This window comes from Melospiza georgiana, chromosome W (genome assembly GCF_028018845.1).
Source record: "Melospiza georgiana isolate bMelGeo1 chromosome W, bMelGeo1.pri, whole genome shotgun sequence".
NCBI lineage: Eukaryota > Metazoa > Chordata > Aves > Passeriformes > Passerellidae > Melospiza > Melospiza georgiana.
The window spans coordinates 11,112,449-11,400,806 of NC_080464.1; the positions used below are offsets into that span (position 1 = coordinate 11,112,449).

General features: G+C 45.0%; 1 pseudogene; it reads right to left on the bottom strand.

Annotated features, from left to right (window-relative positions):
- Positions 1–23,544: 23,544 nt before the first annotated feature.
- Positions 23,545–224,724, bottom strand: LOC131095419 (sorting nexin-2-like; annotated as a pseudogene).
- Positions 224,725–288,358: the final 63,634 nt, after the last annotated feature.

The window sequence follows — 288,358 nt, forward strand, 5'->3', positions numbered from 1 at the left end:
TGGACAAACCCCTTTGGGAGAAGCAGTGGTCCCTCCCTGAAGATAAATTAGTCGCCATTCGGAATTTGGTGCAGGAGCAATTGGACCAGGGTCATCTGGAGCCTTCTACCAGTCCTTGGAACACTTCTGTCTTCTGTATCAAAAAGAAATCTGGGCAATGGAGGTTGTTGCAAGACCTCCAGAAGGTCAATGCCGTGATGGAAAGCATGGGAACATTGCAGGCGGGCATGCCATCGCCTACCATGCTTCCCGCAGACTGGCCGGTCCTCATTGTGGATCTGAAGGATTGTTTCTTTACAATTCCTTTGCATCCTGATGACAGACCAAAGTTTGCCTTCTCGGTGCCAGCAATTAACGAGGCTGAGCCCGCACGGAGATATCAATGGAGGGCATTGCCTCAGGGCATGAGTGATTCCCCTGCCATATGCCAGTGGTATGTGGCCCGTGCCTTGTCTGGAGTTCACAAGCAGTTTCCTGATGCTCGTCTGTATCATTATATGGACAACATTTTGGTGGCTGTGTCCACTGAGGATGAGCTGCTGAGGATTCAGCCTCGGTTGCTCGATGCTTTGCATGCTCATGGACTGCAGGTGGCTCCAGAAAAGGTTCAACAAAAACCACCTTGGAAGTACTTGGGGGTCAAAATTCTGGAACGGACGATCCATCACCAGGAGGTGCAATTTGTGCATTCTGTGAAGACACTGAATGATGCTCAGAAATTGGTAGATGTCATCACTTGGTTACATCCATACTTGGGACTAACCAACGCACAGCTGTCTCCTCTGCATGATTTGTTGAAAGGAGACTCTGATCTAAAGTCACCTCGCACACTGACCCCTGAGGCGCGTAAGGCATTGGAGGTGGTTCAGCAAGCTGTTTCAACTTGTCAGGTTTATCGCATTGATCCCTCCGTTGATGTCACTGTGTTCATCAGCACTCCAGATTCACATCCTACAGGCATCATTGGCCAATGGAGTGACGAATAGTCTGATTCCTTGCACGTTCTGGAATGGGTTTTCCTGCCCCATCAGCCGCAGAAGATGGCAAGGGCATTGTTTGAGCTGATTGCTCGCTTGATAATCAAATGCCGGCAACGGTGTTTGCAATCGATGGGTGTGGATCCTGCAAAGATCATACTCCCGGTGCAACAGGAGGATTTTGACTGGAGCTTTGCAAACAGTGTGTCCCTGCAGAGTGCTCTGGAAAATTTTTCAGGGCAGATCACTTATCATCTGCCCAGCCATAGGCTGTTGCATATGGTGAAATGTCGGATCCCATTTTTCTCTTTCTCTTCTGTTTTATGGTTGATTTATGTTTGCTGGTTGTCGGTTTCTCTTCCCGGCTGTTTTATGTCCGGAGATAGCTCAGGGATGCCACTTGCTCGGATTCTCGGCTGTTTCAAAGACCTGGAAAGGCCCAGAGTGGCCTTGGACAGCCCGGCGCTTCAAAGGACGAGGAGAGACTTCTGATCTTGTTTCGGTCTCGGTGTTTATTAGTTGTTTATCTAAAAGATTTTCTTTCAGCCCAACAGAGGTCTGCACAGCAAGTCAGCCATGGGCACACTCCGAGCCCCCGGGGCGGTCACTTATCTTTATACTCGAAGTTACGTGTACAATATTTATAATTTTTCCCCAATACCTTCTATTCTTATTAACCGGTGCACTTTTAGTAAAGACCAATCCCAAAGTGCCACCATCACCACAGAAGATGGAGGCCAAGAAGAAGAAGAAGAAGGACAGGACACGCCCCAATTCCTCCATCTTACTTCTCTGGACCCCCCTGTACAGAAATCCTAAACCCTGTGTATTATACTCTAACTAACTTATCCCTTCACCATTCACCCCAGTGAAATCCTCCCAGTCCTCATACAGATGTTATCTCCTGTGTAGGATCAAAGTCCTGCCACCAGACACTTCTGGCAACATTCCAGGACTCCCGAGCCCCCCAAGGGTGGTCTTGGTTGCTCTGCACCCTCATCCTGAGGTGCTGAGATCCCACAGTGAAATCCACACAAATTTCTTTGCGGCCCAAGAATAGCCAGGAACCCGTGCAAGGACCCACCATCTTCACTGACGGTTCAGGGAGAACAGGAAAGGCTATTGTTACCTGGAGGGATGGATCTGAGTGGCAGGTTCTGGAAGGCCATGAGGATGGGTCAGCCCAATTGGTTGAACTGAGGGCTGCTGTCGTGGCATTTGAGAAATTTTCTCAGGAACCTTTCAACTTGGTCATGGATTCTGCCTATGTGGCTGATATAGCACAGCGGTTGGGTCATTTGGTTTTGAAGGAGGTCAGTAATCCTGCCTTGTTTCATTTACTGAAGACCTTGTGGTGTGCTATTCAGGCCCGAGTTCATCCATTTTATGTTCTGCATGTGAGGAGTCACACCGATTTGCCAGGTTTTATAGTAGAAGGTAACAGGAGGGCTGACAAGTTGGCTAACCCAGCGTGGGTAGCGCCTCAGCCTTGATACACTCGCACAGGCCAAGGCATCGCGTGGGTTTTTCCACCAAAACGCACATACCCTGCAAAAGCAGTTTCAGCTGACGCCAACTGAGGCTCGTGACATTGTTGAGTCATGTGATGACTGCCATGCACTTGCTCCGCCTTTGCCGGCAGGGGTAAACCCCAGAGGCCTTAGGGTCTTGGAGATTTGGCAGACCGATGTCACCCAGATTGCTGAGTTTGGCCAGCTCAAGTATGTGCATGTCACTGTGGACACGTTCTCCTCTGCGATGTGGGCTTTGGCTCACACTGGGGAGAAGGCCCGTGATGTCCTTGCCCACTGGAGGCAGACCTTTGCCGTTCTGGGCATACCTTCTGCTGTGAAAACCAACAATGGTCCTGCTTACGCATCGCAAAAGGTGCGGCAGTTCCTGCAGTTGTGGGGTGTCTCGCACAAGTTTGGTATCTCTCATTCTCCGACTGATCAAGCTATTGTAGAACGCGCTCATGGTACTCTGAAGCGGGTTCTGCAAAAACAAAAATGGGGAATGCAGGGTGAAACCCCGCACAGTCGGTTGGCAAAAGCCTTGTGCACAATCAATCATCTCACTGTGCCGCAGAACTCAAATAATCCTGTCATTTTGAATCACAATCTCTCGTTGCAGGCTGCGGACGAGGCACATCAGCCTCGAGTGAAGGTTCGGGTGCGGAATTTGGTCACCAAACAGTGGGTACGTCCCCATGACCTTATCGCTTCGGGGCGCGGGTATGCTTGCGTATCCACAGATACTGGGGTATGCTGGGTACCTTCAAAGTGTGTTCGCCCTGACCTGCGACCACAGAGACAGAATCCAGCTGATGAGCAAGATGGAAACAGTGACCAACCTGAAAGGCATCAAGCAGGTGAATCATTGAGTGATGCTTTGGATGCAGATAATGAGAGTGATCACTCCGATGATTCCTCTGCAAGTGGACACTGAACATTGTTCATATTTTCCTTTTCACATTGTTCATTTTCTTTTTTCTTTTTCTTTTTTTGTCGGATTCTCGGCTGTTTCAAAGACCTGGAAAGGCCCGGGGTGGCCTTGGACAGCCCGCGCTTCAAAGGACGAGAAGAGGCTTCAGGGTTTTTCTCGGTCTCGGTGTTTATTAGTTGTTTATCTAAAAGATTTTCTCTCAGCCCAACAGAGGTCTGCACAGCAAGCCAGCCATGAGCACACTGAGAGCCCCCGGGGCGGTCACCTATCTTTATACTCAAAATTACGTATACAATATTTATCATTTTTCCCCAATACCTTTTACCCTTATTAACCAGTGCACTTTTAGTAATAACCAATCCCAAAGTGCCAACATCACCACAGAAGATGGAGGCCAAGAAGAAGAAGAAGAAGGACAGGACACGCCCCAATTCCTCCATCTTACTTCTCTAGACCCCCCTGTACAGAAATCTTAAACCCTGTGTTTCACTCTAATTAACTTATCCCTTCACCATTCACCCCAGTGAAATCCTCCCATCCTCATACAAGTGTCGTCTCCCGTGTAGGATCAAAGTCCTGCCACCAGACACTTCTGGCAACATTCCAGGACTCCCGAGGCCCCCAAGGGTGGTCTCGATCACTCTGCACATCAGTCCTGAGGTGCTGAGATCCCACATCTCCCCCTTCTGTTTGCACCAAGAAGACTTCTTTTGCTATCTGATTCATGGCATGTTTTAAAAAAGCAAAGATGCATGGGACGACAAGTATGAGGACTAGGAGAACTATTAAGACATAGAACCCTACCCTTAAAATTCCTCTCCAAATGGGAGAGATGTCAAAGAATTCTACCAGCTGATCAATCCATGATCCTGTGATCTCGCCAAGCTTATTTATGCTATCCTTTATATTTTTAATACTTTCATGAATTGACCTTGAATGATCCGAGACATTCATGCAGCACATCCCTTCAAACTCTTCGCCCCCATGTCCATGAGCGAGCAATAGATAATCGATCGCCGCTCTGTTTTGAAGAGTTGCCTGTCTTACACCACTGATGTCTTTTAACATGTCATCCCACGCGACAGACACAGACCGCGCATGTTTGCTCAACCAACAACCCATGCGGTTGATTTGAGTCAAGGTCACCCCTGATGCTGCTTGAGGTGAGAAGATTGCTGTAGCAACTCTCGCTGCCTTGTCCCAAGAAAATATTTCGTCATTGCAATCTGCCGCATAATGTTGTATTGATCTTTTCTCTTTGCGCTTTCTCTCCCTTAGCATGTGCAAATCAGGCGATAACATTGAAATTTCCGCAATGCTGCATGGACCTCCCGTGGCATTAGCAGGAATGCCGTGCCAAATTCTGTCCCCGCAAATTAAGAACAAACCCCGTGGCAATTGCGCTGGGACATGGACTGATCCTCTGGCAATTTTCTCTGTATATTTACACCATGCTGATGCATTCTTATAGAATTCATGATTGGGAGTTACATCGATAGTTTTTGCCTTTGTGACCTTCGGAGTTTCAAACTGCATGCAGAGTTCCATTGTCATGGACCCAAAAATCTCCAATTCCTGAGGTTCTGTAGAAGCCACAGGAAGTAGATGTTTCCAAGCACACCACTCTTTCACAGGATCTGTAATGACCTGCGAAATGTTAACTGCGGAGTGCCCTGGAACTGGACATTCGTCCACTGGCAACCCAACCATGCATGCTGAAAATGGTTTCCCTGGCCTCGAGTGTGTCAGGCAAATACTATCTAAATTCGCTACCTGAGCTAAAGTCTCCCATACATTTTGCTTTGGTTGACTAACAGGTAAATTTCCTCCATTGCTTACTGCAATGAATGAAAGAATGATGCACATAAGCATCATGAAACTCATTACTTCGCTTTTATGTGAAATCCCCAAAGTCCTTAGTCTCTTTTTATTTCTCTTCTGAGTCACTCTTAGCAGTCTGAGTTTCGACTTCTGTCTGAGTACTCATCTCTTTGTTTCTCAGATCAGCGTTCTCGTGTTCTCGTGTTCGAAATGGCTTCACGTGTCGCGCTGACACCCACTTCAGACCTCGATCTGTGGAAACACAAGCGAAACCCTTGCCCCAAGTGATTAGTTTGAAAGGACCCCCTATTTGTTCTGTCTCTGGGTTTCTGATCAAAACTAAAGGATTTTCCCTTAGCTTTGCCTGTGTGCTGTTTAGAAAATGTCTCACGATTGGTGGATTAGGTTCTGAGGATGAGCTATTTAGGAAATTCAACACATACAGTGCCTTATTTAATTTCATGTGAGGTGTTGCCTCTGGCTCACCCCTTCTTTGTCTGTCCAGAAGGGATTTCAGGGTGTGATGTGTTCTTTCAATGATCGCCTGACCTGTGGGCGAATGTGGAATACCAAACGTGTGTTTGACACCCCATCTTTCAGGAATCTGTCAAGCACCCTCCCTGTATACGTTGGACCATTGTCTGTTTTTATCTCCTGAGGCACACCTAATGATGCGAATGCTTGCAGAAAATGTCGACAAGCATGGTCCGCTGTTTCCCCTGCATGTGCTGAAGCAAAGACTGCACCTGAGAATGTATCTACAGAAACATGAACATTTTTGAGCCTCCCAAAAGATGGATACTTCGTGACATCGGCTTGCCACAACTGAAGACTTGGCAGTCCCCGCGGATTGACTGCTCCGGTAGAAGAAGGTGGCTGCAGAAGCTGACAGTCTGGACAAGCACTAATGATCTCCCTTGCCTGACTCTTTGTGAGACGAAAGGACTCCATCAGCGCTTGCGCATTCTGATGAAAGAACGCATGACTTAATCTTGCCTGCTCAAAAGTGTCCGGCAGTGTTTGCGAAATGGGCATTGTCAACCTGTCCGCCCGAGCATTCCCTTCTGCTAAAAATCCCGGAAGTGTTGTGTGCGCTCTAATGTGTGTGATGAAATATTCTCTTTCCCTGCTCTCTAGCAGTGTTTTCAAGCTCGTCAGATATGAGTACAAAACCTCATTACTGACTTCTTTCAAGAGTGAACCCTCCAATCTCTTGACCACGCCCGCAAGATATGCGCAATCTGTGACCAGATTGAGAGGCTGTTCGAACAACTGAAATGCTCGGACAATGGCTGCCAACTCCACAATTTGTGGAGAGCCCTGAACCATCCTCACGTCTGATTCCCAATCCCCTGTCGTTGAGTCTCTCCACGTGATCACTGACTTGTGTGTCTTCCCTGAGCGATCTGAGAACACTGTGATCCCGTCCAAAGGTTCTCCACTTATTCTTGGTTTTGCTCTGTAGCAGATTTGCGATTGCACTATTCTATGCCGTGGAAAGTGGACTGTGCAAGTTCCTGGGAACGCTAACAACGCGATTAACAGGTCTTTCGATTTTTGCATTGCCCAATCGAAATAGTCTTGCTTCAGAGGTAATCTGATGACTGAGAATTCTTGTCCTGCCATTGTCAGCAACCTTGTTCTCGCCTTTATGATGATTTGTGCTGCCATCTCCAAATCTGTGAGAATTGTTTTTGCGGGCCTGTGTGGTAGGAAAATCCACTCTATGATTATCAAAGAGTCCTTTTGTGATTCATCCCATTGGAAGATCAAACCATGGAACTGCGTTTTCTTCCCCAGCACTGCCAACTGAAAAGGCAACATTGGAACAAATCGATGTGCCTGCCTTTTCTGTATCGCGTCCGTGACTTTCTCCAACTCTTTTTTCGCTTCTGGCGTGAGCGTCCTAGGAGATCGAATGTCTGTGTCTCCTCTCAAAAGATTGAGCAACGCTGGAATGTCGCTGTTTGTGATTCCCAAAACCGGCCTCATCCAGTTGATTTCTCCCAAAAGCTGTTGCAAATCATGCAAATTGCTGATCTTAGTGCTGATCTCTATTTTCTGAGGTTTTATTGTTCTCTCTGAAATTTTCCACCCTAGATATTTCCAAGGCGCAACCTCTTGAATCTTCGAAATGCTGATTTCCAGACCTGCCTTTTGCACCTCTGCAATCACACAGTCACGAGCTTCTTGCAGCTCCTGTCGTGTTGATGCTGCAATGAGCAAATCATCCATGTAATGAATGATCTTCACCTTCTGAAATTTCTTCCACGCTGGTGCCAAAGCTCGTGCCACGTACCATTGACAGATCGTCGGAGAATTTTTGAGGCCTTGTGGAAGAACGACCCAATGGTACTGCTGCAGAGGCGTTTCCTTGTTGATACTCGGAACTGAAAAGGCAAATCTCGGAGCATCATCTGGATGGAGTGGAACAATGAAAAAACAATCCTTGAGGTCAATGACCACAAGCTGCCAATCTCTGGGAATCATTGAGACAGATGGAAGTCCCAGCTGAAGTGGTCCCATGTCTTCTACGACTTCGTTGATCTTCCTGAGATAATGTAACAACCTCCATTTGCCCGATAGCTTTTTCTTGATGACAAACACTGGAGAATTCCAAGGGCTGTCTGTTGGCTTGATTTGTCCCTTCTGCAATTGATCTTGGACCAGGTCTTTCAAAGCACTCAATTTTTTCTGCTCAAGGGGCCACTGATCCACCCAAACTGGATCATCTGTTTTCCATGTCAACTTCAATGTGGCGAGGGCCGCAGTGACCCCTATTAAAAATCCACTTCGATCTTCGCGCCCCATTGTGCCAAAAGGTCCTGACCCCAGACTGTGATCGGCTTTTGGACGACAAAAGGACGAATGATCGCCGTCTTGTCTCCTGGTCCCGTGACAACAACAGAATTCTCACTTTGCAGACACAGAGATGCTCCCCCTATGCCTGATAGAGAACCCATTGGCGCGACCAAGCTCCAACTGCATGGCCAAAAGATGTACGATATTACCGTTACATCCGCCCCTGCGTCGAGCATACCCCTGATCGCTATTGTTCTGTCCCCACATGTCAATTGACATGTCAGCGTGGGTCAGTCTCGACCTATGTGCTTCACCCATGTTGTATGTACTTCAACATGTTCCTTCATGGGGAAACCTTCTTCGTCGAAGATTGACATGACCTCTCCAACTGCGTGTGGCGGCAATGCAAAAACTCTCGCAACCACAGCACTTTCCGGTACAGTCAATGGTGGACGAAGCGCTCTTGCCAAAACTGTTAATTCTGTATTTTTGTCTGCTGAGACAACCGTTGGATAAACAATGAGTCCAAGAATGCTGCATTTATCTTGTCCAACTATCAAGAAATCTTGTTTCTTGTATGAATCCCCGCGGATACCCGTTGGTATCTCCGCATGACTTTCATCTAGAAAGCATACTAGTTTTGAAGCTGCCAATGCACACTGTGCCCCTGGTGGGAGGAGGTCTGGGTCGCTGTGGAATCGACTGAGGGTTTTGCTGAGGGCATCTGCTTGTCGCTCACTGATGATTGCCCTGTCTGCTCTTGTGACACCGCCAGTACTTGTGTCTGAGCGCGCTGGCGAGTTACGGCCGCGCTGCGCTTCCCGTTTCCTGGATGCGGTAACAGATTTCCGTCCAAGTCTGTCTGGGAGTAACATTCTTTTACAGAGTGTCTTCCTCTCCCGCACTGCGCACAAATTGGCCTTTCCGCCTTCTGTGCTGGCGCTGGCGTATGTGTTCCTGGACAATTCCTTTTCATGTGCCCAAACTCCCCACATTTGTAGCGCTGTCCTCTTGGGGGATTGTTCTATTTCTGCATCCTTGCAAGAACTTTATTGATGTTCTCGTCCTGTTGATGGAGTATTTTTTCGAGCATCTTCTCCAATGTCTTGTCCTCTGATTGCCTTTCTGAATGTCCCTTTAACTGTTCTTCCCATTCCTCTCTTAATTCATTCTTCACAATCGCTGCGACATGCTGAGGTGTCCCCACCTTGCTGCATGCCTCCACCATCTCTGCCAAGGATGGCCGTCCTGGCATGGCGCTAATGACCCGTTGACAACCCGGGTTGGCATTGCCGAAAGCTAAACTCTCCAAGAGAGGCCTCTTCGCTTCTTCGATCGTCACCTGTCGATCCACGGCTTGCGTGAGTCGATCGATGAACGACATGAATGGCTCTGCGGGAGCTTGCCTGATGCAAGTGAACGGAACATCCGGAGCTCCTGTTGGTTTAATTTGCATGATTGCCATTCATGCTGCTTCTTTGATGTCGCTTAACACTCTTCGTGGAAGCCGCGCTGCTTGTTCCCCTGGGTTGTCATCTGGAGGATCTCCTGCTAACTGCCCTTCTGTGAGGTTCGCGTTTGGCCCACCTTGATATCTATTCTGCAATTCAGAAAGATATTTTCTCCACCTTTTTTCCCAGACGAGACTCTGTGTGTCAGTGAGAATCATTGCCACAATACTTCGAAAATCATATGGCGTGAGGTCATACGTGGTGAATGTCCCTCTTAGTAGCTGTTTGAAGTATTGTGAATTCAGCCCAAAAGTTTAAGCCGCCATCCCCAAGTCTTTGAGTTTCTCATGACCCATCCTTTCCCACCTTGGATTCTGTCCCTGGGCATCATATGTCACCGGCATTGTCAGATCTCCTGATCCCAGAAATAAAGGCTTTTCCTTTGCCAATGCTTTTCTGATTCGCTTCCAATCCATCATCTTCACCAGCTCTTGAAATTCCTCTTCTTGAGATTCCATTGGGATCTGCATGAATAATGGTGTGGTGGATGTCATCGGTGATTCATCGTACCTCATTTTTCGCCTTGAGGTTTTTGACCTCGCTCCTAAGTCCGAAAAGGAAACTCAAGGATCTTGTTGATATTTCTTTTTTGCTGTATCAAATTAATGCAAGAAGCTTTTTGCTGCTTCTGCTGCTGACAGCATCCATGTCAGAACACCTTCCGATGCTGTGATCCTTATGACATCTTCTCCTTGTTGCTGTGCTTCATCTGAACTTTCATCGTCTTCGCGAAATCCCGAAGTCGAAGGATAATCCATTTGTTGTGTTAACATTGTCTTCTTTGAAGTGCTTTTCCTTTTGTATAATGTTGGGAAAAATTGCTGCATTGTTGCAGTCTCGCCACGAGATGGCGCTGTGGCTCCACCGAACTGTTCCGGCATGTCGTGCACTTCTGTGCTCCTCCCACTAGGTGGTGCTGTCACCGGCCTCCCCAGCTCGGATGACGGAATGAGCTTGACTGCCCCTTTTCCGGTCGACTGCTGTATCATCTGCCTGGCTTTTAATTCAGCTGAAAATGGAGCTCGAACACCAGAACGTCTCCCTTGAAGGGATGAGCCTAGGACTCCAAGGGTTTTGACTAAAGGTACCAAGTCTGGAGAGGGTGTGGAGCCCCGGGACGTAGAATCCCGAGCACGGCCCCTCCTCATCCGAGACGTCACAGGGGACCTGGCTCGCCCCCGCCCACGTTCTGCTCTCCGGGCATGCGTGCTCTCCGAGCCGCTCCCTGTCTCTCCCCAGCTGACTTCACTCTCTCCCCCTTGTTCCACCTCCGAAGTCTCCTCCCCTCGGTCTGTCCCTGAATCTGTCTCCTCCTCCTCTGACGCTGTGACCACTCCTTCCACCGGTGTGCGCAGCCCGCCTCCCGCCGGCCCCCGGGCCTGCTCCGCAATCCGAGCCGACCTCCGCACCGGGTCTGAAGTCCCAACCACGCGCCTCCTGCGTCTCTCTACGGTGGCCCTTTGGGGCTGCGCAGCTTCCCCCAATTCGCCGCCTGTGCCTAACGCCCCCACGCTGGTTTGTGACTCCCTCCCCAGGTCTTTGCGAGTTCTGCCCCTCGCGTGTGTCTCTGCTACCCTGCCAGCCGGGGCGGCTGCCCCCCCTGGCGTTGCGCTGACAAAAGCCGCACCGGAACTCGTGTCTCCCGTTATCTCTTCACCCACGCCCCCCGCCTGCACCGCCGCAGCCTGGCCGCCCTGCTTTGCCGCCGCGAGAAAGCACCCCCCCGACCCCTTCTCTCCCCCCTGCATTCCCCCTTCCGATCCTGACTCCCCTGTACTCTCCGGGGTTTCAGGACGCTTTAGGAGTTTCCTGGGGTTTCTGGGTCTTGGGACCGGAGGTTTTGATACTATTTCCTGCTCCCTTTCCTCGAGAGCCCTTTCCCCCTGGCTATCTGAGGCCAGAGCTAATTTTTTCTCAGAGCTTTGCTCCCCCCCTCCTTCTGAGGGTCCCGCCAGTCTTTTCGACTGCACCGAAATGCCTTCTAGCATTATTCTTGCTGGCAAGAGCAGCTTTAACGCTGTCTCATCTTTTTTCGTTGCTAAGAGATATAAATGTCTGTTAATTTCCTGCCAAAACCCCACTTCGAATAGCAGGCATGTCTCTGCAAGTGGATAATTGAGCCTCACCCACAACAATAACTGTTTTAATTCCTTCTTTGGGATCCCTTCCGTATATGATTCAGCCACGCCTTGTAAGGCGGACAAGATTTCCTGCTGTTCCTGGGAGAGTGTGCCCCCCATGTTCTTATTTTTTTGACCTTCTCACCGAATCTCTAGTCAGAGCTGTCCGAAGGCTCCCGGTCTCCGTCCAGCAGGTCACGAGAGATGGATCCAGAGGCGCCTTTCTGGTTCCGATCCGGGCTGCTCTGCTACGAACTTTCTTTGGCAGAAGCTGAGAGATGTAATTCTCAGTGACTGCTGCTTTTTGCAGACTCTCCTGGCCGTTTTTTTTTTTTTTTTTTTCTCTTCTTTCTTCAGGCTTCTCTCCTCAGGAGTTATCGGTGCTCTCCTGGGAACTCGTCCTAGACCGGAGCTGCCCTCTTGGCTCTTCAGCTCTTCAGGGCTTATCCCCCCTCGAAAGGTTGGTGGGGAGTAGCCCACGCAGCAAACGCCACTTGTCGCTTTCTCGGCTGTTTCAAAGACCTGGAAAGGCCCGGGGTGGCCTTGGACAGCCCGCGCTTCAAAGGACGAGAAGAGGCTTCAGGGTTTTTCTCGGTCTCGGTGTTTATTAGTTGTTTATCTAAAAGATTTTCTCTCAGCCCAACAGAGGTCTGCACAGCAAGCCAGCCATGAGCACACTGAGAGCCCCCGGGGCGGTCACCTATCTTTACACTCAAAATTACGTATACAATATTTATCATTTTTCTCCAATACCTTTTACCCTTATTAACCAGTGCACTTTTAGTAATAACCAATCCCAAAGTGCCAACATCACCACAGAAGATGGAGGCCAAGAAGAAGAAGAAGAAGGACAGGACACGCCCCAATTCCTCCATCTTACTTCTTTAGATCCCCCTGTACAGAAATCTTAAACCCTGTGTTTCACTCTAATTAACTTATCCCTTCACCATTCATCCCAGTGAAATCCTCCCATCCTCATACAGGTGTCGTCTCCCATGTAGGATCAAAGTCCAGCCACCAGACACTTCTGGCAACATTCCAGGACTCCCGAGCCCCCCAAGGGTGGTCTCATTGACTCGGTACATCAGTCCTGAGGTGCTGAGATCCCACATTTTTTAAACGGAAAAGGGTGAGATGTCACCCTGGTTTTTTAAGATTTTCTAAGCCTTCTGATGTTGACATTCTTGTAGTGAACTTTCTCACATACTTTCTGTAAATAACTCGTTGTTTTGCATTCCTTTATGGAGGAGGAGAGAGTTGATGGACTGTTGGTTTGACCAGTGTCATTGGAGAGGTGTCACTGTCACCTTCCAATCCACTGTCACTTTTGTAAAACTATAAATATTGGAGTCAGAGAATAAAACTTCCCTTTTTTCCTTCACCTTGAGAACGGTGGTGTGCTTGTGTTCTTTCGTGTCCTATAGCAACACAGGAGCAGACTGTCCCTATGTGCCATAAGATGAGCCAACAGGAAAGATGACAAGCCTGGATGGGCAAGGAACTTTTGAAGGAACTAAGGGGAAAAAAAGAGGGTGTATCACATTTGGAAACAGAGGCAGGTAACTCAGGAAATGTTTAAGGATCTTACTAGGTCATGTAGGAAAAGAAATTAGAACCTAATCTGGCCACTTCTATAAAGGAAAATAGAAAATATTTTTATAAATGCATTAATGGCAAAAGGAGGGGTGAGGACAACCTCCATTCTTTGTTGGATGTTGGAGGGAATTTAGTAACTAAAGATGAGGAAAAGGCAGAGGTACTTAACACCTTTACCTCAATTTTCAACAGTAAGACAGGTCGTCCTTAGGACAATTGGCCTCCTGAGCTGGTAGAGGGGGTCAGGGAGCAGAACAGCCTCCCAGGAATCCAGGAGGAAGCAATTAGAGACCTGCTGAGCCACTTGGATGCTCACAAGTTTTATAGACCAGATGGGATCCATCCTAGGCTGCTGAGGGAACTGGCAGATGAGCTTGCCAAGCCGCTCTCCATCATTTATCATCAGTCCTGGTTAACCAGGGAAGTCCCTGATGACTGGATATGCCAATGTGACATCCATCCATAAGAAGGGCTGAAAGGAAGACCCAGGTAACTACAGGCCTGTCGACCTCACCTCTGTGCCCCACAAGATTATGGAATAGATCATCCTGAGTGTCATCATATGGCACCTGGAAGATTGCCAAGAGTATCAGACCCAACCAGCATGGATTTAGGAGGGGTGGATCCTGCCTGACCAATCCGATCTCCTTTTCTGACCAGGTGACCCACCTAGTTGATGAAGGAAAGACTGTGGATGTAGCCTATCTGGATTTCAGCAAAGCCTTTGACACTTTCTTCTATAGCATACTCCTGGAAAAGCTGGCAGCCCATGGCTTGGCTAGGTGTACTCTTCACTGGGTTAAGAACTGGCTAGATGGCCAGGCCCAGAGAGTGGTGGTGAATGGTTCTGCATCCAACTGATGGCCAGTCACCAGTGGTGTCCCTCAGAGATCTGTGTTGGGCCCAGTCCTGTTTAACATCTTTATCGATGATCTGGATGAGGGGTTTGAGCCCACCATCAGCTAATTTGCAATTGACACTAAGCTGGGAGCGAATGTCAATCTGTTGAAGGGTAGGAGGGCTCTGCAGAGGGACCCAGACAGGCTGTATAGATAGGCTGAGTCCAACAATATGAGGTTTAATAAGTCCATGTGCTGGGTCCTGCACTCTGGCCACTACAATCCCCTTGCAGCACTACAGGCTGGGGACAGAGTGGCTGGATAGCAGCCAGGCAAAAAGGGACCTGGGGGTGCTGGACAACAGCCGACTGAATGTGAGCCAGCAGTGTGCCCTGGTGGCCAAGAAGGCCAATGGCATCCTGGCCTGTATCAGGAATAGTGTGGCCAGCAGGACTAGGGAAGTCATTCTTCTCCTGTACTTGGCACTAGTGAGGCCGCACCTTGAGTACTGTGTCCACTTCTGGGCCCCTTAATTCAGGAACAATGTTGAGATGCTTGAATGCATGCAGAGAAGGGAAACAAGGCTGGTGAAGGGTCTAGAACACAAGCCCTTTGAAGAGTGGCTGAGGGAGCTGGGGATGTTTAGCTTGGAGAAAAGGAGGCTCAAGTAAGACCTTATCACACTCTACAACTACCTGAAAGGAGGATGTAGCCAGGTGGGGCAGCAGCCTCTTCTCCCAGGCAACCAGGGACAGGAGGACACAGTCTTAAGCTGTGCCAGGAGAAGTTTAGGCTAGACGGTAGAGAAAACTTCCTTTCAGAAAGAGTGATTGGGCATTGGAATGGGCTGCCCAGGGAGGTGGTGGAGTTACTGTCCCTGGTGGTGTTTACAAAAAGACTGGTTGTGTCACTTAGTGCCACAGTTTAGTTGATAAAGTGATGTTAGGTCATAGGTTGGACTTGATGATCTCAAAGGTTTTTTCCAACCTAGTTGATTCTGTGATTCTGTGATATAGTGGGATGGATTTTAGAATCCATCTTTACTCCTCAAATACCTACCTTTAGGAACAGACTAGCCATATGCAATTTGACTCTACAAATGGAAACTTTATCAAATGCAACTCAGTTGGAATTTACTGAAATAAATGAACAATTGTAAGCCACGACTTAAATGACCTTACAAAACAAATTTGCTTTAGACCTATTGCTGTTACATGAACATGGAATATGTAGTTATGTGAATTTAAACAACAATATTTTTCATGTGCACATTTCAAATGTGGCTGCTAAATTGGATGGTCAGATAGAGAAGATAAATTTGGTTGCTGTATCTAGCAGAGAATTAAGGGCAGGATTAGAAAGTAACTGATTAAAAGAAATATTTAGAGGATTTGGATTTTCTTTAGTTGGTTGGTCTCACTTTTGCAAAGTATAATTGTGATCATTGTAATAATTGTGAGTATGATACTTGCTTTAAGGTGCATATAAAACATGATCATCAATGCAATGTGAGGAACTTATGTGATGTTAGTAAAAAAAGCAAAGTGAGGCTTATGAAAGATTGAAGGGAAGACAAGCTACATCAGCCTCAAAGGGGGAGAATGTCGCCAGATGAAAAATTGTTTGCACCTGGTAAGCTAACACAATGCTTATTCTTCAGAAAACACTGGCCTATGGAACTGCACAATGCTTATTCTGTAGGAAGAAGAACTGGAAAGCAACTCGCCCAGTTGTGCCAACTTTTACCAGCTCACCAGGCCGTCAGGTATGACTTTGGGGTCACCGCCCACCAGGGACCACCAAAGAGACCTCCAGGACAGAAGAATGCATGCATAAAGGGGAGGGAACATATGTTAAGGACTTCAGGGAAATTATTATCATATGTATGCTTATTCTGGGAAAATCAATGAATATGAATGTAAAATACAGTATATAAACAGGAGCTTTTCTGTACTCAGAATGCACAATATTTCAGAGGAGCTGTCTCCTCATGCATCTGTCAAAATAAAGAATGCCTGCTTCTTAATGCTGCATTTGTGGTAAGGAGTTTTTATTTTTACTGATTTTTGGTAACAGTACTTAGTAGCCAGCTTGGCTTAAACTATGACACTAGGTGATCTCTAAAAGATCCTCTGCAACCGAAACCATTCTGTAACTCTATGTGTTGCTGCCTTTGATATAATCTCAATCTGTTATAAATGCTACTTTTAAAAGCACTAAAAGATATCTAGAGAAACAAAATAAAAGTTTAATGTTTCACAAGATACATTTATTTATTATCATAATTACAGAAACATGATTTTGTACAGGAATGTGTAAGTGAACATTAGTCAATACAATTAGTTTTGTTTCAAAGATCAGGTAAACATACTACAGAACACTACTGTAAAGAATAAAAATATCTGCTTTTGGTGCAAAGTATTAAGATGCAATAGTGTTCAATTCAGCAATGTATTGCAGAACATCATGCCACACTGTCCTGGGTTGACTATATGATGCTTTTATCCCCAATCGTCTCATTCTGTTTATGTTGAATAATAAGTTTTGTACCTTTAAGAGTGTTCCAGAGAGTGAAGGGGGGGAGAGAAGAAGTGCACAGTTTGTTTTCAGACACTGTACTCACTCCTCCACATTCCTGCTCCTGACTGTGTTGTCTGCGGACAGACAGCGGGACAGGGAGCTCCTCTTTTGCTTTTTAGTTAGTTTTTAGCTAGCTGAGGCAAAGAAGTTCCCTGGACTGTTTTTTTTCCTTTTTCTTTGGACCTCTTGGAACTACTCTGGACTGAACACCCAGGAGAGCACTGGCAGCTGCAGCTGTGGCCATCCGGGGCAGGCCTGGCCTGCGACAATTCCAGCACCGGAGGGACTGATCAGAGACTGAGTGAGCTGCTGCTTGAACCCGGGGTTTTCTCAGTTTGTCATCTCTTTTAGAGTGGCAAGGGGTCTCATTGTTTGATATTGTTTTGGTTTTATTGTTGAATAAACAGTTTTTTTCCGCCTTTCTCCAAGGAGGTATTTTTTTTCCCTCCCGGACCAGTTGGGGGGGAGGGGCCGATTGGATCTTCTTTTCCCACCGGAGCTCCTTGGGGGAATTCTTCCCCAAATTTCCTCTAAACCTGGACAAATAAATGAATGCACTGTTTTTTTCCTTTTTCTTTGGTTCCACCCCTTATCCCCATATTGTCTGCTAACTGTTAACACTAATATAAATTCTAACTCTACAAGTACATACATGATACATCCATTATACAGCTATACACAGACAATGGTAACAACATTCAGCAAACAGTGATATTTACACAGGTTTTATCCAACAATCAGATCTCCCTGAGGTACACATCGTGTTCTTCCATCTTTTTGCATTATCCACCATGTGCAACCTGGTCCCTGAGCAAAAACAATCCCACGAATGGGTTTTTCTGTATTCGAGGCAGGATTAATCCAAACTGTCTTCCCTAATAAACCTCTGACATGTACCACTGGGACTTTGTCTCCATCTACTCCCTGCAAAGGCTCAGATTGGGCAGGGCCCACTCAGTTAGTAGAGTCTCGGGTGTTAACTAACCAGGTGGCTTTTGCCAGATGCTGCTCCCAGTTCTTGAAAGATCTCCCACCTAATGCTTTCAATGTGGTTTTTAACAGTCTGTTGTACCTCTCCACTTTGCCTGCAGCTGGTGCATGGTAGGGGATATGGTACACCCACTCAATGCCATGTTCCCTAGCCCAGGTGTTGATAAGGTTGTTCTTGAAATGAGTCCCACTGTCTGACTCGATCCTCTCAGGGGTGCCATGTCTCCACAGAACTTGCTTTTCAAGGCCCAGGATGGTGTTCCGGGCCATAGCATGAGACACAGGGCAGGTTTCCAACCATCCAGTGGTGGCTTCCACCATGGTCAGCACATAGCGCCTGCCCTGGTGTGTCTGGGGCAGTGTGATGTAGTCAATCTGCCAGGCCTCCCCATACTTGTACTTGGACCATCGCCCACCGTACCAGAGGGGCTTCACTCGTTTGGCCTGCTTGATGGCAGCACACGTTTCACAGTCATGGATAACCTGGGAAATACTGTCCATGGTTAAATCCACCCCTTCGTCTCGTGCCCACTTATAGGTGGCATCCCTGCCCTGATGGCCTGAGGCATCATGGGCGCATCAAGCTAGGAATAACTCTCCCTTATGTTCCCAAACTAGGTCTATTTTGGACACCCCTATCTTTGCAGCCTGGTCTACTTGCTCATTGTTTTGGTGCTCCTCATTAGCTTTACTCTTGGGTACATGGGCATCTACATGGCAGACCTTCACAGGCAGTTTCCCTACCCTGGTAGCAATGTCTTTCCACACTTCAGCAGCCCAAATTGGTTTTCCTCTATGCTGCCAGTTGGCCTCTTTCCACCTCTCCAGCCATTCCTACAGAGCATTGGCTACCATCCATGAATCAGTATAAAGGTAGAGCTTTGGCCACTTCTCTCTCTCAGCAAAGTCCAGGGCCAGTTGAACAGCTTTGAGTTCTGCAAGTTGGCTTGATCCACCTTCTCCTTCAGTGGCCTCTGCCACCTGTTGTGTGGGGCTCCATATGGCTGCTTTCCACTTCCTGTTAATTCCCACAATGCGGCAAGAACCATCAGTAAAGAGAGCGTATCGTGTATCTTCTGCTGGCAGTTGGTTATATGGTGGAGCTTCTTCAGCCCGTGTCACTTCTTGTTCCCCTTCATCAGAGAGACCAAAGTTTTCACCTTCCGGCCAGTTTGTAATTATTTCCAGAATCCCAGGGCGATTCAGTTTTCCAATATGGGCGTGCTGTGTGATAACAGTAATCCATTTGCTCCATGTAGCATTGGTGGCATGGTGCGTAGAGGGAACCTTTGCTTTGAACATCCACCCCAATACTGGTAGTCGGGGTGCCAGGAGGAGTTGTGCTTCAGTGCCTATTACCTCTGAGGCAGCCTGGACTCCTTCATAGGCAGCCAAGATTTCTTTCTCTGTTGGAGTATAGTTGGCTTCAGACCCTGTGTAGCTTCGACTCCAAAATCCTAGTGGTCGGCCTCGAGTCTCCCCAGGCACCTTCTGCCAAAGGCTACAGGACAAGCCATGGTTCCCGGCTGCAGAGTAGAGCACATTCTTCACCTCTGGTCCTGTCCTGACTGGACCAAGGGCTACTGCATGAGCAATCTCCTGCTTGATCTGTGCAAAGGCTTGTTGCTGCTCAGGGCCCCAGTGGAAAGTGTTCTTCTTACAGGTGACCAGGTAGAGAGGGCTCACGATCTGACTGTATTCGGGAATATGCATCCTCCAAAAACCTATGGCGCCTAGGAAAGCTTGTGTCTCTTTCTTATTGGTGGGTGGAGACATTGCTGTGATCTTGTTGATGACATCGGTGGGAATCTGACGCCTTCCGTCTTGCCACTTCACTCCCAGAAACTGGATCTCTTGGGCAGGTCCCTTGACTTTGTTCTTCTTAATGGTGAAGCCAGTTTTTAGGAGAATCTGGATGATTTTCTCCCCTTTCTTGAACACCTTTGCTGCTATCTTCCCCCACACAATGATGTCATCAATATATTGCAGGTGTTCTGGAGCCTCACCCTTTTCCAGTGCAGCCTGGATCAGTCCATGGCAGACGGTGGGGCTGCGCTTCCATCCCTGGGGCAGTCGGTTCCAGGTGTACTGCACGCTTCTCCAGGTGAAAGCAAACTGAGGTCTGCATTCTGCTGCCAGAGGAATGGAGAAAAATGCATTGACAATGTCTATAGTGGCGTACCACCTTGCTGCCTTGGACTCCAGCTCATACTGGAGTTCCAGCATGTCAGGCATGGCAGCACTCAGGGGTGAAGTCACTTCATTCAATGCACGATAGTCCACTGTCAATCTCCATTCTCCTTCAGATTTTCGCACAGGCTAAATGGGGCTGTTGAAGGGTGAGTGGGTCTTGCTGACCACCCCTTGGCTCTCCAGCTCACGGATCATTTTGTGGATCGGGATCACAGCATCTCGATTCGTTCGGTATTGTCGGCGGTGCACAGTTGAGGTGGCAATTGGTACTTGTTGCTCTTCCGCCTTCAGGAGACCTACTGCAGATGGGCTTTCTGACAGTCCAGGCTAGCTGTTCAACTGCTTGACACCCTCTGTCTCTACAGCAGCTATTCCAAATGCCCATCTGAGTCCCTTTGGGTCTTTGAAATACCCACTTCGAAGGTAGTCTATGCCCAAAATACATGGGGCCTCTGGGCCAGTCACAATAGAGTGTTTCTTCCACTCATTTCCAGTCAGGCTCACCTCAGCTTCCTCCAAATTAAAATCCTGTGATCCCCCTGTCACATCAGCAATAGAAACAGACTCTGTCCCCTCATGTCTTGATGGGATTAATGTACATTGTGCACCAGTGTCAACAAAAGCTTTGTATTCTTGTGGTTCAGATGTGCCAGGCCAACGAATCCACACAGTCCAAAAAACACGGTTTTCCCCAGCCTCTACCTGGCTAGAGGCAGGGCCCCTCTAAGCCTGGTTATCCTTCTTTCCCTGGGCATATGTCTTGGAGGTTCCTTCAAGGGGATCAAAAATATTGTCATTATAATCATATGTGACAGTTTGGTTACCGGCCACTGGAGCTGCTTCCCTTTTGGAACTTCCTCTCTGAGTCTTCAGTTCACGCACCCGTTGTGCCAGAGCAGTGGTAGGTTTTCTATGCCATCTCCCCATGTCTTTTCCACAATCACGCAGGTAGAACCACAGCTCAGCTTGTGGGATGTACCTTCTCTCGCTATCTGGGGAACGTCTGCGTTGGGTACCAGAACCTCTGATCTGTACTGCTGAGATTTGGAGAAAGCTCTCTTTAATGTCCTCCCTCAGTTTCTTTTGACCCTCCTCTATCTTGTCCTCTAATTTTTGCAGACGTGTTTCCACCACTGCGATTCTGGCATGTGTTGGGCCATGCACAGCGTCTGCATATGCTCGGATCTTCTTTGCCTTATCCAGCACAGTCTCCTCACCATCATCCTGCTTCATTATTGTTAAAGCAGAAGTGTATTCTCGTGGCCCAAGTCGTACAAGTTTTCTCCACATCACAGATGTGCATGGTACCAAGTCTGGATTTACAGTGTTTCCATCATGTGAGAAGACAATCTTGGCCACTGCCATTTCCCTCAAGTGTCGAATCTCTTGTTCTATGGTTTTCCACAGGGTTTGCTGCATATAGAGATCGTCTGCGCACAGGTATCTTTCTGCTACACTTCTTAGGACCCGTTCCCAGAGGCTGTGAGAGTTAGCCCCCCTGATCATTCCTTGGTCTATGACAGGATCCTGTGACAGGGATCCCAAATGCCTGGCTTCAGTGCCGTCCAGAATTGTAGCCTCGCCTGCAGCATCCCAGAGACGGACCAGTCAACTAATTATGGATTCATCAGGTTGTCTGGTGTAATCCTTCCTTAGGCCACGAAGGTCCTTCAGGGAATAAGACTCAATATTTGCGTCTGATCTTGCACCTGCTGCTTTGACTCCTGATTTTATGTCAGGAGGCATTGAGGGTCCTTCTCCTGCATCATCATCATCATCATCATCATCCACTGGTCAATTAGTCTTGTCTGTGCATTTCCCACTTCTAGTACCGGTAGCAACAGCCATGGGTTTAGATGCTGGCTTAGGCTCATTATCTGGTTTGGCTGCTGGCTTTGAGCCTGGGCTGTTGGCTACAGCTTGAGTGACTGGGATAGCTGATTTATCTCCCTGCCCCCCTGCCTCTGTCTGCTGCCCTACACTATCTAACAAAGTGTGATAAGCATAGGCCAGGGCCCAGCTTATTGCAATTAGCCTTATCTCCTTAGAATTGTCATGGCACTTCTCTTTTAGGTATTTCCCCACTTCTGCTGCGTTCTGAATTTGTTCTTGTGGAAAATCCCAGTCTACAGGATCAGAAAATTCCTTCAGGGTTTGGCCTATATTTTCCCATTGTCCACACTACTCAGGATTTTTCACGCCTGCATCTGCTTCTGAGTCAGGGGTCTCACCAGCTCCTCTGGATATCTCAGCTCTCATTCTAGAGAAGCTGCAGACCATATAGAGGAAGCTTACCAGATTAAATACCAGAAAGATGGTCTCTTTAGCATTCAGCGGAAACTGAACATTCTCAAGAAGTGACATAACCAATCTAAAGGAGAAGAGGGAAAGGGAAGGCTGGGAAGTCTCATTCTTGGCTCCTCCTCCAACAGACTGAGTGTAATTAATAATAAATTCCCAAAACGTACTACTGGAATTGGGATACAGGATAGGATGAGGAAACCATAAACCATACATATTGTAAACAGAGGCCAGTATCTTTGTAAATGCTTTATAAATCATTATCACCAAGGCCAGCACAACAGCTATTCCAATCCATACCCCTCTACCGTAAAAATTACTTGTTAAGGACAATAATCCTAATGACCAGAAAGGTACTGAAACCGCAAACAGGTCTAGAGCCCAGAGCCACACAGAGGCTTTCACAACTAGACACATCAGGGGTCCAAGCAGCATGGATACTAACTGCTTTAACAACAAGAAACACACAATTAATAGAGCTTTTTTCCACCTTTTCCAGCTGCGCGTTGGGCGCCAATTCATGTATTTGTTCAGGTTTAGAGCAAATTTGGGGAAGAATCCCCCAAAGGAGCTCCAGTGGGAAAACCAGATCCAATCAGCCCCTCCCCCCCAACTGGTCCGGGAGGGAAAAAAAAATACCTCCTTGGAGAAAGGCGGAAAAAAACTGTTTATTAAACAATAAAACCAAAACAATATCAAACAATGAGACCCCTTGCCACTCTAAAAGAGATGACAAACTGAGAAAACCCCGGGTTCAAGCAGCAGCTCACTCAGTCTCTGGTCAGTCCCTCCGGTGCTGGAATTGTCACAGGCCAGGCCTGCCCCGGTGGGCCACAGTTGCAGCTGCCGGTGCTCTCCTGGGTGTTCAGTCCAGAGTAGTTTCAAGAGGTCCAAAGAAAAAGGAAAAAAAACAGTCCAGGGAACTTCTTTGCCTCAGCTAGCTAAAAACTAACTAAAAAGCAAAAGAAGAGCTCCCTGTCCCGCTGTCTGTCCGCAGACAACACAGTCAGGAGCAGGAATGTGGAGGAGTGAGTACAGTGTCTGAAAACAAACTGTGCACTTCTTCTCTCCCCCCCTTCACTCTCTGGAACACTCTTAAAGGTACAAAACTTATTATTCAACATAAACAGAATGAGACGATTGGGGATAAAAGCATCATATAGTCAACCCAGGACACACAGTCTACTTCAAAGAGGGTCACAACATGCAGTTTATTAATAAAATGCTGTGGTATATAATACCACCATGTGTTAATTCATTATATATATAGTGGTTTATTTGAATTATTTTGAAGTGATTTCAGTGTGGAATTTCATTTTTTATCCAGGAGAAACAGCCAGACTCTTTTGCTATTTGGAATAGTATTCTTTTAGGCAATGGATTTAGCTTCAGGTAGGAATGCTTCCCAGTATTTTATTAGCTTGTAGAGAAGGAAAAAAAAGCTACCTTACTTTAAGTATTCAATGCTGGAAAAACCCACTCATACTCTTCCTCTTGTAATGACCTTGTCTTCACTAGACAAAGTAAGAACACAGATGCTTATCCATTTTCCATTCATTAATTATCCATTCATATTATTATATTATGCAAGAAAAACACTAGTAATAAACACACAAATCTGCTTGTGCAATCAGAGTTATTCTTACCCAGTGAGTACAGAATATAGCTGTACAGAATTTGTTTGCAGTGTGAGTTTGGCATTCTTCCCTCTTTGGGGTTTCTTTAATTATTTTAATTTTTAAAATCAAAGCTGGAGTGCTATATTCCCAGATTGGAGAAAAAAAAGGAAATTAGTTTGGGAACCAGGCCTACTTCTGAGTCACCAAAGGCTGTTTTATTGCTGTACAACACTCAGAACTTTTTTTTCTTTAAGCAGATAAACATTTGAATATTCAAGTCTCTTCAGTAAGCCTAAGCATGTATTTTACTCTAATCTACAAGTAAAAGTATTATTTGAATAGACCCTCTACTCCCTTCCCATCTCCCTGAATTAGGGCTCTGCAAGTAAGAACAGTAATAGCCAGGAAATAGCAATCACTATGTCCTTCTGCAACAGATTACAGACTAGAGTTAGTTCTTCATGTTTTAGAAAATGCTGTACTTAAAGCTTGCCTTTTTTAACTAACCTAATATGGAACTGTTATGGTTTGGGCCTGGCAAAGCCAGAGCCCCCATGAGTACACCTTCTCCCCGGTGTCTGCTGTGAGATGTGACCAGGAATAAGCAAAGCAGGCTCCAAACTTAAACATAAAGAAAATTTTATTAACTAAGCTACACACAAACAATTACTAAACTACACACAAAAGAAGAAAGAAAGAAAAAAAAACAAAACACGAGGAAAATGAAAACCTCACAAAAAACACTCTCCCCCTCCTCCCCCCTAAATTCCCAATACAATACATCCTCCAAAATCACCAATTCTAGGTCCAAGACCACCCTTTAGATTGCTCAAACTTTCAGCTCCTCAAGAGGAGAGGGAGTCCTTCCATGTGTCATGGTGGCCTCTTCCGTCCTTGTTCCCGTGCTCTCACCACTGAACAGGGATCAGGGCTGCTTCCAGGGTTGTCTTTTTTTAAGGATGCTTTGTCCAGTTCCAGAAAAGCACAGTATCTCACCTTCCCACCTTTGGGACATCTGTCCCCCCCCTATTTTATATACCCCCTGGGGCCGAGGGGTCCCCACACTGAATCTTCTTTGGCACTGGGACATTTCTCCCCCTGGACTCAGTCTCTGTATCACACGGAAACATGGCTCTATCCATGGCTACACGAAAGAGTCCAGCATAACATGCCACTCCATCTTCTCCATTCTTTCAACATCTCTCACTCTCTCTCTCTGGTCCAGACCTCCATCACTCGTTCATTTCCTTCATCCTCCTCCACTCTTATCACTCGTCTAGGAAGGGTTGATGTTCTGTAAGGCTTTCATTGTCCAAAAAAAGGGTTAAAAAACTCCTCCAGGCGGCTGGACTCCTGGCTGCACCCCTCCCCCCTCCATCTCCTCAGCTGGGCTGCCTGCTGCCCGCACATATTTACTGAATTTCAAGGTAACGACACAGGCTGCACTCTCTCTCTCTCTGTCTGTCTCCAAAGGGGGGGGGCGGGGGGGAATGGCTGCCCGATGTCTCTTGTTGCTCTCCACCCTTTCATCCTCCAAGGCCTCCTCACTCCCATCTCTGTCCAGGCCCAGGCCTACCACATGGCTGCCCCTCCCCCGCCCAGCAGCAGCGGCCGGACGGGGGAGAGATCCGTCCTCCGTCCCTCGAAGTCCCAAGAGAGCCTCCCAAGAGCCTCCCAGGGCCGAAGCTCTGCTTTTAACCCCTGGGTGTTCTCGGAGGTGTGTCCTAAAACCCACGGGCTATACCAGGTGCCAATATCAAAATCCAAGCACCCATTGGTTTGACCACAACATCCCAGAATTCCCACTTCTTCCTGGTCAAACCACCACAGGAACATAGTAACTTGTTCAAAAAGTTTTAAATTTCTTACCTGCTGTTGTGTTTGCACTAATGATTCTAGGTACTTGATAATACCAGTTTTAAAGTCTTTCAATCGTTCCCTCTGTTAATAAAGTAAATAATTATGGCAGATTAACCTCTTAACCAAGTTTCCTTGGAACATCAATATTATCTAAAGCAAAACTATAATTTATTTTAACAAAATTATACGTGCCTCAAATCTTTACCTCACGAATGGTTTTGGAGATCTGTTCAAAATTATTTTCCTCTTGCTGAACTTTTGTCTCCCACTGGGAAAGGAAAAACATACAGAAATAAGACAGCATTCCATGTTCAGTCTATCACTATCTGAACTTTTTTTTTAGTATATTAGGTATAGTTATTCAAGATTTGAAAAGCACCTATTTGTTTTTTACATACTTAAGGGAAAGTCTCAGTACAGTAATTTCAAAACAACAATTTATAGAGAAGAATACCATCAGATCATTTAAAACAATTATATCTAGGGCAATATTATCTTCATACCAAATATAAAAATATCTTAATTGTTATCAGCTGTCGCAGACATTTCTCCACAGAAATCCTTTCTTTCGGATTTCTGTGTCTTCTGGAGGCCAGAGGCTTCAGAAGACAAGGTAAACAATTATTATCAGCTGCTGGGGAATGCAACAGGGACACCTTGATTGGCTCATTTCCTATGTTTATAATTAAGGGCCAATCACCAGTGCAAGCTAGGGGACTGAGTCCTTGGTCACAACTTTGTTATGGATTCTTTCTTTTCTATTCTTAGCTAGCCTAGCTGCTCTGCAAACCTCTCTCTATATTCTATTTAGTATAGTCATAATGTATTATATATAATATCTTAATAAATCAGCCTTCTGATCAAGATACAAGATTCACCGTCTCTCTCTCACCAGCTGCGACCCACTCAGGCGCGGTAATAATCAGCAATATTAAGAAACAAGAAATTAAAAAATTCTTTAATGAAAAGAAAGGATCTCTATTAGCTATTCCCTTTACAAGAACTGCTAGGAAAGGAATCTAAACCTTTAAGCTTTCTTATCTGTTCAATCAAATGTGAAAAAGTCTCAAAAAATAGTTTTCTGTACTTTCCTATTTACATAAGAGATTATTATATCTTCATCCCCACCTATGGTCAAGTAAATGTTTTTTTTGCCACATTTCTCCTGCAGATGACAAGCTAACAGGGATGTGTTTATTGGTCAGAATGTATGTTGTTTAGGCAAGACAAAACACAAGCTCTCTTGCTCAGTGGGAATTGTTTAAGAGACAGCAGGAATTTAAAAAAAAAAGAAAAAAAAAAGAAAGAAATGCAGGTAAGAGCACAGAAGGAAAATTCAGAGGAAGTGAAGTTGGTTGTAGGGTTTTGCCATACTGGTAACAAGGCATTAATATCAATACTACAAAACACTTGGTCATGTTTATCCTTATGTCAAAAGACATTCAGCTACACAATTAAGAAAGCATCACCAGCTGTATTATCTTATTACTAGACCTTCCTTTGCTCCTGCTTTTATGTAACTGTCATATTGCTAAATTTACACCATCTGTGTTAGTATATTATGAAAAAAGCTATCATCCTGACACTTCAGACATATACATGCTAACAGAAATTATAAAAATGCAGCTGTATCTGTTAATCTCAATATACTAACTGAATTATGGGAGCTAATAGATCTGGTAACAGCTATCTTCCTCTGAAAAAATGCAGCCAAGAATCAACATGCACCAATAAAATGTATTCCTGCTAGCAATCTAGTGGTGCTATTTAATCACCAGAGCATTTTGTGGTGCAGTGTTATCTTACTGTTGTGATATGTAATGAACATCTATTCAAATAAATATCTTGAGATATTTATGTATTTAGTCTGTATTTATTCAAAATTCCCTTAATGTCTTTCCAGATGTACTCTTATGGAGCTATGCAATAAGTCATAACAGGATGTGCTTCAAGGAAACATTAATATGTACACAGCCTAGAGAGTTAGCTAATAACTAAAACTATATAAAATTCAGTCTAGGAAAGAGAGATTAGGACTGCTTTGAAATAACTTGTTCCTTCGTATTACAGCATCTTTAGAGGTGCCCAAGACTTCAGTGATTTTGCCATCTTACAGTTTCTGACAAGGAAAAATCACCTTCTTGTTTATATCCTGTTTTGAGGACTACTCTTTTACCTTTTATCTGAACAAAGGAACTGAGTCACATATGAAGCTCAAGCTGGATAGGCTTCCACTTTTCAATATCCCTGTCAAAAGGACTACTATTAAAGAATTCAGCAACTCTGAATATATTTCAGTGGAAGAAATAATTTTCTGCCAGCATACTCAAATTTCAAGTTTACTTAACAAGCTTCTCTAAGCACACAATAAAGTAGAAAAAAAATCCTTCAAGAACAAAATCATTATTCTTTTTATATTAAGGATGAGAAAGGGACATTTAGTATTTCCTACTGCTCCAAACAGTCAGGAATCGGTTTTGCCAATGAATTCCAGCTCACTTCTGCATGATGGATGGATGACATCAAGAGAGCCAACCAGTAAGAATGTGATCACAAAAAAGTGACTTTTTTTTTCTCCTAGTCAACAAGGTCCTTTTTAAAGAAAATAAGAAAGCCATGTTAATGAGAAACTTCAACACTGTATGTAAAATATATTGAAGTGCATAAAGAACAAAGCAACTTGAGTTAGTGACAAATGAGGCAACCAAACAAAGTACATAAGAGATTGAAATCTGCAATTATGTTCTCCATTATTTAATGAGAAAATAGTGGTTCATGACTAGAATACAATAATGTTAAATAATTATGCTGTCTTACCTCTTCAATTTCCTTAGTGAAGCATGTTTAAAAAAATGTATAATCTCTGAAATTTCTGCATTTTTGATTTTTACTGAAATGATATATGTTTTAAAAATTAAATATAAATGTAAGCAAAACATGAGAACGGTTCTCCTTTAGTCCTTTTAGCTAGATTTTAGCTTTAGAAACCAAGAAATGTTCTTCTGACTATCCAAGTCATCTGTAACAGTTAAAAGCATTTTTAAACTTGTTCATGTTCTCCTCTTCCCATCTCCCTGACTCTTTAGAGACTGTATTTGACTGCCTTAACTATCTCAGAATGGGTAACAATAATATCCATCTCATATTTTAAATAAACTCCATTTAAATATGTCAGTAAATATGGAAAATCGCTAATACGCAATTTGTAAAAAAAAAATTGTATTAAATGGGACAGTAAAGGGGAATGAATCAATTAAAAAAGTCTGGCTGACAGAATAATATTTATACTTGACAACATTGCCTCTTTTATATCATCTTTAGCTTGCTGCAGTTTATCAGATCTGTTGGCAAGTTGGAACTTTGCTTCAGTTTCACCTTTTTTTGTAAAGTGACCTGAGCTTCTTGCCATTTCTGCCAGGATTTCATCTGATCATCAAACACCTCCTGTAAGTATTGGCACTTATTAAGCATTTGCAGCTGTTAAAGCTGTCTAAATTCCTGTTAGAAAAAGTTATTTCTGGATAAAACTGGAACAAGTGTACTCAAAAGAAACTTCACTGTGTCTTAGATTTAATTTGACATCATCCTTGCACAGCTAAATACCATCTAAAAATAACAGAGGGCGTTCAAGAAGCCTCTTTAGAGCAGACACCTTGATGCTTTAATTTTTTTTTCCTTGTTCCATCACAATACTACCAAAGCAACCACTGTAAAATGCTATAATACCCAAATGCTTATATAAATACAGATTCTAGCAAACCTTTTCATTCACTATATGCATAATTGGCAGTACATTTTTGTTAACAATGGATGGAAGCAGAAGAATCAAAGTATAATTTTTTTTATATATTATGTATTTGATAGACTATAACTATATACATAATGCAAGTGAATGCTTATAAAATTTAAAAATATTTTCCCAACAGTTTGACACTTTCAAAGTTATTTCTGGATAAAATTCTAAGACATCACTGGCTTGACACTTGGCTTGCTGGCTGCCAGACTCTCACCCACAGCTGCTTTCTCATTCCCTCTCCTCAACAGGACAGGGGGAGAAAAAGAGATGAAAAGAAGCTCACAAGTCAGTACAAAGACAGGGAGATCACTTACCAATTACCATCACAGGCAAAACTGATTTAACTTGGGAAAGATTATTTTATTGACAATTAAAACCAGAATAGAATGATGAGAATCAAAGGCAAAAACTAAAACACCTCTCCTCCCCCTCCTTCTTCCCAAGCTCAACTTCACTCCTTCATTCCCAACTCATCTACCTCCCCCTGCCTGAGCAGCACAGGAAGGATAAAGAGGTGCAGTCAGTTCACAACAGTTCCTCTCTGACACTTCTTCCTCCTCACACTTTTCCCCTGTTCCAGTATGAGTCCTTCCCCCAGGCTGCAGTCCTGCAAGGACTGCTCCTGCGTGGGCTCCTCTCCACAGGCCACAGATTCTGTCAGGAGCCTACTCCCATGTGGGTTTTCTAGGACTGAAGCTTTCTTCAGGGCATATCCACTTGCTCAGGAGTGGTCCTCTCCACAGGCTGCTGGGAAACACCTGCAAGCACCTCCTTCCTCTCCTTCTTTGACCTTGGTGTGTGCAGGATTGTTTCTTACACTTCCTTCTCACACACACACTCTGCTAAACAGTAATTTGACCTTTATTAAATATGTTTTCACAAAGGTACCACCAGCTTTGCTGGTTTGCTTTATTTTGACCAATGGTGGGTCCATTGAGGAGCTGTCTGGAACCAGCTGTGCCTGATGTCTTCTCACAGAGGTCACCCCAGAAGTCATCTGCTACCAAAACCTTGCCACATAAACCCAATGCAACCCCTCCCCATGTCAAAATCTAATTGTACTGTACACCAAAATTGAATACTCTTTAATGAGATGTAAATCGTCAAGCAATATTTGTTGCTTCTTTACTGAAGCTATTGGTTATATAATATAGCCAAATTATGTTCTTGAAAACATTTTATGAGCATAGTGTAAAAATCAGTTACTTGAAAGAAACATGTACAGCATGCTAACTAGTATGATATTAACATTAATCAAATTAGAAGATAGTCACCATTTAGATTTTGTCTGGATCTTATTAATCCATGCCCATTTTTTGTTACAACAATTTTTAACATGGGAATAACTGATCATGGATTTATTCATTTTACTTGATTGGAATTTCAAACAAAAACTCAGGAACTCTTAACTGCATAATGAAGTGTGCAAATGCATACAAATATTCATAGAATCATAGAATGGTTTGGGTTGGAAGGCACCTTAAAGATCATCTAGTTCCAACCCCTCTGCCATGGGCAGAGACACCTTCCATTAGTTCAGGTTGCTCAAAGCCCCATCCAACCTGGTTATTTACCTTAAATATACAAACTGCAAAATCTGATAATAAACACAAAAATTATACATTTTTCCTAGCAGCAGTTAGTTTTACTGCAGCAATAAGATGAATGTAGTCACCAAGTAGTTCTGAGAAGACCTAAAAATCAGCAAAAATTTGTTCTTGATGCAACTCATCTATCTTCTCCTCAACCTCTGCAAGCTGAGACAAAGCTCTAGATAGAGCAGTGTGGTCCTCAGAATTACCTAACATGACAGCACTTTCAGCAAAGGCAGCTGTGTTGGCTGAAAGCTCTGAAATACAGGAGTGACATCCAATAAAATGAAGTTAATTTATTATGTTACTCTTCAAGATAGATCAGTCAACCAAGCAGACCTCTGTCCTACAAGAAATGTAAGTCTATCAACTGAAAAATATAAATTATATTTCCCAAAGCTCACGATAAAATACTCAAGGACATAACAATGAAAAACCATTTAGGAGAATATAGTGAACACAAAACTCTCCAAAACCAGTAAAAGATTTGCTGAGCCTGTTATGTGATACCTATTGTGTTTTGCAAAACACATAGAAGAAACTGTCACTTCAGTATTATCCAATTTCTAAGTTCAGAAAAAATTCAAACCCACATGATTTGCAGAAACAAACAAACTCCACAACTTTTCTGAAAGTTGTAAAGCTGATATGTGTCCGGTCCGGCTGTTTGTCTCTGCCCGGACACGCGTAGGATGGCATTGGGACAGCCCGCGCTTCAAAGGACGAGTTTGGACTCTTCAGATTTTCAGTCTTCGGATTGTTTATTATTTCTTAGCTACAGAATTTTCTTTCTGCCCGACAGAGGTCTGACCAGCAAGGCAGCCAAGGGCACTCTCACCTCCTACTGGGCGGTCGTCTCTTTTTATACTAAAAACTACGTGCATCATATTTACCTTTATTTCCCAATACCTTTCACCCATATTAGCAAGTGCTCCTTCACCATGGACCAATCCCAAAGTGCCAACATCACCACTGAAAATGGATGACAAGAAGAAGAAAGAAGAAGGACAAGACACGCCCTGATCCCTCCATCTTGTCTCCATAACCCCCCTGTACCAAAACCCTAAGATCTATATTTCACCCTGTAAATACATCATTCTTACACCATTCATTCCCAAGTGACTGTCATGTCCTCAAACAGGTGGCACATCCCTCAAAGGGTCAAAGTCAAGCCACCAGGCACTTTTGACAACATTCCAGGATCTCCGAGCCCCTCAAGGGTTCTCTCGGTAACTCTGGATATCCGGAGTGATGTGCTGAGTTCCCACAGGTATGTTTATTACAGAGCTGGACGCATGTGGAAATCGTTCCCCTAAAATTACATGCGTACCCCTGGGAACTCTAGATTTCCTTTTATCTCCCTCTCAAATACATATGCATGCAATTTCACAATAGGTTCATACATATTCATTCCACTGATTTCGTGTGACACATGCCACTAATTCTTCTTTATCAGAAAGAACTCCTGGGTCAGGTTGCCCTGCTCTGTCTGCCTCCCCCTTCCCCCTTATCTCGTCTTTCAGCTGAAGCAGTCTTTCTAAGCACAGGCCCTTCTTGAGAACAGGCAGTCAGGCTAAACAGCAAGCTACAGACTTAAACATGTACATTGTACTTAAATCAAAATTAATTTCTACTCTGGAAAATTTCAACTCTGCCTCACACAAACCAAAAGTCAAGTCTCCTATACAGCAAATTCAAGACAATCTGAACTGGTCTGTAGTGAAGTTGTTCCATGCAGCTGGGGAAGGGGGAAAGAAGAGGAAGAAAATTATTCAATGGCAACATCAACACCAGAGTAGAATTTGCTTCCATTATGCTGTTCCACTGACTGAAGTATACTTAACAAGACTGTTTATACTGTAATATATTGCCATGTTTAGATATGCCTTTAAAAAAAGGCATGTGACTTTGTGCCTGGCATCCATAAAGCTGATGTTTTGAGCTTATTCATTAACAAACTCTTAGGGAACTGTGTTATCAAACCTCAAGTTGTGTACAATGCCAACTCCTCTGAAGAACCTTTGAACAAAATCTCATTGCAATCCAATTTAGTTAAGGATTAAAAGCATAGGTTTGTTTATAACTGCCACTTTTACTGAATCAGCAGAACATCATATCTGTAGAAATGTCTTCAGATATTTAAAACTATCACAATTTAAATGCCACTCAAAAAAAAAAAAGCATTACTTGAAATCTAAGATAAGGTGTCAAATCAGCAGTAATGACATACATTCCCATTTTCATTACTTCTTAAAATACTTTTTAACCTTGAGGACATCTGATATCAGAGACATCTGCCTCTACAGAGAATAATTCCTGGTAGAGGTATGAGAAAGCAACTTAAGACACAGAATTACAGAATGGGTAAGGTTGGAAAAGACCAGTGTGTCATCTGGTCCAACCTCCCTGTTCAAGCAGAGTCATTCTAGAGCATATTGCACAGAATTGCATCCAGATGGTTCTTGAATATCTGCAGTGAGGGAGACTCCACAACTTCTTGGGACAATCTTTTGCAGTGCCCCATCACCTGCACAGTAACAAAGTTCTTTTTCATATCCAGGTGGAACTTCCTGTCCATCAGTTTCTGCTCTCCAACTCTTGTCCTGTTGTTTGACATCACCAAGAAGAGCCTGGCTCCATCTTCTTGACACCCACCTTTCAGATACTTATAGACATTGATGAGGTGCTCTCTCAGTCATCTCTTCTTGAGGCTGAACTCAGCCTATCCTCATAGGAATCACAGAATCATTTAGGTTACAAAAAATCTCTGAGATCATCTACTCTTATTCCTGACACAGGTGGTGAGTTAGCCTAATAGGAGTCATGGCCCACTAGACCTGCTGTTTAGGAACCGAGAAGGGCTCTTAGAAGATGGGGTGGTCAGAGGCTGTCTTGGGCACAGGGACCATGAAATGATAATTTTTAATACTCAATGAAGTAAGGAAGGGGGTCAACAAAACCTTTGCTTTGGACTTCTGGAGGGCAGACTTTGCCCTACTCAGGACACTGGTTAAGAAAGTCCCCTGGGAAAAAGACCTTAAAAGTAAAGGTGTCCAGGAAGTCTGGACATACTTTAATGTTGCAGTGCAAGCTGATCTGTGGTTAGCATTAATCCAGTTATAAATAAGAAATCCAGCCCAGCTCCACGAACCAGACTCTGGGCTGACAGAGGTTCCAACCAATAACAACTCTCCTAAAATGCAAGCATTTGACTGGTTGAGAGTCTGGGAGGCATGGAGATTAGATGAATGGCTGTGTAGCACTGAGAGTTTTTGAATTGCCTATAAAAGGTGGTGGGAAACAATAAACCAGGCTGTTTGGCTGATGAAGCATGGGAGGTCTGTCGTGTGTTAAGTCTTAGACATACAAACACCAACACGTCACTTTAAAGAAGAAATCTTGAAGGCACAGGAGCATGCCTATGTGCTGAAAGATGAGCTGTAGGGAAAGAAGATAGGCCTGGCTGAATAGAAAACTTTCTCAGGAATTCAGGTGAAAAAAGAGGGCGTCTCACCTTTGGAAAAAGAAGCAGGCAACTCATGAAGAGTACAAGAATGTCGTTAAGTTGTATAGAAAGAAAATTAGAAAGGCAAAACCTCAACTAGATCTCAATCTGACCACTGCTGTGAAAGATAACAAGAAGTGTTTTTACAAATACATAAACAACAAAAAAGGAGACAAGGAAAACCTCCATTCTTTATTGGATGGGGGGGGAATATTGTCACCAAGGGTGAGGTACTTAATGCCTTCTTTGCCTCAGTCCTCAACAGTAAGACGGGTTATCCTCACATCAAACAGCCCCCTGAGCTGGTAGACAGGAAGTGGGATCAGAATAAACCCCCTGCAACCCAGGAGGAAGTAGTTACTGACCTGCTGTGCCACTTAGACACTCACAAGTCTATGGGACCAGATGGGATTCATCCCAGGGTGCTGACAGAGCTGGCAGAAAGAGCTCGCTAAGCGTCTCTCCATCATTTAACATCAGTCCTGGTTAGCTGGGGAGGTCCCAGATGACTGGAAGCTGGCCAATGTGACACCCACCCACAAGAAGGGCCAGGAGGATCTAGGAAACTGCAGGCCTGTCAGCCTGACTTGGTGCTCAGGAAGGTTATGGAGTGGATCATCTTGAGTGCAATCACATGGCACATACAGGACAACCAGGGGATGCAGCCCAGACAGTATGGGTTTAGGAAAGGCAGGTCCTGCCTGACCAACCTTATCTCCTTTTATGACCAGGTGACCAGCCTGGTGGATGAGGGAAAGGCTGTGGATGTAGTCCATCTGGGTTTCAGTAAAGCCTTTGATACTGTCTCCCATGGCATTTTCCTGGAAAAGAAGGCAGCCCATGGCTTGGACAGGTGCACTCTTCCCTGTGTTATGAACTGGATGGATGTCCGGGCTCAGAGAATGGTGGTGAATGGTGCCGCGTCCAGATCAAACAATGTCTTTATTGATGATCTGAATAGGGGGATGTTCTGGTTTTGCATGGGAGACATTTATGGAAGTGATGCAAAGCTTTTAGCCACTAGAAAATTGTACATTCCTCTGTGAAAAACGCATGTTAAAGATGAAAAAAAACTGGGAACTACCTCTTTCTCTTCCGGCTGGCAAAGAGGTAACATGCCTCGGCCCCCTCTGTTGGCCAGGCTGGGCTGGGCAACGCCTGTCCCTTTTCCCCCAGGGCACCCACGAGCCACCCATCGGCTGCTGGTCCAGGGAGGGAGTGCCAGGCCGAGCTGGGTCGGACCATGGCTGCGATTTCTAACATCTTGCCACTAGTCCGGGGCCAAGCCAAGTCCGCTGGCCCCCAGAAGCAGCCCTGTGCTGGGCCAGTTCGGCCAAGATTTTGCTACCATGGAAGTTTGCCTGCAACCACCATGCAGGGAGAAGGAAAAACCACCTCCCCCAACCCCACCCCTTCCCCCGGCGTGCTGCTGCTGAGTTCTGGCGTGGCTGAGTAGATCCAAGCCACCCCTCCCAGCCACATATCCCCCTTCAAGCTGCCCAGCTCAGCCATGCTGAGGTGACCATCTGCAGATATTAACTCTTTCAGTGCTTCAATGCTCCCTTGAGTGAGAGAAGAAGGACAAGTGCAGGCATGTAAAGAAGCAACATGAAGACATCGAGGTCAGTGAAGAAAGAGTCAAGTACCAGATAGGAGGGATGAGGAGATGCCTTGATCTTGGGGCTGAAATCCTCTTGTAAAGCTATGGAGGAAAAGACTTTTTCCCTATAACACATGAAAGTATGGGGAGATGAAAGTGTTCAAATTGTTGGTATTGAGTAAAGGCCTCCATGCTAAGCAAGCAGATGTTAAAGTGGCTGTGATCCTGATTTGCGGAAAGAAAAAAAAACTGCACAAAATCTCCACAACTTTTTAAAAGTTGTAAAGCTGGTATGTTTATTACAGCACTGGACACATGTGGGGATAGCTCCCTATAAAGGACATGCACACCCCTGAGAACTGTTGTTCCTTTTTTATCCCCTTAACTGGTACATATGCATAGAATTCCACAATAGGTTCATACATATTCATTGTACTGGTTTCCCGTTAAACTTGCAGTGAGTTTTTTTATCAGAAAATAGAGAAAGAACTCCTGGGTCATCTTGCCCTATCTCCCGTAGCCTCAGTTTTGGTTTTCATCTGTTTCAAAGTTCAAGGGGTTCCTCTTGTTATAAATGATCAGCGAGAAAGCCAAATTAATAATAATAGTGAAAGATTTTATTTTCACGATTGAAAAGGCAGTCCTCGATAGCCACAGTCAAAGAGACAGCATCGAGCCCGGGGGACGGCACTGGGTGAACCTAGATCTGACTTCTATGGCATCGGGCCTCCCTCTGTTCATACATGCCGTCCCTGGCAGGGCTGTTTTATACAGTTTTTTATACCTGAGACAGAGGTGCTCTGATTTCTTTTGTCACCCTGCATATGTATGAAGATTCTTTTTACTGTACAGGGCTGGACAATTGCTGTTTCTTGGGTGGTGGTGGGTGCTGATCATGTCAGGAGAACTGTATTCAGATGTATGTTCTTGACGACTTTGGTTATCTTTAATGATGATATTTATCAAGTGCTGATCATCCTTGGGTGTTCCCAGGTGGTTCCCGGGAGAAGCCCATCTCCGCACCATCCACGTCCTTTTACTTGTTAACGAGGCATTCTTTCCTGCTGCCACAAGGAGTTTTGCAACTTCGGTGTGGTAATCTGTCTCTGGGCTGTCCATGGTCAGAGGCTCATTGGATTTTCGTTACATGCTTAATTTATTTTACAATTTTTATTTTATTTTTACATTTTCTACCCAAGCATGAATTTCTTTACATCACATATTACGCTCTTCTCTCTCTTGCATTTTTCCTTCGGCTAAAGCAGGTTTTTTTCGAACATAGGTTTTTTTGTGAGAAAAGGCAGTCCTGGGAATAAGCAAGCTACAGATTTAGTAACTCAAAACAGCACATTTCACCTAAATCAGAAATGGATTTCTACCCTAGTAAATTTCCCCTCAGTTTCATTGCCCCCTTTCCTAGAAAATAAGTAAATTCTTTTACACACTGCCCCAGACATTCCAAGGCAAGTGCCATGTGCTCACAATGGTAGAAGTCACCACGGGATGGATGGAAACCTACCCTGTGTCTCATGCTACTGCCCGTAACACCAAACTGGGCCTCGAAAAGCAGGTCCTTTGGAGGCAGGGGGGCAGTGTGATGTAGTCAATCTGCCAGGCCTCCCCATACTTGTACTTGGACCACTGCCCACCATACCAGAGGGGCTTTGCTCACTTGGCCTGCTTGATGGCGGCACATGTCTCACAGTCATGGATAACCTGCAAAATACTGTCCATGGTTAAATCCACCCCTCGGTCTCGTGCCCACTTATAGGTGGCATCTCTGCCCTGATGGCCTGAGGCATCATGGGCCCATTGAGCTAGGAATAACTCTCCCTTGTGTTGCCAATCTAGGTCTATCTTGGGCACCCCTATCTTTGCAGCCTGGTCTACCTGCTCATTCTTTTGGTGCTCCTCATTGGCTCTACTCTTGACAACAAGGGCATCTACATGGTGGACTTTCACAGGTAGCCTCCCTACCCTGGTAGCGATGTCTTTCCACTCTTCAGCAGCCCAAATTAGTTTTCCTCTACACTGCCAGTTAGCCTCTTTCCACCTCTCCAGCTATCCCCAAAGAGCATTGGCTACCATCCATGAATCAGTGTAAAGGTACAGCCTTGGCCACTTCTCTCTTTCTGCAATGTCCAGGGCCAATTGAAAGGCTTTGAGTTTAGCAAGTTGGCTCGATCCACCTTCTTTGGTAGCTTGTGCGACCTGTTGTGTGGGGCTCCATACAGCTGCCTTCCACGCCCAGTTCATCCCTATGATGCGACAGGAGGCATCAGTGAAAAGAGCGTAGCGCGTTTTCTTTTGTGTCAGTCGGTTTTACGGAAGAGCTTCTTCAGCACGTGTCACTGATTCTTGTTCTTCATTTCTGAAACCAAAATTCTCACCTTCTGGCCAATTTGTAATTACCTCCAAAATCCCAGGGCAATTCAGTTTACCTATATGGGCTCACTGAGTGATAAGAGCAATCCACTTGCTCCATGTAGCACTGGTGGCATGGTGAGTGGAGGGAACCTTGCCTTTGAACATCCATCCCAGCACTGATAGTCGGGCTGCCAGGAGGAGTTTTGCTTCTGTACCAATCACCTCTGAGGCAGCTTAGAACCCTTCATAGGCAGCCAAGATTTCCTTCTCTGTGGGAGTGTTGTTGGCTTCAGAGCATCTGTAGCTTTGACTCCAAAATCCTAGTGGTCGGCCTCGAGTCTCCCCAGGCACCTTCTGACAAAGGCTCCAGGACAAGCCATTGTTCCTGGCTGCAGAGTAGAGCATGTTCTTCACATCTGGTCCTGTCCTGACTGGGCCAAGGGCTACTGCATGAGCGATTTCCTGCTTGATCTGGGCAAAAGCTTGTTGCTGCTCAGGGCCCCAGTGGAAATTGTTCCTCTTGCAGGTGACCAGGTAAAGAGGGCTCACAATCTCATTATACTCAGGAATATGCATTCTCCAAAAGCCTATGGCACCTAGGAAAGCTTGTGTCTCCTTTTTATTGGTTGGTGGAGAAATAGCTGTGATCTTGTTGATGACATGTGTAGGAATCTGATGCCTTCCATCTTGCCACTTTACTCCTAGGTACTGAATCTCACGAGCTGGTCCCTTTACTTGGCTCTTTTTAATGGTAAAATCAGCTCCCAGGAGGATTTGGATGATTCTCTTTCCTTTCTCAAACACTTCTGCAGCTGTGTTCCCCCACCCAACAATGATGTCATCAATATGCTGTAGGTGTTCTGGAGCCCCACCCTTTTCTAGTGCAGTCTGAATCAGTCCATGGCAGATGGTAGGATTGTGCTTCCACCCCTGGGACAGTCGGTTCCAGGTATACTGCACTCCCCTCCATGTGAAAGCAAACTGAGGCCTGCATTCTGCTGCCAGGGGAATGGAGAAAAATGCATTGACAATGTCCATAGTGGTGTACCACCTTGCTGACTTGAACTCAAGCTCATACTGGAGCTCTAATATGTCTGGCACGGCAGCACTCAGTGGTGGAATCACTTCATTCAATGCACGATAGTCTGCAGTCAATCTCCATTCTCCTTCAGATTTTCGCACAGGCTAAATGGGGCTGTTGAAGGGTGAGTGGGTCTTGCTGACCATCCCTTGGGTCTCCAGCTCATGGATCGTCTTATGAATGGGAATCACAGCATCTCGAGTGGTTCTATACTGTCGTCGATGCACTGTGGAAGTGGCAATTGGCACCTGTTCCTCTTCTCCCATCAGGCATCCTACTGCAGACGGATTCTCAGAAAGCCTAGGCAAGTTGTTAAATTGCTGGATGCCCTCTGCCACTACAGCTGCTATCCCAAATGCCCACCTGAGTCCTTTTGGGTCTTTGAAATACCCACTTTGAAGGTAGTCTATGCCCATAATACGTGGGGACTCTTGGCCAGTCACAATAGGAGGTTTCTTCCACTCATTTCCAGTCAGGCTCACCTCAGCTTCCACCAAAGTGAAATCCTGGGATCCCCCTGTCACACCAGCAATAGAAACAGATTCTGTCCCCACATGTCTTGATGAGATTAATGTGCATTGCGCACCAGTATCTACCAAAGCTTTATATTCTTGTGGTTCCGATGTGCCATGCCAACAAATCCACACAGTCCAGAAAACACGGTTTTCCCTAGCCTCTACCTGGCTAGAAGCAGGGCCCCTCTAAGCCTGGTTATCCTTCTTTCCCTGGACATATATCTTGGAGGTTCCTTGAAGGGGATCGGACATGTCATCATCATCATACCTGGCAATTTGGCTACGGGCAACTGTAGCTGCTTTCCTTTTCATGGAACTTCCTCTCTGAGCCCTGTCTTGCTTCAATTCATGCACCCGATATGCCAGAGCAGCAGTAGGTTTTCTATCCCATCTCCTCATGTTTTCTCCACAATCATGCAGGAAGAACCACAGGTCAGCTCGTGGGGTGTACCTTCTCTCGCCATCTGGGGAATGGCTTCGTTGGGTACCAGAACCTCTGATCTGTACTGCTGAGATTTGGAAAAGGTCTCCTTTTAACTCCTCTCTGAGCTTCTTGTGATTCTCCTCTATCTTATCCTCTAATTCTGCAGACGTGTTTCCACCGCTGCGATTCTGGCATGCGTTGGCCCATGTACAGCATCTGCATATGCTTGGAGCTTCTTTGCCATATCAAGCACGGTCTCATCCCTCTCATCCCTCTTCACTATGGCTAAGGCAGAAGCATACTCATGTGGTCCAAGTCACACAAGTATTTGCCACATCACAGACATGCATGGTACCAAGTCTGGATTCCTAGATGTTACGTCATCTGAGAAGATAATCTCTGCCACTGCCGTTTCTCTCAGGCATTGGATCCCTTGCTCTATGGCCTTCCACTGTGTTTGCTGCATATAAAGATCATCTGCACACAGGTATCTTCGTGCAACACTGTCCAAGACCCGTACCCAGAGGCTGTGTGGATTAGCTCCTCTCATCATTCCTTGGTCAATGACAGGATCATGTGACAGGGATCCCAAATGCCTTGCTTCAGTGCCATCAAGAATTGTAGCCTTGCCTGCATCATCCTGGAGACGGACTAACCAACTAATTATGGATTCATCAGGTCTTTGAGTGTAATCCTTCCTTAGGCCAAGAAGGTCCTTCAGGGAAAAGAACTCAATATTCGCTTCTGATCTTGCACCTGCTGCTTTGACTCCTGATTTTATGTCAGGAGGCATTGAGGGTCCTTCTCCTGCATCATCATCATCATCATCATCATCCACTGGTCAATTAGTCTTGTCTGTGCATTTTCCACTTCTAATGCTAGTAGCAACAGCCATTTGTTTAGCTGCTGGCTTAGGCTCATTATCTAGTTTCGCTGCTGGCTTCGAGCCTGGGGTGTTGGCTCCAGCCTGAGTGACTGGGATAGCTTATGTAGCTCCCTGCCCCCCTGCCTCTGTCTGCTGCCCGACAGTATCTAGCAATGTGCAATAAGCATATGCCAAGGCCCAGATCACTGCAATGATCTTTTTCTCCTTAGGGTCATCCTGGTACTTCTCTTTCAGGTATTTCCTCACCTCAGCTGGGTTCTGAATTTGTCCATGGGGAAAGTCCCAGACTATAGGGTCAGAGAATTCCTTCAGGATTTGGCCCATATCCTCCCATTTCCCACACCACCCAGGATTTTCCACACCTGGGTCTACTCCTGGGTCAGGGATCTCATCAGACCATCTAGAAATTTCAGCCCTCATTCTAGAGAAGCTGCAGACTGTATAGAAGAATGTTACCAGATTGAATACCAGAAAGATGGTCTCTTTAACATTCAGGGAAAACTGAACATTCTTCAATAGTGATGCAACAGATTCAGAGCAGAAGAAGGAAAGCAAAGGCTGAAAAGCCTCATCCCCTGCTCCTCCTCTAACAAGCTGGGTGCATAACCATAGCCACGAACCATTCATACCTGGAGCAGAACCCAGCATGCTTATAAGCTTCTTACAAACCATTTCCACCAATCCCAGCAGAATAGCTATTCTGGTCACTGGCCCTCTGCTGTAAAAACTATGTATTAGGGACAATACTAGAGCTATTTCTGGATAAGAAAATAATCCTAGGGACCATAGAGGTATTAAGATCTCAGAAAATCCTAGGGACAAGAAATGCATTCAACCCTTCACCCCAATAGACATTATGAATTGAAAAAACATGGCTATTAGCTGCTTTATACCAACACAGAGTAATGGCAACCAAAATGCACTCAAAACAGGTTTTTTTCCACTCTCTCTCGAGCCCTACATGTTGAGCCCCAAATTTTGTCCTGGTTTAGGGCAAATCTGGGAGAGAATCTCCAAAGGGGGGCCCCTCCAGAAAACAAATCCACAGGGCCCCTCCCCCCAACCGGGTCAGAAAGAATTCCTCGGAGAGAAGTGGAAAGAATCTGTTTATTTAACAGGCACAGTACCCCCCAGCACACAAAATAAACAATACCAAATGACACCACTCTTTCTCCGCTCTGAAAAAGATGACAAATTCAGAAAGTCTCTCTCTGGTGCTAGGGCAGCTGCTGCAGGCCACAGGGTGCAAACTCTCACTGTTCCCAGGTCCCAGTCTGGAGCAGGTTTGAGTAGGTCCAAAAAAGGAAAGGAGAAACAGTCCAGGAAGAAATTTGGACTGTTTAGCTAAACCAGCTAATGAGCAGAAGCAAGAGCGAGCAGAAGCAAGAGCGAGCAGAAGCAAAGCAGAAGCAAGAGCAAGAGCAAAGCAAAAAGCCAGGCAAAAAGCAAAAAGCAGCACAATGTACTGTCCCATCTGTATGTCCCGCCGGCTGTGGGGGAGTGGCTGATAACAAACCAAAACAAAACTTTCACTCTTCAGAGCCAGTATTGAAGGCACAGAACATAATATCCAGCATAAACAGCACACACAAATGGGGATACAAGCATCCTAACGTCACTCTAGGACCTTAATGTAAATCCCTACGCTAACAAGTGTCTCTTAATGCTTTACTATGTACATTTGATAAGGAGGTTTTTTAAGTATACACAACTTTTACTAGTATATACAAGTACAGTTTTCTTATTAGTGACTGGATGAATCTCGAAGTGGCAAATACTTTGTTCGGTGTTGAGACACACATCTTGAGCGCTAATCCTAGTCGTTCCTTAGTAACAGAAGATTCTAAGCTTACTGTTTGCTACTTTTCATTAACCTTTTGTGCCCACACTCTATGTTCTGAGGGGTAGAGCACTGTTTTTTCATTATTTATTCTTAGTGTGATGATGGGGTGGATAACTGTCCTAGGGTGACATTATGATGTTTGTATCCCCAATCGTGTGTTCTGTTTATGCTGGATATTATATTCTGTGCCTTCAAGACTGGCTGAGAACGAAGGCAGGGAGAAGAAGAAGCACAGAGTTTTGATATCAGGGACTGGACTCACTCCTCCACAGTGGGCTGGAACACTGTTGTTGGTTGTCTGGGCATGGATGGAGCAAAACAGAGCACTCCTTTTGCTTTTTAGTTCGTTTAGCTAGCTGAGGCAGTCCGAGTTTCCTCTGGACTGGTTTTCTTTCCCTTTTCTTGGGACCATTCGAACCTGCTCCGGACTGGGACCTGGGGAAACACTGAGAGCTTGCACTTTGTAGCCTGCCGGGGCCTACTCTGCAGCCTTTCCCAGTGCTGGAGGGACTGATAACAGAGCAACCACCCACCGGAGAGACTTTCTGAATTTGTCATCTCTTCAGAGCAGCAAATGAGTTTTGTTATCCAGTACTGTTCATTTTGTCTGCTGGGGAGTGCTTTGCCTGTTAAATAAACATGTTCTTTCCACTCCTCTCGGAGGAAATCCTTCCCGAAACAGTTGAAGGGGAGGAGGGGGGAGGGGCTGTGTGGGTTTGCTTTCTGCAGGGGCCCCTTTTGGAGGTTTTCTCCCAAATTTGTCCTAAACCAGGACAAATAATATAAACAGTGGCATTACATATAGTAAGCACAAAGTCAGTGGCTACATTAGAACTAGGATCATAGGTGAAATTTACCATAGTCCACTAGGACTGAAACTTTCTTTCACAACCAATCACATTATCCAAGACAATCTCTTGAATTTTAGCTGGAAAATTACCTTTACCCCTTCCCGTATGATCAAAGCTGCTGCTGCCTGCATCCATAACTGTGCTTGTATATAACTGAAAGCTAAAGACACATTATCTTGAACTGTACTAAGTGCTTCTACTATTAACTTGTGGTCTTGGTCCTTGGCCTTCTCCTACTTTGGCAATACTTTTGAAATTTGCCACTGGCTAGTTCCTAATTCTAAAAGAGATGATGGTAAGGGCTGTTTTAATTTTGCTAGACTGCTGCAGTGGCCAGAGTGCTCATCATTATTTCTGAATTAATTTCATTTAAAACTCTCAATCTTGTCCCTAATATCTCAGTTAGATCTTTTCTTATTCTGCTCTTGAGGTGCACTTGTCATGGTAACTACGTTGTCCAGCTTTCAAAGGATGTCCTTAGGAAAGAGGAGCAGGCTGGTTGGATTTCTGAGATGTTAATTTGTGGAGAGTCTGGTTCTAGCATGGCTTAAAGAAAGAGGCCATGAAGGTATACAGCAGAGGGAAAAGTAAAAGGTAGTTGTAAAGCATTTCCCAGGCTTGATTCTATAAACAATTAGGCTCTCTCAAGCATCACTTTATAAACAATAAGGTTCTCAGACAGTCTTCCCATAACAAGTTAAACACTCTGTCCCTGGGTTCTCTGGGAAAAGATAGCTCCCTGGGAACAGATATGAAAGTTTTGGGAACCTTTCATATCACAGTGGGAACACTAGTTCTGTTATTAATAAACAATCATAGGTATTGTAAAACAAAAGGAGTGGTTAGAGTTTTATCTGTTAACCTATCGTGAGCTTGGATTTTGCAATATGCATGAAGTTAATTAACACTGTTATATAAAGTGGCTGATCGATCAATAAATTGGAGTTCGATGCATCAATCGGATGGTCGTCTCCCTTCACTTCAATATTAATTTGCATTAGCAATTATAGGATTTATTGTAAATTTAAATGAGAGCTTGATAGCATCATGAGTCCAAAGACAAGTCACTTCCACAGGCTGAATTTATGTGAAATTACACTAACAATTTGATTTATTTGTACAATCAAAACCTCCCAGTACCTGTATACAGGAGAGGTTGAGACACTAATTTGATTTGGTCTCTCATGAGAGGTCCTATTGACCACCTGGTATTCTACCCTGATTTCTTCTTCTCTGATCCACTGAAGTGTCCACAGTTTCTATTCTTTCTACTCCTGCTCCTCATATACCTGATTCCCATGGATTACTACAGTGGATAGGTTTAAATCTTTTTATCTCAGTAGGTTCTCCCATGGATCCAGTATACTGATAAAAAGCTTGGGACTAACGCCATTTAGCATCAGTTTGGATAGAGGTGGTCTCTAATTCTAAGATTCCAATTATAATTATACACAAAACAATTCTGTACATGAAATTACAAACTACCCCTGGCTACAATATACTCATTTTGCCTGCATAAGTTTTAGTCTCAGTTCATTGTCTCTTGGTGTCACTTTCTAAGGGGCTTCTGGGCCTTCTTCACCCGAGAGTGATGGATCCAGGCATTCTGCTCCTTGATTTTGATTGCGGTGAAGGTGGTGAGAAACACCTGGAATAGTCCTTCCCACTGTGGTTCCAAAGTCTTTTCTGCAAGAGGCTTAACATATACATAATTCCTAGGCTGTATGTTATGTACTGATCCATCTAGCTCTCTGCTCTGAGTTTTAGTTACATGTTTTTTTAATTTTTCTGAGTTGTTTACTTAAAGTCACTAAATAGGGGCTAATGTTACTTTTTCAATGTGTGTGGACATTCCCTTTGTATTCTATTTGGTCTTCCATAAAGCATTTCAAAGGGACTCAGCTTTTCTTTAGCTCTAGGTTTAGTTTGAATTTGCAACAGTGCCAGTGGAAGAGCTTGGGGCCAGGGTAGATTAACTTCCTGCCCCAGTCTCACAATTTGCTGTTTAATCAAATTATTCATTTTCTCTACTTGGCTGCTTGATTGGGGGTGGTATGGAGTATGAAGTTCCCAATCTATGCTCAGGTGGCTACTAATCTTTTGCACTATTTTGGAAATGAAATGTGATCCTCTATCCGAGGATGTTGTGGCTGGAACTCCGAAGCTTGGTATTATTTCTTGTAATAATACCCTGGTCACTTTTTGAGTGTTGAGAGTTCTGGTGGGGATTGCTTCTGGCCACCCTGAAAATGTATCTGTCAATACTAATAAATACTGATACTCCCCTTTCCTTGGGAGTTCTGAAAAGTTAATTTTCCACTATTGTCTAGGCCCATGGCCCCTCCCAATCTGACCGAGTCTTGGTCTGGAGGTATTTTTGGGGTTAGTCTGGAGGCAAAGATCACACTGTCGGGTCACTTGAGTAATAGCGGCATATAAATTCTTGGCAATGATTCCTTCACTTAAATAGGTGTTTAGGGCATCTACTCCCTAGTGTGTTTTCTGGTGCTCCTCCCTTACTAGTGACTACAACAAATGGGAAGGAATTACTAGTTTCTCTTGAATGGTAGCCCACCCTTCTTGGTTATATATCCCTTTTTGAACTTTGATTAGTTTTCTATCTTTTCTGCCTTACCTTCAAGGGAAATTTGTCTATCTGGAATTAGAGCTCTTTCAATAGTTACTTCACCTTTCACTGCTTCCTTTGCCTCTCTATCTGCAAGCTCATTTCCTTATTTTAATTCTGAGCTCACTATCTGGTGTGCCTTAATATGCATAATTGCTACCTTTTCAGGCAGCTGAACTGCTTCTAGCAGCTGGATTATCTCTTGCGCAAGTCTGATGTTCTTTCTTTGTGAGGTTAGCAGTCCCCTCTCTTTCCAGATGTTTCCATGTGCATGCATGACTCCGAATGCATACCTCGAGTCCGTGTAGATGTTTATTATCTTTCCTTTTCCCATTTCCAAGGCACAGGTCACGGCAATTATCTCAGCCTTCTGTGCAGAGGTCCCTGTTGGTAAGGGTCCAGATTCTATTACCTCTTGCAGGTAGTCACTGCATATCCAGCATGCCGCTTTCCACTGGTAACGTGGCTACTCCCGTCAGTGAACCAGGTCTCTGCATCATCCAGAGGAGTGTCCTTCAAGTCTGGGCAGCTGGAGTAAGTAGCTTCAATGGTCTCCAGGCAATCGTGGTGTACTGCTTCTCCTTGATTTCTACTGAAAAAGGAAGCTAGGTTGACAATATTAGTCACCACTATCTCTACATCATCTTGTTGTACAGTGATGCTCTGGAATTTCAGGAACCTCTGTGGTGAAAGCCAGTGGCTGCCCTTTATTGCCAGTACTGCGGACACTGTGTGGGACACTAGCACAGTCATTTTCTGTCCCAGGGTAAACCTGCATGCCTCTTGAATATTCAGCACAACTGCTGCTACAGCTCTGAGGCAACCTGGCCATCCTTTGGCTGTTGCATCTAGTTGCTTGGAGAAGTAAGCAACTGCTCTCTAATAGGGACCCAAGTCCTGAGCTAATATTCCTAGGGCAATTCTCTGTCTTTCATGAAAATAGAAAGAATGGTTTACTTACATCTGGAAGTCCCAAAGCTGGAGCTGACATGGGGGCGCTCTTTAGCTGGTGAAAGGCCCATGTGGCTTCCTTTGTCCACTGGAGATCTCTGTTTCCAATGGCAATAGGAGCATAGTGGGGTCTTATGAGCAGTCTGTAATTATAAACCCACAGCCAGCACTACCCTGCCATGCCTAAGTAGGTTCGGAGTTCCTTTGTTGTCTGGGGTTTTGGGGTTTGGCATATGCCTTCCTTGTGAGCCTGCCCTAAAGTCCGTTGCCTAGCACTGACTATGTACTCTAGATAGATTACCTTCTGTTTCACTACCTGTGCCTTTTTCATTGATACTCTGTATCCTTGGAGCCTGAGATATTTAAAAGGTTTGCCATCTAGACCACACATGCTTCCCTTGTCCGAGTGGCTACTAGATTATCTACATACTGCAGTATCCTTCCTTCTTCTTGTGGAGCTTCTCAGTACTCTAGATCTTTTGCAGGTTTTTCCCTAAACAGAGTAGGGGAATTATGAAGCCTTGAGGACCTTGAGGCAACACAATCTGTGTGAGCTGGGTTTTGCGCCTGCTTATAGGGCTTTTCCATTCGAATGCAAAAATTGTATGGCTGGTTTCATCGAGAGGGAGGCAAAAGAAGGCATCTTTCAGATCTAAAACGGTAATCTAGGTTAGTTCAGTTGTTCAGACATGTTAGCAAGGTGTATGGGTTTGCCACCACTGGGTGTAGATCAGGCTTTTACTGTCTGACTTTAGCTGGTTGTTTTTTTTAACTTGCACAGGAGGTGCCTTCTCTGCCCTCCCTGGTATGTTAGAGGCCCATACCCCGGGAAACATCGGATTTATTATTTTCTTGTTAATTTCATCCTTATTTTCAATTTCAGTTTCACTAATTGTTAAAATTAAGTCAAGTATGCCTACATATTGTTGATCCTTTACCTCCACAATAATTTCCCCATCTTTAAATGTGTTCTTTGCTTCCAGCTGCTCCAACAAGTTCTTACACAACAGGGCCTTTGGAGAGTTGGGCATATACAAAAACTTATGAATATTTTGATGGTTTTCAAGGTATACTTTTACAGATTGGCCAGTTGCCCCCTTACCATAACATAATCATCTCTTATAGGTATTGAGGTTTTATTAACACTGAATATGTTGCCCCCATGTCTACTAAAAACTCAATTTTCTTAGCTCTCATCTTTCTATCCCTCCTAACTATTTGCCTTAATTTAAGGCTTGGGGTATAAAATAGGCTGAGCACACTCAGCTTTCATTATTTATGTTTGGTTTCTTAAATTACTTGAAACTCTCTAATAATTTAAACATCCTGTTACTTCTTTGTTTCTCATGACTGATTGCCACTAAAATCCTTATAGCTCTCTGAGCAGCCTTCGTTTCCTTAGAATAACACAAATGACAAAGCGCCTGTCTTGGTCTCCTCCACCAAAATTCTGTTTTACAAAGTCTCAGTCTTTTCCAGTTCTCTCCCCGCATAATCTAATTAAAGCATTGTTCCCACTGACACTCACTTTACTGCCTTGCAAAAGGCTGTGCCTGTTACAGCAATACCTCTGATATGCTCACAAACACAGACACCCCCCCTCCGCCCCTGCCTCGTATCTCAAATTCATGAGAGTGAGGGCTTAAGTTGCTGTGGGAGGGGAATTCCTGGAATTCCTTTAATTTGTTTTACCACAGTTAAACATAAATCACCATACTGTAGTTCTTCTGCGTAAAATGCTACACTTGTCGCCGACAAAATCCTAAAATCTCCACAAACACAACCATACAATCCCAAGAATCAAATTACTACAATGCTGGGGAAGGACTACACAAACTCACCGGGAAAGGGGCATCTCTCAAAGTGCCCACTTTTCTCAACACAATACAGCATACAACACTTCAGCATTTACCCACATCAGCTTTCTCTGGTCTTAACACACTCTGGACACAATCAAAATAACAGTACACAGTAAAATTCCAGGGATCAAGTCCAAACTACTAGGGCAGAGGAACCCCCTGAGTTTGTCGAGCTACAGTTAAAATGTGCACAATCTACACAAAACACTACCTTTAAACACAATAAATGTCCTCATCCACATTTCTCCACTTGTTCTACTTCTCCACGAGGCACTCCCTGCCCCCACAGGTTGCCCCAGCCAGCGCCCCAGGCCTCCTCACCCGGCCACTTCAGAGGCAGGTAGAACTGCCCCCCACACACTGTGGATACACTCACTCGCTGTTTATTATACACTACACATTCACACAATTACAAACACATGTCTGGACACATCACAAGGACACAAAGTTCGGGTTCACTCAACTCACCCCCAGAATCACTAGCGGTCACTCTATCGAACAGTGAACCCATCCCCAAGTTGCTCTATCAACCAGTGACCTCTGCCGCCAACTGTGCTCTCAGCCAATGGCTGTCTGCAAGCACAGGGACAAGGCTGTGTGCTCAGATGTCTCTGAGTGACTTATCAGCAGCCCTATATCCCCCAGGGTCCTCTGATATACATACTGTTTATCCGCACACCAGCAGGTCCTTGTCTGTCTTTGCAGGAGGCAAGCTGAGACGGAGGGAGCTCCTCCAGGGAAAATCCTGGGGCACACCTCAGAGGTTCGTACTCCCCTTTGCCCCTGCGGGGACAGAGATGATCTCCTGGCTGGCTCACCAAAATGATTTGCGGAAAGAAAAAAAAAACTCCACAACTTTGTAAAAGTTGTAAATCCAGTATGTTCATTACAGCACTGGACGCATGTAAGGATCGTTCCCCATAAAGGACATGCACACCCCTGAGAAATGTTGATCCTTTTTTATCCCCCTTACTGGTACATATGCATAGAATTTCACAATAGGTTTATACATATTCATTTTACTGGTTTCCCATTACACTTGTACCTGGTTTTTTTATCAGAAAGTACAGAAAGAACTCCTGGGTCATCTTGCCCTGTCTTCTGCAGCCTCAGCTTTGGTTTTCGTCTGTTCCAAAGTTTAAGGGGTCCCTCTTATCTCTCTCACATTTTTCCTTTGGCTGAGTCAGGTTTTATCGAACATAGGTTTTTTTGCGAGAACAGGCAGTCTTGGACACAAGCAAGCTACAGACTTAATAATTCAAAACAGCACATTTCACCTAAATCAGAAATGGATTTACACCCTGGTAAATTTCCACTCTGTTTCAATCCCATGAGAAGTTTGAACAAAGAAAGAGAGAAGAGCGATGAGACCCTGTGTCCCCAGGGAAAGAAGATCTCTGTTCTCAGAGATGAAGATGAATCTAGACATAGGTAAAAAGAACCTTTGCCTTTAAACAGCTCATGTTTAAAACAGTACCCCATAAGTTGACATGGCCCATAAACACAGCTGTGGGAAGAGCTTGTGGAAAATGGGAGAGAATTAATAGTTGCAGATTTCCCCAGGCGGCTGCTATTCCTGGAAAATTGAGAGCCACAAGAGAACTCTTTTTTCTTAAGGAGAAGTCTCCATAACATTAACAAGAGGGATTCCTCTCCCTAAGTGAACTGAAGAAAGACTATTCTAGAGGTCATAAACTGACTGAAATTTTAGGTTTTGTTTCTTTACATTGTCAGTGGGAAAGAAAAGGTTTGGGACGAGAAGTGTTCTGAAAGTTTTGTTCTGATTCTTATCACTCTTTCTTTTAGTTAAGGTTAATAAATTTCTTTTTATACCCTTTAAAAGTTTTGAGCCTGTTTTGCCTTTCTCCTAATCCTACCTCACAGCAGGAAGTGAGTGCACTGGTGATTGGTCAGCACTGAAACCCACCACACTCATTCGTGAGTTGGCCTGGAAATCTCAAAATTGGCAAAATCTCAAATTAGTGAACTAAAACCACTACAGGGGATCAAGTGCACCCTCAATAAATTCGATGATGACACCAAGTTTGATGAGCGTGTTGATCTGCTGGAGAGTAGGAAGGCTCTGCAGAGGGATCTGGAAAGGCTGAATCAATGGGCCAAGACCAACAGTATGAGTTTCAACAAGAACAAGTTCTGGGTCCTATTGTTTAGTGGAGATAAACAAAACTCCACAACTTTTCTGGAAGTTGTAAAGCCGGTATGTTTATTACAGCGCTGGACGCATGTGGGAATCGTTTCCCTAAAATTACATGCGTACCCCTGGGAACTCCAGATCTCCCTTTATCTCCCTCTCAAACACATATGCATGCAATTTCTCAATAGGTTCATACATATTCATTCTACTGATTTTGTGTGACACTTGCCACTAATTCTTCAGAAAGAACTCCTGGGTCAGGTTGCCCTGCTCTGTCTGCCCCCCTCCTCCCCCCTTATCTGTTGTCCTTTGGCTGAAGCAGTCCTTCCAAGCACAGGCCCTTCGAGAGAACAGGCAGTCAGACTAAACAGCAAGCTACAGACTTAACTCAAAGATGTACATTCCATCTAAATCAAAATGGATTTCTGCCCTGCAAAATTTCCACTCTGCCTCACTATGCTTCCTCCACAACAACCCCAGGCAGCGCTACAGGCTGGGAACTGAGTGGCTGGAAAGCAGTCCAGCGGAAAAAGACCTGGGGGTGCTGGTCGACAGCTGGCTGAACATGAGATGGCGGTGTGTCTGGGTGGCCAAGAAGGCCAAGGGCATCCTGGCTTGTATCAGAAATAGTGTGACCAGCAGGACAAGGACAGTGATTGTCTGACGCTGTTGAGTCAGGGACAGACGAAATGACTCCATGGTACAGAAGGTGAAAAAGAGAGGTACTTTATTAAGAGGTAGCATCCTTTTATAACCAGGATTGCTAAGGTGAAATCTGATTGGTCTCAAAGTAAAAACCTTCCACACTATTGGTGAACTATGAATAGCACACTCTGAAGGTACATATCTATAAACAACATGAAGAGAAAGAGATAATAATTGTTTTCATTCTTCCTCTCTAAGTTTCCCAGGCCTGAAGCCTGGGATAATTCTCTTCAACTGAACTGAGAATCTCCACAATTGTCCCTCTGTACTCAGCACTGGTGAGGCTGCACCTTGAGTACTGTGTCCAGTTCTGGGCCCCTCAAAGACATTGAGGTGCTGCAGCATGTTCAGAGAAGGGAAACAGATATGGTGAAGGGTCTAGAACACAAGTCCTACAAGGAATGGCTGAGGGAGCTGGGGTTGTTTAGCTTGGAGATAAGGAGGCTCAGGTGAGACCTTATTGCTCTCTACAACTATGTGAAAGGAGGTTGCAGACAGTTGGGGATCAGCCTCTTCTCCAAGGTAACTAGTGACAGGACAAGAGGACATAGACTCAAGCTGTGCCAGGGAAGGTTCAGGCTGGACATGATGTGGAATTTCTTCACAGAAAGGGTTGTCAAGCATTGGAACAGTGTGCCCAGGGAGGTGGTGGAGTCACCATCCTTGGAGGTGTTCAAGAAACAACTGGACATGGCACTTAGTGCCATGGTTTAGTTGACATGGTTTTGTTTGGACAAAGGATGAATTTGATGATCACAGAGGTCTTTTCCATAACCTAATTGATTATCTCATTCTGTGAGTCCATACTTTGATCACAATCTTGTCAAATAGACCATAGCACTAAATGTCACATCCAGTAATTTCCTGACACATAAAGAGAGACACCCTGGTCCCTTATCTTTGTCACCCTTCACTAGACCCACTCCAGGAGCTCCATGTCTCTCTTGTACTGAGGAGCCCAGAACTGGACACAGCACTCTAGATGTGACCTCATCAGGGCTGAGTAGAGGGGCAAAGTTATCTCCCTAGACCTGCTGAAAATGCTTTTCCTAAGGCATTCCAGAATGCCATTGGTCTTCTTGGCCACAAGGGCACACTGCTGGCTCATGGACAGTTGTTGACCAGGAACCTCCTGGTCCTTCTTGGCAGAGCTGCTTTCCAGCAGGTCAATCTCCAGTCTGTACTAGTGCATGGGGTTATTCTTAGCCTGCATATGTCTTTGTTGGATTTCAGACAGTTCCTCTCTGCTCATCTCTCCAACCTATTGAGGTCCTTCTGAAGAGCTGCACAGCTCTCTGGGGTATCGGTCACTCCTCCCAGTTTTTTGTTGTCCGTGAACTTGCTGAGGAGGCATCTACCCCTTCATCCAAGTCACTGATGCATAAGTTAAATAGTACTGGGTCCAGTACTGAACCCTGGGGGACACCACCAGTGACAGGCTTCCAATTAGACCCTGTGCCACTGATTACAACCTTCTGGGATTTGCCATTCAGCCAGTTTTCAATCCAGTCCACACTTCCTGAGTTTGTCTTTGAGGAAGTCACGAGAGACAGTATTGAAAGCCTTGCTGAACTCAAGGTAGACATCTTCCTCTGCCCTGCCCTTATCCATCCAGGGAGTCATATCATCATAGAAGGCAATCAGGCTGGTCAAGCATTATTTACATTTGGTGATCAGAAGTAGTCAGCATGGATTCACATTCTTGTCATGCATGTGGAGAGAGATTGCCTCCTGAATGAGGCACTATGACAGTGATACAGCTGGACTGGTTTGGTCACAGAGAGCAGACTAGCTAATCCCTGACAACAGATGTAAGCAGGCAGCTATTGGTCAATGAGCTGGGTGGTAACCAATCATAGCAAATCAGTTGAACGCAGAGTCTTACAAATAGGGTATATAAGAGCTGTGTAAGCCATGAAAGCTCTCTGCTGCACAAAACCCGATGTCGTGTCATCTCTCTGTCTCCCCCAACTGCAACAAGGCACTCCATCCCTTTTCCAGGAATTGACGTGAGGCTGACTGGATGGTAGTTCCCTGGGTTCTCCTTCTTGCCCTTTTTGAAGACTGGAGTGACATTTGCTTTCTTCCAGTCCTCAAGCACCTCTCCTGATCACCACAAACTTCCAAAGTTGATTGTGAGAGGCCTAGCTATGATGTCCACCAGCTCACTCAGCACTCTTGGATGCATCCTGTCAGAGCCCATGGACTTGTGGATGTCAAATTTGCCTAGATGTTCTCTGACCCAATCCTCCTTGACCAAGGGAAAGTCTTCCTTCCAAGATTCCTTAACCATGTTCTCCTGGGTCAGATATTCCTGAGGGCTGGTTTTGTCAGTGAAGGCCAATGCAAAGAAGGCATTCAGAAACTCTGCCTTCTCTGTGTCCTCTGTAACCAGGGTCCCGCCTCCATATTATCCTTTGTTTTCCTTTTGTTATTGATGTATTTGAAGAAACCAATCTTGAAGTCCTTGACATCATTAGACAGATTTCATTCCAGATGTGTGTTGGCCTTCCTTGTCTCATTTTAACTTATTCTAACAACCTCTCTATAATCACTCCTAGTGACCTGTCCCTGCTTCCATTTCCTGTGTATTTCCCACTTGTGCTTGAGTATTGACAGGAGTTCCTTGTTAATCCATGCATGTTGTCAGAGACAGAAATAGTTCATGCCTCAAACTTTGATATAAGAGTTTTGCCCATTATAACAAACACTGTATAAAGAAGCTGCAACCAAAGAAGCCTCCCTGAAGATACATGACTGGAACTTTGGACTGTAAGTTAAGTAATCTAAATAACACTTGTTCAATCATCCCAGCCTAGGGAAAAACAAACATGGCTGAGGGAGAAGAATGCATCCACAAGAAAGCCAAACGCAGCAGAGATTCTTCCCAGGCTAAATTTGGGATGGAGGAGACCACAGACCACAGAAGTCATGTTTACTCCCCCTGAAACAAGGTGGGGGAGGAGGTTTCGGGTATAACCTCTGGTTAGAGGCAATGAACACCCATCCTCCCTCACACAAACTGGCCCAGCTGTGGAACCCCCAACCTCACAGGCCACATCCATGGGACATTCACATGAGAAGCAGCTGAAGGGTTGTCATAATCTATCAAAGACCCCCCCGAAGTGCCCCCCAGAGTCATTCCTGAAGCCTTGCACTACAGGACTGTATGTGATGCAACAAACACAGTCTGTTGTTAGAGACAATGGCAACCTGACCCTCCTTTCCCCCCCCCTGCCCTGAGAGGTACCTAGCCTGAGCATATATTAACCCATCAGGTTCTATGCTTTTTGGGGGAACCTTCACCACCAAGAAGACCAGCTGAAGAGGCTCAATGGAACATTGCTGAGATCCACAGAGTGGTGATATTTTCCTTATGTCTGTCTCTGTCCCTCTCTTTCTCTCCCTTCCACCTATTCTCTCTTTCTTTCTCTTCTTTCCCCCATCTTTTCTCTCTCTCTCTCTCTCATATTTACTATAAGTAAAACCTATACTATTAACATTGGCATATGGTCTTGTTTGCACTCTAATTTGGGTAGAGCCATTTCTAAGAACTTTATTAACTGGATCATGACACATCTCTTGTCCCTTTATACCTGATTTCTTGCCAGCGCAACAGGTCAGGACCAGGTAATAAGTGACATAGACTCTCAAGACATTCACAAAAGGCTAATTCACTTTATTAAGAAACCCACTGCTTTTTATACCCTAGTTCGCTACAGGTGGATCTGATTGGTCCTTTAATTAAAACACCATCACCATTGGCTAATTAAGAAGCCACCTTTTTTTGTAAACATATCTCCATAACACATTCCTATTGTTCAAAACACCAGGTGCATCAAGTTAAGATAAGAATTGTTTAGAATTCTCTCTAAGCTTCTCACAGCCTTTCCCAGAACGATGCCTGGGAAAGTTGTCTGTTGCTCTCTGTGACCAGAGAGCTGCTGCCACATCTGTTCTCATGGGATTCTTTCAAGAAGATCCCTGAAGTGCCTAAAGTTAGCTCTCCTGAAGTCCATGGTTGCAATCTTACTTGCTGTCTTGCTTCCTCCTCACCAGATACTGAACTCCACAATGTCACAGTCACTGCAGCCAAGGCTGCACCCAACCTTCACATCTCAGAATCACAGAATCACAGAATCACAGAATCGCTAGGTTGGAAGAGACCTTCAAGATCATCGAGTCCAACCCATGCCCTAACACCTCAACTAAACCATGGCACTGAGTGCTGTGACAGTGTTCACAGGGGTTTTCAGGATGAGGGAAGAGACGAGGATTTGACTCCATATTTCAGAAGGCTTGATTTATTATTTTATGATATATATTACATTAAAACTATACTAAAAAGAATAGAAGGAAAAGTTTCATCTCAGAAGGCTAGCTAAGCTAAGAATAGAAAGGAATGAATAACAAAGGTTTGTGTCTCGGACAGAGAGTCCAAGCTAACTGGGCTGTGGTTGGCCATTAATTGTAAACATCGAAGATGGGCCAATCACAGATACACCTGTTGCATTCCACAGCAGCAGATAACTATTGTTTACATTTTGTTGCTGAAGCTTCTCAGCTTCTCAGCAGGAAAAATCCTAATGAAAGGATTTTAATGAAAAGATGTCTGGACAGAGTGCCACATCCACTCTTGTTTTAAACACATCTGGGGATGGTGACTCCACCACCTCCTCGGTCAGACAATTCCAGTACTTTATCACTCCTTCTGTAAAAAACTTTTCCCTAATATCCAACTTATATTTCCCTTGGTGCAGCTTAAGGCTGTGTCCTCTTGTTCTGTCACTTGTTGCCTGGAGAAAGAGACTGACCCCCACCTGACAACAACCACCTTTCAGGTAGTTGTAGAGAGTGATAAGGTCACCTCAGTGTCTCCTTTTCTCCAGGCTAGACAGTCCCAGCTCCCTCAGTCATTCCTCATATGGCTTGTGTTCCAAGCCCCTCACCAGTCCTGTTTCCCTCTTTTGGATGCATTCAAGTGTCTCAACATCCTTCCTAAACTGAGGTGCCCAGAACTGGACACAGTACTCAAGGTGCAGCCTCACCAGTGCCAAGTACAGGGGAAGAATGACTTCTCTGGTCCTGTCCTGCTGGCCACACTATTCGTTGTTGTACTTTGGACTTGATTAGTGTAAGATATTTGATAATCAAGTTGCCTTGGCAAGAACAAACTGAGCTTTGAAGACTGCAAGAGGATTAGATCAGACTGGCGACTGGGAAGAAGATTGAATCAATTTGTGCAAGTAGAAGAGATGTTGCAAAAATATATGTTTGTTTGTGTGATGATTAACTCATTCATTGTAGTAAAAAATTACTAGCCTTCCTAGAATGGTATATAAGCATATGTAGTCCACAATAAAATCCAATTCTGATCAACAGTCAGTTGTCCCTGTCTCTCTCCATTGCCAATATTCCTGATATAGGCCAGGATGCTGTTGGCCTTTTTGGCCACCAGGACACACTGCTGGCTCATATTCAGTTGGCTGTCGACCAGTACCCCCAGGTCCCTTTCTGCTGGGGCACTGTCCAGCCACACCATCCCCAGCCTATAGCATTGCAGGGGGTTATTGTGGCCAAAATGCAGGACTTAGCACTTGGACTTGTTAAACTTCATCTTATAGGACTCTGCCCATCTATCCAACCATTCCAAGTCTCTCTGCAGAGCCCTCCTACCTTCCAACAGATCGACACACTCCCAGCTTAGTGTCATCTACAAACTTACTAATGGTAGACTCAATACCTTCATTCATAATGTCAATAAAAATATTAAACAGAACTGGCCCCAGCACAGATCCCTGAGGGATACCGCTAGTGATTGCCTGCCAACTGAATGCAACACTGTTCACTACCACTCTGGGCCTGGCCATCCAGCCAGTTCTTAACCCAGCAAAGAGTGCTCCTGTCCAAGCTGTGGGCTGCCAACTTTTCCAGGAGTTTACTGTGGAAGACAGTGCCAAAGGCTTTGCTGAAGTCCAAAGAGACAACATCCACAGCCTTTCCCGCATCCACTAGGTGGGTCACCTGGTCAGAAAAGGAGATCAGGTTGGTTAAACATGACCCATTCCTCCTAAACCCATGCTGGCTAGGTCTGATACCCTGACCATCCTGTAGGTGCCACATGATGACACTCAATATAAACTGTTCCATTATCTTACCAGGTACTGAGGCCAGACTGTTTGGCCTATAATTTCCAGGATCCTCCTTCCAACCCTTATTGCAAATGGGTGTCACATTGGCCAGATTCCAGTCATCTGGAACCTCACCAGTGAGCCAGGACTGTTGGTAAATGACAGAGAGCAGCTTCACAAGCTCATCTGCCATTTCCCTCATCACCCCGGGATGGATCTCATCTGATCCCAAGGATTTATGAACATCCAAGCAGCTCAGCAGTTCTCTGACTGCTTCCTCCTGGATAACAGGGGGACCGTTCTGCTCCCTGACACTGTGAACCAGCCCAGCAGGACAGTTGTCCTGAGGACAAGCTGTCTTCCCACTAAAGAGTGAGGCAAAGAAGGCGTTAAGCACTTCTGCCTTCTCATCTGTAGTCACTAAATTCCCTTCTGAATCCAGTAGAGAACCAAGGTTGTTCTTACCCTCCCTTTTGTCATTAATATATTTGTAAAAACATGTTTTATTATCCTTTACAAAAGTTGCCAAATTAAGTTCAAACTGAGCTTTGGCCTCCCTAATTTTTTTTCTACATGCCCTAGCAACCCCTTTAAATATTTCCTGAGATACCTGACCCTCCTTCCAAAGATGACACATCCTCTTTTTATTCCTTAGTTCCTTCAAAAGCTCCTTGCCCATCCAGGCTGGACATTTGCCTCATTGACTCATCTTTCAGCACACAGGGGCACTCTGTTCCTGGGCCCTCAAGATCTCTGCTTTGAAGCAAGCCTACCCTTCCTGGACTCCTTTGTTTTTAAGTGCTGCTTCCTAAGGGACTCTCTGAATAAGTCGCCTGAAAAGGCCGAAATCTGCCTTCCTGAAGTCCAGTGTGGAAGTTTTATTGATGCCCCTCCTTATTTCACCAAATATTGAAAACTCTATAATTTCATGATCACTGCACCCCAGACGGCCTTCAACCACTACATCGCCTACTAGCCCATCTCTATTTGCAAACACTATGTCTAGCACAGTCCCTCCCCTGGTGGGCTCACTCACCAGCTGTGACAAAAAGTTGTCCTCCACACTCTCCAACTAGACTTTCCCTTTTTGTTGGTATGAAGTCAAGCAACATACCATTCCTTTTGGGATCCTCCACTACCTGTGACAGGAAATTGTCATCAGTGGTTTTCAGGAACTTCCTGGACTGTTTGTGCTTCACTGTGTTACTTCTCCAGCATATGTCAGGGCAGTTAAAGTCTCCCACAAGAACCAGGGCCTATGACTGTGAGGCTGCTTTTTCCTGCCTGTAGAAGGCCTCATCTCCTTCTTCCTCCTGATCAGGTGGCCTATAGCAAATACCCATGACAGTGTCACCCTTACTAGTCTGCCCTTTTATCCTAATCTATAAAGTCTCAACTCGCTTGTCATCCACCCCAAGACAGAGCTCAATACACAATGTGTTGCCTCACATAAAGGACAACTACACCACTGTACCTTCCTGGTCTGCCATTCCTAAACAGTGTCACTCTTTCTAGTGGGTTGATGCTGACCAGATGCCAGGCACCTACCAAAGATCTTCTATCACTCCCCTCCACATCAGGACTGAGGAGAGAAAACATAATGAAGAGTTCATGACTTGAGATAAGGACTGGTAGAGATCACTCACCAAATACTGTCACAGGCAAAACAGGCTCAACTTAGAGATTAAACTGGAATTTATTACTAAGAAAATCAGAGCAGGATAATGAGAAGTGTCACGGACATTCTTTCATAAAATCCTTTCTTTTAGGATTTTTCCTCTTCTGGGAAGCTGAGGCCCCAGAAGAAAAATGTAAACAATTGTTATCAGCTGCTGTGGAATGTAGCAGGTGCACCTATGATTGGCCCATGTTCCATGTGTACAATTAAGGGCCAATCAGGACCAAGCTCTCTGGGACAGATTCACAGAGAGCTCTCTTGTGTTTGGAGATTCCTATTCCTATTCTATTCTTAGCTTAGCAGCTTCTGCAACTTCTCTATCTATTCCTTATAGTATAGTCTTAATGTAATATATATCATAAATTAATAAATTCAGCCTTCTGATCATGAAGCAAGATTCTCGTCTATCTCTCTCACCCTGAGGAACCCTTGAAAAGCCATGTAACAGAGAAGTAAAAAAGGACCCTTAAAAACACCTTCCTCCACCCCTCCCTCCTTCCCAGCTCTACCTCCTATCATCCCAGTGGTGCAAGGAGAAAGGGAATGGGGGTTATGGTCAGTCCATCACCCATAGCTTCTCCCACTGCTCAGGGAAAGGAGTCGTTCTCCTGCTCCGCCGTGGGGTCCCTCCCACGGGAGACAGTTCTCCATGAACTTCTCTGATATGAGTCCATCCCATGGGCAGCAGTCCGCCTCAAACTGCTCCAGCGTGGGTCACTCTTATGAAACAGTGGTAATTTACCACGGTGGAAATCCATTTCAGATTTAGGTGAAATGTGCTGTTTAAAAAAATTGCCTCAGCTGAAGGAAAAATGCGAGAGAGATAAGGACCCCTTGAAATTTGAAACAGATGAAAACCAAGGCTGAGGCTGCAGGAGACAGGGCAAGATGACCCAGGAGTTCTTTCTGTACTTTCTGATAAAAAAACTAGCTGCAAGTTTAATAGGAAACCAGTAAAATGAATATGTATAAACCTATTGTGAAATTCTATGCATATGTACCAGTAAGGGAGATAAAAAAGGATCAACATTTCTCAGGGGTGCGCATGTCCTTTACGGGGAACAATCCCCACATGCGTCCAGTACTGTAATAAACATACCGGCTTTACAACTTTTACAAAGTGATGGAGCTTTTTTCCTTCTGCAAATCACTTCCATGGGGTGCAGTCCTTCAAGGACAGGCTGCTCCAGCATGGGAGTGGGGCCAGTCTCTCTACAAGTCTTCCACAGGATCACAACCTCCTCCCAAGCATCCACCCACTCTGGCTTGGGGCTCCTCCATGGGCTGCGGGTGGACATCTGCTTCCCTGTGGACCTCCATGGGCCGCAGGAGGACAGCCTGCTTTGCCGTGGTCATCACCACAGCCTGCAGAGGAATCTCAGCTCCAGTGCCTGGAGCACTTCTGTCCCCTCCTTCTTCACTGACCTTGGTGTCTGCATAGCTGTTCTTTGCACATGTTCTCACCCCTCTCTTCTCTGGCTGCAATTACAACTGCGCAATAACTTTTTTCCTTTCTTTTTAAATGTATTATCACAGAGGGGTTACCACCATTTCTAATTGGCCCAGCCTTCACCAGCTGCACGTCCATCTTTGGAGCCACCAGGAATTGACTCTGCTGGACATGTGTCACGGTTTGAGAGGAAATGGGTTTTTTGGGATGCTGTGGTCAAACCAATAGGTGCTCAGATTTGAATACTGGCACCTGGTGTGGCCACTGAGGACATGGATACGCCTCTGAGAACACAGGGGGTTAAAAGCAGAGAACTCCCAGGAAAACTTTCTCTTGGTTCCGGTCAGTGAAAGGTTCAGACCTCCCCTGCCCAGCTGCTGCTGGCTGGGCGGGGGAGGGAAAGCCATGCGGCAGGGTGAGGTAGGGCCTTGGGCAGAGAGGGGAGGTGAAGAGGCCCTTCCAGGATGGAAGGGTGGAGGAACATTGGAGAGTCATTGGGCAACCACTCCTCCCCAGGAGAGAGAGAGAGAGGGAGAGACTGTGCCAGTGCTTGTGCCACCTTGAAACTTGACAGCAGGCCGGCTGAGAAGGATAAGGGGCGAGGGGGGCGGTGAGAAGGTGCCCCGGAAGGGCAGCTGTGGGAGTACTGGACAGGCAGAGCCTGAGATTTTTAACCCTTTTCTTGGATGATGGAAACTTTACAAATGCTGATCCTCCTGGAGCTGGATGAGAAGAGAGATAGAGATGAGATAAGAGGACATGGGCCATGAGAGAAGTGAAGAAGAATCTTAGGTGGGAGGAGGTGATGGAGTGGCCTTTGGCATGACTTTTCTTGTATTTTCTTGTATAGCCATGGACAGAACCATTTTTTTCCCTGTGACACCGAGACTGCATTTAGGGGGAGGCAATGGCTTGGAGCCAAGGGAGTGCAGTGATGTTATGTGGAGGAGTGCGTGAACAGAGACAACGGGTGAGGAGGGTATTTGGTGCGCTCAATCTTCAGTGGAGGAAAAGATCTCTGTTTTTGAGACCCCTCAGCCCCAGGGGGTGAAATTTGGGGGGGACAGGTGTCCCGAAAGTGCTCTTTTTTGGACCTGGACAAAGCACCCTGTCCTAGGGTGACGTTATGATGCTTGAATCCCCTTTCATGTGCTCTGTTTATGTTGGATATTATGTTCTGTGCCTTTTAAGACTGGCTCTGAAAAGTGGAAATTTTGTTTGGGTTTTTCTTATCAGCCTGGCAGGACACAGAGGGCTGCTTTTGCTTTTTATTTTGCTTTTGCTTTTCGCTTTGCTCTTGCACTTGCTTCTGCTTGCTTTTTGCTTCTGCTCTTTAGCTAGTTTAGCTAAACAGTCCAAATTTCTTCGTGGACTGTTTGTCCTCTCCTTTTTCCGACCATCTCGAACCTGCTCCGGACTGGGACCTGGAAACACCGAGAGTTTGCACCTTGTGGCTGCAGCAGCTGCCCCAGCATCGGAAGGACTGATAACGGAGCGACCACCCCCAAGAGAGACTTTCTGAATTTGTCATCTTTTTTCAGAGTGGTCTCATCCGGTATTGTTCATTTTGTGTGCTGGGGGGTGCTGTGCCTGGTAAATAAACAGGTTCTCTCCACTTCTCTCTGAGAAATTCTTTCTGAACTGGTTGGGGGGAGGGGCCCTGTGGGTTTTCTTTCTGGAGGGGCCTTCCTTTGGAAACTCTCTACCAAATTTTCCCTAAACCAGGACACACCCTTAAAAGGAAAACCCTAGAAGCAGCTCTGGTCCATGCACAGTGGTGAGAGCACTGGGCATGGAAGGAAGATGACATGATGGCAAATGATCTCTGGGCGGTGTCACATGTGACATGGAAACACAAGAGGTCTCAACTGTGTTTCCAGGGGAAGTCTATGGCACAAGAGGGACTCCTCACTTGTTGATGAACTGAGAATTGATTATCTAAAGGATGGTGATGGACTGAGAGAGTTGGTGATCTGAGGGATGGATATATTGGAAATTTGGTGGGGGGAGGAGGAATGTTTTTGGAAGGTTTTCATTCTTTCTGTGTGTTTCTTTTTATGTATAGTTGTAGGTTAATAAAGTTTTCTCTTCTTTATTCCTAAGTTGGAGCCTGCTTTGCTCTATTCCTGGTTACATCTTACAGCAGACACCAGGGAGAATGTATTTTCATGGGGGCACTGGCATTGCGCCAGCATCAAACTGTGACAACATGGAAGAAGCTTTTAGCAGCTTCTCATAGAAGTCACTCCTGTAGCCCCCCCTGCTACCAAAACCAGGCAATGCAAACCCAATATACCCTTCATGACAGCAGTCCAATCATGTCAGCTATCCCACCACATCTCTAATTGCAATGAGATCAAAGCCCTGTGACTGCACACAGATCTCTAGTTCCTCCTGTTTGTTCCCCATACTGTGTGCATAGGTGTACAGATGTCGCAGACATCTTTTTTGAAAATCCTTTCTTAGGATTTTTTTCCCTTCTGAGAAGCTGAGGCCTCAGAAACAAAATGTAAACAATGGTTATCTGCTGCTGTGGAATGCATCAGGTGTGTCTGTGATTGGGCCATCTTGAATGTTTACAATTAATGGCCAACCACAGACCAGATAGCTTAGATTCTCTGTCCGAGCCACAGACCTTTGTTATCTATTCTATTCTATTCTATTCTATTCTATTCTATTCTATTCTATTCTATTCTTAGCTAGCCTTCTGAGAGAAAACTTTTCCTTCCATTTCTTTTTAGTTATTTATAATGTAATATATATATCATAAAATAATAAATCAAGCCTTCTGAACATGGAGTCAACATTCTCGTCTCTCCCCTCACCTGAAGACACCTGTGACCACTGTCACATACAGGCACTTTACAGAAGTGGGATTTTGTGTCAATATCTCAGTAGGGTGCAAGGAATTCCCCATACTCCTGTCTTGTGATTGCATCTTTGGCTGCTTGCACTTGCTGGAGGTATCCCCTCTTAAGCGTTCTTTCACTACTTGGGTGAGCACTATAGTTCTCCCCCTCCCACACCTTATCCCTGTCGAGCCTGGCTATGTCCCTGTTCCCCTTCAAATCTAGTTTAAAGCTCTCCCAACAATCCCTGCGAACTCCTGAGTCAGGATCCTTTTATCCATTTGAGACATGTAGACATCATTTGTTGCCAGCAAGCTCAGCGTCATTTAAACTGCCCCATGATCAAAACCCCTAAAATTCTGCTGGTAACATCAGTCTCAAAGCCACATGTTCATCTGCATGATTTTCCCATTTCTTGCCCCACCATTCCCTGCCAATGGCGGGACAGAAGAGAACACAACTTGTGCTCCAGATCCCTTGACCGGTTGTCCCAAGGCCCTGAGGTCCCTCTTTATTGTCCACAGCCTTCTTGTTGCAACTTGGTCAGTACCCTGCTGGAAAACCAGTAGTGAGTAATAGTCAGTGGGCTGTACCAGACTGGGAAGATTCTAGGTGATATCTCTTACCGAGACCCTAAGGGGGGCAGCACATCTCCCTATAGGTTGGGTCCAGTTGGCATATCTAGCTCTAAATTTCTTTCAAAAAGGAGTCACCGATGACTACTACCTTACTTTTTTTCTTAACTGTGGAGGTCATGATGCTGGAGGCTTCTCTGCCCTGCCCTAAGTGACGTCTCCAAGCTGGATGGACCTTCATCTACTTCCTCATTTCCCTGGTCCTCAAATTCCAGGGCCTCATATTTATTGTGTAAGGGCACCTGGGGAAGTGAGGTAGGTTGGGAGAGATTTGTCTGCCACCTGGAGTAGAAACCCATTTCTATTCTCTTCTGTCTCTAAGGTCCCCTCCATCTGGCTAGCGGTAAGAGGGTAGGGGATCCATTGATTCTTGTGAAGTGGATGGCAAGTCTGTTTGTCTGAGGCTTAGTAGAGTGAGGCTTCCCCAGTCAATCTCTTCTTCAGAGTCCCTAATACTTCTTAGTCTTTTTACTTCACCTCTCAGTTAGACCACTAGGCTAAGTATATTGATGACCTGATTGCATCTCACACAGCTGTTCTTTCTGCGGCCCTCTAAGAGCAGCACCAGGCTCTGGCACTCCCTGCAACCTGAGACATGGACCCCTGCATGCTTTCATGGGCATTCTGTCTGAGTTGCCACATCCTTTCTGGTATGCACAAAGGAAACAACTTTTGCCTGAGTGTACACCATAGCTGAGCTCTCTTTGCAAGGGTGATGACCACTAACTGAGCTAACTGAGGTGGCAATGCCTCAGCCCACTTCCTGCTCTGCCTGCATGAACTACCACACTCCTGGTCACTTGCTCTCTGTGAGTTGCTTATCTATGAGGGTCTGGGGCACCCCTCTCTGCTCTGGTATCAAGGTCTTGCTGGTTAGGAAAGCTCATCTTCCTCCCTCGGCACGATCTCTAGCTCCAGAGCACATCTGTCCGTGCAGATTGCCTCGGAGTCTTCACTGACATAGGCCACACATTTTCATGTACTTTTAAAAGTGCAGAGTTAAAGGTGACCCTGTACTTAAATATAATGCATCTGTGTCAGAGGGTACATTTATGGTCTTTCATGTACTAGAAATCAAACTTTGATTTATTTAATTTACAATAAAAAAACAGCTGACTGAAAGCAATATTGACAAAACTGCTACATGGATGATTAAAATATTAAGCTTATGAACACTTCTCTCAAAAACTACAATTTCTAAAAAAAGAAAGAGAAAAGGAGGAAAAGCTATCCACACCTTTGCCTAGTGCTCCTCCCATACAGAGAAACTCCTTAAAACCGCAAAAATATCTCTATTTGTCTCCTATCAGAAAGTAGTGTTGGGGAAACTAGACCAGGGATTTGACTTGGAAGAGGTCATAGTAAGTGATAAATTAAAAACTATTTTCCTCAGAGATACTGGAGCACAATCATTCATGGTTAAAGCAGTCCTGAAGTCCTGAAGTCATCCCTCTGACACATCAGAAAATATTAGTGAATCGATTAAATGGAGTAGTGGTTCCTTCCTCAATAGTTAAGGTATGATTGGAATTTCCTTTTTTCACCCATAGTCATCCTTGTGCCCCCTCCCCCCCAGTAGTGAATGCTGCTAAGAAACTTAAATATAACGTGTATGGATATTCTGTGAGGCAAAAGCTGGATACAGGGCAAAACTGTGACAGTGGTCACAAGGGTCTTCAGGGTGAGAGACAGCCAAGAATGTTGACCTCATGTACAGAAGGCTTGATTTATTATTTTATGATACATATTACATTATGACTATACTAAAAGGAAATAGAAGGAAAAGTTCTCAGAAGGCTAGCTAAGGTAAGAATAGAAAAGAAATGAATAACAAAGGTCTGTCTCCTGGCAGAAAGCGAGACCCAGCTCTGCCATGAGTGGTCAGTGTCCTGGTTTAGGACAAATTAGGGGAAATCTCCAAAAGGGAGCCCCCCAAACAAAACAAACCTCCAACCACCCCTCCCCCAACACCGCGTTCGGGAAGGAATTTCTCGGAGGAGCAAAGTGGAAAACAAAACCTATTTATTTACAAGTAACAAAAGAACACTCCCCAACACAAGAAAAGGAAAGAAACAGACTGTGTATGGTGAGGGCACCAGGCTTCTCTTGCAAGCTCCAGGTGTCCTGGACGTCTCAGGTCAGGTCCGGAGCCAGTCCAGTATCTTCAGGGGAGGGTAAGAAAGAGGGAACAAAAGAAAGAAAATAAACAGCGCAAAAAGCAGAAAGCAAGCAAGCAAAGCGGCTAGCCAAGCCAAGCAGCAAAAAGCCAAAAACAAAAAGGCCCGGTCAAACACTCCCCCCCCTCTCTTCCCTGCCCCGCCGCAGCAAGACGGCCGGGGGGGGGGGAAGAGAGAAAAGGCACAGCTGCCAGACACAACACACGATATTGGGATAAAGGCTGTCAACCCACGACACTCCACCCCTTATCCCATATCGTGAATATACAATAAAAACTTTCATTTCACTTGCTCACACCTTTGACACTTACGCATTCCTCTCATCTTACTTGCTCAGACCTTTGACACTTACAGTTTCCTTCTGTCTCACATTCAACAAACAATGACATTCATATATGAGTCTCATCCCACAATCAGGTCTCCCTGAGGTACACACCGTGTTGTTCCATCTTTCTGCATTATCCACCATGTATAACCTGGTCCTTGAGCAAAGACAATCCCACGGATGGGTTTGTCTGTACTCGAGGCAGGGTTGATCCATACTGTCTTTCCCAACAAACCTCTGACATGGGCCACTGGGGCTTTATCCCCATCTACTATATTAAGGAGCTCAGACTGAGCAGGACCCGCTTGGTTGGTGGAACCTCGAGTGTTAACTAACCAGGTAGCCTTTGCCAAATGCTGCTCCCAGTTTTTTAAAGACCCCCCACCCAATGCTTTTAAGGTGGTTTTTAACAATCCATTATACCTTTCCATCTTCCCTGCAGCTGGTGCATGATAGGGGATATGGTATATCCACTTGATGCCATGTTCCCTAGCCCAAGTATTAATAAGATTGTTTTTAAAATGAGTCCCATTATCCGACTCAATTCTCTCGGGAGTACCGTGCCTCCAAAGGACCTGCTTTTCAAGGCCCAAGATAGTGTTACGGGCTGTGGCATGAGACACAGGGTAGGTTTCCAACCATCCCGTGGTGGCTTCTACCATGGTTAGTACATAGCGCTTGCCCTGGCGGGTTTGAGGCAGTGTGATGTAATCAATCTGCCAGGCCTCCCCGTATTTGTACTTAGACCACCGCCCCCCATACCAGAGGGGCTTCACCCGCTTGGCCTGCTTAATGGCAGCGCACGTCTCACAGTCACGAATAACCTGAGAGATACTGTCCATGGTTAGATCCACCCCTCGGTCTCGTGCCCACTTATAGGTGGCATCTCTACCCTGGTGGCCTGAGGCATCATGGGCCCATCGTGCTAAGAATAACTCTCCCTTATGCTCCCAGTCGAGATCTATCTTCAACTCCCCTATCTTTGCAGCCTGATGTACTTGCTGGTTGTTTTGCTGCTCTTCATTAGCTCTACTTCTGGGGACATGGGCATCTACATGGCGAGCCTTCACAGGTAACTTCTCTAACCGAGTAGCGATATCTTTCCACTCTTCCGCAGCCCAAATTGGTTTTCCTCTTCGCTGCCAGTTCGCCTCTTTCCATCTCTTCAGCCATCCCCATAGAGCGTTGGCTACCATCCAAGAATCGGTATACAAATAGAGCCTTGGCCACTTCTCTCTCTCTGCAATACCTAGGGCCAGTTGAATAGCTTTGATTTCAGCAAATTGACTGGATTCGCCTTCTCCTTCAGTAGCCTCTGCAACTCGTCGAGTGGGACTCCATACAGCTGCTTTCCACCTCCGTTTCATCCCTATGACGCGACAAGAGCCATCGGTGAATAGAGTGTAACATGTTTCTTCTGCCGGTAACTGTATGGCGGAGCTTCCTCAACCCGGGTCACTGGCTCTTGTTCCTCATCCGCGACACTAAAGCTTTCACCTTCGGGCCAATTTGTAATTATTTCCAGGATCCCAGGGCGATTTAACTTCCCAATTCGAGCACGCTGCGTAATGAGGGCAATCCACTTACTCCAAGTAGCATTGGTGGCATGGTGGGTAGAGGGAACCTTTCCTCTGAACATCCATCCCAGCACCGGTAGTCGGGGTGCCAGAAGGAGTTGTGCCTCTGTACCAATCACCTCCGAGGCGGCTTGGACTCCTTCATAGGCGGCCAAGATTTCCTTTTCTGTTGGGGTATAGTTATCTTCAGACCCCCTGTAGCTCCGACTCCAAAATTCCAATGGTCGGCCTCGGGTCTTGCCAGGCACCTTCTGCCAAAGGCTCCAGGACAGACCATGGCTCCCGGCTGCAGAGTAGAGCATGTTCTTCACATCTGGTCCCGTCCTGACTGGACCAAGGGCTACAGCATGAGCGATCTCCTGCTTGATCTGGATGAAAGCTTGCTGCTGCTCAGGGCCCCAATGGAAGTTGTTCTTCTTGCGGGTAACCAGATAAAGGGGTCTCACAATCTGACTATACTCAGGGATGTGCATCCTCCAGAAACCTATAGCACCTAAGAAAGCTTGTGTTTCCTTCTTATCAGTTGGTGGGGACATAGCAGTGATTTTGTTAATAACATCCGCAGGAATCTGACGCCGTCCATCTTGCCACTTCACCCCCAAAAACTGAATTTCTCGGGCAGGTCCCTTGACTTTGCTCTTCTTAATGGCAAATCCGGCTTCCAAGAGAATATGAATTATCTTCTCTCCTTTCTCGAAAACTTCTATTGCCGTGTTCCCCCAAACAATGATATCATCAATATATTGTAAATGTTCTGGAGCCTCACCCTCTTCTAGTGCAGCCTGGATCAGTCCATGACAGATGGTAGGACTGTGTTTCCACCCCTGGGGCAGTCGGTTCCAGGTATACTGCACTCCCCTCCATGTAAAAGCAAACTGGGGCCTGCATTCTGCTGCCAGAGGGATGGAGAAAAACGCGTTAGCAATATCGATGGTCGCGTACCACTTTGCTGCCTTGGACTCCAGCTCGTACTGCAGTTCCAGTATGTCCGGTACAGCCGCACTCAGTGGTGGAGTCACTTCATTCAATGCACGATAGTCCACAGTCAGTCTCCATTCTCCGTCAGATTTTCGCACAGGCCAGATAGGGCTGTTAAAGGGTGAGTGGGTTTTACTGACCACCCCTTGGCTCTCCAGCTCTCGGATCATTTTGTGGATGGGGATCACGGCATCTCGATTCGTCCGGTACTGCCTGCGGTGCACTGTTGAGGTGGCAATTGGCACTCGTTGTTCCTCTACCTTCAAGAGTCCTACTGCAGATGGGTTCTCTGATAGTCCAGACAAGGTATTCAATTGTTTAATACCCTCTATCTCCACTGCAGCTATTCCAAAAGCCCACCTGAATCCCTTAGGATCTTTGTAATAGCCATTCCGGAGGAAGTCTATGCCCAAAATACACGGAGCCTCTGGACCAGTCACAATCGGATGTTCCTGCCACTCCTTCCCAGTCAAGCTCACCTCAGATTCCAACAAAGTCAACTGTTGTGATCCCCCCGTCACTCCAGCAATGGAAACAGGTTTTGTCCCCACATGTTCCGATGGCATTAAGGTACACTGTGATCCAGTGTCAACCAATGCTTCATAGTCTTGTGGCTCTGATGTGCCAGGCCATCTGATCCACACCTTCCAGAAAACCCGGTTCTCCCGTGCCTCTTCCTGGCTGGAGGCAGGGCCCCTCTAAGCCAGGTTGTCCTTCTTTCCTTGGGCATTTGCCTTAGAAGTTCCTTCAAGGGGATCGGACATGTCATCGGCATCAGCATACTTAACATCTCGGCTACGAGCGACTGGAGCTGCTATCCTTTTGGTGATACTTTCTCTTTTCTTCAAATCACGCACCCGTTGTGCCAAAGCAGCGGTGGGTTTTCCATCCCATCTCCTCATGTCTTCTCCAGACTCACGCAGAAAAGCCCATAACTCAGCCCGTGGGATGTACCTTCTCTCCCCATCAAAGGAGCGCCAGCGTTGGACACCAGGGCCTCTAATTTGTACAGCTGAGATTTGAATAAGGTCCTCCTTAATCTCTTCCCGGAGTTTCTTATGATTCTCCTCTATTTTGTCCTCTAGTTTCTGCAGTCGGGTTTCCACTGCTGCAATTCTGGCATGAGTTGGGCCATGCACAGCATCTGCATATGCTCGAAGCTTCTTCGCCATATCGAGCACAGTCTCATATGTATCATCCCGCTTCATTATTGCTAGGGCAGAAGCGTATTCAGGTGGCCCAAGTCGCACAAGTTTCCTCCACATTACAGGTGTGCATGGTACCAGGTCCGGATTCCTAGTTGTTGTATCATCTGAGAAAATGAGCTCTGCCACCGTCATCTCTCTCAGGCATTGGATCCCCTGTTCTATGGTCTTCCACCGTGTCTGCTGCATGTAGAGATCATCCGTACACAGGTATCGTTCTGCTACGCTTCTTAGGACCCGTTCCCAGAGGCTGTGAGGGTTAGCCCCCCTCATCATACCTTGATCGATGACAGGATCATGTGACAGGGATCCCAAATGCCTCGCTTCAGTACCATCCAAAATCGTAACCTCCCCTGTAGCATCCCAAAGGCGGACTAACCAACTAATTATAGATTTGTCAGGTTGTCGTCTGTAATCCTTTCTTAGGCCTCTGAGGTCCTTCAGAGAGAAGGAGTCAATATTAGCTCCAGATTCTGTGCCCCTTGATGTGGCCTCTGATTTTGGTGAGGGTCCTTCTCCTGCATCATCATCATCATCCTCCACCTTTCGATCGGTCTTGCCTTTACACTTTCCACCTCTTGTATTAGCTGCAACAGCCATGGTTTGGGGCCTACTGTCTGATTCAGCTGCTAGCCTGGAGCCTGGGATGTTAGCTGCAGCCTGGGTCACTGGGATAGTAACTAACTTATCTCCCTGTTCCCTTTCTGCTATCTGCTGCTCCACAGTATCTAGCAGAGTACGGTAAACAAATGCCAAGGCCCAGCTCACTGCAGTAACCCTTTCCTCCTTAGTATTACCATGGCACTTCTCCCTCAAATACTTTGCCACCTCGACTGGATCCTGAATTTGATCAGATGGAAAGTCCCAGTCTATAGGATCGGAAAATTCCTTTAAAGTCTGGCCCATGTCCTCCCATTTCCCACTCCAGTCAAGATTTTTCCTGCTTTGTTTTACTCCTAAGTCAGGAGTGTCTCTAACCCCTCTAGAAATCTCAGTCTTCATTTTATACACACTGCAGACAGTATAGAAAAGGCTTAATAAATTAAATGCCAGAAAGATGGTTTCTTTCAAACTCAGGGGAAATTCAGTATTTTCTAATAGAGATGTCAACAATTTGGAGGACAAGAAGGAAGACAAAGGCTGAAAAGCCCCTTCCCCTTCTTCTCCCCAAACAAACTGAGTAAACAACCATAACAGCAACCCATACATTCCTGAAATAAAGTCCAGCATTTTTATCCGACACATCATCACACATAAGACCAGCACAATGACTATTCTGGTTAGTGCCCTCTGCTTACAAAAGCTACTTATTAGGGACAACATCAGAGCTATTTTTGGGTAAGGAAATAACCCCAGGGACCACAAAAGTATTAAAACTTCAAAAACCCCTAGGGACCAAAAATACCGGCAAGCTTCCACTCCAAATGACATTATGAATCACCAATATGCCCACAAAATAGCCAAAACCAAAATATTATTGTTATAGGTTTTTTTTTCCACTGTTTTTTGGCCTCTGTTTTCTCGGCCAACGCACCAAAAAGTATATTGTCCTGGTTTAGGACAAATTAGGGGAAATCTCCAAAAGGGAGGCCCCCAAACAAAACAAACCTCCAACCACCCCTCCCCCAACACCGCGTTCGGGAAGGAATTTCTCGGAGGAGCAAAGTGGAAAACAAAACCTATTTATTTACAAGTAACAAAAGAACACTCCCCAACACAAGAAAAGGAAAGAAACAGACTGTGTATGGTGAGGGCACCAGGCTTCTCTTGCAAGCTCCAGGTGTCCTGGACGTCTCAGGTCAGGTCCGGAGCCAGTCCAGTATCTTCAGGGGAGGGTAAGAAAGAGGGAACAAAAGAAAGAAAATAAACAGCGCAAAAAGCAGAAAGCAAGCAAGCAAAGCGGCTAGCCAAGCCAAGCAGCAAAAAGCCAAAAACAAAAAGGCCCGGTCAAACACTCCCCCCCCTCTCTTCCCTGCCCCGCCGCAGCAAGACGGCCGGGGGGGGGGGGAAGAGAGAAAAGGCACAGCTGCCAGACACAACACACGATATTGGGATAAAGGCTGTCAATCCACGACAGTCAGCAAATGCAAACATCCACAGGAGACCAACCACAGATCCACCCGCTGCACTCCACAGCAGCAGACAACCACTGCCCAAACTTTGTTGCTGAAACTTCTCAGCTTCAGCAGGAAAAATCCCAACGAAAGGATTTTAAGGAAAAGATGTCTGCGACACAAAACTAAACAGGCTTTTGAAACAACTGATAAAGAAAAAATGCTTGTTACCTTTTTCAGCATCAAATAGTTAGGGGATAGGAAATAAGTCCCCATGTCCACATGGCAAATTGATTATGTCAAACCTTTCCCTCAAATACCTGACAAGTGATGTTATATCCTTACTGAAGTTGAAATAATATTGGGCTCAGGGAATGTTTTTCCATGCAGGAAAGTTGATGGTCTAACTCCTGTGGCAGGACTTAACGGATAGTTTTCTGACACTCCTATGCCTTCTGCTGTGCAGTCTGACAATGGCTCTCATTTAAAATTGTACAAGAGTGATGTGAACATAATGGAGCTGCCTGAGTATTCTACCTGCCCAACAGACTCCAAAGTAATGGCATGGTTGAGAGATGGAATGATCTAATAAAATGAACTCTAGAGCTCAACTTATATACAGAAAAACAAAGCAAAGCCCTACCTGAGGCTGTCTGATGCTTAAATAACTGACAGACACCCGCCAGCTGCCCAGTGGAATGAGCTCATTTTTCTGGTCTCCAAACAACAAAACTTTTAAAACCCCTGCTGTCAGCCTGTTGCTTTTCTCAGGGTGATGCTGTTCTTGACTGGAACAATAATCATGTCATACAGTTCATGAACATTATCTCTCAAATGGGTAATTAATCAAACTTTTGGTATTGTTTACACCATTCTCAGTCTTTACATGCTAATTCCGCCTGGTTAGCTGAATCTGTTCCTGAAACATCTTGGTATCAATCTAAACTGGTATACTTACTTCCCAATCCTCCAACTTATGAAGTCCAAACTTTTAAGGCACATTTTTATGATAAAACCCTATGGTGCATTACAATGCCCAAACACATAAATACAGTGTGGGAAAAACAAGCCTTTGTGACTAAGTAAAAACAACAATTGGACCACCTGTAACTGGCATAACATGACAGGCTCTACATATGCAAGTTCTTTTTCATACTATTGTGGTAGCTAGGGAAGAGGCGCTGCGGAAGAAACTCGCGATGTTACGGAAAGCCAGGACCCTCTGTTTCCCGTAGATAAGACCCGCTGTTACTCATAGATAAGAAACTAACATAGGAATGTGGCCCCACTAACAATAGGAACGTGGCCCCACTAACAGTAAAGTCAGTAACTTTCCACTCCTTACCCAGTACTTTTCCATTCCCTACTAACCATAGATAAGAAGGACAAACCCCTTTTTGACGTAGAGACCCCTAAGACTATAAGACCCCATGAGAAGAAGTAATAAATGCCTTTTGACCGTCCACCACATTGGTGTCTGCGTATGTCATTGGCCCGAACGGCCCTGGAGAGTGGGCCGTCGAGCTGTACCTCAGAACCAGGTCACCTGCCTTGATCTAGAAGGCAAAATTTTGGTGCCAAGACCCGGGAAAGCGGCTTGCGCCCGGCGAACGGGGATTCTCCTGGAAAGAGGACGGCGGCTGCGGCAGAAGGTCTGACCACAGCAGAGGGGACGCCGTCGGACCCGCGTGGACTATGGAAGCCATAGCGAAGGTCGTAACAGAGATGCATGCACAATGGGGTATAGAATGTAAACTTAGGGATTTAACTCTCGCATTGAAGAGATTGATTAAGCTTGGGGCTATTGAAAGCCCCATGGACGTCCTACATTCGGACGTGTGGGATAATTGTACAAAAGCCCTGGCGGAGGACACTATGTCCTTGGGTTCAGGGAAAGCCCTAAAATCGTCAGGCAGAGTTGTCCAGGCTCTGCAAAAAGCTCGACAAGAGCAAGAAACCTGGATGGCCGCTCGAACTTGTTTATTAGCCATGCCGCAGTTGGGGGTGGGCGCGGCGACACAAACCGCAGAGGTGCTTGACCCGGGCGGACGCGCGGAGGCGCGAACGCCAGATCCCCCTCAGCGAGCGGACTCACCATCGGAGGGGGAGGAGCACACGGGGGCGTTCAGGCAGGGGCTTGCGGAGGAGGCGGGGAACACGGCCGGAATGTCGGACCCCATAGGGACCGATAAAAACGCCCCCCCACCATATGCGTTTGAAAATGGCGCCGGACCGCATGGTCAGGGCGGAAAGGAGGAGGCAGGGGGTGGAAACGCAGTCAGCCAGCTGAACAACGCATGCACGGGCGAGCGGGGAGACGGGGCGGCCCCCGCGGAGGCGCGTAAGACCAATCAGAGCGCTTTATTCAAATTAAGTCCTTGTAGGGCAAGGACCTCCCCCAGCAGGAGGCGGGGGGAACCCAGGGGGAGGGAACGGCCCGACCCCCGCAAGAAGGGGCGGGGTCGGAGCCCGAGGAAAAGGCAGAGCAGCCCGGAAGCGTCTTTTTACTCGACTTCCGGCTCGGACTCTGACTCGAGCTCGGAGCCTGAGATAGGGTCGGAGGATTCCGACTCAGATTCTAGCTTTAACAGAGAGAGAGCAGCGGCATGTAAGGTCATTAGCCACAGCACTCCCGCACGGGTGAAGGGGTTACCAGAGAAAAACCGAACCCCACTTACAAACTGGCGGAAAATAAAAATGGCTTGCGCGGAATGGGCTCCGTCTGCCACTCTGGTGTTCCCGGTTCGTGTGGGGGGGGCAGGCGGAAACCAAAGGACTTATTCACCAGTCAATCCGAAAGATGTGCAGGCAATTGTTAAAGCGATTGTGGATAAGGGAATTAACTCTGCCATGGTTTGCACACTCATTGACGGCCTTTTCGGTGGGGACGATATGCTTCCCTTTGATATTAAGCAGACGTGTAGAATGATATTTGATGGTGTGGGGATGATCATTTTTAAACAAGAATGGGAGGATAATTGCATCAAACAGCTAGCCTTGGTAACAGGGGCAGACAACCCACTGCACGGCTCCAGCATACAGAGGCTAATGGGCACAGACCCCACTATGATCACCCCCCAGCAACAGGCTGAGGGCTTGCGTGCCCATGAGGTCATGACAACAACCCGTGCTGCCTGAGAAGCCATCCGTGATGCTCCTAAAGTGGTAGCTAAACCATCTCCGTGGTCTTCCATAAAACAGGGTGAGAGTGAGAGCTTCACTCAGTTTGTGGACAAACTTCAGGCCGCATTAGATTCCTCTGCATTACCCTCAGAGGCGAAGGGTCCCATGCTGGCAGAGTGCCTACGCCAGCAATGCAATTCCGCCACCAAAGACATTTTAAGGTCACTGCCGCAGGGGTCTAATATAGCTGCCATGACCAGACACGTTGCAAAGGAGGAACATCTAGCTCCCATTCAAGCAGCAGTTCACACTGCAATAACCAGTGTGGTGGCGTACCTTAAGTGTGGCCAGGCAGGCCACTTGGCAGTAAACTGCCCCCAGCCAAGGCGCCTATCAGCAGCTGCTCCACCACGCTAAGGGGGAGATAGGGGGCCGTGCTGGGTGTGTGGAAGGAAGGGGCATTTAGCTAAGGAATGCAGATCCAGGCCCCAGGGAAACGGGAGAGGGAGGGGGCACCTGGGCCGCAGCCAGCCCCCTCCCACCTGGAATATGCAGCGGCCCAGCTACAGCAACCCCCAATGGGGCAGGGGACCCTCATACCCTATGCCCCCACAGGGAGCAGTCACCTTTGCATCCCCTCCAACAATACAATGGCAGAGTTGTGCAGCACCCTCAATACCCTCGCACCTCCCACCGCCACAAGCCACGCCGGAGTCACAGGAACAACAGGGGACGCCCCAGGGCGGGATCCCTGGGTGGCCTTGGTCATGAAAATAGGGAAGGAACCCCTGATGGTGTGGGGGACATGCCACCTTTACGGCAGCCAGGATCCCCACGTCATAGGGTTTCAGTTCTGGGCGGACACGGGATCAGACTGCACGATTTTTCCCCAAGCACATTGGCCCGGACATTGGAAATTCAAAGAAGTCCCCCCAGTGAACGGAGTGGGGGGGCAGTCCCGGGCATGGAAAAGCACCCAGCTGGTGGCTATAACACTTCACACGAAAAAGGGACCAGAACAGACAGTAGCAATCTATCCCTACATACTGCAAAATTGTCCACCCCTGTTAGGAAGAGACGTCCTTTCCATGCTCGGATTTCGGATTACAACTTTATCATGAGGGCCACTGCCGTACACCCCCCGCTGCCAATCAAATTGACTTGGAAATCATCAGACCCTGTATGGGTTGAGAAGTGGCCCCTGACAGAGCCTCGAATGGCAGCATTGCTGGAACTGGTCAACCGCGAATTGCAAAAGGGTCACATAGAACCCTCCACCAGCCCATGGAACACCCCTGTATTCGTGATCCCCAAAAGGTCCGGACAAGGCTATCGTCTCGTCCACGACCTGAGAGAGGTGAACAAGACGATCCGACCCCTGGGTCCGGTCCAGAAACTGCTACCCGCAAACTCAGCCATCCCCGCAGGGAAGCCGTGCGCAGTACTGGACATCAAGGACTGTTTCTTTTCAATACCCCTGCACCCTGAGGACAGAGAACGATTCGCCTTTTCCGTGGCGTTTCGGAACAGTGAGTGGCCCAACCATCGCTTCCAATGGAGAGTGCTTCCCCAAGGCCTGGTCGACAGTCCGACCATATGCCAGATCACCGTGGACAAAGCACTGATGCCAGTCCGACACTCCAATCCCACCGCAACCATCATCCAATACATGGACAACATCGTGGTCGCAGCACCATCGACAAGCCAAGTGGATCACCTGGTGACCACAATCACGGAGACCCTTCAGGCCAACGGCTTCGAGATTGCGAGCGCAAAGATCAAGAGAGGACCCTGTGTGACCTTCCTGGGAGTAGGAATCACAAGCTCCTACGTGACACCCCCCGAGATGAAGATCAACCGAGACGTCAAGACGCTCCACGACGTGCAACGCCTGGTGGGATCGCTGCAGTGGCTTCGCAACATCGTCCTGATTCCTCCTGAGGTCATGGACCCTCTGTACGACCTCCTGAAAGGGAAGAACCCCTGGGATCCCAAGGAGCTGACACCGCAAGCAACGAGCTCCCTCGACTTCATCGAAAACCAGATGTCCACTGGCACACTTGCCAGGTGGAACCCAGCCATGCCACTGGACCTTTACGTCCACTTTATGCCGAAGGGGGGAGTGGGAGCACTGGCTCAAGGACTCGCTGAAAAGGCCCGACCGATCCAATGGGTGGTCCTCGGAAGACCCGCTCGTGCATTTTCCCCAGGAATCGAATGCATCGCCAGCCTCATCATGAAAGGCAGGAGACTCGCCTTGAAACACCTAGGGACAGAGCCGACAAGCATCCACCTTCCGTTTCGCAAGCAGCCGACCTCGGAGTCAGCCACAATATCGGAGTACCTGGCCCTTGCTCTCTCTGGCTTCGGAGGAGAAATCTCCTACTCTTCCAAGCCACCCTGGACTAAGCTGCTGACCGTAGTTGACATGGACATGCCACCGAAGGTCAAGGACAGACCGCAGCTGGGACCAACGGTCTTCACAGACGCTTCCTCCACGACTTCAACCGCAGCAGCAGTGTGGCAGGCAGGAGAGCAATGGCACTGCGTCAAAGCGTGTGACCCCACACTGTCAGTGCATCAGCTGGAGGCAGCAGCAGTGGTCTTGGCGTGCGGACTTTTCCAAGACAAACACCTCAACATCGTAACGGACTCTATATTCGTGGCAAGGCTCTGCCTAGCCATGGCAGGACTAGGAGTGTCAACATCAGCAGCAGCCCTAATGCTGGAAGAAGCACTTTCCTCGCGACAGGGCACCGTGTCCGTCATCCACATCAACAGCCATGACCCAGTCAAAGGTTACTTCCAGATCGGCAACGACAAAGTGGACGCCGCAGCAAAAGGCGTTTGGACCTTGCAAAGAGCTCGTCAACTGCACGAGTCGCTCCACATCAGAGTCAAAGCACTGGCGAAGAGATGCGGAATCTCGACGGCGGACGCAAAACATGTGGTAGCCACCTGCCCTTACTGCCAGAAGTCACCCCTTTGGACCTACGGAGTCAACCCGAGAGGTCTCAAGCCCTCAGAAATCTGGCAGTCGGACTTCACCTGGTGCGAACTGATGAAGCCCCGAGCATGGCTTGCAGTGACAGTGGACACTTATAGCGGAACGATCATAGCCACACAGCACCCCAAAACTAACTCCAAAACCACAATTCAGCACTGGCTGACAGCCATGGCTTGGCTTGGTATCCCCAAGCAGATCAAAACGGACAACGGTTCCAATTTCACCTCCAAACAAGTACAGGAATTCGCTGCGAAATGGGGCATCACGTTAGTGCAAGGCATCCCATACAACAGTACCGGGCAGGCCATAGTTGAGAGAGCAAACCAGACCCTAAAAACCAAGACAGAAGTGTTGGCGAAAGCAGAGGGCTTTGCCAATGCCATTCCCCCAGGAGATCAGGCACGTATGCTGGCAACCGCTTTGCTGGCACTGAATCAATTCCCTAGGGGAGATGAAACAAACAGTCCCGTCCAAAAACACTGGGCCACTCGAACGCTAGAAGAGGGCCCACAGGTGGTAATTAGAAACGAGCTAGGCGAGTGGGAACGGGGCTGGAGGCTGATGCTCACGGGGCGAGGGTACGCGGCTGTCAAAAAGGACGGCAAAATATGGTGGTGTCCACTTAAGTCGATTAAACCGGACCTTCATAGCGAGCAGAATGAGACTGACGAGAATTGCGAGTCTTTGTTTACAGGACCTGCTCGTGGGACGTCCTCGTGACGCGTACATCCCGGTTCCAGACGAAAGCGACAGACCACCAAGCCGTCAGGCAGCACCCGAGAGACCCGCATGGGTGAGACCCAAGCACCAAGGGTGTTTCTGTGTGATTTTGCTGCTGGGGCTTGTCGCCAGAGGGCAAGCCAGCCCAGACCACTACCCCCATCGGCCCTTCAGGTGGGTCATGCGACACCTTAGTAGTGGCAAAGCACTCAGAGAAGTCACCACACCAAACACCCCATCCTTCGTGCTCCACATCACCGACCTGTTTCCAGGACAGCCAAGGGTAAACCCCTATTCCCCACACGTCACACACTCGTACCTATCCTACTGGTGCCCAGCTTCAAACCCTGGGAAAAGCTACTCCAATCACCCAGGGTGGGGATATTGTGGGCACTGGGGCTGCGAAACCATAGTCACAGATGCCAGACCGTCGGGGCCTGGGTGGGATCCACAAGAGCCAGACAAATTCTTACAGTTCACCTGGGCACCCATAGGCTGCAGAATACCCTTCTTCTTTAGTGAAAACCCCCATAGAAACCAAATTAAAATGCCTAACTTTCGGGCATGCACTGATTACAACATGACGGTCTTGCAGCCAGATCACCCTAGCTGGGCCACAGGCAAGACGTGGACAGTGGTCCTTCAAGGGTCAAAAGAGAGGGTGAACGTGCAAATTATCAGGCTCCAGCCGTCAGCACCCCGAGTGGTCGGACCCAACAAAGCGATTAAAAGCGTGCCGAAAGGGAGAAACATAACCTACCCCAAAACCTTACCCACAGGGGTCAGCAATGTCACGACCGGTCAAGCGGAAACCCTTCAGATGAGTCGCTTAACCGAGTCAGACGCAGACCCAATCCTTCGTATGTTAGAAGCTTCCTTTGTATCCCTGAACGAATCCAACCCTAACCTAACCGAATCCTGCTGGCTTTGTTACGATGTCAAACCCCCCTTTTACGAAGGAGTCATTTTAAACACTCCCTTCAGTTATTCCTCAGCCGACGCCCCTCACCAGTGCAGATGGGACACCCCTCGCGAAGGAATCACCCTGAGTCAAATCACAGGCCGAGGCAGATGCTTTGGCAGTGCAACCCTAGCCAAGCGGGAAGGCAACGTCTGCACCAAAATTGTCAGGCCTAACAGGAAAAACAATAAGTGGGCAGTCCCATCCGCATCGGGGATGTGGGTTTGCCAGCGATCCGGAGTGAGTCCTTGTGTGTTCCTTCCCAAATTCAATGACTCTATCGACTTCTGTGTCCAAGTTCTGATTGTTCCTAGGGTCTTGTACCACTCAGACGAAGAGATGTACCATCTTCTTGAGGGACCCGGCCGGATCCACAAAAGAGAAATAATGACAGGTATAACTATCGCAATGCTGCTCGGCCTGGGAGCAGCAGGAACGGCAATGGGTGTTTCAGCCCTAGCGACTCAGCACCAAGGACTGTCATGCTGCAGGCAACGATTGACGAGGACCTGCAGAGGATCGAGAAATCCATCTCCTTTCTAGAGAAGTCGGTCTCCTCACTCTCAGAAGTGGTCTTGCAGAACAGGCGAGGCCTGGACCTCCTGTTCATGCAGCAAGGGGGCCTGTGTGCCGCCTTGAAAGAGGAGTGTGGTTTCTATGCAGACCACACGGGAGTCGTGAGAGACTCCATGACAGAACTCCGGAACCGACTGGCACAGAGACAGAATGACAGGGAAGCCCAACAGGGGTGGTACGAGTCCTGGTTCAATCAATCACCTTGGCTAACCACTCTGATTTCTGCCCTGATAGGTCCATTGGCGATGCTGTTTCTAACAGTTACCTTCGGACCATGCCTGCTGAACAAGCTGGTCTCGTTCATTCAGAGTCGCCTAGAACGGACCAACATCCTGTTCATAGGGCGACAACAATTGCTGTGAATTCACCCAGGGAATTCAACCAAGGAACACTGCCAGTCACAAGATTTTCTAAACTTGTCTGGTAAAAGCTTACTCAGGTCTCCCAAAACCCCTTTCCCTTGTCAAGTTACAACCTTATACCTCATTTCAGTACCTATGTACATGACTACCTCATTCATTTGTGAAAAGGGGGGGGGAGATGTGGTAGCTAGGGAAGAGGTGCTGCGGAAGAAACTCGCGATGTTACGGAAAGCCAGGACCCTCTGTTTCCCGTAGATAAGACCCGCTGTTACTCATAGATAAGAAACTAACATAGGAATGTGGCCCCACTAACAATAGGAATGTGGCCCCACTAACAGTAAAGTCAGCAACTTTCCACTCCTTACCCAGTACTTTTCCATTCCCTACTAACCATAGATAAGAAGGACGAACCCCTTTTTGACGTAGAGACCCCTAAGACTATAAGACCCCATGAGAAGAAGTAATAAACGCCTTTTGACCGTCCACCACATTGGTGTCTGCGTATGTCTTTGGCCCGAACGGCCCTGGAGAGTGGGCCGTCGAGCTGTACCTCAGAACCAGGTCGCCTGCCTTGATCTAGAAGGCAACATACTATTTGAATGAACCACACTTGCCTACTCAAATCTCATCATCTTGACAATGAAAAGGAGGTTTATCAATGGTATGAGGAATATTTCCCTCAATATTCTTATGAAATCAAATTGGTGGCCTACCATTCTAGCATGTGGATAGTTCTGGCTCTGTAGCAGAAACACATATAAAAGTCTTCCACCACAATGGGAAGGAAGTACTTGAATCATAGCACATCTTGCTTCCTGTGCATTTCAAACCAAAAATTTAACTATTCTCTTTTCACACAACCATTAGCCTGTATGCCATAAGCATTTTGTGATTAAACCTCTGATAAAAACACCTATTTACACCTATATCACAATTAGCTATTCAAAACCATTAGGCCATAGACTATCTTCTAGCATCACAAGGAGGTGTATGCGAACTGCCAAACACCATTTGTTTTTATACTAATGAATCTAAACAAATCAAATATCATATAAACATAATTCAAAGACCGATGCCTTGAGAGGCTACCTAGAGCAAAAGCTAGACAGAGTTAAAGGATAAAGTAGGTATTTATTAAAAAGGCCTTCAAAAGAAATACCTTGGGCAGTACAAGAGCCTGGCTGAGGCTACACCCAAGATGGATGATGGGTCACGAATTTTCACACTTTTATAAGTTTGTTCCATTTGCATATTGGGGTTAATTGTCCAATTACAGCTTCAGGTAATGAAGTCACATTCCCCTAGTTTGCTCCCCCCAATTCACTTTTGTTTATACTTTTGGGGCCTGAGGCTGCAATGGTGACCTTGTTTCACAGGCTGGAAAAGGATTGTTTTGTCTAACTAAACTGTGAAGAGAACTTGCTAACACTCTATATGAAGTTCAGAGTTGTATACTAATGCAGTACAGAATCTGAAAAATATGAGAGCTAAAACTTAAGGCATCAAGACAAGTTCATACCTTTCACCAAATAACTCGAGCAACTCTTGTCAGAAGGTCTATGAACTGCCTAGTTTTGGCTGTGGTCTTGGTTACTTTACTTCAGACCATGGGCCTGTCATGTTCTGTTAACATTAGCTCTTACTATGGCTGTTGGAATTATGTTATAGAATATGTATGTAAAATATCATATCTAAACAGGAACTTTCCTGTACTCAGCATGCATGACTTTAGGAGGAGCTATCCCTTCATGCATCCAGCCAAATAAAGAATGCATGCTTCTTAATGCTTCATTGGTGTTAAGGCATTTTTATTTTTACTGATTTTTTGGTAACACTGTGCTACTTTATAAAATTGTACTACATTGATTCTGCTTATAGAAATCTTGTATTATTCTGATTTATAAATTATATTCTATACTAATCATAAAATCCTGTTAAGTAAAATAAATCTTCAGCTGTAACTATGACTTAGTGCTGTCATCATTCTGCCAAAGATCCCTGAAAAAACCTGTCTGTCCCCTTGGTTTCAGGTGACACCATGTGATCTAAATACATTTATCGATGGCTACTGTAGCATATCACTTATTAGTTAAGCTATTAAATCTCTGAAAGAAAAAAAAAGCCATGCTAATCAATACAGTAACTTTCAAGTTCAGTGGAAGGTATGATATATTTTTTATAAAATTAAGATTAAAAACAGATATGCGGATATACCAGAAATGCTAGAGCAGTTTAAACAAAAAGGTAATGTTAGAAGACTTTTGCATTGAAATTTACTGCAAAACTATTTGCTAGTTAAGACTTTTGACATACTAAGTTCCTGTTTCATTAACATTTTCTAAAGCTCTAAGCACTTAGGCTCATGCAGTCATGTAAAAGTCAAGCTACCTTTTTTGTGGCAGACTAATGCTTCAACACTGGCATGAAGTTTCCCAAGTTGCTGATCCAGATTCTCAAATTGCTCCTGTTTTTCTTCAAACCACTCACAAAAGAGGGAAAAGTCTAGCATTATAATTTAGATTACCAACAGCATTCCTTGTTTTAAAGAAGCAAATGATTCATTTATTGCTAGGATGGTCAATTGATACAGCTAAGAATCCAAGCCCATAAAGCAGATTACTATTCTATTTTCTATGTGCACAGCTTTAAAATACAATTGTTGAGCTTCATTAATTTGATTCATTCATTATTTAAGTTTAAAAAAATGAAGCCTTACTGCAACTGATTCATTCATCTTAATTGTCATTTTGTTGACAGCATCAGCAGCCTTGTTTACCATCCTCAATATTCCTGCTCCACTCAGAGCCTGTGTGTTAACCACTCTAGGTAGCTGGAAATTAATGACAAATAAGGGCAAACAGATTGGTAAAAGGCTGAAGGTTTAACTGGGTGCAAGGGGGATAAAAGGATAAACTATTTTCTTTACTCCTATGTGTTATAATTTAGTGAAATACAATTTCTCAGTTTTACTAATTTTACATTCTCAGAGGAAAACTTAACAATACAGACTATTTACTTTACTTCTACACCTTTATATTTAAATGGAACAAACAACCTACTTTTCAGAAGTTATGAACTAGCCGAAGGCCATAGCTAGTCAACTATATACTACCAAGAACAAACTGCCACTACAGAAACAGAAAAGCTTAGATTTATAATTACATACATAAATTCTGTAAACCACTTCATTATAATGCACGATTCACACTGTGTACAGTTCATAGAAAGTTGATGTCTTTTTGCTTTTAAATATAGGCCAGGTTTCAAAACCTACCTCATGAATATTGAGAGAACTGTGCATTTTGAGGTACTGCAAAAATCCTCATTAATTAGTTAACAAACTTGAAATTGATATTATTCTTTGTTAACATTAGTCTGAATATATCAGTCCATTTACCTTTCATATCGGATACTTTGTGTCAGCAGCACTGACGCTTTTATGTTATCTATCAATTATGCTTCTGTCAGTAATGAGGCCTCTGTGACTTATTAGCATAGCTAAGATACTGACAATGGCCAAAAGATAACCCACTATTACAGCAAATCAACTGTGTACATTTATAGATGTGTTTTTGGAGACATAATAGACAACCACAAAATATTTCATTTTGTGAAAGGGGCCAGATTGATAGTACTGGTGACTCAAGTCCTCAAAATGTCTAGTGTGGCCAGCAGCATGGCATGCTTGTTCACGTTATGTCAATAAACATCAAGCTTGACTCCTAGAGGCAAGAACTGCTTCCAAGCCAGTCTAATTCATTATTTTAATTAACTCTCAGTAGCACTGATTATGGACTTTTATTCTGTGTATGATGAGCTGCACACAGAACCGGAAAGACCAACTCACTTAGCAGAAGTCATTGAACAGCGGATAGCTTTTGGTCACTACTAACCTAAGATTTATCAAAGGCAGTGGGAGTAGGCTTTGTACACAATTACCTAAGTAGCCTTTTGTCACTCTGTCCCATGAACAGTACAATCCAATTTGATTTCATATTAATTTAGGAGATAAGGTCTCAATACAAAGAGTGCATTACTTGGTAGATTACCACATCTTGAAACAAATAAAGAATTTAAAAGACTAAATACCTCAGAACTTTCCAAGAATAGCCTTAAATCTGGTTCTTGCAACAAGGTAGGGTGTTTTACTGTTCTTTGTAGATACCTATGATTTTAAAAAGTTCAAATATTAGGTAACAAAATGGACTTTATGTGCCTGACGGCATTGGAAAGTATCCTTTACATAAAGAATGGGTACAATGCAGGCAGCATGTAACTTTTTTTATTATCTAATGGGGTTTGAACAGTTGTAGTCATCTCTAGAGACAAGTTGTTGGCAGTGGTTTCTAACCTAGTTTGTTTATATTAAATTGAAGGTGTCATAATGTGCCATAAATCTATGTTGCACAGTATTAAAATAATATACCCGTTATTTTCAACACCTCAGTGAAGGCTTCCTGTTCTAACAACTACCAATTTAAATGAACTATTTATTTGTTGGCTAGACAGCCGTCTACCTATATTAGTTTCAAAGGACTCATCCACCCAGAAGTTAAATTAGTGCAAGTCTTTCTTTTAGCAATTTTTTGCATTTCTGCTTGGCTCTAAAAACCATTGATTGTACAAATGAGTTGAAGATGGAAATTTCTACATTTCTAATTCACTAAAAACTGCTGCAAGTTTTTCTAAACTGTTTTTAATATTATATATTAACAGAAAGTGTCTGTCATTTAGAAGAATGCTTTACAGAAACTTAATACTTGAAAATACCATGAGAGCATGGGAAAGTATTCAATATTGCCAATTAAGATGCAATAACAAAACACCATTAGCAGCATTTGTATTTTTTGCAGAGCTTTAAGTTTGCTCAAGCCTCAGCTGTAAAATACCAAAACTGATCCATTACAGGCACAAATTGCTTGGAAACTGTCCCAGAAAGTTATATAGACTGGGACTTGACTGAAAGTTTGAGTACATCGATATTGTAAAGAGAATGTATTGTCTCTATCCTCCATTAGATATGGTCACCAGACCCTTATTTTTCTTCCTAAAGAAGCTAAGAGTTGCAGCAAAACTTTTTCATACATTAGATTGCTCAACCTACACTTGCTTGTTCTGATAGTCAACTGTAGGCACAGTTTGTGGAAATTGGGAGTGGGGCTGTGGCTGAGCCTTATATCTAATGGGTTACAACTGTGTAGGAGAGGTGACCAGTATTGAAGGTAATGAGACATGGAGTGCCCAGGTGTACTGACCAATCACAAAAGGGTACAGAGAGCACACAGGTGTAATGCATGTAAGATGAAGGGTATAAAAGGTTGTACTGAAGAACAATAAAGTCCTGATGCTTAGAACCATCTTTGGAGTCAATCGTACCTCCACCATGTCAGGGGTTGAGAGGAAGTGAGATTTTTTGGGATGCTGTGGTCAAACCAATAGGTGCTCAGATTTGAATACTGGCACCTGGTGTGGCCACTGAGGACATGGATACGCCTCTGAGAACACAGGGGGTTAAAAGCAGAGAACTCCCAGGAAAACCTTCTCTTGGTTCCGGTCAGTGAAAGGTTCAGACCTCCCCTGCCCAGCTGCTGCAGGCTGGGCGGGGGAGGGAAAGCCATGAAGCCGAGTGAGGTGAGCCAGGGTCCTGAAGATGGAAGGGTGGAGGAGCACCAAGAGACATGGCAGCCACTGCCCTCCCCCCCCCCCCCCCCCCCAGGAGAGAGATAGAGAGAGACGGTGTCTGTGCCTGTGCCACCTTGAAATTTGATAACATGAAGAGGAGAAGGAGGAGGGGGGGTGCGGTGAGAAGGTGCCCCGGCAGGGCAGCTGTGGGAGTTCTGGACAGGCAGAGCCTGAGATTTTTAACCCTTTTCTTGGATGATGGAAACCTTACAAATGCTGATCCTCCTGGAGTTGAATGAGAAGAGAGATAGAGATGAGATAAGAGGAAATGGGCCACGAGAGAAGTGGAGAAGAATCTTAGGTGGGAGGAGGTGGCCTTTGGCATGACTTTTCTTGTATAGCCATGGACAGAACCTTTTTTTTTTTTTCCTGTGACACAAAGACTGCATTTAGGGGGGAGGCAATGGCTTGGAGCCAAGGGAGTGCAGTGATGTTATGTGGAGGAGTGCGTGAACAGAGACAACGGGTGAGGAGGGTGGTGGTGGTGCCCTCCGTCTTCAGGGAAGAAGAAGATCTCTGTTCTTGAGACCCCTTGGCCCCAGGGCATGAAATTTGGGGGGGGGCAGGTGTCCCAAAAGTGAGAGACTGTGCGCTTTTTTGGACCTGGACAAAGCACCCTTAAAAGGAAAACCCTAGAAGCAGCTCTGGTCCATGCACAGTGGTGAGAGCACTGGGCATGGAAGGAAGATGTCACGATGGCAAATGATCTTCAGGCAGTGCCATGTGTGACATGGAAATACAAGAGGTCTCAACTGTGTTTCCAGGGGAAGCCTATGGCACAAGAGGGACTCCTCACTTGTTGATGAACTGAGAATTGATTATCTAAAGGGTGGTGATGGACTGAGAGAGTTGGTGATCTGAGGGATGGATGTATTGGAAATTTGGTGGGGGGAGGAGGAATGTTTTTGGAAGGTTTTTGTTGGAATAATAGCTAACCAGGAATTAGAAAAGTACAAGGCCGTGGCTCAATTGAGTCCCTGCAGCTGCAAAAACAATGTCCTTGAGCATAGCTGTGGTATGATAACAAGTAGTGAGAGAGACATGAGAAAAAGAAATGTACGTTCTAAAGAATGAGGAAGAGCTGATATTGTAGTATAACCAATAGACTGCTTAGCTTACAGAATATGCTTGAGCTTATTACTTGTAAATAAATGTCTGGTGCTCTAATTAATAAATGAAGCTGGCTGATTCTCATATTGACCGTCCCAAATTTCCCTGCGCCGTGACAGGTTTTCATTCTTTCTGTGTGTTTCTTTTTACGTATAGTTGTAGGTTAATAAAGTTTTCTCTTCTTTATTCCTAAGTTGGAGCCTGCTTTGCTCTATTCCTGGTTACATCTTACAGCAGACACCAGGGAGAATGTATTTTTCATGGGGGCACTGGCATTGTGCCAGCGTCAAACTGTTACACACAATAATCTGCTGACCCTGATATGATTCCAAGGTAATTTGGGTAGACGACTGTGGACCCAAGAGCGGTAAGATGATGGGGCCCAGCAGAACTGAACCAGGCAAGAGCCTGAGGAACTGAGCAGGTGACTTTCAAACAAGCACACCACCCCCAGGTGAGCAGCTGGGATCTTAGGAATGGGGGCTCAGATATCAGCAGAGGAAAAGTCCATCTTGGACATCCTGCTGTGAATTCTACAGAGGAAAGGTAAAAAGTGTAAGGAACGGGTGCTACCATTTTGTTTGTTTGGTTTGGATGAAACAGCATGACTATGAATGCACAGACTGCTTTCTTTTTTGAAACATGGGAAGAAGCAGGGCATGCACTGTGGGACGCAGCTACACTGGGGGACGAGACAGCTGCAGGGTTGCTTACAATGTGATGTGTAGTTTGGGATACCTTGTTACAAATACAGGCCAAGAGAGAAATGGTAGTCACCGCCATCGGTCCCCCAGCTCCGCTCGCAGTTGCCGCTTCAGCAGCTGACCCCCCTGCTGCAGCCATGTCCCCTTTGTCTCCCCCTCCCTCCATGACTGCTCCTTCTGTGAACAGTCCTATCCTGATTGTATTGCCTGAGAATTTCCCTCTTCTCCCAGACACTGATGATGAAATTCCAAGATCTTGGGAAGCAGCACTGGTCTAGCCTGGCCATGACAGAACCACTGTGACCCCACCGCCCACATGAGCGTGGAGGCCCACAGAGGTTTGGGGTGGCGGCCAGGAGCCTGCGCGGGTTGCTGAGAAAGGGCTGCCAGCTGCTGCAGCTCCCCTTGGCAAACAACCACCTCTGCCACTACATGGGAAGTATGGAGATAACCAGAAGCTGCTTCCGAGCGCTGCTGCCGCAGACAGAGCTGGGGCTGCTGAGCCCTGGGGAGAATTGGTAGGGCTGTATCAGCAACACTGAATGACTCCTGTCTGTCCTCTGCAGCCATCAGGACACTGTAGCAGAGGCTGCGTGGAGGCTGCAGATGGGCAGGCACACTCCCCACAGGCAAAAGCTGATGGTGCATCCTGTTCGCAACCAGAGCATGTTTTGATCGATTCATTTGAGTCAACAGAGTTAAAGGAAGTAAGATGTCTGCCAATCACCCCTCTGCTTCAAGAAATACTTGTACCAGAACCAGTGACAGTTCTGGTAAGAAGGGCAGATCCAAAAAGATTTTAGCAAAAATTCTATGAACAAGCAAAGGAGATGGGGGAACTAGACTTGGCAAATCAGATTCTAGCATGTCCCATGATCTGAAATAATAGTGACAGCCCAGATGAGTGGGAACATTTTCACTGGAGTGTGATCAAAGACTTAAGAAACACGATGATGCAGCATGGTTTTACTTCTCATTTTTCTCAGTCTATGGTGCAAGGGATCTTTACTACTGAGTTAACCCCCTTCAGTTGTCGGCAGATAGCTCCGATTTGCTTGTCCTCAACTCAGATGTTGATTTTTGAGGCACGGTGGAGATGGTTAGTGAATGAGGTCATCTTAAGTAATGTAAAACGCTCTCAGGATGACCCTTGCTTTGGAAAGGGTCCGCCCCAGCTCATGGGAGACCCTCCAAATAACACCCCACAGCTCCAAGCCAGGCTGCACCCCTTAGTGCTAGAGGAAGGAGAAGATCTTGCATTTTTTGCTATGCAGCATGTGCCGGATATGGGGGCTCCTTGTCAGTCATGGGCAACTATTAAACAGAAGCCTAGTGAGCCATATATCACGTTTATAGATTGCCTTAGGGAGGTGATTGAGAAACAAATTGATAATGTAGCAGCCCAAGAGGCTTTGCTTTTACAACTGGCTAAAGATAATGCTAATACAGAGTGTAAGCAAGCCTTATTGCCACTGCAGAATCCTATGCTAGTAGATATGATTGAGGCTTGCAGCAAAGTTGGGACAACACAATATCAAAAGGAGCAGGTTACAAAACAGGTTACTGCAGCTGTGCAAATCTCCAGAAGTTGTTTTCAATGCGGTCAAAGAGGGCATTTCAAGAGAAATTGCTCCAATCAGCCTGGTGGTTTTTCGGTGCCAGGGAACAGCAGGCAACGCCCTGTCGGACTGTGTGTACACTGCAGCTGACCGGGACACTATGCCAAACAGTGCTATTCTAAGTTTGATAGCAAAGTACGAGCATTGCCACCCAGAGGGCCGCCGGGGGCTGGGAATAGGTCCAGATACCCTTTCCAGGCTTATGCGGCACACTCAGTGCCAGAACCAGGGGTAGTGCCGGAGTGGATGTGATCACACCTGCCTAAGTCACCATAGGCAAGACCAAGGCACATGAAATATCGATGGATGCTTTTGGACCTTTGGGATACAGGGTAAGTACATTACTGGTTATTGATGTGGACTATCTTGGGCAGATTAGTGCCATGGTGTGAGTGCTCGTATTGTTCAATTGCTTTACATATGTCTATGTCTATATAGATACATAATTTAGCAGGTGAATAATATAAGGAAGGAAATGAGCCACAGGATATTCCTATTTTCTTTTTCACTACATTATTTTTCAAAAATGTTTAACTACAAAAGGTAGTTTGCACTCGTGCACTGATCCAAAGCATCTTGAATAAACCCTAGACCTCAGTTAAAGGTGAGAGGACTCAGGAATTTCAGAGTCACTATAATGCATTTGTAAAAATATGATGTTGGCAAGAGGTGCAGTTAGATTAGTTGGTCTCTTAAAAATGGACAGAAATAGGTCATTGGAGGCAGTAGGAAAACGGGGAAAAGTATGAAGGATACTAAGAAAGCTGTGATGTCTCAATATGAAGTTCCTCTAGCAGATACATTTTGCAATGCAAGTACCTAGTGCCGAATCTCTTGAAAGAGAAGCTGGAGGTTTCAGATCTACCAGCACCCCCAAGGTCTTTGGACCTAAATGGTTACTGACTCTAGATCTAATAGGAAGTGTTGTTTACACATATGAGGTTTTCCCCCCTCCCCGCCCCCCGCAAGTGACTTGCTGGTAGACCTGACACTGGAGCTGATGTCACTATTATTTCAAAGACACAATGACCTTTTACTTGGCCCACAGTAATTTCTGCAGCAGTGGCAGGAGTTGGGGCAACAACTGACAGTTGCCAAGGTCCAGTACCTGTGAGTCTTGTTAATCCTGATGGGCAGGTAGCTACAATCTGCCCTTATATAATCTCAGTACCTTTAGATTTGAAGGGATGTGATTGTTTGACTCCATGGTACAGCAACACACTCCCTGGAAGTCTTTGGGAATGGAAATCTTAGACCAAACTGTTGAACTGCAGATGGTGACTATTCTGCATTTTATACAAACATTGACCTACTTGCAAAAATTGCTAAGTGCAATTAATTGGATCAGGCCACTGTTGGAATTATTGAATGTGCTGTTGGCACCACTTTTTGATGTAATAAAGGTGATCCCTCCTTGTTATCGTCCAAGAGCTTATCCCCAGGAGAGCTTGATGCATTAGGACGGGTAGAAATAGTAATGCAAGGGAGACAGCAGAAACATGTGGATGATGGGAACATATAGACTCTATCTTATTCTTGCATGTTACTTTATGAAGCTGTATAGTTATTGATGCAATTAAAGTTGTATAGCTATTGACAGAATTGTATAGCTGTTGTATTTGTTACTATCCTGATATATGGCCTTTAGCTTATTCTTGTGTGTTGTTTTATAAAGTTGTACAGCTATTGACCTTGTCAATATTCTGTAGGTATAGGTATAGGGATTTTGATAGGGTGCGGGAGAACATTACCAACTATGAGGGAGAAGAAAGGGACTTTGAATGCCTGTTGGAGGCTTTTAGGACTAAAGATGACAGGATAAAAGAGTTAGAAGAACTAAACAAAAAATAAAATCTACTATTTGAAATCTAGAAAGTAAAACAGTAGCTCTGCAAGGGAAATATACCAGCATAGACAGAAAACTAAAAGATGACATTAGAAGGACAAGGCCAGACTCAGTTTGAACAAGATCAAGTGCTTGAAGCCAAATCGGAGGAGATCAACAGATTAATTTTGGAACTGGCAGCATGGAAGCCGAAATATTGAGAGCTGAATACTCAGTACAATGTGTTTATTTGCTAGTAAAACCTATGTGTTGTACTTCAACATGTCTTTCTACCTATTAGCCACAAGTGAAAGATGTGAAATATGTCATAATGTCAATTTACCTAAACATGTCTTTCTAGGGATGTTGCAATTTTATAATTAAAGAAGAATGGGGGAGTTGTAGGGGGACAGATAGCGATAGTGCTGAAGGCAGTCTTGCCCCTGATAAATTGCAGCTGTGCCAATTACCAAAGAGTGGGAACAGTCTTGCCCTCACAGCTATGGATGGATGTTATGAAAACAAGTACAAAACTAAACAAGGGGAAGCGTTGAAAAGAACAAGACAAGAGGGAGAGAAGCAGCAAGCAGAGACATTGCTTCAGCAGACAGAAGAACTGAAATTACAGCAGACAAAAGCAACAAAAACTGAAAAAGGAACAAGAGAATTTACTATAGCAGCAGTGGGAGTGAGAGACAGAGTAGATCTATTATTCAATACAATGTGTATATTTGCTGGTGAAACATATGTGTTGTGATAGTGAATTGCAGCTATTAATCTTTGTTAATAGTCCGTAGGCATAGGTATGAAAACTGATTCCATAGTCATAAGTATGAAGACTTTGATGGTGCTTGTTAATATCCCATAAGTAAAAAACTTTGATATGTATGTTGGTTTGGGGAAGGAATTAAGGTCAGTACACCAATGCAGTCCAGAATTAGTGGAGCCTATACAAAAGATACTTGTACCATGCTTGTACAATTCCTTCTGCAAGGGCCCTGTAGAAGGATGGTAAACACAGCATTTATTTAAAAGAAAAGAAAGGGGGAATTGTAGGCACAGTTTGTGGAAATTGGGAGTGGGGCTATGGCTGAGCCTCATATCTAATGGGTTACAACTGTATAGGACAGGTGACCAGTATTGAAGGTAATGAGACATGGAGTGCCCAGGTGTACTGACCAATCACAAAAGGGTACAGAGGGCACACAGGTGTAATGCATGTAAGATGAAGGGTATAAAAGGTTGTAGTGAAGAAAAATAAAGCCCTGATGCTTAGAACTGGCTTCGGTGTCAATCATACCTTCACCGTCAGTCATTAACAAGTACTATCTGACATGGCAAATTGTTTTTTCTTTTGAACTTTGCTACTAGAGAATAGCACTTACTGCAAGAGTGATAACTAGCATTTTCAGCGGAGACAACTACAGGTATGCTTGAAGACACCTGTCAGGCTTGCAATACTTAAGTTCACTATTCTAAGCCATAACCATCAATGAATTTTAAAAAAAGGCAAATTGCTTTTCTGCCCACTTTTCCCATGATATCAAAAGGGTTAATTAAATTTTTACTGTTTCTGTGAAACTTTAAGCAGAGAAACAAGGCATGCAAAAGCTGCTATCAGCAAGAACCTTTGGAAGATAACAAGAAATCTGGCTCAAGAATACCATGACAGACAAAACAAAGGACTGAATCTCTGGGAACTTGGGATGGGATTTATGGTAATGGGTAAATTGTAATATGTATGTAGTGATTGTATATAAGCAACACACTTGTAGAATCATGTGTCCACATGGGGTTAGAATGTCCTTCGTGAACCTCAGGCCTGAATAGATGATGCTCTCTTTTGATGCCAAACTGATTTTTGCCTTTTTGCTTTGATATATTCTTTATATATTCTTCATATATATTTGTAGCTCTGTTGCCAATTATTGTATAACTACAGAGATTGATACCTAGCATTTCACCAACTCTGTTAGACAGAAAGACAAAACACGTTCTTAAAGGCGCCAATCTCAATCTTGCTTCCTCCGAGAACCAAGGTTAAACCAGCTTCTCGAGACACTTTCCCATAAACAAAGTTTTGTTAGTATCTAAAGGGGATGTACAGAAGAGGGTTGAACCAAGGGAGGAATTACCTCATCACCTGTGTCTCTAATTGGGGATTCTTGCCAGTTATGCTAATTTGATAAACTCAGAAAATTGTGCCCACTTTATATCATGGGCCGTACCTTCGGTGCATTTTAAGTGTGTATCTCAGCATGTTGTGCACCAGAAAGGATTCTTTAGAAAGGTAACCACATTTTATCACCTAACTGTGTCTGACTCATGAATTTAGGACCAGAAAAAGGCATCACTAACACAACTTCCGTGTTGGAGACTTTTATTCTGATATTTCAAACAATTGGCAGTGGGAAGAGCTATCACCCCATGCATCCAGCAGAATAAAAAATTCCTGCTTCTTAATGCTACATTGGTGTTAAGGAGTTTTTTATTTTATAGAATTTTTGGTAACAGTTTTGGACACCCAGGTGAAATGTACTCCTGAATTTCAAGGGATCTGAGCCGTCACCAAGGGATTCTCAGGGAGAACCTTTGATCCCCCCCGCCCGGTAAGAAGGAAATCAGAGCAAGACCCCTGGTAAGATAAAGGCATTCTTTACTTTAAAGGTGTTAACTGTTAACCTGCCTGTAAGGTGCAGCAAAAGCTATGCAGGGTTCAGTTTAAAGGTACCTAAGGTGGGAACAGGGAAGGGTTAGAGTGCCTTTTAGGAGCTCCTAAATGGTAATTGGTTATAATGTGAAACAAAACCTCAAAAGAGGCATCACAGGTGTCACCACGGGAATGTATCTTGAAACATCAGAGACAAATTGAGGGTGATCCCCTTACACGAGAAAAACTAAAAAATATTGTACTCAGTGGTATTTCATCTAGTAAGCTTCATCTATACAGTCTGCAGCTTCTCTAGAATGAGGGCTGAGATTTCTAGACGAGCTGATGAGACCCCTGACCCAGAAGCAGACCCAGGTGTGGAAAATCCTGAGTGGTGTAGAGAATGAGAGAGAATGGGTCAAACCCTGAAATAATTCTCTGATCCCCCAGCCTGGGAATTTTCACGTAAACAAATTCAGAACCAAAATCAGGTGAGGAAATATCTGGAAGAGAACTGCCATAATGACTCTAAAGAGAAAAAATTCATTGCAATAAGCTGAGCCCTGGCATATGCTTAGCACACGCTACTAAATACTGTAGGGCAACAGATAGAGGAAGGGGGGCAGGGGGATAAATCAGCAGCTACCCCAGTCACTCAGGCTACAGCCAACACCCCAGCTACTCAGGCTGTAGCTAAACCAGACAGTGAGCCTCAAACAATGGTTGTTGCTCCTACCACGAGAGGTGAAAAACATGCAACCAAAACCGATCAGCCAGTAGATGATGTACCAGGGGAAGGACCCTCAAAGCCAATTAATTACTGACATAAAATCACAAGTCACAATTGAGTCCTTTTCCCTGAAGGACCTTCATGACCTAAGAAAAGATTGCACTCGATGACCTGATGAATCTATAATTAGTTAGTTAATCTGTGTTTAAGATGCTGCAGGCAAGGCTACAATTCTGGGCAGCACTGAAGCGAGGCATTTGGGATCCCTGTCATATGACCCAATTATCGACCAAAGAATTATGAGGGGGGCTAACCCTCACAGTCTCTAGGCATGGGTCCTGGGAAGTGTGGCACAAAGATATCTATGTTCAGATGACCTCTATATGCAGCAAACCCAGTAAAAAACCATAGAACAAAGGACTCAATGCTTGAAAGAAATGGCAGTGGCAGAGATTGTTTTCTCAGATTACCTAAACACTGTAAATCCGGACTTAGTACCATGTACATCCATGACGTAGCGAAAACTTTTACAACTTTGGCCGCAAGAATATGCTTCTGCTTTAGCAATAATGAAGCGGGATGACAGGGAAGAGACCGTGCTTGATATGACAAAGCTCTGAGCATATGCAGATGCTGTGCATGGCCCAACACATGCCAGAATCACAGCAGTGGAAACACCTCTGCAGAAATTATAAGATAGAAGAGAATCACAAGAAACTCAGAGAAGAGATTAGAGAAGAGAGGAAAGAGGGCTTTCTCCAAATCTCAGCAGTACAAATCAGAAGTTCTAGACCAAACGCAAACATCCCCCAGATAGGGAGAGAAGGTACACCCCATGAGCTGAGCTGTGGTTCTTCCTGCATGGTTGTGGAGAAAACATGAGGAGGTGGGATGGAAAATCTAGTGCTGCTCTGGCACAACAGGTGCTTGAATTGAAGGACAGCAAGACTCAGAGAGGAAGTTCCACGAAAAGGAAAGCAGCTCCAGTAGCCTGTAGCTGAACTGCCAGGTATGATGATGATGACATGTCCAATCCCCTTGAAGGAACCTCCAAGACGTACACCCAGAGAAAGAAGGATAACCAGGCTTAGAGAGGCCCTGCCTCTAGCCAGGTGAGGCCTAGGGAAAACCATGTCTTTTGGACTGTGTGGATTTGTTGGCCTGGCACAGCAGAACCACAAGAATATGAGGCCTTGGTCGACACTGGTGCGCAGTGCACATTTAATCCCATTGAGACATGTGGGGAAAGAATCTGTTTCTATTGCTGGCGTGACAAGAAGATCACACGATTTCACTTTGGTGGAAGCTGATGTGAGCCTAACTAGAAATGAGTGGAAGAAACAACCTATTGTGACTGGCCCAGAGACTCCATGCATTTTGGCCATAGACTTCCTTTAAAAGACCCAAAAGGACTTAAGTGGATGTTTGGAATAGCAGCTGTAGTGAAAGAGGGCGCCCAGTAATTGAACATCTTGCCTGGACTATCAGAGAAGCCATCTACAGTAAGACTCTTAAAAGTAAAAAAGCAACGAGTACCAATTGCCACCTCAACAATGCATTGCTGACAGGACAGAACAATTCAAGATGCTGTGATCCCCATCCAGAAAATTATCCCTGAGCTAGAAAGCCAAAAAGTAGTCAGCAAAACCCACTCACCCTTCAACAGCCCCATTTGGCCTGTGCGTAAATCTGAAGGAGAATAGAGATTGACTGTGGACTATTGTGCCTTGAATGAAGTGACTCCACTGCTGAGCGCTGCTGTGCCAAACATGTTAGAGCTCCAACACAAGCTAGAGTCTAAGGCAGCAAAGTAGTATGCCACTATTAACATTGCCAATGTATTTTTCTCCATTACTTTAGCAACAAAATACAAGTGTCACTTTGCCTTCACTTAGAGGGGAGTGCAGTACATCTAGAACCAATAACCCAGCAATGGAAGCACAATCCTACCATCTGCTATAGAGTGATCCAAACTGCACTAGAAAAAAGTGAAGCTCCAAAACATCTGCAGTACATAGATGACATCGTGTGTGGGAGCACAAGAACAGAGGTGTTTGAGAAAGGAAAGAAAATCATCCAGGTTCTCCTGAAAGCCAGTTTTGCCATCAAAAAGAACAAAGTTTAGGGACATGCTCAAGAGATCCAGTTGCTGAAAATAAAGTGGCAAGACAGCGTCAGATTCCCACCAATGTCATCAACAAGATCACAGCAATGTCTCCACCAACCAACAAGAAAGAAACACAAATTTCCTAGGCACCGTAGGCTTTTAAAAAATGCATATTCCTGAGTACAGCCAGATTGTGAGCCCTCTCTACCCAATCACCCACAGGAAAAACAGTTTCCAGTGGGGCCCTGAACAGCAACAAACCTTTGCCCAGATTAAGCAAGAGATCACTCATGGAGTAGCCCTTAGCCCAGTCAGGACAGGACCAGATGTAAAGAACGTGGTCTGCTCTACAGCCAAAACCCATATTCTGTCCTAAAGCCTTTAGCAGAAGGTACCTAGTGAGACTCAAGGTCCACCTACAATTTTAGAGTCAAAGCTACAAAAAGTCTGAAGCCAACTACACTCCAACAGAGAAGGAAATTTTAGCAGCCTATGAAGGAGTCCAGGCCACCTCAGAAGTAATAAGCACTAAAGCACAACTCCTGGCACCCCAACCACCAGTGCTAGAGTAGATGTTCAAAGCAAAGGTTCCCTCTACCCACCATACCACCAATACCACATAAGGCAAGTAGATTAACCTCATCACACAGCGTGCCCATATTAGAAAACTGAATCTCCCTGGGATTTTAGAGATAATTACAAATTAGCCTGAAAGTGAAAACTTTAGTCTCACTGATGGAGAGAAACAAGAAGTGGCATGGGCTGAAGAAACACCACCATACAACCAACTGCCAACAGAAGAAACACATTATACTCTTTTTACTAATAGTTCTTATTGCATTGTAAGAATAAAACAAAAGTAGAAAGCAACCATATTGAGCCCCACACAACAAATTGCAGAAGATACTAAAAAAGAAAGTAAATCAAGTCAACTTGCTGAACTCAAAGCTGTTCAACTAGCCCTAGACATTGCTAAAAGAGAGAGGTAGCCAAAGCTCTATCTCTACACTGATTGATAGATAGTAGCCAATACTCTATGGGGATGGCTGGAGAAATCTAAAAAGTCTAATTAGCAACGTAAGAGAAAACCAATTTAGACTGCTGAAGAGTAAAAAGACATTGCTACCAGGATAAAGAAACTAACTGTGAAAGTCTGCCATGTAAATGCCCATGTCCCCAAGAGTAGAGCTAATGAAGAGCACCAAAACAATCAGCAGGTAGATCAAGCTGCAAAGATAGAGGTGTCAAAGACAGACTTAGATTAGCAACACAAGAGAGTTGTTCCTAGCTAGATAGACTCATGATGCCTCAAGTCATCAAAGTAAAGATGCCACCTATAAGTAGGCATGAGACTGAGGAGTAGATCTAATCATGAACAATATTTGTCAAGTTATCCATGACTGAAATGTGTGCTCCCATCAAGCAGACCAGGCAGTTAAAAACCCTATAGTATAGTGGGCGATGGTCCAAATATAAGTATGGGGAGGCCTAGCAGATCGATTATATCACACTGCCTCAAACCCACCAAGGCAAGCACTGTGTGCTCACAATAGTAGAAGCCACCACTGGATGGCTAGAGACCTACCCTATGCCTCATGCTACAGCCTGTAACACCATCCTAAGCCTTGAAAAGCAAGTCCTGTGGAGACATGGTACCCCTGAGAGGATTGAATCAAACAATGAGACATTTCAGAAACAGCCTTATCAACACCTGAGCTAAAGAACACAGCATTAAGTGGGTGTACCATATCCCCTACCATGCACCAGCTGCAAGCAAAGTGGAGAGGTACAATGGACTGTTAAAAACCACCTTAAAAGCAGTAGAGAGATCTTTCAAAAATTAAAAGCAACATCTAGCAAAGGCCACTTAGTTAACACCTGAAGTTCCACCAACCAAGCAGACCCTACCCAATCTGAGCAGCTGCATACAGTAGACAAAGTCCCAGTAGTACTGTTTTGCGTAGAAAAGAAGAAACCTCACAACTTTATAAAAGTTGTAAAGCCCGGTATGCTTTTATTACGACACGCGCAAGCCTCCCCAAAAGGCATGCATACCCCTGAAGAACTCAGGTCTCCTTTTATCCCCCTTCCAAATGCATATAGTTTCATAATAGGTTCATACATATTCATTCCGCGTGACATTTATCGCCAGTTCTCCTTTATCAAAGGAATTCTTAGGTCGGGGGCAAATTGACCTTGTGGTCATTTCTGTTTTTCTTTCTCTGTCGTCTTGCTGTCTCCGGCATCTGACTTTTCCTTCAGCTTTGGCCTCACAGACTTTTCACCTCTCTTAGAAGCTTCACCTAATTCAGAATGGATCTCTACTCTGTCTCATTCCCCCCTTTCCTAGGAAATAAGTAAATTCTTTTACTTAATGAAAACTCTCATGACAATAAGTCTTTTAATGCTCCACCATGTACATTTGATAAATAGGTTAATACAGCTATTTGTTGGTGTATTCTCCAGTCCCAAATTAACAATATAATAGATAATCCTAAACTTATCCCAACTAATATTAGTAAAACTACAATGAGGTGGCACAACTTATTAAAGATTCCATTTGCAGTTGGTGACCACCCAAAGATCACATCCCACCAGTGATGATCCATATTTTGTTTTATTCTTTGTAGAACTCTGATTATCTCCTTTGTATCATGTTGGACAGTAATTAAGGTTTTCTTTCCACTTTCTTGGATTTCCTTTAAGATCTCCAATAGGCCTTGGTGCTTAATTAATTGTTTTACTAATGTAGGGTTCATCCCAATAGGAGTAGGTGGTAGTCTGTGATAGATCGTGTAATTAGCTTTAATCAGCTGGTGGGATGTCGCTGGGGCCAAGTACGAAAAATCACACCCGATAATCTTAACAAAATGACAAATACAGAAATTAGAATGATTTCTACTAGACAGAATAAAACCATTGCTATCAATTTTTACAGCAGCACAGGAGCACAGGCAGCTCTCAGACATATACACCCTTTTCCAGTATATACGAGCACAGTTTTCTGGTCAGTGACTGGATCAATTTCAAAGTGACAAATACATTGTTCAGTGTCGAAACACACATCCCGAGCATTAATAGTATTGCTTTCACAAATGAGTCCCATCTGTTCCCTAGTAATGCAGGATTCTAAGTTTACTGTCTGCCGCTTTCCATTCATCTTTCGTGCCCACACTCTATGTTCTGAAGGACAGAGTATTGTTTTTTCATGGTTTAATCCTGGGGACACGATGGGATGGATAACATAAACAGTGGCATTATGTATGGTAAGCACAAAGGCAGTGGCCACATTAGAAACAGGATCATAGGTGAAATTCAACATAGTCCACCAGGATTGAAACTTCCTTTCAAAATCAATTGCATTATCCCACACAATTTTCTGAATTTCAGCTGGAAAATTACCTTCACCCCCTTCCCGTATGATCAGAGCTGCTGTTGCTTGCATCTATAACTGTGCTTGTATACAACTGAAAGCTAAACACACATTATCTTGAACTGTACTAAGTGCTTCTACTATTAACTTGTGGTCTTGGTCCCTGGCCTTTTCATACTTCCTTACTTTGGCAGTACTTTTGAAATCTGTCACTGGCTAGTTCCTAATGCCAATAGAGATTACTATAAAGGCTGCTTCAATTTTGTTAGGCTACCTGCTGCAGTGGCCAGTTTATTCACACGTATTTCTGAATCAATTCTATTTAAAACTCCTAATCTTGTCCCTAATCTGCCAGTTAGATGTTTGTTATGGGGAACAGGAACTGCTTTCTGTCCATGACCATCCCTCCCTGCCAGAGGGATGTGCTGGGCTCACACTGCAAATTCAGACACACTTCACAAGTGTATCTGACAGAGGTTTAGGTCATACTTGAAGCAGATGTTTGCTCTGAAATGCAGAGACCTCAGGGAATCTAACCTCTCCTTCCCCCTCCAAAGCACCAGATTTCCCAGATGTGTGGCAAGCAGGAATGTCTCTCCTGGTCTACAAAACTTCACCCACCTTGCCCCTAGCTAAGATCAAGCTGTGGACTGTGTTCAGGGCAGGTCCAAGCCTCAAGTAAATGATGAAGGGGAAATCTGAGATAAGAGGTCGCAGACTTCCTGGTGTTCATATACACCAGGGGAGGTTCAGACACTAATTACATCTGGTCTCCCATAAGCCGTCCTATTGATGACCCAGCACTTACCTTTGATTTCTTCTCCTCTGATTCCTTGAAGTGTCCACAGTTCCTGTTCCTGCCATTCTTGCTCCTCATATACCTGATTCTCGTGGATTACTACAGTAGATACGTTTAAATCTTGTATCTCAGAAGGTTTTCTCATGGATCTAGTATACTGATTAAACGCCTGGGACCAAGGCCACTCAGCATTGCTTTGGATAGAGGTACTCTCTAGTTCTAAAACTTCAAGGTTTGGCATATGGCGTCCCTGCCTTAAAGTCTGCTGCTCCGCACTCACTTCTTACCCAAGGTAGATTACCTTCTGTTTCACTACCTGTGCCTTTTTCTTTGAGACTCTGCATCCTTGGAGTCCTAGGAAATTCAAAAGGCTTACCGTCCAGGCTTCTCTTGCTTCCCTTGTCCAAGTGGCTACTACAAGATCGTCCACGTACTGCAACAGCCTCCTTTCCTCTTGTGGAGCTTCCCGGGACTCTGGGTCTTTGTAAGTTGTTCTCCAATCGGAGTGGGGAATTTTGAAGGCTTCAGGCACATGGACTATGTGAGCTGTGTTTGAATGCAAAAATTTTCTGGCTGGCTTCGTGGATAGGGAGGCAAAAGAAGGCATCTCTTAGGCTTAAAACAATGAACCAGGTTAGCTCAGGTGCAAAACAAGTTAGTAAAGTATATGGATTTGCTACCATAGGGTATAAATTCTGTGTCATCTTATTGACAGCCCTTAATCCAGTACTATCAGTTATTGGGCTGATTCCTTCCTTATCTTACTTTTGAGGGTGCTACTCAACTCTCACTGGTTATGTTCTTTCCTTAAGCTTGATTACCATGGGGGGCATCTTTCATTCTCCCTGGTACAGCAGAGGCCCATACCCTTGAAAACACTTATTTACTTATTCTAATATCTCCTTACTAATGTCTTTTATTTCAGCGTCTGTTAATGTTAAGTCTAACCTCTTTATATCATTTGCCTCCAGAGTAACCTTTCTCATTTGAGAATGTTTAGCAAATTGAGCGAATTTTACAAAAGCTTTTAGGTACACATAGTACACATGTTACTTTAAAGGTTTGCAAAAGTATGCCTTCTCAGACTGGCCAGTTGTTCAGTTGTTCCCCACACTACAACATAAACATTCTCCATAGGTACTAAAGCTTTATTTAAAACTGAATATATGACCCTTGTATCGACTAAAATTCTTCCCTTTTGGGGAGGTCATCTTTATCCTCCCTTCCTTACCTTGGGACCTTAACAAATCATATGTACTCATTGTGCGAACTGTGATTGCTTTGCATTTCAGCATGATAATCTTTGTTTGACTTCATACATTGCTATCTTACGCTGTATGCTGAGCAAAACGTTTGATTTACATTCTCTTTGCCTTGTTCTCCTTTTCAAGGGCCAAGACCAGAGGGCGGTCTGATCTCAGTCTCTTTGCCATTCTGGGTGATTTCTTAAAACAAAAAGACATATCAGCATACAAAAACCCAACCCCGTTTATCTTCCTATTTTAAAACAGTACTAACTGCAATGAAGTACTATAAATCTTTTTATTTTCTGAGCTGCTCTTACTGGCAATCTCCTCCCAGTGAGCCACTCCCAAAAGGGGCTAGTTTAGGAACCTCTTTGCTCTGGTCAGTTCTCATTATTTATTTCTCCTTGCCCTATCTCGCTTCCACTCAAACCTTTTTACACACACCTTCACAGTAGTTTCTCAGTTTTCCTCCTACACACACACAGCTCCAGGTGGCAGGTATCAGATGTGATTCCCACACACAAGCTCTAAGACCTTAGGTTCTGAATCCGCTTGACCAGAAACCTCTAATTTGCACTCAGGGCATGTGCCCTGACGCTTATTAGAACAGCAAAACTGCAATACCAGCGTTTCTCACAAACACCGCACTGCAATAATACCTGCAAATCCAGCTTGTGCCCACAGGTCATTCCCGTGTTCCCTGGGGAGACAGGGCAGCCAGAGCTGTCCCTGTGCCCAGGGGACAGCCACTGTCACCTCATGCAGCGTGCCAGCTTCTTGATGCACCAAAGGCTCCCTGAAATCACCCAAAGAGGCAGGCTCTTCTGTTTGTTACAGAGAATTTAAAATCCCTACAGCAGACTATTCTCAGTCCAGACTTGCTATGGTACCAGCTGAAGTGAAGTCTCATTAACTAATTCATATCTTCTATCTAAACTCTCTTTTAAAAAATTATGCACTGTGTCTACTTACACTTGTTTTAGTGCCTTGAAAAAAAGTCTGTACTTGTCACAGCCGAAACTCTGATATGCCCACAGACACAGACACACATGTGCACCCTCCCCCCCCTTTATCTCAAATTCACTACAGCCAAGGGTTGAATTGCTGTGAGGGGGAGAATTCTTGGAATTCCTTTAACTCGCTTTATCGTAGTTAAGCATAAATCACTGTACTATAGTTCTCCTTTGTAAAATGCTACTCTTGTTGCAACAAAAATCTTAAAACCTCCACAAACACTACTATACAATCTGAGAAGCAAATTACCACAATGCAGCGGAAGAAAATCACCACACAAAATCACTGGGAAAGGGCATATCTCTCAAAGTGCTCACTTTTCTCAACACAACACAGCATACCATAATTCAGCATTTACTCACATCAGTTTTTCCTGGACACAATCAAAATAACAGGACACAGTCTAGAGATCAAGTCTAAACATCCAAGGCAAAGGAACTCTCTGAGCTCATACTCACGGTTAAAATGTACCAAATCTACACAAATCACTACATTTAAACACAATAAATACCATCACTGACATTCCTCCACTCGCTTCTCCGCAGGGCACTTCTCTCCCTGCCCCCGCAGCCTGCTGCAGCCGGTGCCTCAGGCCTCACTCGGCTGCTTTAAACACGGGTCGTACTGACCCCCCCGCACTGTAGGGCACTGTAGATTTACTCTCTTTTATACACCATACACTTATACACTTGCACGATTAGAAACACAGTGCACTGACCACACAATGCATTTACCTATACAGTGACACAGTGTCCGGACATCACACACACACAAACAAAACACACACGGGCTCAGCAGTTCTGCTCTATCAGAACAATGAACCCCCAATACACACATACATGGGTTCACCCGGCTCACCCCCAGAGCCACTAGCGGTTCCGCTCTATAAGATCGATGAACCCCGTCTCTAATACAGCTGCTCTATCAGCTATACCCAGATGTCTCTGGGTGGTTTACTCCCTTGGTCTCCTTTCCCTCCCCCAGGGGCCCCTCAGTACATACCGTATCTTCCTCCGCAGGCCAGCAGGTCCTTGTCTGTCCTCACAGGGGGCAAGTTGAGACGAGCGGAGCCCCACCAGGAAAAAAAAAACCTAGGGCGCGCCTTGGAGGTCCGTCTATCCCCCCTGCCCTTGCGGGGACAGAGAGGCCCTGGCTGGCTCGCCATAATGTTTTGCGGAGAAAATAAGCAACCTCACAACTTTATAAAAGTTGTAAAGCCCAGTATGCCTTTATTACGACGCGCGCCGGACGCAAGCCTCCCCAAAAGACATGCGTACCCCTGAGGACTTCAGGTCTCCTTTTATCCCCCTTCCAAATGCATATGCATACAGTTTCACAATAAGTTCATACTGAGACAGAGTAAAGATCCGTTCTGAATTAGGTGAAGTGTCTGGAAGAGGTGAGGGGTCTGTGAGGCCAGAGCTGAAGGAAAAGTCAGATGCCGGAGACAACAAGGAGACAGAGAAAGAAAAACAGAAATGACCACAAGGTCAATCTGCCCCAGACATAGAAATTCCCTTGATAAAGAAGAACTGGTGCTAAACGTCACACGGAATGAATATGTATGAACTTATTGTGAAACTGTATGCATATGCATTTGGAAGGGGGATAAAAGAAGACCCGAGGTCTTCAGACGCACGCATGCCTTGTTGGGGGACTTGCGTCTGGCACGCGTCGTAATAAAAGCATATCGGGCTTTACAACTTTTATAAAGTTGTGAGGTTTCTTCTTTTCTCCGCAAAACATTATGGCGAGCCAGCCAGGGCCTCTCTGTCCCCGCAAGGGCAGGGGGGATAGACGGACCTCCAAGGCGCGCCCTAGGTTTTTTTTTCCTGGTGGGGCTCCGCTCGTCTCAACTTGCCCCCTGTGAGGACAGACAAGGACCTGCTGGCCTGCGGAGGAAGATACGGTATGTACTGAGGGGCCCCTGGGGGAGGGAAAGGAGAGCAAGGGAGTAAACCACCCAGAGACGTCTGGGTATAGCTGATGGAGCAGCCGTATTAGAGACGGGGTTCATCGATCTTATAGAGCGGAACCACTAGTGGCTCTGGGGGTGAGCCGGGTGAACCCATGTATGTGTGTATTGGGGGTTCATTGTTCTGATAGAGCAGAACTGCTGAGCCCGTGTGTGTTTTGTTTGTGTGTGTGTGTATGAGATGTCCGGACACTGTGTTGCTGTATGGTTAATGTGTGCATTGTGTGGTCAGTGCACTGTGTTTCTAATCGTGCAAGTGATAAGTATATGGTGTATAAAAGAGAGTAAATCTACAGATCTACAGTGCCCTACAGTGCGGGGGGAGGGGGTCAGTACTACCCGTGTTTAAAGCAGCCGAGTGAGGCCTGAGGCACCGGCTGCAGCAGGCTGCGGGGGCAGGGAGAGAAGTGCCCTGCGGAGAAGCGAGTGGAGGAATGTCAGTGATGGTATTTATTGTGTTTAAATGTAGTGATTTGTGTAGATTTGGTACATTTTAACCGTGAGTATGAGCTCAGAGAGTTCCTTTGCCTTGGATGTTTAGACTTGATCTCTAGACTGTGTCCTGTTATTTTGATTGTGTCCAGGAAAAACTGATGTGAGTAAATGCTGAATTATGGTATGCTGTGTTGTGTTGAGAAAAGTGAGCACTTTGAGAGATATGCCCTTTCCCAGTGATTTTGTGTGGTGATTTTCTTCCGCTGCATTGTGGTAATTTGCTTCTCAGATTGTATAGTAGTGTTTGTGGAGGTTTTAAGATTTTTGTTGCAACAAGAGTAGCATTTTACAAAGGAGAACTATAGTACAGTGATTTATGCTTAACTACGATAAAGCGAGTTAAAGGAATTCCAAGAATTCTCCCCCTCACAGCAATTCAAGCCTTGGCTGTAGTGAATTTGAGATAAAGGGGGGGGGGGTGCGAGTGTTTGTGTCTGTGGGCATATCAGAGTTTCGGCTGTGACTAGCACAGCCTTTTTGCAAAGCAGTAAAACAAGTGTAAATAGACACAGTGCTTGTTTAGATTGTGCAAGAAGAGAACTAGAAAAGACTGATATTTTGTTTGATCAGAACATAGTGTCTATGTCACGTTTTGGATTAGCATGCTGTGTGAGGTGACAGTGGGTGTCCCCTGGGCACAGGGACAGCTCTGGCTGCCCTGTCTCCCCAGGGAACACGGGAATGACCTGTGGGCAAAAGCTGGATGTGCAGGTATTATTGCAGTGCGATGTTTATGAGAAACACTGGTATTGCTGTTTTGCTGTTCTAATAAGTGTCAGGGCACATGCCCCGAGTGCAAATTAGAGGTTTCTGGTCAAGCAGATTTAGAACCTAAGGTCTTAGAGCTTGTGTGTGGGAATCACATCTGATACCTGCCACCTGGAGCTGTGTGTGTGTAGGAGGAAAACTGAGAAACTACTGTGAAGGTGTGTGTAAAAAGGTTTGAGTGGAAGCGAGATAGGGCAAGGAGAAATAAATAATCAGAACTGACCAGAGCAAACGCAAACAGGTTCCTAAATTAGCCCCTTTTGGGAGGGGCTCACTGGGAGTAGGTTGCCAGTAAGAGCAGCTCAGAAAATAAAAAGATTTATAATACTTCATTGCTCTTAGTACTGTTTTAAAATAGGAAGTTAAATGGGATAGAGTTTTTTGCATGCTGATATGTCTTTTTGTTTTAAGAAATCACCCAGAATGGCAATGAGACTGTGATATCAGACCGCCCTCTGGTCTCGGCCCTTGAAAAGGAGAACAAGGCAAAGAGAAAGCAAATCAAAACATGTTGTTCAGCATACAGAATAAGATAGCAACGTATGAAATCAGGCAAAGATTATCATGCTGAAATGCAAAGCAATCACAGTTCGCACAATGAGTACATATGATTTGCTGAAGGCTCCTCCCAAGGTAAGGGAGGAAGGTTAAAGATGACCTCCCCAAAAGGGAAGAATTTTTGTTGACACAAGGGTCATATATTCAGTTTAAATAAAGCTTTAGTACCTATGGAGAATGTTTATGTTGTAGTGTGGGGAATGAACAACTGGCCAGTCTGAGAAGGCATACTTTTGCAAACCTTTAAAGTAACATGTGTACTATGTGTACCTAAAAGCTTTTGTACAATTCGCTCAATTTGCTAAACATTCTCAAATGAGAAAGATTACTCTGGAGGCAAATGATATAAAGAGGCTAGGCTTAACATTAAGAGACGCTGAAATTAAAGACATTAGTAAGGAGATATTAGAATAAGTAAATAAGTGTTTTCAAGGGTATGGGCCTCTGCTGTACCAGGGAGAGTGAAAGATGCTCCCCCATGGTAATCAAGCTTAAGGAAAGAACACAACTAGTGAGAACTGAGTAGTACCCTCAAAAGGAAGATAAGGAAGGAATCAGCCCAATAACTGATAGTACTGGATTAAGGGCTGTCAGTAAGATAACACAGAATTTATACCCTGTGGTTACAAATCCATAGACTTTACTAACTTGTTTAACACCTGAGCTAACCTGGTTCACTGTTTTAGGCCTAAGAGATGCCTTCTTTTGCCTCCCTATCCACGAAGCCAGCCAGAAAATTTTTGCATTCAAACTCAAGCTCACATAGTCCATGTGCCTGAAGGCTTCAAAATTCCCCACTCCGACTGGAGAACTACTTGCAAAGACCCAGAGTCCCGCGAAGCTCCACAAGAGGAAAGGAGGCTGTTGTAGTACGTGGATGATCTTCTAGTAGCCACTCGGACGAGGGAAGCAAGAGAAGCCTGGACGGTAAGCCTTTTGAATTTCCTGGGACTCCAAGGATGCAGAGTCTCAAAGAAAAAGGCACAGGTATTGAAACAGAAGGTAATATACCTGGGGTAAGAAGTTAGTGCGGAGCAGCAGACTTTAAGGCAGGGAAGCCATATGCCAAACCCTGAAACCCCAGACAATGAAAGAACTCAGAACCTTCTTAGGCATGGCAGGGTAGTGCCAGCTGTTTATAATTATGGACTGTTCGCCAGACCCCTCTATGCTCTTATTGCCGATGGAAACAGAGATCTCCAGTGGACAAGAGGCGCCACACGGGCCTTTCACCAGCTAGAGAGAGTGCCCTCATGTCGGCTCCAGCTTTGAAACTTCCAGATGTAAGTAAACCATTCTTTCTATTTTTCCACGCAAGGAATTGCCCAGGGAATATTGGCTCAGGACTTGGGCCCATACTGAAGGGTAGTTGCTTACTTCTCTAAGCAACTAGATGCAACAGCCAAAGGATGGCCAGGTTGCCTCAGAGCTGTAGCAGCAGTTGTGCTGAATATTCAAGAGGCATGCAAGTTTACCCTGGGACAAAAATGACTGTGCTAGTGTCCCACACAGTGTCCGCAGTACTGGAAGTAAAGGGTGGCCACTGGCTTTCACCACAGAGGTTTCTGAAATACCAGGCCATCATAGTAGAGCAAGATGATGTAGAGATCGTGGTGACTAATATTGTCAACCCAGCTTCTTTTCTCAGCGGAAATCAAGGAGAAGCAGTACACCATTATTGCCTGGAGACCATGGAAGCTACCTACTCCAGCCGCCCAGACCTAAAGGACACTCCTTTGGATGATGCGGAGACCTGGTTCACTGATGGGGGCAACTACGTTGCCAATGGGAAGCGACATGCTGGGTATGCAGTGACCACCTACAGAGAGGTAATCAAGTCTGTACCCTTACCAACAGGTACCTCTGCGCAGAAGGCTGAGATAATTGCCCTGACCCGTGCCCTGGAAAGGGCAAAAGGGAGGAGAATAACCATCTACACAGACCCAAGGAATGCATTTGGAGTCATACATGCACATGGAGCCATCTGGAAGGAGAGGGGACTGCTGACCTCACAGGGAAAGAAGAGACAATCCAGCTGCTGGAAGCAGTTCAGCTACCTGAAAAAGCATATTAAGGCACACCAGAGAGTGAGCTTAAAATTGGAGGAAAGAAATGAGCTGACGGATGGAGAGGCAAAGAAAGCAGCAAAGGGTGAGGTACAGATTTTCCTCGAAGGTAAGCCATAATACAATAATACTAATCAAAAGAGACGTACAACTGCAAGGGGTGGGCTACCATTGAAAGAGAGCTAGTAATCCCTTCCCATTTTTGTGGTTACTAGTGAAGGAAGGGCACTAGAAAGCACACTAGGGCCTAACTACTTAAAAGCCTTTTATAGAGTGTGGCTCCTTTCTCAAAATGACCAAGGCTGCCAGTGATACAGAGTGCATTGAAATGAAGTGTTGACTTTGAAACAGTAATTTCCACATGCTTTCTAGAACACACATCTGATTGAAACAATCGTTGTATCGTTGTCAGGAATTTATATGCCACTATCACTCAGGTAAGCCAACAATGTGATCCTCGGCTCCAGACTAACCCCAAAATACCGCCCGGCCAAAACTCGGTCAGACTGGGAGAGGCCATGGGCCTGTACAGCAGTGGCAAATTAACTTTTCAGAACTCCTAAGGAAAGGGGTGTATCAGTATTTACTGGTATTGACAGATACATTTTCAGGGTGGCCAGAAACATTCCCCACCAGAACTGTCAAAGCTCAGGAGGTGACCAGATTATTTTTACAAGAAATAATACCACGCTTCAGAGTTCCAGCCACGATATCCTCAGATAAAGAATCACATTTCATTTCCAAAATAGTGCAACAGATTAGTAGCCATCTGGGCATAGATTAGGAACTTCACACCCCATACCGCCCCCAATTTGCTGATTAAGCAGCAAATCATAAGACTGGGGCAAGAAGTTAATCTACCCTAGCCCAAGCTCTTCCACTAGCACTATTGCAAATTCAAACTAAACCTTGAGCTAAAGGAATGCTGAATCCTTTTGGAATGCCTTATAGAAAACCATATAGAATACAAGGGGAATGTCCAGAATGTCCACCTACATGGTGGCATTAAGCAAACAGCTCAGAGTAACTGAGAAACATGTGGCTGGAACTCGGAGCAGGGAGTTAGATAGCCTGGGGATGATGTATATGTTAAGTCTCTTACAGAGAAGACTTCGGAACCACAGTGGGAGAGACCACAGCAAGTACTTCTCACCACCTTCACTGCAATCAAAATCAAGGAGCAGAATGCCTGGATCCATCACTCTTGGGTGAAGAAGGCCCAGAAGCCCCTTCAGGAGTGACACCAGGAGACAATGAACTGAGACTAAAACTTACTCAGGCAAAATGAGTATATTGCGGTCGGGAGTAGTTCATACTTTAGTTTACAGGATTGTTTTGTATGGAATTATAACTGCAGTTTTAGAACTAGAGAGTACCTCTATCCAAAGCAATGCTGAATGGTCTTGGTCCCAGGCATTTAATCAGTATACTGGATCTATGGGAAAACCTTCTGAGATAAAAGATTTAAACATATCTACTGTAGTAATCCATGAGAATAAGGTATGTGAGGAGCAAGAATGGCAGGAACAGGAACTGTGAACACTTCAAGGAATCTGAGGAGAAGAAATCAAAGTAAAGGGCTGGGTCATCAATAGGAGGGCTTATGAGAGATCAGATGTAATTAGTGTCTGAACCTCCCCATGTGTATATGAACACCAGGAAGTCTGTGATAACCTAAGTGAATCAGACTGTTGGTGTAATTTCACCTTGATACAGCTTGTAGAAGTGACCTGCCTTTGAGCTCGAATTACTATCAGGCTTTCATTTGAATTCAAAGTGGACACTGCACTTTTTACCACAGCAGTGCCTTATACACCCCATACTAGTTCAGACTCTACCCAAACTCCAAACTTAAACCTAACGTAGTAAAGAATGTGACTGAACAACAGCTATTATTCAATCCAGAATGGTCTCTCAAATGTGCGGAGTTGATAATGCAAATTAACATCTCAAAAATCCAACCAGCCTGCTCCTCCTTCCTAAAAACTTCCTTTGAGGGCTGGACAACATGGTTACAAAAACAGGCATATCTCAGGAGCAGAACAAGAAAGGAAGGAGACAGCTCTCCTGGTGCCTAAAACCAGGAACACCAAGAAATCAGTTTCCTTAGGTCATTTTCCAAGCTGGTTGGCTGAACACTCAGGCAATGGCTGGTAAAGGGTGCTGAACTGCAGGTGGTAAATTAACACAAGCAAGGAAGGTGATTTTCTTTATTTATAGCTATCCCTTTTCCTACTGAGATCTGGACCAGTGATTGTCCCAGTCTGAGGCAGTTGGATTCTGCTTAAAAGAGGTAGAGAGAGAGACCCCCCCTCTCAGAGCTCAGCAGCAGGCTGTAGGATTTTGAGCATCACTTTTGTGCTGAGTGTTTCAAGTAGCAGAAACCTGATCCCAGTTTCTTCTGAGGCACTGCAATGAATTTAGGCTCTTCTCTCAGACTTCCCCTTCATTATTTACTTGAGGCTTGGACCTGAAGCTAGGGGCAAGGTGGGTGAGGTTTTGTAGACCAGGAGAGACATTCCTGCTGTCCATACATCTGGGAAATCAGGTGCTTTGGAGGGGGAAGGAGATTCCCTGAGGTCTCTACATTTCAGAACAAACATCTGCCTCAAATAGGACCTAAACCTCTGTCAGATACACTTGTTAAGTGTGTCTGAATTTGCAGTGTGAGCCCAGCACATCCCTCTGGCAGGGAGGGATGGTCATGGACAGAAAGCAGTTCCTGTTCCCCATAACAAACATCTAACTGGCAGATTAGGGACAAGATTAGGAGTTTTAAATAGAATTGATTCAGAAATACGTGTGAATAAACTGGCCACTGCAGCAGGTAGCCTAACAAAATTGAAGCAGCCTTTATAGTAATCTCTATTGGCATTAGGAACTAGCCAGTGACAGATTTCAAAAATACTGCCAAAGTAAGGAAGTATGAAAAGGCCGGGGACCAAGACCACAAGTTGATAGTAGAAGCACTTAGTATAGTTCAAGATAATGTGTCTTTAGCTTTCAGTTGTATACAAGCACAGTTATGGATACAAGCAACAGCAGCTCTGATCATATGGGAAAGGGGTGAAGGTAATTTTCCAGCTGAAATTCAAGAAATTGTGTGGGATAATGCAATTGATGTTGAAAGGAAGTTTCAATCCTGGCGGACTATGGTGAATTTCACCTATGATCCCGTTTCTAATGTGGCAACTGCCTTTGTGCTTACCATACATAATGCCACTGTTTATGTTATCCATCCCATCATTGCCCCAGGATTAAACCATGAAAAACAATACTCTATCCTTCAGAACACAGAGTGTAGGCACGAAAGATGAATGGAAAGTGGCAGACAGTAAACTTGGAATCCTGCATTACTAGAGAACAGATGGGATTCATTTGTGAAAGCAATACTATTAATGCTCAGGATGTGTGTTTGGACGCTGAACAGCGTATTTGTCACTTTGAAATTGATCCAGTCACTGACCAGAAAACTGTGCTCGTATATACTGGAAAAGGGTGTATGCTTGAGAACTGCTTGTGCTGCTGTACAAATTGATAGCAATGATGTTATTCTGTCTAGTAGAAGCCATTCTAATCTCTGTATTTGTAATTTTGTTAAGATTATCGGGTGTGATTTTTCGTATTTGGTACCAGTAACATCCCACCAGCTGATTTAAGCCAATTACACAATGTATCACAGACTACCACCTACCCCTAGTGGGATGAACCTTACATTGGTAAAACAATTAATTAAGCACCAAGACCTATTGGAAGGCTTGAAAGGAATCCAAGGAAGCAGAAAGAAAAGAAAACCTTAATTACTGTCCAACATGATACAAAGGAGATAACCAGAGTTCTACAAAGAATAAAACAAAATATGGATCATCACTGGTGGGATGTGATCTTTGGGTGGTCACCAACTGCAAATGGAATCTTTAATAAGTTGTGCCACCCCATTGTAGTTTTACTTATATTAGTTGGGTTAAGCTTAGGATTATCTATTATATTGTTAATTTGGAACTGGAGAATGCTACAACGAATAGCTGTACTAACCTCTTTTTCAAACATACATGGTGAAGCCCTAAAAGACACTTATTGTCGTGAAGGTTTTCATTAAGTAAAAGAATTTACTTATTTCCTAGGAAAGGGGGGAATGAGACAGAGTAAAGATCCATTCTGAATTAGGTGAAGTGTCTGGAAGAGGTGAGGGGTCTGTGAGGCCAGAGCTGAAGGAAAAGTCAGATGCCGGAGACAACAAGGAGACAGAGAAAGAAAAACAGAAATGACCACAAGGTCAATCTGTCCCAGACACAGAAATTCCTTTGATAAAGAAGAACTGGTGCTAAATGTCACATGGAATGAATATGTATGAACTTATTGTGAAACTGTATGCATATGCATTTGGAAGGGGGATAAAAGAAGACCTGAGGTCTTTAGAGGCATGAGTGCCTTGTTGGGGGACTTGTGTCTGGCAGTCTGGCACGCGTGGTAATAAAAGCATACCGGGCTTTACAACTTTTATAAAGTTGTGAAGTTTCTTCTTTTCTCTGCAAAACAATACATATTTAATATTTGTGAAAAGCCAATCATAAAATATACATTTTTCATACCTGCTCTAAAGACCCAGAAGAGCACCAGCAGCTCACATCTGTGGCCCACTGGGACTGGCCTAGGCCACAGCATTTCCTGCACCAGAGGGACTAATAACAGACTAAGTTAGCTGAACTACAACCCACAAAGAGGACTTTCTGAATTTATCATCTCCTCAGAGCAGCAAGAGGTTTTATTATTTAATATTGATGGGGGGGGGCAGGGGGGTTTTGCTAGTGAATGCTTTGCCTATCAAATAAACAATTTTTTTCCACTTTTCTCCAAAGAAATATTTTCCCAAACCAGTTGGTGGAGAGGCTGCTTGAATCTGCTTTCTAGAGGGACCCCTTAAGAGGTTTTCTCCCAAATTTACCCTAAACCAAGAAACCAAGACAGTGGCAAAAGGAATGTGGGAGGACCCCACAAGATTGATTAATTTTAACATTTGAAAAGGAAAAGAAAGGGAAAGGGTTGAAGCAATGTTGTTCTGCATGCAGCATATGACAAGTTTTTAAAGTGTGGGTGAGAGGAGGAGGAGGATTTAGAGCTGGTGGTTACTCTGTGGCAAAGAATGGGGGAGGGGAATGATGCATCACTGGGAAATATGTTTAGACCTATGAGTACATTGTGGCAAAGTGGACTGGAATGGAGAGAATGTTTTAGCAGATGAGAGGATTTTAGTCCGATTGTGAGATGCACTAGAAGGCAGAAAGTAAATGTTGGGGGAGATGCCAGGAAAGTTCTTATGGCTCCCCCACAGCAGGCAGTCAGGAATCATGGTCCAGTAACCCCATTTTTAATAGTGAATTTAATGTTTGAAGAAAGGTGGCAGGAGTTTATAAGGCAGATCCAAAGAGAATTGCTAAAGTATTTGAAATCACAATTACGACTCAGGACCCCCTCACTTGGAAACAATTGGTTGAATATTGTAATAGTTGGTGGCTGAAGTATATTTAGCAATTTGTAAAGAAAGGGGACATTGGAAAAGGGAGTGCCCCAAAGCCAGGGGAAATCAGACAGGAAACATAAACCTGGCTCTTCAAACCATTAAGCTCAAGACCTTAAGTGAAAATTAAGCATTTCCCTGAAGGGGACCAGGGGGAATCATCCTCAGATGAGCTCCTGGTTACATTATAGCTGGGGAATGAAAATGTAATTTTTTTTAATTGATACAGGAGCAACTTATTCAGCACTAAATACGTACAGAGGACAACTTAGCTTGGAACTTGTAAGCATTATGGGTTTGACAAGGAGGAAAGAGAACATGCCTTTTTTAAAACCATTACTATTTAAATTAGGAAAAAAGTGGAGGACACACCAAATTGTATATGCCTGAATGCCCAATCCCCTTGTTGGGGAGAGATTTATTGGGAAAATTGGATGCTCAAATAACTTTGAGGGATGGGGAAATATAAATTCAAATACCAGAATGAAAAACCGTCAAGGCAAAGATATTTATGTTACAGGAATCAAATGAGTGGGAAGAAATCCCAAAGGAGGTAGAGAATGCTGTAACCTCACTGGTGTGGGCAACTGAGATGCCTGGATGATCAAAGATGGCCAAACCAGTGAGGATTACTCACAAACCTGAAACCAGACCGGTAACTCAAAAACAATATCTTATTAAGGGGAAGGCAAGGAAAAAGTTGGAGAAGCTTATAGAAAAATTTTCAGAACTAGGTTATTGAAAGAGTGCGAATCAGAATATAGCACACCAATATTACCAGTTAAAAATCAAACTAGGGAATATATATTAGTACAAGATTTTAGGGCCATTAATAAAAGGTCCCTGATATTCATCTAATAGTAGCTAATCCATACACACTCTTGACAGCACTGAAAGGGGAATACAAATAGTTCATGGTGCTCAATCTTGAGGATGTCTTTTTCTGTAATACCTCTTGACTCCGATGTTAATGATTTTAGGGAATGATTATCATATTTATGTTTATTCTGGGAAAATCAATGAATATGTATGTAAAATACTATATATAATCAGAAACTTTCCTGTACTCATCATGCATGACTTTAGGAGGAGCTACCCCTTCATGCATCCAGCTGAACAAAGAATGCCTGCTTCTCAATGCTACATTGGTGTGTCACAGACATCTTTTCTTAAAAATCCTTTCTTTAGGATTTTTCCCTTCTGGGAAGCTGAGGCCCCAGAAAAAGAATGTAAACAATGGTTATCTGCTGCTGTGGAATGCAACAGGTGCATCTGTGATTGGCCCATGTTGGATGTGTATAGTTAATGGCCAATCAAGGACCGAGCTCTCTCTGGGACAGAGTCAGAGAGAGCTCCTTTGTTATTCATTCTTTTCTATTCTTAGCTTAGCTAGCCTTCTGAGAACATTTCCTTCTATTTCTTTTAGTGTCGTCACAATGCAATATATATCATAAAATAATAAATCAAGCCTTCTGAACATGAGGTCAACATTCTCATCTCTCTCTCACCCTGAAGACCCTTGTGACCACTGTGACATTGGTGTTATGGAATTATTTTATTTTACTGAATTTTTGGTAACACTCTCACAACTGCTATCCTGAACATTGCTGCATTAACTGTCACCCTCCAGGCAGCTGCTCACCCCTCGATGACAGTACTAGATATTAAAATATATGTTCTTTAAGGTGCTGCTACAGGAGGAAGATAAGGAAAGATTTGCTTTTACCTATGCTTTTGTTTAAAAGATGGGTGTCTGCCAAGGAAGGCAGGCATGTCCCTTGGAATGGAAAATATTACCCCCTTCCCTCTGAATTATTATAACTGTTATAAATTATCAGATCGGTAGCCAAATTTATGAAAAATTTAACAATAACAAAAATAGAAGTTTCGAAAAAAAGGAAAAATCACCAGAGCCAAGACAGCATCAGCCCCGGGTACAGGCGCTGGGTGACCTAGGGTTCTGGCTAACAGAGAGACAGCATTTGCCCAGAGGTACATCCCGAGTGCTTCCAGTGGCCAGCTTATATACAGTTTATTCTGCCTGAGGCAGGGATGACCACATATTTCTTTGTGTCTCTTCACATGTAGAGTTGGATCCATACAGGTGTAGGAACAGACAAAGGCAAATCTGGAGATGCAGACAGATATCTGAGTATCCAGGCAGAAGCTGCATTCACATGTAATAGAATGATACCAGTTCCTGAGCACCGCGATGCAATCATGTCCAGGTGCAGGTCCTGTGAGCTCCTGGAGACATTCCATTCCAGGAAGGTCCAGATGCTATCTCCCAGGTGTAGGTCCCATTCATATGGTAACAGACCAGATATTATCTTAAGGCTGTCCAGGAACTGGTTACAATAAGAATAGAACTCTGTTCCCAGACAGAGTGGTCAGAGGCATAACTTTGGATTTTTACAATATTTTATACACATATGTATCTACTTCTATAGCATGAATTATCTCTACCATACACTACATAACTTTGAAATTAAGGGGTTTTCAGGCAAAGATATGGGAAAAGGTATAACAGTTCTTTACTAGTATGTATATGCATAATAAAGTGTCCTGATTTAGGGCAATTTTTGGGAGGAAACTTCTGAAGTTATCTCCTCTAAAAAAAGCAGATTTCAGTAGCCCCTTCCCCAATCAGTTAGGGAGAATAATCTCCTTGGAGAAAAGTGGAAAAAAATGTTTATTTAGCAAGAAAAGTACTCACAAACTTGCGAAAATGAATAATATTTAGCAATGAAACCTCTCATTTTTCTTGTTATAAATGATCAATCGAAAAGCCAAATTTATCAAAATGCGAAAAATATTTTTTTTTTCATGACCAAAGAGACAGCATCGAGCCCAGGATCGGCACTGGGTGAACCTAGATCTGACCTCTATCACATCAGACCTCTCTCTGTTCATGAGTACTGCTTCCAGCAAGGCTATTTTATAAATTTCTTATGCCTGAGGCAGAGGAGTCCCGATTTCTATTGTAACTCTGCATATGCATGAAAGTTTCTTTCACTGTGCAGAGCTGGACAATTGCTGTTTCCTGAGCAGTAGCCAGTGTTGATCGTGGTAGGGGAAGTCTTAGGGGAAGTCGAGTATTCAGATTTATCTTTCTGGCGACTTCTGCTATCTCCATCGATGGTATCTGATGAGTGATGATCGTTCTTGGGAGTCTTCCAATTACTCTGAGGAGCAGTGATAATCAGCGCTGGCCATGTCTATTCATAAGTAAACGGGGTATTGTTCTCCTGCTGCCTTCAGGAATTTCGAGATTCTGAAGTAGATATCTGCCTCTGGGCTGCTTGTGGTCAGAGACTCATTTGGATTTTACAATCTTATTAATTACATTCTCTATAAAAGCATAAATTATTTCATAACATATATTACATTCTGAAGAGATGGCAAATTCAGAGAATCCTTTTCCTGCGCTGGAAAATGCTGTGTCCCAGGCCCCGGTGGGCCACAGGCATGAGCTCCTGGTGTTTTTCTGGGTTTTTGGTCCAGATCAGGGCTGATCAGTTCCAAGAAAAAGAAAAGCCACAGTCTGGGGAACTTCTCTGCCTCAGCTAGCCAAAAAAAAAACCCTAACTAAAAGCAAAGGAGAGCTCCCTCCCACTGTCTGTGCTGCAGACAACACAGTCCGTGAGAGTGAGGAATGCGGGGGAGTAGAGTGAAGCTTCTGCAAACTGCACACCACAGCTTCCGCCTTCCTTGGGTCTCAGGTCTAGTCTTAATAGCACAGAACTCAACATCCAGCATAAGCAGAACAGATGACTGGGAATATAAGCATCATAAAGTCACCTTAGTGTGAGAGTCTGTCCGAAAATCTTTCATTTTTGCCTCACAATTGTCATGAAGAGAAAGACCACCGAAAGGTTAAAAACTGTTGAGCCAGTTGGGAGGGAAAGTCTTATGCTTATTCAGTGTGTTCACTGGTGTTGTTTGCAGAACATGCCATGCTGAACTCTAAGGGGGCATGCTGCCCTTTCTGAACAATGGATCTGGACTTTCTCCCTACCTCCTGACCTGGCTGGTCTGAGCTCTGGGGTGGTTTCCCCCCTCCAAGAGAAGACCCCTCTTGCCTGCCTTCAACCATTGTGACAGACAAACAGAGATGTGAGCCTTTTCATCAAGGAACCGAGACAAGAAATCCCCGTACAAGAAACCCCCCTGGCACCCCTTCCAGAGACTGGGACTGAACACCCCCCCAGCTCGGGGTAGGTGTGCACGAAGGGGGGTAAAAATGACCAGAATAAATGCACCTGCGAGCATTGGGCCATGAAAACAATGGAGTGAACACCCCCTCCTTCTTTTCCTATTCTTTTCTCTTCTTGGAGACCTTATTTCGGCCACCCTTCCCCCAACGAAAACCAGTATATTTTAGGGTGCAGTTCTGACCGTGCTTTGAGATCTCCCCGGACGTGCCCAGTGAGCTTCGACAGCTGGACCCCGAACAACGGCGTCACGTTTCGGTAGCCATACACCCCCCCTGTCCTCCTTTCCTCCCTCTTCCCTTATCCTTTTCTTCCCCAGATTCCCTCACCAACGCATATCAGCTGTGGTTATTTCAATAAAATTGCATTTTGTTGATTTATTACTGCAAACCCCCTGTGCCTTGTTGGTTATTTTTGCACAAAAAAATCATCCGTCACCCGTTCACTCGGGTGGACCTCGACACTTAGGACACAAGGCAAACAAGCAACAACAATGGCAGCAACAACAGACAAAAACAGAAATGCAGTAACAGCCTTCTCTCGGTTGTCAAGCACTTTCCCCTTTAGTGTAGTTATGGTCACAGCCGGCAGGGCAGGTGCGATGATTCCCCCCCCCCCCCATGGCTTCAGGGGGCGCTGTGGCGCAAGCTCAGTTGCCTTCTCCACGAAGTTACTGGGGGGCACGCCAGGGGAAGAGATAGAAAAGGGGCTTCCTTTACAACCTCACAGGGGCAGCCGGTCCCGATGTCCCTCCAGATAGCGAAATGGGCTGTAACAGGATCCTTGGAGCAGTGGCTGGAACGGCAGAGGCAAGCACACGCGGGGTAGTACACTAAATCTAGCAGAAACTCCGCAGCTGTAACAGGAGATGAGGGGTGTCCCAGCAGGCACAGGGTTCTGAGTTACAGTGTAGCGAAAAACCTGGAGCAGTGGCAGAAAAACCGACAGGGCTGGGCAGCGGCAGCCAGGCTCCCAAACACAGCCGAGAGATGTTACAGGGCTTGCAAGGGTTTTCAGGGTGAAGAGAGAGATGATAATGTTGACCTCATGTTCAGAAGGCTTGATTTATTATTTTATGATACATATATTACATTATAACTATACTAAAAAGAATAGAGAGAAAGTTCTCAGAAGGCTAGCTAAGCTAATAATAGAATAGGAATGAATAACAAAGTTCTGTGTTCCGGCAGAAAGCGAGAACAGCTCTGCCGTGAGTGGTCAGTAAATCCAAACATCCACAGGACACCAATCATGGATCCACCTGTTACATTCCACAGCAGCAGATAACCATTGTTTACATTTGTTGCTGAGACCACAGCTTCTCAGAAGGGAGAAAAATCCTAAAGAAAGGATTTTTCACAAAAGATGTCCGTGACTGAGAGAGGCTCCCTCAGAGTGGGCTTGGGGTCCTGGGTTTTCCCCTGAGGCATCTGAGTAGATGGTGAGGGTCCTTTCCAGTCAAGTAGGGTGTTCATAGGGTCCCAGTGCAACGGGCACTCTTACGAGCAGAGCCTCACTCACAGTAGAAGACACTAGGAGACGAGACTCTGCAGTAGTGTCGAATTCTTCCCATGGCAACCACTGCCTGTTTCTCCTATCCTGAGAGCAAGAGAGACAGAAACCAAGCCCAGCCTCTCACCCCGCAACCAAATTTCTCAAGGTATCTCTGCCCTTCCAAAAGAAAGTCCCTCTGCTAGGAGAGTGCAGCTGCCCCCTTTCCCCCCATCTTAGCCACCTCTTTTGTCTCTCTTAAGTACCAGTCATTATTATCTCTTAGGGAACATATGGGGAAAAATTCCCTGAGAGAAAAAGAAAAAAAATGAACAATTCTAACCTCCAACAACATACAATAGGTTACAATTTACTCTTAACAGACTTTCTCATGGCTATAAACATTCACCCACTATAGCTCATGCAGCTCTTGCTGAATTGTTGGACAAGCTGCTGCTGCCATTTGGCAAGCACTGTACAAAACAAAAGACAACAGTGGAGCTAAACATCATATTAGCTCAGGGTGGATATACCCTAGGCACTCACTAGAAAGGGTATTCAATCCAGTCTCCCTGATGAGACTTGAGTTATTTTTATTTCCCTTTCCAGGAACAGTACCAGTGACAATACCAAAACACCTTCCCTGGAGATGGTCTAACACTGGAAGAATACTTATCCTTGCCACAGGACTAATCATCTCCAGTATGAATCAGATCCAGTTTATACATTGACAAGTCCAACACATGGGGTGGAAGCTCACAATTCTTTTATTTGTACTAATCAATATGGTAACTGCAGTACTGTGGAGATTCTCAGTTCAGTTGAAGAGAATTCTCCCAGGCTTCAGGTCTGGGAAACTTAGAGAGGAAGAATGAAAACAATTATCATCTCTCTTTCTGTTCATGTTGTTTATAGATATGTACCTTCAGAGTGTGTTATTCATAGTTCACCAATAATGTGAAAGGTTTTTACTTTGACACCAATCAGATTTCACCTTAGCAATCCTGGTTATAAAATGATGCTACCTCTTAAAAAAGATTCTCTCTTTTTTGCCTTCTGAACCATGGATTCATTTCATCCATCCCTGACTCAACAGCGTCACAGTACTTTCTAAATTATACATTTAAGATTGTTGAAAATACAGGAATATTGGGGAATAAAACAAAAAAAAAATTAACAAAACCAGTCATTAGTCAACAATACAGTAAGTGGCTAAAATCTGAAAAGGTAGAAGGGAACTGTCACTTTTTTGTCCCACAATGCAGAATCATCTTTATTAAACTACACAAACAGAAACACCATTTTAACTATAAAAATGGTGAATCAGATAGAAATAAAAGAACAGTCTGTCCACAATGCATCCTATGGTCTCTAAGGCCCGTGATGAGACTGGTGACCTTATCCCCACAGGTTTTTGAAGATGGACCTTATGCTATTAAAAAAAGAGTAGCAACAAGTGGTGTGTAATCCATCATGGTCTTTGAGTAATTTCAACTATCAATGCAAGTTAATATCTCTGCAATTAAACCCACCTGCTCACCATTCCTAAATGCATCCTGTGAAAAATGCATATTATTAAAAGAAATACTATATGTGTTATGTTGGAAAGTTATATTGCAATAATTTTGTAGTACTGTATTGATCTTTTTAAGTAGTGTGTTAAATATAGTTTAAGCGATAACATAATATTAAAATAGAAACTATGCGATGTAAGATAATTATTCTAACTAGCTCAAGAACTGGATAAGATAATCACGAAATTCTTCGCACAGCGATAACAGCAACAAGACAGTAAAATCGAAAAGAGAAGAATTACTGCCTCCTTATCGGGAAGAATCAGGCTCCTTCTACCTCCTTCCAGACTTCACGAAGCCAAACCATGATTTACAAGATGAAGGGGGGGAAGTTGACAATAAACAGAAAAATCCTTCGATTGAAAGGAATGTTTGCATCATGTATGAGATATATGAATATGCAACAGGTATAGTATATGGTAGAGATAATTCATAATATAGAAGTAGATATATATGTGTATAAAATATTGTGAAGATTCAAAGTTATGCCTCTGACCACTCTGTCTGGGAACAGAGTTCTATTCTTATTGTAACCAGTTCCTGGACAGCCTTAAGATAATATCTGGTCTGTCACCATATGAATGGGACAGTCTCTGCTTATTACAGGGGATTTCCTCTGGCACCTACACCTGGACATGATAGCATCTGGACCTTCCCGGAATGGAATGTCTCCAGGAGCTCACAGGACCTGCACCTGGACATGATTGCATCGCGGTGCTCAGGAACTGGTATCATTCTATTACATGTGAATGCAGCTTCTGCCTGGATACTCAGACATTGGTCTGCATCTCCAGATTCACCTTTGTCTGTTCCTACACCTGTATGGATCCAACTCTACATGTGAAGGGACACAAAGAAATATGTGGTCATCCCTGCCTCAGGCAGAATAAACTGTATATAAGCTGGCCACTGGAAGCACTCGGGATGTACCTCTGGGAAAATGCTGTCTCTGTTAGCCAGAACCCTAGGTCACCCAGCGCCTGTACCCGGGGCTGATGCTGTCTTGACTGTGGTGTTTTTTCTTTTTTTCGTTTTGTTTTTTTTTTTTTTTTGTTATTGATCTAACAAATCTTTGTTAAATTTTTCATAAATTTGGCTACCAATTTGATCATTTATAACAACAGGCTATTGCTTTCAAGGGTAAATACTTTGCTTGCCGACATGCTTTTTTTGAGGAAAGCATCCGGACCTCTGTAATTCTTTGCTTTTTTATTGTCCTAATTCTGATTGTCCAAATTCTTATAGCTCAAATTTGTATTGCTATTTTTATAAACATCTTATTACTATTAAACTTTTAAAATTTTAAAACAAGTGGTTGGCTTTTTTCAAAATCCTGTACAGGGTGGTTGACATGGTTGCATGGGCAAACCCTCACCTCCAAAACAAGCAAGGAGAGATGTGATTGGCATTATGGGAACAGGATTAGGAGTATTAAACAGCATAGATGCTGAAGTTTTAGCAAACAAATTAAGCTTGGAAACAAGTGATTTGTATAAATTGGAACATCTGTTAAGATCTTTGCTGGCACTAGGAACTACTCAATGTCTCTTAGCTGTTTGTCCTAGGGTGACATTATGAAGCTTGTATCCCCAGTCATCTGTTCTGTTTATGCTGGATATTATGTTCTGTGCCTTCAAGACTGGCTCTGAAGAGCGAATGTTTTTTTTTGGTTTTGTTATCAGCCTGCTCCCCCACAGCTGGCGGGACACAGACAGGGCAGTACATAATGTAGCTTTTGCTTTTTGCCTGGCTTTTTGCTTTGCTCTTGCTCTTGCTTCTGCTTTGCTCCTGCTTTGCTCTTGCTTTTTGCTTCTGCTCATTAGTTAGTTTAGCTAAGCAGCCTGAATTTTCCCTGGACTGTGTTTCCTTTCCCTTTCTTGGAACCAGTCAAGCCTGCTCTGGACTGGGACCTGGGAAACACCAAGAGTTTGCACCTTGTGGCCTGCAGCAGCTATTCCCAGGGCCAGAGGGACTGATAACAGAGTGACCACTCCCAGGAGAGACTTTCTGAATTTGTCATCTTTTTCAGAGTGGTGAAAGAGTGTTGTCATCCGGTATTGTTCATTTTTGTGCTGGGGGGTGTTTTCCTGTTGAATAAACAGGTTCTTTCCACTTCTCTCCTAGGAATCCTTCCCGAACCAGTTGGGGGGAGGGGCCGTGTGGGTTTGCTTTCTGGAGGGGCCCCCTTTTGGAGGTTTTCTCCCAAATTTGCCCTAAACCAGGACACTGTTATATTGCCTAAATGGGAAAGAATGAATGAGAAGGATCACCAGCTAGTTGTAGACACCATCGCCCAGAAGAATGTTTCTCTAGCTCTTACCTGTATGCAAGTTCACTTATGGGTGTGTATTGGTTTTTTACGGCCTGTTTTTTGGTAGTGGGGGGGCCACAAAGATGGCTCCTGTGATAAACTCCTGGAAGCTTCTACCATGTCCATCAGAGCCAATGGCTGATGGCTTTGAAAATGGACTTGCTGCTGGCCAAACCTGGGCCAATGAGAGAGGTTGGTAATACCTCTGTGATTACATATTTAGGAAGAAAATAAAAAAAAAGTCACAATTTCTTTCTCCTAATCAGAGAAGAGTAGGAGGTGAGAACATGAGGGAAACAACATAGCAACCCCAAGCTCAGTGGAGAAGGAGGGGGAGGAGGTGCCCCAGGTGACAGAGCTGAGATTCCTCTGCAGGCTGTGGTGAGGACCATGTTAAAGCAGGTTGTGCCTCTGCAGCCCATGGGTCCACTGGGGATGCAGAAATCCACCTGCAGCGCATGGGGGAGGTGCCCATTGCGCGAGGGCGTATTTGGCCCGAGTGTCCGGCTAGCTGAGTGCTGAAGGGAGGTGGCCGACACCCCCGGCGCATACACTGCCAGCCCCCCTTGGCGTCGTGGCCTCAGGCTGGGCTGGATGCGCGGTGTGGACAGGAGTGCAGAGGAACGAAGAAAAGAGGTGTCCACAGGCTGGGGGCTAACTCCGGTTTATTGGTGGCTCGACGGCAGGTACAGAACAGGAGGGTGCCAACCAGCAAGTGGCAGCAAGAAGGGGCGGGAGGTACAGTTTTAAAACGAAGGGGTGGAGAGAGGAGAGGAGCCCAACTAGCCAATCGGGGAAGGGTACAAACATAATTGACATAGGGGACTAACCAATAAATACAACATAAAGGAGGGGCCCCGGGACCACAGCCAACCACAGCCCCCAGAGAGGAGAAGATTCTGGAAGCCTGGGAGGAGTGGGGGGTGATTGACTGGGCCCAGGGAGGAGGAAAAACTTACTTATAAGGAGAATAAGGGAGGGGAGATTACATAACAGGGGCGATTGACTGTTGAGGGGGAAGGGGGTAACCATGGAAACGAACCGACCGGGAAGGCAGTGGCGGGAAAACCAGGGGAGGGAGGAACCATTTCACAGAACTGGGAGGAGAATACATAAAATAGGAAAATAACTGGGGAAATTAAACAACACAACACAACATCTCCCCGTTTCTTAACAAATAAAATAAAGGAACATAGAAGTCCATGTAAACTCAAGCTTCGGGGACCCGCGGCTGGTCCGGCCAATCCTCGCCTTCTTCGAGCTGGGGCTCGTCCGCCCAGGGATGGTCAACGGGCGACACTGTTGACCCCTCCTCTTCTGCAGCTTCCCCGGCCTCCGAGGAGAGGTCCCCCAGCTCGATGTGCTCCTTGACGGGCACGGTGGCATGATTGATGTTTGGCGAGGTGGCTTTCGATATCAGTCTTTGGACCAGGCCGCGGATCACCACAACGAAAACTGAAAGCATAACTAAACTCAAAACGACTTTAATAATGATGAAGCGGGGGCCATTGGGGACATGAAACTGAAACGATAGAAAACAGTAAAAGTATATCGAAATTATAGGTATGGTTCCTCCCCGAAAAGCCAACTTAAATAGAACATTCGGGGTGACATATCAGGCAGAGGGGGAGAACAGGAGGAAACGTGGAGGAGGAGGTCCAGTGGTGGAGGAGAGGCTGGAGGGGAAGGCTCTTCCTCCACGGAGGGAAGGGCTGGAGGAGCAGATGGTGGATGGTGTTGCCTCCTCCGTCGCCGCCAACACGCCTGCCAAACTTGTGGTACAGTCCCCGCTTTTGTCCCCTGCTTCAGGACGAAGGGCCTTACCCACTTGGATGGAACCCACTTGGGACCTGAGGGGGTAGACACGCAAGCGTATCCCCTCCCCCAGGTCACCAAGTCGAAGGGGCCCTCCGTCCACCAGGTCTCTGGATCCTTGACCAGAACCGGAGGCCTGACTTTGGGCTGCAGCTGCTGGTGGCTGCCGAAGTGCCGGACCACTGGAGGATTTTGGCTGTCGAAAGAACAATTCAGGAAGTTAAGGGTGTATAGAGCTCTTGACAGCCGGACGTGGGGGGTCTCCACCTTCATCGCCGGTTGTTGGCGGGACAGGGTCTTCTTGAGGCTCTGGTGGGCCCTCTCCACCATGGCTTGGCCTGTCAGGGAATAGGGGATGCCGGTCTTATGGACTATTCCCCATTGCTGCAGGAAGCTCCGCAGCTCCTTAGAAACATACGCAGGGCCGTTGTCAGTTTTTAGGGCCCTAGGGATGCCCAAGACAGCGAATGCCTGAAGCAGATGCCTCTGAACATCCGCTGCCTTTTCCCCTGTGTGGGCAGAAGCGTAGATGGCACCAGAGAAGGTGTCTACTGAGACGTGGACGTAACACAACCGGCCAAAAGATGGAACATGTGTTACGTCCGTCTGCCACACCTCACAGCTCGCCAGGCCCCGGGGATTAGCTCCCGAGACCACGGTGGGCATCTGATGTTGCTGGCATTGGGGACATGTGGCCACAATCGCCTTGGCCTGGTCCTGCGTCAGATTGAATTGCCGAACCAGGCCGGGTGCATTTTGGTGAAAGAGCTGGTGGCTGATCTTAGCCTGGCCGAACACATCCGGGAGCGGGCCCTGCGTAACGGCAGCCGCGGCCAAGGAGTCGGCACGGCGGTTGCCCTCCGCGATGAACCCGGGCAGGTCAGTGTGTGACCTCACATGCATCACATAAAATGGATGCTCGCGGTGGGAGACCAACTCAACGAGCCTGTTTAACAATTCAAACAACCTTTTGTTTGTGACCTCTTGAAGAACTGCATGTTCAGCTCGGGACACCACACCGGTGACATACGCAGAATCTGTCACCAAATTAAAAGGTCCAGGGAATCTCTGGAATGCCCTGACGACTGCGTCCAACTCAGCAACTTGTGGAGAACCCTCCACAAGAACAACATCGGTCTCCCACTGCTGAGTTTGAGGATCCCTCCAAGTCATGACAGACTTGTGGGATGCTCCAGACGCGTCAGTAAAGACAGTCACGGCATCCAGTGGTTCCCTACTTTGAACCTTAGTTAAAGACAATTTGAAATCCGAATTAAACAATTTGTGGGCCGGCCGATCAACTGCGACGCGCCCGGTGTAGCTGTCCAATGCAAACTGTAAATATTCATTAGTCTGCAACAGTTCTTCAAAGGTCTTTAATTTTAATTGGCCCGCTTCCAATTTGATGGGAATGTGAATGCAAGCAAAGTCACACCCTGCCAGCTCCCTGATCCTCGATCTTGCCTTGAGGATCAGTTCGGCTACCAACTCTTGTGGCCGTGTCATCCTTTTGGACCTATGGTGGCTGAGGAACACCCACTCTATGATCAAGAGGGGGTCACCCAGACCCTGGTCCTTTAGGTCTTGGTCCCACTGGTGGATCATGCCATGGAGGTGTGGCAGCTTTCCCAGTATGATAAATTTGAATGGCAGGCCCGGGTGGTACCGATGGGCCTGCCTGGCCGAAATAGTCTTTTGCACCTTCTCCAGAGCCACCTCTGCCTCTGGGGTGAGAGCCCTAGGGGAACTAAGCCCCTCTCCCCCTTTCAACAAATTGAAAAGGGGGGCTAGGTCTTCGGTGGGGATGCCTAGCCAGGGTCTCACCCAATTTAAAGACCCACACAGTTGATGGACATCTGCCAGGGTCTGGACTTTCGTCCGAATAGCCAATTTTTGCGGAACAATGGTCCGCTTTGTAATTTCGAGGCCCAGGTACTTCCAAGGTGGCATCCGCTGAATCTTATCCTGCTGGAGCTCGAACCCTGCAGCAACCAACGCATTGGTTGTCAGGTCAAGCGCATGGGCAAGTAGACTGTGGTCGGCCGCACACACGAGGATGTCGTCCATATAATGATGGAGGATGACGGCATCCCCGAGGGTTGTACGTAAAGGTGACAGCAGCGAAGCGACGTACCATTGACAGATCACAGGGCTGTTCTTCATTCCCTGTGGTAATACCCGCCAATGGTAGCGCTTGGCCGGGGACTCACGGTTGATGGACGGAACCGTGAAAGCAAAGAGCGGGGCATCGTCCGGGTGAAGGGGAATTTGGAAGAAACAATCCTTTATATCAATTACCGCCAGATTCCAATTTTGCGGGAGCATTGCTGGGGATGGCATCCCTGGTTGGAGAGATCCCATGTCAACAATTAGGTCATTAATTTGGCGGAGGTCGGTCAGGAGCCGCCACTTATCCTTATTGGGCTTTTTGATTACAAACACCGGGGAGTTCCAGGGTGACATGGACTCCTCGATGTTGCCCTTAAGTAGCTGCTCCTGCACGAGCTCATTGAGCGCCTTCAATTTCTGTTTGTTAAGTGGCCACTGTTGGACCTGTACTGGTCTATCTGAGAGCCAATCCAGCTTCCAAGTCCGGCGCTCATCAGTGGCCACTGCCCGAAAAACCTGGGGGGCCTTTGGCAGGTCAATTCTGGCCCCCCACTGGGCTAGCAGATCTCTCCCCCAGAGAGGCTCGTTGTAATCTAAAACAAACGGGCGCACTGAAGCCAATTGCCCGTCGGGCCCCTTAATTTGGACAATGCTCTTAGACTGTTTGGCCAATTGTAAACCCCCGACACCTGAAATCGTGCCCGCTGCACTTTGCAAATCCCAATGTGACGGCCACTCCCGAGAGGGAATGATCGTCACATCCGCACCCGTGTCCAAGAGACCCCTGATGACCTTCCGATCCCCGCCCAACGAAAGCTGACATGTCAGGCGGGGCTTCTCCCTCCCTACGAGTTGCGCCCAGGCCACCGACGGAGGCGATGTCCTCTCCGCGCCGCTGCTCCAATGGTCTCGATCAGGAACGGGAATGGCCTGGGCGATCACCTGTCCCTTGGGAAGGAGAAGTGGGGGTCGGACACAGTACAGCCCTACCGCGAAACGATCCCGGTCGGTAGTGACCAGACCGGGAATGATGTGCACGTCTCGCGGCGTGTGCTTTGTGTCACCGATGACAGTCCACCTGCAACATCCTAGTTTCCTCCAGCGACCCGGATGTTGGAGGTCGACAGACACCAGCTGGATGTTACTGCTAGGGATATAAAAATCCCTAGTTAGCTGCAGCCTGTAAGGGGAAGCAGAGGACAAGGTGTTAAGCGCAGGAACTGCACCACAGGTATTAGTCATGTCCGTGAATTTTGTCAAGTCCGGCAAGACGAAATTTGGCGGCGGCGCTCCCTCAACTCCTTCCTCCCCGCGTGATGATCGATCGCCCGCCACATTTTTATCCACGCGCAGGGAGGGGCTGCGCTCTTGACCTAGTTTTTTGCTGTCTTTTTCTCCCTCTCCCTTTGTTTTCTGTAATTAAGGTAATCTAACCTCATTGGACACTGGGGCATCCAGTGCCCAATTTTGCCACATAAGTGGCAGGGGTGGGTGTCCGTTGTTCTTCTGCCGGGCCCTGGTGTCAGTGGCCCAGCAGCGGGGGCAGCCTCTAGATCGAATGGCTCGGGCTCGGGGAGGTCGGCAAAGGCTACGGAGTTTCGGCGTGGGCGCGCAGAGAGTGGAACATGAGCCACTACCGCCTCCATCATCGCCTCCACCGTGGGCCGGGGAGTTCGGGGGAGAGTCCGAATTGCCTTTCAGCATTCTGCATTGGCATTATAGTATGCCATTTTTCTCAGCATACATTCTCTCTCCCGGTCCCCGGACACCTGTGCCTCAACGAAACGGTAGAGGCGTTCGATGAAGGCTAGGTAGGGCTCCTGCGCGCCCTGCCGCACCTCGTCTTCCTCCCATTGGGAGGTGACGACTGCCAGTTTAAAAAAGGCCCGCTCCGCAGCCTGAGCCGACTCCACCAGATGCTGGGGAAAAAGGGCCCGAGCCTGGGCCGCCCCATTCGCCCACGACCCCTCGCCCAACAGGTGTTCTTCCTGCACTATCAGGCCGTCCGCATCATGAGATGTGGCAGGATTCCCCCAAAGATTTGGGAGAACCTCCACAATCTCCCTCTTCCACTCCGCCTCCCAAATCCAAAATTCCATAGGACCTGTTAAGCTGGAGAAGAGAGCTCTCAGGTCAGCAGGCACCAGATCTCCCTGCGCAAGGGCATTGCGGAGCAACCCCTGGAAGTATTCAGACTCCCGGGAGTAGTCCTTCTGCGCCTTGCACAGTTCCTTGATCCGGGCCGGTGCTAAAGGCACCCACTGTGCCAAAGAACTCCCCTCTCCGCTTAGGGTGTACGAAACCGGGGCGGCTTCCAACAAGGGCGCCTGCCCCGGCCTCCGGTCATCCACCCCCCCCCCCTGGAACACAAAGCGTGGGAACCAGAAGGGGAGGCGTGGGAACCGGAAGTGGAAGAGGTTGAGGCGGGGCCTGGTAGTGAGGCGGGACGAGGGGGTGGGCACGGCACACCACCCCTCTCCGCCCCCTGGGTGGAACATGGGGGCGGAGCCAAACACGAGGGAGTAACAGGGGAGGGATCTACGGGGGGCTGAACTGGGGGAGGAGATACGGGAGGAGCCGGAGGAGGAGCCGGAAGAGTGGGAGGAGTAGGGGCGGGATCAGTAGGGGGCTGTACCGGGGGCGGTACAGGAGGCGGAGGAACGGGAGGAGTCGAGGGAGGAGCTGAATACGAGGGAGGAGCAGGGGCGGGGTCAACGGGAGGCTGTACTAGGGGCGGAGCAACGGGCGGGGTTGAAGGAGGAGCCGTGGGAGGGACCAAGGAGGGGTACAAGGGAGGGGCAACCGACAAAGGGACTGGATCAGAAGGGAGAAAGGGGTTGGGATTAGGGAGAAAGGGATTCTGGGGAAGAGAAGGGGTCTTGGCGGGAACGGCCATGTGGCCGGCGCCATTTTGGGCACCCTGGGAGCCATTTTCAACACCATCAGCAAACCGAACCTTGGGTTTAACAACTGGGGACTTGGGGATAGGAACAGGGGGGTCGGGATGAAGAGAAGCCTGGCCAGGGCTCCTCGAAGGGGGAGGCCGAGCGGATCGAGGGGGAGCAGGGGCAGGTGGAACCCCCTGCTTCTTGTCGGCCTTTAGAATCCCCCTCGAGGGCTCCTGCCTATGGGATTGGGGAGCGGAATGAGGGACAAGGGCAAGTGAACGAGGGGAACGGGGGGACAACGCAGAACTTGCGGGCCCTTTCTTCGGCTCCCCTACTGGGCGGAGAGTGGCAAGCACAACACCAGCCCAGTATGCCACGTTAGCTAAATTCGTCTCCCCAGACTTCACTGCTTCATTTAATTTGGCCACAACGGCTGCCCAAAAACGTGGCTGTTTAACAACTTCTGAGGAGACGTTGGGGAACTTGGAAAAGACCCACTTAACTAACAATTTCAACTCTGGTTTGGGCGCTTTATGCCCACCAGTGAACAACAAACCACGAACATAGTAATAAACCTCTTTTTGTTCCTTTCCCAAGCCCGCACCCATGGCACCTTTCTAGCAGCAAAAAAATCACTACTAGAAAGGGGGAAAGGAAACCGATGTCACTCCCCTCTCGCCCGGGGAAAACGCGAACTAAAACAACAAGCCGCTGACCACGAGCCTTCGCCCTCCCACCGCCCCGAAGTCCGGGAGAAGGTATGAGGAACAAGGAAATAGGGTGGTGGGTCCGGCCCCCGCGTCCGGGGAGAGTCCGGCTCCCACGGAAGGATTAAAATAACAAAAGTGTGGGGTTTAGGAAAGAGGGTGGAAGGCAGGTCCCCAGGGCAGGGCCCGTACCCCTAGGGAAAGGTTTAAAAAGGCGAAGGGGGAAGCCCGGAGAGTCCCCAGGGAAGAAGGGGTCCGGACTTACCAATCTCGTTGGAGAGGCAACAGAAGGTCGGGCGAGGGGGTCTTCGTTCCTGGAGTCCTCCTCTGTCGGTGCTGAGGGCTGAGACTCCAATCCTCAGGGAGCGCTACCCCTAGAACGGGGTCTGCTACCACCTGAGGTAGGCTGACGGCCAGAGGAATTTGTAAATCCAACACCGCGGGGTCTGGTCGGTGGTCAGGTGTCCAGATGTCCACTCTCAGGCCCCACGTTGGGCGCCAACCTGCGCGAGGGCGTATTTGGCCCGAGTGTCCGGCTAGCTGAGTGCTGAAGGGAGGTGGCCGACACCCCCGGCGCATACACTGCCAGCCCCCCTTGGCGTCGTGGCCTCAGGCTGGGCTGGATGCGCGGTGTGGACAGGAGCGCAGAGGAACGAAGAAAAGAGGTGTCCACAGGCTGGGGGCTAACTCCGGTTTATTGGTGGCTCGACGGCAGGTACAGAACAGGAGGGTGCCAACCAGCAAGTGGCAGCAAGAAGGGGCGGGAGGTACAGTTTTAAAACGAAGGGGTGGAGAGAGGAGGGGAGCCCAACTAGCCAATCGGGGAAGGGTACAAACATAATTGACATAGGGGACTAACCAATAAATACAACATAAAGGAGGGGCCCCGGGACCACAGCCAACCACAGCCCCCAGAGAGGAGAAGATTCTGGAAGCCTGGGAGGAGTGGGGGGTGATTGACTGGGCCCAGGGAGGAGGAAAAACTTACTTATAAGGAGAATAAGGGAGGGGAGATTACATAACAGGGGCGATTGACTGTTGAGGGGGAAGGGGGTAACCATGGAAACGAACCGACCGGGAAGGCAGTGGCGGGAAAACCAGGGGAGGGAGGAACCATTTCACAGAACTGGGGGGAGAATACATAAAATAGGAAAATAACTGGGGAAATTAAACAACACAACACAACAGCCCATGCCGGAGCAGGTAGATGCCTGGAGGAGGCTGTGATCCAGTGGAAGACCCGGTGGAGAGAGAGGGCCCTTGCTTCCAGGCTGGAGAAGCCTGTCCTTGGAGGATGGCATCCTGGGGAAAGAGAGACCCATGTTGTAGCGGTTTTGGTAGGACTGTTTGCCCGTGTGAGGGACTCACATTGCAGCAGGTGCAGTATGGCTGCTGCTCATGAGAGTGGACCCACACTGGAGAAGTTCATGAAAAATTGTCTCCTGTGGGAGGGACCCCATGGTCTCACAGGGGAAGGACTCCTCTCCCAGAGCAGTGGAAGAAAATCTCTGTGATGAACTGGCCAAAACCTCCATGCCCTGTCTCCCTGCGCTGTCGTTGGGAAGGAAAGACTGACTGGGGAGAAATGGTGTTTTAAGGGCTTATTTTGCTCCTCATTATGCTACTCTGATTCTGTTAGTAATAAATTTCACTGTGCAACCTTAAGTTGCATCCCTTTTGCCCTTGAAGTGTTTTATCCTGGTCCTTATCTCATCTCATGAAGCATTCGTTAAATTTTTTTCCCTCTCCTCTGCCCAGCTATGGCAGGAGAGGGTAAGCGAGAGACTCTAGTGGGTGCCTGGTGTTGGGCCAGTGTCAAACTACGACAGGGTGCAATCAGCTTCAGCAGCAATTATAAAGAAAGGTGATGAGGGCACATTACCCAGTGAGATTCAAAATTTACTTTGAGAAAATCAACTCAATTTGAAAAGGATTTCCAGTCTTAGTGGTATCTAATCAACTTTGCTTATGACCCCACCAAAAGTACAACCATAGCTTTTGTTTTTATAAATACACAATGCTTTGGTATATACTATATACCTAATCCTTGCACTAAGATTAAATCACCATGGAACTATATCTTTTAGAACAGAGAGTATGGGACCAAAAAATGGGAACAAATGTCACACTGATGATGTTGATATATGTTGTACAGCGTCTTAGGTTGGAAATGGGGGTGTGTATTCTATTTGACATCTGTTAGAGGTGGGGCAGTTATCTTTTGTTAATTGGGCAAATTTCTTTATCTCTTCCGCAACCAATCCTCTGTCTGGAGAGATGTCTTCTGCTAATGGGCCATTGAGTCTCACTGCATGACTGATAATATTACATCATTCCATTGTGAGAAGCTCCGCCCAGAGGGAGGAGACAAGCATTCCAACCTGGATGTAATCTGACATTTGGAACACTACAGGCAGCCTTCTCCACTGGATTCCCAGAGGAAGACCAAGCCCATCTACACCACCACTGGACCTCCAGAGGAAAACTACACCCTTCTACAGGATTACTGCTTCAACAGAACCACATTTGTCACTCCAGGAAGACTGCAGCCACCATTTAATAGGACTGCGACCAACACCCTGACCAACATGGTGTCAGGTCATATTCTGACTCTGTCAGTGGGTTTTTTTTTTGTTTGTACTATTTGCATATTTGCATTTGCATTTGGCAGAAGGTGCCTAGGGAGACTCAAGGCCGACAACTGGGATTCTGGAGCCAAAGTTACAGAGGGTCCAAAGCCAACTACGCTCTCACAGAGAAGGAAATCTTGGCCACCTATGAAGGAGTCCAAACCGCCTCAGAGGTGATTGGCACAGAAGCACAACTCCTCTTGGCACCCCGACTACTGGTGCTGGGGTGGATGTTTAAAGAAAAGTTTCCCACTATTCACCATGCCACCGATGCTACATGGAGCAAATGGATTGCCCTCATCACACAGTGCACCCATATTGGAAACCCAAATTGCCCAGGGATTTTGGCCATAATTACAAACTGGCTGGAAGGTGAAAACTTTGGTCTCACTGATGAAGAGGAACAAGAGCAAGTGACACATGCTGAGGAAGCTCCACCATACAACCAACTACCAGGAGAGGAAACACACTACACTCTTTTCACTGATGGTTCCTGTCACATCATAGGGATGAACCAGAAGTAGAAAGCAGCCCTATGGAGCCCCCCACAACAAGTTGTACAAGCTACCAAAGGAGAAGGTGGATCAAGTCAACTTTCTGAACTCAAGGCCCTGGACATTGCTGAAAGAGAGAAGTCGCCAAAGCTATACCTTTATACCGATTCTTGGATGGTAACCAATGCTCTGTGGGGCTGCCTGGAAAGGTGAAAAAAGCCCAACTGGCAGTGCAGAGGAAAACCAGTCTGGGCTGCTAATGAGTGGGAAGACATTGTCTCTTGGGTACAGAAGTTACCTGTGAAAGTCCGTCACGTAGATGTCCATGGCCCCAAGAGTCGAGCTAATGAGGAGCACCAAAACAATGAGCAGGTAGACCACGCTGCAAAGACAAAGGTATCAAAGATAGATTAGCAACATAAAGGGGAGTTGTTCCTAGCTCGATGGGCTCATGATGCCTCAGGTCATCAGGGCAGAGATGCTACCTATAAACAGGCATGAGATCGAGGGGTGGATCTAACCATGGACAGTATTTTGCAGGTTATCCATGACTGTGAGACATGTGCGGCCATCAAGCAGGCAAAGCAAGTGAAGCCCCTATGGTTTGCTGGGTGGTGGTCCAAATATAAGTATGGGGAGGCCTGGCAGTTTGACTACATCACACTGCCCCAGACACACCAAGGAAAGTGCTATGTGCTGACCATGGTGGAAGCCAGCACTGGATGGCTAGACACCTACCCTGTGCCTCATGCTAATGCCCAGAACACCATCTTGGGCCTAGAAAAGCAAGTCCTGTGGAGACATGGCACCCCTGAGAGAATAGAGTCAGACAATGGGACCCATTTCAAGAAGGGCCTTATTAACACCTGGGCCAGAGAACATGGTATTGAATGGACAGGATTCAGAGTAGGTTGAACCCGGGGGGGGGAATTACCTCACCATTTGTGCTCCTAATTGGTGATTTTTGTCAATTATGCTAATTTGCTAAACTTATAAAACTGTATTCACCCCATATGGGAGTGGGCATTTTAGGTATTTTTCATATCTACCCCTTAGAGGCCTCCGATAAAGACCAGCCTTTATATTACCTCCTATATTAATTTTATCTCAAGAGTTTGTTGTTTTATTTGTAGGTTCTTCAAGGCATCACCACCAGTGAGTAGGCTGGGGATGCACAGGAGGTTGGGAGGGGACACAGCCATGACAATTGATTCTGGTGGACCAAAGGAAAATTCCATACGGTATGATGTCATGCTCATCATATAAAGCTGGGGGAAGAAGAAGGAATGGGGCACATCTGAAGTTACAGTGTTTGACTTCTCAAGTCACCATTAGGTGTGATGGAGTCCTGCTTTCTTGAAATTGGCCTGCCTGCCCATGGGAAGCAGTGAATGAATTCCTTGTTTTGCTTTGATGTGTGTGTCTTTTGCTTTGCCTATTAAACTATCTCGACCCATGAGTTTTCTCCCTTTTACTCTTCTGAATCTCTCCCGTATCCCACCAGGGGAGAGTGAATGAGTGAGTGAGTGAGTGAGTGAGTGAGTGAGTGAGTGAGTGAGTGAGTGAGTGAGTCGCTGTGTGGTGCTTAGTTGCCAGCTGGGATTAAAGCAGGATAGAACCCTTTGCTATTTTCTATTTATAGACAACACCACTGTAGATATGCAAATATCTGTATTTTCAATTTTAGTGAAATTATGGGATGTCATTAGGCATTGAGCTCCTGTTACAATCTAACTATACATTGTATCAAGATTTATTACCTACCCCTATAGGAATCAATCTCACATTGGTAAGAAAACTGTGGCAGTAGAAAGACCTGTGTCAGTTGCTAAAATGAGTTAAAAAAAAAGAGGACAAAGTACCTTGATCATGGCACAGATGAGATACACCATGTCTTAGAAAGAGTGAAGAAAGTGGAGAACATCACTGGTGGGAACTACTTGAATGGTCAACAATGTCAACTGAAGCTTTGAATTTGATGTTACACCCAATTGTAGCCTTGTTAATCTTTGTATTTTTGTGTTTATTGCTAACCCTTTGTTTATATATCAAATTACAGTGATTATCTCAATGTATAATAGCTATGAGTACACATGTTGATATTAAAGAATCAGAGAATCTAATATTTTAATGTATTTACCAGCCTATAAAAAAGGTGATGTCTTTGGCACCCTTTATTTATGGCACAGAGGCAAGAAATGACCATACCACCACTCTGGGAAGTAAAATGGATTGACTGTAGTCACAGGGCGGAGAATATGTTGGGCACACTCTTCCTGTTTAAAATAACTGAACTTTGGTGTGGGCAGGTGCTTAACAAGTAGGCCTATTCAAAGTTAATCCTGTTGTGTGAGGCTATCAGTAAACACAGCATCAAAACCACAAACCTCATTTAGTTGGAAACAGGGCTCATAAGTGCCTGAAACTGCATGAACACAGCACAAAATCTGACTATGAGTCAGTCACTTGACACTACCAATATGTGCAGCCATCAGGGTCTGTTGAGCTCTCCCTCCATAGCAGCTGGCTAAGCAACAGTCATCTCCCCTCAAGTGGAGATGCTTCTCAAGGTTACCCCTCAAAGCTGAGAGATCCCCTACCTGACACCAGGAATCGATGGGTTGCAAAGTGACATTTTTTGCATGCATGTAACATTTAGATACATAGAGTAAGATTTTACAATGGTCTTTGTTTTGCATGCTAACTTTAAGTGTAGTAGATCATAGAGCATTGACTGCTAATCCATCTGTACTCATTAACTATCTTACATACCTACATTTACTGATTAGAACTCAATAAACTAACTACTAGATCAGATCTGAGTGATCTAATCTAGTCTTGTAACACCTTTCCACAGCAAAGGTATGCGAACAATACAAGTTGTATGCCAGTTCTGGGTGTCAGAGATCTGCTATCTCATACCAAAACACAGCTGGTTATGCTAATGCACTATAAGTCATCAGAAGGCTGTTATACAGGAGAGCAGACTTTGGCCTCTTCAGGAATCTGCTTGGTAAAGGACCATGGGATAAAGACCTGGACGGAAGAGAAGCCCAACAAAGCTGGTCAATATTCAAGGATCACCTCCTCCAAGCTCAGGAGTGATGCATCCCAACAAAGACGAAGTCAGGCAAAAATGCCAGGCGGCCTGCATGGCTGAACAAGCAGCTCCTGGAAAAACTCAAACATTAAAAGGAAGCCTAGAGAGAGTGGAAGCAAAGACATGTAGCCTGGGAGAAATTCAGAGGGATTATCTGAGCAGTCAGGGATAAGGTTAGGAAAGCTAAAGCCCTGATAGAATGAAATCTCTCCAGGGACATGAAGGGCAACAAGAAAAGCTTCTGTAGGTATACTGGTGATAAAAGGAATAGGGAAAACATGGAGAAGGATGAGGTACTAAACAATTTTTTTGCTTGTCTTCACCAGCGAGTGTCCCAGTGACATCAGCTAAGTCACAGAAGGGAAAGGCAGGGATTGGGAGAATGAAGAACTGCCCATACATGAGAGACTGGACTTTTATGGGTTAATGACTCAAAGCATTTCTAAGTTGGGAAGGCTCAGAGTGCTTTGCTGGAGCTATGTTTGGAGGTGGGGGAGGCAGGCTTTTGGGTATGTAATGGACAGAGGGTGAATCATTGGCTATGAGTGAAATAAGAGATGGAGGGTCTTGTCAGTCTAAATTGCCCTCCCTTACACAAACCACTGGGTTGTAAAACTCTTCCTCCTCCCTTCCCCTGGGAGATTCTGATGGGGCAGATAATATTATAGATAATAATAATCAAAATGGCTACATACTTGCTTTCCTTTGCAATCAAATTGTTCTAAACTAAGCCCTAAATACATCTATTTACAAACATCGATCATCCAATGTTGTTTAATTCTAATCCACCCCAAGAGATGTATTAACAAGAACCTGGCTTACTCTCATTTCCCGGGATGTGTTGTAACACCATTGTAGGAGAGGATCTGGTTTGAGACTATCTAAGGAACCTGAAGGTGCACAAGTCAATGGGACGTGATAAGATGCATATGCAGGTCTTGAAGGAACTGGCAAAGTGGCTAAACCACTATCCATCATATCTGTTGTGGCAGTTTGGTGAAGCTCCCACTGAATGAAAAAGGGGAAGCATAACCCCCATTTTTAAAAAGGGGAAAACGATAGACCCAGGGAACTATAGGCTGGTCAGTCTCAATTCAGTGCCTGGCAAATTCATGGAGTCGATCCTTCTGGAAACTATGCTAAGGCATATGGAAAAGAAGGAAGTGCTTGGTGACAGCCACCATGACTTCACTAGGAGAAAATCATGACTGAAATATTTGATGGCCTTCTACAACAGGATTACAGTGATGGTGGATGAGTGACTGTTGTCATCTACCTCGACTTGTACAAAACATTTGACACTGCCCTGCATGACATCCTTGTCTTTAAACTAGACATACATGAATTTGATGGATGGACCACTTGGTGGATAATAATTAACTGAATGTTTGCACACAGCTGTGGTCAATGTCTCAATGTCCATGTGGAGACCAGTGACAAGTAGTCTTCATCAGGGGTCCATATTTGGACTGGCATTATTTAACATCTTTGTCAGCAACATGGACAATGGAATTGAGTGCACCCTCAGCAAGGTTGCCAATAACACCAAGCTGAGTGGTACAGTCAACATGCTGAAATGAAGGGATGCTATCCAGAGGGACCTTGATAGGCTTGATGGGTGGGCCTGTGCAAACCTCATTAAGTTCAACAAGTTGAAGCGCAAGTTCCTGCACATGGGTCAGGGCAATCCCAAGCACAAGTACAGACTGGGCAGAGAATGGATTAAAAGCAGCCCTGAAAAGAAGGTCTGGGAAATGTTGGTGGATGAAAAGCTTGACATGATCTGGCAATGCACGCTTGTGGCCCAGCAAACCAATAATATCTTTTTAAGCATGGCCAGCAGGTTGAGGGAGGGTATTCTCCCCCTCTACTCTGCCCTGGTGAGACCCAACCTGGAGTATTGCATCCAGGTCTGAAGTCTTCAGCACCAGAATGACATGGACCTGTTGGAGCAGGTCCAGAGGGCCACAAAGATGATCAGAGGGCTGGAGCACCTCTTCTGTAAAAACAGGCTGATAGAGTTGGGCTTGTTCAGCCTGGATAAGGGAATACACTGGGAAGACCCTATAGAAGCCTTCCAGTACCAAATGGAGCCTACAAAAAACTGAAGAAGGACTTTTTACAAGGGCATGTAGTGACAGGACAGGGGGTAATGGCTTCAAACTGAAGGAAGGTAGGTTTAGATTAGATATTAGGAAGAAATTCTTTACTGTGAGGGTGGTGAGGCACTGAAACAGGTTGCCCAGAGAAGCTGTGGAAGCCCTTGCAGCAGGATGCTCTGCCTGGAGTGAGGGTTAAATAATTCAAATAATGCCCTATTTGCAAAGCTTCCAGTGGTGAATGGAGAAGGGAGGTCATGCTGCTTTTGGTGTTGAAGAATGCTGAAACTAGTCTGACTCATCAATCCCGAAGTTAAATAACCTGATAGCAAGGTGAAGATATGGCAGACTTGGCAAAGTTCCTAATAAAGGAGCAAACAAGGGATACTACTGAAAACTTACCTAAAGTTGCTAACCTGACACAGATAGCCTGGAGACTAATGACTAACAGTCCAGTACTTCATACTATAAAATCCCAGTCCCACTTTCTAACTTACAGGGTCTTCTAACATATCTCTTCTTGGACTATGTGTGGAGATTTCCCCCCTTGAGGGGGACATCCCTCAAGTTTACTCCTTGAAGCTGAGTGAAAGAGATTTGCCCACACTCCCTAGGTATGGGTGAGCAACATCAATCTCAATTTAATAAATATTTTTGCTATCTTTAATATAATAATTTGCTATCTTTAATATAATTGCTTTAATATTGCTTTAAAAATAGTGCACTATACTGTACTAATAGTTATAGCTATTTTACTAGTAGCTATAGTTACTATACTATGTAGTAAATAATTCTGATTAAGATATTTTGTTTAAACATTATAATAATAAGCAAATTATTTTTATATAAATATATCTGGGTTGGCATCCTCAATCCTGTGGGACAAAGTTGTATAAAGGTTCAATTACACCTATACAATCTTTTAGACATAAACAATGGTTTATGTCTAAAAGATTGTATAGGTGTAATTGACCAAGTCTGTGACTAGGATTGGATCCAGCCACACCCAGACTCCTCTCTGAGAAGGAGTTTAGAAAGCAAAGGGGTCTTTTCTGCACCTTGTGACTCTAATAAAGGTTTCTCTAATAAACTTTGTCTGAAGCTCCCACTCTGCTCACAGAAATGCCCCATCCCTGGAGGTGTTCAAGGCCAGGCTGGATGGGGCTTTGAGCAACCTGGTCTAGTGGAAGGTGTCCCTGCCCATGGCTGGGAGGGTGGAACTTGATGATCTTTAAGGTCCCTTCCAACCATTCTATGATTCCACTATTCTATAGTTTCAATTGACTAAAGGTTTCTTTCATCCTTCCCCCTGCCCAACAGTCAATTTTATATAAAATGGTTTCACTGAAGTGATTTAATGCCTTAAAATTACAGTGTTTAAGTAAGTTGAAAAAAGTTTTTCTTACTGGAACTCTGCAACCTCAGTTTTAACAAGTTACCTGTTTGAAAAAAGGTAACTATAATTTTCCCTATATATTTCCTATTAATGTAAAGTATTCCATTTCTACACAAAAGTTGTGAAACTGTGTACAGACTCCAGAATCCACCTAAGTACAAGTGGTTCAGATCCCAGTTACAGACTCCATGTAATATATTAAAATTCCTTTTGACGCTAAACAAGTTTTAGTTAGATACATACATTACCTTTCTAATGCTGCTCTTCTTTTTTCTACAAATTCAGCAGATGAAGAATCTTCCTTGCCTATTTTCACCTTGGTCATGCCTTTGAAGAAGAGTGCATCATGCTAATGTTATGTTATCATAAAGAAATCATTAACTGATATGACTGAAAGATTAAGCTCAGATAATCTTAAGCCAAATTACAATGAAAACACCACATAGGAATGCAAAGAACACAAACACTGTATGCTGCACACTTTTGTGGGAACAGAACTATGAAATATGCAATTTCCTGTAATACATCTATTGTGATCAAAGGTTTTTAGTAACTAGTTGAATTTGCATTTATGAAGACAATCTAAATAAATGTGACAGTTTCACTGGCCACTTGTGCTCTGAAGAAAACAGTTACTACAATAAAGCAGAACAAGAAATTAAATCTTAGTTTATAAGTATATTGCTTGGTATGCTCATAATTAATATTTTGATTATATTATTTTTTATTTCTAAAAAGAAATGTGGAGGATTTTTTGGTTTGAGTTGTTTTTTAGGGTTCCTTTTAAATTAATGCATTGGGTATACATGGCAAAGCTATGCGTGTGGGGGGGGGGGAGAGGGTCAGGTCTTGCAGGGGTGATATTTATGGAAGATGGTCAAGTTCTATCCAATGTTGGTCACAGCTGGTTCCATTCAGCTTAACAATGGACCCACCACATGCCAAAGCTGACTCAGAGAAGTTTGTGATGCCTCTATAAAAACACAGAAACAAGGACAGAGCGGTAGGGGCAAGTCCATGCTGGAGCAGGTACATCCCTGAAGGGACTGCAGCCTGTGGAGGGACCCATGCCACAGCACAGGAAACAAGTAGAAGGGAAGTGGAAGATAAGGTTAAGGAACAAGGAGTGGCAGAACAAAGCCCCTATGTCTCAATCCCAACCTCCTGCACCATTTGTGGATTTGTGGCCTCACTGAAAAGGGACTGAGTGTAAGATGCACCAATAATAGGAGGAGTAAAGACTATGAAGGGGGGACAATAAGTGTCTGGCCTGAAGTTAAGCTGGAGAAAGACAGAGGGAAAGTGTTTTCTTTAAGTGTTTGTCTTCTTTTTTTTACCCCCCCATTTCCTGGTTCCAGCCCACATCAGTGGGAGGGGGCATGGCCAAGAAACTGTGTTATTCAATACTATCTTATGTTATTGCCAGGTGTGGGGGAAAGGTACTCCCTCTCACTTCCAAGAAGAAAGGACATTCCTTTCTGGTTGAAGGAAAGCATCGTGGGCAGAGGTTCTGTCCACCATTTTTTCCCTTATCTTGGGCTTGGTGAATCACTGGCATGGTTTAAGCCCAGATGGAGATTAAGCACCACACAGCCACTCACTCAACCACCCCTCTCTCTCCTCCAACCCTGGTGGAATGGGGAGGAGAATCAAAGTAAAACTTGTATGTTAAGAACAGTTTAATGATTGAAAAGAAAATCAAATACACTAATAATTAAAAATGATAACAATAAGGGAAAAATAAGTGATGCACAATGCAATTGCTCACTACCCACTGACTGATTGCCCGATCCCCCTTCCCAAACCCATATTGGCCACCCTTCCGGGTAACTTCCCCCAGTTCATATACTGGGCATGACGTTCTATGGTGTGGAATATCCCTTTGGTGAGTTTGGGTCACCTGTCCTGGCAATGCTTCCTCTCAGTTTGTGTTTTTTGTGTACCTCCTCACTGGCAGAGCATGAGACAAGAAAAAAAAAAAGTCCTTGACTCAGGATAAACATGGCTAAGCAAAAGCCAAAACATCAGTGGGTTATCAACACTATTCTCATTCTGAATCCAAAAGAGCACTGTACCAGCTACTGAAGCTGAAATCAGGACAATCAACTCTCTTTGTATACTTTTGTTATTAGTATTGTTTCTGTTACTGCTAATTTTCTTATCTCATTGCAATTTCCAGCAAATTGTTCTTATCTCAACCTGTGATCTTTGCCTTTTGTGCTTCAAATGTGAGGGGGAGGGGAAGCAAGTGTTGGTGCAGTTTCAGTGGGAACACTAAATTGGTGAATTCCATTCCTAAACCACTGACAGCCTTAATTGGTGCCTAACATGGTGCATAAAGGGTTGAGATAACAACAGATCTGCCCAGAGTGGGTTAGAAACAAATTTGATCTAAGCATTTGCCGTAATTAAATATGGAGTCATTGGTCGCAATGTTGTTTGGTCTGTTTGTGTGGGTATGGTACCTAATCCTGTATATATTCCCATATGTGCTCCTCACGGGGAGCTGTTCCAGAGTGGGAAAAGAATCAGCATTACTTTGTTGCTGTACTGTGGGATATCAGTTTATCACATGATAACTTCAAGAGAAATGAGGATATTTTGGGATATGTATTCAGTGTTGCTCTCCTGCTCTGGCCTGGAGTGCTATCTGGGAATCTATTAATAATCATACCCAGCCTGTGTGGGGAACAGGGAAGGATGATTTTCTCCAGTCTTTCACTCCCTTTTCTTCCTTGAGGCATGTTACAACAGCTTTTGAGAATTTTGAAATCCCTTTGGATGTTAAGGAAAGTGTGTTCTTGTTGGAGGTAATCTATAGGGAAACAAATAATGAGCAGTCCTCTGTCAATCCAGATGAGATCCAGTGTACACAATCCATGTGGCAGAAGTTTGTGTGGAGCACACCATCATTGTATGCCAACTCACTGGAATTGATGTCAATGAAAGAAAGAAAACAAAGAGTGCATCAGGTGACTACCCAACTCTGTCAATATGAAGATCATCTTTTTCCTCCCTACCGAGCTGCCCCTTCACTGTGGAAAGAGTATCAAAGCCGGCAGACAGACTTGAAAGACTGGAGCAAACTAGAGAGGAAATGTCCCATACCCCTCCAGTATATACCAGTCTCTGCTATTGGGAGCAAGTGACCTCCTGATCAAGAGAGAGGGTACACACCATGAAGTAACCTGTGGTTTTACCTGCATGACCATGGAGAGGACATAAGGAAATGTGATGGAAAACCCACCTCTGCCCTAGCAGCATGGGTACATGAGTTGAGAGGAAGAATAGCCACTGCAGGAAACTCTTCAAGGATTAATCTCGGGATCTCTAGCTAGTCAGAGTGACCCTGAGATACGTTAGAAAGTCTCTTTTCCCAGTCTGGTGCTCAAAGAAGGAGTCAGAGCTCTTCAGTTCTTGGTCTCAAGATTGTTTATTGTATCTTATCTATAAAATTTTTTCTCCTGTCCAGCCGAGGTCCTCTCAGCAAGACAGTCAGAGGCACCCTGCCTGCCTCAGAGGCGGTGTTATCTTTTTATACTAAAAACTATGTAAACAATATTTACAATTCCTTTCCAATACCTATCACCTATGTTAGACAGTGAGCTTCTACTCTAAACCAATCTAAAAGTACCAACATCACACCAGAAGATGGAGGCCAAGAAGAAGGAGAAAGGCTGGACACGCCCAGATCCGTCCATCTTGCCCCTTGAACCCCCATTCTAAAAACCCTAAAAATATATTTTTCCACCCCATGATAAATTCACTATCATTCTACTTAAACTGTTGTGAGTTGCAGATCTTCATATAAGGTTGGTAATTTGCTCCATGGGTCATAATCAAAACCACAAGCATCTTGGGCTCTGTGCCAGGTTCTCTGAGCCCCCTGGCAGGGGTCTTGGCAGTCCAGGACAGCCAGAGGGATGTCCTGAATTCTGACAGATTAATGCCACTCCAGTTTCCCGTGGGCAAGTCCTCAGGCAGAATAGAAGGGATGATGTTATGTCCAATTCTTTTGAAGGGACCTCCAGTTCATATTTACAAGAAATGAGCAATGACTACTATGACCAGGACTAGAGAGGCTCTGCCTCCAGCCAGGTGGAAGAAAGAGACAATTAGACCTATTGGACTGTGGGGATCTGATGGCCTGACACATGAGACCCACAAGAGTATAAGGCTTTAGTTGACACTGCCTCACAATGTGCCACCATCAATACTGCTAAATGTATTTTTCTCCACTCCTTTAGCAACAGAGTGCAGGCCACAGGTTGCTTTCACATGGAGTGGCATCCAGTACACCTAGAACTGACTACCCCATGGGTGAAAACACAGCCCCACTATTTTCTATGGACTCATCCAGACTGCACCAGAAGAAAGGGTGAGGCTCCAGAACCCTTGCAGTATATTGATGACATCATTGCATGGGGCAACACAGCAGAGGAAGTTTTGAGAAAAGAGAGAAGATAATTCAAATCCTCCTGAAGGCCAATTTTGCAATAAAGCAAAGTAAGGTCAAGGTACCTGCCCAGGAAATTCAGGTTTTAGGAGTAAAATGGCAAGATGGACATCATCAGATTCCAATGGACATGGTCAACAAATTAGCAGCTATGTCCCACCAACCAGCAAGAGGGAAACACAGGCTTTCCTAAGCACTGAGGGTTTTTGGAGGATACCAATTCCAGATTACAAGCAGATTGTACACCCTTATCATCCGAGCAGGCGAAACTTTTACAGCATCTTCTTTGCTGGAATCAGATGGGGTACACCTCTCCGTTAAGGGCAAAAGGATTTTAGCTCATGAACTGGCAGACCTCATTGAGCGAGCTTTAAACTAAGCTTGAAGGGGGAATGGGAACCAGCTGAGCTAACTGGAAACAGGCCCAAGAATTGCAAACGTAAGATAGGGGTGAACTCAGTTGCCCAGATGAGGTGCATGTATACAAATGCACACAGTTTGGGCAATAAACAAGAAGAGCTGGAGGCCATGGTACAACTGCAAAGCTATGATGTAGTTGCCATCACGGAAACGTGGTGGGATGACTCATATAACTGGAGTACTACATTGGCTGGATACAGACTCTTCAGGAGAGATAGAAAAGGAAGAAGAGGAGGTGGCGTAGCTCTTTATGTTAAGCAAACCTTCAATGCCATTGAAATTGAAACAAAGGAAGAAGGTGTCGAATGTTTATGGATAAGAATCAAGGGGAAGACCAACAACGCCAACATCATATTGGGAGTCTGTTATCGTCGACCCGATCAAGAAGAAGAAGTAGACAATTTATTCTATAAGCAGTTGTGCAATGTTTCAAGATCATCAACCCTTGTTCTTGTTGGTGACTTTAATCTACCAGATATCTGCTGGGAACTTAATACAGGAGTAAAGAGGCAATCCAGAAAATTCTTAGAAACTATGGAGGATAACTTTTTGTTACAGCTGGTAGATGAACCCACCAGGGAAGGGACTACATTAGATTTGTTATTTACAAACAGGGATGGGCTGGTGGGGGATGTGATGGTTGGAGGTCGTTTGGGGCAGAGTGACCATGAAATAATAGAGTTTTCAATACTTGGCGATATTAGGAAGAGCACCAGTAAAACTCGTACACTGGACTTCAGGAGGGCGGACTTTGGCCTGTTTAAGAGATTAATTCAGAGTGTCCCTTGGGAAGCCGCCCTTAAAAATAAAGGAGTTCAGGAAGGGTGGGCTTACTTCAAGGCAGAGATCTTGAGGGCACAGGAACAAACCATTCCTGTATCCCGAAAGATCAGTCAACGGGGCAAACGTCCAGCCTGGCTGGGTAAGGAGATCTTGGAAGAACTTAGGAATAAAAAGAGGACGTATCAGAGTTGGAAAAAGGGTCAGGTCTCCAAGGATGTATTCAAGAGGGCTGCTAGAGTATGCAGGAAAAAAATTAGGGAGGCCAAAGCCCAGTTTGAACTCAGGATAGCGACCGCTGTTAAGGATAATAAAAAATGTTTTTATAAATATATTAATAGTAGGAAGAAAGGTAGGACCAGCCTTTGTTCCTTACTGGACAAAGGTGAGAATTTAGTATTTACAGACGAGGAGAAGGCAGAAGTGTTTAATGCCTATTTTGCCTCGGTTTTTAATGAGAAGATGACTTGCCCTCAAGACTCCTGTCCGTCTGGACTGGTTGATGGTTTTAGGGAACAGAATGGTCCCCACATTATCCAAGAAGAGGCAGTTATAGAACTATTGAAATGCTTGGACATTCACAAATCTATGGGACCAGATGGGATCCACCCCAGGGTAATGAGAGAGCTGGCAAATGAGATTGCAAAGCCACTCTCTATCATTTACCAACAGTCATGGATTACTGGTGAGGTTCCGGATGACTGGAAGCTGGCCAATGTGATACCTATTCACAAAAAGGGTGCAAAGGATGATCCTGGCAATTATAGACCAGTCAGTCTGACCTCTATACCTGGCAAAATAATGGAACAGTTTATATTACGCGCCATCATGCAAAATTTGCAGGATGGCCAGGGTATCAGACCCAGCCAGCACGGATTTAGGAGGGGTAGATCATGTCTAACTAACCTGATCACCTTTTATGACCAGGTAACCCGGCTAGTGGATGCAGGGAAGGCTGTAGATGTTGTTTTTCTGGATTTCAGCAAGGCCTTCGACACTGTTTCCCACAGCATACTCCTAGACAAGCTCGCTGGCCGTGGTCTGGATAGGAATACTCTTTGCTGGGTTCAGAACTGGCTGGATGGCCGGGCCCAGAGAGTGGTGGTGAATGGTGTCACATCCAGCTGGTGACCAGTCACCAGTGGTGTCCCTCAGGGGTCTGTGTTGGGACCAGCTTTGTTCAATATTTTTATTGACGATATGGATGAGGGCTTAGAGTCTTTTATTAGTAAATTCGCCGATGATACTAAATTGGGAATGAGTGTAGATCTACTGGAGGGGTGTAGGGCTCTCCAGAGAGACTTGGAACGGCTGGACGTATGGACAGAATCAAACGGGATGAAGTTCAATAAGTCCAAGTGCCGAGTATTGCACTTCGGCCACAATAACCCCCTATACCGATACAAGCTGGGGACGGAATGGCTGGATAGTGCCCAGGTGGAAAGGGACCTGGGGGTGCTGGTTGACAGTCGATTGAATATGAGCCAGCAGTGCGCCCAGGTAGCCAAGAGGGCCAATGCCATCCTGGCCAGTATCAGAAATGGAGTGGCCAGCAGGAACAGAGAGGTCATTCTTCCCCTGTACTCGACACTGGTGAGGCCTCACTTGGAGTATTGTATCCAGTTCTGGGCCTCTCACTTTAGGAGGGACATCGAGTTACTTGAGTGTGTCCAGAGGAGGGCAACGAGACTAGTAAGGGGCTTGGAGCACAAGCCATATGAAAAGTGAGTGAGGGAGCTGGGGTTGTTCAGCCTGGAGAAAAGGAGGCTAAGGGGTGACCTCATCACTCTCTACAACTTCCTAAAGGGTAGCTGTAGTGAGCTGGGGGTCGGCCTCTTTCTCCGGGCGACAACGGATAGAACAAGAGGACACAGTCTCAAGTTGCGTCAAGCTAGATGTAAGTTAGAAGTAAGAAGGAAATACTTCACAGAAAGAGTGGTCAGATACTGGAATCATTTACCCAGTGAGGTGGTAGAGGCATCATCCCTTGAAGAATTCAAAAAAAGACTGGATGTGGCACTTGCTGCCATGATCTAGTTGAACAGTTAGAACATCGGCTGGACTTGATGATCTTATAGGTCTCTTCCAGTCTTGAAATTCTGTGATTCTGTGATTCTGTGAATGGTTTTAAGTGGGGTCCTGAACAACAAGCTTTTGAACAAATTAAGCAGGAGATTGTTCATGCAGTAGCCCTTGGGCCAGTCAGGACAGGACAAGATGTGAAAATGTGCTCTACACTGCAAGCTGGGGAGAATGGTCCTTTCTGGAGCGTCTGGCTAAAAATACCTGGGGAGACTTGAGGATGACCCCTGGGGTTCTGGCGTTGGGAATAGAAAGGATTCAAGGCCTGTTACACCCTGTGGTGGTTTAACACCAGCAGGAAATTAAACTCCAAATAAGCCACTCCTCTTCCCCTGCCCCTTCTGGTAAGGGAGGGATAAAAGCAGAGATTATGGATTGAAATAACAATTTACTGAAAGCAAAAGGCAATGGAATAAGAAACTCACGGTAACAACAGCAATATTAATACCAAAAGTATACAAAAAGAGAAGATGTTTTACCCACAAAAAAGGTGTTTGCCATTGGGAACAGAAAAAGTTGGTGGATGCTTACTGTAGGTCATGTCTACATGGCTTCCCCAGGCAAAGATAAGATGGAGACTATTCCCACATGCCATGCCACTTGGCTGTCGGGAACAAAGGCAAGATAGTGACGGCAGTCCCATGGCTAATATTTTCCGCCCCCCCAGCCCGAAACAATGAGAAACAATAATGAACAAAACTCCCCCAATGGTAGGTGTGGGAACTCCGCACATCACTCCTGATGTCCAGAGTTGCCGAGACAACCCTTGGGGGGGCTTGGAAATCCTGTAACGTTGCCAGAAGTGCTTGGTGGCTAGACTTTGACCCTGCACGGGATGCGACACCTGTGTGAGGACGAGAGGATCACGTGGAGATAAATGGTGAAGGGATAGATTAATTATAGGGTGAAAACACAGGTTTTAGAATTTCGGTACAGGGGGGTTTTAGGAGACAAGATGGAGGAATTGGGGCATGTCCTGTCCTTCTTCTTCTTGTCATCCATCTTGATGGTGATGGTGGCACTTTGAGATTGGTTCTTACTGAATTTGCACTTGTCAATAAGAGTGAAAGGTATTGGGAGGAAAAGGTAAATATCCTACACGTAGTTTTTGGTATAAAAATAAGCGGCCGCCCCAAGGGAGGTCAGTGTGCCCATGGCTGACTTGCTGTGCGGATCTCTGTCGGGCCGGGAGACAACATTGTAGATAAGAATTAATAAACAACACTGAAGAACTGAAAAACCTGAAGACTCCTTTCATCCTTTGGAGCGCGGGCTGCCTCAAGGCCATCCTGAGCCTAACCAGGCCGGGACAACAGCTGAGAACGGAGAGGTAGGTCATCTGAGTCAGGTTGTGCTGCCATTTTGCTGGGCTCAGTTCCACACTGGTGCCTGTGCTGCTGCCTCCACCACTCCACTGTGTTTGATGTCAGCCCCGTGGGTCACTGTCACTTTCCCATTGCTCTGCCATTCTCCTTTTAGCTCAGCTCAGCTGGATGGGGCTCAACTCCATTCCTGTCATCTGGGCTCCCCTTGGCTGGACTAGGGGCCACACCCCTGGTCCGCTCCCTGCTGGCAGCCTCCCCACTTGAGCTGCTGTTCAACACGTCAATTTGTGTTTTGCTGTTTTCCCTTCAGCACCATGTCCTGTAGCCATGCTCTATAAAAAACTGGGAAGGGGACTGGTGGGGCAGGAGAAGGACCCAGGTCCACAGGGGCTGATCCTGACAGTCCCTCCACTGGAGAGAGAGAGCAAGACAAAAATGGCAGCCACTTCCTTGGGATGGGGTCATTTTCATCCCGAAACTATGCCCCCCAGCGATAATGTAAGTGGTATAGAATAGCAATTTAGATGCACCCACACTGCACTAAGCTCCCCCCCCCTCCCCCCCCCCCCAACCATGACACACCTCAATGGAAAAAGAAATATTGGCATCTTAGGAAAGGGGTTGGAGCTGCTTCAGAAGTAATTGGCACCAAAGCACAGCTCCTCCTTGTAGGAATGTGCCCCCTGTTGACAGAGTGACAAAACTATCCTTTGTCCCCTCAAAAAGGAAAGAAGCCCAGAAGTTTCTCTTCCTAATTAGGTGAAAAAGCCACCTCACAGGCCTAGGGGACTTCACCTCAAACTTAAGGATAGCCAATTGGACAGAAGCCAAAAAGTCCCGCCTGGGCAATTTACTAGAAAAAGAAGTGAACAAAGAAACTAATCACTTTTGTGAGGTGTTTTACCAGGAGCAAGAACCTCCTGCACCTTTCTCAGTTTTTCTCTGTTTATTTTGCCTTTTATTAAACCTTTTTGTTTCCAACACTGCAACAGAAGCCATCCTGCTGGTTTTTATGCCTCCAAGGGTAGCTGAGCTCTCTTGGGTGTGTTATAGACCTCCAAGAGCTTATGAGACCTGGCTCGAGGAGGCTACTATAACACCTCCTGGCACCCTGACTGTCAGCTGGATGTTCAAAGAGAAAGTTCCCTCCACATAAATGCCACTGATGCTACGCAGAGTAAGTGGGTCTTGCTGGTCACACAGTGAGCTCAAATAAGAAAGCCCACTAGCCCAGGGATCTTGAAAGTCATCATGAACTGGCCCAAAAGTGAAAGTTTCATGTTGCAGCTGGCCATTTGTCTCAGTGCAGGGAAGGCTCGAGACCCTCAATATGAGTGTTCAGCAAGCTCCGTTTATTGAAGAGAGCATCAGACACTTATACAGCAAGTAATAAGCTTATGAATATTCTGTAATTTACACTGTCTATTGGCCACACTACAGCATCAGCTCTTCTTCATTCCTTAGGGGTTACATCTCTCTTTTCTCATGTCTCTTTCACTATTTGTTATCATACTACAGCTAGGCTCAAGGACATGCTATCTTGCAGGTGCAAGACTTAGAATTAGCCACGGCCTTGTACTTTTCTAATTCTTAGTTACTCTCCTAACAGTTTCAGACTATCGTCATCATTAGAGGAGGAAAATGTGACTTGTGCTGAGGAAGCCCCACCATATAATGAGCTACTGGAGAGTGAAAGACCATATACTCTCTTCACTGATGGTTCCTGCCATATTGTAGGGATACATCGAAAATGGAAAGCTGCCATATGAAGTCCTACATGACGAGTTGCAGAAGCTTGAAGGACAAGGTGGATCAAGTAAGGTTGCAGAGCTGAAAGCCATCCAGTTGGCTTTAGATACGGCTGAAGGAGAGAAATGGGCCGTGCTCTACCTCTACACTGACTCATGGATGGTAACAAATGCTCTGGGGAGGGGGAGGTAAACTGATGGAAAAAGATCAATTGGAATTGTGGCAAGACACAGCTGCCTGGATAGAGAAGTTGTCTGTAAAAGTATGTTATGTAGACACGCACGGACCTGAAAGTCAGGCTACTGAAGAACATTGTAACAACAGACAGGTGGATCAAACTGCCAGGATTTGTGTCTCAGATGGATCTAGACTGGCAACATAAGGGTGATTTACGGCTCACTGGGCCCATGACGCCTCTGGTCATCAGGGAAGAGATGCAACATACAGATAGGCTTGTGATTGAGGGGGAGATTTAACCATGGACACCATCTCCCAGGTTATCCCTAACTGTGAAATGCGCTGCAATCAAGCAGGCCTAAGTGGGTAAGGCCCCTCTGGTATGGTGGACAATGATCAAACTATATATAAATATGGGGAGGCCTGGCAGATTGATTACATCACACTCACAGAAACCTACCAAGACAAGAGCTACATGCTTAGTGGTGGAAACAACCACTGGACGGCTGGACATGTACCTTGTGCCTCACACCACTGTCCAGAACACCATTCTGGGCCTTGAAAAGCAAGTCCTGTGGTGACATTGAACCTCGGAAAAAATAAACTTGGACAATAGGACTCATTTGAAAAATAGCCTCATAGACACCTGGGCCAGAGAGCACAATATTGAGTGGGTATATCATATTCCCTATCATGCACCAGCCTCGGGGAAAATTTAATGGTACAATGGACTGTTAAAAACCAAATTGAAAACAATGAGTGGTGTGACCTTCAAACATTGGAATCTACCTTTAGCAAAGTCCACCTGGTTAGTTAACATTAGAGGCCCTACCAATTGAGCTGGCCCTGCCCAATCAAAACTACCATGTATGGTAGAGGGGATAAAGTCCCCTTGGTGCATATGAGAAATGAGTTAGGGAAGACAGTTTGGATTAGTGCCACCTCAAGCAAAGACAAACCCATCCATGGGATTGTTTTTCTCAAGGACCTGGGTGCACTTGCCACCTCAAGCAAAGACAAACCCATCCATGGGATTGTTTTTCTCAAGGACCTGGGTGCACTTGGTGGGTAATGCAGTGGGATGGGGAAACATGATGTGTAACACAAGGGGATTTGATTTTTGCTTGAGAACAGTCTGTAATGTTGAATTGCATAATATTGGTTGCTGAATGACACTGCCACTGTTTGTCATAACTACCATGGACAATGAATATAGACTGCTCCAGATACATCATCATGAGCTCCTGATGCAGCTTGCAACCAGCTGACAGTACACCAGCCCTCCTGCCCTGAAAGACATTAAGGACATATAGAAGCCACAGTCATGGCCTAAATGAACTCATCAGACATCTTGGAAGGATGGCCATTGACTATGGAAATAATACTTGTGTGTGTGTGTGTGTATAGTGGGGAAAAGGGACTCTCTCTTGCCTCTGAGAATAAAGGGTGTTCCTTTCCAGTCAAGGGAAAGCAGTGGGCAGAGAGTTTGTTTGCCATTATTTTTCATTGTCCCGGACTTGGTGAGTATATTGCATGTAAATCACCCTCTCTTTGTACACTTTTGTTATTAGTATTGTTGCTGTTACTCTTAATTTTCTTATCTCATTGCTATTTCCAGTAGATTGCTCTTATCTCAACCCATGATCTTTGCCTTTTTTGCTTCTAACTGGAGGGAGAGGGGAAGCAAGTGCTGGTGTGGTTTAGGTGGCAGCACTAAATTGTGGAATACCATTCCTAAACCATGACACCCCAATACTTAAATTAGTAATTAATTCTTAAAATTTGAGTCAAATACTTCAAGTCAAGTCTGTTTTTCTCACAACAGCCAACAGATGCCCTGTTGTGTTGTGATTTCAGGGTTTACCCCAGAACCTCGGGTCCCTCCCCTGATAATTCCCTCCCAGATGTGTGTCACCTCTCCTTTCCCCTGCCGAGTACTGTCTGTCAATCCTGGAATTCCAGAAGGGCGTTGAGTGATTGGCAGATTCAAAGGATGCCCTCTACCCCTGGAGGGGCATTGGACCATCCAGGTGTCCTTTGTACCTTAAGACCTCCTTCTATGTACCTGGTTGGTGGGATTCCTACCCCTTTTCTCCCCCTCTCCCCGGGGTTAAAAGACCCAGCAACCATGCGGTTTGAGAGTTCTGTTGGAGCTGTTGCTGGATTCAGAGGCCTGTGGGCCAGAATAAAGCTTTGGATCAAAACCCTCCATCAGAACCGACTCCTTTCCTTCACCATCGCCTTAAAGCTTCTCTGCCAAAGGTAAACCCGAGGAGCAGACACTGTTACAGGGAAGCTCCATCCCACAGCCACCGGAGCTCCTGCATGCCTGGACTTGCCTCCAATTGCCCAGCTGCAGCATCCAGCTAGCCAAAAGTGTCTCTGGGGTGAAACCACCACAGTAGCTGCTATTTGGTTCAGCACCAAGGGCCAGACAAGCTCAGGCATGTCCCATCCGGCTATATTGGTATTATTCCAATAATGTCCATAGAGGAAAATCACTGCTTCAGTTTCTATTTGGCAGAGTAGAAGGGCTGATCTTACTTCTAACCCTAAAGAAGGGACTTCTGGTATGCAGTTACAAAAAATAAGTAATAAATACTCCAACCAGAAATAAATGGGCCCTGCCTCCAGCCAGTTGAAGGAAAGCAACAACTGGGTTTACTGGACTGTGTGGGTTCAGTGGCCTTGCACACTGGACTCAAAGCAGTATAAGGCTGTGGTTGACACCAGTGTATAGTGTACCCTAATGCCATCAGGTTACAAAGGAGCACAACCCATCTGTATTTCTGGAGTGATAGGGGAATCCGAACAACTGTCTGTGTTGTAGGTTAAGGTAAGCCTAACTGGGAGTGAGTGGCAAAAGCATCCTATTGTGACTGGCCAGGAAGGTACATGCATCCTTGGCATAGACTATCTTGGGAGAGGGTACTTCAAGGTGGGCTTTTGGTATAACTGCCTTGAGTATGAAGAAAATTAAACAACTATCTACCCTGCCTGGCCTCTTGGAAGAGCCTTCTGTTGTGGACTTGCTGTATGATGCCAGTGTTTTATGGTGCTGTATGTCACCACTTCTGGGGCTGCCATATGTAGAAGATATTACAGCAAGAATCACACAAACCAATGAAGCATGAATCTCATGAGAAAGCAGGCAAGTACAGCAGTGATGCAACCAGAGCTGGTTTTGTTACACAACATTCCAACACAACGCACAATTCTGCCTGTTTTTGAGTGACCACCATAACAGCCAGACCCCAAAGTCATAGAGTAAATAGACTCAACAGACATTTTTATTGCCATTTTATGGACATTTTACAGGGATGGCCCATAAGACTAAAGGAATTATGTCTGTGTGTATATCAAAGGGTGGGAAGAGTGGTGGTAGTTAATAATGAATGGGATAATGTGGGACCTGAGCATGATGTAAACAGTACGAAATAAGGGGTGGAGATGGTACTGGATCTGGCTAGGATGGAGTCAATTTTCTTCATAGCAGTTCATATAGTGCTATGTTTTGAATTTGTGATGAAAACAGTGTTGATAACACTGGGATGTTTTAGTTCTTGCGGAGCAAGGCTTTGTCCTAGATTGCAAGGCAATGTGTATTCTATTTGCCATCTGCTAGAGGTGTGGCATTTGTCTTCTGTTAATTGGGCAGTTTTCTTTATCTCTTCCACAAACCAATCCTCCCTCTGGGGAAACATTTGCTGTTAATGGGCCATCAAATGTCACTGCATGACCAATAAAAATTACAGCATCCCATTGTGAGATGCTCCGCCCAGAGGGAGGAGCCAAGCATTTCTAACTGGACATAATCAGAGATTTTTGGGACACTAGCACAGCCTTTCCACTGGATTCCCAGAGGAGCAGCTGCCTCTTCCATTGGATCTTCAGAGGAAGACTACACCCTTCTACAAGATCACTGCTTCAACAGAACCACATCTGCCACTTCAGGAGGACTGCAGTCACCATTTCAATTGGACTGCTACCAACACCCTGACCCACAGGGTGTCAGGTCCTATTCTGACTCTGTCAGTGTTGTTTTCTTTTACTGCATTGTTTATTTTTTTAAATTTATTTTTTCTTCCCTAATAAAGAGCTGTTATTCCTGATCCCATATCTTTGCCTGAGAGCCCGCCTTATTTTCAAATTTATAAAAATTTGGAGGGAGGGGGTTTACATTTTCCAATTTAGGGAAGGGTCCTGCCTTCCTTAGCACACACCTGTCTTTTCAAACCAAGACAGATTTACAGTGTCAAGGCCTACTCTTACACACTGTCCTGCCAGTGAATAGGCTGGGGGTGCACAAGAAGTTGAGAGGGGACACAGCTAGGACAGCTGACCCCAACTGACCAAAGGGATATTCTCTACCATATGACATCACTTAGCAAAAAAACCAGGTGAGAGGGTGGGGTGTGTGTTTCTAGTGCTGCTGTTACTCAGGGACTGGCTGTGCGTTGGTCAGATGGTAGCGAGCAATTTGGTTTTTTTGCATCACTTGTTTATCTAGGTTTTGATTTTATTTATGCGTTAGGTTTTTTTTTCTCTTCCTTTTTGTATTGTCTTTATCATCTCAACCCATGAGTTTTTTCACTCTTACCCTTCTGATTCTCTTGTCAGAGGGAGCGATTGGGCAGCTGTGTGGTGCTTATCTGCCTACCAGTGTTAAATCCTGAAAGCGGGACATTTCACAGAATCACAGAATCACAGAAGTTCAAGACTGGAAGAGACCTATAAGATCATCAAGTCCAGCCGATGTTCTAACTGTTCAACTAGATCATGGCAGCAAGTGCCACATCCAGTCTTGTTTTGAATTCTTCAAGGGATGATGACTCCACCACCTCACTGGGTAAATGATTCCAGTATCTGACCACTCTTTCTGTGAAATATTTCCTTCTTAATTCTAACTTACATCTCGCTTGACGCAGCTTGAGACTGTGTCTTCTTGTTCTATCTGTTGTCGCCTGGAGAAAGAGGCCGACCCCCAGCTCACTACAGCTACCCTTCAGGAAGTTGTAGAGAGTGATGAGGTCACCCCTTAGTCTCCTTTTCTCTAGACTAAACAACCCCAGCTTCCTCAGTCGCTCTTCGTATGGCTTGTGCTCCAAGCCCCTTACTAGTCTCGTTGCCCTCCTCTGGACACGCTCAAGTAACTCGATGTCCCTCCTAAAGTGAGGGGCCCAGAACTGGATACAATACTCTAAGTGAGGCCTCACCAGTGCCGAGTACAGGGGAAGAATGACCTCTCTGTTCCTGCTGGCCACTCCATTTCTGATACTGGCCAGGATGGCATTGGCCCTCTTGGCTACCTGGGCAAACTGCTGGCTCATATTCAATCGACTGTCAACCAGCACCCCCAGGTCCCTTTCCACCTGAGCACTATCCAGCCATTCCGTCCCCAGCTTGTATCGGTATAGGGGGTTATTGTGGCCGAAGTGCAATACTCGGCACTTGGACTTATTGAACTTCATCCCGTTTGATTATGCCCATGCGTCTAACCGTTCCAAATCTCTCTGGAGAGCCCTACACCCCTCTAGCAGATCTACACTCTTTCCCAATTTAGTGTCATCAGCAAATTTCTAATAAAAGACTCTAAGCCCTCATCCATGTCGTCAATAAAAATATTGAACAGAACTGGCCCCAACACAGGCCCCTGAGGGACACCACTGGTGACTGGTCGCCAGCTGGATGCAACATCATTCACTACCACTCTCTGGGCCTGGCCATCCAGCCAGTTCTGAACCCAGCAAAGAGTATTCCTGTCCAGACCACAGCCTGCGAGTTTGTCTAGGAGTAAGCTATGGGAGACAGTGTCAAAGGCCTTGCTGAAATCCAAGTAAACAACATCTACAGCCTTCCCTGCATCCACTAGCCGGGTTACCTGGTCATAAAAGGTGACCAGGTTAGTCAGACATGATCTACCCCTCCTAAATCCATGCTGGCTGGGTCTGATACCCTGGCCGTCCTGCAAATTTTGCATGATGGCGCGTAATATAAACTGTTCCATTATTTTGCCAGGTATAGAGGTCAGGCTGACTGGTCTATAATTGCCAGGATCTTCCTTTGCACCCTTTTTGTGAATGGGTATCACATTGGCCAGCTTCCAGTCATCCGGAACCTCACCAGTAAGCCATGACTGTTGGTAAATTTCATATTAAGACATCAGTCCTAAAAAGTAAAATACAATAAACATGTGAGTGGTGTAAATGCATGTCATCTACTTCAAACTGTTTTGTCAGCTCTCTGCTTCAAGATGCCTCATTTTAAATCAGCCTAGACAACTATATTTTTCCTTCTTCTCTCCAAGATTATAAACATGTGGACTGTACACTTTTAGATGGGACTAAATACTGCCCAAGAAGTGAAAGGTTGGCAGTTTAAGTTTCAAGTAGGAGCTTCGTGGTCTTTAGAGAAAGGTCCAACAGTCTGTGAGTATTCCCAACTTATCCATAGCCAAAGAAAGTCTCTTCATGAGGACCTTAAGTTACACCCAGAGCTTGCTTACATAACAGTAAGTCCCGCCATTTTACCACGTTCCATGTATATTTATTGTACAAGCACAATTGGTATTAAAATATTTCATTTATGTTTTAGTACTGAAATTACAGGCATACATTCAACCTTGCAGAAAGTAGACTTAGCTCCAATACTTTTTTCTGGAGCGGGAGGCACAATGTAACCAATATGCATGTACTTCATTGCTAATTTGCTGTGCAAGCCAAGGAAATCACTGAATCATCTTTTAACAGAGAATTCATTTTTGTGAAACACAGAAAGAGATGTCTAAAAAAAGATTCATTTTAGTTATGACTTACTGATACTTTTACTCAGCTGTGATATAAAGTTATTTGCAAATATATTTGTTGCACTAGTTACCTTTGTTGTTACTCTGTAAGCCATATAAGCATTCATGCCATCCCCTGTAATAAAATTAAAATACTTGTACGTTATTTTAATCCCTCCACACACTTTATTTTTCCAAAATACACATTAAATAGCTTTTTATTCACATGCTAAAACCATCAAAAGATAACTGAATAAGGAATTGTACTAACATTTCAGAAGTCTCTAAGAGATATGACAGACTAACATAATAGGTTCAAGTAACTTACCAATTTTCTCTAGGACTTATACATTGATTTCTATTTCAAACAAATCTCCATTTGCTTCCTCTTCAATCTAGAAAAATGTATGTCATTTTTTATAAGTTAATGTGCATTAAAGCAACATATTGGTACAAAGATAAGGATATATGTGAAGGAAGAGTCAGTGTGTCTCAATGACTAAAAAGCTCTTCTAGATCTACCATCCAATTTAAAGTGAACATAATTTCACATCTTGGTTTCTCATTTTGAGTCTTCCTGAAAATATTTTAGTGTGGCAACTTCTTCAGACTTGTTGGCCTCAGAGCTTTAGTAAACATTTATCTCAGGGCAATGCTCATTTTATCTCCTCCAATCCTAGCAGGCACGGAGGTTCTAAAATGCTCTCACTTGCAATGTTTCTATAAGTTTCTAATCAAAAGACAGCTATATTCCTCATTATTAATGGTATCTGAGGTTGAAGAGTTGGGGATGAGGAAAGGAACATCTATGGAATTTTCAGATACTTCCCTGAGCTGTGTAATAACAGAATTTCCTAATCTTTTGTGCAATATACATAAGTTTATTAGAACAGAAGTAAAGAAAGACCATGACAGAACAATGTGTCAAGGCTGAGAAGGAAAAAAATTCTGAATGAAATGTCAACTTAGGGAATCTGGGAAAGCAGCCATCAAGTCCCAAGCCAGTCTTATTTGCCAAACCTCACTCATCGGTGACATTTTCTAGGAGCATATTGTAGAATAAATGGTATTTGCCAATGCACAGACTTTGAATGGAATGACAAATGTAAATAGTAAATTAAGTGGTAAAACTATGAACAGCCTTATCTGTTTGTTAGTATGCAGAATAATGCTAACAACAGTTTCCTCAATTTCCTTATTAACAGCAGCTTCAGAAATCTGAGTTAAAACCTGTAACATGCTAGCATGAATTAATACATATCTTTAACACATAGCTCAACACCTGTTCCCTTCACACACTTTTGCAATGCCTATCCTGTAGAAATGGAGCATGTTACTCCTCATACTACAGATCTCTCATCACCTAAGCAATGCACACATATGATTTCATGAGTCAAATACATATTAAACACAAAATAAACAGAATAGTTGTTCTCTTGCATACTTCCCTTTAACAAGGAGTGTTCCAGTAGTTAGGAACTGCATTAAAAAACCAAAACCTGCAAATAGTAAACACATGCCACACACACACAAAGACATTTCCATAGTCATCAAAATATAACTTAAAAATTTTCTCAGTACCTCTTCTCTGTACCTATCAAAAATCACAGGGGCTGTTATACTTTTCTAATTCATTCTGGCAGCTACTAATGTAGTAGGTGTTACAGGAGCGATTCCAAGAGTAGATTCTGGTGAAAGTACTGGATCCCTCACTGGACTGTCCAATGAAACTTCTTCTGTGGCTTCTAGATAAAGATTTTGAGTTCACAAAAAAGATATTTTTCATAGAGATATATGTACACCACAAAAGATACCAAGCATGAACATTAAAAAGTGATAATACATAAGTTTAATAAAATAATTTATAAACAACATCCATTTCTCGGTCAGATAATTTAAATACGTCAGTAAAACTAGAGGTGACATCCGAGCTTCTAGTGAACAATAGGTTTAAGTAAAATTAAGTAGACAATTTTCTCTGCTGCTGCATAAAGTCTTTTGCAGTAGTCACAAACTGCTAAATCATTCATTTCTATACATGATGAATATAAATGACATTTTTTCCACCACAGACTGCTTTTTTTAGCACCTATGTCAAATGTAGTTTTTGCACTCTGAACAACTGCTGATTGTCATATAGGCATATTGAGCATAAAAGTTATACATATACACCCCCTACCAAAAGCCCACAACTCATAAAATAGAAATATTAGTAGATGAGGAATTCTGACCAGTAAAACAAACTACCTATTTTTACTTTCTTCAGATTGTAGATAGTTCATCTATATTTAAAGAGTATGTATATCTCTGCTCTGCAAACCCTTTACGCTTTCTTTCCTCCACTACTTGATTTTGACCACCAGCAAACCATACATTTCAAATTGAATATTTTAGTCGGAAGTGACCTATAATGATGTGTTGGTTTTGCACAGCCTGGTTTTTAGTAGCAGGAGGGCACAGAGATGGCTTCTCTGAGAAGCTGCTAGAAGCTTCCACCATGTAAGGCAGAGCCAATCCCTGATGGCTCTGAAGATGGAAATGCTGCTGGCAAAGCCTGGGCCAATGAGAGATGATGGTAACGCCTGTGATAACATATTTAAGAAGAAAATCAAAACAAAGGGGGACACAGTGTTTTTTTCTAGGCAGAAAAGAGGAGGAGGTGAGAACATGTGAGAGAACATGAAGACACCAAGGTCAGTGAAGAAGGAGAGGGAGGAGGTGCTCCAGGCACTGGAGCTGAGATTCCTCTGCAGGCTGTGGCAATGACCATGTGTCATGCTTTGAAAGACAGGTGTCTGCCAAGGGAAGTGGGAATCTCCCTTGAAATGGAGAATATGACCCCCTTCCCCCCAAATTGTTATACTTTTGAAATTATGGGGCTTTCAGGCAAAGATATAGGAAAAGGAAAACCAATTCTTTATTACTATACATATGGATAACAAGGCAAACAAACATCAACAGCAGCAGCAGCAACAAACAAAACCAGAAATCCAGTAACAGCCTTCACTTAGCTGTCAGGCACTTTCCCCTTTGGTGTAGCTACGATCACAGCTGGCAGGGGTGCTGGTGGCTCCCCGGCCAGGCAGGCCAGTTGTGATGATTCTCCCGTGGCTGCACGGGGCGCTGTGGTGCAAGTTCAGTGGTGTCTATGCACGTGGTAATGGCGGGCGCAGCTGGCAGAAAGGATGGAAAAGGGGCTTCTCTTAGAAACCCTCAAAGGCAGCCGATCCTGGTGCCCCTCTGGATAGTAAAAGTAGCTGTAGCAGGGACTTCAGAAGCAGCAAGCTGGAATGGCAGGGATGAGCAAAACCACAGAGTGGTAGATGAGATGTATTCAGTGAAATAAACAAAAAGGGCCAGGAGACTTCTTCTCCTGTGTAATGCCTTTATTAAAAAGTGATCAGCTCAGGATTGGGCGGCTCGACGGTCTGCAGCGTCCGTCGTCTCTCCCAATGCGACTCAGAGGAGGAGGATATGCGCAGCTCTGTCCACTAGGGGCAGAGCTGGGGGAAATCCAGTCCTCGTGGGAGCCTTTACGGCGTGACGTCCCCGTCAGATGTTACCCCTCCCACTCTGTCAGCTTGCTCTCACCGCCGGGGTCACCTCCCATGGTCAGGGCGAGAGGGTCCGAAGGTGTTCCGCGTCTCTGCAGGCTCAGCACTTGGTTCCTCACGTCCAGACATCACTCCAGTCTCTCAACTCTTAGGTGGCTCGTTGTTTTTGGGGTTTCTCCATGAGTTTGAGATGGGGGTCCCACAAAGCATTCTGGTCTTGCGAGTCACTTTGCATAACCCCCCCCACCTTCTCAGGTGTCTTCCCTATTCTGAGAAAGGTAAAACTTAGCTTAGGGCAAGGTCCCCACCCAGGAGAAGGGCTATTACCTCGCCCCAGCCAGGGCCTTTACTAATACAAAAACAACCATTAACGACAACGACCCGTGATTACAATAACAAAGGCAGCAGCCCAGCAGTAGTGGTAACTTTTTAAAACAAAAAAAATATTAACCAAATTTTTGTTCATAACAGTCCCCCCTCTTTTTCTTTGATCGAGCTTAAATTCTAAGCTCGCATCAACTCCCAATTTTTGTTTTGAATCTACTATAAATCCCTTGTGCACTTTGGTAATCATGGTTACTTAACCTTGTTACTTTCCTTGGTTTCTTCAGGTTGGTCTGCACGGCCAGTACTATTTTACTAAAACAGATAAATAAGCATAGTAAAAAGAGCAATCCTCCAAGTATACACACACTGAGAAAAACTACCTTCTCCGATACATCCTTTTTGAAAATCTTTAGGTTCTCCCACCCACTGGGATCAAGTGTAGGAGTTTGTTCCTCATTATTTACACATGCTAACCTTTTTATTTTGTTTGAAATGTTCCTAATAATTGAATTCTTAATTTTTAATACTACCTGGAGCCGGATAACTTTGTTTAACATAGATATTGGGATCCGAATTTGGCTTTTACAATTTTGGATTTTCTCAATTTCTATTTCACTGTGCCTGTTCTGTTTAATTTCTCCCAAATCATTATATATAGGAACTCCCAAACTTGATCCCGTTTCTTTGGGTAATAAGAAAATTGGTTTTATCACTCCAGCGGTGCAGCTGCCAGACGAGATCAAATCTAGGGGTTTAAGGCTCCCCTGAAATGTGTTCCAAAAGGGGTTTATCTCTTTTCCAGTACACTCATATAAATACTTGTAACTAACAATTTTTCTTACCATTTTCACCATTTCTTTGCTTTTTACTAGATCTGCTGAGCTTGTTTCAGCAGCATCCCATTCAAAGCACAACCAGGCTTCCCCTATAGGGCACTCTCCTAGGAGTGGCTGCCTAAAAGTGGCAGTATTGTATACTATCCAATACACTCTCTTATTTTTCTGATAAAGGACCAATTGGGAGGGGTTAACACAATCAGGGTTAGAACTGATGTGGACTCTCGACAAGGAGCTCACTTCCTCCTCACAGAGGGGTTGGTAGCATTCATTGCACGGCTCAGCTGGGCTCCCCTGAGCACCACCAGCAATCAGAGCCATCAGCACTACTGTTCCCAAGAGTCCGGTATGGGTCATCTCACACAGCCTGCCCACCCGGCCTTGCCTCTTGGGGAACTTTACTGAGGAAAAGCTTCCAAGCTCTTCAGAGTCCCTTCTACCCGTTTCTCTGGTTAAACCTCTCTTGGTCTGTTCCCTACCAATTTTGGTTTCCCCTCCCAGGGGAGTGTTCTGTAGAGGATTAACCTGGAGTCTTTAGAAATAAATTGGAGAATTAACCAGAATTACTTATTTACAGTCTTAAACTTTTTACCAACATAATTTACACAGAACAGTCTTAAAACATTTTAAGCAATATTAGAACTCTTAACAAACAATTTTTTTCCCACACAGTTCAGTCTTTTTGACTCTTCCTTCTGAGAGTCAACTTTAAATCCTTTGGTCCTTTTACCACAGTGTACTCAGGTGATTTAGCTTGTGAAGCAGATGAGTCTCGTCCAGCGCCGGGGGGTGAGAGTGGTGTAGACTCTGGTCCAATGCCAGAGGGGGAAGCTGATGTTGGATCCAGTCCTGTACCTGGGAGTGAGACTGGCCCTTTTATTCTTGTGATATGAGTCCAACCTTTTTCTTTGGTCCGCACAGCTGAATTTGTGATCAGGAGCACCTGAAAGGGGCCTTCAAATTTAGGCATTAATGTTCCCGTAGTCCATGATTTTATCAAAACCCAATCTCCTGGACTAATGTTGTGAACTTTTGTGTCGAGAGGGGAAGTTTGAGGAAGGTATCCTTTCTTTCTAAGTCCCTCCAGAGTTCTTCCAATTATTTCTAAATACTTTCTGGTAGCTTCTTCCCCTTCCAGATAGTCTCCTGTGCTATAAGGTGTTAACAAGAATGGCAGCCCAAACATCATTTCAGAAGGTGAAATTCTTATGTCAGCCCGAGGTCTTGTTCTGATGCGCAATAGCGCTACGGGCAAACACTTCAGCCAATTCATCTTTGTTTCCTCAATCAATTTAATTAATACATTTCTGAGAGTTCTGTTCATTCGCTCCACCCTCCCAGAACTCTGGGGGTGCCACGGAGTATGCAACCTCCATTTCATTCCTAAAGCCTCAATTATATTTTGTAATGTTTGGGACACAAAATGTGGACCTCGGTCTGAGTCTATGGTGTTCACAATACCATATCTGGGGATAATATTCTCGAGGATTGCTTTTGCCACGACTTGAGCTGTTTCCCTCCTGGTCGGGAAGGCTTCTACCCAGTGTGTGAGATGATCAACTATAACCAGTAAATATCTGTATCCTTGCACTGGGGGCATTTCAGTGAAATCTATCTGTATGCTTTGGAAGGGTCTCAAGGCTAATTCCCTTCCTCCAGGTACTACTTTTCTCATAACTTTCTGGTTCACTTTTTGACAAATGATACACCCTCTGGTAACAGCTTTAGCCAGGCTATATACCCCGATGCATAGGTTATTTCTTAGGAAATGATCACATAGTCCTTGGACTCCCCAGTGAGTTAATTTATGTAGTTCTGTTAGCACTGTCCGAGCCAGTGCTTTATTCAAAAACACCCGTCCATCTGAGGTTAACCACTTTCCCTGTTGTCCTTGATATAACTTTAAATCTTTTATTGCTTCTAATTCTTCTTCACTAAATATAGGTTCCTCCCCTTTTTCAGGTGTCATTTTTGTCTTCAAAATTTTTACTGGATCCCCTGGTTCTAGAGCTGCTTCTTTGGCTATCTGATCAGCCAGTCGGTTTCCTTTAACTTCTAAACTGTCTCCTCTTTGGTGTCCCTTTATATGGACCACTGCTATTTCTATAGGTTTTTGTAGGGCCTCTAGTACTGATCGGACTAGGTTCTCATGGGCTAAGCTCTTTCCCTTTGAACTTAAATACCCACGTTCCTCCCATATTTTCCCAAATGTATGAACTGTCCCATATGCGTATTGGGAGTCCGTATAAATGGTTCCCCGGTCCCCCTCCAGTAAGTCCAGTCCCCTTTTCAGGGCATATATTTCACAACTTTGGGCTGACCAGCTTGGGGATAGTTTCCCTTTTTCTGCAATTTGTAATGTTTCTCCATCTATAATGGCATAACCTGAAGCTCTTTTTCCATTTACTACCCTCGAAGAGCCATCTATGAATAAGCTTCTTCCAGTTGCTAGAGGCTGATCTTCCAAATCTTCTCTTACTTTTGTTTGGAGATAAACCAATTCTAGACAATCATGTTCTAAATTCTCTATAGGCTCTCCCATTAGGAATTGTGCTGGATTGAGGGCATTTGATGTGATAAATTCTAAGTCCTCTGCATTCATTAGTATTATCTCATATTTTAATATTCTAGCATCGGTTAACCACTGCAGAGCTCTCTGTCTCAGTACTGCCTTAAGATCATGAGGAGTATGCACTTTCATTTTTCCCTGTAAGGTCAATTTTTGAGTCTCCTCTATCAGGATTGCAGTTGCTGCTACTGCCTGTATACAAACTGGCCAGCCTCTAGCCACTGGATCTAACAACTTGGATATGTACACCACGGGTTTTCTGCACCCTCCCCACTCTTGAGTTAATACTCCATAGGCTATACCTCCTTCTGCACTCACAAACAGGTCAAAGCCCTTCCTGAGGTCTGGTAAGCTTAGGATCGGGGCAGAAGACAATTTGTTTTTAAGTTTTCCAATTGTTGATCATCTTCAGCTGTCCAAATTAGGGGTTCTGGATCTACTAGTTTATTATACAGAAATTTCACACTCTGTGTGTATTGATCCAACCATAACTTACAATACCCGAACAAGCCCAGGAGTTTTCTCACATCTCTTTTCGTTTTTGGGGCCGGGAGAGCTAAAATACCTGAAATTCTGTCAGGACTTAGTTTCTTATACCCTCCCCCTATTATGTGCCCCAAGTATGTTACTTCTGATTGCACAAATTGTAGTTTCCCTTGGGAAACTTTTAGTCCTTTCTCCCCCAGAAAATTCAAAAATTTAATACTAGTTTGTCTGACCTGATCTTTTTCCTTTCCTGATACCATCAGGTCATCAACATACTGCAAGATCTGCACTTCTTGTTCAGGGACAAATTGTTCCAGCAAACTCTCTAAAGCTTGTCCAAAGAGATTGGGGGATTCAGTGAACCCCTGTGGTATTTTGTTGAGACAGGACTTATCTGCCCCTGTATCAACCAAAAATTCAAATTCCTCATTTAGGGGTCCCACTTCAAAATTTACCAAGGGCTCTTCTAGATGTTTCATCGGGTCCCCTATAGTAAAAAGCCCTTGACACCCCTAGTCCTCCCCCTTAAGAATCCTTCCTAAATTGTCCTGTTCCTTGGCTATTGCCTCATCGAGTCTGAGCTTTCTAAAAAACCTCCTAACGTGTCCTGCCTTTCCACAGTAAGAGCAATGTCGTTCTCTCAAAGGACCTTGAGGTGTCTCCATCCCTCTTGCACCTGACAGTACTGACCTATCCTTGCCTCCTCCTGGTGGTGGACCCGCCCACCCTGCACTCTCTCTAGCTACAGCAACCATGATCTTAGCCTTGGCCTTTGCTTTATCTTCCTCCCTCCTTAAATACGCCTTCAATGCCTCTTTTAATAACTCATTAATGTCCTTCTCTTGCCAATCTTCCATCTTTTCCAGTTTTCTCCGTATATCAGGCCGAGATTTGGTAACAAATTGGACTTTTAGTAGCATTTGACCTTCCGGGGTGTCTGGGTCTATTCTAGAGTACAACTGAAAGTTCCGCCTTAGGCGATTAAGCCAGGCAGCAGGAGCTTCATCTTTCTCCTGTGTACCCTCAAATGCCAATTGGGTATTAGTTCCTTTGGGAACTGACTCTTTGATCCCCCGTATTATCAAAGACCTATATTCCCTCATGGCCTTCCTCCCCTCCTCCTGGTTAGGGTTCCAGTTGGGCTCCGTTAGTGGCAATTTCTGTTCACCTGTTGGCACCTGGGGTCCTGGACTGTTATCTTTCTCCCAAATTTTTATGCCAGCCGCCCTTATCATCTGGACCTCTTCCGGGGAAAATAATATACTCAGGATGGAATTCATCTCCCCCCAAGTGTAGATATTTGGACCTAGAAATTGATCCACTTGGTTGGCTATGCCCACTGGGTCCTCAACCAAATGCCCCAACTCTTTCTTGAATCCTCTCACCTCAGAAGCAGTTAGGGGAGCATTCACAAAGCCAACACCTCCCGCTACTCCTCCCATAGGAACCTCTCTGAGGGGAAAGAGTCTCTCTGCCTTGGAGGTCTTGGATCTGGTGCTACAGTACGGCCCATCTTCGGATGCCAAACTACTTTGAGGGTTTTCTGGGTTACCCTGAATGTTCTGCCCATCAGCAGGTGTATTTGCTGATAGCTGTTTACTGGGCAAGGAGGAATTTGTGTCCCAACTAGGAGGAGGTAAAGGGACAGAAATAGGAGGGGGAGAAGAGCCTGAGTAGTTATTAAGCGGAGCTGGAGAAGGGGTGGAGAATACAGCAGGTGGAGTAGGCCCTTGTGGTGATGCAGAAGGGACTGGAGGAGATACTGGGTTTATCATAGCAGAAGCTGAAGAGGTAGAAGGAGGAGTTTGAGCAGGTGGTAATGAGATGGCAGCCGGGGGAGGAACCGGACCTGCCATTTGAGGTGCTTGAAGAAGAGGATTATAAGGTGGAGGGGCAGAAGGAGGCAAATAATCCAGGGGGTCCCATCTTTTACTAGTTCTATCATCCCCTCCTTCATTCCCCTCTTTCTTACTCTGTACCTTACCAATTCGCACCCCTTCATCCCCAACAGCGCTCTTTAACCAGCAAGCCACATACAATAATTGCTCAGGATCAGTATCTCTTCGAGCTGTCAGATAATTATTTAATTGTTGGCACATCCACTTATCCTTTGTCCCACACAAAGGCCATCCTCCTTGCACCTCTAATTCTGGCCAGACTTCCATACAATAATGGATCATTTTCACTTTATCTAATCCCTCCGTGGCCTCTATAGAATCCCATTTTACTAACAGTTCTCCTAAGGGACTATTGGGATGTATATACCTCAGTCTCTTGCCGGTCTTTTTACTACTACAACATCCCATTTTTCAGGTCTCAATAAAAAATCCCAAAGGTGCCTCTACTGACAGGGAATTTCAAAAAAAACCTTCTTTGAGGAGCTCCAGCCTCCTCCACTGAACTTCAAATTTCTGCCTGATGCCCAGGACTTTATACTGAAACAACTGCCCAATCTCTTGATTGCCCAACTTCCCAGCATCAGGTCTTACATCTATCGGGACTTAAACACACGAAGCCCCGGCCAAGAATCTGGGTTGTGCCTGACACCCTCAGTCAGGAAAAACAACTGCCTGATTTTTAGTTTGCCTAACCTGCCAATTTTTAGGCTTCACCGTATCAGGACTTAAAAGCAAACCGCAGCCTCCTTCGCTGGGGTTTGTGCCTGACTCCTTTGTCAGGACTTACTTTGCCTGCAGGGCTTGTGAAACACCTGAATCCTTCTCAGGACTGACAAATCTTACTCGAATCCTTCTCGAGACTTACAAAAGTGCCTGACCTCCCTTTGTCAGGACTTTGGGGTGCGTGTCACTCATACACAGTAATTCACTCCGCACGCCCGGAGTGGGGGGGCCCTTTATTCCCCCTTGGGAGACAACTTCACTCACGCTAATTCCACTCACGTCCCCCTTTTCCTGGCCGCTTTTCTCGCGAAAAGGCGGAACCGCAGTACTGAGGGGTCCACTCTCGCTTCGAAGGTCCGTCTGCCGGCCCTCGTCTCACTCACACACACATGCGCACGTCTCCCACTCCCGCCACCGAGTTTCTCACCAGTCCAGTGCTCCGGTGCTCCTCTGCGTCGCTGTCCTGAGCCGGTCCCTCTTGGTCCTGGTAGCCAGTTGTCCTCTGAAGATCCAAGATGGCCAGTCCTGAGTCCTCTTGCGGCGTGGCTATTTCGGACGAGAGCCCCCAGCTGAAATAAACAAAAAGGGCCAGGAGACTTCTTCTCCTGTGTAATGCCTTTATTAAAAAGTGATCAGCTCAGGATTGGGCGGCTCGACGGTCTGCAGCGTCCGTCGTCTCTCCCAATGCGACTCAGAGGAGGAGGATATGCGCAGCTCTGTCCACTAGGGGCAGAGCTGGGGGAAATCCAGTCCTCGTGGGAGCCTTTACGGCGTGACGTCCCCGTCAGATGTTACCCCTCCCACTCTGTCAGCTTGCTCTCACCGCCGGGGTCACCTCCCATGGTCAGGGCGAGAGGGTCCGAAGGTGTTCCGCATCTCTGCAGGCTCAGCACTTGGTTCCTCACGTCCAGACATCACTCCAGTCTCTCAACTCTTAGGTGGCTCGTTGTTTTTGGGGTTTCTCCATGAGTTTGAGATGGGGGTCCCACAAAGCATTCTGGTCTTGCGAGTCACTTTGCATAACCCCCCCCACCTTCTCAGGTGTCTTCCCTATTCTGAGAAAGGTAAAACTTAGCTTAGGGCAAGGTCCCCACCCAGGAGAAGGGCTATTACCTCGCCCCAGCCAGGGCCTTTACTAATACAAAAACAACCATTAACGACAACGACCCGTGATTACAATAACAAAGGCAGCAGCCCAGCAGTAGTGGTAACTTTTTAAAACAAAAAAAATATTAACCAAATTTTTGTTCATAACATTCAGAAGCTCCACAGTTGTAGCTGGAACCGCGGGACTCCTGGCAGGCAGGGGGTGCAGGGCTAAAGTGCAGCAAAAACCTGGAGCAGTGGCAAAGAAACGGGGGGGACTGAGCAGCGACAGCCTGGCTCCTGAAAACAGCAGGAAGAGGTTCCCTGGGAGGGGGAAAGAGCTCAGGATTCTGGGGTTTCCCGTGAGGCACCTGAGTAGATGGTGAAAATCCATTTTTTAGTGAGGTAGGGTGTCACAAACATCTTTTTGTGAAAATCCTTTTCTTTAGGATTTTTCTCTTCTGAGGAGCTGAGGCCTCAGAAACAAAATGTAAACAATGATTATCTGCTGCTGTGGAATGCAACAAGTGGATCCGTGATTGGTCTCCTGCGGATGTTTTGATTTAGTGATCAGTCACGGCAGAACTGGCTCTCGCTCTCTGTCGGATCCTGCTGCCTTTGTTATCATTCTTTTCTATTCTTAGCTTAGCTAGACTTCTGAGAACTTTTCCTTCTATTCTTTTTAGTCTAGTTATAATGTAATATATATATATATCATAAAATAATAAATCAAGCCTTCTGAACATGGAGTCAACATTCTCGTCTCTTCCCTCATCCAAGAACCCTTGTGACCACTGTCACAGTAGGGTATTAATAATGCTATAGATTAGTAATGCAATGGTTGACTCACAGTTAAAGAGAGAATATTAAGTATATGTGAAGAGAAGTTTTGTAGATGTATAGTTATGTTTCCCCTCCCCCTTGCATTGTTATCACAGGATGGCCTTAGTAGTAGGGGCATTTGGGAGGGTCAGCTTGTTGCTATGGTTGCACCTGACCTGCAATCAAGATGTAAGAAAGTGACTTCCACCACTGGATAGCGAAGAAGGAGTCGATTGACAAGACTTTGGGAGGAGCTAGAGATATAAAGGGTGGAACATCCATTTTGTGGATGAGCACGTGGTGATGGAGTCCTTTGCTCCTAGCGCTGTATTTTTCTTTATTCAGTCTTCTGTTGCATTTTTGATAAGGTTTTAATAAACCTTTTACATTTTTTGAAAGAGAGTATTGTTTCTCACAATAAGGTCCCAGTTCAATGGCTGCTCTCTAAGGACGGAAGGAGGAGGACAGGGCTGGGCTCCAGCAGCAGCAGAAGCAGCAGCGAATACTACCCCCAGTAAGCAGCAACTCCACCATTGTCCTTCAAAGCTGAGAGCAAGAGGGCTAAGAGCTGTGCCCAGCCCCCTTTTCCCCAGCCCAATTCTTGTGGTATCTCAGACCCTCAAAGAGAAACCCTCCAGGTAAGGAGTAGTCAGCCGCACCCTTTCCAAGGCAACTTCATTTGTCTCAAGTATCCAGTCGTTAGTGTCTCTTAGCAATATATGGGAGAAAATTCCCAGAGAGAAAGAAACAAAAGGAAAAATCCTAAACTCCAACACCATGGTGAAGCAGGCTGCTGGCTTGCAGCCCAAGGAGGTCCACAGGTGTGGTAGATAGGGAAAAGGCGCTGCGGAAGATCACGCGATGTCACGGAAAGCCAGGACCCTTTGTTCCTCTAAGATAAGAGATTACCCTAGGAATGTGGCCCCACTAACAGTAGGAATGTTGCCCCACTAACAGTAATGCCAGTAACTTTCCATTCCTTACCCAGTACTTTTCCATTCCCTACTAACCATAGATAAGAAGGACAAACCCCTTTTGACGTAGAGACCCCTTAGACTATAAGACCCCATGAGAAGAAGTAATAAACGCCTTTTGACTGTCCACCACATTGGTGTCTGCGTGTGTCATTGGCCCGAGCGGCCCTGGAGAGAGTGGGCCGCCGTGCTGATCCTCAGAACCAGGTCGCCTGCCTTGATCCAGAAGGCAACACACAGGGAATGCAGAGATCCACCCGCAGCCCGTGGGGGAGGTACTCATGCTGGAGCAGGTGGATGCCTGGAGGAGGCTGTGATCGAGTGGGGGACTCGGTCGAGAGAGGGGGCCCTGACTGCATCTCACACCCCAAGCTGCCACCCTCCCCGCTGAGCTGGCAGCGCTGGGGGCAACAGCTGGCACTATGCCCGCGCATGTCCCCGTTCCATGTCTGCTCGGTCCCATGCTGCAACTGACCCCGCCCCCATCCCCAGCAGCATCGCACGTGAAGTGCCCCACGCACCCTGAACCGCCACAGTCTCTCGCCGCCCGCAGCCCCCGCTGTCTGCGGCCCTGCTACCAGCGGCTCCACACCTCCAAATCCCCTGGTCCACAAGCGTGGCCCTCACTGCCAGCAGCCCACACCAGCGGACCAGGGCCCCAGGGCCTCTGACTGCTGTGGTTAACCCTGTCAGGTCGGCACCACCCCTCCTCTGCACAACAGAAACAACCTTCTATCTCTGGCAGAGCCAAGCGCAAACTACGCTCTGCACACCCCAAACTGCCACACTCTGTGCACAGCAGTATGGAGCTGAGCATACTAACACGTGTATATAGAGCTATGCACACCAATGTGTGCAGTGTTATACACATCAACACATGTACATTTCACACAGAGCTATACTCACACTTGCAGAGCCTGTGCACACTCACAGAGTATGTACACAGACTTAATTATACCTGAGTGTGCACACAACATGAGTACACTTCAGTACATCTATGTGCATAGTGCTATGCACACTAGCACACATGTTCACTTACACCTAGGTACACTAGAAAACTTATGTGCATGCAGATATGCATACTAGCACACATGTGTACAGCACCTGTGTGTACACCTGGGGCTCTGCACACTGGCACACGTGCACAGAACTCTCTAGAGCCCTCTTGGCCCTGACCCCCTTCAGGCATCTCTCCTTGTGGGATCATGATATGGTGAGGATGGGGGCAGGAGGGGGAAGCAAAACATGCTATTATAAGTTTTATTTTTTTAGCTCTCTTCCTCACACACTTTTAAGATAGGTTCGGTATCTTTGCAGGCAATACAAGGCCACATAGAACCATGTCTTTGGGGACAATTTATTGGTCATCTCCCTTTGGTGAGGTTCAGAAGGGGGGGCAATGAGATAATTAACAAAAGGGCAACTTAGAAATCTCTTTTCTAGCAGAGAATCTGTGCTGGAAAGAGAATATTTGTGGTGGACAGTGAGTTCCTTCTCTGAACAAACAAGAAAGGCTAGACCAGTTTTGACATGAGAAATCTCAGACTGAAAGAGGGAAAGGTAATTTCTTAGAGCTCTTCTGTGTTATACATGGAAAAAATATCCAAGGTTTTGACACTCAAGCTCTTCTCTTAACCTGAAAGAGAAGTAGCACTTTTCCAGTGTTTGAGTGGAAAACAACTGTTCTGTGCTATACTTAATCTAAGATTAGTGTAACACAGAGAAAAAGATAGAAGGTGGCAAAAGAAAGGAAGAAAATGCAGCACTCCCTTAAGCCGAGGCTCGTACTTGGCCTCTGTGTTTTTTCAAGAACAATTACCTAAAGAAACAGCAGGTTTTGTCTAAAATCTCTTCAGCATTATTGATTCGAAGTAGGCAGCCCAAAACTTCTAGCTAAAGGAGTTCAAAGCATGACAGATGTTCTAACAGGACTCTGCTTGCAGGAAACAGAAGAAAATAACATGTTTGGTAAATATAACCCTCCCCACCTCTAGCACGGATCGTTTTCAAGGCTGGAAATGCAAGGACTAGCTTCATTACAGGCACAGGGCTTTGCTGAAGGCTGTTCTTGCTCTTTCCAACACTTGGCAATGTTGCAGGGAAGCAGGAAATGCCCCGGAGAAGGAAAAGAACACAACAGATGAGTTGAGTGATGAAGGAAGCATCAAATCAGTTTATATTAAGCGCCATCATGCAAAATTTTCAAGATGGCCAGGGTATCAGACCCAGCCAGCATGGATTTAGGAGGGGTAGGTCATGTTTGACCAACCTGGTCACCTTTTATGACCAGGTAACCCGCCTAGTAGATGCAGGGAAGACTGTAGATGTTGTTTACTTGGATTTCAGCAAGGCCTTTGACACTGTCTCCCACAGCATTCTCCTAGACAAACTGGCAGGCCGTGGCTTGGACAGGAGCACTCTTTGCTGGGTTCAGAACTGGCTGGATGGCCGGGCCCAGAGAGTGGTAGTGAATGGTGCTGCATCCAGCTGGCGGCCAGTCACCAGTGGTGTCCCTCAGGGGTCTGTGCTGGGGCCAGTTCTGTTTAATATTTTTATTGATGACATGGATGAGGGTTTAGAGTCCTTTTTTAGCAAATTTGCAGATGACACTAAGCTGGGAACGTGTGTTGATCTGTTAGAGGGACAGAGGGCTTTGCAGAGGGACTTGGAACAGTTGGATGGATGGGCAGAATCTAATGGGATGAAGTTCAATAAGTCCAAGTGCCGAGTCCTGCACTTTGGCCACAGTAACCCCCTGCAATGATATAAGCTAGGAACGGTGTGGCTGGACAGTGTTCAGGTGGCAAGGGACCTGGGGGTGCTGGTTGACAGTTGGCTGAACATGAGCCAGCAGTGTGCCCAGGTGGCCAAGAAGGCCAATGGCATCCTGGCCAGTATCAGGAATGGAGTGGCCAGCAGGAGCAGGGAGGTCATTCTTCCCCTGTACTCAGCACTGGTGAGGCCTCACCTGGAGTATTGCGTCCAGTTCTGGGCCCCTCACTTTAGGAGGGACGTTGAGATGCTTGAGCGAGTCCAAAGGAGAGCAACGAGGCTGGTGAGGGGCTTGGAACACAAGCCATATGAAGAACGACTGAGGGAGCTGGGGTTGTTCAGCCTGGAGAAAAGGAGACTCAGGGGTGACCTTATCACTCACTTCAACTTCCTGAAGGGTGGCTGTGGTGAGCTGGGGGTCGGCCTCTTTCTCCGGGCAACAACAGACAGAACAAGAGGACACAGTCTCAAGCTGTGCCAAGGGAGATACAGGCTAGAATTAAGGAGGAAGTATTTTACAGAAAGAGTGGTCAAATACTGGAATCTACCCAGGGAGGTGGTAGAGTCACCATCCCTCGAAGAGTTTAAAAAAAGACTGGATGTGGCACTTGGTGCCATGATCTAGTTGAGGTGTTAGAACATGGGTTGGACTCGATGATCTTAAAGGTCTCTTCCAACCTAGAATTTCTGTGATTCTGTGATTCTGTGAAACCACAGGGGAGAGAGGGCTACCAACTATAAAAAATGGTCTGCCAGGAGCCAGCTACTCCCTCAACTCTAAAACAGCAGAGGAAGCCACAAACAAAGGGGAAATGTTACTGCATTAGAACTGTAATGTGCAGTGAGACGTAATCGGGGAAAATCTCCAATTTCTTTCCCCTCTTTCTCAAGTATGTCTGCCAGAAGGAGGACGCACATCCACATGCTGGCAGCTCCTTGACTTTTCCTCTCACTTCGCCACAGGTGCTGACTAATTAATTACACACAAAGCAAGATCTTCCTGAAGCCACTAGAGCAGGAGGCTGCAGGACACTGCACAGTAAATGACTGGCATGACAGGTCTTAGATGCAGGTACAGATCTGAAATTGTGCTCATTTCACAGTTTTATGCCATGATCCTCTGTAGCTCTGCCACTCTTAAGAGTGTTTGTTCTTGGCTGTGGGAGGAGAGCCTGGAAGGAGAAGCAGAGTGTAGCTTTCAGGACACAGCCCTCAGCTGAAGAAAAACTCCTATCGGCGATGATGAGAGAGATGGGGACTCTGTGATGGTCAAAGAATCCGAATTTATTGTGGAGTACAAATGCTTATATAGTATTTTAGGAAGGCTAGTAATGTTTTACCACAATGATTGGGTTAAAAATCACATAAACAAATGTATGCATTTTACAACATCTCTTGCTTGCAGAGTTTGATGTAATTTTCTTTTTCCTGTAAATCTGTCTGATTTAATCTTCTTGCAATCTTGATTTAATTCTCAAAGTTCTGTTTGCTCTTGCCAAGGCATTTTGTTTATCAAATCTCTTATACTAATAAGGTCTAAAGTATTCTCTGTTTTGTGTACCCCAATAACTCCCAGGAGCTGATCAAGAGAGGAAATCATTAGACATGGGCACAGAGCTGGGCCCAGTGAGTAAAACAGGGCAGGCAGTCTGGTTTGGGCATTTCACACTCTTCCAGCCTCACAGAAATGGGGCTGCACCAGTTTGGAACAATGGGAAGGCAGACACAAAGAGGAAACCAGCTTTTTATACTCTCTCAATGACTGCCCAACTTAAGGAGCTTGTGCAGTGCTCCCCAGCAGCCCTGTCCTGGGGTGACATTATGATGCTTGTATCCCCATTCATCTGTTCTGTGCCTTTAAGACCGGCTCTGAAGAGTGGAAGTTTTGTTTGGGTTTCCCTTATCAGGGACACAGAGACGAGCAGTACATAGGGCTGTTTCTTCACTTCTTGCTTTAGCTTGCTGCTTTGCTTGCTCCCTTTTCTGCTCTTGCTTCTGCTCTGCTTTGGCCTCTGCTTATTATCTAGTTCTAGGTAAACAGTCCACATTCCTTCCTGGACTGTTTCTCCTCTCCTGTTTCTGTGACCATCTCGAACCTGCTCCGGACTGGGACCTGGGAAACACCGAGGGTTTGCACTGTTCGGCTGCAGCAGCTGCCCCAGCACCAGAGGGACTGAGAACAGAGCAACCATCCCCAAAAGAGACTTTCCGGTTTTGTCATCTTTCTCAGAGCGGTGTCATCGGGTATTGTTCATTTTGTGTGCTGGGGGGTGCTGTGCCTGAAATAAACAGGTTCTTTCCACTTCTCTCCAAGGAATTTTTTCCCGAACCGGTTGGGGGGAGGGGCCGTGTGGGTTTTGCTTTCTGGAGGGGCCCTCCTTTGCAGATTCTTTAACAAATTTGCCCTAAACCAGGACAAGCCCCAACCACAAGGTGGTCAGTGGCTCTGAGAGGCAACAGGGATCTAAACTATGGCAGGAAACAACAGGCACACTCTAGTCTAAAACTCATCTGCCAGTGCGCTCTTTCTTAATTTGCTTGGTAACTACTAAATGAAAAGCCTAAAGATTAAGGAAAAAGAAAAGCTCAGAGCTTTAGCAGCCCACAGGAGGGCAAGGGAAGAGGGGAAAGGATCCTCCTTCTCCTTTTGGGGACTTCTTACTTGCTTTCAGTCCTATCTTAATCAGCCAACTACAGGCCCTCTCAGCAAGGCCCGCCTTCCCAATTAACTACAAGGAGAAAGACAGAAAACAAGTGAAGAAGGAAAAAAAGAGGAAGAAAGGAAAGGGAAAAAAAAAGAACCTTACTTTCTTCCTGAAAAGCAAAAACGAAAAAAACCAACCTGCTTGTGATTTGGGGACTCCTGTGCTACCAGGTCGGCTCTGCTGCTCTTTTTGCTACCACGGTCCAGCTCTCTGATGCCTCTCGGTTTACTAGCACGGAGCAATCACCGAAAGCCACCCACGTGGGCCCCCGCCTGTGGCCCCTGAGACCCCAGCATAACAGAGCTAGCTCTTGACTCCCGGCAGTGCTGAGCGCAAACTACGCCCCATGCACCCCAACTTGCCACACCCAGCCACAGCCCCTCGCCACCCATGGACCCTGTCATCCATGGCTCCCGCTGCTAGCAGCACCATGCCTCCAAACCCCCCCAGTCTATGAGTGCAGCCCTCCCCGCCAGCAGCCCTGCACCGGCGGACTAGTGTTTCTGGGCTCCAGTGTTTCTGGCCACTGCTGTCACTCTCAGTCGGGTCAGCACCACTGAAAGTCACCATGTCGGGCGCCCCCAGCCCACTACCACCCATGTGGGCCCACGCGGTCCCTGGCCTGGAAACCCCACACAACCAGGCCTGCCCTGCCGGGTGCCCTTACACTCAGCGAAAGCCATCCTAGTCGACACTGGCAGCCCCCTCACTGCCTGTGGCTTTCTGCCACTTCCAGGTGCCCCTACTCACGTAGCGCTCTGGTCTCACAGCTTTATGCTGGCAGGTTTTATAGGGAAGCTGCTGCGGTTCTGCACTTCAGTCTGGGGACACCCATACTGCTTGGCCAGTCCCCAACCGCCAGCAGCGATGTGTGCAATCACAGTCAGCACATTGGGTCTCTGCCGCACCCCCCCCATTGGGTTGGTGTGCACCAGAAGCTTACTGTGACAAGCATGGCCGCATGCGCCACTCCACGTGGACCTGCTCCCCAGCTTCTTTTGTACTGGTGGGTCAGGGAAGCCACCACAGCTCTGCTCAAGGAAAGCCCGCTCTCCTCCTTACCTGCATTCTCCCCCCCAGAAAACCTGCGCATGCGATTCTCGCCAAACGACGGTTTTGCTGCCGCCAGAGCCGGCCCTGTGCTAAGCTTTACTGAGCTTAGGTCTACTGAACACAGCTTACATGAATCTGCCTCTGCTTTTGGTTCCCCCTGCTGGCGATCCCGCCCGCAGCTTTTTCCTACCCCTCTTTTGTTCGCATCCTGCCGGCCACAGGTCTCCTACCTCCCTTTTTCTCCGCATCCCGCCTTTAAACCTGGTAACTCTCAATCTGACATTCCCAGATGCTCTTGAGTTCTGCCTTATATGTCTAATTGCCCAATTGTCCTTAAGCTCCAATGGACTCCTGGAACAGATCCTGTGTACTGCTTGCTTGGAGCTGATGTTTGTACACCCAGATTACAGCCGAATAATCTGGCCAAAACAATTATGAGGATCTTTTAAGTTTCATACCCACCCCAAGCATACTCCCGGAACTACCTCACTCACACTCCAAGCATACTCCCAACTCTTACACGCATAAATACTCACAATCTTCTATATCTGCAGTTTTTTCAGGGCTTTTTCTCTTCTTCTCCCTCTTCTTTTTCATTATCCAGTCTTTGTTGTCTCCGGGGTGTTGACCTGCAATCACTGATAGTACCAGGAGAGGTTGTTTGAGCCACCAAATTCGGCAGGGATGCGTCATTTGTCCGAAATCTCCTAGGGCCACAGAGATGAGGTTTTATATCCTGGACTGAGCCCGTACTGGTGAGAAATAAAGCTCACTTTTAAAATTTCAAAGGTTTATTAAACCTTAACAAAAAAAATACAACAAAGGACTGAATAAGGAAAAATTACAGTGCTGGGAGTCTCTATGATTAGCAGCTACATGCTCATTTACAAAATGGATACTCTGCTTTTTATACTCTTAGCCCCTTCCAAAGTCTTGTCAGTCAACTCCTTCTTTGACATCTGTTGGTGGAGACCACTTTCTTACAACTTGATTTGAGGTGAGGTGTTGCCATGTCGTGCCTCCTAGTAACAAGCCTGCCCTCCCCTATATGCTTTGACTAGTTACTACAATACAAGGGGGAAGGGAAAGAGGACTATGGGGAGAACATACAAAAATAACACAACTATATCTCTATTAAGTTTTCACTTAACATACACATAATATTTATCTCTTAATTGTGAGAGCCAACTATTGCATTATCTATCTATAACAGTGAGTGAGTGACTCTCGTGGGTGCCTGGTGTTTGGCCAGTGTCAAACCACAACAAACGATCATCTAGTCCAACTGCCTGACCACTTCAGGGCTTGCCAAAAGTTAAAGCATGTTATTAAGGGCATTGTCCAAATGTCTCAAACAGTGACAGACATGGGGCATCCATCACCTCTCTAGGAAACCTGCTTCAGTGTTTGACCACACTCTTGGTAAAGAAATGCTTCCTAATGTCCAGTCTGAACCTCTCCTGGTGCGGCTTTGAACCATTCCAACACATCCTGTCAATGGATACCAGGGAAAGGACATCAGCACCTCCTTCTCCACTTTCTTTCAGGAAGCTGTAGAGAGCAATGAGGTCACCCCTCTGCCTCCTTTTCTCCAAACTACACGACCTAAAGTCCTCAGCCCTCCTCATAGGACATTTCTTCCAGCCCTTTCACCAGCTCTTTTGCCCTCCTCTGGATACATTCAGGGACCTTCATATCCTTTTAAAGTTGTGGGGCCCAGAACTGCACACAGGACTGAAGGTGAAGGTGCACCAATGCTGAATAGAGCAGGATAATGCCCTGTTTTGATCGTCTGGTTAAATTGCGTTTAATGCACCCCAGGATGCAGTTTGCCCTCTTGGCTGACAGGGCTCACTGCTGACTCATACTGAGCTTCCTGTCAACCAGCACCTCAAGATCCCTTTCTGACGGGCTTCTCTCCAGCCACGCCTCTCCCAATTTATACTTGTGCCTTGCATTACTCCATCCCAAGTACAGAATCCAGCATTTCAACTTGTTAAATTTCATCCCATTGGTGATTGCCCAATGCTCCAATCTATCTAGATCCTTCTGCAAGGCCTCCTGTCCCTCTAGAGAGTAAACAGCACCTCAAAGTTTGGTATTATCAGCAAACTTGCTCATGGTACCTTCAACTCTATATTGACCAGAACTGGCCCTAGAATTGAGCCCAAAAGAACACTGCTGGTGACTGGTCACCAGCCAGATGTAGCCACATTCACTACAACCCTTTAAGCTTCTGCCAGCGATTCACCCAGCGCAATGTGAACCTGTCCATCCCACAGCCGGACAACTTCTCCTGAAGAATACTGATACCAAAAAGGTTATTTCAATTTCTACTGTAACTGAGAGCTTTTAGTAGAAAGACACTGACTGTGAACTTTTAGCAGAGAAGACATTGTGTTTGCAGACCTTTATCAAAGAAGCAAGGCATGCAGAAATTGTTCTCCAAGCAAGGATGTTGGAAGATAAAGAAGAGACATCAGGCTCAGGAATGCAGCTACAGCCAAAACAAGTACTGAGATTTGGAACCTGGGGAGGGTTTTTATGGTAATGGGCAAATTATAATATGTGTAATGACTGTATATGAGCAACACACCTGTAACAATCAGGGGGCATGTTAGGATACATCCCCCATGCCACTCTAGGCACCTGAGTTAATTATGCCCTCTTTAACACTAAAATTGGTGTTAGGAAGTTTTATTTTACCCGGTTTTCAGTAATTTGGTGACAGTAATTGTCAACCCAGATGGGACCTCGACCTCTGAGCCTCTGCAGATCCATGGTTGACAGACCTCCAGCCAGCACAGAGGAATTCTTGGGGAGACCCTCTACTGCAGACCACCAAGGGGCTTGAGGCAAGATCCCTGGGCATCAAAAAGGCATCATTTAAATCTTGGGGTTATTGACCAGGGGGTACTAACCCCACACTAAGTTTCTGTTAATTCTGGTAACTGTGGTAATAGGGTTTGAGCCCCTGGTAGGGTTTTTAGTCCCTGTACCATCTGTTGGTAAGCTTACTGGGGGTTAGAGCCCCCCCGCCCTCAGGTCCAGGGGACCTGATAAGGGGTCTGATTCCCCTCTGAAAGCCTTGTACCCAGCTGAGCTGCTATAGCACCTTTGTTGTGTCTAGAAACCTAAAGTGTTGTACCTGGCTGAGTAGCTGTAGTGCCTTGGCCATGCCTGGATAAGGGGTTTCATTTTCCCCCTGGGAACTTGAAGCACTATGCTCGACCAAATGTTTCCCAGTAGCCGCACATGCAGTAAAGAGAAAAAGAAAAATAATGCGGAGAGAAAAACTGTTGTCTGTGTGTACTGTTCTGTGTCGTGCTGCTAGACATGCCCCCTGCCCCTTGAGCATTACATGCCAAGCTCCCAGCATGGGCAAGAGCAGGCGGGCAGGCAGTTCCCCCCCCCCCGCCCTGCAGCAGCAGCTCAGCCATGGCTCCACTCAGCCACCATGAAGTGCATGGCCTCTGTCATCTTGGCCCTGAGCAGTGGCAGTGGTGGGGGGGGGGGGGGGGAAGAAGAAAAGAAAAAAACCCTAGATTTGCAACACAGAAACCCGAGCCTGAGTCTGAGCCCGGCTGCCACCACCACCCCACACAACTTCCCTGCCCCAAGCAGCACCCATGACCATGCCTGGGCAACCTTCCTCCCTGTCTTACCCCAGCCCAGAAACTGCTGCAGGAATTTTCTGTATCTGTCTGAAGTACCTGTTGAAATCACTTTCTGATGGTTGTTACTTGTATTATCGAATATGGGGATAGTTTCTTCTAAAACTGAAGTGGGAGATGATATTTTTAATTCTCAGTTGAAAAAATTTACTCAGATGCTGTGAATTCTTTTTGGACTCTGGAAGTGTTTGCATGGGAGCAAATAGTTTGTGTTGATTTGAGTTTGACGGCATATGAACATGGGGATGCCTGTGAGATATATAAAGCCTGCTTACTGAGAGAGTGTGGGAATGCACCTGAGTGTCTGTTGGGCTTTTGAAGTAATTGATTTGTACTGTTTTCTGTGTGTATGTAATATGTGCTTTATTTTTTGTGTATGGAAAGGCAAAAAGACTGAAAGAAGTTTGAAAGTGACCATTTTACAGCTGATGTTGTCTCATCCTCACCTTGTGTACTCTGTATGTGCTTTCTGTGCACTGTGTCTGTGCTGTGACTCTGTGCACTGTGTCTGTATGTGTCTCTTGTTTCAGGGTGTATACACTGTATGTCTGCGTGTGCGCTGTGTGTCTGTGTGTGTGAGGAAAAAAAGAAAGAGATAGTACTCAGGAGTGCAGTACAAAAACTTAATATGTAATCTAAAAGAGATTTTCGGTACAATATTGTACTCAAGTGTTAAATATGCTCAGCTGTTCCAAGTGTAAACAGGAAGTCTTCTTCAAAGATATCAGAAATTGCCAAAGACTGGTTAAACAGACCAGAAGATTGACTTTTAATAGACACTGGGGCTACTTGTTCGGTAATAAATGCAAACCAGGGAGAATTAAGCCAAAGAATGATAAATATTGTTGGTGCAACAAGAACAAAAAACCAAACATTCTTAACACCAATAATTTTAAATTTGGCAAACGATGGACCTATGTGCGCTGGACTGTTTGATTCCTCTTTAAGAAAAAGACCTATTAAGTAAATTGGAGGCTAAAATTATATTTAAAGATGGAGAAATATAATCATTGTCATCTGGGACTAAAGCCATCAAGGCCAGAACTTTTGTTACAGGGTACACTGGAACCAGACAACTCTGAAGGAATACCAGAAGTCATAGAAAATGCAGTAATAGCCTTGGTTTGGGCCAGTGAAACTCCAGGACATACCAATGAGCTCAACCTGTAAGCATTACCCTAAAACCTGGATCAAAACTGGTAAGGAAGAAACAATATCCTTTAAAATTAGAAGCTAGAAAAGGAATCAAGAGACTAATAGAAAATGTCAAGGAATTTGGATTATTGATAGGATGTAAATCAGAATATAACACTTAGTTTGCCAGTTAAAAGCATGGAACAGACAGGTACAGGTTAAAACAAGACTTATGACCAATCAAATAGTTCAGGACATCTACCCTGTCGTAACCAATTCCTATACCCTGTTAAAAGCCCTTACAAGATTTCACCAATGGTTTACAGTAATAAATTTGAAGAATGCCTTCTTTTGCATATCTCCCGATAAACAAAGTCAGAGCATTTTTGCCTTTGAATGGGAAAATCCCCAAACTGGTCGGAAGACTCAGCTTGCCTGAACTATGTTGCCACAAGGATTTAAAAATAGCCAAACAATTTTTGGGAACCATTTGGCAAAGGAATTAGAGATCTGGGAAAAAGAGAACCCTGAAGGGTTGATCCTGCAGGATGTTGATGACATCTTACTCGTAACTGAAACTAATGAAAAGTGCGTGGAATTGACTATCAGTCTTCTAAATTTCCAAGGCCAAGGAGGCTACAAAGTATCTTGGGAAAAAGCTCAAATCATGAAACAACAAGTTATCTACCTGGGATTTTTTATATTCCAGGACAGTGAAAATTCAGAACAGACAGAAAAAACGCCATCTGCCAGGTACATCAACCTGCAACTGCCCGAGATGTAACAGAATTCTTGAGCATGGCAGGGTGGTGTAGACTGTGGGTCTCGAATTATGGACTTTTAGTTAAACCACAGTATGAGCTTTTAAAGGAGGCCCTGGAATGACCTTTGATTTGTATTCCTGAGAGTGAACATGTGTTCCATTACTTAAAGACAGTCCTGATGTCTGCACTCGCCTTAGGACTTCCAGATTTAAGAAAGTCCTTTGAGCCTTTTGTGCATGAACAACAGCACTTTGACCTTGGAGTCCTGGCTCAGAACGTAGGAGACCTCAAAAGGCCTGTGGAGTACTTTTCGAAACAACTTGACACTGTAAGCCAGGGAAGGCCTGGATGCCTGTGAACTGTAGTACACACTGTTCTCCTTATCCAAGAGGCCAGGAATTTGACTTTGGGACAAAAGATAATAGTATACACTTTGGACACTGTAACCACTGCATTAGGCCAAAAAGGGGAGCATTGGATTTCCCTGAGCCGTATGTTGAAATATCACTGTTCTAATGGAGCAAGAGGATGTGGAGTTGAAAGTAACCACAGCAGTAAATGCAGCCCAATTCCTGAAGACCCTGATGCAAGGGGAAGAGCACCTAAACCACGATTGCTTACAGATGATTGAGCAAGTTTATGCAAGCTGACCGCACCTACAAGATGCACTCATAGAACACCTAGAGACAGAGTTCTTTACAGATGCAAGTTGTTTGGTGCAAGATAGATATTGAGCTAGCTATGTAGTGGTAACATTAACCAAGGTAACAGAAGCTGCACCGCTACCTGTGGACACCTCAGCACAAAGGGCAGAACTCATAGTGTTACAAAGAGCACTGGAACTGGCAGCAGGGAAAAAAGTAAACATACAGACTGAATCAAATTATGCTTTTAGCATTGTTCATGCCCATGGAGCCATATAGGAAGAAAGAAGTCTATTAACAGCATAGGCATCTCAGATTAAATATAAACAAGAAATATTGTCCCTTCTTCATACTATCCAACTGCTCAAAGAAGTGGCTGTAATACATTGCAAAGCAAACCAATGTAGGGATTCCCAAATTCATATAGGCAATAGACTTGAAGATAAAGCTGCATGAGAGGTTGCACAACAAGACATCCTGGCATTAATACCTGAGAAAGCTATTTCGCTTCCAGAAGTTAGCCCTGGATATAGTCAGGAAGATTTAAAATTAGCTACTTACCTAAAAGCCCAGAATAAAGAGGGTAGATGGCTAGTAACTTCCAATAACACGGTGATAAACCCACCACAGCTAATGTTACAAATTGAAAGGAGAAACACCAAAAAACACACTAGGAAATCAATGCTATGGCTATGGTGACAAGTCTATGAACTCAGATACTGTCTCATTTTTGAAACAAATATAGGAAAAGCCACTCTGGAATGAGTCGTCTCTTCTAAAAGGGTTCTAATACTCCCTTTCCACCAATAGAAAATGAATACTAATGGATGAAGTGGAAAAAACCCCCCACAAACAGTTTATTAACAAACAGAATGCCCACAAGGAAAAGGGAAAAAAAAAAAGTAAATAACTGCTAGATATTAATCTGTCAGACCTTACCCCTCCACATGCACACCGGAACAAAAACCCAGAATGCCAGGGAAAATACCTGCTCACAACAAGCGGTACAAGATGGCGCCAGTTTCTCTCTTAGGGAAGAAAGAGGAAAAAAACACACCCAACCGACCAACCAAACAGGAGTTTCACGCAGCAGTTCGGGAAGCAGATGAAAATCTGGTGACTCTAGCATCAACCACCTCTCCATGGCAGACAAAGTAGCTGAGCTGGAGTCTCTTTGTGTGCTTTCTCTCCCTGGCTCGGCTTCCTGAGGTTTGAGGGCTGGAGTGGAGCAATCCCTCCCTTACTGGTCCCGATGTTCAGTTCACCTCAAAAGGTAGCTGAAGGATTGCTGCTGCAGGTTCTCCAAGGCCGGGGAAGGGAAAAGCTTCTTGCCTGGACCAACAAAACCAAGATAGCCAAGCAAAACTACAACCACGCCACACCACAGAACGCCAGGAAAGTGAGGCATTGAAAAAACCTGCCAAAGATCCCAAAACTCCCCCCTCCCCTGGCCCACACCTTAAAGATACAGCAACCACTTTTGGGCATAAAACAGAGGATCATGGAATAGACCATCATCATCATGGAATAGACCATCATCATAAATCACTCCAAGGCAGATACTCAGAATCCATATGACAAAAACTGTCAAGTCTGTTAGAGAAAATTGCCTAATAAGTATTAAAAATAATCCTTGGAATTTAAAAATACTACATCCAGGGATCACTAAAAGAGGAAACACTCACAGAAATTACTGGCAAGTTGATTTTTCTGAGCTACCATGACAACAAGGATATAGGTATCTCCTAGTGTTAGTAGATACCTTTTCCGGGTGGCCAGAAGCTTTCCCCTGCCACACCAACAAGGCTAGGGAAGTAACCATGACACTCCTCAGAGATCATACCCAGGTTTGGGATGCCTATAGGAATGTCATCTAATAGGAGATCTCATTTTATATCTGAAACATTATAGTAACTTTGTAAACAGTTGGGTCTAAATTGAGATTTACATACTCCATGGAGACCACAATCTAGCAGAAAAGTTGAGCAAATAGAATCAAACTTTAAAGAGACAAATTAGCAAACTGTGTCAGGAAACTTCCTCGAAATGACCACAGGTGTTACCACTAGCTTTGTTATTAATTAGGGTGCAGCCCTGAACTAACCTGACAGTAAGCCCATATTGATGCCTAAGACTTTTAGCTTTTTCATATTTTTCAAATATGTGTAGCTTTGTAGATTTCTAATGCATGGCTGTAGCTCCTAGTACTTTTCTTACCTTTTTCCCCTACATTTAGGAATAAGCTAACCTTCTAACACATTCCTAAAATACTGTTTAGTCTTATTCCGAGAAGAGAACCAGCTACAAGGATGTTCTGTTTTTCAACCAGAACCTGGAAAGACCGAACAAAAGTGGGGCAATGAAGCCCCTGGACCACTTCCAGTAGGGCAATACCCAGGGAATTATTACCTAACCAACTAACTTAATTGGACAATATATGATAGGCATACTAATCAACTAACCTTATAAAATTGTAGAATTACTGTACCACGGGCAGTTTTCACCATATTGTGTATCTGAAGGCTTTCAAGTAAAAGTTTGCTTTTATATTATCACTTCAACATTTTTTGGGAAGATTTGTTCCATTTCCAGGCAACAGTATGAGTTGATGTTTGGGAGACAGTATTCCGTTAAAACTTTCCCAGGATCTGAGGAACAATTTGGGAAACAGGAAATGGAACAATATTTAATTTGATTGGGAAAATCTTTGAATTAACTAAAAAGGTTTATCATTCTCTCAGAACCTCTTACTCTGGACACTCCAGTTCATTAATTTCAGCCCAGGGATCACATATACATCAAGACCTGGAAATTTGAGCCACTTCAGGAGCAGTGGAAAGGACCTTATCTAGTTCTGTTGACTACAAGAATGGCAGTAAATATAAAAGGACTTAACTCCTGGTTTCACTGCATGCAAATTAAGAAGGGTCTCAACTCAGAGTGAATGATGGAAAGTACTGGACCTCTGCAGCTGAAAATCTCAGACATCTGTACACAAGTAGTGAAATGCATAGACTAATATTTATGGGAATCTTTTTGTCTTTAGGGGAAGGGGCTGAAAAAATTTCATATTAACTGTAGTCCAAGGGTTTGGTAAGATGCACAATCTGTCCAGCATTACAGACTCCCTCCCTATCCCCAGTTCAACAGGGAAACATTCTTTAGTGAATTATCCATATAGATCTGTCAATAGTAATTGCAAATATCACCCATTTTTCGGATGGGAAGGAGAGATGTAGGTAATGAGGAGATGGTATTTCTGAAGATCTGATAACTTGGGGGCCAGGAGATGATAGAAATATTTTTTTGGGAAAAAAAAAGAGGCAAGTGTGTCCAACAGGGTCCCATAATCTGGACCAACATCAGGAGAAGAAGCAGCTAGGTTGTTAGATTTATGTGTTACTAAAAATCACACCCAAAATGTTTCAGACATGCCAGAATGTAAAACTCTCCAAAGCAAACCTCGTACCTGGAACAAACCCTTAGAAGGACGATGGAAATACTTGGGGAAGGTTACACTGTCTGGGTTACTTTGGATGGATACTGGACCACCTGACTCCTGCTTGGACTGACCACCTAGCTAGTTACCTTAGGGTTGTTAACTTTATGCCCAATGTGGAGAAGCAGCTCATAAGAGCCCAATATCAGAGTAAGGTAGAAGGAGACACTGAGGATGAATGGACAGGGCCTTCAGCTTCCATACAGTTTGAATGGGCCCTACAGAGTTTTCTCTTACCAGGAAAAATGGCTCTAGAAAACAGAATTTTGTTAGGTAATCTAACTCGGAAGTAAGGAAACTATCCAAAGCCACAGAAAGGGGATTTCAAATTATAAATAGGCAAATACTAAACCGACATTACAAAACAGGCTAGCCTTAGATCTATTGCTGGCCAAAGAACAAGGGCTTTAAAATTTTAAAATTGGATAGAGAACAGTGTTGTGTACACATCCCAAATGTAACAGATCTTCAAAAATAACTTAAGAAAATGCGGCAAGTTGCTGAGGATAGCAAGGCTATCCAAAAGGCCTTTGAAACTAATTGGTTAAATAAAATTCTTCAAGGAATTGGGGGATGGTCCCTGAGAAGATGGCTAGCTGGAATACTGGAAACCATCACAATTATAGTTGTAATCATAATAACTATCAGCCTTACTATTATCTGAGTACACAAAATGATCATTCATAACCTTGTGGGAATGTATGCTACTATAGGTAAAGATTTAGTTGAAATTTGTCAAATGGCTTTAAGGAAATTGAGAAGTTTCAAAGAGGGGAACTGATACCAAAAAGGTTAATTCAGTTTCTACTGTAACTGTGAGCTTTTAGTAGAAATACACTGTGACTGTGAAATTTTAGCAGAGAAGACACTGTCTGTGCACCTTTAGCAGAGAAGCAAGGCATGCAGAAATAGTTTTCCAAGCAAGGATGTTGGAAGATAAAGAAGAGACATTGGGCTCAGGAATGCAGCTACAGCCGAAACAAGTACTGAGTTGGGAAATTTGGGGAACATGGGGAGGCTTTTTATGGTAATGGGAAAATTATAATATGTGTAGTGACTGTATATGAGCAACACACTTGTAACAATCAGGGGGCATGTTAGGAAGAGTTATCCCCCATGCCACTCCAGGTGCCTGAATAAATTATGCCCTCTTTAACACTAAAACTGATGTTAAGGTGTTGCATATAGGTAAAAACATTATAAAAGAAAGGCCTTCTGATACTATGGCTTAGGCCTGCTGATTCAGGTGGGTACAGCTAGCAGCTAGCCTGTTAAGCTCCCATGAGAAAGAATTATGAGAATGAAAATCAGTTTGCATAACAATCTATTCTTGTAAGAAAAATAGGTTGCACCTGCAAAACCAAGAAATCTATCTCATGAGAATCAGTGAACAAAAATATGTAAACTATCTAAAAATAAAGAGGTTTGATGGACATGCACAATGGCCATTTAGAGATCAATGAACTGTCAGCGTATCGTTAACCAATTGGATTTAACGCATATAAAAATATGAGCTATGCAATAAAGATTGGGCTTTCCTGCATGAAGAAACAAGAGTCCTGTCTGCTTATATTGTGACATTAAGGAGTTTTTTTTTTTACTCAGTTTTCGGTAATTTGGTGAAAATACTGTGAGGGACAGTATCAAAAACCTCACTAAAATCCAGAAAAACTACATCCATCATGTTTCCTTCATCCACTAGGTGAGTGACCTTATCCTAGAAGGATATCAAATTACTTAGAGGACTTTTGCTTTGTGAATCCATATTGACTGTGCCTGATGATTACACTGTACTTTAAATGCCTTTCAATATTACCTAGTATAACCTTCCCCATAATTTTTCTTGAAGCCGAGGTTAGACTAACAGGTCTGTAGTTCCCTGGGTTTTACCTCGCTCCCTTCTTGTAAAGTAGAATAACACTGCCAAGGTGTGACAGGACCTCTCACCCTGACAAAGCAAAAGCTTATCTGCTTTCCCCCCAGATGGCTAAGCCAGGCCAGAATGGTTTGTCTTGTGGTGAATTATCTTGGCTGAGAACATCCTTAGCCAGCAATAAACATTCTGCCTTGAATGCATGGGAAAGGAGAAGCAAAAATTCATGACTGACAGACATCGCACTTTTACAAACTATAAAAGATCACTATAATTTTCATAAAATCACAAATCTCTTATACACTCTCTGAGTGTGTGAAGAGCTCTCTTCAAAAGCCGAGACGTCGGCCTTGAGTTACTTTCCTGGTGATTGAGAGGAAGGAGATTTCTGCACACCACTATAATTCGTTAGTATGTGACATTGGCTCCTAATCTATACTATTTCTTCGCTAGCTGTAATATAGGTACCTTTATTATCGTGCACTGCCTCATGGACCTACTAGTAGTGTCTCTTCTGTTTATTTTGTGCAGTAAGTAAGACTGTTAAAGTCTAATGTCTGTTTTCCTTGTGTCTATTGAATAAATAATTCATGTTATAATAGACCTGATCAGTCATTATTAAGAACTTGTGAAGAAGAGTAAGTTTTGGGGTGCTGGCCACCTCAATAAAACTGCTGCCTACCGCCAAAAACCTGGGCAAAGGCAGGGACTTATCTAAACTCTCCCCTCTCCATGAGGTACCAGTCAGCAGGGAACTCCCAAGACCTTTGGTAGATGATCAAGAGTGTCCTAGCATAATAGCTGATAGCTCCTTCAGTACTCTAGGATGCTCTGAAGGCAGAAGAAAGAACAGCTGTGTGAGGTGCAATCAGGTCAACAATATACTTAGCCTAGTGGCCTAACTGAGACGTGAAGTAAAAAGACTAAGAAGTATTAGGGACTCTGAAGAAGAGATTGACTGGGGAAGCCTCACTCTACCAAGCCTCAAACAGACTTGCCATCCACTTCACAAGAATCAATGGATCCCCTACCCTCATACCACTAGCCAGATGGAGGGGACCTTAGAGACGGAGGAGAATAGAAATGGGTTTCTGCTCCAGGTGGCAGACAAATCCCTCCCAACCTACCTCACTTCCCCAGGTGCCCTTACACAATAAATATGAGGCCCTGGAATTTGAGGACCAGGGAAATGAGGAAGTAGATGAAGGTCCATCCAGCTTGGAGACGTCACTTAGGGCAGGGCAGAGAAATCTCAAGCATCATGACCTCCACAGTTAAGAAAAAAGTAAGGTAGTAGTCATCGGTGACTCCTTTTTAAAAGGAATTGAGAGCCTGATATGCCAACTGGACCCAACCTATAGGGAGATGTACTGCCCACCCTAGGGTCTTGGTAAGACATCACCTAGAAACTTTCCAGTCTGGTACAGCCCACTGACCATTATTCACTACTGGTTTTCCAGCAGGGTACTGACCAAGTTGCAACAAGAAGACTGTGGACAATCAAGAGGGACATCAGGGCCTTGGGACAACTGGTCAAGGAAACTGGAGCACAAGTATTGGAACCCTGGATGCTGAGAATTTTAGACTTTTTGTGCTGACAGGCTGTCATGGTTTGATGCTGGCGCAATGTTAGTGCTTCTATGAAAATATTTTTTTTTAATGTCTGTTGTGAGATGTGACTAGAAATAGAGTAAAGCAGGTTTCAACTTAGGAATATAGGGAAAAAAACTTTATTAACTTACAACTATATGTAAAAAGAAACACACACAGAACTCAGAATGAAAACCTTCCAAAGACATTTTTCCTCCTCGCCCCTCCTCCCAAATTTCTAACACAGCACAGTGAGACAAAACTTTGGATATCAATCAAGTTACTACCCCTCAGATAATCAATTCTCAGTTCATCAAGAAGAGAGGAGTCTCTCTTGTACCACAGGCTTCCCCAGGAAACACAATTGAAACCTCTTGTGTTTCCATGTCACATGTGGCACTACCCGGAGATCATTTGCTATCGGGACATCTTCCATCTACATACAGTGCTCTCACCACTGCACATGGACCAGGGCTGCTTCTAGGGTTCTTCTTTTAAGGATGCTTTGCCTAGTTCCAAAAAAGCAACAGTCTCTTACGTTCGGGACTCCAGTCCCCCCCAAATTCACCCCTTGGGGCCGAGGGGTCTCAAGAACTGAGATCTTCTTCTCCACTGAAGACAGAGGACAACACCTTTCTCATCCGTCTCTGTTCATGCACTCGTTCACATAACATCACTGTACTCTCTTGACTCTAAGCCGTTACCTCCCCCTAAATGCAGTCTCTGTGTCACAGGAAAAAATTGTTCTGTCCATCGCTATACAAGAAAAGTCCAGTCAAAGGGGACTCCATCATCTCTTCTCACTTTGGATTCTTCTCAACTTCTGACATCTTTCACTTGCACAAACTTTCATCACACTTGCCCATTTCTTCCTATTTCATCTCTCTCTTCTCATTCAGCTCCAGGAGGATCAACATTTGTAAGGTTTCCATCATCTAAGAAAAGGGTTAAAATCTCAGGCTCTGTCTGTCCAGAACTCCCACGCTGCCCTGCCGGGCACTTTCTCACTGCACTCCCCTTCTCCTTCTCGGCCAGCCTGCCCGCACATGATATCAAATTTCAAGGTAGCACAGGCACAGGCTCTCTCTCTCTTCCGGGGTTGGAGGGTGGCTGCCCGATGCCTCTCAGTGCTCCTCCACCCTTCCATCCTGCAGGGGCCTTCATCCCCCCTTCTCTGTCCAAGGCTCCGGCCTACCTCACTCCGGCCGCATGGCTTCTCCTCCCCCGCCCAGCCCGCAGCTGGGAAGGGGAGGTCTGACCTCTTTCACAGACTGGAACCAAGAGAGCTTCCTCCTGGGAGTTCTCTGCTTTTAACTCCCTGTGTTCTCAGAGGTGTATCCATATCTTCAGTGGCCACACCAGGTGCCAATATTTAAATCTGAGAACTGATTGGATTGACCACAGCATCCCAAAAAACTAATTTCATTTTCAAACCAGGACACAGGCACTGACCCCAGGAGAGCACTGCATTTGACCTGAGGCCATGGAACCGGCTTCCAAAATTTATTGATAGCACTGGGATTTGGGGTGTGTAGTTGGTTAGAAGTGTGTAATATCACAGGGTAGAAAACTTAGAGTTTGGGGTTTTAGGTTGTAGTAGCCGCAGGGCCTGCAAGGCCTCCCTGGCAGTCTGTTGCCTAAGATAAGAAATGCCTAGTCATGATGACTGGACCATAAGACCCCTCTTTCGCCTTGGACCCTTGTTATGTCTCTGTGTAAAACCATTGGTCATATCCACCTTGACCCTTACTATTGGACTGTTTCCCAAAACCCACGTACCCTATATAAACCCCTGCCTCTGCCCAGCTTGGCAGAAGAACTGTCCCTGACACTCTTCACAGAGACTGCCAATAAAGACACATCTGTGGAACCTCACACAGCTCTTCTTCTCTCTCATCCCTGCATCTGCCGAGGCACTTAGCAAGCAAAGAGCTGTAATCACTAAAGAGCTGAATTCACCGAAGAGCTGATCTCACTTAAGAGCTAAGCTACTTGCTAAGGTGGCCTGTGGCTGGGAGCCTGCCTGGAAAACCTAGACAGATTGTGCTTAGGGGGACTTCGTTATCTGGAACACCTACGACAGCCGGGGTCAGACAGACCCCAAGAACCCAGATCGTAATATTAGACTATAGAAATAAATATGAAGAAAGATGGAGGTTTTAGGGCAGAGACAGGTTGTTCTTCTTTACCTTCTTCTTCCTTCTTCATGGGTTTGGGTGGTATTTTGTAATTGGACAAAAAAGTCCGCATTGCGGATTTCAAGTGATCAGTTAGTGGGTTAAAAGAGAAAATAATTTACGTGTCATTTCTTAATTGGATAGTTTAGCCTTAAAAGACCTTGTAACGAGATAGTTAGCCATTTTGTGCCTTGCTAATGAAAGACTGCAGAACTCACTGCTGTGAGACTGTAATATTGATAAGAAACAATAAACACCTGAGTCTGAACACGAACTAGCGTCTCAAATGCCTTCAATCCTGACCTCGACAGAGGTAGAAAAAGAAAGCAGAAAACCGACACACAAGTTGTGTTCTCTTCTTTCCTTCCATTTGCAGGGAATAGTGGGGCAAGAAATGGGAAAATCATGCAGATGAATACCTGGCTTTGAGAGTGGTGTTACCAGCAGAATTTTGGGGGTTTTGATCATGGGGCAGTTTAAATGACGCTGAGCTTGCTGGCAACAAATGATGTCCACATGTCTCAAATGGATAAAAGGATCCTGACTCAGGAGTCAGCAGGGATTGTTGGGAGAGCTTTAAACTAGATTTGAAGGGGAACAGGGACATAGTCAGGCTCACTAGGGATAAGGTGTGGGAGGGGGAGAACTATAGTGCTCACTCAAGTAGCAAAAGAACGCTTAAGATGGGATACCTCCAGCAAGTGCAAGCAGCCAAAGATGTAATCACAAGACATGAGTATGGGGAATTCCTTGCACCTTACTGAGATATTGACACAAAATCCCACTTCTATAAAGTGCCTGTACACCTATGCACACAGTATGGGGAATAAACAGGAGGAACTAGAGATCTGTGTGCAGTCACAGGGCTTTGATCTCATTGCAATTAGAGACATGGTGGGATAGCTCACATGACTGGACTGTTGTCATGAAGGGTGTATTGGGTTTGCATGGCCTGGTTCTGGTAGCAGGGGGGGCTACAGGAGTGGCTTCTATGAGAAGCTGCAAAAGCTTCTTCCATGTCCAGCAGAGTCAATTCCTGGTGGCTCCAAAGATGGACGTGCAGCCGGTAAAGGCTGGGCCAATTAGAAATGGTGGTAACCCCTCTGTGATAATACATTTAAAAAGAAAGGAAAAAAAGTTATTGCACAGTTGTAATTGCAGCCAGAGAAGAGTGGGGTGAGAACATGTGCAAAGAACAACTATGCAGAAACCAAGGTCAGTGAAGGAGGGGACAGAAGTGCTCCAGGCACTGGAGCTGAGATTCCTCTGCAGGCTGTGGTGATGACCATGGCAAAGCAGGCTGTCCCCCTGCAGCCCATGGAGGTCCACAGGGAAGCAGATGTCCACCCACAGCCTGTGGAGGAGCCCCACGCCAGAGTGGGTGGATGCTTGGGAGGAGGCTGTGATCCTGTGGGAGACTTGTGGAGAGAGGGGCCCTGCTCCCATGCTGGAGCAGCCTGTCCTTGAAGGACTGCACCCCATGGAAGAGCGACCCACGCTGAAGGAGTTTGAGGGGGACTGCTGCCCATGGGATGGACTCATGTCAGAGAAGTTTGTGAGGAACTGTCTCCTGTGGGAGGGACCCCACAGTGGAGCAGAGGAATGACTCCTCTCCCTGAGCAGCGGGAGAAGCTACTGGTGATGGACTGACCATAACCCCCATTCCCTGTCTCCTTGCAACACTGGGATAGGAGGTAGATCTGGGAAGGAGGGAGGGGTGGGGTAAGGTGTTTTTAAGGGTCTTATTTTACTTCTCATTATCCTGCTCTGATTTTGTTAGTAATTAAAATTCAAGTTTTATCTCTAAGTTGAGCTTGTTTTGCCTGTGACAGTATTTGCTAAGTGATCTCTCCTGGTCTTTATGTCAACTCATGAATCCTCCATTATAATTTCTCTCCTCTGTCCAGATCCAGAGGGGAGTGTCTGAGTCGCTTTCATAGGTACCTGGCATCTGGCCAGTGTTCAAGCCACGACACAAGGCAGCAAGTAATATTGTAACCATGGACTTCAGGAGAGCTAACTTTAGCCTTTTCAGGGAGCTTCTTGGAAGAATCCCACAGTGTAGCAGGGCATCTCATCCCCCCCCCCCCCCAGCTTATCTGTTGTTTGTTAACAGGTCAGATAACTCAAATAGGACAAGCTGTCTTGTAGTGAGTTATTTTGGTGCCATGGAGTTAACAATGGTCTGGCATTTCCCAACCACCAATAAACATCTTACTGTTGAAGTAAGATCTGGAAAGATAAGCTGGATTTCTGACTGACAGACACTTCACTTTACAAACTATAAAAGCCACACCAGACTTTCACAAAGCAGAAATCTATACATTTTCCTGGAAACATATGGACTTTCTCCCAGGAGTAGGGATGCCTGATTTACAGTTACTCTCCAGAGGTTAAGTGAAAGGACTCTGTGTACACTATTGTCATTTTGTTGGCAAGTGTGGTGGTTTGACCAGGAAGAAGTGGGAATTCTGGGATGTTGTGGTCAAACCAATGGGTGCTTGGATTTTGATATTGGCACCTGGGATAACCAGTGGGTTTTAGGACACACCTCCGAGAACACACAGGGGTTAAAAGCAGAGCTTCGGCCCCGGGAGGCTCTCTTGGGACTTCGAGGGACGCAGGTCGGAGCTCTCCCCTGTCCAGCCGCTGCTGCTGGGCAGGGGAGGGGCAGCCATGCGGTAGGCCTGGGCCTGGACAGAGATGGGAGTGAGAAGGCCTTGGAGGATGGAAGGGTGGAGAGCAACAAGAGACATCGGACAGCCATTCCCCTCCCCCCCCTCTTTGGAGACAGACAGAGAGAGAGAGAGAGTGCAGCCTGTGTTACCTTGAAACTCAGTAAATATGTGCGGGCAGCAGGCAGCCCAGCTGAGGAGATGGGGGGGGGGGGTGCAGCCAGGAGTCCAGCCGCCTGGAGGAGTTTTTTAACTCTTTTTTGGACAATGAAGGCCTTACAGAACATTAACCCTTCCTAGACGAGTGATAAGAGAGGAGGAGGATGAAGGAAATGAACGAGTGATGGAGGTCTGGACCAGAGAGAGAGAGAGTGAGAGATGTTGAAAGAATGGAGAAGATGGAGTGGCATTTAATGCTGGACTCTTTTGTGTAGTCATGGACAGAGCTATGTTTCCGTGAGATACAGAGACTGAGTCCAGGGGGAGAAATGTCCCAGAGCCAAAGAAGAGTCAGTGTGTGGACCCCTCGGCCCCAGGGGGTATATAAAATATGGGGGGGACGGATGTCCCAGAGGATGAGAAGGTGAGATACTGTGCTTTTCTGGAACTGGACAAAGCATCCTTAAAAAGACAACCCTGGAAGCAGCCCTGATCCCTGTTCGGTGGTGAGAGCACCGGAACAAGGACGGAAAAGGCCACCACGACACATGGAAGGACTCCCTCTCCTCTTGAGGAGCTGAAAGTTTGACCAATCTAAAGGGTGGTGCCAGACGGAGTGTGAATAATTTTGGGAGTGTGGATAATTTTGGGAGATGAATTGTACGGGGATCTGGAGGAGGAGGGGGAAGTGTTTCTGTGTAGTTTTCATTCTCCTTGTGATTTCTTTTTTTTTTTTTCCCTTTGTGTATGTGTAGTTTAGTGTTTGTTTGTAGTTTAGTAATTGTTTGTATGTAGCTTAGTTAATAAACTTTTCTGTATGTTGAAGTTGGAGCCTGCTTTGTTTATTCCTGGTCACATCTCGCAGCAGACACCGGGGAGAAGGTGTCCTCATGGGGGCTCTGGCTTTGCCAGGCCCAAACCATAACAGCAAGTTACATTGAACTAATCAATACTATTTCCTTTGTTTGCTTTAATACAGGTACCTTGATATCATGTACTGTTTTATGTTATGCTGTAATCTACTGGTAGTTCTTTAGTTTTAATCTGTGTAGTAAGTAATTCTGATTAAGAACTTTCACCCGTTACCTCTTGTCTGTTAATTAAATAATTCCTTTTTTATAAATAAATCTGATTTGCCATCATTTGAACACATCATTAGGCCAGAGTGATTCATTGAATTTAAACTCTTGCCAAATCTGAGGCTAAGGCAGGGCTTGTCTGAAGTTTCCACTCGTGCCATGACACATGGGAACAGGTCCTGCAGGCAAAAGAGGTCCGAGAGAGTTGGTTGGTATTCAAGGATCACTTCCTCCAGGCAAAGAAATAAGGGGCAAGAGACCTGCATGGATAAATAAAGAACTCCTGTCGTTACACAAGCGTAAGCAGGAAACACACAGGAGATGGAAGCAGGGACAGGTCACTTGGACTGAATATAGAGAGGTTGTCAGAGTAAGTAGAAATGAGACAAAGAAAGCAAATACCCATCTGGAATTAAATCTGGCCAATGATGTCAAGGACAGCAAGAAGGGCTGCTTCAAGTACATCATTAACAAAAGGCAAACAAATGACAATATGGACCTGTAACTAAATGGAGGCAGGACCCTGGTAACAGAGGATGCAGAGAAGGCAGAGTTACTGAATGCCTACTTTGCATCAGTCTTCACTGACAAGACCAGCCCTCAGGGATCTCTGTCCCAGGAGACCAGGGTAAAGGAATCTTGGAAGGAAGACTTCGCCTTGATCAAGGAGGATTGGGTCAGAGAACACCTAGGCAAACTTGACATCCATAAGTCCATGGGCCCTGACAGGATGCATCCAAGAGTGCTGAGCGAGCTGGTGGACATCATAGCTAGGCCACTCATGATTATCTTTGGAAGGTCATGGTGATCAGGAAAGGTGCCTAAGGACTGGAAGAAAGCAAATGTCACTCCAGTCTTCAAAAAGGGCAAGGAGGACTCAGGGAACTACCACCCAGTCAGCCTCACATCAATTCCTAGGAAGGTGATGAAGTGCCTCATTCTGGAGCCATCTCTCCAGATGGATGACAAGAAGGTGATCAGGAGTAGTCACCATGGACTCACTAAAGGGCAATCATGCTTGACCAACATGATTGCTTTCTACAATCAAACAATTGCCTGGATGGATGAGGGGAGAGCAGTGGGTATTGTCTACCTCAACTTCAGCCAGGTTTTTGACACTCTCTCACAGCACACTCGCAGGCAAATTTGGGAAGTATGGAGTGGATGAGTAGACACTGAGGTGGATTGAGAACTGTCTGAATAGGAGATTCCAGAGGTTTGTAATTGGTGGCACAGGGCCTAGTTGGAGGCCTGTCAATAGCCTCCAGGTAGAATAGGTTCAGTATAGGCCCATTATGGTTATTCATCAATGACTTGTGTTATAAATGATCAAATCGAGAGCCAAATTTATAAGAAAATTTAGCAATCATTTATTAGATTTTCAGCAAAACAGAGGTTCGATCAGAAAAAAAAACCACCACAGCCTCGGGCAGCGTCAAACCCGGGATCGGCACTGGGTGAACCGGGATCTGACCTCCAAAGTGTCAGTCTCCCCCTCAGTTCACCCCGACTGCTTCATGCAGTGAGCTTATATACAGTTTATTCTGCCTGAGGCAGAGATGCCTGAATGTTCCTTTGTGTCCCTTCACATGCAGAACTGGGGCCATACATGTACAGGGATAGACAAAAGTGATTCCAGGTGTCTAGATGTTTGTCAGAACACTTGGGAAGAGTCCGCATTCACATGTAGCAAGGTGGCGCCTCGGTGCTTGAGTGTAGTAGATGCAGTCTTCAAGGTGCGAGATCACTCCTACATTCCAGGGAAGTCATTGATCATTGCCCAGGAAGGTCCCATTCATACATTAACAGACTTGATATTATCTGAATGTTGTCCAGGAACTAACTGAATACAAATAAGACTCCTGCTCCCGGCTGGGGTGGTCAAAAGACATAGCTTGGATTTTACAATATTTTATACATAAACAGCATGAATTATCTCTACCATATACTACAATCCCTACCCATTTATTTCACCAATTTAATTCATGCTGATGAATTGCTAAAATTTTTAATTTCCTACATCTACCCATCACCATTAAGGGTTCCTCACAGAGTACTCCTTTACACTATTCGGTACTCCCCTTGTGAGATGCCCTGATACCCTACATCATTAATTTTCACATTTGTTTGTTTTTCAGATTTTGCCAATGCCTCTGCAGCATTGCTGGCATACTTCCTTTCTCCCAATCTCATGATCTTAGATGTGTTGCCTCCGGAAGCTCCTTCCGAATCCACTGGAACTATTGCAATCTGCATTCCCTGGACCATGGAGTGGATCAGTCTGATAAAGCATGGAATCAGACAAGGGAGGAATAGGATTCTGGCTACTGAACAGAGTACAAAAAAACATCACTTTGTTCCATCATGCCCCATCAAATAGTTTGTCCCACCAGGAAGACTGTAAGATTGAATTCTCTTTTTGAACAGGGACATGGGCCACTTTTTTGATTTCGGCCGCCAAACCTCTTATGGTGTCCCCATAATCATCGATCTCAATACAACATTCCGATTCATTGAACTTTCCACACACTCCCCCTTCCTCAGCCAGCAAATAGTCTAAAGCTATTCAATTTTGGTACACAAAGGCCCACACCTGGGTGTGCTGCTGACTCAGTAAATCCAGGGCTTCAGAGGTGTGATTTGACACAATTTCCACTACTCCCTGCAGCCTAATCAGTCTGTTCAGCAGATAAATCAGAGTCCTATACCCGTAGCTTCCATCCTGGGCCCACATGGCCGGCCCATAATAATCAATTATTCTTGCCACTGGCCATTCTTCCTCTCCCCAGGTTTGTTTAACACTTATCACTGGTATTATCTTTTTCAAGCTTCTTCTCTCCCTTCTCAGGGTCTCGTATAACAGAGCCCCCAACAGATTGCTTTTTGTCCTCAGGAGAGTACAGAAAACTGGTCAGATCATGCCTAAAGTGCATGATGCCTTCCACCTTGGGGGTAACTCACTGTATGCCTTCTTCCCACAGATCCAGCAAATTCCATCAGGGGCTTTCCACTTAATATTTATTTTCCCTGGGTCTCCCCAGTATTCCCTCATACCTTCCAGGGATTGGAAAGGGTTGGCTCCTGGATTTTTGACCCAGCACAATCTCATCCTTTTGTCCCACTCACAATTTGTCTTGTTCTTCTGGCTCCAGTACCCCAAAGGAGGGGCTGGGTGCTAGACCTTGCTTTTCGTGTCTGAGTTCACTGTCAGGGTAGATGCACACGGAGTGTATCCCACCATCTCAGTGTACTCTCTTCCTTCCCGACTGACACAGATTGTACCAATCACCCTTTGATCCAAAATCCACCCCTCAGGTCTCTGCACCAATTTTGAGACCCTCGGATTGTCCCACTTCAAGAGCTGTTCTGGAGTCAAACCTTCCCCTTTCCAAGGCCATTTTTTTGCAGATTTCAGCCCCCCACAAATCCACCAATTCAACAGACCCAATTCTGTTGCCATTTCTTGCATCAAATAAATGAACAGGTTCCTGTCTGGGGATGGTAATTCCCCATCAGCATATTGTTTTTGCAGTATTTCATACTGTTCGACCAATGTTTTCAATCGTTCCTGTTCAACTCTCTGCTTCCTCAATTCTGACTCCCTTCGCCTTAGTTCCTGAGTTATCTCTCTCATTCTTCTGTCAGGATCCTCATCATTTTTGTTTTTCGTGAAACAAACAACCCTATCGTATTTCAGGCACACTCTGTCATCATTTGCTGGTGCAAGGTCCAATATGAGTGGCTCCTTGTTCCAGGTAAATTTGTTGTCAAATTTTGCATTTTTCGCCATCTAGTACATTTTCCCATTCATCATGCATATTCCCAGCCTCGCATTGTCATAGCACAATGGATTCACCTGGTGATATGCAATAAAGATAAATTCTGTCTTGCCCCCGACCCACATGGTTCGGTTACATTGGTTACAAATGGGGATTGACATTGTTTGACATTGTTTCCACACTTCGTTTTCTCATTTGATGCTTGTGTTCATCTGACTGCCCGTTCCTTAACCCTGCCTCGGGATTGATACACCAAATCCTGGTTTCCAATTCGCACAATTTCACCCGAGTGCCATTCTTCCAACAGTACCTGCCAGGTTCCCTGAGACATTCCCTTGGGGCTTGGTATGCTGAGTGTCCCCCGTCCCCTGGAACCGGGACCACCTGAGCGCAATTTCCACACTTGTCTGCGGAGCTCTCACTTCTGCCTCTCGTCAGTATCTCAGTATGCAGGCTCTGCGTCCCGCACATGACTAGGCTCAGGCCAATCAAGATTCCCACCAGGCGTACTCCTCTGCCTTCTCCTCTGCCCCCTGGGATGCCACCAGCAGCGAAGAAGACCATCTTCATGGCAGCAGGAGTATTCTTCAGGGAACACACCCTCAGACCTAGCCGCATACCTCCTCTTAGAGGCGCCACTCTGATTGCATCGGAACTGCATGGTACCCTGATGGATTTCTGGCACTCCACATCCAAAATTTTTCTGCTTGAAATCTAAGCTTCCCATGCACCTTATTTTGAAAAATGGAAAACCACTCCTGTGAGTCCACTTCAATGATCCCCAAATTGGTGGCTAAGGTCAGGATATGGTCAGTCAGTTCAAGCTCTTCCTCCAAACACTGAGCAGACAGCCCCTTTGGCCTCTGTCCTCTTCAACAATGAATAGCAAAAAACCCTCTTCAACAATATTCATACTTAAAGTGTACAAACGGATAGCATACACAATCTGACAGTATACAACTTATCCGCTCGCTGTCGGTCATTTATAAGAACGTTGGAGTCTGATCTTCAAGTCTCTGGGTGAAGAAGTGACCCTCCACTCGGGTGCTTCCTCCTGCAGTTTGACTTTCTTCACTCTAGATGCGTGCGTCCAGCCTTTCTCCGCTGTCCAAATGGCCATGTCTGTTGTCAGGAGCACAAGAAAAGGACCTTCCCAGTGAGGAGAGAGCGACATCTCTTTCCACACTTTGACAAACACTTTGTCACCCAGTTAGATTTTGTGAATAGCGAACCCCAGAGGAGCACTCTGGGCCACTATTCCCTGTTTTCGGAGTTCCTGTAAATTCCTGTTGATTGCAACCAGATATGGTTGAATCTGACCATCCTCAAACCTGGGGTGTCCCACCGGCATTCCATGTCTATATGGCATTCCATACAGCATTTCGAACAATGAGAGCCCCGTCTCTGAGTGAGGCATGGTTCGGATATTAAGCAGTGCCAAAGCCAGGCACTTCAGCCAGGACATCTCTGTTTCTAAAATCAATTTAGATAACTGTGCCTTCAAGGTCTGATTCATTCTTTCCACTTGTCCTGAACTCTGGGGGTGTCACGGAGTGTGGTACTCCCATCGGATGCCCAGTGCATCAGCCATTTGCTTAATAACCTTTGATGTGAAATGTGTTCCTTGATCTGAATCAATGCAGTTCACTACCCCATAACGGGGTACAATTTCCTCTAACAATTTTCTGGCCACGGTCTGGGCTGTTGCCCGTGAGCTGGGAAAGGCTTCTACCCAGTTGTCCAGGTTTAGAGCAAATTTGGGGAAGAATCCCCCAAAGGAGCTCCGGTGGGAAAGGCAGATCCAATCGGCCCCTCCCCCCAACTGGTCCGGAAGGAAAAAATACCTCCTTGGAGAAAGGTGGAAAAAACCTGTTTATTAAACAATAAAACCAAAGCAATATCAAACAATGAGACCCCTTGCCACTCTAAAAGGGATGACGAACTGAGAAAAACCCCGTCCCCAGGTTGCAGCTCACTCAGTCTCTGATCAGTCCCTCCGGTGCTGGAATTGTCGCAGGCCAGGCCCGGCCCGGTGGGCCAGAGATGTGAGCTGCCGGTGCTCCCCTGGGTGTTCAGTCCAGAGCAGGTTTCAAGAGGTCCAAAGAAAAGGAAAAAAACAGTCCAGGGAACTTCTTTGTCTCAGCTAGCTAACACTAACTAAAAAGCCAAAGAAGAGCTCTGTCCCGCTGTCTGTCCGCAGACAACAACAGTCCAGGAGAAGGAATGTGGGGGAGTGAGAGCAGTGTCTGGAGGAAAAAAAACCTGCACTTCTCTCCCCCCTTTACTCTCTGCAATAAGTCTTAAAGGTGCAAAACTTATTATTCAGCATAAACAGAACATGACGATTGGGAATAAAAGCATCATACAGCCAACCCAGAACATCAGTGCGTCAATTTGTCCACAATCACCAGTACAAATTTGAACCTTCCCACTTTTGGCAATTCCGTGAAATCAACTTGTGTTCTTTCGACTCTGCAGGGCAGCCTGTTTGGCCCTTGATTTGTTTACCTTTTGACAAATCAAACACCCTTGTACCTCTTGTCTCGCCTATTCATAAATTCCCTTGCACCTGAAAAATTTCAGAAATTGCTCTGCCAGAGCTTGTGCCCCTCAATGCATTTTCTGGTGCAATTTCTGCAAAATCCTTCTGGTAAAACCTCTGAAAACTAATTCCCTCCCATCAGGTAACCTCAACTTACCTTTCTTCAATTTTCCTCCGATCTTTTCATAACATTTGATCTCTTTTTGGGAGAGCTGAGGAGGACCGTCAGGGGTTTCTTCCCTTTTGATCTCCGGGGTACTTACCATCATCAACACCGTGGTTTTGGCCTCCTGGTGTGCCAACTTTTTCCCCCTGGTCCAGAACTGAATGCCTGTCTGGTGTCCCTTCACATGGACCACCGCAATTTCCTCCGGCCCCCTTAGAGCTTCTAAAATTTGCCGGATTAACTCCCCATGCATCAGTCCCTTTCTTCTTGTGTTGATCAATCCTCTTTCCTCCCAAATTTTCCCAAACATGTGAACCACCCCAAAGGCATACATTGAATCTGTGAAAATCGTTCCCTTTTTCCCTTTCAGTCCCTTCAATGCTCTCAGAACTGCGTACAGTCCGCATGCTTGCGCTGACCAGCTCCCATTCAGGGGGCCTGCCTCAATCACCTTTCCTGTTCTCCCATCCACGACTGCGTATCCTGATTTCCTTTTCCCTTCAATCACTCTCCTTGACCCGCCCACAAACCACTTCTCTCCTTCATCCAATTCCTCTTCTTCCAAATCCTCCCTGATCTTGGTCTGCAACTCGACCACCTCCACGCAGTCATGAACCAACTCCTCTGCAGCTTCCCCAAAGAGAAACTGCGCAGGGTTCTACGCAGTCTTAGTTCTCAATTCCAAGTCCTGCGAGTGAATCAAAATGGCTTCATATTTTAGCAACCTTGCATCAGTGAACCATTTTTCCGCTTTCTGCTGTAGTATGCCCTGCACATTGTGCGGTGCGAATACTACCAGAGGCGCCCCAAAGGTTACCTTCTTTGCCTCCTCCACTAGCAAAGCCACAGCCACAGTTGCCTGCAGGCACGTGGGCCAACCCCTGACGACCGGGTCCAAAAGCCAGGACAAGTAATCCACAGGTTTCCTGACCCCCACCCAGTCCTGCGTCAACACCCTGTGTGCCGTAAGATTGCTGACGTCTACAAACAACTGAAAGGGTTTTCTCACGTCAGGGAGACTCAGCACTGGTGCTGCCGTGAGTGCCTCCTTGACTCCCCTGAATTCTTCTTCATCCTTCTGTGTCCATTTGATCCGGTCTGTGGTGAGTTTCTCATATAGAAATTTCACCTTTTCACTGTAACTCTCAATCCACTGCTGACAGTATCCCAACAACCCCAAAAGCTGTCTGACCTCCCTCTTTGTCTGCGGGGGTGGCAAGGCAATAATCCCTGCCACCCTTTCCAGATCCAGTTTCTTTTTGCTCTTGGTTAACCAATGTCCCAAGTACCTGACCTCGGGCTCTGTAAACTGCAATTTTGACTTTGAAACCTTCAACCCCCTTTCCCCCAAGAAATTAAAAAGTTCAATTGTGCTTGTCCTTACCGCTTCCTCCCTTTGACCAGTGACCAACAAATCATCTATGTACTGTAGAAGCTTTGTTCCTTCTGTTGGTACAAAATGACTTAAAACCTGTTCAAGTGCCTGTCCAAATAAGTTTGGAGAGTCCATGAAGCCCTAAGGCAACGAAGTCCACCTGAGCTTCTGTCTTCCCACTGAAACGCGAAATAATCACGACTGTCCTCAGTGAGAGGGCGGGTCCAGAAAGCATCTTTTAAGTCAATTACACTGTACCAAGTGTCCTCAGGAGAAATATTATTCAACAATGTGTAAGGATTAGAAACTGTGGGGAACAGAGTCTTAGTTCTCTGGTTCACCGTCCGCAAGTCCTGCACCAGCCTAAAGCTGCCGTCGGCTTTTCTCACCGCCAAAATTGGGGTGTTGTACCTTGACATGCAAGGCTCCAGTGTACCTTTCTTTATTAATTCATCAGTCACTGGTTTCAAGCCCCTCCTCCCTTCCATGGAGAGGGGATATTGTTTGACCCTTATCAGGTCATGTGGTCTTTCAATTTCAACCTGAATTTGTTCTATGTCCAGCCTCCCAGCTTCCCCTTGAACATACCACACCCTCGGGTCTGTCTTTTCCTCGTCTGAAACAGTGAGGCTATAGAGCCTCACCTTGAGCTGGGATCTTTCCACTGCTAACCCAATTCCCAGAGCAATCATCATGTCCCGCCCCAGCAAATTGAAGTCCGCGCCCTTTACCAACAATATATTTCCGTTGTGCTTTCTGTTTCCCGTGTCTATTTCTACATTTTTTATGATTGGAACCTCAAAAGGATACCCTTTTGCCCCAGTTACCATCATGGAGTCATTGCTCAGAGAGCATCCCTTTGGTAACTGTAGCACTGTTGTCCATTCTGCCCCTGAATCTACCAAAAACCACATTTCTTCTTTGTGGGGTCCCACTCTTAGTTTTATCAAGGGCTCCCTAAATGTTCCGGAACCCAGACTGAAAAGCCTCTGACACCCCTAATCCTCCTGAAACATTGCCTGGTCCTTGGTTTGTTGGGACAATTCCGTCCGATATGCCCCTTCTGTTTGCAGTAAAAGCACTCAAAATCCCATTTCTGTTCGCCCAAGCCCTTCCCCTGGGACGGACTCAGTTTCTTTGCCGGTGCCTTTTTCGCCGTGTCTTTCCCCTGCTCCTGCTTCTGTGCCTCCCTTACTGCCGCCACCAGAACCCTGGCTTGAATCCTCTGTTTTTCCTCATCCCATCTCATGTAGACTTTCTGGGCTTCCCGCAGCAGTTCCTGCAACCCCTGCTCTTGCCACCCATCTATTTTCTCTAGCTTTTTCCGAATATCTTCTCAAGACTTCGCCACAAACTGCGTTTTCAACAACACCATTCCCACCGGGGAATCAGGGTCTGTTCCTGAGTACATTCTCAGACCTTCCCAGAGCCTTTCTAATCTCCAATCACTCTGTGGGGGTTTCATCTTTCCCCTGACATTCTCTGAGTACCTTGCTCATGTTCTGCCCCTTTGGTACCGCCTCCCGGATCCCTTGAATGACCATATTTCTTAAATTTATCATTTTCTGCCTCCCCTCGTCTGTCTGGGCTTCCCAAGACGGCTTCTGGTTTAGCCACCTCTCATCGCCACTTCCCCTCCCCCCCCTCCCCCCCCCTCCTCCACCTCCCCTCCCCCCCCCCGTTAGGGTTCCTCATTTGTTTGACGCCTCTCCTGATGGGCCGGGGAAGGGCTGCCTCCAGGGACGGCCACCCGCCCCCTCCCTGGTTCTGGGAAGTGCCTGCGGCAGCGACTGCCCACGTGGGAACGGAGTCGCCGTTTGTTCATGTGGAAGGGAGGGTGCCCCAGCCCGCTCCGGTGGGGGGGGGGGAGATGGCGGTGTTGTGCCCTGATCCAGCAGGGAGCGCCACCCCGGGGGACAGTGCGGGCACCGGCCGTGCCTGAGGCGGTCCAGGCTGTGGTGGAAGAGCCAGGTAAGGAGGTGAGTGACTGCCCAGAGGTTTTCCCTTCTCCTCCCCCCCCCCCGCCACTCATCTGAGGGCTCGCACAGGACACAAACCCGCTCCAGCGCACCCCCATACCTCGGCACTCTCAACTTCCTCCCAATCCTGTGGGCGGCGATCAAAGCAAGTGATCACACCAGGACTCGCAAGTCCCAACAAGCGCTGAGAATTGGCCACATCACGTATTTTCCGATTTCTCTCCCTCCCCATTTTTCCATGCAAAAATGGACCATTTTTTCTTTGGGCTTCCCCACCCTGCTCGGGCTTTCATCCCGATGTTCTAGCATTCATCGCAGTGGACTATCTCTTGGGATTTCTGGTAGAATTTTCCCTGGGACCCTGGGGAGGTTTTTCCTGGGTTTTTCTCTGGAATCTGCTCTTTTCCAACCCCATTTTCTCAAGGATTGTTACGATTTTTCTTACCTTTCTCCTTTCACCGGGACGTCCGTTGCGGGTCCCATTTCTCTTTCCGATGTCGGATTTTCTGGCTTGCGAAAAGTTGCCAGCCTGAGCCAGTCGAACAGCGAACCGCTGTGCTGACTTTGTAGGCTGATTTTTACCTGTTTCTTCCGTTTTCAGAAGGCAGACATGTTCCTGGAATTTTCCAGGCTCGTCTCTCACCCCCTCCTGATCCCAACCATGACTGGTTTTCCCCCTAGACTCCCCCCGAGCCTCGGGTCTCATGTGTGTCCGGCAAAGCCTTCCGCTTCCCCTGTGACCAAGTCACGTCTCACAGACGTGTCCGGTCATGCTTCACTCAACCACATGATGCTCACGGTTCCTTTTCCCGTGTGGATTTCTTCATGCGTGTCAATTTTCCGAGTGAAAAAAAACCTCAGGTCTCGGAGATCTCTCTGGATCGTTCCGAGTTTCCTGAGAATTGGGCCCATTTTATGCCCCTTGGCTGTGGCTCTGATTGCAGTTCTTTGTGAATTTGATTGGTTTTTCAGGTTCCCAATTCTGCTCGGGCCGCCGAAATCAGCGGGGCACCTCCCGGGTGGGAAGGGGGTCCTAAACCCCAATATCAAATCACATTGGGGTCACCAAATTGTTAAAAATGATCAAATCGAGAGCCAAATTTATAAGAAAATTTAGCAATCATTTATTAGATTTTCAGCAAAACAGAGGTTCGATCAGAAAAAAAAACCACCACAGCCTCGGGCAGCGTCAAACCCGGGATTGGCACTGGGTGAACCGGGATCTGACCTCCAAAGTGTCAGTCTCCCCCTCAGTTCACCCCGACTGCTTCATGCAGCGAGCTTATATACAGTTTATTCTGCCTGAGGCAGAGATGCCTGAATGTTCCTTTGTGTCCCTTCACATGCAGAACTGGGGCCATACATGTACAGGGATAGACAAAAGTGATTCCAGGTGTCTAGATGTTTGTCAGAACACTTGGGAAGAGTCCGCATTCACATGTAGCAAGGTGGCGCCTCGGTGCTTGAGTGTAGTAGATGCAGTCTTCAAGGTGCGAGATCACTCCTACATTCCAGGGAAGTCATTGATCATTGCCCAGGAAGGTCCCATTCATACATTAACAGACTTGATATTATCTGAATGTTGTCCAGGAACTAACTGAATATAAATAAGACTCCTGCTCCCGGCTGGGGTGGTCAAAAGACATAGCTTGGATTTTACAATATTTTATACATAAACAGCATGAATTATCTCTACCATATACTACAACTTGGACAAAGAGGCAGATGCCTCCTCAGCAAGTTAGCTGACGACACAAAACTGGGAGGAGTGGCCAATACCCCAAAGGGCTGTGCAGCCCTTCAGAAGGACCTCAACAGGTTGGAGAGACAGGCAGAAAAGAACTCTGTCTGAAATTCAACAAATGCAAGTACAGAGTCCTATACCTGGGGGGAATCACCTCATGCAACAATACAGGCTATGAGATGGCCAGCTGGAAAGCAGCTCTGTGGAGAAAGACCTGGGGGTCCTGATGGACAATAAGCAGTCTATGAGTCAGCCGTGTGCCCTTGTGGCCAAGAAGGCCAATAGTATCCTGGTGTTCATTAGGAAGAACATTGCCAGCAGCTTTAGGGAGGTGATTTTGCCCCTCTACTCAGCCCTGGTGAGGCACATCTAGAGTTCTGTGTCCAGTTCTGGGCTCCTCAGTACAAGATAGACATCTCTTTTCCATGTTGAAAAAACTCAATTCTGTCAGCCTTTCCTCATCGGAAAAGTGCTGCATCCCTCTAATCAACTTGGTGGCCTTCCTCTGGATCCACTCCAATGGGTCAATGCCCTTACTGTGCTGGGGACTCCTGAGCTGGATGCAGCACTCCAGGTGGAGTCTCACCAGAATGGAGTAGAAGACGGGCAGAATCACCTCCCTTGCCCTGCTGGCCACACTGCTTTGGATGCAACCCAGGATACAATTGGCTTTCTGAGCTGCAAGTGCACATTGCTATCTCATGTCCAGCATCTCCTCCACCAGCATCCCCAAGTCCTTCTCAGCAGGGCTGCTTTTGATTTGTTCATCCCCAGCCTGTATTGATACTGGGGATTGCTCTGACCCAGGTGGAGTACCTTGCCCTTTAGTTTGACCAGCAGGTCCCTACTCAGCCATGCTGGTCTCTTGCCTTCCATGCTCAATTTCTTGCTCCTGGGGATTGCTGGCGCTTGTGCTCTATGGAAAACATGCTTAAAATCTGCCAGCTCTGTTCTACTCCCTTGACTCTGAGGGCAGTCTCCTAGGGGATCCTATTGACTACCTCCTTGAAGAGCTGGAAGTTTGTTTTCCTTTAAGTTCAGGGGCCTGACTTCACACCTAACCTGACCCATATCCCTCAGGACTGCAAACTCCACCAGTGCACAGTCACTGCAGCCCAGGTTCCCTCCAATCTTAATATCCCCAATTAGCTCACTTGCATTGATGATAAATGCATCCACTATCACATCCCCTCTGGTAGGACTGTCAATTACCTGGATCAGAAAGTTATCCTCTGCAAGAGCCATAATGAGGGATGCGGGACTCCTGGCGGCTCTTCAAAATGCAGTTTATTACATCCAAGACGTTACAGCAGTCCAAGATCATGGGCAACAGAGCCTGTGCCTACAGCTGTCAGCTCCAGCTGCAGGCAAGCCTGGAGACCCTTTAATTTTGGCTACAATGCATTATATACTTTTCTTTGCTGAGCATCTTAATACATAAGAACCAATCTAAACCTTAACTTTTATCTGTAGTCTATGTGGTAGATAGGGAAAAGGCGCTGCGGAAGATCACGTGATGTCACGGAAAGCCAGGACCCTTTGTTCCTCTAAGATAAAAGATTACCCTAGGAATGTGGCCCCACTAACAGTAGTGCCAGTAACTTTCCATTCCTTACCCAGTACTTTTCCATTCGTTACTAACCATAGATAAGAAGGACAAACCCCCTTTTGATGTAGAGGACCCCTTAGACTATAAGACCCCACGAGAAGAAGTAATAGACGCCTTTTGACCGTCCATCACATTGATGTCTGCGTGTGTCATTGGCCCGAGCAGCCCTGGAGAGTGGGCCGCCGTGCTGATCCTCAGAACCAGGTCGCCTGCCTTGCTCCAGAAGGCAGCAAGCCTATCATAACTACTATAATTACCACATTCATGTTACTATTCTCCAATCACTAAAAGTTAGTACATTACAGTTTAAGCTAGAACAGTTTTCTTTCAGTGGAAAATTCTGAGACCTTTTTTCTACTTGCAACATTGGCAGTCCTGTTTGCCTGTGGTATCTTTCTGCTTGGTAAAAATATCTTCTTGTTTGAGGTGGGTTTATCCTTTGCTCTAAGTCATAAAAACTCCCTTCTAACTAACATACCCTTTGCCTTCTTAGTTATCCAGTAAGACTGGCTCAGCAATTATTTTCTTCTATATCAAAACTTGCTTCCATGTCTATTCCTTCTTCAGATTCTACATTCAAAAATCTTTATGATGAGCATATGTATCTGTGAGACTTTCTTGTCATTCATACTTCCCAACAATCCTCCATGCATTCCAGGAGTCATTTGGATTGTCTACAGCTCACCATGCTACTTTTACAGCAGATGTCAGGGTGGCTGAAGTCCACCAGCAGGAAAAGAGCCTGTGAGCATGATGCCTCCTGTAGCTGGAACAAGAAGGCTTCATCAGCAGGTTCCCCTTGATTGGGCAGCCTGTAGTAAACACCAACCACAAGGTGCCCTTTGTTTCCTTGGTTTCTTATTTTGACCCACAGGCTTTCAACCCACAACTCTTCGCACTCGATCTACCTCTCGATGTAGAGGGCAATCCATGTGCCTCTCCTTCCTCTCTTGTCTCTTCTGAACAGCCTGTAGCTATAAATAGTCACACTCCAGTCATGGGATTCATCCCACCAAGTTTCAGTAATGGCAACAAGGTCATAACTTTCTAGCAACATAGTGGCTTCCAACTCCTCCTGTTTGTTGCCCATGCTGTATGCATTGGTGTAAAAGCACCTCAGTTGGGGTGTCAGCCATGTTGCCTTCCTAGAGGAACACCCTTTTATTTCTGTGAGATATTTCCCTGGTGTTTCCCTGTTGACTTCTGTTACCTCAGGAGTCCCTGGCTCATCTCTGTAAGACTTCAAGTGTACTTCAATGTGACCAGTACATTTCAGAGTTACCAGCAGAGGGCCCTCACTAGCACCCTGTTCCTCAAACCTTTGCTTCTCATCCCACAGCTTGCCAGAGACAAGCCTCATATTTTCCCACTCCCCTATCACATCTAGTTTAAAGCCCTGCCAATAACCCCCACTAGTTTCTGGGCAAAGACTCTCCTCCCTCACTAAGAATGGTGAATCCCATCTGATGCCAGCATGCCCAGTGTTGTGTAGGCCATTCCATTGTCAAAAACCCCAAAATCTTGGTAGTGACACCAGCTGCAGAGCCATGTATTAATAGACAGCCCATCTGTTTCTTCCACCGTTGCTGCCTTCAACTGGAAGTATATAGAGAAATATACATTGTGCCCCAGGTTCCCTTACCAACCATCCCAAGGCCCTGAAATCCTTTTTGATTGCCCTCAGACTATGTGCTGCCACTTCATCCCCCTCTTCATGGAAGATCACTAATGGGTAGTAGATACAATATTATATTATGTCCTTCAGGGGTGTGTATTAGGACCAGTGACATTAATGACCTAGACAGAGTGCACCCTCAGCAAATTTGCAGATGACATCAAGTTATGTGGTGTGGTTGACATACCTGAAGGACAGGATGCCATCCAGAGGGATCTGGACAAGCTCAAGAAGTGGCCCATGGAATTCTCATGAGGTTTAACAAGATCAATTGCAAGATGCTGCACCTGGGTCAGAGCAACCCCCAGTATCAATACAAGCTGGGGGATGAACAAATCAAAAGCAGCCCTGCTGAGAAGGACTTGAGGATGCTGGTGGAGGAGATGCTGGACATGAGCTGGCAATATGCGCTTGTTGCCAAGAAAGCCAATTGTATCCTGGGTTGCATCCAAAGCAGTGTGGCCAGCAGGGCAAGGGAGGTGATTCTGCCCATCTTCTACTCCATTCTGGTAAGACTCCACCTGGAGTGCTGCATCCAGCTCAGGAGTCCCCAGCGCAGTAAGGGCATTGACCCATTGGAGTGGATCCAGAGGAAGGCCACCAAGTTGATTAGAGGGATGCAGCACTTTTCCTATGAGGAAAGGCTGAGAGAACTGAGTTTGTTCAGACTGAAAAGAAGACTTTGGCATGACCTAATTATGGCCTTCCAGTACCTGAAGGGAGTCTACAAGTAAGATGGAGACGGACTTTTAACAAGAGCATGTAGTGACAGGACAAGGGGGAATGGTTTCAAACTAAAAGAGAATAGGTATAGATTTGATATAAAGAATTTTTTTTTTACTTTGATGATGGTAAGGCATTGGAACTGGTTGCCCAGAGAAGTTGTGGATGCCCCATCCCTGGAAATGTTCAAGGCCAGGTTGGATAGAGCTCTAAGCAACCTGGTGTAGTACAAGGTGTCCCTATTCTTGGTAGGGGGACTTGTAACTAGAGGATCTTTAAGGTCCCTTCCAACTCAGACCATTCTATTGATTCTATAAAAGCTCAAATACATAAAAGATGGAGCTTCCCTCCACAGACAGAATCTGTGTAGCATGCCATGAGAGAAACACATCTGAAGTCCATCTGTTTCTGCATGATCACAGGGTTCCCACCATCTGAAAGGACATATGATTTGCTCTTTTTATTTTGTCTTAGTAAAATGGCTATTTCATTAATCCATTTGTTGTTGGGCCTTTCCTATTGAGATACAGAAAGAACACACGAATATGTACATGAACTGACCTTTTAAAAATCACTTTTAGTCATATTAGACCTGCAGTGCGGTACAGTATGTGAGATGCTTTCACAGCCGGATGCTGCTTGAATTTAAAAATATGTTTTCCATAGTAAAACTCAAACTCATTAAATCATTTATCTGTCTTTTCTGTATTCCATTCACTTGCAACAATCTGGCTGCTAACATCTTGTTTCTGCCTGAATTCCACCAATATTCAGTCCAGCCACCTTTTTTCTTAATTTAATATTTTCTAGCTAAATGGGAATCTGATTTCCTAAAATAAATATTCCAGATGGCCCTACAATTATAAAAAGCTGGCTTCATATACTGAAACTATATAACCAAATTTAAAATAAAGCTTTCTTGTACTATTTAAGTGTTCCTAGCCTTTGTAGATCACAAGATCAGGTAATAGAAATACAAAACTAATAGAATTATCACTGAATTCCTAATTATTCTCCATTTCTCTTGAGACTGTTTTAGAGAGTTTGCAAATGAATCAATAAACTTGCTTATGACACTGATAGAATGTAAGTTCAAATATATGCAAATATAAATTTGATAAGAACAAAGGTAATGGGCACATGTATACACTTATCTATATAAAGCAGCCCAGAACTAAATGCTATGAACTTTATTTCAAAATAATTACACCAGGGTACAAACAAAGATAAGATTAGGAATGTATTCAAAGCAGACTGTCAACTGACTTGCTAATAGGAAAAGCATTAGCATTGAGAAGAAATATTTAAAACCATGTTTTGTAATGTTTAGAATATGTACTGTGACATCGCCTTTCTTGAATAGTACATGCTTCTATACCTGTAATTGTGACAGTAACTATAATTCATGTGCGGAAAAAAAAGGTTGTAGAAAACCAACATCAAAGCAGTGACTGATCAAGGATCAAAAATAAGTATCATTGACTGATTACTTATCAAAACTTTCATACATCTCTCCAAAACATCCAGTAATGTTAAATCTTACCCTAGTGAAATGCCAGGACTGATCCCATATGTCTGTTTCTCATCTTCTTTTTTAATAATAAAACAAGTCTTTTAATAAATAACAATACCCTCCAGCTTGCAATATGATTGGAATTATCAGTCTTCATATTTGTAAAAAAGGACTGAAACAACTACAAATGTTTTTACAGTAGAAAACAAGTCTTTAACTTGCCCAGTGTTTTTAGACACACACCAAGTTGAATATTATTACATAACAAGACATGCTCTATTACCATCAGCAGAACAAGTTATTAAGTAGTCAGTACTGCCACACTATGCGGTGACAGTACATATTACAGACAAATACGTGTCGCAGACATTTCTTCACAGAAATCCTTTCTTTCGGATTTCTGTGTCTTCTGGAGGCCAGAGGCCTCGGAAGACAAGGTAAACAATTATTATCAGCTGCTGTGGAATGTAATGGGACGCACCTTGATTGGCTCATTTTCTTTGTTTATAATTAAGGGCCAATCACAAAGTGTAAGCCAGGGACTCAGTCCTTGGACACAACTTTGTTGTAGATTCTTTGTATCGATTCCTAGCCTAGCCTAGCTGCTCTGCAAACCTCTCTCTTATTCTATTAGCATAGTAATAATGTATTATATATAATATCTTAATAAATAAGCCTTCTGATTCAAGAAACAAGATTCACCGTCTCTCTCTCACCAGCTGCGACCCACTCAGGCGCAATAAAATCTGGTGACTCGACGTGTCAGAGCAGAAATTAATTTGATAAGACCAGAGGAGCAAAATTGCTGCACTGGGTAAAATCCTGTATGTGTAGCATTTGATGGTTGCTTTGAAGTGACCACAAAAGTGGATTCAAGCCAGGAACTGAAGAACTGAAGATCCTGATTTGGACAGAGTTCACAGCCAAGGCTGACCACAACAGAACCTTCTGGAAAACCATCAGGAAAGATGATGGAAAAGAGCAGCAGACCTTGTGGAGCTGGCCAGAGCAAGCTGGACTCTTTCAAAAGGTACTGTTCAATTTTCTATCCCTGATGAACCAGCCCTTCGTAGCTTGTGGCTGTTCGTATGGCAGACACATGCCTTGCCAGAAGAGATTCAATTCTCCCCTTCAGAGGAGAAGCTTATTGCCCTCTGGAAACACTGGTGTAGGGAAGATGGTTTCCTTTTGTCAGAAACAGATATCTATGAGTTCTTTAGATGGGCAAAGCTTTTTGGGTTCTTTACTGATGTCCTGTACGCTTTAGATGATTTTGTCTGGGAGTGCATGGACTCAATTATCCAGTGCGTCTACAGTCAGGGACGCGTGTTGCCTTCTACCTACCCAGCATTTATAAAGCTTTTCCCAGTTTTGAGACGCAGAGCAGCTCTTTTCCAATGGATCTCTAACTGTTATGGACAAGCTCCATTTCCACCGCCTTTGGCAGAAGACGCAGTGGGGGAGGACATTCTGCTTCCCACCCCCTCTGCTTCGCGGCGGGGGGGGCTGAAACTTCGCAGGGTGAATAAGTTTTTTTTACTCTTTCTCCGGAGCATGCTCAGATGGAGTTTTCTCCTCCCCCCCCTTCTCCCCTGCCGGGGGGATGGGAGTGGCCGCTCAAGCCACAGCCGGCCTCTCAGACTCCGCCTTCAGACATGGGGGCGGCACCGGTCTCTGAGGCTTCCTCCACGCCCCTGCCAGAGCCATCACTCCAGGAGATCCCGTCTCCGCCTCTCCAAGCTGTCCTGCCCGCGGTTTCACCGGCCTCCTCACCCCCGCAAGAGCCTGTGTCGGAGAAGGCAGAAGAGACAGCACTTCCGGCGATTGACCTGTTGCTAAGCAACAGCAATGCTCCGCCGCTTCTCCCGGCTCCGCCGCTTCTCCCGGCTCCGCTGCGCCTCCGCAGCGGACCCCGGAGTCAGCGGCGGGGGACGGCGCCGGCCCCATGCCGTGCCTGCCGCCGCTTTCAGGGCCGGGGGATGCGGCAGCGGCGTGTTCCTGCGCGTCCCCGCCGCCTCAAGCCGAGACAGTCCCAGAGTCAGCGGCAGAAAACGGTGCTGAACTCGCGGGACCCTCAGAGCAGCCCGCGTCTGATCTTACGATCAGCGTGATTCCCTCCCCAGTTCCGGCTTCCCCCTCCACTGCTTCCACCGGACGTCCCAGCATCTTTGCCGTTGTCAGAGACTGCCATGGCACCGGCGGCTTGTTCAAGCTCGGGCCGTCCCGGGCCGGCTGCCCCAGCAGCCGCCCTGGCGGGGGGTCTCTCCTTCAGTGGAGCGGGGGCTGCCCGCCAGCTGACTCTTGCGGCAGTCCAGCTGCCAATTTTTAAGATCAGCAGTGGTTTGGGGGGTGGTGTTTCGGTTGCTGTCCCATGGAGGCTGTCATCTCTGCCGCCTCTCTTGTACCCTAGTAGCGAGGGGCAGGTGGGTTCTGCCGAGAGCCCTGCCTTTGGTCCCCAGCCCGGTGGGGGTGGTGCCGTGTTGCTGTGGGAAACAAACATTCCCAGACCCGAGATGAAGATTCTCGGGGCAGCTTCTATTTCCTCACTGCAGGCATGCCTCAGTGGTATTGGGGAAAGGAAGCGTCTCACTACCCGGTTTGGCTTGGGCCGTTGGGCTCAGGAAGTTCCTGGGCTGGCCCCACTGCGTGGCCTCCTGATGTTTTTGGGTACTCTGGTTTCTCCTACCGGTCCTGGTCCCCCTTTGTGAGCCAGTTTTGGGGTTCCTGGTCCAGCATGGGCCAGGGCCCTCAGGGCCTTTCCTTCTCTGGCACTGCTCTGCTGCTGCTCTTTTGCTTTTCGATCAAAAAAAAAAAAAATTAAAAATTAAATAAAAAAGATTGAAAATCGCGGGCAGCAGCTCTGAAGCGCTGAAGCACTGAAGGGCCAGAAAAGGACATTCTAAAAATTGTTCAAATTGTTTTAAATTGTTTAAAATTGTGTTATGCTGTTTCAGGACAAAAAGGACTCTCAGATGTCCAAAAGAAACAACTTCAGCTGATGGACTGTTCCTGAAACTCAGCTGCATGGATTTGAATTTTCCTTGCATTGTTTCTTGCAATTTTCTTATATTGTAGGATTGTTTTAGTGATTTATTAGTCTTCTATATTTTATAGGTGAAGAAGTTTCCTGTTCATTCCACATCAGCATTTTTCTTTTAATTTATACAATTTAGAAAGGTGAGATGTCGCAGACATTTCTTCACAGAAATCCTTTCTTTCGGATTTCTGTGTCTTCTGGAGGCCAGAGGCCTCGGAAGACAAGGTAAACAATTATTATCAGCTGCTGTGGAATGTAATGGGACGCACCTTGATTGGCTCATTTTCTTTGTTTATAATTAAGGGCCAATCACAAAGTGTAAGCCAGGGACTCAGTCCTTGGACACAACTTTGTTGTAGATTCTTTCTATTGATTCCTAGCCTAGCCTAGCTGCTCTGCAAACCTCTCTCTTATTCTATTAGTATAGCAATAATGTATTATATATAATATCTTAATAAATAAGCCTTCTGATTCAAGAAACAAGATTCACCGTCTCTCTCTCACCAGCTGTGACCCACTCAGGCGCAGTAATAAATATGTATTTAGTAATCAAACTTAACTAAAGCTAGAGTCGCACAAGAAAAAATTCTGTACATCACTGGCAAAAGCTTAAGACATTTAAATTTAACTTTTCTACCAAATAAGCTTCTCAAAGTGACATTGCTTTGGTATGTAATTCTTACTAGTTCCATTTTAAAAATATATATCATCAAGAGTGTAATAAAGTGTTTACTGCTCAGATGACAACACACAAATTTGGTGAGAAAAATCCCCAATTTTAATTTACGACTAAATTTAAATGAGACTCATCTACCCTTAAGAGAAGTCACATATCACTTTAATTTCCCTAATAAGCAAGATAATTTCTTCTACTTCCAGTTCAAAAAGAAATGCTACACTACAAAACAGTTTTACAGTAATATTCAAGCAGTAGCTAAATTTGTTAACAACAGTAGAACAAATTTTGTACAAAAGTTTTACTCAGCTGTTTTTCCTTTTATAGTATGCCACTTTTCTTGCAAATTATTTCAAGTTCATAAATGACAGTATATTGCAGAAGATAATAGGACTTCAATTAAATAGGTGATCATTAAATCAAATAAAGAATGATCGACAAAGACTAGCAATACTCTTACTATCCAAAGGAACATATTACTTACTGAATTTTCCAGAAAGTATATCTTCAGAAGGCTGAACAATGGCTAAGATTTACAATGTTAAATTGCTTAAGCTTAAAATCAGAATTTTAATTGCATTTCATATTTACTTAAAGACATGGAAATTACCTTTTACAGCATAAAAAGGTTTTCCTCCTCACAAAAGCACACCCCTTTAAGTCTAAGAAGAAAAGAGTCTATGCAGACATATTAGAAGGGAATAAAAAGGCAGTTACTAGCAAAGAAGTCTTCGCTATTGTCATCTGGCATGACTTCTACTGGCTTTGGGCCACTGGCGTTTGTGCTGTGGTCTTTTGTAGGAATACTTGCTGGCTCTGCAGATGAAGGACTTGACTGTTAAGAAAAAAGGGAAATAGCAGAGAACTAGTTGTCACATATCAATATATAAGTGTTGCAGTAAACATTCTTTCATTGCAAAGAAACAAGCAAGATGTACAGAAAGGAAGCCCAGTCAGCTATTTCCATTTCCTAGAATAAGAACGAAGAAAGTTTACAAACTAGTCAGCAGTTCTTTTTCTTTGTCATGAAAAAAAAACCAAAAAACAAACAAACCCCAAACCACTTCCTCAAGTTTCATTTACATTTAAAACTGTTACAGAAATATCTAGAATAAGCTTGATAGCATTCTGAATGTAGTTTGATTATAAAGGTCTTTTTGGAAAGGCTTATATCTAGATTTTGTGTAGTAATTTCTTCTATGCAGAAAAAAGTCTCCAAGTCCTTCTTACCAGTTTTTCAGAGATTAAGTGAACAAGTTAGCTTCATTCAAGCAATAGACAGCTCCTTGCAGCCATAGGAAATCTCAAAGTTTCATTTTTACTGTTCATAATATACATGAAATTTATATTTTGTTGGAACAAAGGTAAGTTAACAAAATTTCCTCTTATAAAACAAATGTTAACACTGAAGTTATATGGAAGAAGTATTAGCAGTTTTGCAGCTTTCCCACAGATTAACTTAGCCAAATTGCAGGTATGTTCCAGACATCTTTTATGAAAAATCCTTTCCTTAGGATTTTTCATCCTGAGAAGCTGAGAGGCCTCAGAAACAAAATGTAAACAATGATTATCTGCTGCTGTGGAATGCAACAGGTGGATTTTTGATTGGCCCATGTTGGTTGTTTCTAATTAATGGCCAATCCACAAACCTTTGTTATCATTCTTTCCTATTCTATTCTTAGCTAGCCTTCTGATGAAATCCTTTCTTCTATTCTTTTAGTATAGTTTTAATGTAATATATATAATAAAATAATAAATCAAGCCTTCTGAAACATGGAGTCAAATCCTCATCTCTTCCCTCAACCTGAGACCCCTGTGAACACCGTCACATAGGTAAAAACAAAACAGCATGTCTTCTGTCAGGGGCAAAAAGAATGAAAAAAAAAAAAAAAAAAGGGGGGGGGGAGGAAGAGAGGAAAAGGGGAGGGGAGGGAGGGGAGGGGGGGAGGGAGGGGGGCAAGAACAGAAATTAATAATGCAAAAAGCAAGGTAACAGCTCCAAGATTAAAACAGTTAGAAACTCTCTTAAAGCGCTATAATCTTCACATAAATTGGATTTGGACCTCACTGTAACCTGTCATACTCTCCTCTTAGTTAATCAGCAAGCAAACATATGATCAGGATTAAGTCAGCTCTGTTTTCATTTTAATAGAGCTGCCATTGCCATTTACAAACAGGTACTTTATTATAGGACTATAGCAACACTCAAATGTATAAGTTTAATTAGACCCATACCATGTCAAATCATTCTTCTCTGGACTAAGTGCCCTGTACACTTAAACAATCTCGCTTTAAGATAGGGAGAAGTTCAAACTCAGTCTTCATGGCCTCTTCCTTCCAAATTGGCTACAAATTCACAAGAGGAGGATTCTTTCCTAGGCACTCTATTTGATTAAAAGTAAAAACATGCTTTGTCTTCAAAGTGCCTCTTGAAGCAAGGAAGCTACTCTCCACTACTTAACTACTTTCTTCCAAATAAACTGACCACAGAAGCAACGCAGCACAACAGAGCTGTCAACCAAACCACTCAATATGAAGTGCATTTCTTCACTTTTTTCTCCAGCTATAGAAGTTTTCAGTAACTATTTTTAATCATTAAGATGAGGACTTTTCATTGTTAGACTGCAGATTAGGCATTAATTCTATCACATATCTTAGGAGTTTAGTCAATAAAGAAATTATTTATGTTTTATTGGTTTTTCTGAAAGTACAAAACAAGATTCCAATAATACACCCTGCACCACACACAGATGTGCATAAGTCCTATTAAAACAGTTCTTGACAACTGCAGGTGAAAAAATCACATAATTTGTTATTCCTTTACAGTATTTTTCCTCAATTTTTCTGTAGCATTGCACAAATTATCTACAAAAAAAAAAATCCCAACATTTTTAAACTACTTCACAGAATGCAAGTGCCTTTAAAAAACATAGTTAAGAGCCTCTTTCTTTACTTACTGATGTGACCAACAAGAGAGCAAAATAGAAATACACAGTGATCTTATCATAAGGGGCAGGAAACTCTTCAGGAAGAGGAACACAGACAATTCTCTTTTAAAATAGTTAACTATGTACAGGGGAAACAAATATTTTCCATAAGAACCTAGTTGGGGTGAAACATGGCTACACCTTAGAAAAAAGTTCCCATGATAATGAAGATATAAGCATTTTTCAGAACTAGACAGTATTTACATATACAGTTGTAATGGACTTTATTAGACTCCTAACATAGAAAGCAAGAGTGATCTATAGATGCATTCACGAGACATTTTTAGGTCTTTCAGACTCTTGATTTCTTTGAACAATTATAGGTGTGATATTTGGAGAAAGACTTTCCTGTGGTTTGGTTTTGTTTTTTGCTCTTTTTTTGACAGAAAAAAAGACTTGAGGGGAGCAACTGAGTCCACGTGGGGCTGAGGGCCCCAGAGGGCCCCTGGTGAGGCAACTCTCCCCACCAAATGACACAGGCCGAGGAGCCGCTGCTCCCAGAGGGCAACAGCTAGAGGCCGAGATGGGGTAGGAAGAGACCTCCGGTAATTGGAGAGAGCCCCCTTGGCACTGGCACCATCACACTCTACCACAGGGGTCTGGGCAATGACTGAGCCCCGCAGTAACAGACTGCACCAGGGAAGGAGGGAGGGAAGCTGCAGGACGGGCGGGCTCTCACCTCCAAAGTGGACACGGGGCTAGCAAAGACATTCTTGCCATCTTCCACCTCCTCAAATTCGGTGGGACGTACAGCCGCCAATAACAGAAACACTCTCTCCACCACCATCTTCCCCTTCAGTCTGGGTCATCAATCCCAAACTCCTGCTCTCACGTGACACCTTGACCCCTGCCTCCTCGCAACATGTGATTGAAAAAGCTATAGGAAGGGAAGGAGAGGGGGAAAGGGTAGTAGGTGTGTTTATATCGTCGCAGCTCCTTGTCTTTCCAGCTGCATTAGGGGGAGTGTTGCTGCGATTGGACTGGAATGGTTCTAGCCTCTCGCATTGCTGGGGTTGTGTGTATTCGCCTTCCTTCCTCCTCCGTGTTCTCTCCTCATAGGGCAAGATGGGAATGGTGAGCTAGGGGGAGAGGAAGAGGGGTGTGAGTGCCTGTGCCTGTGCTCGCTGAAGTCTGCCACCTCTGGAGCCTGCAGGCTCCATCGCAGGGAGGTTGCACACTGACATAACAATTTTTCGACCTTGCTAGAGGTGGGCTCTGTGGAAGCACTGGGATGGCTGTATACCTGCCTAGGCCTGACTGGGATTAATTTACCTGGTATGAGTAAACCTGTAGATGTAAATTCCTGCATTAGGTTACAGCATTACCAGTACAGCACTGCAAGCAACTTGCCCAGCTTTTGGTTTCCTTCCCCTTCAGTTATAAATACATATTATGTTGTTGGCTTTTTGCAAATATTAGGATGAATGTTATATGCATAATGTTAAAATAACTTTGCTTTTATTTCTGCTATTAACAAAAACTTAGACATAGTAGTAGTGGTAGCTGATATAGTTGTGAGTGAACTGTCTGTTTGATCAGGATAACATCCAGTGAACATGTAATGAGGACACCCACGACAGATATGCCAACTATCAGCACTCACCATCTGAAGAAAGTGTGGACCAAGGCCCAAACTTGAAGTGATAAGGAGAAGGAGCCAAAACCACAGCCAAGAAACACGCATGCTCTAAAAAGGCGGACCCAAGGAAGTGCCATGTAAAATAGTTCCTAGAAAATGTAAACTAGTTTATGGATATGCATAAGGGTCTATGAATATGCAACGGACTGATGTAATGGAAAAGGTATTTAAGGGGTATCCCCGAAGGTGAAGGTGTGCTCTTCAAGGCCGTAATCTTTGCTTTACTGTCTTTGTCTCCTATTGTCCTTTATTAAACTGTTTAAATTTTCACAGGAGAGTGAATGTGTTTTTCACACCTTCCTACAAAAGGAGACAGCTGTAGGTGCACCATGTTAGGGCATCTAGAAAAAGTGAGAAGCTAGATGTTTGCTGGTAGCTGGGATTTGAAATTGTTATTGTGAAAAAAATAGTTTAATAAGACTAGTAATTTTAGTCTAGATCCAACAAAGCTTTTTTTCCCCATAAAATGCAAAGTCTGTGTTCCAAAATATTTGTAATTTAAGAATCTCATGTCACAAAAATTTTGTAACTGCCCGTGCCAACTGAGGAGAGAGGCTAGGACACAAAGTATGGAATTATAAGGGTAATTATTTTATTCATGTGCATGAGGTATCCCATTCAAACTGGTGTCATGGTTTGACACTGGTCAAACACCAGGCACCCATTAAAGTCACTTGCTCACCCTCCCCTGCCACATCTGAACAGAGGAGAGAAAAATTTAATGAAGGTTTCATTAGTTGAGATAAGGACCAGGAGAAAAACACTACAAGGGCAAAATCAACTCAGCTTAGAGGTACAAAGTGAATTTATTACTAACAAAATCATAGGAGGATACTGAGAAGTAAAATAAGCCCTTAAAAACACCTTTTCTTCCCTCAACCCCTCCTTCCTACCCACCAACAGCACAGGGGACAAGGTGTGGGGTATTTGGTCAGTTCATGACCTGAGGTTTTCCACTTGGCTAAGCAAGAGAAGTCCTTCCCCTGTTACACTGTGGGGTCCCTTCCCACAGGAGACAGTTATCCATGAACTTATCCAACATAGTTCCAATCTCACAAGCAGCAGTCCTCCCAAAACTGCTGCAACGTGAGTCCCTCCCACAGGCAAATAGTCCTGCCAAAACTGCTACAGTGTGGTAGTGTGGGTCACTCTTCCATGGGGTGCAGTCCTCCAAGGACAGGCTACTTCAGCCTGGAAGCAAGGGCCCTCTCTCTCTCTCTCCCAGGTCTCCAATTGGCCCAGGCTTGGCCAGCAGCATGTCCATCTTCAGAGCCATCAGGGATTGGCTCTGCCAGACATGAAAGCTTCTAGCAGCTTCTCAGAGAAGCTGCCTCTGTGCCCCCACACACAAACTATAAACCCATCTATGCAAATCCAACACAGCTGGGCAGCCCAATGTGTTTTACACCAGGCTCTTATATGTTTCAATCATCAAGGTACAATATGATTTGACCAATTACTACTTAACTCATACTGCTGTTTTGCAAAGCAAATATAATTCTATAGCATGTTGTCCTGGTTTAGGGAAAATTTGGTAGAGAATTTCCAAAGGAGGGCCCCTCCAGAAAGCAAACCCACAGGGCCCCTACCCCCAACCGGTTTGGGAAGAATTCCTCAGAGAGAAGTGGAAAGAACCTGTTTATTTAACAAGCACAGCACCCCCAGCACACAAAATTAACATTACCAGATGACACCACTCTGAAAAAAGATGACAAATTCAGAAAGTCTCTTGTGGGGGTGGCCGCTCTGTTCTCAGTCCCTCTGGTGCTGGGGCAACTGCTGCAGCCACAAGGTGCAAACTCTTGGTATTCCCAGGTCCCAGTCTGGAGCAGGTTCCAAATGGTCAAAAAAAGGAAAGGAGAAACACTCCAGGAAGAAATTTGGACTGTTTAGCTAAACTAGCTAATGAGCAAAAGCAAAAGCAAGCAGAAGCTAAGCAAGCGACAGCGAGAGCGAGCAAAGCTAAAAGCAAAAGCAGAAAAAGCAAAAGCCGCAGTCTCTGTGTTCCGCCAGGCTGATAAGAAAACCAAAACAAAACTTTCACTCTTCAGAGCCAGTCTTAAAAGTACAGAACATAATATCCAACATTAACAGAACACATGAATGGGGATACAAGCATCATAACGTCACCCTAGGACACACGTGCTGATATTGGCTGGGCTAGAGTTAATTTTCTTCACAGTAGCCAGTATTGTGCTGTGTTTTGGATTTGTGCTGAAACAGTGTTGATAATACAGGGATGTTTTTCATTGTTTCTGAGCAGGGCTTACACAGAGCAAAGGCCTTTTCTGCTTCTTGCACTGCTCTGCCAGTGAGTAGGCTGGGGATGCACAAGATGCTGAGATGGGACACAGCCAGGACAGCTGGTCCTGACTGACCAAAGAGATATTCCATATCAAACAATGTCATGCTCAGCATATAAAGCTGGGGGAAGAAGGAGGCATGGGGACATTTTGAGAAATGGCATTTTGTCTTTCCATGTAACTGTTAGCTCTGCTTTCCTGGAGATGTCTGAACACCTGCCTGACAAAAGTACCTGATAATGGCTTTGCTTGCATATGTGGCTTTTGCTTTACCTGTTATACTGTCTTTATCTCAACCCACAAGTTTTCTCACTTTTACTCTTCTGATTCTCTCCCCCATCCCACCGCAGAGGAATGAACATGTGACTGCGTGGTGCTTACTTACCAGCTCATGTTAAACCACAAGAGGCATCATCATCCATCTTGTTATTTCTTGATCTAAACATCCCTGCAGTCAATCTTGCTACAGTTACTTACTTATGATGCCAGAAAATGGGAGTGTTTCACAGAGGTATTAGAGTAGCTAGGATGCTGGTGTTAACTCTCAGTAGTCTAGGGGTATTCTTTATGCTTCAGGGTGGGGACTGTCCTTCTCTTTGCAATGAGATGGCATCCTTTAATCATGCTTACTTAACAACGACTGTGCAGTAAACAATGTAAATATATATATATCTAAATACATATATATCTTAAAGTTCATACAATTACATTCTATAAAGACTAATTGGTACAATAGTTAGGGAATTAGATTTTACTAACATTATCCTGAGTAATGTTATTTCTTTCAACAGTACTCAAATGGATAAAGAGCAGCTGCTTATATGGTTTAAGATAAAAACTTTTGTAGGGAATGAGAATTAGAAGTATTATGTCCTATTCTTGCAGACCTGTCATTTAACCAAGTATAGTAGTTGTCACAGTCACTAAAGCAGTATTTCTCATGTAAATAAAGTATTTGCAGGCCATCTCCATATATTACTATTTCTAAATTGATTTTCTTTTTTCTCCTTGTGACTTAGCTCACAAAATTTTAAATTCTTCACAAACTAAGATGTCAATATTGTCTAGATGTAAGAATTAGCTAAAATACCAGTACTTTATTTGAACCATTATTTCTGTTATATTGAAGACAAGTTTTTAAAAGTATATTTTGGCTTTCAGTTTGGTCAAAGTATGGCATTCATCCCCTCAGATCTTGGTGAGGACTTGGCTAATATTTGCTGTGTTAATTTTTTAACTTTGTCCACTGTAGAATAGTAAGATTGAGTCTTGTTCTACAGACTACAAGCTCTTTGGGGCTGTATCTCTCCAATGTTGGCAAAGTGCCTAATAAAGATTAAGAGGAAATTATACAGTCATACACAGTGTTTTCTTTCAGCTTCTTTCCAATCATGACAAAGTCATAAATACATAGAAATACATATCACCTTGTGTGTTGATTTGGCATGGCCTGTTTTTTTGGCAGCGGGGGACTGCCAAAGAAGTAGTTTCTTTGAGAAGCTACTAGAAGCTCCCACCATGTCTGACAGAAACAATCTCTGATCGCTCTGAAGATAGACATGCTCCTGGCCCAATTAGAGAGGTTGGTAATGCCTCTGTAATGACCTGTTTAAGAAGAAAGTCAAAACAGTGCACACACAGTTTTTTCCAGGGGTGACGAAGTGAAGGGAGACAACCATCTGATTGATGAGCATCGAACTCCAGATTTATTGATCCAAAAGGCACGTTTTTATAACCGTGTTAATTAAGTTCATACATATCGCAAAACTCGAGCTCACCATAGGCTACAGATCAAACACTTACCCCTCCCTTTGTTTTCAATACCTGTGGTTTGTTTATTGAAAAGAAGATTTGTGTTCTCAACATGATATGAAGGGTTCTCAAAACCTCCATGTCTGTTCCCAAAACAGCCAAGGACAGAATGTTTACCTGTTATGAAAAGACTGCCTGAGAATCCTGCTGTTTATAAAAATGTGCCTGAGAACCTAGTTATTTACAGAAACAGGCTTGGGAGCTGCTGCGTACAGCTGCCTTTTACTTTTCCATCAGCTGTATATTTTCATGACCTCTTTCTTTAAGCCATGTTTGAACCAAGCTCTCCACACTTCCCCCGTTTCTTTCTTTTTGAGAAAGGAGGTTAGTTTGCCAAGTTTTCTCTATCATCCTACTACCATATTTTGGACACAACTACAAAGACAAGGTAAAATAAGTAAAAGCACTAAAAGCACACCAAATATCCCTATAGCGTACATCACAAGGTTTCTTAACCATGGTCCCAATTCTAAACTTTTAAGCCATTCATCAATTCCCAATCCTTCTTCTTCCTTGAGATTGTGAAGCCCTTGCTGTAGCTCTTTTATCTTAGCATGAATAGATACAGAATGATCAGATAAATTCATGCAGCACATCCCTTCAAACTCTTCACACCCATGGCCTTGTGCTAAAAGCAGAAAATCTATAGCGGCTCTATTTTTTAAAACAGCATGATTAACACTTTGTACATCTGCAGTTAACATATCTTATATCTGTGACGTTTTATTTATTCACCCTTAGCCCAGCACCCTAGTTGTTTTGCTAAATTCATCGCTTAGTTCGCAGCACCTCCTGGCAGGATAGTTGAAATCACCACTTGTTTCAGCTTACTCCAGAACCATGGATCCCCTATTTGACTACAGTCTAAGTTTTGTAAGCTACGCCTCTGTCGGCTTGTATTTTGGCTTAGTTGCATTAATATAGATATATTGGGGTGAAATAATGATAATTTGCCTAAGTAACGAGGTCCACCCTGCGGCTGGGCTGGTATACCATTCCAGGCTCTATCTCCACAAATTAAAAATATCCCTGTGGGTAATTTCTTAGGTGTCATGATACTAGAGCCTTTACATTGGTTATAAAGTTGCTTGGACACCGTGTCCAGACTTAGGGATGAATCCAGAGTAGCCCATGTCCGTCTATGCTGATTCACCTTTTGAAGATTTAAGGAATCAAAGCTGAACCATCCGCCGTTGGAAGTGCTGGTCATACTAGCGTTTGCACTTCCGAAAAGATCTAACTCCTCAGGAGGGGAGTGCAAAGGAGTATTAAGTGATTGAATTAGTAAACATCGGCGGTAGCCGTCACTCTGACTGGCAGTATACCCTCTTTGTGAGGGCAATTTAATATTCGTCATATTGCGCATGCATAAAGTGCGGTTATTAATAAGACTGCAAAATTCTTGAGGAGACCATACTGGAAGTCCTACCAAACACGTTCGAAATGGGTTAGTAACTCCTCCAAGGCTAAGACAAAGCGATGACTGGTTAATCTGTCTAGCAAGTGTTATCCATATATTATCTCTAGGTTGATCAAAGTGTGTGACCCTTACTTCTTCAGCCACCACTACACTAAGCAACATAACAAAAACGAACCTCATTTTTCTGTTCTTTCTCTTACCTTCTTTTTCTTATCAGTTTTTAACCTTACTGTTCCCGATACCTGTAGTCCACACCTCTGCAATCTCCTAATGCAGTGATGTAATGCCTTATTGGGATCTCCTCTTATGGGCCCTACAATGGAAAGCTGTGTTAAGGGTGCCAGTTTTCTACACCTAGCAGAGGCTATGTATGATCCACTTTGAGCTTTAACTCTTTTCAAAATACACTGTACCTCCCACCGATAGTAGGCCAAGATTTTCTGCTCATGAGATTCATAAAGGTCTAAAGCTGAGGCAGTGTTTAGCCCTGTCTGATTCTGTAGTGCCCACTCCCAATTATGTTCCCATGTATGTCTATAGTTACAGGGGCTACATCACAAATGCAAAAGTGACGACTGTTCCACCCAAAAGGTCTTATCACAACCCCCACAACACAGTGCAACCCAAGTAGCACAATTCAGGCTGTGGCATTCAAGGCAGTTCTCTTTTGCCGGTCCTCTTATGTGGAAAGATGATAATGATTCGACAATGTCAATCAGTTCCCTGGCCATCCGGCAACGGCGTGTTACGGCCCTGTCAATCGCTTTCGAGTGTCCCTTCAGTTGTAGCAGTAGTGGTCGCAGGATCAGGGGCAGCTTCTTCTCTAGATGGTCCTTGTCCTCTTCCATGAGTTGGTCCACCAATCGCTGCATCAAGAACAAGTTTAGTCCACTTGACAGGTACCCACAGTGCTCCTGCAGGGGTGGAAATACAAAGATATCCCCTTCCCCAGAACAGGACCTTAGCAGGATCCTTCCATAACCCTGTCTTGGGATCTCGGTATTTTACCCATATTTCCTTTTTCTGCTCAACAATCTCTTGTGGCTTATAGTGCAGTTCTGCCGGGAGTTGCCCTACATCTCCGAATACACACAAGTGATTAATCACAAATAGACTTTTTAACAATCTCACCTGGGGGTCAGTTACTTCCTCATGCTTGGCTAAATACTTTTTCAAGGTACCATGTGCCCTTTTGATGATAGCTTGCCCTGTTGGGGAATTTGAGATACCTGTAACATGTTCAATTCCCCAACTTCTTAAGAATCTCCCTATCCTTTGACTGATATAGGCAGAACCATTATCCGTTTTAATTCTTTTTGGTGTACCCATCACTGCAAAGCAACTGTACAAATGCCTTGCCACGTGTATAGCTCTTTCTCCTGTCTGAGCCGTTGCCCATATATATTTGCTATAAGTATCGATAGACACATGTACGTATTTTAGCCTGCCAAAACTAGGGACGTGTGTAACGTCCATTTTCCATAATTTGTTTGTTTGCAGGCCTCGTGGGTTTACTCCTAGGCCTAAACCACTTCCCCCATTATGGTGACTACAAGTCGGGCAAGCCCTCACAATGGCTTTTGCTTCTGTAAGTGTTATCCTAAATTCTCTACTTAAGCCTTTTGCATTTTGGTGAAACATTGAGTGGGCTTCTCGTGCCAATTGGTGACTTGACAGAGGTCTGCTTTGGGGGATGGTGACCAATCTATCCGCCCTATCATTCCCTTCTCCTAAGACAACATTCCATTTGTGACTTCTAATATGAATTATGGCATAAGCATGCTCCCTGGACCTTGTAGCCCTCTTCAACTGCATTAATAGTTCATACAGTCTTTGATTTTGCACCTCTTTTATGGAAGCGTCTTCAATTCTTGCTACAACTCCTGCAAAGTACAAAGAGTCTGTAACAACATTCAAAGGTTCCTTAAGCTCTGCCATTGCCCATACTACTGCTAACAACTCCATGGTTTGTAAGCTGTCCACTGCTTCTGCTTGCAGAATGTGATGTTTCCATTCTCCCTTTTCCTGCCAAGTTATTGCAGCAGTTCTTGACTTCCTGCCAGCATCTGTAAATGCAGTAATGGCACCTGATATAGGAGAATTTTCTCACTTTGGGCGAGTTATCCCGTCCCAATCCCCTATCCACTGAATCAGAGCTGGTCGAAGTTTATCTATTTCAATGGGGCAACATGCACCTAAGAGAGCTTCCTGCAGTTCTTCTGAATTAATCAAATACCAGTCCAAAGTATCCTTTTTCATTGGCATCCTGATGGTAGCTGGTTCTGCCCCAGCCACCTGCAACATCCTTTCTCTGCCTTTCTTTATTAGATCCGCTAACATTTCAATTTTTTGAAAAAGAGTCTTAGTTTGCTGTAGCGGAGGGGAGATCCATTCTAATATCCGTGTTTCCCCCGTTTCTTGTTTACATTGCGTAAGTGCTCCCAAAAATATTGTGGGCCATTCCAAATGGTCAAGTCTATGGGTAAGTCTGGATCCCCTCGATAAACATGCCCATAATTAACACAGTCCATAATTTGCTGAATGACCCACTGTTGTTTGTCAGTGATACACACCGGACAAGTTGGGTCAGTTCCTTTTAACAGTGGGCGCAACTCATTGAGTAGTTCATTGGGTATTCCCACTATTGGTTTTAAACATTGTAAATCACCCAAAAAATTTTGAACATCATTTAAAGTGGTCATCTTTGTTTTTAATTGTAATTTCTGAGGTTTGATGGTTTGTTCTGTCATGGACCATCCCAGGTATTTCCAGGGGGCTTTTGTTTGGATTTTCTCAGGAGCTACTAGTAGAGAATATTGTGCCAGTGTGGTCCTTATTTTCTGGATTTGTTGTTGTGTAAAAGGCATAGGCTGAGCAAATAATACATCATCCATATAATGATAATGATATATCACTGTATTAGGCCATTGTTTCCTAAGTGGCTGCAATGCTGCATTAACATAAAGCTGACACAAGGTGAGGCTGTTGCGCATTCCTTGCGGAAGTACGGTCCACTCGAACCTTTGATCAGGTCCTTCTCTGGTAATCGCAGGCAATGTGAAAGCAAACCGTCCCATATCCTGTGGATGGAGGACAATAGTGAAAAAGCAATCATTTAGGTCAATAATTAGCAGAGGCCAATCCGTTGGAATCATGGCCGGGTTAGGTAATCCGGGTTGTAATGAGCCCATAAATTCCATCTGATCATTAACAGCATGCAAATCGTGGAGCAACCTGTATTTTACAGACTTCTTCTTTATTACAAAAATTGGAGTATTCCAGGGGCTGGTGGATAAGTGCAAGTGTCCCTGTTGAAATTGTTCTGAGACGAGCTGATGTGCGTGTTGAAGACTTTCCCCTTTTAAAGGCCATTGCTTAACCCATACCGGGGTGTCAACAATCCAGGTAATGGGAATTGGGAAAGTCCAAGCAATGGCTTTTACTCCAAAGGGTGTTCATTAGTCAAAACCACCCCTAGCTGGGCCATAATGTCCCGACCTATAAGGCATTGAACAGTGGGTGGTAGCTGGACCACTGAAAAAATCGCTGTGAGCTGTTTTCCGTCTATGTGAACTCAGAGGGGAGGCGAACGGCTAGCTAGGGTAAATCCTCCGACCCCTGATACTGCAGTGGCTGCTGGCTGCAAAGGCCAGTGTTGAGGCCAGCAGCTAGGACTAATGATGCTGGAATCTGCTCCAGTATCCAGTAGGCCTGAGAATGACCTTTTTTGTCCTTTGAACTCTACTTCTACCCTTTTCTTGGGTCTTTCAGAAAGGTTTAGAGTCAACAAGGTAAGGCCTCCCGTAGAGCCAAAACCACTTTCTCCCCTCTCTTGACCTTTTATGGGTTGTATTCCATTAGTCATTTGTTCAAGTGGTACCAACTGAGCAATCCTTTGTCCCTTATTAATCTGAAGTGGGGGAAAAGAGGTGTATGCCATCACCATAATCTCTCCTGTATAGTCTGCGTCAATAACGCCAGGCAAAACAAATAGTCCCAACATAGATGCAGATGATCTTCCGAAGAGCAAAGCACCCACCACTTTATTCTGTATGATAATACGTCCTTGGATCCCTGTCGTGATTTTTTGCGGGTGCGGAGTCATCAGTGTAAAATCTACTGTGGCTGCCAGGTCCATGCCGAGGCTCCCTGCTGTGGCGCGTTGGAGGCAGGAGGGGGTGCTGTTGCTGCTGCAGCAGCGACTTGTGTCGGGGCGCGGCCACTGCGAAGCGCGCTCCTGGGGAAGTTTCCCAATTTCCATCTGCAAGCGCCTGTATTATGAGTGTCCGAACAGCATTTCTGGCACCAGAGTCCTGCAGCCTGGCATTCCCGGTGCATGTGGCCCATGCCTCTGCATGGGTAACATTTCATGCGGCCTCCTCTATTTGCTGGTGTCAATGCAGCTGACGCTTGGAGCGGCGCAAGAGCAGCTAACACCTGACTCTGAGAGGACTTTGCCTGTTCTTGCAAGCCTATTCCTAACTGTTTGATCACATCTACCACAAAAGTCTGCTGTCCGGTAGGTATTAGGGCCATCCTCTCTAATGCCTCTTCTATAGTCCAAGTGGCACCTAGGGTATTAAGTACGTTCCTAGTAGCAGAATTACAATTTTGAAGGGCGCACTGTTTGAGTAGCGCCCCCCTCATATATTCTTGTAACCCAGCTCTTTTAATTGCAGAAACAGCTTTATCAATAAATGAGCCAAACGATTCTTCTCTGCCTTGTTTGATGCCCATATATACAGGTACCCCTCCTGGTTCTTTCACCCTTTCTATAGCGAGTCTAACTAACCTCATAGCTTCCCGGCACTTCTCCTGGCCCAATAGAGCTTGTACCTCAGTACGAAGAAAAGATCCCAGGCCCATAAGCTCGTTAACAGTGATGCCATGGAGAGGGTCACCCGGCTGCCTCTGAACTGCCACACACTCGTTAACAAGCGCTTGCCAATGAGCATTAAATAACAATTGCTGATGTTGGGTAAAAATCAATTTAGCTAATTCACGACAATCATTAATGAGAAGGAGGCTAGTATCAAAAATATATTCTAGCATTTTTTTGGCTGGCTCACTTTTAACTCCAAACTGACTAACAGTAGCTCGTAGTTGAGACAACAATTTCCAATCAATAGCAGTAATAGTCGCCTGCATGCCCCCCCGTCCTGAGGACTGAAGATAACCGGACAAGCCAGCTCAGTAGCCACACTTATAATCTCCTGATCTCCCTTTTCCATTGCATCTCTTGCCAAGGCAGCCCATGCGTCCCGTCTTTCCCTCACAATAGCCACCACTTGGTCGTTTTCCGCCCCAGGGATCGGCTGATTGCTTTTCGGGAACTGACTAGGCAGTTTCGGCCATGGCTGCTGTGATACAGCAGGTACAGGAGGCTCAGAAGCGCTCTGTGTAGCCTGCGGTGAAGCAGGTAATAAAGCGCTCTGCGTACTCGGCTTGTTGTGGGGGGCGGCGAAGCGGGTAATAAAGCGCTCTGTGTAGCCTGGCTTGTCGAGGGGGGCGGTGAGGCAGGTAATAAAACCGTCCTCATTGCGGGGCCCAGTGGAGTTCCCGTCTCCTTATCAAATTCCCTATCTTTGTCGTAATCCTTATTACGGTCATGAGCGGCAGTAGCCTGTTGAGCAGCCTTTTTTTCAGCCTGAAACTGCAACAAGTCATTCTGAATGACCCGCCATAATTTACCCAACTTCTTGGCAGTTTTATCGTCCTCTAAAGTAGCCTGCCATAATATATCACCGAATTTACGCCACTCCATTAACTCGTGAACCGTATGGGGGTTAAGGAAAACTCCTCTATCATAACCATAAGCTAAAAGTCCCGGTAATTCTTTCTGCAAATCTATCCCTTTATTCTGCCTTTTCTGCAAAAAAGCAATAAAAAGATCATATGCAGCTTGCCTCTCCATACCTATAAATCATAAGCGCTTTTGCAGCTCCTCAAGGTCGCGGCCGCACGTTTCGGCCAGGCTCGCCTTTACGATCACCTAGTGCACGGCGCGTCTCGGCGTCTTTTTTTCTCCGCTTTTTTTTTTTTCTTTGCGCTTTTGCTGTCCCGGCTGCTACTTCGGAACCCGACCCGTTTCTTTACTCCTCCGTGGTGCGTCGTAGTATCACGTCGGGGTCACCATTTGACGAAGTGAAGGGAAACGACCATCCGATTGATGAGCATCAAACTCCAGATTTATTGATCCAAAAGGCACGTTTTTATAACCGTGTTAATTAAGTTCATACATATCGCAAAACTCGAGCTCACCATAGGCTACAGATCAAACTCTAACCCCTCCCTTTGTCTTCACTACCTGTGGTTTTTTTATTGAAACCAAGATTTGTGTTCTCACCCTGATATGAAGGGTTCTCAAAACCTCCATGTCTGTTCCCAAAACAGCCAAGGACAGAATGTTTACCTGTTATGAAAAGACTGCCTGAGAATCCTGCTGTTTATAAAAATGTGCCTGAGAACCTAGTTATTTACAGAAACAGGCTTGGGAACTGCTGCTTACAGCTGCCTTTTACTTTTCCATCAGCTGTATATTTTCATGGCCTCTTTCTTTAAGCCATGTTTGAACCAAGCTCTCCACACAGGAGTGGCAAGGTGCTACCACTGGGGCCATCCCAGCGCAGTGTGTAGCTATGCGCCTATTATGGTTTGAGAGGAAGTAGGTTTTCTGGGATTCTGTGGTCACACCAATAGGTGTTCAGATTTTATTATTGGCACCTGGCGTGGCCACTGGGGACAATGGATACGCCTCTGAGAACACAGGGGTTAAAAAGCACAGCACTCCCGTGGGAAGTTCTCTTGAATTCTGGCGAGGGAAGCAGGTCAGACTTCCCCTGCCCAGCTCCCGGCTGGGCTGGGGAGGGGAGGCCATGTGGCCGTGAGGTAGGCCGGGCCCTGAGGATAGAAGGGTGAAAGAGTGGAAGAGCACCGAGAGGCATCGGGAAGCCCCTCCCCCCGAGAGACAGAGAGAGAGAGATCCTGTGCCACCTTGAAATCTGATATCATGTGCTGGCAGCCTCAGCCGAGAAAGTGGGGGGGGGGGTGCAGTGGAGAGCCCGAGTCTTTTAACCCTTTTTTGGACAATGAAAACTTTACAGAACATTAACATTTCCTAGAAGAGAGAGAGAGATAAAATAGAGGAAGAAATGGGCAAGTATGGGAGATTCATGCGAGCGAAGATGCGGAAGAGTAGAGAAGAATCTTAAGTGGGAAGAGATGATGGAGTGGCTTTAGCTGGACTCTTCTTGTTATAGCCATGGACAGAACCATGTTCCTTGTGACACAGAGACTGCATCCAGGGGGAGGCGATGGCTCAGACCCAAGAGGGTTCAGTGTTGAGACCCCTCGGCCCCAGGGGGTGAAATTTGGGGGGGACAGGTGTCCCAAAGGTGTGAGACTGTGCTCTTTTTGGAACAGGACAAAGCATCCTTAAAAAAGATGACCCTAGAAGCAGCTCTGGTCCATGTTCAGTGGTGAGAGCACTGGACATGAAAGGAAGAGGTCACGACAGCAGATGTTTTCCCAGCGGTGCCATGAGTGACATGGAAACACAAGAAGTTCCAACGGTGTTTCCAGGAAAAGCCGATGGCACAAGAAGGACTCCTCTCCTCTTGATGAACCGAGAATTGGTTACCTAAAGGGTGGTGATGGACCGAGAGTTGGTGATTTTGGGGGATAGATGTATTGGAAATTTGGTGGGGGGAGAAGGAAATGTTTTTTGAAAGTTTTCATTTTCCCTGTGCGTTTCTTGTTACTTAGAGTTGCAGTTTAGTTAATAAAGTTTTCTTTATTTCTAAGTGAGAGCCTGCTTTGCTTATTCCTGGTCACATCTCACAGCAGACACCAGGGAGAGTGTATTTTCATGGGGGCACTGGCATTGTGCCAGCGTCAAACCACGACAGCGCCACAGCTGGCACCATCTCAGTGCGTCCTGTGGCAAGTCTTGCCTGCCTGGCTGCCCCTAGCCAGCCACACCATGGGCAGAAGGGCAGGGGCAGAGGCTTCTCCTTCCTAGCACCCGGCATGAAGAGAGGCATTAAACAGTGCTAGTGCTACAGCGGCCACCACTGCCTGTGTGGTGGTGGCAGAGCTGCCTGGTCGGTGGTGGAAACAGGGTGAACAACTCCCTGATACAGAACCTGACGAAAATCAACCTCTTGACGCTGCAAAATTCTGTAAGAATCTTTGAATTAGTGGAACTTGTTGGCAATGGTACCTACAGGCAGCAATTTTTCTTCTAGTCAGAGTAGAGAAGGAAGTGATGACAGGTGAGGGAGAACAACATGGCAGCACCAAGTTCAGTGGAAAAACAGGGGGAGGAAGTGCTCCAAGCGCCAAAGCCAAGATTCCTTTGCAGGCTGTGGTGAGGACCATAGTAAAACAAGCTCTCCCCCTGCAGTCCATGAGGTCCATGGGGGATGCAGAGATCCATTTGTAGCCCATGGGAGAAGTGCTCATGCCAGAGCGGGTGGATGCCATAGAAGGCTGTGATCCAGTGGGAGACCCAAATGAAGAGAGAGGGCCTCTGCTTCCAGACACAGAGAAAGAGGGCCTTTGCTTCTAAACTACAGCAGCCTATCTATAAGTCGGAGGAAATAGTGATATTTTTAGTAGCATGATGAGACCCACGTTAACATCCCTTGAATTTTGTCCTACTTTCCTCCTAGATCTTGTCTGGTACCTGCTTACCCAGTCAGAGTTTGATCTATGGGAAAGCTCCTGGAAGAGATCTCTGTGGAGACTCCTGGTGCAACTTAAGCAAATCACACAGGGGGCCAAAGATTTAGAAGACACTGACATCACTTATGAACATCTCTGTGGCGAGGAGGAGTGGGCTAAGCCCGAGGACCAAGCTCGGGTATTATCAAAATTCATTCTAGATAAGATCTCGAAAGCTGTGGACAAGGCTTTTAACCAGCTACCAACTGTTGAAGGTAGGGGTAGTTACCTTAACATTAAACAGTCTCCTTCAGAGAGTTTCTTGCAGTTTGTCGACCGGCTCCATGCACAAGTTGAGAGACAAGTACAAGATACCAAGACACAGGTGGAGATAGTGAAAGAGATGGCACAGAGAAATGCCAGTGAGGTCTGCAGCAGGGTGCTCCTGGGACTGCCTCTTGACCCTCCACCTTCACTGGCAGAGATGATCAAGGCATGTGTTAGGAAGGCGGAACTGTTTTCTACACAGGAGGCATGGGCAAGGCCGACAAACTCAGGGACTGTGGCAGCTGTATCTCCAGGAGTGAGGAGGCAACAGATGTCACCAGAGCAGCTTCAACATGTCATCTGCTTCCAATGCAAAAAGCCAGGACACTTTACCCGAGACTGCCCCCAAAGCCAGCAACACAGGAAGAAAACCATCAAACCAAAAAACTAGGATCCGAGCACAAGCCCGTACTGCGCCATGACATAAATGCAGCAGGCTTCGCCAAGGGGAAAATCTCCCTCAAAACAGAGAAAGGGGAGGAAGGGAGGCGGGGTGCAGTACAGCAAAAGAAATATTTGCCTAAAAAAATCTGGTAACCTCACAAGCATTTCAAGCTTGTGACCCCCAAAGCTTTTGTTTTCAGGTCTACCCAGTGGACAGTCATTGGAGTGGATCTACCAGAGGACTCACAAGACTTGACAAAAGATCACACAGGACTGGACAGTGAGTACTTTGTTATTGGGGACACTGCACACACACCCATGGAGATTGAGATGGCTCCCATGACCATCAAGGGAGACATACCTAACCTCATTCTCCTGGTGTGCTGTCCACAGCCACCCTTCTATTTGGCCAAGGGGCAAATCATCGCCCAGGACATTCCTGTTCCAGCAGATGTCAGTAGATGACAAAGCACCAGGTGTCTACTGGGCTGAAGTGGTTGGCGAGGACAAACCTGTTGTATTCACATTGCTGTACAATTATATTTCCTGAGTCCCATACCTTCTCTCGATGGTCTTCTCACGGCACTGAGTCCCATACCTTCTCTCGATGGTCTTCTCACGGCAGATCTTCACAGCAGTGGTGTTGTTGCTTCTCGGTCAGGGCTCCTCTCCCAGGCTCTCCCTGACCACCCCGCCCCCTTTTATCTCAGCTACCTCCATGGGCTACAGCTGCTGCCCAATCAAGGACATCACAGCTGCAGCCCATTTACAATAACCAGAATCAGGGCAGGGTCACTAATACAATAGAGAGATCTTTAACTGCCATACATATGTTTACAATACATAAGTTAACTCAGGCCCCCACACAAACCCATTATGGGATGCAACCTAATGCATGGAGCAGACTATCTCGACGTGGAAGGGTTGCTTGACACGGGGGCAGATGTGACAATCATACCTGAAAGGTTGTGGCCGTCACATTGGGATTTGGAACCCATGGCTGGCAAAATCCAAGGTGTAGGAGGTTTCACATTGGCTAAGATCTCAAAAAGCATTATGAAAATTGAGGGGCCGGACGGAAAATTGGCCAGTGTCCATCCATTTGCCACTGATTATAAATCTCCCTTGTGGGGGAGAGGCACCATGTCCCAGTGAGGGGTCAAATTGGTCATGCCTTAGACACCCCAGGATTTTTAGAAGCAGCCACTGTGGAGCACTCTACCCACAATTTAACATGGTTGGATGATAATCCAGTCTGGGTAAATCACTGACCACTCAGCAAGGAAAAGCTGAAGGCACTTGAGGAGCTTGTAGAGGAGCAATTGGCTAAAGGATACATTGAAGAGACAACTAGCTCTTGGAATTCCCCAGTCTTTATAATAAAAAAGCAAGGAAAGTATTAGTGGCATCTCCTTCATTATTTATGGGAAATAAACAAGGTAATTTAGGACATGGGGTCGCTCCAACCAGGGATGCCTTCCCCAACGATGCTTCCCCAAAATTGGCAATTGGCTGTCCTGGACACCAGGGACTGTTTTTTCCAAATTCCCATAGACCCAGAAGATGCCCCATGGTTTGCCTTCTCAGTCCCAACCATCATTTGAGAAGCCCCAATGAAGTGCTACCACTGGAAAGTATTGCCTCAGGGGATGAAGTGCTCTCCCTCCATCTGTCACTGGTACATGGCTTCATTGCTGTCCCCAGTGCATGCAAAGGAAAGGGAGGCAATCATCCTACACTTCATGGGTGATGTGCTTATGTGCGCCCCCAATTATATAATACTCCAAAACACACTTAACCTAGTGGTTAAAGTTTTAATTTCTGCTGGATTCCAAGTGGAGGAAGACATGGTTCAGAGGATGTCACCTTGGAAGTACCTGGGCTTGGAGATCACTGCACGGACCGTTGTTCTGCAGAAATTGGAAATCAAGAGTGATCTCAAAACCCTTGCATATCTCCATTCCCTGTGTGGGTCTTTGAACTGGGTCAGGCCTTGGCTAGGCCTCTCCAACGAGGACCTAGGTCCCCTACTCAATTTATTGAAAGGGGAGAGAGAGCTAGTTTCTCCCGGGGAACTGACCCGAGGCAAAAACCACCATCAAAAACCCACAGAAGGCTTTGGCCGAGAGGCAGGCTTGTTATCAGCCCGAGCTGCCTTTCAAATTCATTGTTTTTGGAAAGTTACCACACTTACATGGTCTGATATTCCAATGGATCGAAGGGCAGAAGGATTCACTCTTAATCATAGAGTGGGTCTTCCTTTCCCACCAGCAATCCAAAACCATTACACAGCCCCAGTGCGGCGAGGTGTAACTGGCCTCCAAGGTCAGTGTCCGGCTAGCTGAGGTTAAGGCTGACACCCAGCTGCATATCCTTCCAGCACCCCTCGGCATCGTAAGGCCTCAGGCTGTGCTGGTTGTGGACTGGATCACTGCTAAACTACAAGAATGAAGGAGTTGGACACTCGCTGGGGGCGAAACAGGTTTATTGGAAAGCCCACGATGCCAACCAGGGAGTGACCCCCTGATGTACCAGCGAATGACCCAGAACAAAAGGTGCATCAGGGTCATAAAGGGAAGGAGTGGATCTGGGAGGGGTTTACAAAAGACCAGTAGGGGGAGAAGAGGGGATGAGCTTAACACAAATGATATAGTGGAGAGCCCAACAGGTACAAGGTATGGGAGGGGCCCCAGGACCACAGCCAACCACAACCCCCAAAGAGGAGAAGCTTCTGGAATACTAGGTGGAGTGGGGGGGTGATTGACTTGGCCCAGGGAGGAGAAAAAGCATACATATAAGGGAAAAAGGGGAGGAGGAATTATATAACCCAAAAGATTGACAATACACGTAGCAAGGGTTGCTAAGGGAACAACATAACTGGCAGGGCTGTGGCGGGAAAACTGAGGAGGGCAGAACCATTTTACACAAAATGGGGGAGAGCAAATACATAAAATGGGGGAGGAATTAAATGAACTTATCGAACACACTACAACACCCCAGAAGCTGATAGCTCAGATAATCCAGAAGGCCAGGGTGAGATCGCATGAACTGGCCAATTGTGACTTTCAGTGTATTCACCTCCCAGTCCTCCTTGCTAAGGAGGGAAATAACTCTCCTGAGAGGCTGACCAGAGACATGTTTGAGCACTTGCTCCAGAGCAATGCCAGTCTCCATCTATCTCTGGACAGCTACAGTGGACAGGTATCAGTCCACGCCCTGTCACACAAGCTGTTTAATGAGGAATTCCACCTCATTGCTCCTGAGAAAAGGAGTTGGAGGCCACTCAAGGTGCTTATAGTGTTCACTGATGCGTCCGGGGCATCCCACAAGTTGGTGATGACAGAGAAATCCCCAGACTCAGCATTGGGAAGCTGATGTTGAGTTTGTGGAGGGGTCGCCCCAGGTCGCCGTACTGGCCGCAGTCATAAGAGCCTTTGAGAAGTTCTCAGAGTCAATTAATTTGGTCACTGATTCACCCTACGTGGCAGGAGTAATGTCCAGGGCAGAGCAGGCAGTTCTCAAAGACATTGAGAACAAGCATCTCTTCAGGTTGCTCTCAAAACTAATTTAATTTCACATCTGGAGCATCCATTCTATGTGATGCACATGAGGTCACATACTGATTTGCCAGGTGAGATCGCAGAAGGTAATTGTGAAGCAGATTCCCTTGCCACCCCAGCAGAAATGGCACGCCTTCCGGACGTCTTCCAACAGGCAAAGCTAAGTCATCAGCAATACCATCAAAATGTGCCAGGTCTGATGCATCAGTTCCAACTAACATGGAGTCAGGTTCGAGCCATTGTGGCCACTTGTCCCAGTTGCCAGCTCCGGGTAGTGCCATCACTGGGTGTTGGGGTTAACCTCCAAGGCCTTGGAAGCTGTGAAGTGTGGCAGGCAGACATTACACACATTCCCAGTTTTGGTTGCCTGAAATATGTACATCTCAGTATAGACACATATTCATGTGTGGTTTATGCCTCTGCCCATGCAGGGGAAAGGGCTGTGCATGCCATCAAAACTTGCTGCAAGCCTTTTCAGTGTTGAGGATCCCTAGGGAGATTAAGATTGACAATGGCCCAGCGTATGCCTCCAAGGAGTTTCTAGAGTTTGTCCAGCAGTGGGGGGTGGAGCATAAGACAGGCATTCCCCACTCCCCCACAGGTCAAGCTGTGATTGAGCGTGCTCACCATGCACTCAAAGAAGTCCTTGCTAGGCAGGGCAGTTCAGCAGTGTGGATGACACCACAACAAAAGCTCTGCAAAGCCCTGTTTACCATCAATTTTTTTTAATTGTTCATTTGAAAACATGAGTCCTCCAGTAGTACGGCATTTCCACAGTAACAATCGGTTTAAGTTGTCACAGCATCCACCAGTTCTCATTAAGGACCCAGAAACTTGGGAAACCAAGCATCCTTATGAGCTTGTCACCTGGGGGCGTGGCTATGCGTATGAATCCACCCCCACAGACCCACGATGGATACCTCAAAAGTGGGTAAAACTTTTCATCCCCAAAAATCCAGCTCCAGCAGATGGGGATGAGAAGCAAGCAGCCGTCGCCTCAAAGAGAAGATGCCACCAGAAAGAGGAGGGAAAATCTTCCTAATAGATTTAGCTACATTCCAGCAGATCCCTGAACTTTAATGTGCTTTAAAAATCTTTGTTTTCCTTTGTAGAGAAGAAAATATACCTCCCACTTAACCTCACGATGAGCCCTGTCCGAGTTGTCATCCTGTTCATGCTGAGCAGTCTGGCAGCTGCGTGGATCATCCCACAGCCACGCCAAAACATCTGGGTGATCCTGGCACGGATTCTCCAACAAGAAAATATATGCCTGTCTACTGCAGCAGTGAGACACCCTATGTCTATCTGCCTGGTAGGGATTCTGTTGCAAGCTGGAGAGTTTACAGACAGGTTGGATGCACCTATGCCTGACTCAAGTCCCAAATCACATCATGCAACCACACAATACCCATCAGTGGTGGGCTGTAATGATTAGGAACCCCATAGAAGAGTGGCTGCCAAAGTTACCCAGAGCTGCTAAGGAATTCCAAGAGTTAGAGCTGTTGGGTTCCTCTCCTGCATCAAACTGAGTACACTTTGTCTTTACCCCACGTTCCAATACCAAAACTTTTTACAGCATACTACAGTATGGAGAGGAAATCACTGCCAGAAGGTGGTGTAAGGTTTTAAGCCATGTCACAGCAGATAACCCATACTACTCACATCCCAAAAAGTTTGCATTTAATTTGTGGGGACCGGGCTTGGGCAGGAAACCCTTCTCCCCTTTTAGGAGGGCCATGTACCATCGGGCGGTTGTCCCTGTTGGCACCCAACCAAACAATGATTGGTGAGTGTGTTGCCCGATTGATAAATGACACAAAACTCAGATAAGTTTTGTGGGTGCTTTATTAAGGGCCCAGGGAACTGGGGGACTCACGTCCCAAAGTCTGAGCTCCTAAATTCACGTATGGGTGCTTCTCTCTTATACATGCGATTCACAACAAAGTCTCCAAGGAACAGTTTCCTCGTTCCTCTTGCCTGGTCACAGACCCCTTGTGATACATTCCTTGGTTCACAAACAAGATCATTAATCCTCTGCTTATCTTATTCTAAGAGCATTGTATGCTGCCTCTAGACAGGTTAGCATTCTTACTTTCTTGCACTAGTTTAATTATTTATTAAATCTCTAAGACTACCTGCTAGGTTACACACAAAACTCAACACACTTTTCAACGGCTACCAAACCGCTTTTTAACAAACCAGTTCACACACAACTCACTATAATTAAATATTTTGCTAAATTTCATTTCTTTTCCAACATTTCTCCCCTTTTGAGCATCCTTCAGTCCTGCTGCAAGGATGCTCAATCAACAGTATTGACAGTAACATCTTCATAACGAGGTGGGGAGTGTTCCTCATTCTGTCGCCCGCGGGTCATCGCCTTCAGCAACCAGAGAGATTGCCTCTTTTCCTTTTCGATCACACATAAGAGGCATCTATATACAATCTATATAGTCACTAAAAATACTAAAAACATTAGTACATACTGTATAGCAGACGTAATCCAGCCAGACAGGTGAAGCCCCAAAGAATCAAATACTGCTCTTATCCAATTATGCTGTGCTTCTCTTTCAATTTCCTTGGTTTTTGTTTCTACTTCTGCCAGTTGAGAAATATCTTTCTCAACTTCAAGTGTAACATTTGGAATGTGTACACAGCAATGATGTATTCTCCTACTCAGGTAACCACAAACTCTATGTTCTTTTAACAGTAGCAAATCCAATGCCATTCTGTTTTGTAGGGTCATTCTTGATGTAGCTTGCAATTGCAAATTTAGATCTTCAAATCCCTTCTTAGTAGCTGCTGCCAACTTTTCTGTCTGTCCTAACAAATTGTTGAGCATTTCCCTGTTTCGATATGTCGCTACCGGAGGGAATAATGACTCTAATATCCATCTAAATTGCACTCCTGAGCCAGGTTCATGCCACTGCTCCTCTAGGGATTTTTCCCTCTTTCTGAGTCCTTTCCTTTGGATCAATCTATTCTGTTTCCAGTATGGACACAATGTGGGAACCCCTAGGGTGATTTGTGTTACTGATCCATCTAGAGGTAAATGTGTGATCCACTGTCCGTGTCCCAACACTCAGACTAGATTTCCAGGGCTATGCACAGTAGTATATCTGCAATCTGTAGGCCCATCTATGGACTCTCTGCTAACCGTGTGATCATACCCCTTACACTCGCATCCTCACTTTAATGCCATTTTCACCGGTACCAATCTGATTCGGTCTTCCGGTGTATCACATGTAAAAACCTCAGTACAATTCTAATCTTCTTTCTGCGGTCTGAACTCTTGGGAAGATGTAGACATGATAAGGGCTCTATAATGTGACTGATTCTTTACTCCTGACCATTGGATGCACCATTGTACTTCTCTAAGGTAATTATAGTGTTCCAAAACACTAGGTCCCCATAATGTCTTCCAACTATTCCAGGTGTCAAAATTTTGTGTGACATTCTGACAACTCATCTACCAATCTCATTTTGTTGGGATTTCGTTCTTATTCGTACTGTATTGCATGGCTCATCTATTGGGATTGCAATTAAACACCTCCTGGTATTTTGAATCCAACCATAATGATTGGATTTCTTTTCACATTCCTCTCTAGTCATAGCTCGAATGGTCATACACAAATCCTTCCATACATCTACTGGTTTGGGAACTGACTGGCAGGACCATGAAACATTCTTGAATGTTTCAGGCATTTTGGTTACTGGTATTATTCCCCAGGGAATTGGTTCACCTGCAGCCTGTGGCAATGGCAGGCAAGCTGTTATTTTAGTCACATTCTGCATGATCCCAAAATCTCTGATTAATCCTACCACTAAATTTTCCTGCTCAGTATTTCGTTCTATTGTATCATTAACTTCTCGTCTACTCCTACCGTGTCTCTGTAAGGATAACATCATTCTGTCATGCCTCCACCATGCATTTCTTATTCTAGGATTAGTGACACTCGACCACCCACAACCTTTGCCTTCCTTTCTCCACTAATTGGTCCCGTCCTCTATTCTGTCCCAGGTCAGTTCTCTATTTTGCTTCCACTATTTGACCCAAAGGTTCCTTTGATATCTTGATCTTACTAGGAAGGAACAATTTATTCTGAGAGGTGGCCCATCCCACATGTCTACTGCCATTGATACTGGATTAACCTTTTTGTTTTCAGCACGATCCCCTGTCCATGGCAAAACTCTCATACTCACTCTTTTGTAATCAAAACTATCTCGTATTTTGACCAAACATGTATATTCTCCCGTATCGTTTGTGGTTACCTTGGTAAGATTCAGTACTGTGTTTCCTTGTTGTTTATCCTGATCCCAACCGACTCCTATCTTGCCTCGGCTTCTTTCAGCCCCCGTTGCTATATTGCAATAACTTCACCGGCCTCAACTTTCTGGCTGTCAAAGATAACACAAGTTAATTGAACATCCATCCCTTCCATGACTGTAACCTTTGTTTCTTCAACCTGTACAAGAGTAGACCCTTGAACGGGTACTAGTCTCATGATCACTAGCAGTAATATAATTAAGAAGGCGGCTTTGCGCGGAAGATCATCCGGGTTGGAGACACTATCTGGGTTTCCCACTGGAACGGTGCCTTCTTTACCCTGGTGTAATGGATCCAAGCATCCATCCCTTGGACCTTCACCGCCGTGTAGGTCGTCATCATCACCTGGTGGGGTCCGCTCCATGATTCCCGTAGCGGATCCGTGATCCACTTCTTGATGTACACCTGGTCCCCAGGCTGGATGTTGTGGACAGAATTCTCCAGCGTGAGCGGTCTATTCCACTGTAACGTATTTCTTAAAGAATTCAAGACCTTATTAAGTGACATAACATACTCTGCAATCGCCTGGTCCCCACTCACATGTACCTCCCCTTTTAATACAGTTGCATGATATGGTTTGCCATATAATATCTCATATGGACTTACGCCTACCTTTTCCCTTGGTTTAATTCGAATCCTGAGTAGGGCCAAAGGCAAAGCTTGAGGCCAGTGCAGTTTAGCTTCCTGGCAAATCCTTTTGATTTGCCCTTTCAGGGTTTGATTCATCCTTTCTACCTGCCCACTAGACTGAGGTCTCCAGGGGGTATGCAAATTCCAGGTTATATCTAACATTCGTGCTAATTCTTGCACTACCCCGGCTATAAAATGTGGACCCCTATCTGATGACAATCTTAAAGGTACTCCAAATCTTGGTATTATTTCTTTTAACAAGGTTTTTACCACCTCCTTAGCCTGATTAGTTCTACATGGAAAAGCTTCCGGCCACCCTGAGAATGTACATACGTACACTAACAAGTATCTGTATCCCTGTGCCCTAGGCAGTTCAGAAAAATCAACTTGCCAGTAATCTCCTGGTTGTGGCCCGACTTGCAACTTTCCCATTTGTATTTGTCTCCTAACTACTGGATTATTTTTCAAACATACTGGGCACATTGCATTAACTCTTTTTGCCATTGTTAACATCTGATTAGAGATTATCTCATTCTTCAAAAATTTTACCAATACTTCTGCCCCCCAATGACATTTATTATGTTCTGATTCTAAAATAAATTTCATTATGCGGATAGGTACCACTATTTGTCCCATTGGCGTAACGTACCACTCAAGTTGATTCTTCTGTGCCCCTAGCAAGTTTATTAGTTTTCCATCTTCTATTGAATATTTGGGCTCCTGATTCAGGTATGGGGTAGCCGGATTTGTTCTTACCGGTACCAATGCCATTTGAGTCCATACTTCCCGTGCCACTTGCCGAGCTGTAACATCAGCAAATCGATTTCCTCTGTAAACGTCTCCTTCCGCAGTCTGATGTCCTCTAACATGCATTACTGCAACTTCTTTGGGACTGTGTACTGCATCCAGTAGCTGTAGCACTTCTTCCCGGTGCTTGATGTTGGTTCCCTGTGAATTCAAAAGCCCTCTTTCCTTCTATAACGCCCCATGTACATGAACTACACTAAAGGCATATTTAGAATCTGTCCAGATATTAACCCTTTTGTCCTTGCTCAAATACAGGGCTCTGGTGAGTCCAATCACCTCTGCCTTCTGGGCCGAAGTTCCAGGTAACAAAGCCTTTGCCTCTATTACTCGATCCAATGTTACCACTGCATACTCGGCATAGCGAGTCCCATTCTCGACAAAACTGGATCCATCAGTGTATAGTTCTCATTCAGGTTCTTCCAATGGTTCATCCTTTAGGTCAGGTCTGCTGGCATATACTTGTTCAATTACCTCTACGCAATCATGCACCAGTCCCCCAGCCTCCTGGTCACTGCGTAAAAACTCTGCTGGATTAACATGATTAGTAGTCCTTATTTCAATATCATCCTGTTCTCTCAGGATGGCCTGGTATTGCAACATTCGACTGGATGATAGCCAGTGACCTCCCTTTTGCTCCAAAACGGCCATGACCATATGGGGAACAAGCACTTTCATTTTTGCCCCCAAAGTCAATTTCCGGGCCTCTTGAATAAGAATTATTGTTGCCGCCACGGCTCGTAAACACGAGGGCCACCCGGAACTTACTGAATCCAGTTGTTTAGAGAAGTATCCCACTGGCCTCTTCCAGGATCCCACCTTCTGGGTGAGGACCCCCAATGCCAGTTTTTGCCTTTCATTCACGTACAACTGGAATTCCTTGGTCACGTCAGGGAGTCCTAGGGCTGGGGCCTCCTTTAGTGCCTGCTTCAATTCCTGGAAGGCCTTCTTTTGCTGTGTCGTCCACTCTAACCGATGCTGCTTCAAGGCCTCATATAGTGGCTTGGCTAGGAGACCGAAATTCATGATCCACAGTCGACACCATCCCACCATTCCTAGAAAAGATCTCAATTCCTGATGGTTACGAGGCAAAGGAATAGCACATATTGCCTCTATTCGGTTTACTCCCAAACGTCTCTGCCCTTGTGTGATCTCACAACCGAGGTAAATAACGCTATTTTTGACCAATTGAGCTTTTTCCTTAGAAACCCGATACCCTGCTTGGCCAAGCATGTTGAGTAATTTAATTGTTAATTCCACGCACATTTCCTTTTCCTTAGTAGCCAGAAAAATGTCGTCCACGTACTGCAGGACTACATACAAGGATGGGGATATTGTTACCTGGGTTATCTTCCATTCCTCCAGCTCCTTGGCCAGTTGGTTTTCAAAAATAGTAGGGGAGCATTTAAATCCCTGTGGGAGTCTCGTCCACATAAGCTGCTTCTTTCTCCCAAAATCAGGACTCTCCCACTCGAAGGCAAAATATTTCCTACTCTCTATTGCCAGTGGGATGCAGAAGAAGGCATCTTTAAGGTCAATCACTGAGAACCATTTAAACTCTTCTGATACAGATGTTAACAAAGTATAAGGATTAGCAACAACTGGATGTATGTCTTTCACTATTTCATTAATAGCTCTTAAGTCTTGTACCAAACGGTACTTACCATTAGGATTCTTTACTGGAAAAATTGGAGTATTATACTCCGATTCACATTCCTGTAATATTCCTTGAGCCAAAAATTGTTTAATTAACGGGGCTACTCCCCTCCTTGCCTCAAGCTTCAAGGGGTATTGCTTTATCCTCACTGGTCGGGCCCCTTCCTTTAGTTCCACTTTTACTGGCTGCGCAGCTTTAGATTTTCCGGGGACCCCTGACTCCCATACCCAGGGTACTACAGCCTGCTCAATTTCTTCTGGAATAGGAGAGGCATCCACTTCCTTGATTACAAAAATGCCTGCTATTTGTTCCTCAGGTATTTCCAATTTCACCCTTCCCCCTTCAAATATTATTTTCACATTAAGTCGGGACAACAGATCTCTGCTAAGAAGGGGTGTGGGGCAGTTTGGCATATACAAAAATTGGTGATCTAATTCCTTCCCCCCAAACTTAAGATTTAAAGGTTGTAAAAATGGTTGTTCCTCTAGTTTCTCTGTTGCCCCCACCACCTGTACCATTGTGTCACTCAAAGGTCTCAATCGTCTATTGAGTACAGAATAAGTAGCTCCAGTGTCTACCATAAATTCTTGATCCTTTCCATCTATTTCTAAAACTACCCTTAAATCCTTTTCTAGTCAGCTTTGATTCTGATAGTTTCCCAAAACTAGTGCTTGATCGACTTCTGCTGGTCCTCCCGTGAATCCTCCCACAGGGGCATTTCTTACTGGGGCTGTCCTTAATCCTATGTTTCCCATGCCCATACCTCTTCTAACCGGGCATTCATTTTTCCAGTGTCCCAATTGTCGGCAAAACGCACACTGGTTTGGATCCAACCTCCCCATGTTAGGTGCAAACCCAAATCTTCCCCGACCTCTTGGCAACCCCCTCTGTCCGTGATTAGCTCCTCCCCGACCTCGACCCCTAATGGGTCTTCCTCCTGCCCCTGCCTGTTGCATTACAGCCAGAATACTAGCTTGTTGTCTTTTTGCAGTTTCTTTTTCCCTGTTGTTGTATACCTTCCATGCTACCTCCAGCATTTTATCCAAACTTCTAGTATCCTCTCCTTCCAGCTTTTGTAACTTTTTCCTAATATCCTCTTGTGATTGCCCCATAAACAACAATGCCAATTGAAGTTTTCCTGATTGATCTTCTACATCTAAATTAGTAAACTTCCGAGCCATGTCTTTTAATCGTTCTAAAAAGGCAGACGGAGACTCATTCTTGTCCTGCTTGACCAAATACAACTTAGACCAGTTCATAGTCTTAGGTATTCCTGTCCTAATTCCTTCCACCAACAATTCCTGATATCGTTTTACAGCCCTTATTCCTCCCGTAGAGTTTGGGTCCCACTTAGGTTCTTCACTTGGTACCAATTCATCAACTGTCTCATTTAGTTGTCTCAACCGAATTTCCTCACGAGCCTTTTCTCTAGTGGCTCTAATAACCATTTCCTTTTCTGTGGAATCCATTATAGTATCTAATAATACCTGTAAATCATTCCAGTCCGGATTCTGAGTCTTTATTACCATTTTAACCACCCTTGCCACCCTTTCAGGATCTTCCCGATAACTCCCCGCTGATTGCTTCCATATTACCAAATCCCCGGGGGAGAAAGGCACCTTTATAAGTATCCTTTCTCCCTGTGGTCCCACAGCTTCCTTCAACGGCGCAATTAAATGTGGCCCCTTCTGCCCCTTCCTTCCCTTGCGAGTCCGCCCTGCTAACGGAGTTCTTTTAACACTCTCATTCTTTTCACCATCACCACCATCACTATCACTCTCACTAGATCCCATTTTTATAGCTATATCTGCAGGGGGAGCAGGGGGCACATTAGGAGCAACCGGAACCCTTGGAGGTGCTATACAATAAGACAAATCTTCCTCGATTGAAGGATACAAATTACGCTCCTTTCTTTCTTTACATCCCACACACTCCCTTTCATCATTCACTTCTAAAACCAAAATACCACATTCCTTTTGCCATTCCTCTTTCCGATATAAAACGAAAAACAAATCTAAATATGGTATTTCATCCCATTTCTCATTCCTCCTTAAAAATTGCATCAAAGATTCCATTATCCCCAATTCCAGTGTACCATTCACCGGCCATCCCGCTTCCCCAATCTCATATTCAGGCCACCAATGATTACAATAATCTATCATTTTACTTTTATCCAATTCTTGATAATACCCTTCACTTTTCCACCGTTTCAATATACAACCTAATGGTGTATTTCCAGGTATTTTACCATTGGCTTGCACTAAGGTTTTAAAAGTTTTAAAAGACATCATATTACAACCTTTAATTCCACCCTTAATCCCAATAAACCAATATACCTTAAACCAATATACCTTCTCGCCGTCCTTCCCTAAAACAAAACAGGAGGCAAGTTCCGGTCCTGCGTCCTTAGATGTCTTATGGCCGGAGCCTAGGCTTTTTTTACCAACCACCAAATCCAAATCCAATTATCACCTTTTTCTAATATAAAGCACCTTCGGGCTTACCTTAATGCAGTTTGTCCGACAGGCGCGGGGGGTCGGGCACGACCGATGACTCCCCGAGAAGTGCTCGGTGCCGGCTTGGAGTGGATCGGGACGCGAACCGCCCCAGCAGCCCTCGGAGTCCTGCCGCGGTCGCCAGAAAACTGTTGCCCGATTGATAAATGACACAAAACTCAGATAAGTTTTGTGGGTGCTTTATTAAGGGCCCGGGGAACTGGGGGACTCACGTCCCAAAGTCCGAGCTCCCAAATTCACGTATGGGTGCTTCTCTCTTATACATGCGATTCACAACAAAGTCTCCAAGGAACAGTTTCCCCGTTCCTCTTGCCTGGTCACAGACCCCTTGTGATACATTCCTTGGTTCACAAACAAGATCATTAATCCTCTGCTTATCTTATTCTAAGAGCATTGTATGCTGCCTCTAGACAGGTTAGCATTCTTACTTTCTTGCACTAGTTTAATTATTTATTAAATCTCTAAGACTTCCTGCTAGGTTACACACAAAACTCAACACACTTTTCAACGGCTACCAAACTGCTTTTTAACAAACCAGTTCACACACAACTCACTATAATTAAATATTTTGCTAAATTTCATTTCTTTTCCAGCAAGTGGACTCAAAAGAACAATTCGGTCAGCAAAATTCATAAGAGAAGCGTAGACAATTTGGACCCAAATTGTGATGCACAAATTTTCCATTGGGCCAAGTCAAAGCAAATCGCTGTATCCCTGTTCCTTCCATGGGTTGCAGCAGCCAAAGCTCTTGGGGAATTGGGCCACCTAGAGTGCTGGGTAGTCAAACAGGCAAACTTGACATCTGCTGCCATCAGCTCACTCCTAGAGGACGAGGAGATTACCAGGCAGGCCACACTCCAAAATTGTGCAGCTATAGATTTCCTCCTGCTGCTGCATGGGCACAAGTGCCAGGAATTTGAAGGACTTTCTGCTTAAACTTAACATCAAAAGCACCCGACATCCATGTAGCCCTCCAAGAAATTAAAAGCCTGGTTGGACAAGTCAAGCAAGAATCCAAGGACTGGTTCAGCAGACTGTTCAAGGACTGGGGACTCTCAAGGTGGTGGGCTTCCCTAACAAAGACAATTATGTTCCTTTTTGTTGTTCTTTTTCTAATCATGTTAGCATTCAGAATTCTATGTCGCATGCTTTTAAAAGCTATCAGTGGTTTAATCTCCACTACCTCAGAAGTCAACCACACTGAGTTTGTGGACCTAAAGCAAACTGACAGGCCTGCAAATCATAAGTGGTGGATGAATTCATAATCTGTATCAGAACAGCCCCGACACTTTCTTTTAACTTTGTTTTTAACAGAAAAAGGGAAGGTGTTGTATTGCACTAAATAGTTTATTTAGGTGCAGTATTTTACACTGAGTGTTTGGTACATGGTCTGTCCCATTATCCCTTTCCCCCCAAAAGCCCTGGTGGTAATGGTTTGTCCCAGGTTTACCCCTCCCCTCACCCCTTCCTCACTTGTATCCCATTGGCTGTGGTCCTCTTCCTCCGCCCTCCATTTCCCCAAGCTTAAAAGTCTCCTTCCATGAGGCATTCCCTCTCTCTTTTCCTGGGACATCACCTGAATCCCGAGGTGACTCCTATCTAGGAATAAAATAGGACTTTGTTCCTGAGAAGAAGAGCACCTCCTGTCTTTTGCTTTTGTCCTATGTAAGATTGTAAGGGCTAAGGTCCATAGCTAGCCAGATTGGACCCGAACTGTCCGCCAGATCAATCTTACACCCTTTGTAATTTTTTTCCCTCTCCTCAGCTGAAAGCAAGAGAGAGTGAGTATAAAACTTTTTTGTGTGCCTGGTGTTTGGCCAATGTCAAACCATGAGATCTTGAAACCATGGAAATGTCATGCATAATTTTATCTGTACTGCTCAAGCTTGAGATATTAGAAGTTGTTGTGTATTGTAACTGCAGAACTACCGATGAAGGAAGGAATTATGAGGAGGACTCTATTTAATCAAAAGGCTAATTTCTTACTTTATTATACTATATTATATTAAAGAATACTATACTATACTAAAGAATATAGAAAAGATACTTACTGAATGCTAAAAAGATAATAATGAAAACTCGTGACTCTTTCCAGAGTCCCAACACAGCTTGGCCCTAATTGACCAATGAGTTAAAACAATTCACACTGGAATCCAATCAAGCAATCACCTTGGGTAAACAATCTCCAAACACATTCCACATGAGTACAACACAGGAGAAGCAAATGAGATAAGAATTGTTTTTCTTTTCTCTGAGGCCTCTTGTTGCCTTTCAGCTTCCCAGGAGAAAATCCTGGGCGAAAAAATTGTAGTCAGGAAATGTAAATGCCACAGTTGTGGAGAGGTCTCTCCTTTGAGATTGATGAGTTTGGAAAGAACGTCTCTCATTACTGCTGACATCTGAACAAGTTTCAAATGTAATTTCTTGGCAGGAGGTATATAAGTTGACACAGGCAGGCAGCTGGGACAACTTCATACTCACAGCTAGAATACAGAGTAATTTCATATCCCTTACCTTGCAAACAGGGAAATCCCTGAAGAAACACTTGGGCCGAGGCACACAAGCAGAAAGACAGACACCATTAAACTCGGTCTACACTAGATCACTAGCGTGCTGTTCACACTGGTTTATCAAAAGTTAGTCCCAGCTGCAAGGTCACTTGAGGAGTTTACAGTCCTCCTCACCAGGCTTCTGGTTTTAACCCATTTCTCCCAACAGGAGGTCATGGAGTAAGACCTTACAAATCTAGCACTTGCTAAATTTGTGGTTTGGAACTCCAATTTAACAATTGCAAATAGCTAAGAACTTTTCAAATAAAAGATATTTATGACAGTAGAAGTTCTAACAAAAGAGCAATATATCTTCTTAGACTAATAAATGTAGATGGAAAAGGAACAGCAAACTTTTGTATATTTCATCAGGTCTGAAAAAATTGTTCACTAATCTTAGAAATAAAAGACTCATCTTCAACATACCTACAATAACACTGTTGCTGTAAGATCTAATACCTTGCTTCTCATCATATTTGATTGTAATTTTAAGTTTCTTAGGAATGGGATATTTAACCAGCATATTCATATTTCCTTTTCTTCTCAATATAAAAATAGTAGGTTGTATAGATATGTCATAAATTATACTCTATTCACATTTTTATTCTTAAACTCAACCCATTCACATTTATTTCTAAATAATTTTCAGTTATTATTAAGATGTAAAAATATAGACTTAGAAACCAAAATAACTGAAGAAATCTGTGAGACTCCTGGAGTGCATTGAGTATAATTTCTTGGTCCAGGTAGTAGACCAACCAGAGGTGATATGCTACTGGACCTGGGGCTCACCAATGCAGATGAGCTCATGTACTGGTTTGAAAGCAAAACCAGTGAGACACTCCAAGTCAGAAATACAATTTATTAAGGAAAAAAAAAGAAAGCCAAAATACATGCAGCAATCAAAAACACCAACCCACTGACAGAGTCAGAATACAACCTGACACTCTGCTAGTTAGGGTGGTGGTAGCAGTCCAGATGAAATGGTCTTGTTGAAGTGGTGATCCAGTAGAAAAGGCCTGGTAGCTCTTGTCCTCTGGAAACCAGTGGGTAAGGGCAGCTTGTTCTGTCCCAAAACCCGGATTATATCACGGTGGGGATGCTTAGCTCCTCCCCCCTGGGTGGAGCATCTCACAATGGGCTGTTATTCTGTGAGTCATGCAGTGGGTCCTTGATTGCCAGTTAAACAGAAATGGCTCCCGGAGGGAGTTATCTCCAAGTCATGCTGCAAGGCATTGATGGGCCCATTAACAGGAGATAAGGAAAAACAATGCCCCTCCTGGTTTTAACCGCTCTTGAGGATGGGAATAGAATACATCTTTATATTGTAACCTAGGACAAAGGTGTATTGCTTCAAGTGCCCACTTTTCTCAGCACAACACAGCATACAAAACTTCAGCATCCACTCAGATTAGCTTTCTCTGGCCTTCACACACTCTGGACACAATCAAAATAACATCCCACAGTAAAATTCTTTACTGGATCTAGTGATTTACTTGATTCACAAATTCTTAGGGGCCAAGCCCGAACCACTGAGGCAGTGGAATCCCCTCAGTTCATGTAGTCATGGTTAAAACATGCACGATCTACACAAACCCATTAAAACACACTAGATGTTCTCACCCACACTTCTCCACTTGTTCTGCTTCTCACCAGCTGCCTCCCTGTGGGACACTATCTGCTCTCACAGCCTCCCAGCCAGCATACCCCAGCTACCTCCCCAGGGCCCGCTCGACTGCTTCAGACGCGGGTAGAACTCTCCCCCCCTGCCCCCTCCCCCTCCCCCATGCCATGGGTACTGAAACAGAGTGGAAATTTACCAGGGTGGAAATCCATTTCAGATTTAGGTGAAATATGCTGTTAAAAAAAACTGCCTCAGCTGAAGGATAAATGTGAGAGAGATAAGAGGGACCCCTTGAACTTTGAAACAGACGAAAACCAAAGCTGAGGCTGCTGGAGACAGGGCAAGATGACCCAGGAGTTCTTTCTGTACTTTCTGATAAAAAACTTGCTGCAGGTGTAATGGAAAACCAGTAAAATGAATATGTATGAACCTATTGTGAAATGCTATGCGTATGTACCAGTAAAGGGGATAAAAAAGGATCAAGAGTTCTCAGGGGTGTGCATGTCCTTTATGGGGAATGATCCCCACATGTATCCAGCGCTGTAATAAACATACTGGCTTTACAACTTTTACAAAGTTGTGGAATTTTTTTCCTTCCACAAATCAGTACACTCACTCGCTTGCTCCCCCTTTCATATAACCGAGCCCACCAAGCCACTCACTCACACAATTACAAACTACACTAACAATGTCCGGACACCACAAACGCACAATAGTAGCATTAAGGTCCAGGTTCACTCGGCTCACCCCCAGACCTGCTAGCGGTCGTGCAATTGACAGTGAACCCCTCCACCAGCCTCTCTATTAGCCAGTGGACCCTTCCCCCTGCCGCTCTATTGGCAAGCAGACTCTTCCCCTTCCCACCAGCCATGTTCGGCCGGTGGCTGCTTGCCAGCCCCAAACTTTTACTCACACAGGGACTGAGCTCTGTGCCAGATGTCCCTGAGCAGCTAACCAGCAATCTTTTTGGCCAAGGCCTCTTTAAGCTTGATACATACTGTTTATCTGCACACCAGCAGGCTGTTGTCTGTCTCTGCAGGGGGCAAGCTGGGACACGGAGCCCCTCCAGGAAAAGTGCCCTGGGGCGTGCCAAGGAGGTCTTCCTCCCTGCTCTGCCACTGCGGGGCACAGAGACGATATCCTGGCTGGCTCACCACAAATGATTTCCGGAAAAAAACTCCACAACTTGTAAAAGTTGTAAAGCCAGTATGATCTTTCTGATGTATCCTTTCAATAATAGCTTGTCCTGTGGAGTTACCTGGAATACCTGTGCTATGCTTCACTCTCCAACAAGCCAAGAAATCCTGGGTCTGTTGGGCTATGTATCCTGCCCCATTGTCCATCTTGATTTCCTGAGGCAAGCCCATTATGGCAAAGCAGCCTTGCAAATGTCGAATGACAAAACGAGACCCTTTGTTTGCCATAGGAGTGGCCCAAACCATGGCAGAAAAGGTATCTTTGGTTACATGAATGCGTTTAAAGTTACCAAAAGGGGGGTAGATAGTTACATCAGTTTGCCATAACTGCAGGGGGCCCAGGCCATGAGGGTTGACTCTAGGACCCAATCCGCCAGTCATGCCCTGGCATTGCAGACAGGTTGTGAAAATTCCTTGAGCATCCTGGAGCAATATTCCAAATTCCTTGTGTAAAACTTTTGCATATTGGTGAAAAAACTTGTGAACCCTTCTGGCCTGGCCAAACTTATCAATGTTGGGAGAATCACAGGCCCAGAGTGGGGCCACCAATTGGTCAACCTTCTCGTTTCCTAAGGCCAGGCCTCCCATCAATCCAGAGTGACTCCATATATGGATAATAAAATAATTCTGTTTGCAAGAATTAACTGCCATAATTGCAAAAAGAGTTGCCCCAACTGCCAGTTTTGAATTTCCTTCAGTAATGCTTGCTCCATGAGCTCGACAACACCTACCATGTAGAGAGAATCAGAAACAATGTTAACAGGATCATTGGGCCATTTTTCAAACACCCTGATAACAGCACATAGCTCAAGAACTTGTAAAGAGTCCCCTGGTCCCTCAAGGATTTCACTGAGCCATTTGTCTTTGTCCTGTCAAGTAAGACTGGCTTTAGAAGTCTTTCAACTGGTATCAGTAAAATGCGTGAGGCCTTGTACAAGTTGCCTTGATAACCAAGGTAGTTCTTCCACCTGTTGATGCAAAGAAAAAAGCTTATGAGGGGGAAAATGAGTGCTATTGAGACCTGGAAAGTTCAACAATGACCATTGTAAGGTGTCTGAATTCAGTAATGACCATTGCAAATAGTCCTTTGCTAATGGGAGAAGAATATTTTGGGGTTCCATTCCTACAATTTTCAGTGTCCGCTTCTGTGCCTTGATCACAATTGTTGCTATAGCCTGGTCAAGGATTTGTTCAAATTAAATGGTAAGAACGCCCATTCCAAGATTTTTAGTGGCTGTTTAGCCTAGTCATCCCACTGTATTAGTATAGCCATCACGTGTTTTTCTCTATTCAGTACAGCCACCCACAATGGCAAAGTAGGGGACCAACAATCTGCAAAGGAATTACCCGAATTAGTGGAAATTTGAGTCAGAGCCTTCTGTTGTTTTTCAGTCAGTTCGCACAGCAAATTGGCCTGATTTCCACCTTTCAATTATGGCATTAGGGGCTGAAGGTCTTAATTAGTAATGCCACAGGTTCTACGAATCCACTGTATATCCCCAATTCATTTTTGAGCATCCATCAAAGTCCAAATTTCCATACAAATAGTTAATTTTTGGGGCCAAATTTGGGCTTCAGTGATAAGCATACCCAAATATTTCCACGGGGCCTGTTGTTGGGCATATTCAGGGGCAATTTGAAGGCATGCCTCTTGTAATTGTTGCTGTAAGGCAGGTAGCAGGTTTGCTGTATCTATGTGTTCTCCTGCGATAAGAATATCATCCATGTAATGATAGATAAGATACTGTGGGTACTGTTTTCTCAGCAGGGCTAGTGCCCAGGCAACATACAGCTGGCACATCATGGGAGAATTTTGCATCCCTTGTGCCAATACAACCCATTGATACCTCTTTACTGGCTCTGCCTTGTTAATGGATGGCCCTGAGAAGGCAAACTTCTCACTGTCGCCCTCGTGCGGGGGGATTGTGAAAAAGCAGTCTTTTAGGTTGATATTAACAGTCGCCAATTGACAGGTAAAATTGATGGCGAGAGTAGGCTGGGCTGCAGAGATCCCATATCCTGCATTACAGAAGGTCATGTAATAATCTCAATTTTCCTGATTTTTTAGGGGCTGTAAAAATGGGTGTGTTCCAGGGGCTTGTAGAGGGTATGATATTGCTCATCAACCAATTCATTAACATGGACAAGCTTTTCTTTAGACAGCAGCCATTGATCAACCCTGTTGCAGTTTTCCAGCCATTTGTCTGGTGCAGGGAAAACTCGGGGCTCAATATGAGTCATCAGCAAGTTCCGTTTATTGAAGACAGCATCAGACACTTATACAGCAAGTAATAAGCTCATGAATATTCTGTAATTTACACTGTCCATTGGCCACACCACAACATCAGCTCTTCCCCATTCCTCAGGGGTTACATCTCTCTTTTCTCATGTCTCTTTCACTATTTGTTATCATACTACAGCTAGGCCCAGGGACACACTATCTTGCAGGTGCAGGACTTGGAATTAGCCACGACCTTGTACTTTTCCAATCTCTAGTCAGCTAAAATCCCAACACAACCCAGATTGACATTTCTGTTAACCTCAATGGCCACTGCTAAAAACCCTCACTGGTGAGACAGAAACCCATCTGGCTCAATGTGTCCCATCCAAGTAGCCAGATTGTTGTATTCATCACGTAAGGTCTCACCTGGGCCCAGAGGTGCATCTTCATCAGCCCACACTGTTAAGAGTGTTTTTACTTACTCAAGTCTTTTGCATGCCGCCCCCCTCCCCCCCATAACTGGTGTTCCCAGGGTATTCAGAGGCCATGTTGTAGGCCATGCAAATGAGGGAACAATGGTTACATCTGAACCTGTGTCCAGCAATGTGGCTTTTGTCATAAGAGTTCCTCCATTGGGGTGCTGAAAAGGAATGGGTTTAATTGGTTTTGCTCCCGATAATGGCAATGTAAACATTACCAGAGGCATTCCTGTAGACCCAAAACCTCCATCCCCCATCAGCATGACCCCTTGTCTAGGAACTGTAGCATTAAAGGGTACTAACTGTGCCAATCAGGTGCCTTTTGGAATGTGGATGGCTGGCCTCAATGTTTGCACCATTATCCCAATATTGCCCAAATAATCTGCATCAATTAGTCCGGGCAAAACAAAAATGCCTTGCTTTGATGTGGATGATCTCCCTATCAGCAGGGCACTGACTCCATACCCTAAGGGTCCCTTTGCTGTTGATGGAATGACCTGTACATCTGTGTTTTCCAGGGTTACTTGTGCTGCTGCTGCCAAGTCCACTCCGGCGCTTCCTGCTGTTGCTAAATGGAGGATATCCAGGCAGCCCCCTGGTTGTGGGGGAGCATTTGTGTCATTGTGCATGCTCCCTTCACGCTCTTTCTTTTCCCAACGGTGTTCTGCCTTTCTTCCATTTCAATAGACATTTACTGGCCCCATGACCAAATTTATCATATCTATTGCAGTTCCCTGTGAAACCAGTAGATGTTGCTGTTGCCTTACTTTGCTTTACAGCTTTAGCTCAGCAGTGGGCGTTAAAGTGACCAGGTCTAGCACAGTTGAAACATTTTGGGCTAGAGTTGTCTTTTCCTTGTTGAACCAGTGGTTTAAGGGCAACTGCCATTGCTGTGCTAGGTAAGTGGTTTTTTCCTCTGGAGTTCCAACCCTAGAACAAGCTTCAATCATGTCCATCAAGGTGGCTGCTCGAGGCAAAGTCTGCAAGATCCTCTGACAAGTGGAGTTAGCATTTTCCACAGCCAGCTGCATTCCCAGTGCGGCTTTAATATCTGGAGACATTCCTGGAACTTGATCAATTGCACATCTAAGACAATCTAGAAAACTCATTGAAGTCTCCTTTGTCTCTTGTTTAATGGTTGTATAGGATGGTGGTGGAAGTCTCATGTCTGGGACAGCGTGGAATGCTTCCTGGGCCAGCTTCTGAGAGTGCTGCAAAATTACTGTATGTAAACGTGCTTGAGTGTGCCGGTCGGCAAAAGGCCCTTTCCCCAACAATATATATGGGGTGGCAAACTGACGAGGGTCCCCTTGAGGGAGCCTGAGAATTTCAACCACAGCAGTATCTACCTGCCTTTTCCAGTCTGCTTACCACAGCAGTCTCTGTGTGGGTTTTAAAAAGGTTTCTGCCAGCTTTTTACAATCGAACGGAGACATTAAACAGCTAGTAAAAATGTAGTCCAGCAAGGTCTGTACGTATGGATTAGTTAGTCCATACTGCATTACAGCTTTCTGCTCCTCTCAGACAAGCTTCCAATCCAGCCCAACCCACTGGTTTTGATTTGGATTACCAGGGACAGAGATTACCAGAAGTGCTTGTGGAATAAACTCACCCTCGATCAGGGCCTCTCAGATTACACCTTGCCACTGATGACCCAGGTTGCATTCATTGTCAGACACAAGGCAGCTAGTGAATCTCCGCTCAGGACTCTCTCTCCTTCGCTCTGGGCTTCTTTCCTCTTTCTGCTGTAGCGTCTGCTCCTGGTTGTCGTGTCAAGTTGGGGGATCAGTCATTCTTTGCATACCATGGTACTGGTCAAAATCCTGCTCCTGCTGCACTCTCTCCTCTTCAGCTTCTCACTCCCATTGTTTTCTCCGCTCCTGCCTGGCTCGCGATTCTGTTTCAACATCAGGAATCATAGGGCGGGCAGACCTTCTATTAGGGCTACCTTCTCCAGAGAGCCGGGCTCGGCGATCCTCACTGCCATTACGGTATGGAGGATCGGTAATGCGATAAGCCGATCTCACAATTGATCCATTACTCCTTCCTTCTGCCATCAGCAACAATCTGTTTTTTTTCTCTTTCCCTTATTTGTAGACCAATTAAAGCTCTGAGTTCAGCTATTTTCCTCTCCTGCTGCTGACATTCCTCCTCAAAGCAGCACAAGCATTCTGCATGTGAATACTCGCTTTCTGCATTTGAATACCCATGATGGCTAGGCAGAGGTGTCAGGCAGCGAGGGGGTAGCGGGGAATATATACGCCCTCTTGATGCTGTTTTTAATTCCTTAGGGGGATACCACGGGGCACCCTGTGGGTAGTCCCGGTGCTGGAGGAGGGAGCAGCACATCAATGTTCATTTTCTCTGGTTTACGTGCAGGCTGTGGAGCCAGTGTGGGCTGTGGCACCGTGTTGTTACTGTCTGAGACTGCCTGTTAAGCCTGTAACTTCGACTCCGGGGGGTGCAGAAGGTAGGGATGGTATAATTTGGTCCAGCCCCATAAAAAATTCTCATGCAAACATCAGGAAGGCAACCACAGGGTTGTCTGGCTCTAGGGCAGCTGCTGCCCCTGCCGCAGTTGTTCTTTCTGCTTTTAACTGCTTTAGCACCATTATCATTAAGATCCATGCTGTGCTAAGTCCTTTGGTTTCTTTTGACCCTTCACTTACGGCATCCCAGAGAGCTAGTCCCAGCCTTTCTCACTTGGGGGTGTCGAAAACACTCTTAGGGGTGGCAAAAAGTCCTGACCCCATCTCAACAGTCTTTTCAGAACCTCTGGATCATACTTAATTGCTGTCCTGGTTTAGGGCAAATTTGTTCAAGAATCTGCAAAGGAGGGCCCCTCCAGAAAGCAAAACCCACACGGCCCCTCCCCCCAACCGGTTCGGGAAAAAATTCCTTGGAGAGAAGTGGAAAGAACCTGTTTATTTGACTGGCACAACACCCCCCAGCAGACAAAATGAGCAATACCCAATGACACCGCTCTGAGAAAGATGACAAAATCAGCAAGTCTCTTTCGGGGGTTGTTGCTCTGTTCTCAGTCCCTCCGGCACTGGGGCAGCTGCTGCAGCCAAACCTTCGGTGTTCCCGGGTCCCAGTCCGTAGCAGGTTCGAGATGGTCACAGAAACAGGAGAGGAGAAACAGTCCAGGAAGGAATGTGGACTGTTTAGCTAGAACTAGCTAATAAGCAGATGCCAAAGCAGAGCAGAAGCGAGAGCAGAAAAGAGAGCAAGCAAAGCAGCAAGCTGAAAGCAAGAAGTGAAAAACAGCCCTATGTACTGCTCGTCTCTGTGTCCCTGATAAGAGAAACCCAAACAAAACTTCCACTCTTCAGAGCTGGTCTTAAAGGCACAGAACATATGAATGGGGATACAAGCATCATAACGTCACCCCAGGACATTTGCTCTCTTAGAGAGAATAATCTGGAGGACAGTTAATGTAGCCTGTTCTTCTTTTGAATGTGCCTTTCCCATCCTACCAGCCCCCGCTTGCCTCACCTTTCCCAGTGTCTGCTGCAGCATAAGCATCCTTTTCCTGGAGCCGTCCTCCAACTACCTCGACCGTGGTCCTGCCACAGTGCTCTCTGACTAAGGCCTCCCACCTTCTTGCTCAGCAGATCCCCTTCAGAATCCAATGGGTCCGGTCTACATCATCACGTTGTAGTTCACCAGCATGCGGGAGCACAGGACTCCTGGACAGCTAATCAATGTGATTTAGCAGAAGCCACTTTATTGTTTACATTATGCTCTATTTATACATTTCAATACTACTGCACACGCAATCACGCATTTCTTGATTGGTGCCGCTATCTTGTCCATGCGGTCTGTGTGCACTTTTCAGGATATATGATTGGTTGCAGTCCAGTGCTTCAAGGCCCTCCTTTATCTAGTTCTTGTGGTCTTGGCATTTTGTTTTTCAGCCTCTTCTTTCATAATTTAGCACAATTTATGTCTTAGTAACCTTGACAAATTCCAGAGGGTTCTGATAAGAATAACTAAAAATGGTTTGCCTGGAGCACACCGTAGCCTAAGCTGTTTAAGTACATTGCTACAGAAGGGTACACTCAAGCTGGTAAATTCCTGTATGAAAAACTGGTAAAAGAAGAGATGACATGGGAAAAAGAGGATGGGCAGAGATTTAAAAGTTCAAAACAAAAATTGATTACTGCCCCTGCTCTAAGTCTTCCTGCTTTAGATGAAACTTTTTACCTATTTGTAGATGTGGAAAATGAGGTAGCCCATTGAGTCCAGCCCAAGAATGGCAGGGATCCATAAAACCAGTGGCCTATCTGTCAAAACTGTTAGACCCTGTTAGCAGAGGGTGGCCAACCTGTAGCCAGGCAGTAGCCTCCACTGCCTTACTAGTAGAAGAAAGCACAAAATTACCTTCTGAGGAAATTGAAAGTGCACACCCCACATACAGTTAGAAATATTTTGAACCAGAAAGCTAAAACAATGGCTCACTGATTCCCAAGTGCTAAAACATGAAGCAATTTTAATAGACAAAGATGATCTGGAACTAATTACAGATAAGTACCTCAATCCTGCCCAGTTTTTGTATAGAGAAGCAGTAGAAGAACTACTGCATGATTGCTTAGAAATTATAAACTATCAAACCAAAGTGAGAGAAGATCTGACAGACCAACCCCTTCAGGGGGAAAAGCGATTACACATTGATGGATCCTCAAGGGTGATTCAGGGGCAGCGAATGTCAGGATATGCTATAATAGATGAGAAGTTAGTAACCATAGAAAAGAGAATATTGCACTCCAGCTGGTCAGCTCAAACATGTGATTTATATGCTTTGAAACCAGCCCTTGAGAAATTAACATGAGAGGAGGACTGTGTATACTGACTCCAAGCACGCCTTTGGAATGGTGCATACTTTTGGGAAAATCTGGGAAGAAAGACGACCACTAAACTCAAAAGGGAAAGGATTAATTCATTAAAAGCTTATTTCAGAAGTATTGAAAGCCTTACAGTCGCCAGAGGAAATTGCTGTGGTGCATATTCGGCGGTACCAGAAAGGGATTCCCTTAGAAATAAGAGAGAACAACTTAGCAGACTTAGAGGCTAAAAATGCAGCTGAGTCAGGGGAAGAGAAAGTTATGATGATCCTGACCCCTACTGGAGAAATTCAGGATATACCAGTATTCAGTAAAACAGAGGAAAAGAAATTCCTTGAAATAGGAGCAAAAAAAGGCAATAAAGGGAAGTGGATGTTATCTGATGGGAGGCAGTTGTTAAATAAACCACTGGCAAGGAAAATATTAGAAAGCATGCATAATAAGAGTCATTGGAGTACCCAAGCACTGAGTGTTCTGTTCCTGAGAAATTTGGGTTGCATGGGAATTTTTGGAGTAGCTAAGCAAATAACTGAAAAGTATGCAATATGCCAAAAAGTAAGCAAAAAAGTCATGAGGGGACCACACTGACGAGGGTGAGAATTAGCCTTATGACCCTTTCAAAGTATCCTAGTAGATTTCACTGAACTCCCTCAATTGCAACGGTGGAAATTTTTGTTAGTAATAACAGATCATCTAACCCACTGGGTAGAGGCTGTACCAACAGTTAAAGTTATGCCAATGTTGTATGCAAAACTCTTTTCTAGAACTAATCATTCTCCAGTATGGAATAGTGAACAATATCGTCTCAGATCGAGGAACCCGTTTCACATCAAAATAATACAGCAGGTGGTCCAAACTCTGGGTATAGAATGGGAGTTACACACTCCATGGCACCCACAGAATTCAGGGCGGGTTGAAAGGATGAATCAAATTCTCAAGAGAACTCTGCCTAAACGGATGATTGAAACCCAAATGTCACGGGTCAAGTTCCTACCCCTAGCCTTGCTGAGAATCAGAACACGACCTAGATCAGATTTAGGGATTTCACCCTATGAAATGATGTTCAGCTTACCCTTTCTGATTTCACCAACTAATATTGACACTTATGAAGAAGGGGAAGACAGTGTCAAGAAATATGTTCTGTCTAGAGGAACTGCGAGGAAAAGGGATACTCCCTGAGACTACTATCCTAGATTTCAAAACTCATAATGTCAATCCTGGGAATTGGGTAATGGTTAAATAATGGAAAGAGCAACCTTTAATCCCCCAGTGGGAAGGTCCCTTTCAGGTGTTGCTGACCACCAAATTGGCTGTACGAATGGCAGAACGAGGATGGACTCACACTAGCAGAATAAAAGGACAAGTAGAAGAACCCCATGACTGGAAGATCATCACTTCCACAGAAGGACTAAAAGTAACTTTGAAACTAAACATGCGGGCTCAATGTGGCAAGTAAACTACAGGCAACTGCACATCAATCCAGACTGAGAGGGAGTTCCCTGTTGGTTTTATTGGTTCTTGTGTATGCCCAAAGGCCAGAGGCTCTCCAAACTCTGAAACAACCTAGTGGTAGTGATTTTGGTTTGCTAATTTTAGATTTCCCGATCAATGTACTAATTAATGTGGTGGGTTCAGTGTTGACTAATCACTAATGCACTTACTAGAATGTACTTACTCATTTCTTGCTGTGAGGTAGAATTAAGAGAAAGGCAAAGCAGGCTCAAAACTTTGAAAGGATATAAAGAAAATTTTATTTACAGTAACTAAAAGAAAGAGTAATAAGAATCAGAACAAAACCTTCAGGACACTTCTCCTCCCGCTACAACCTTTTCTTTCCCACTGACAATGTAAAGAGACAAAACCTAAATTTTTCACTTAGTTTACCACCTCTAGAATAGTCTTTCTTCAGTTCACTTAGGGACAGAAGTCCGTCTTGTTATGGAGACTTCTCCACAAGAAAAACAGTTCTCTTGTGGCTCTTAATTTCCACGAATAGTAGCCACCCGGGGAAATGTGCAATTGTGAAATCTCTCCCATTTTCCACAAGTGTTTTGCTGAGAAAAGAAGAAACTTCACAACTTTATAAAAGTTGTAAAGCTCAGTATGTTTTATTACGGCGTCAGACACATGCGGAGAAAACCCTCTTCAAAAGGCATGCGTATCTCTGAGAACTTCAGGTCTCTTTTTATCTTCCCTTCTAAATACATATGCATACAGTTTTACAATAGGTTCATATATATTCATTCTGCATGACATTTATCGCCAGTTCTTCTTTATTCAAAGAATTCTTAGGTCGGGGGCAGATCGACTTCGTGGTCATTTCTGGGGTTTTTTCTGTCTCTTCACTATCTCTGCTCTGCAGTTTTTCTCTTTAGCTTTGGCTTCACAGACTTTTCACTTCTCTTAGACACTTCACCTAATTCAAAATGGAGTTTTACTCTGTCTCATTCCCCCCTTTCCTAGGAAATATGTAAATTCTTTTACTTAATGTAAACCCTTACGACAATAAGTGTCTTTTAATGCTTTACTATGTACATTTGACAAAGAGGTTAATACAGCTATTAATTGTAGTATTTCCTAGTTCTAAATTAACAATATAATAGATGATCTTAAGCTTATTTCAACTAATATTAACAAAACTACAATGGGATGACACAACTTATTAAAGATTCTATTTGTAGTTGGTGACTACTTAAAGATCATATCTCACTAGTGATGATCTGCATTTTGTTCTATTCTTTGCTGAATTCTAGTTATTTCTTTTTTATCATGTTGGACAGTAATTAAGGTTTTCTTTACACTTCCTTGGATTTCCTTTAAGATTTCTAGTAGGTCTTGGTGCTTAATAATTTGTTTTACTAATGTAAGGTCTATCTCAATAGGGGTAGGTGATAATCTGTGTTACATTGTGTAATTGGTTTTAACTAGCTGGTGGGATGTCACTGGGGCTGAGTACAAAAAATCACACCCAATAATCTTAATAAAATTACAAATACAGAAATTAGAATTATTTCTACTAGACAAAATAACATCATTGCTATCAATTTTTACAGCAGCACAGGCAGTTCTCAGGCATACGCACTTTTTTCTATTATATACGAGCACAGTTTTCTGGTCAGTGACTGGATGAATTTCAAAGTGGCAAATACTCTGTTCAGTGTCTAGACACACATCTTGGGCATTCATAGTATTGCTTTCTCAAATGAATTTCATCTGCTCTTTAGTAATGCAGGATTCTAAGTTTACTGTTTGCCACTTTTCATTCATCTTTTGTGCTTACACTCTATGTTCTGAAGGGTAGGGTATTGTTTTTTTATGGTTTAATCTTAGGGCAATGATGGGATGGATAACATAAACAGTGGCATTACATATGGTAAGCACAAAGGCAGTGGCTACATTAGAAACAGGATCATAGGTGAAATTCACTATAGTCTACTAGGATTGAAACTTCCTTTCAAAATCTGTTGCATTATCTCACACAATTTTCCGAATTTCAGCTGGAAAATTACCTTCACTCCTTTCTCGCATGATTAGAGCTGCTGTTGCTTGCATCTATAACTGTGCTTGTATACAACTGAAAGCTAACGACACATTATCTTGAACTGTACTAAATGTTCTACTATTAACTTGTGGTCTTGGTCTCTGGCTCTTTCTCACTTTGGCAGTATTTTTGAAATCTGCCACTGGCTAGTTCTTAATGCTAATAGAGCTGACTGTAAAGGCTTCTTCAATTTTGTTAGGCTACTTGCTGCAGTGGCTAGTTTATTCATCAGTATTTCTGAATCAATTCCATTAAAAACTCTTAATCTTGTCTCTAATATGCCAGTTAGATATTTTCTTATTCTTCTCTTGAGATATGCCTGTCTTTGTAACTACGTTGTCAAGCCTTCAAAGGATGTTTTTAGAAAGGAGGAGCAGGCTGGTTGGATTTTTGAGATGTTAATTTGCATTATCAACTTCACACGTTTGAGAGACTATTCTAGATTGAATAATAGCTGTCGTTCACTCACATTTTTTACTACGTAGGGGCCTATTTCATACACTTTGGGTTCAAGTTTGGGTAGAGTCTGAACTAGTATGGGTTGTATAAGGCCCTGCTGTTGTAAAAAGTGCAGTGTCTACTTTGAATTTAAATGAAAGTCTGATAGCAACTCGAGCTCAAAGGCAGGTCACTTCTACAGGCTGTATCAAGGTGAAATTACACCAACAGTCTGATTCACTCAGGTTATCCCAGACTTCTTGGTGTTCATATACACTAGGAGAGGTTGAGACACTAACTGCATCTGGTCTCTCATAAGCCATCCTATTGATGACTTGGCACCCTACTTTGGTTTCTTCTCTTCTGATTCTTTGAAGTGTCCACAGTTCTCGTTCTTGCCATTCTTGCTCTTCATATACTTGATTTTCATGGATTACTACAGTAGATACGTTTAAATCTTTTATCTCAGAAGGTTCTCTTATGGATCTAGTATACTGATTAAAAGCTTGGGACTAAGTCTATTCAGCATTGCTTTGGATAGAGGTACTCTTTAGTTCTGAAACTTCAGTTACAACTACATACAAAACAAATCTGTAAACTAAAGTATGAACTACTCTCGACTGCAATATACTCATTTTGCCCGAGTAAGTTTTAGTCTCAGTTAATTCTCTTCTGGTATCACTCTCTAAGTGACTTTTAGGGCTTTCTTCACTCTAGAGTGATGGATCTAGGCATTCTGCTCTTTGATTTTGATTGCAGTGAAGGTGGTGAGAAGTACCTGCAGTGGTCTCTCCCACTGTGGTTCTAAAGTCTTGTCTGTAAGAGACTTAACATACATCATCTCCAGGCGATCTAACTCTTTGCTCTGAGTTCCAGCCAGCCACATGTTTCTCAATTTCTCTGAGCTGTTTGCTTAAAGCTACCATGTAGGTGGACATTCTGGATATTCTCTTTGTATTCTATATGGTCTTCTAAAAGGCATTTCAAAAGGATTCAGCATTCTTTTAGCTCAAGGTTTAGTTTGAATTTGCAGTAGTGCTAGTGGAAGAGCTTGGGGCTAGGGTAGATTAACTTCTTGCCTCATTGTTACAATCTGCTGCTTAATCAAATCATTAATTTTCTCTACCTGGCTACTTGATTGAGGCAGTATGGTGTGAAGTTCTTAATCTATGCCCAGGTGGCCACTAATCTGTTGCACTGCTTTGGAAATGAAGTATGATTCTTTATCTGAGGATATCGTGGCTGGAACTCTGAAGCGTGGTATTATTTCTTGTAAAAATAATCTGGTCACTTCTTGAGCTTTGACAGTTCTGGCGGGGAATGTTTCTGGCCACTTTGAAAATGTATCTACCAATACCAGTAAATACTGATACCCCCCTTTCCTTGGGAATTTTGAAAAGTTAATTTGCTACTGCTGTGCAGGCCCATGGCCTCTCCCAGTCTGACTGAGTTTTGGCCGGGGGGGTATTTTGAGGTTAGTCTGGAGCCAAGGATCACATTGTCAGCTTACTTGAGCAATAGTGGCATATAAATTCCTGACGATTCCTTCAATCAGATGTATGTTCTAGAAACCTTGTGGAAATTACTACTTCAAAGTCAACACTTCATTTCAATGCACTCTTTGTCACTGGCAGCCTTGGTCATTTTGAGAAAGGAGCTACACTCTATAAAAAGCTTTTAAGTAGTTAGGCTTTAGTGTGTTTTCTAGTGCTCTTCTTTCACTAGTAACCACGAAAATGGGAAGGGATTACTAGCTCTCTTTCAATGGTAGCCCACCCCTTGTAGTTGTGCGTCAGTTTTGATTAGTATTATTGTATTATGGCTTACCTTCGAGGAAAATCTGTACTTCACTCTTTGCTGCTTTCTTTGCCCCTCTATCTGCCAGTTCATTTCTTTCTTCTAATTTTAAGCTCACTCTCTGGTGTGCCTTAATATGCTTTTTCAGGTAGCTGAACTGCTTCTAGCAGCTGGATTGTCTCTTCTTTCTCTGTGAGGTCAGCAGTCTCTTCTCTTTCTAGATGGCTCTATGTGCATGCACAACTCTGAATGCCTTTTGCTGTTTCTAAGGCATGGGTCAATGCATTTATCTTAGCCTTCTGTGCAGAGGTACCTGTTGGTAAGGGTCTAGACTATTATCTCTCTGCAGGTAGTCACTGTGTACTTTGCATGTCGCTTTCCACTGGCAATGTAGCTGCTCCTGTCAGTGAACTAGGTCTTTGCATCGTCTAGAGGAGTGTCTTTTAAGTCTGGGGGGCTGGAGTAGGTAGCTTCAATGGTTTCTAGGCAATCATGGTGTACTGCTTCTCTTTGATTCTGCTGAGAAAAGAAGCTGGGCTGACAATATTAGTCACTACTATCTCTACATCATCTTGCTCTACTATGATGGCTTGGTATTTCAGAAACTTCTGTGGTGAAAGCCAGTGGCCACCTTTTACTTCCAGTACTGCGGACACTGTGTGGGACACTAGCACAGTCATTTTTGTCTTAGAGTAGACTTGGGTGCCTCTTGAATATTCAGCACGACTGCTGCTACATCTCTGAGGCAACTTGGTCATCTTTTGGCTGTTGCATTTAGCTGCTTAGAGAAGTAAGCAACTGCCTTTCCGTAGGGACTCAAGTCTTGAGCCAATATTCTCAGGGCAATTCCTTGCGTGGAAAAATAGAGAGGATGGTTTACTTACATCTCGAAGTTTCAAAGCTGGAGCCGACATGAGGGCACTCTCTAGCTGGTGAAAGGCCTGTGTGGTGTCTTTTGTCCACTGGAGATCTCTGTTTCCATCAGCAATAAGAGCATAGAGGGGTCTGACGAGCAGTCCATAATTATAAACTTACAGCTGGCACTACCCTGCCATGCCTAAGAAGGTTCTGAGTTCTTTCATTGTCTGGGGTTTCGGGGTTTGGCATATGGCTTCTCTGCTTTAAAGTCTACTGCTCAGCACTCACTTCTTACTCTAGGTAGATTACCTTCTTAGATTACTTTCTGTTTCACTACTTGTGCTCTTTTCTTTGAGACTCTGTATCTTTGGAGTCTTAGGAAATTCAAAGGCTTACTGTCTAGGCTTCTCTCGTCTGAGTGGCTACTAGAAGATCATCTAAGTACTGCAACAGCTTCCTTACTTCTTGTGGAGCTTCTCGGGACTCTGGGACTTTGCAAGCTGTTCTCTAATCGGAGTGGGGAATTTTGAAGCCTTCAGGCACATGGACTATGTGAGCTTGTGTTTGAATGCAAAAATTTTCAGGCTTGCTTCACGGATAGGGAGGCAAAAGAAGGCATCTCTTAGGCTTAAAACAGTGAACTAGGTTAGATCAGGTGTTAAACAAGTTAGTAAAGTATGTGGATTTGCTACCACAGGGTATAAATTCTGTGTTATCTTATTGACAGCCCTTAATCCAGTACTATCAATTATTGGGCTGATTTCTGCCTTATCTTCCTTTTGAGGGTACTACTCAACTCTCACTGGTTGTGTTCTTTCTCTAAGCTTGATTACTATGGGAGGGGGGGGCATTTTTCACTCTCTCTGGTACAGCAGAGGCCTATACCCTTGAAAATATTTATTTACTTATTCTAATATCTCTTTAATAATGTCTTTCTTAGTTTCAGTGTCTTTTAATGTTAAGCTTAACATTTTCATTTGCTTCTAGAGTAACCTTTCTCATTTGACAATGTTTAGCAAATTGAGCGAATTGTACAAAAGCTTTTAGGTACACATAGTACACATGTTACTTTAAAAGTTTTCAAAAGTATGCCTTCTCAGACTGGCCAGTTGTTCAGTTGTTCTCCACACTACAACATAAACATTCTCCACAGGTACTAAAGCTTTATTTAAAATTTAATATATGGCCCTTGTGTCGGCTAAAATTCTTCTCTTTTGGGGAGGTCATCTTTATATTTCCTCCCTTACCTTGGGAGGAGCCTTTAACAAATCATATGTACTCATTTTGCGAACTGTGATTGCTTTGCGTTTCAGCATGATAATCTTTGCTTCACTTCATACGTTGCTATCTTATGCTGTATGCTGAACAACACGTTTGATTTTCTTCTTCTTTGCTTTGTTGTTACATGACTTGTGAGGGTTCCTCAGGGTGAGAGAGATAGACAAGAATCCTGCTTCATGATCAGAAGGCTGGATTTATTAATTTATGATTTATAATACATTATGACTATACTAAAAGGAATAGAGAGAGAAGTTGCAGAAGCTGCTAAGCTAAGAATAGAATAGGAATCTAAAACAAAGTTCTGTATCCAGGTAGAAAGCAAGGACAAACTCTCCCGTGAATGGTCAGTAAATCCAAACACTCACAGAAGGCCAATCACAGGTGCACCTATTGCATTCCACAGCAGCAGATAATAATTGTTTGCATTCTTCTTCTGGGGTCCCAGCTTCCCAGAAGGAGAAAAATCCTAAAAGAAAGGATTTTTATGAAAGAATGTCCATGACATTTTTTTTTCCTTTTCAAGGGCTAAGACTAGAGGGCGGTCTAATCTCACAGTCTCTTTGCCATTCTGGGTGATTTCTTAAAACAAAAAGACATTTCAGCATACAAAAACCCCATCCCATTTATCTTCTTATTTTAAAACAGTACTAACTGCAATGAAGTATTATAAATCTTTTTATTTTCTGAGCTGCTCTTACTGGCAGCTTTCTCTCAGTGAGCCTCTCCTAAAAGGGGCTAATTTAGGAACTTCTTTGCTCTGGTCAGTTCTCATTATCTCTTTCTCCTTGCCCTATCTCGCTTCTACTCAAACTTCTCTTTACAAAGCTTCACAGTAGTTTCTCAGTCTTCCTCTTACACACACACAGCTCCAGGTGGCAGGTATCAGATGTGATGCCCACACACACGAGCCTTGAGATCTTAGGTTCTGAATCAGATTGATCAGAAACCTTTAATTTACACTCGGGGCATGTGCTTTGATGCTTATTAGAACAGCAATACCAGTGTTTCTCACAAACACTGCACTGCAATAATACCTGCACATCTAGCTTTTGCCCACAGGTCATTCTCGTGTTCCCTGGGGAGACGGGGCAGCCAGAGCTGTCCCTGTGCTCAGGGGACAGCAAATGTCACCTCACGCAGCGTGCCAGCCTCTTGATGCACTCAAGGCTCTGAGGAATTGCCCGCAAAGGCAGGTCGTTCTGTTTATTACAGAGAACTCAGAATCCCTACAGCAGACTGTTCCCAGTCCAGACTTGCTATGGTACAAGCTGTAGTCTCATTAACTAATTCATGTCTTCTACCTAAACTCTGTTTTACAAAATATCAGTCTTTTCTAGTTCACTTCTTGCACAATAATTAAGCACTGTGTCTACTTACACTTGTTTTACTGCCTTGAAAAAAGGCTGTGCTTGTCACAGCTGAAACTCTGATATGCCCACAGACACACATGCACCCCCCCTCTTTATCTCAAATTCACTGGAGCCAAGGCTTGAATTGCTGTGAGGGGGAGAATTCTTGGAATTTCTTTAATTTGCTTTATAGTAGTTAAGCATAATTCACCACACCATAGTCTTTCTGTGTAAAATGCTACTCTTGTTCAAACAAAATCTTTAAATCTCCACAAACACCACTATACAATCTGAGAATCAAATTACTACAATGCAGTGGAAGAAAATCACCACACAAAATCACTGGGAAAGGGCATATCTCTCAAAGTGCCCACTCTTCTCAACACAACACAGCATACCATAATTCAGCATTTACTCACATAAGTTTTTCCTGGACACAGTCAAAATAACAGCACACAGTCTAGAGATCAAGTCTAAACATCCAGGGCAAAGGAACTCTCTGAGTTCGTACTCACGGTTAAAATGTACCAAATTTACACAAATCACTACATTTAAACACAATAAATACCTCACTGATGTTCCTCCACTTGCTTCTCTGCGGGGCACTTCTCTCCCTGCCCTCACAGCCTGTTGCAGCCAGCACCTCAGGCCTCACTTTGCTGCTTCAAACACGGCTAGTACTCACACCCCCCCCCCCCCCCCCCCGCACTCTAGAGCACTGTAGATCTACTCTCTTTTATACACCATACACTTATACACTTGCACGATTGCAAACACAGTGCACTGACCACACAATGCATTTACCTATACAGCGACACAGTGTACAGACGCTACACACACACACACACACACAAACAAAACACACACAGGTTCAGCAGTTCTGCTCTATCAGAACAATGAATCCTCAATACACACATACACGGGTTCACTCGACTCACCTCTAGAGTTCTAGTGGTCTGCCTTATCAGAACAATGAACCCCATCTCTACTGTAGCTGCTCCATCAGCTGTACCCAGACATCTCTGAGTGATTTACTCCCTTGCTTTCTTTTCCCCCAGGGGCCCCTCAGTACATACCGTATTCTCCTCCGCAGGCCAGCAGGTCTTTGTCTGTTCTCGCAGGAGGCAAGTCGAGATGAGCGGAGCTCTACAAGGAAAAAAATCTTTGGGTGTGCCTTGGAGGTCCGTCTATCCCCCCTGCCCCTGCGGGGACAGAGAACTCCCTGCCTGGCTTGCCATAATGTTTTGCAGAGAAAAGAAGAAACCTCACAACTTTATAAAAGTTTTAAAGCTCGGTATGTTTTATTACGGCGTCGGACACATGTGGAGAAAACTCTCTTCAAAAGGCATGCGTACCTCTGAGAACTTCAGGTCTCCTTTTATCTTCCATTCTAAATACATATGCATACAGTTTTACAATAGGTTCATATATATTCATTCTGCATGACATTTATCGCCAGTTCCTCTTTATCAAAAGAATTTTTAGGTCGGAGGCAGATCGACCTTGTGGTCGTTTCTGGTTTTTTTCTATCTCTTCACTATCTCTGCCCTGCAGTTTTTTCCCTTCAGCTTTGGCCTCACAGACTTTTCAACTCTCTTAGACACTTCACCTAACTCAAAATGGATTTTTACTCTGTCTCACAAGCTTTTCCCACAGCTTTGTTAATGGGCCATTGTCCAGCTTTTACTGGGTCTAGGGTCTTCAAAGAGGCACAAACAGTTGTTGGTTGCTATAAGGTTGTTTATTACATGAATACATCACTCTCAAATGCAAAGAATTCAAGGTGTTAGAGTCCATGTCAAAGCTTTCTGGCATAAAGTCCCCAGCAGGAGCAGCAGCTGCAAGGCTGCTTTCTGGTATAGAGTCCCAGGTTCCATGCAGGAACAGTGGCAGCAGCAGCAACAGTTGTTCCCTGGCGTAGAGCCCGATATCCAGGGCAGCAGCAGCAGTAAGAGTCCGATGTTCCAAGAAGCAGCACCAGCAGGGACCACAGCTTTTCTTTCTTCTTTCCTCTTTTTGTCTTCTTCTGTTTTCTTCTTCTTCTTCTTCTTTTTGTGGTTGCTGATATGTTGATGCTATGGTGGTCGATGATGCTGAAGATGATGTTGCCAATGATGATGATGATGATGATTCTTGTACCCTGCTATGGGACTTTTTATTTATAAAACATCCAATCAGTTAAAACCATTATTCTAAAACATTCTTTCTGAACCAATCTGAACTTGATTCTATTGTGCGAAACTAGCATGAAAGTAGAGTCAGTTCTTACCTAAAAAACTACGCATATAATATAATCTATTTACGCAAATGTACCATCTGTTTTCTTACTTTAAATTTACGTGAATAAATTTATCTATTTACATGAATAGTTCTATCTATTAACACATGTAGTTTTGCCTGTTTTCCATGAATAAGTCTATCTGTTCTAGTGGCAATGTTCTGCTATGGGTTTTTTATATCTAGGACTAAGTTACTGAACTTTAAACTAGGTCTTAGGGCCTTACTAGCTAGCTAATGCAGTTTCGTAGGGTACTTAAAATATATTTCTACTTGCTTAAAACCTAAAACTTACTTAAAACTATAACTTACACTTCTATTTACTTAAAACTTAAACCTACACTTCTACTTCATATCTATGTGGCTTAATATATCTTAATTTCTGTAAAGGCTTTAATTCAACCCCTGCGTTCATCTCCCTCTCTGAGGAACTCAGAGAGGCTTGCATTCCAACAGGCCATGTCAACTTATGGGGTACTGTTTTAAAGATGAGCTGTTCAAAAGCAAAGGTTGTCATTGTCTCTGAAATCATCTTCATCTCTAGAAACAGAGATCTCTTCCTGGGGCACAGGATCATCATCGCTCTCCTTCTCTGTTCAAACTTCTCATAGGATCACAGCTACTTTAACCTCTGCTTACTTTAGTATGGAGGCCTTTGCTCGATATCTACAATTTGAAGACTTTCATCTACCCATACTTTCATGCGGTACAGGGAAAAAAGTCCTTCTCCATATCTTTACTAGAGTATTTCAGCCTAAAACTAAAGGCATCTCCTCATCTCTGCCATCTGGGACTTGATTTCTTCTTCAGTGACCTTGGTGTTCTCATGTTGCCCCTCTGCATGCCTGCATTTTGTTCCTTTCTCTCACTTGAGGAAGGATTGAAGCACTGAAAGAGTTAATATCTTGCCCAGGGGCTGCAGATGGACACATGACCCTGGCCTGGCTCAGTAGCTTGCAGCAGGACCTGAGTAGAGGGGGGGGAAGCAGCTAGGATCTCAGCAGCCAGCACACCAGGGCTGATGGCTTCTCCTCTCCCCCTGCCCGGCAGTGGATGGCAGGGCCTGATGGGCACCCCGCAGCAGAGGCTGCCTGGCATGGCCTAGCCAAGACAGGGGCCAGGCCAGCCATGTTACCTCTTTGCCAGACGGAAGGGAAAAGAGAAAGTTCCCAGGTTTCTTTTGTCTATAACATGTTGTCCTGGTTTAGGGCAAATTTGGGAGAAAACCTCCAAAATGGGGCCCCTCCAGAAAGCAAACCCACACAGCCCCTTCCCTCAACTAGTTCAGGAAAAATTTGTTCAGAGAGTGTTGGGAATTTAGCTGACTAGAGACTGGAAAAGTACAAGGCCGTGGCTAATTCCAAGTCCTGCACCTGCAAGATAGCATGTCCTTGGGCCTAGCTGGGTATGATAACAAGTGAACAGAGAGAAGTGGGAAATAGGGAATGTAGGCCCAAAGGAATGAGGAAGAGTTGATGGTATAGTTTAACCAATAGATCGCTTGGCTTACAGAATATTCATAAGCTTATTACTTGCTGTATAAGTGTCTGATGCTCTCTTCAATAAACGGAACTTGCTGTTGACTCATATTGAACCCCGAGATTTCCCTGCAACCGACAAATGGCTCATCCCCGACAAAGGCCGCATTCTGCCACAAATGGCGCCTGAACAGCGACCCTATGGACCCCTGTGAGCCACGGTCGGTGCAGTATTTTGGTGTCAGTCCCGACGCAGCCCGGGAGGCACAAAAAGCGGGCCCTGCCTCAGGCGACCCCTGCCTCAGGCGACCCCATATGGGAGACCTGGAGAAAGGCGAAAGGGCGGGCTTCGGTGCCCTGGTGACCTCACAGGAGAGTCCAGCTGACTGAATGCCGTCGAAATCCTGGAAAGGCTGCAGCGCGCTGAATGAATGACTGGTTAAAAGGTAATACAGGGACAAGCGGCATATAATCCTTTTAAATGCTTTTTAGAAAAGCGGGGACTATAGACTGTTGACGTGGGAAGAGAATTCCCGAGATTGCTGCATACTTGCAAAAACGTGCGATGTGGTGCTGGCGCTGCAAGTATATGCACAATAAATCAGCGACCCTGCTGTGATGGCGGCAGCAGCCGCGGCTTGGGCGCCTGCGGGGCTGTGCCATTCTGAACTCGGCATGGGCGCTGCGCCATGGGGAGCAGCCGCGACGAGCAGTTTGCCTGAGATGCTGCGCTGCAGCGGTGGTAGCTGCAGCAGCCGCGGGGGGAGCGGAGCCGCCGCGGGGGGAGCGACCCGCGCCGCCACGGGTGCAGCGCTGGGTGCGGCGCACGCTGCCGGCGAGTCTCACGAAACAAGAAGCCCAGCACGGGGGGGTGGTCGCCCCGCTCCGACACAAGCGGCGCGGGACCAGAGCGCTTTTCCAGCACGAGCGCTTCTCCCTCCGCCCCGCATCCGCAAGCGACACCAAGGAGCATTACTATCAAGACGTTCCTCACCTAAGTTAAAAAGACTTTTTGTTCTTCCCGGCAGAGACTGAAAGAGAAATCAGCGTAGTGAATGCGTGGGTCAAATTTTGGCCGATTTGGCTTAGCATCTGTTATGCTGTCAAAATCACCTGTATTAACATAGACTTTAAACATCAGAAGCACAGATAACTCAGTCGGTGGAACATCAAACTCTGAAATTGTATTTTGAAAAATTTAAAAATGTTAAAGATGTGTTAAAGTGATTGTATAAGTAAGATGTAATGAGTGTGCTTTTTTTATTCTTTGATTGGACATGGTAGAGGTAAAAGCAAGCACTGAAATCAAAAGAATTTTTCCACAGCTATACCTTGAACAAACTCCTTATGTTTAAGTGCATTCAAGTGTAAAAATGCTGTAGCAAACACATGAAGAAAGTTGTTTTAGCTTAGTATTTTAGAGTTAGGCCTGTAAGTAAGTTATAGTAAATTCCATATTCTATTCTATTTCTATAGTAAGTTCTATCCGTTGCTAAGTAGTTTAAGTTAAATTGTCTATTAACTGCCGTTAAATGTTAAATACTGTTAAGGTTAAGTTTTGTTAAGTTTATCTTCTGTTAGGTTTAAGTGCTGTTCAGTTTAATTTCTGTTAAGTTTAAGTGCTATTAAGTTTAAGTGATGTTAGATAGATTTATGCTTCTATGATAAGCATTTATTTTATGACTTGTGTGCAAGGTGTTGTCGTGAACATCAGAGAAACTTTAGTTAAAAGAGACAATCAGAAACATTTGTGAGTAGAGCCATTTTTGTTTGAAGTATATCTGCTGTTTGAAGATGGAAAGCAAACTTACCAGACAATCAACGCAGATGAAACCTGCGCACATGTTGCTCCTTTAGCTAATTTTTGTAGGTTGTATTAGCACACCTGAGTTTTGTTTGAGCCTTGTAGCACATAGAATCCTTTTTCCATCTGTCGTATGGCATATCCTATAAATAGTGATAGCCTTTTCGGTTTGTCTCCCTGGCTTAGATCCCTCATAAGAGAGAAACCTTGCTAGTTGAGAATACTGCTTGTAATGTAATAGTTGTTAGAATTGCCTGTTCTTGTGTTGCAAAGAGTGTGACACAGTTAGCCCATAGAACTTTGCTTCTTCCAAAAGAAAACAGGGGAAATGTTGGGAATTTAGCTGACTAGAGACTGGAAAAGTACAAGGCCGTGGCTAATTCCAAGTCCTGCACCTGCAAGATAGCGTGTCCTTGGGCCTAGCTGGGTATGATAACAAGTGGACAGAGAGACGTGGGAAATAGGGAATGTAGGCCCAAAGGAATGAGGAAGAGTTGATGGTGTAGTTTAACCAATAGATCGCTTGGCTTACAGAATATTCATAAGCTTATTACTTGCTGTATAAGTGTCTGATGCTCTCTTCAATAAACGGAACTTGCTGTTGACTCATATTGAACCCCGAGATTTCCCTGCACCCGACAAATGGCTCATCCCCGACAAAGGCCGCATTCTGTGACAAGAGAGAAGTGGAAAAAACCTGTTTATTTAACAGGCAAAGCACTCCTCAGCACAAACAATTAACAATACCAGATGACGAAACTCATTCCCCACTCTGAAGAGAGGACAAATTCACAAAGTCTCTCCTGTGGGTGGTCGCTCTTTTATCAAGTCCCTCCGGCCCTGGAAAAGGCTGCTGCCCAGAGTAGGTCCCGGTAGGCCACAAAGCACAAGCTCTCTGTGCTCCCCCTGGGTCCCAGTCCAGAGCAGGTTCGAATGGTTCCAAGAAAAGGGAAAGAAAAAAAAAAAAACAAAACAGTCCAGGGAAAACTTCTCTGCCTCAGCTAGCTAAACTAACTAAAAAGCAAAGGAGCGCTCTGTTCTGCTCCGTGCCCAGACAACACAGTCCCCAGGGCAGAATGTGGAGGAGTGAGTGCAGTCTGATAACAAACTTCGTGCTTCTTCTCCCCTCCTTCCTAGAACTAGTCTTGAAGGCACAGAATATAATATCCAGCATAAACAGAACACGCAATTGAGAATACAAGCATCATAACATCACCCTAGGACACGTGCATTTTTCACAGAGGCGTGTACACCTTTCCAGTGGTTCAACAGATTGTCAATTCCCAAAACCAACCACTGATTGGTTTCCTATCAGACATGAAGGAAACTGCCAGCTGCTGTAGTGAAACAATCAGGTTTTGCCACAGCCCCATGGAGAATCTGAATAATAGAATGCTGACACAGCAACAAAGAAGCTTCCTGACTCCAGGGACATCCGCCCTATAATCTATCCCTATAGCCATGTAAGGCAATATCTTGTTAACCCTACTATTGGTCACTTATGGTCACTCTAACACCTTGCCATTGGTCAGGATTGGAACCGGGCCAAGGGTATAAAAGTAGCATACTGTACCCCTACTAACTCAGAAGAAGAAGTGCCGAGACCCTTCACAAACCCCTCCAATAAAGCCTTACTCATGGAACATCCAGCATCTTCTCCTTCTCCTCTCTACCGTCTGCTGGAGCCTTAAGCCAAGGGAAAAGCTACCTAGCAAGCAAAGCTGAAATCATAAGAGCTGCCTAATCACTATAAGAGCTGAATACTCTCTGCTTGCTAGGGGCTGACCCGTGGCCTTGGTCTGAGCGAGCTGGCTTCTGGCACTCAGTTCTCTTGGGGGCCGAGCTCTGGAGCTGTAATAGCTTGCCCTAGAATAAGACCAATCAAGGCTCATTTAAGCTGCGTCTACCAAAACATCTTTCGTGATGCAAAACCATCACAGGTACGGAAATTTACAACCTTCTCAATCGGGGGCATCGGGGTTTTATAAATTAATAAATACTGGGTCCTTTGGCAATCCTAGAGTTTTTGCCGTTCCCTGTGAAAAACCACCAGCTCTTCCTGCTGAGACATCTCCCAGATTTATTCCTTGTCACATACCCTGCTTAAAGCACCCTAGGATGAGACACAATCTAAGTACAATGTCAGTGTGAAAATTGTGGCCAGCTCTGGCGTTGTAGCTCCCCCAGGTGGCAAGCACGTTGCCAAATTTGTTGAGAGAAAGGGAAAAGTTCAAACACAAATTAGGGTCAAGTACCAATTTTTTAGCGCTTTGTTGTGGAGTTGAATAGATGCTCCCTAATGCTGACAAGCTATTAGAAGCTGAGTGGGAGGCTGTAGTGTATCAAAAACTGGGACAATATTTTGAGTGCAGACAACAACTCCATATGGTGGTGAGGTATTAAGACCTAGATCTGCAAATAAAATTAGTAAGTGCTGGCTGACTAAGGAATAGTAAAAAACCACAATATAAGTAAAGCAGGTGACATAGATAATTTTGTAGTAAGGAGATGAGGAGCAAGACCAGATTAACCACTATACTCGCCACCAAGAAATCATACTTACATGCTGTAGGCAGAAATCCCATCAGGCATGGAAGGTGGGGGTACACATTGTACTGGACTCCTATTACTCCTTCTTAGTCTTCTCCCTCTTGGGAATCTGGATGACCCATGTCACCGATGCTACAGACCACTGTACCATGGAAAAACTCAGGGCTCCTCTTTTACTTTTCATACCTTCCTGTGCCATCACTGTTATAATTCATCTAAAGTAGACACCTGCCTACAAAATGGCCTAATGTATGGGGGTTATGAATATTCTAGGGTCAAAACATGGATGCCCACAGGGAGACAAATGGGTTTGTTTCTCCATGGGTCAGACTCAAGAAAATAAAAAGAAATGAGATTTGATACGAGATTTGATACAAGAACCAATAATAGGCAGACAAAGAAAGAATATACAGCAATCCAACTTGGAGCCAACTTCACGTGGAGCTTTTTATACAAAGCTCAAAAAACAAATAGAAAATTAGATAGAAATCCCAAGGTTAGGGAAGAATTTGTAGATCTGGGAGAAAGAATCAGCAAAGAACTAAATGTTGCCAACTGCTGGGTATGGGTGTGGGCTTTAATGTCCAAAGAGTGGCTATGGAAAGGTAGTAGCCTAGGATCAGTTGAATTTCTCAAATGGAATTGAACCAACCTGAAAGGAGAAAACCAACCAGAGGAGTGGATATTAAGTTCAGAAATAATAGGAGAGGAGTGCCTCTGATGTATGGGAAGAAAATTCTTAGATAACGTAGGACAAACCTCCAGTAAAATATATTAAGTCTATAATGGAACTTCAATGCGGTGGATTCCTGAAAAACTGACACACTATTGGGCTGAAGAGAGGAAAAAGAATTGTAACTATGAAAAAGAAATTCAAGTTTTCCTGTGTAATGATCCTGGGGAAAAAAACCCTATTATGGGATCCCCGAAATATCTAAATTTTGGGAAAACATGAATAACCAAAGAAAGGAGTACTGGAAAGCACGAGATGGCTTATTCTGGAAATGTGGAAAGAGGGCTTATCCAAAACTCCTTCCCCTATGGAAAGGAAGTTGTACTCTAGGAATTATACAACCAGGAGTTTTCCTGTTACAAAATCAAGATGGAGATAATTTAGGAATACCAATCTACGATGCCTTAAAAAGGGACAAAAGACAATTATTCAGAGAAATTGGGGGACATAAAAAGTGGGGTATTAAGGTGTGGCCTCCTGAACGAATAATACAAATTTTTGGTCCAGCCATCTGGGCACAAGATGGGAGTTGGAGATATCGTATCCCCTGTCCTGGTTTAGGGTAAATTTGGGAAAAAAACCTCCAAAGGGGGGTCCCTCCAGAAAGCAAACCCACACAGCCCCTCCCCCCAACCAGTTCAGGAAGGATTCCTCACAGAGAAGTGGAAAGAACCTGTTTCTTCAGCGGGCAAAGCACTCCCTAGCACACAAAATGTACAATACTGGATGACAAAACTCATTCGCTGCTCTGAAGAGACGACAAATTCAGAAAGTTTCTCCCCTGGGTGGTTGCTCTGTTATCAGTCCCTCCAGCACTGTGAAAGGCTGCAGAGTAGGCCCCAGCAGGCTGCAAAGTGTTCTCAGTGTTTCCCCATGTCCCAGTCCAGAGCAGGTTCGAATGGTTCCAAGAAAAGGGAAAGAAAAACAGTCCAGGGAAAGCTCAGACTGCTTCAGCTAGCTAAACTAACTAATCAGCAAAAGGAGCGCTCTGTTCTGCCCCTTCCATGCCCAGACATCAATAGTGTTCCAGCAGACTGTGGAGGAGGAGTCCAGTCCCTGATAACGAAACTCTGTGTTTCTTCTTCTCCCCACCTTCGTTCTCAGCCAGTCTTGAGGGCACAGAATATAATATTCAGCATGAACAGAACACACGATTGGGGATACAAGCATCATAACATCACCCTGGGACACCCCCATATATAAGTTTAACTGTATCATAAGACTCCACGCAGTTGTAGAAATCATAACTAATGAAACAGCTGGAGCCATGAAATTAATCATTAGCCAGCAAAGGCAAACTAGAACTGCAGCGTATCAAAATCGGTTAGCGGTATTAGCAGAAGGAGGTGTTTGCGGAAAGTTTAACACATCTGGTTGTTGCCTACAAATTGATGAAAATGGGGATGCAGTTTTTGATATAGCAAAAAACATCCAGAAAACAGCCCATGTTCCAGTCCAAAAGTGGGAATCTATAATGAATAAAGGATGGTGGGAAGACCTTTGGAATATTCTCATGGAAAAAGGTGGGATTTATAATGCTATGTGGAATAGCAGGTTTAATTTTTCTTCCATGTTTAATGACATGTCTTATCTGATTAACTAATGCTGTTCAAGATATGCAATTAATAACAATGCCTACCAATCCCAAGTCAGGAACCTCGAGATGAATGCAGAAAACTATGGTATTAAAGAAAACAAAAGATGATAAAAATCAAAAGGAGGTACTTATGATCTACAAAAGGTATCAGTGTGCCAAGAGCACAGAGGTTCAAAAGCTGCAGCTCAAGGCAAATAAAGTAAGAAAGCGAAAAGGGAGGGAATTGTTATAGATGACAATATAATATTGGCTTTTGCCCTTCTGTATTAGCTTTTGCATGTTGTTATTAACCACAAGTATTTTGATATGGTACAACATATAATTACTTTTAACTGCTTTTGGTATAGTATAATCTGTCAGTTTATGTACGCACCGTATAGCTTCTATAAATAGTATTAAAATATATATATTATATCTTAGACCATAGCATAATAGACACGGTGGGATGTTGTCTCAGTTTGAAAAGACAGGTGTCTGCTAAGGAAAGCAGGACCCTCTCTTGAAATGGAAAATGTAAACCCCCTCCCTCTGAATTATTATAATTTTGAAATAAAGGGGCTCTCAGACAAAGATATGGGAGTAGGAATAACAGTTCTTTTATTAGAAAACTAAAAAAAAAAATACATAAAAATGCAGTAATGCAAAACAACACTGACAGAGTCAGAATACAACCTGATGCCCTGTTCGCCAAGGTGTTGGTACGGGTTAGATTAAATGGAGGCTGCAGTCCGCCAGGAGTGACAAATGTGGTTCTTTTGAAGCTGTGATCCTGTAGAAGGGGTTAGTCTTCCTCTCAAGGTTTGGTGGTGGTGTAGATGGGCCTGGTCTTCCTTTGGGAATCCAGTGGAGAAGAAAGCTGCTCCTCTGGGAATCCATTGGGAAAAGGCTGGCTGTGGTGTTCCAAATCTCTGATTATATCCAGGTAGGAATACTTGGCTCCTTCCTGTGGGCAGAGCATCTCACAATGGGATGATGAAATTTTATTAGTCATGCAGTGATACTCAATGGCCCATTAACAGAAGATATCTCCCTGAGGGAGGATCGATTGCAGAAGAGATAAAGAAAACTGCCCCACCTGGTTTTAACAGGTGGCCCAATTAACAGAAAATAACTGCCTCACCTCTAACAGGTGGCAATAGAATACACACCCTCAGCTACATCTTGCAACCTAAGACATGTTAAAATGCTTTTTCATGTAACTAACTCAGAGAATGGTGTAAAATAATTAGGTGATTTCCCTCATTTAGGGACTATCTTTTCTGAAAGGCAAGATAACAGAGACAAGAACCAGAACACTAAGAAAATTAGATTTTATTGACTCTCGTTATCAGGGAGTGAAAATACAACAGGATGGAACCACAAGAAGAAATAAAATTTATTGATCTAATCAACAGGATGGCATGCAGACAAGTCAAAGGTTAAAACAAAGCAGGAAAATCACTGAAACATCTAAAATCACAAGAATGTTTAAATAATGCATGAAACTCATGAATATGTATGTACCCCTGTAATGTAACAGTATATAGGGAACATTGTTTTATACTAATGGTTTGTTTTCTGGCCCATCACCAAAACCACCTCAGCGCTGGATTTGTCCTTTTTTTACCCCTTATTAAACTTTTACAAATTCGGAAGCGAACTTTGTTTTTCACAGGACTAACCGAAATTCTCCACCCTGGCTCCATAATAATCCAGATAGGGGTGGGGATGTATCCTGGAAGCTGGGAATACAAAAGACTTGCAGCTGGCCCTGTATTAG